The sequence below is a fragment of the Melospiza georgiana genome, chromosome 15, assembly GCF_028018845.1.
Source record: "Melospiza georgiana isolate bMelGeo1 chromosome 15, bMelGeo1.pri, whole genome shotgun sequence".
NCBI lineage: Eukaryota > Metazoa > Chordata > Aves > Passeriformes > Passerellidae > Melospiza > Melospiza georgiana.
The window spans coordinates 11,319,362-11,607,719 of NC_080444.1; the positions used below are offsets into that span (position 1 = coordinate 11,319,362).

Genomic DNA, 288,358 nt, shown 5'->3' on the forward strand with positions numbered 1-288,358 from the left:
TGCTAAGGAGACAAACGGCAGCATTTGCCACATGACAGCTTGCACTGTTATTATACACAGGAGCATATTTTATCAACAAAGTACAAATAGTTCCACCTTCTTGGTTTGTACTCTTCAGGTTTATAATTATTCCATTAAGGTGTTGAAGTTAAAGGTTTTAATAGAGAAAAAATTACTTTCTTATAAACAATTAGCCCAGGGTTTAAAACTAATTACAATTAACTTGCCACAAAGGCATTTTCTGGGTGTAGTTTACTATGCTTAAACCTCAAATTTTCTATTTCTGGAACCAATGACAATGTTTTACTGAGTAGTCACCACCAATTTCCCGTGGTTGTTCTCCTTTAAAGCATTGTATGATAACAGATCAATGCCATCTGCTAAGTGCCTCCATTTTGCACCTGCAGCAAAGGAGTGGAATAAAGCAGATGGAAAATGGAGAACTGGATTGGTTTTGGGATGGTTATATAGGCCAGATACAGTGTGTGCGCTTACAGTGGCATTACATCATTTCACTCTTGTTCTGTCACATTAAAACACCATCAACTGCTACAGGATACCAGAGCTTGCCCAAATCACTTCAATATTTTACAACTTGGAAACAGCTTCTCTAAATTATTCAGATGTCTATTTTTTTATACTTAAGGCCATGATGGCTCTTATATATACACTTACATATCATGCTAGGAGAGAAACAGGTCTCTTGTCTCCTCACGTGGGGTTTTAAACAGAACACCAAGCAAAACCCAAATACTTGGTCAGAATTTTCATGGTAGTAGCAAGCATTTAGTCAAATTTAACCAAAATCTTTCTAAGCACTTAGTGGAATTGATTACTTAAAATTTGGACACAGTAAATAATAATTTAAGAGGTTCCAAGGGTGAACATAATCAGAAAAATAAACTGAGTCAAGAAATTAATTTTTCTGCTCAATATTATGCAATGAATTAAGGAATCTTTAAAAAACATTTAAGATATTTACAACTCACATTTTTCCAAGGTCTGCAATACAATATATGCATGGCCTTAAATGCAATGTATGAAAATGTGCATGTTTAGATCAATATCAATTGCTGGAAAATAAATTTTACTTCTACTTCTCTGGTTACTTCATAACCTCAGGAAATAATTAATTGCAACACGGGTGGATTTGAGTAATTGGACTGAGTCCATTGTTAACAAGGTCATATTTACTATGAATGCCTCAGATTCCTTAGCTGATTGTTTTATAGGATTCAATACAGAAAGAATATATTTTACAATGGAAATAACCAGGCAACTAAGTAGCTGAAACACATCTTCAATTGAATCTTAAGTAATATGCCTTCTAAGAATAGTGTTCTACACAATCAACTGTATTTACATATCCTGAAAATTAACCTCTCTTTGAGCAAGGGTTAGTTATTAAAAAATGTAGGCACACAGGAGTTGCTCATTATTAAACATAGAATGCCAATTTTTAATGCACATTCTGCTGTTTCCTCTGTATTCCTTGAGATAAGCAGTATACAAAACAGCAAATAAATAAGGCTGATATAAACTTATCACAATGTAAGGAAGCTGCAGTGTATATGGTCCTGAAATCAAAGAGAAGGTTTATCTCAGCATAAAACCAATCTATTTATGACCTCTGTATAAGCATCACATCTGTCTTTGTGTTTCCTCATGGTTAAATTCAAATTAGGTACAACAGAAATACTTGGTACATTATTGATATACTTGAGTTGATATGGAAAACATCCTCACAAAGAAGCAAACCTATCCTAAAAAGGGGCCTGATCTTCCCTCTTAACAAAGAGGAGATTAGGAAGTTTACGAGACAACATAGAGACAATCCCTGCATCCATAGCAAAAGAAATGAAACTTTGGCAAAGAAATCCAAGTCTCAGATAAAAAGTCTCAGAGAACCTAAAAGAGAATAAACATTGACTTAAAAGAATGTAATGAAGCCACAATGATAGAAACAAAGTGCAAATTTCCAAGAATCAAGCAGTGTTTGACAATGACAAGTAATTAAGATAATGTCTAAAGTAAACAACTCATATTGCTACTGGCCAAAAAAAAAGATAAACCTGATCCATAGCTTGGGCTGTGAAAGTTTTTGATGGCAGATATAAATCTCTGAGTGCAAGGAGTGTTAAGGGACACTCCTTCTTTGAAAATCAGGTAAATTGATAATTAGTCGTTTTCCCCTCCCTGTGCTGTTCTTCATTCAACCCAAGAGCTCTGCCTGTGGGTCAGAGGTCCATTGGTGCTCTGCCCCCAAGTTCAGTGTAATAGAAATTTCTATAGTTTGACTACCTATCACATCAAGGAAAACTCAATTTTGTTCTGAATCTACCATCCATTATTTTATTTGAGGACTCCTGCTTTCACAGGGAAAGGAAATATTTCTTCTTTTCTGCTTCACCATGAAAGATTTTTTCTTTCCTATGTACTCTGACAGCCATACCCTCTAACACAGGTGACAATGGCTCTCTGCTGAGAACCTTTCACCCCACCAAAGCTGGTCATCAGTTTTTCACTGTGTTGCTGCTTCTTTATCCAATCCTTTGACCACTTGACTCTTCTGGTCTTTTGACACCTCAGCCAGAGGTTCTGTTGGGGAGAACTTTGTAAAATATACTTAAGTACTCAAAAGAGTCTACCTCAGCTGGATCTCCCATGCCAACTTGGTTACTATTAGCTCACAGAATGTAAACAGGTTTTCTCTGAGCCATGACTTGACTTTTCAGTTTTTGCCAACTCTCCCCCTTCTTTTGTACTCATCTCCATATCCATTAGTTCTGCTTATTTGGCCAATATGGACACCAGACTTAAACTCTATTTCCTGAGACACCTTTAAAATCTCACACAGATTGCATGACACACTAGTCACTCTTAAGACACCTTCTACACTTTTCCAACCAAAGCTACTCAATACATTCTACTCAATAGCTCAGCTCTCCCATTCTTAGTTTCTTGTCAATTTATGGATTAATACCATTGCATCAACACAGTGCATCTAGATTACTTGAATTTATATTGTAAGGAACATAAAAACTGCCAGAAAAAAAATTGAGACCTATTTTTCACCTGAATCATCAATAGATGGTAAAGAACATAAATAACAAGGCACTAAATGAGGGATTTATCTCTTGTATATTCTCTCTGTGTGTAGCAATTCCTGCAATAGAGGATGGATTCAGATAATGGTTTTACAGCCACAGGCAACCTTTTATATGAATTTGCTGAAGGACTCAAATTTATTTTTTCCTGACAGAGTAAAGTTTGCAATGTGTTCTAAAGAAGAAACATTAGTTGCATTACAGAACTCCAAGAAACCATCACATTGTTTTAAGATCTCATCTGCTAAACAACAGTTAATGAAAGCAACGGGAGAAATAAGGAATAATCTGTTCCCTACTTATCTTCTCCACAATAGTAATATTGCTATAGAAAAAGTAGGTATGAAAGCCTTTTTTCCTACTGCCTTTCACCCCTCCTTTTGTGGATATAAGCATGAAATACAAATAAGCATGAAAGCGGTTTAGACCTGTTTGCATTGATGTGACTTAGTTGCACAAGGAATTTCACAATGAAAAAGGAAGTACTGGATAAGATAATTCTTACAAACAATGTTAAAACTCAAAATTTTGTGGGTTCCTGGCATTGGGCCAATATCAAACCATGACAAGTAATGACAAACAGCAGATTTAGCACCTGTGTGCCATGCAATATGCCTTCGAAACAAAGCAAAGATTATTTAGAACTCCCTATCACAAATTAAAGGATAATCTCCAAAATAACTCTGGAAGACATTTCAATAATTTTTGGCAGTATGTGATAAGACACAGAAGAACTAGAGGAAGTTTTGGAAAAAGAAAATTAAGTAAACTGGAAAATAAAAATCACCATTTTTCTTGAGACGATTAAAGGGAGTTATAAAATAAAAACAGAAAAAAACCACCACAAGCTACTTGTCTGGCTAAATGATGACTAAGAATGAATTATATCGCAGGCATAACATGTCTTTAGGCTATTAACTTCCAAGTGGGAATGGATTACTTAGTGTGGTACTCAATGCATAACTAGAAACAGATTAGATTATGTCAAAGAAAATGCAGGCTATATATAGAGAAAAACTCACTGACAGAAAAATATGTTACTTCCTGAGAGAAGCAATAGGAACTAAATATCAAGAAATTGTAAGACTGTTCAACTCCAGTGCATTAAAAAATACATAATGTAGGAAATTTACCTGAGGATAAGTACTTACTGAAATCACACTAATTTTGACTAAATTGCAAGCAGGCTCCAACAGAAGCAATGTTATTTTGTTAAGCCAACCTTAACAAGGTTGGCTTGTTAAGGCACTTGAGAAATGAGCACTCAGGATCTATGACCACTTTACAGCCATTAATGTTTTCCTAACACTCACTTGCATTACTGGCCTTGGATCATAAGTAAATAACCCCCTCTCCTAATGTTCCAGCCAGTTAGTAAAGATGGGCTGATGTCCCTATGCACTATTGTGGTTTCCTATAGGGAAAAGACGTATTGCTCAAGATTAGCCCCTAAAGAGAACTTGAGATTTATTGCTTATTTTTGGGTTTTTTTGCTAAAGCAATTGTTCTCTTTGTTGTTTGAAATGAGTTTTGAAACATCTTATCTAGCAATAAAAATGAGCGTCAGCTAACCATTAAAATAATTTAATTAGCAGGCAATTCACTGAAGAAAAGAAAGGAAAAATATCATCCAGGTCTCGGAAGAAACATTCCACTAATGCCTTCAAAGCATAAATGCAAAACACCTTTCAACATTATTTTTGATATTGCATCAATATTGCAGCTACTTGGGACTCATGAGATATAATTTAACTGTTTGTGATAGGCAGTCTCCATAGATAGATATTCACTCTTGATTTAGGTATTCAGTATTATATGATTAATCTTTACTAGTAGGCTTCAGTCAAGAAAAAGGCAGATAATTCATTCAGTGGGGTGAGTAGTTCTCACTCCTGCCCCGAGTTTTTTCTGTTACCAAGAAAATACCACTGGCGTGCCATACTGTGCCTCAAGTCTCTGCCTCTGCACTCACCTTTCCAGAAACAGCTTTTCTCTAACAACAGAGAGGAGACACTGAAGTTATTTAAATGCCATGCCTCACAACAGTTTTTAACAATCTAATTTACAGATTAACTGTTCAGTTTCTCTAACCTCCCTCAAATCTTAATAGCCTTGCATTTCATCAGAGGAGCATCCCATGCAGCTTGCTGTGAATGTGTTCTAGCTTGAGCTCACATATCTGGATGCCCAGAAGTATGTGCTTTATTACTAAATGCTATTTTAAAAAGCACCAGACATTGTGTATGCATATTACTATATATATATAAAACCTCATTTTTGAACAATACTTTAATGAATAGGGGTTAGAAAAGGTCTGGTGCAATAATATAGAAATGGACTGGTTGTCATGGTGAATAAAGTGGTAAAGAGTAAGCCAAACACATTTCATTTTATTTAAACTGCTATTCAGATACCCATTGAAGTATTTTTCTGTTTGGAAGAAAAACACCAGAAGCCTACAAAAATGGATTTCATTGACATAAGTCAATGGAATATAATATAAATATCTTTTAACTTAAGGGAAAGTATTTACCATTTTAATATTAAAAACAACCTCCTGTAGAATTCCAACCAGAAACCTGCTAAATCAGTAAGTTACCTAAAGCTAAATACAGCATGCCAGTGTCCCCATAGCCTAGGTAACAATATCAAGCCTTTAGCCACAGCATCTTGCCTTTCAAGTCCTTAGCAGAAAGCATCAAGTGCATAATTTGTCTGATAGGCCTTTCAAACTAAACCTGTTTAAAAGCAAATGCTGTATTCTTTTCCAATGATCTGATCTATGCATCAATTTATAGATGAGGATGTAATGGGAGTGCTACAAGACAAGGTAAAGCAGCATCACCCAACTGCCCTCCATGTGCCCATGGGAGAGCTCCAGAGTTTTTGCAGTTTTGATCCTACGCTACAATGGTTCTTGCTCTGAGTCTTCTCTCTGCCTTGTAGCTGAGAATATCCAACAATAGAAATATTTCTCTCAGTCAGTTCTAAATGCCAAATCAATTACTGAAGTTATTTAGTGCTACAAGAATATCCTGTGTTTTTCACAGTTTGGTAGTTCAACTTCAAGCCTTTCAACAGTACCTATAGCACAAGATTTGGTCTTCCCATTTTCTTCCAGCTTCCACTGCCAAAACACGAGTGTATCAGAGGCAGAGAAATACCAAGCACATTTGGGAAGACACAGAATGTTGCCAAAAGTTTACTTAAGTAGTGTATGCTGCATGAAGCCATCAGTTCCCACTGACAGCCATAATCTTATCACTTACTTTTATTTCTTACAGTAGCCAGGGCTTTTCAAGACTCCTAATTCACTTGAGTTCACATTTGGGTAGTTACTGTAACTATAGAGAATGCTCCAGCTCCTAGTGAAGAGCAATGCCTTGCAAGTAATTGAATAAAAATTACTTTTACTTAGGCTGCGCTTCATGCAAATTTGTGCTGCATGATGGAAATAATTACAAATGAGTGACTTAAATGAAAAACCTCTATAAGGAAAGAGAACAATGTTCTGAGTCATATATGAGATGCATAAAATGATAAAATGAGAACAGTAGTCAGAAGATCAGCCTGAAAGGAAAATGTAATAAACACCGCAGCAAACCATTTTCCATGTAGAAGGGATCACGAAAGTAATTTTTGTATGAACAAGAAGTTTTTCCTGCTAAGTTTTGGAGATTCAACCCTGTGATATTAGATTACAACATCTATTTTCAAATACTTAAGTGTATACTTAAAACCTTTATCTCTTCCCTCCCACCACATCCACCTTTAGAAAAAACAACACCCATAAAACTGCCTGGGAAACATTTTCTAATTATATAGCACATTCTGAGTATAAAGAGGGCATGACAGACTTAAACATCATATGAAGTTTTCTCATACCATTTTCTTTAATTGTTAGAACTTGCAAGCAGGCTAAGAGGTAAAAGTTCTAAGCTATAATCTCTTAACACAGGCACTTAAAGTAAACATTTGATTTCTCTGATGGTTTGGATGATTTGCTCAAAGCACTTCATTAGATTTCAGGTCACAGTTTTCTATCATTCCACAGGCTTTTGAACCACCAAGACCACAGGAGAAAAAGTAAAAATCTTTATAACTAAAGGAGACATGACATAAACAAAAGTTGGATGGAACAATCAAAAGACCAAGCAACATCTTTTTCATTGTGACGTCTAACCTTAACATCATTCTGAGCTCCTTGCAAAAATGCTGCTGAACAGACAACACTTACTACACCTTTTTATTTAATGCAGCAATAGGAAATTTTGCTGGATCTCACAGAGAGTAAGGGCTGTTACATACAGTATTATTAATTTTGAATATTTTAAATATGCACCTGTGTTGTCATATTATTGCAAAACTTCCATACCTTGGTAACTTCTCATGAGCACCTCCTCACAGCACTGACTCCTTCCTCTTCTTCACACCCCAGCCAACAAACTCCATCTATCACCTCACCCAGCTAACCCACTCTTTTATAGCCCTCATCCTTATTGGACACAGCTGTGGCCTGTTAAGGGCAGGCCTGCTCCTAGTCTTTGGTCATTAGTACAGCTGTAACTCATTAGGGGTAAGATTACTTTCTGCACTATCTTTATTTTCTTACATTCTATCCCCCCACCTACCTGTGTGTTTACATGTTTGTAAATTTAAGAGCAATTTTAAGCAACAGAAAGCAATAACAGAAAATGAAAACCTTTAAGGTGCAATAGAATTGGAAGACACTATACTAAGCTGGAGATCCTTGGGGTCAGTTAGGATTTATTCTTTTTGCAATTTATAGTGGATTTTTAAACCAATTGTGCTAATTTCCAAAAGAAATTAATATTTGGTTTTGGGTCTAAAGTAGAAGAGCTCTGTATCTTTCAGGGTGAAGTTCTGACTCCCTCATCTCCAAATATTTAACTTCAAATTGTTATTTAAAAATGAGAAAGAAAAGAATGGGTCTCACATGTAGAACTTTTTTCAGTAACTAAATATTTCAAAGTCTGTCAAATTATATTGTCTCCCATCAATTACAACTTGATGCAAAAAAAGCCTGATAATATATGTTAACCAAAATTCTGCCCCTTTTAGGAAGCAGCGTTTCAATCAAAGTATTTTCTAGCTCTGCTGAGTGAAGGCTGTTTCAGAGAAGTTATCAGGTTCATAATCCTATAACCCTGCAGAGGAATGGGAAGCCATCACTTAGCAAGTTACAAGCAAAGCTTATTGAAACACAGCAGGCTCTGGCCACCATCAGTCACAGCTTAGAGCATCCAAAGGGGAATAAAACTGCTGCACAACCTTGACAATGAATGTACATATTAACATAGGTACACCCACAGGGCTTTTCAGTGCTAAGGTATTATTCCTCAAATTCAGTGCAGACTGACCCAGCTTAAGCTCTACAAAGGTAACAAAACTTTGACAGCTTGCATTTAGAAGAATGTTGGATTTTTGTTAGGTTGAGTGGTTTTTCACTAGGTGGATCCTCTGCTCAGGATTTAAAAACAAAATCAGTCTCTATATGTACACAAGAAACATAAAATAGAGAAATTAAAAAAATATTGTAGCTGGACAAGACACTTAAAGGCCCTGGCAACATCCCAGCAAACTGATATTTGATCCTTCCCTCTCAATGCCTGACTCTTAAAGAACTCACAAAAAGTCATTGATTAGCAAGGTGGATGTGAGTTTACCTAGATTTTTTTCTTGTCCCCTCATGAGTTCCTTACTGGCAAAATCTGCAGTGTCTGGCAATCCTATAACAAATTATCAGGGGAATCATGCAGAATATCCACTCAAAGTAACCCAGTACTCAGGACAGAAGCAGTGGCTCAGAGGCAGCGCCTTACACCTTTGGTGTTTGCTCAGTCTTAATCTCTGGAAATAAAAACTTGAAAAGAAGACCAATGAAGGAATCATTTTACCCATTATTAGTTTATTCATGATCTTATTTCAGAGACATACTAAAATCTTAAATTAAGGTTCTATTGGAATATATATGAAAAAAAATATGCCACAAACAGCCTTCAACCACTCAGAATCAGGTCCATTTGCTTCTTTTGACAGATGGAAAATTTTATTACTCTTTGGACTTATGAAGCCAATTCAGCTCCAGTGAGGGCAATGAAATTTTGTTGCCCAGTCAACAAACATGTTCCCACTTATATGTTCCCACTTATACAAGGCAGAAAAAAAATTGCCAGGAATCAGATGTTCTGTGGGGTTTCCCATCCAAAAAAGTAAAAATAGGATTTAAAATCCACTTTGATTTTAAATAATGAAAAAACAAATGTTGATCTGAAACAACATTGCAGGAAAGTGTTTTGTTACAAACATACTGAGCTCCTTGCAGTACTGCATTTTAGTTGTTGCAGTGTTTGTCCCAGCTGTGTGAATGCCTGTTTCCCAAGCTAGTGTTGCATGTACCATTTTCAAACACAGTACAAGTTCATCAATGTCATATTCAAAAACAGCCTCCAGAATATATGTGGTACTTTATATTCTAGTGGGCTTTAAAACTTTGTTTAAAGGCTTCTTCTGTCTGTTCGTTTTTATTTTGGAATTTAATTTAGTCATGGAAGGTTAATTAGTCTTCAGATTTATAATTAGAGCAGTGAGTCAGCTCTTCCCATCCTGTGGTATGGCCAGTTTTATAGTAGAGTCTCAAAAGAAGAGAATGCAATTCATATTTTTATGCAAATATCCTAACAGCTTGAAATGAAATGGAGATGGAAATCTTTTCAACTCCTGTCTGTGTAAAAATCCAATGCCAAAGATTTCATTTGAAGCACTGGAAAGAATACAAAGGATTTTTCACATCCCTTACATGCATTCTTACATCCCTTATGTATGGGAGCTCTGCACAAGTGGGGAGTTCATTCCTGAAGGGAGGGGAAGGCTTCACTTAGTCTAAGCAAACTGTTATGCATTGTTGTTTACACAGACCCCAAATATTTCACAAAAACATATTAAATTCATCAGCTTTTAATAAATGGCAGAGATTTCCTGCAACTTAAATATTTTCACTCATCTGATAATTAAGTATTTCAATAAGCTTATTTTGCAGGAGATCTTTTTGTAATTTAAGCAGAAATGAAATTAGTCTATCATCAGAATTGTTGGAATTGAAATCCAATATTCAATCAGATCTTGAAATTGATCTATTGACCATAAAAGAGCAAAATCCCCAGTTATGCTCCTATTTAATATGGTCTGGTTTGTTTCAGGTCACATTAAGAGTGAAATAAGAATTCCTTAGGGCTCAGTAAAGAGTCACATAATCTACAGACAATGGATGCATTTCTTATCCAGAATAGGCCACTAAGATTCAGCAAAATTATGGCTAAATCAAAAAGATCAAGTTATTCTCTCATCAGATGTAATGCTATACAAGAAAAGGAGAATATTTATGCAGACAGTTAGTTTAACATTGTATGGGAGAAATGTCTTTGGACATCCAATTCTTGTTAGAGTAATGTCTGAGAATGTCCAAAGTAAAAATTCAAAAAGACAAATGCACAAGGATTTGGCAGGTTTTTCCCACCGTATGTATTATGAATGTGTATAAATTGCATTTTTATATGTATTACATTTTTTATATTTCCTGTAATAAACTTCATGCTAGGAATACTTATCTCACCAGAGTTTGACCAGCTCAGCTGCCACTCTAAGTGTCCTCAACTGGAAAGAGAGAAATGCTTTTTGGGAGTGACCCATTGCCTTCTAAGCCAGCAGACCCAGGACAAATCACTGATGAAGATGTATTCTTCTCCCCAGTGATTGTAGTGGGAACCCAGACTAAATGCTTCATTTGTGCATGTCTAGAAAAGATATCTGTAAAATGCAATTTCTATTTAAAATTATTTGGGAACAGAATGCTAACTAGTTTAATTGCTGAAGGCCAATTGGAAGTGAGAAAGCACTGAAGCAGAATTAGTTACAAATACAACCTTGGAGGTTATGGAATTTCAACTTGTTCAGAATTCATTTTCTCTACTCCTTAAGCTTGAAAATAATGAGTCTCTGAAACAAAGAATAGGCTAGAAGGTAAAAGTTTCCTGATAGCAAGAAACTGACAGCTGGTTTTCAGACATCAGGTAACATTTCTCAGATAACTCCAGAAGAAATGTAAAAAAAAAATTATAAGACAGTTCTCAAAACAGAAGTGCATTAAAAAACTTTTTTCTGAGCCTATTTGATCAAATCTACCTGAGAGGAAATGTATTATGGCCTTAATGTACAAGAAAAAGTGCCTGTATATGTCTCTGCTTTCATGCAAAATTTTGAATAACTACAGACACAGCAGAGATATCTCTTTCAGAAGGATTGCTACAGATGAAGTAGAGAGTGGATGGAGGATCTAATGATCTAACAAAATTTTCCTCAGAGTTTTGCATTACCAGTTTGGAGATAAGTGCTCTAAAATGGAGCCAAATTGTGCCTCCTGAAGTCACTAGTGTTGCACAGTGGGGACCTGAGTGCTATCAGAACTACAGAAAAGCAGATAAAATGTCACCATTATGTTTCTACATTCAGTGAAGCAGTGACAGAAGCATTATCCCTTCTAAAATCTTACTCAGTGCTTATTGACTTCTTTTTGCCTCCAGATGCTGAAGGGTGTTACAAGACTCAGTTAAAGGATTTTCTCGCTGTGGAATGCTCAGCTACATCACACTTAGGAATGCAACTGAAAGTCTGGTCACCTTGCTCCCCTCAGCTATGACACAAAGAGGTCACCTTGCTTATTTGTAACAAAACACGTGAGAGACATAAAGTGCAAACACTTAATGAATTAGAAATGCTGGGTTGAACCTATGTCCACAAATTTTGTGTTCCACCCTTGAAGGTACTTCATAATGGGTTCCCACCATGTTTCTGCATCACATCTACCAGCAGAGATAAGGCCTGAAAACCTCTGTACTAAGACTTCTGCATTGCTCTGAAATGGAACCTTCTCTCCTCTCCTGAAGCTACCCCATCTTACCTACCTAACATTTTTTATTCCATAGGAGAACTGCTGGAAATACATGCTCTAGAACAGTTAAGGACACATATAGTACACAGGAGTTTTTGGGAAGATGAAGACAGTATTTTTGTGTATACAATGTGTTTCAATTTTTGTCCATCTCACTCTTTCCCCCCATCTCTTTCATTGAAATTGCTTTATTTCTTCTTTAAGCTAAAGTATTATTTGGAGAAAAATCTAACTGATAGAAATGGGCTCTTTCTGGAATAAACTGATTTCACTGGCAAAATCTGCACATCATATCTTTTTATATCACACTGACAATGGCCACATTTCAATGACATTTCCAGCCTGCCTGGTCTTATCCCTACCAACAGCCTGGTTTAAAGTCTCAGGTGTTGTAGCATATTGCAAGCTGAACTTTATTGTCCTGAAGTTATTTGTTTTTTTTTTTCCTAGTCTATAATACAGAAAGGACTCTTAGGAGAAAAAGAATAAAAGAATAGTGAGAACTCTTCAAAGGTATAAATATAGTGAAGAAGTGCATTACTAATATTACTAATAGCATCTGATAAGGCAACTCAGCTTATTCTGTGATTTTGTGAATTCACAGGATAAACATGTTCATTAGAGTGGGAATGTAAATGGAAACAAAATTATCCTTATTAGTCACTCAGAAACAATTAATAAATGTTGAAAATATTCCTGCAGAAGGAATTTTGGGCCTCAGAGTGCCAATGTTTTGCTCGCTAATGACTTACTTTTACAGCTAGGTGCAATATTAAATGGCACATAAATAAAAGGCTCTTAAGTGACTAAGGAGATGGCATAATATTCCAACCAAAAATGTCAAAAGGAACAATATTCTGCTGTTCCTAAGTGCTCTGCTCCAGACTGCCTCAGGTCTGACTGATGGAAGCCTTGATTCTTCTGTTAATGACAGTGGGAGAAGAAAAGAGCAGATTGGAAAAAGGGACCAGTGGACAGCATTCACCATACTGATTTCAGGGAAATAACTGAGGTTACTGAAGCAACAAATGCTTCTAAAGAACAGTTCAGGTAACAGATACTTGTAGTTAACCATTTTTCCAACTCCAATCACTACAGAAACAATCAAGCCTTGATGAGCCTCTAAAGTTAGCATTAGAGTGGGATACAGAAATGAAAATTCTGGGTTCCCAGAGAAAAGTACAAGAAATCAGTGGGGGAGAGACAGACAGAGGGAGGAAAGGGGAAAATACCGAGACCTTACTCTGGATGGACTCATAACTCTGGAATAAATACATGACTATCTGGATTTTACTCCTGTACAAGTATTTGCTTAGGGTGGGTGTTTGAGTGGGTGTTCAGCACCCCAGCTTTGAGGCAGGAGGGTGTGTGAGCAGCTGCAGCAGCATCTGAGGAAAAGAAAAATATCAGTGGGAGCCAAAGCACTGCACTGAGTCCAGCACTGATGGAAGAACCCTGGAGCCTCTGTAGGCAGCTGTGCACACCCCCAGACAGACTGAGCTCTTCTGCAGGGAGCCCTGGGGGCCAATGAGGCTCTCCAGCAGTAAGTGAGTAGAAATTAGGAGCAAAACAGAGCCAGACTGACAGTGGAGGTGTTGCCTGAAGAGTCCCTCTCCAATTTCACATCTCCACAACCACACCACTAATGGTGTTAGCTGGAACACATTGAACATTTTGGTGGATGAGCCAAGAGCCCAAACAAGCATGACAAAGGGACTACAACCAAATTTTACAGTGAGTAAGGACAGAATACATTTCATATAATGCCTGAAAGGTTATTGGGTATTTTATCAGTCCAATAATTTTCAGTTCCAAAGAAAATATTCACTTAATGTACAGAAAACCCCAAACAACTACATACAGTATCATAGTTCCTGTAAAAAAACCTTTTCAATTCTAGATAAGACTGAAACATATTTCATATTCATAATGTGTTAAGGTGTTTGCTATCAGCGCAGCTTTTCATGCAATGAGGGAGTGAGATAATTGCTTTGTGTACTCAGTAGCCTGAAATTTCAAGCAAATCTGGCTTATTATTCATGAAGCTCTGCCATATGTGGCTAGAAACTAGTTGGTAGAATAAAATGCCTGTATCTCTAGTCTAATGCAGTGCAATTCCTATTCTAGGTAAGGATATTATTATTTACTAGAATGCAAGAAATACAACTGGTATTTCATGTTTTTGTCAAGACCAATGTTTTAAAATAGGAATTCTTTTTATGTCTTTTTTGCTTTACAATTAATCCCTTACCAAATCAGACAAATAGGACAAATAGGAGTATTGTCAGAGTTTTAAAAGAACTGTCTTTGTGCATTTGATATATACAGGAATAACTTGTTGCATATAGAAAATCTAAAAGCCCAGTAACTCATGGTGGTGGTACTCATGGCTCAGTACTGAAGTATAAATTAGATATGTAATTCCAAAGTGTCTTTGTCACATATTTACATTTAAAGCATTATCTTGCTTAGAAAAACTCAGCCAAGTTTAACTGTTAGACTGATGCTGAAAAACAGCCACTTCAAGAAATTGCTTAAATTATCTATTATTGAAAGAACATCTCCCCTTAGAAGCCAGATTAACAGATCTTCAAATTACGTGTTGCAACCTGCATAAAGTGGAATTAAATGCTTGTAAATAGGGTGATTGCTTTTATTGTGTCGTGACATTTGGTCCCATGGGGTTTGAAATATTAATTATTCACATTAATTGATAGCAATGTGATTTAAACAATAGATCTAATTTGAATTTTCACAGTACAAACGCATTATTTGAAGTTTTTATTAAATGGCATGTTATTTACTAGAAACACTCTACAGGAAGCTACAAGCCTCTATTAATTTCAAATCTTTTTATATTAATATCACTTCTATTTATTGCACACCACACTAATAGACAATAAAACCTCACAGGGGAAACATTTATTTGCAAAATAATAGTTTACCCCATAAGTCATGTAAACAACCCTTTTATTGTTGTTTCACCTCTACCGTTCATTGGATTTGACATATGAAAAAGTTCTAAGTAGCTTCTATAATTTTGTTTGTCCATAGTTTTCAAAATGATAGAAAATAATTTCCTAATTAATTCAAATGTAGTACATGGGCAAAACCCTCATATACATCAACAGATACTCAGAATACACTGCAAAATGCATCCTAAATATAGCTCAACAATAAAAACGGTCCAGAAAACACAAAATCTCTAAGGGGGTGAATATTCTAATGTGCTGTGCTTTTAGTCACATTACTCAACCAGACTGTGACTAAGACAAATCTGCCCTGTGCCTCTTCTAAGAAATGACAAATGGAGTGGTCCTTTTCTAATCAATTTATGGAACTGCCAACATCAATAGAGCTCCTGCTTTCATCTCTGGGTACACAAGAACTAAAGTTGTCCATTTTTTTTTTCTGAATTGCAATAAAATGGACTTATACCACAACATTAATATGAGCCTGCCCTGATTTGCAGAAATGGTTGTGTGTTAAAATGACAGGAGTCACACTGAGCATCCTTGGCCTCCTACAGCCCGAAGACACAACTTTGGGGCTGGGCCTTGAGGAGCAGATTTGGGATCTTTGTTTTGGTCACATTACAGAGACAGGGAACTCCCTCCCTCCTCCATCTGTGCAGATGTGCCACCCCTGAGCACAAATTCAGGTCTTGAGTTACAGCACACCACCCTGAGGTTGCTGTTGAGTCCAACACCAGAAGGAAGCCTCAAAGCTTCAGTTTAGACATTTTGGGGATTTGATGACCTCAAACTACAGTCTAGTATCACAGGAGTTTTAAAAGTATATAATGAAGTAATTTTTGGGTTCAGCCTCCTTATTTGTTTTAGAAAACATTTGTTTTAGAAGCTGAAAATAACATAATTACTGCATCTAATATGTTAGATATTGTGAGGAGAGATATGAAAGTTGATGTGTCTGAATATCTGGATTGAGGAACATAAAAGAATCTAAGACAACTAAGACCATCCAAATTTAAATCTTGGTTCATCTACAGGGTATGCGGAGAAACTAAAAATATGGTGCAAATTGCACATCTCTAATCAATCAGGATTTCCAGGTGAGAGAAAGAAGAGGCTGTTGAGTATCACCCTCCATCAACCCTGATCTCAGAAGGGCTTGAGCTCTCATGCAGTGTCACAGCAGGAGAAGAGAACTGGTGGGATAATGAACACCAGGGCATAAAGCACAGCAGGATGGGTCAGTATTGCTCTGTCCAGGGACAGACACCCTAAGCCCAGGCTCCAGCAGCAGCCTGGCATTTCAGGGGGTATAGTCCTTCAGGAGCAGGCAGCCTGTTCCCTTCCATAACCTACAAGAGAAGATCCTTTCCCCATGTTCACATCAAGGCTTTCTCTCCCTCTCTATCTAGCAGCAGGGATCAGGAAAAATAGCTGGATGTTTGACCAAAATCTTAATTACAACATAAAACCAAACTGATTTGCAGTTTTCATCTCCTTCTCTGCACTTACTTCTTTGAAAACTATAATTGCTGAAGTGGCATTTCATAAGAGTATTCTGCCTGTGACATTCAGACACACTGGCATTTGAAAGAGGACTAAAGATACACAAAGGCAACTCACAGAATCTCTCTGGAACTGCACAATCTGGTCATTCTATTATTTACCCTTCAGTAGAAGCAGTGGAAAAAAAAATAACCCTTATCTGAGGGGAAAAAAAATTGTTTATGAAAATCTGATTGTCTCCTCTTGAACTCTTACCTCCTGCCAAGTACTTGGTTATCCTGACAATTCCATCAATCACGGTTTTTTAATTCTGGGTACCATACACCAGAGCTGCTACAGCAGAACAGGGAGGATGAAATGAGACACACAGTCCAACAGCAACCTAAAGGTTGTGCCATTATATCAGAAGTTTCTATAATAAAAGTAAACAGATAGTCTCAACAGGAATATGGTGTCTGAGTGAACCAGCATAACAGATGCTTGAACCCAAGACCCTTTACTTTGTAGAGCTCCTTATGAGATAATTTTCCAAGCTATGGACATAGAGCATAAGGAATTAATGCTTCAATGTCCTGGAAATCCCATGGCTTTCATTTTAAAATACTGATTCCACAAAGTGCACATTCTAATGATGTGGTAAAAGTGAAAGTAACTATAAAAGAGCTCCTCATTAATATTAGAAAGGAAAAAACCAACAAGCAGAAGCTAAGGCAGTTTTTCTAAACGCGTTTCTCCCCATTTGAATTCAGAATTAAATGCAGACAGCACTCCAGTTGCATTTCTGCTATATCCTCATTTTCTACAACAATAAGAAAGTGAATTTAATCATATGTAGCAATAAAAAGATTAGAAAATTTCAGGCAGTGGGACTCATAAACGAAAACAACCAAGAAGCCCTGCCACTGCACAGCAGAGAGATCTGCAGTAGATTTTAAATTCTGTTCAAGTGCACATTCTCAGCTATGCCATGTTTTGGAATCCAGTGCTGTCATTTTGAAAATGAATAAAGTATATCCTTATTCCTCACTATGAATCATCAGTTTGCATTAAAAAAATAGGGGAAAAAAGGCAAAATAAAGCAGAGAGCTTAAAGCTTACAGAGAAATAGGGGGATGGAGACAGGGAGGAACATCTTGAAAGAGCCCAAACAATCTTTGATCTTTATTGTGAATTGATCCTGTGATTTTTGAATTTCATAAGAACATCAAAGTATTTTTTTATTATTTATTTCAATATGCTTGAATCAGACCCTTAAAGCCTTATCAGATAATTAATGCTTTGCAATGCAATTAGCAAAACTTTTGAGCAATCTTATTATTTTGGCTTTTATTCCTTTTTATTGACTAAAACAATAGCAGATCACTGTCTATATTGTTAAGTCTTGTAAATTCAAACAGAAAGACATATATTTATGATGGGGTTTTCTTTTTAAAACAACCTTTGTTTTCAAGCCAAATTTCAGTGGATTGGTACTCAGCACATTCTGAATAAAGTTAGATCCTCCCACAGTGAAAAGATTCCAAGTCAGGTAGGCAAAATTGATTGCCTATCATTTTTAGCATCTTGCATCTCAATGTGGAAAAGCATGCACACAGTTTGCTAGATAACTTGTCTCTGAAAATTAGGTGAAGCTTAGGCTGAGAAAGTGATTTTTTAAATATGGAAATAATTAAGATATACTTACAAAAAAGAAAATTTTTCTTAATTATGCATTAGTAAATGCAATTTAATTGTAACTGAGTAAGAGGATTTCCATATGCTTTTGGTGAAAACATAAAGCTAAGCAGCTAATTTGAAACATTTACATTTTATCATTATAAAATAAAATGGAAAATGTACTTTTCCAAGTCCCCATAAGTTTCATATTTGAGAAGCTTTTTCCTTGTAGACCATGCCATCTTTAATAAAGTTATTAATTCCAATTAAAACTCCTATCAAATACTGTTTAGAAGCCATCAATTGTAATATAGTTCAAAAATGGCAAAATCAGTGTAGAATGTTGAATAAGAAAGAAGAAATAAATCTTAATTCTACTTTTTAGTGAAATATATTTGAGCAGTTGGCATTCAGGTTTAAAATTATACGTTAATATAATTTTGCTAATAATTACTGCTTTTCATCTACTGTGATCTCCTTTGCTCTGAAGTTAATTTAGTGGATGATCAACCTGAGAAATAGTGGCAATATATCCACAAGAAAAGTCAACAGAGCAGCTTTATCAAAAGTTAAAAATTGCACTACTAATATTATAAAGAAGTAGCAGCATTTCAATATGCATGTGATCCTGAGTCACACCATGAGGAGAGTTCAACATCAACAGAGCACACACACACATTCAAAAAGAAAATGAACTGGCTAAAAGAGGAGCAAAGCAGCAGCACACACACAGCAACAGGAAAAACACAATTATTGAAGGTACAGCTTCTCTCCAGCACACCTTTAAAGGACTCCTCCAGAAGAGGATAATAGGAACAGCTCCTCTCAAAGAACTGAACTCTGTAGCAGCTCATTAGTGCAGCTGAATTCTTTTCTACTGAATTACATAAAAGATTTCTTAACAGAAATGTCATTAAAATGAAATTCCTATCAAAAGGAAAAGTGGCAAAACCAACCACAGTGGAAACCTTTAAAACTGTGTTGCAGGAGCTGTGCTGAAGACTGTAAATAATTTGAACATAATAGGTGATATTTCCTTACCATCTCCTATGATTTCATCCTTTCTGATTTCAAACTAACCTTCATTTATGTTTGAAGTGCTGGTTTTGACCTTGGCTTGGAAAGAATGTTGTGATTCATCAGAGACAGTAACATTTATTCCAACTTCTGGTTCTCAGAATTTCCTGATAGAACTGCTGCAGGCACCTGCAGAACACTGGGATGGATTCTCTGTGTTCTACTGCCACACATATCCCACAGGTCTGTCAGAAATAACTTTGGGGACTCCTAATTTTAGTGGGAATAACTCATGTTTCTCCTTCTGTTAAGACAAAATTAATATTGCCATGTGATACTGCACTGAAAGGGAATTCACATTCCATGGTGGGAATAAATGGGTTTCGTACAGCTCAGGAAAAGAGGAAAGAAAAGTGGACTCAATCACAAAACCAATCAACCCTGTAGATGACGCTTGAGACAGAGAGAGAAAGTGTTAGATTTTCTCCTGGACGCTGTTTGGCAATGTCTATGTTGCAATTTATTGAATTTTACTTTATGGACACTGTAGAACGTACAGTCATGGAGCAAAGATTTCAAAGCCTCATTATTTTCTAGCAGCCCGAATCCCTGCACTTTACTGAACAGCTCAGATTGCCAGAACAGCCTGATCAGGACAGTGCAGGTACCATGGAAATGTCTGGTTATCCACACTGTGCCCCTCAGAGCTCCACACTGCCACATCTGAAGCAGTTCTGGTACTTGATATTTGCCTCAGTTACTCTGCATATTTCAGACCAATGCAGGTATATTATATCCTATTTTCAGCAAAATTCAAGGCTGGAAGTCACACAGAGATACAATATTCCTGGGCAATGGAGGCAGTTCTCCATCATTTTGAGGTCTCCTCCCTTTAATTTTAAAAAAGAAGAAGGAAGAAGCATTGTCAAAACAAAAGGAAGCATGGGCATGGAGTTCCACAAGTGTATTTTTTAGCCCCTAATTTCATATGGTCCTGGCAGACAAAATAAAGATTAGCTTTATTAAATTTGCAGACTAAGAGAGAGTGCCAGTAGTTAGGAAGATATGCTCAGAACTCACACTGATCTTGACAAAAGGGAGATTAGGTCTTGAAAAAAAACCAACATTCTATTCAGAAGAGTGAGATAAATACCTAGCAAGAATTGTAAGGCACATTAAAGTCAGTGTGAGCAACAATTCTGCAAAAGATGTTCTAGGGACTGTTATGGAGCCTTAGTTAAGTATATGTCATGATAACGAGTGCAATCAGCCACTCTTTTATGATATAGAAACAGATCTGTGTGAGGCATGAAGTTGGTTTTCTGCTCCTGTACTGACATTGAAAACATCCCAGCTAATGCTGCAGCTCTGATATAAGGCACTGCCAGTTGGAACACCAAGAAGAGGACAGGGATAATGACACAAGATTTAGAAGCAGGTCCTAAATGTGCTAAATTCCTTGCACAGAGAGTTGGATAGATGCAAGGAAAATATTGTAAGAGGCTTCATAAAAGAGTCCTGGGGCATGGTAAGGAGCAATCTCTTCTTGTCACTTGGTAAAAAACAGAACAAGAAATAATAGAAACAAGTTTCAGGAAGGACTCAGGCGAGATATTAGGAGAAAAGCAGTGAGGACAATGTCTCTGTGAGCCTCCCTGTGAAGCTGAACCTCCATCCACTTTTGGAGACCACAGTGACTTAGAGAACCTGTGAGGAGCAGCACTGCCAGCACTGCCTGAAGACAGGGAAAGAGAGCAGTCAAGATGACCTTGTGGAGCTTGTCTTTTGTACTGAAACTGAGCTGTGACTGAGGAAATGTGTGATTAAACCTTGCTCTCTTTAATAGGGCAGGCTGGTGTGGCAGAAGGGAAGAAAACCCTAAAATATAAGGAGTATATGAGCTCCTCCACTATATCAATAGTATATCCACACATCTGCAAACAGATCCTCCTGAGTGCTGAAAACTGATCTCAGGATGTGAAACACAGATTCCAGGGGGACTTTTAAGTTACTTGTTTTAACTTTAATTTCAGAAACCTGGCTAGAATGATTCATGAATGTCTTGTGATTCTGAATATTTCTGCAGCATTACCATGGCAACCTGAACTGATAGAAGCAGTGAATATAAAAATATATTGAGACATCTTTTAAGAAAAGAAAAAACAATGAAAATGGAATATGAAATAATGGAAATTGTACACTTGCAACATTATATACATATTGAAAGTAAATTAATGCATCCTGTGAAAGCACTAAAGATATATTCTCTACTGCTGAATATAGGTGTAGAATTTACTTCTCTATATTGACACCAGTCCAGTAATAACTGGTTGAAGTCAACAAATAAAAGCAGCATTGAAAAGCAAGATGGCTGCTGATTTCTCATTAGCATTATGAAAGAAGTCTTTATCCATCCTTTACCCTCCTCTCAGTTATAAAATGAAGATAATCATTATTCTTATTACTTAGATCATCTGAGGACTTCTTGCTTGCTTTTAAGGACAGATGTTTGATTTAACTTCTCAACTTCAAGGATTACTCTTTCTTTAAATGTCACTATTTATAAAAACATGGCTTAAGCTTTTTTTTTTTCCTGCTTCTTCTCCTTTCTTATGCACCATTACTCATTTTGAAAACAGGTGCTGCAGTTAGACATGTGAGATTTAGACAATTCGGATTATTAATGGCAGAACATTTCCCTTTAATGTCTTAATCACTGTCCTCTGAGATTGTGGTTACCTCATTTTGAATTTCAGAGGCCTCAATTTATCCAATTTCTGTAAGAGGTATCAAAAGTACTGCTGAATTTCAATTTCTCTAATCCTTCATTTTCTTTTAATTTCCATGGAATACAAAAAACAGGCACAATTTATTTTCAAACATACCTTTTGACCCTGGCAATTGTCTCATAACTATTACACCCTTCCATTCTCACCTAATTCAGAAATGCTTTTCTGGACACTCAGTTTCAGTTGTGAACTCACTTTTAGTTGGGTCAGAACCAGTCCAGACAGGACCTTCAGTTGCCTAGACAGCCCGGATCCTTTCTCCTGTGAGAAAAGTGGTGGTTAAGGTAGAGGAAGGAAAAGAAGAGAAATGATCTGGATTCAGAGACCTCCAGCAGTTCTGCATTGTAATTACAAAAGGACTTGAAAACTGGTCCTGCTTCTCTATTGACCACAGGACAGGCAGGTAAAGTTGACTCTTCCTTCCAATGATTATTTCTAAGTAGTGCAGAGTCAGAACACATTGAAGTGGTGGAATTGCATGATGCTGACAAATTTCTTAGCTACTAGATACTTGGTGACCATGGAATTCCCTCAGGAGATAACTCCCACCTTGCCCCTTTTCCAGAGGCTCCATCCCTTCTCTGATATGCCTTAGGGTTGCATTGAATTAAACACCAATATGTTATGCATGAATTTGCTCAAGGATTTCCTTCTCTGTTCATCAGTGATGGTTAATTGACCACGAAATTTCATTTGTATATCAAAAAGAGCTTAAATTAAAAATATTTTTACAGAAAAGCCTTAAATTAAAAAAAATATGAATTCTAGGATGACTTTTTATTTTGACTTATAAGGCTAGATCACTTTCCATGTGAAACAATACCATTTGCTTTAAAAATATAATGCTTGTAAAAATTCTTCAATAATGTCATGTAAAGAGCTCAGCGTTTACAGATTGCTTTCTAAGAGATGTTTTTGGTAGCAATCTATTTTTAATTGTCACAATATGATAATATTATTACATAAACTGATGTGAATCTCCTGTTTTGGCAGGAGAAGGATATCATGAATCCCACTGAGTTGCTGGAAGCTTTCAGGATCACACAGAGGAAGCAAGAAGCTCCTTGAAAATCTGAAGATTTTGTACTTTTTAAATTATTATTTTACAGTTTACTGACTTCAGAGCAGAGATACATACACACTACTGCATTTTCCTGTTCCCACCTCTCCTGATACACAGGACAAAACAAAAACCTTTGCTCTCCCTGGCTTTCTGTGTTCAAACACAACCTGATTGGCTGGAATTGCCATTTTAGGGGCCCTTCAGGATTTCTGAATGAACTGGAAAGCTCCATACATCAGCTGTACCACACGAGTGAACAACTACCCAAATGCCTATGCAAACCTCTTCTGCTTTTGAACTGCAGCAAAGAAAAAACACCAACAAATCCAGAACACTCCTTACATACCACAGTCTTGGTATTATTATAAATCCTGTCTTTAACAAGAGTTTATCTAGTTAATCACAGCATCATGTCCAGAATATTCTCTTTTCTAATATATTACAGCACACATCTTGTTCTCTTATGTGGCTCCAAATGGCAAAAGGGAGGAAAGCATCTCTAGCTGCAAATGTACAAAGTCATAAGGACAGAGTGTGCCCAGGCAGGAGTGGGCATTTTAACACTGAACTGCCTCTAGTCATGAAACCTTTCCATAAGATACCATAGTACTTATGGAATAAATACTAAATTAAATAAATACTAAGCATAAATATTGTCTCATTGCCTTCCTGACCCTGTTACTTGTTGCTTCCAGGGTCACTAATGCTGCTGCTCCCACAGAATGTAAGTGTCCCACAGCTGTGGCACAAACATTCCAACTGCATCCCCTGCACAGCTCAGTGGTGTCAGTGACACACAGATCAGAGCAAAGTGCTTCAGCAGGTAGATCAGAGCAGAGCAGCACAATGGACTCTGGAGCAGCAGCCTTGTGCTTCCACTAAAGGTTCAGGGAATGTCCTGGCAGATGGAGGCAAGTACACTCACATTATGGCAATTCCATTTTCCTAATGAGGCCATTGCAGCAACATCAATACAGAGCAGCCCAGCTGGCTGCAGCATCTTGGCATCTATGATTAGAAAGTGTAAAAACATTCCTCTTGCTCTGCAGACTCTCCTTTGTCCCCATAAAGACTTCTTGTTCTCACAAAGGATGAGCTGGATGGAATATTGTCTCCCGTTTTTCAGATGAGAGTTTCTTTATTCCTCTCTACTCTTAACTAAATAATTTCACTACTGGGAGCTGATTTTTTCTTTATTGAAAGACAATTAAGTGTGAATTTTTTAGAGAATATTGCCAAAGCTGTTTTCAGAGTAGAATTAATCAACAACATTGTTCTTTTGTGTGTCTCAATGGGAGATTATTAGCTGTATGTGGGCAGTTTATTTAAATTAATGGGACATATCTGTACATGTATGTGGCTCACAAGTTTGTTACTTCCTCCTCTTTAAAGTCCTGGCTTGTAGACAATTTCAAGGAACCACTACTATCCCAATGTAACCCCTCAGTCCCCCCAAGGGCCTCAGAAGAGCTCTGAGCATTTTTACAAGCTTGAAACTTGCCCAAAATAAATAGAATAAATATGAATTAAACATAGGCTTTTCTCATATTGGACCAAATAAGCTGTATCTGGTGAATGGGGTAGCAGACCTGTCAGCTGGATATCCCAACACAACACTGTTGTTATGTCCTCATAAAATCATGTTTATAGTAAATGAACTTGTTAGAGATACAGTCAGTGATATTTTCTCAGCTTCTTTCATTTCTTATTTATACTAATTTAGAGCATATATAACCCATTCATAACATGCTTCCTTTTTATATTGTTTACAAAAAAAAACTTAAGGAGATAAAATGCATTCTCTACATTATTCCCATCTATCAGCATGCTCCCAGTTCCCTTCATCTCAACTGTTAACACTGTTATAATGATAAAACAATAAGGGAGCATCTGGCTGGATTTTTTGAAGCAAACAGCAAATTAGGTTTAGCTGAGGACATCTAAGGTTCTACCAGAAGGTGGAGGGTGCACTGCTGTCCTCATGTCTGAATGCACTGAATTCTCACTGTAGGAGAAATTTCCAATCACAGAAATCCCAAGCAGCTCAGGCTGATTACAATTTGTTTGTTGTGCTTGACACCACCGGATAAATGAAAAGCTTTTTGGAAGGATACCCATTCCCCCTGGCACAGCATTCATTTAATGATCCTCACAGTTATCTTTACAGCAAAGATCCTGGCTTATTATGAGCCATCACCGAGCTTGTGGTGCCATGGCTCTCACAAGAAATTGACAAAATTGGTACAGACTGCATCAAAATCAAGCTGTGCAAATTAGCTGTGTGGGGAGTGGCACAAAAGTGCAAGTTAGGGATGGAGCTGGGGACACTCAGTTCTGTAGAGCACACATCAGCATGCAGCCACACGGTAAAACAGGAATGAATGTAGGGTTTGCACACAGATGTGTCCATGGCAACGGACAGACTGTTTTCACTTGTCTCCAAAGATGTTTCCAGCATAAAGGACTCCATTAAAACTCACAGATAAATCCACACTCAGAATGGATACCAACCACAAGTCTTTGTTAAACTTATATTCTGTTTTGATAGGGGCATGGGACTTCTTTGTTTCACAAGCACATTAACAGTCCATTTTTATGGCAGAAAAAAAAAATTTGCAAGGTATTCTATACACAAGATATAAAAATTGAAGCATTTAAGAATATTGTAGAATGATATTAAATTTAGATCATTCTGTACCCATCCACAGAGTGAGTTATGACAGAAGGTTAAATGTCATCTATGACACCAAGAATCAAAGTAATAAACAAAGAGATGTTGGAACCCTTGACTGGGGCACAGAAACAAAAAGACCTCAGAGCATGGCTGGTCTTTCCCTGCCTGAAATAGCTGCAAAGTTACAATGCCCTTGAAACAGGTTTCCCAGAAGTGATGAGAAAAGCTGAAAGAACACTGAGGAATAGCATGCTATGAAAAACCTGTGATCATTAGATTACAAGGAAATTAAGCAGTTCAAGGCAGCATGAGGAATAAATTGCACTTTGATTTTTGATTAATACATTGCACAGATCCATTGCATGGATCACAATATTAAAGGAAATTCAGCATCCACTTCTAAAGCACAACACCTATTTCAAATCCCTACCAAGCATATGCCACACCATGCAGCAAGCGTTTTAGTCTTTCAAAAAAGCCCCTTTAATTTTTGCCCCAGTGTAGCAAATTTTCAGGGCTCTTCTGATTATTTGTATCATGGAATGACCTGTCTCCTCTTCCAGTTCAACATTGCCTTCATTGGAAAACAAGCAACATATTTCCCATTGAAGGTAGAAATTATTTTTTACTGCCTGGACATTTCATTATTTGTTTCTATTTTATCAGATTGAATTGTTTTAATTTTACCATAAGACTTTGGGTTTTTCCCAGTTTTAACTTTTTAATAAGCTTTCTGACTTTTGAATCACATTTGCTCACTGATCAATCCCTCCCTTCCCTACAGGCTCTCTGCATAATTGTGTTAGGAATTGTTATGAGTAGTGGTGGGGATTTAGGTAATTCTCTACCTTTTGCCCAGGCCTCTGGCAGTGGGAAGGAGCTTTATTGGGGTGGCCAGCACCCCAAACCTCACTCTCATTCGCAAGTTCTTTAATAATGGCTGATTCGGTCTATTGTAGAATGAATTATTCATGTAATAGACATAAATCTAACAGACAGAAGAGTTAAAACAAACTAATATTACACAGAAAAAAGGACAGAAAGAACCTACTAGTAGGTAAATGTCTTTGCCCCACTGCTGGCAACACCCAACAAATTAACTGGAACAAATCCAAACCATAAAAAACAACACACAGAACCAACAACTTTCATTATTTTACCTAGTAACCTTTAGGCTGCAGCAAAATATTACCTCATCTCTCACACCTGTGCTATTCTTCTCTTGAGCAGTCATTCACTCAGCAGGTTTGAAGCTATTTCCTGCAAGAAATTCAAAAGTTTGTAAAGACAATTCTGGGAAGCTGTGCAATATTGATTAATAACAACAACCTCAAAAACATCAAGCCTCATTGACACTGAAGAGTTTGAGCTCTTCAGCACAGCTGAATTCTCTGATGAGCTCCTTTAATTTTTCAAAGCTTGCCCTTTTGAAATAATTAAAAAACTGTAATTAGTAATCCACTTGGTTTATTTCTCTATTAATTTGAAATGGGCTTAACTCAGGGTCACTCAATCTGGAATAATTTCCTGGGAGCAGCTCTTTCAGTAAGTTATCTCCTACCATTCAGGCTGCAGAATTACACAGCCTGTTCTTGGTTCAGTGCTTAGTAACAAGTCTGTCATCTGGCATAGTCAGAAACTCATGGGACCCAATACTGTCAAGTATTTTGTCTCCAAGCTATACAGAGGAAAATTAAGTGTCCCACAGTGAAATAGTTGCATTTAGAATAATCATTTGTTTGTACAAATATTAAATCAGTCCTGAAGTTTTATAACAGTATATCAGAGATATGCCTGTGGCATATTTCAGAATTGTATTTTAAAGTAAACCTAAGCTTGAGGCTTCAGTCTTTCAGGCTCAGTCTAAAACTCCGTGCATTTAGTGTCCAAATGATCATGAATATTCCTCATCACAAAAGACACCAAGCAAAATGTACCTGCAGGATTTCTTTTCTTCTCATTGTTTCTCCAGCTCACTTATGGTTAAATAGATAGAACACATTCTGATGTTGTGGTCTGGTGTGTACCAGTTGAGACTTCTGAGTCATAAACTGGAGGCAAAATATTCAGCAGTAATTAGTAATAGACTGTCACTGAAGCAAAACTAAGGAATCTCCCATTCACATCAATGATATCTGTTCAATGTCATTCAAAGTCACAGGTCCTCTGAATTTATTATAAACTTGGGGGCATACAGCAGGGAAATTTGAGAAAACTACACATCTCTGGACTAATTTACTATATTTCATCTAGAAAATTACTCTTTTAATGGATAAGAGTCAAACAGACACAGACATACTAACTGTTTGTATTTGATTCCTCTGCAGCAAAATGATCTCCTAATACTCATGAAAGCTCCTCATCAGGCTTGTAGGCCTTTTCTGTCATGCCCATTCCACCAGGAATCAGATGTGATGGAAATAATGCCTTTTAATGGATTTTCAAAATTCCTTTGGTACTTTTTTAAAATTCCATTGAAAAGCCTTGATTTAGTAAGTCCCCAGTCCTAGTCAGTCTGATTTATCTTGATGAGAATACACACATGATAAGGGTACCAAGCTGAAAAGGGATACAAAATTGTACTGAAGACCTTGATGTTCCCTTAGAGAAACTTAAGATAACACTTCTCCATGTGATAGAATTGCTAATGCAAGGATTTCACATTATTAATTTAATGAATATTAAAACTGAGATTTATTTTCATCTAGTTCTCATTACTTTCATGATGAGATATTCACATGCATATGCATTTGTGTGTAGGATAATGTGCTGCACACCATGACTTAAGGACAGATGAAATGGTAGAATGTGTATTCATGCTGCTTGGGGTCAGGTCAAATATGAGGGTCTGGATCTATGAGCAGGTTCAACAAGCAATGGAAAAAAACCCAAGAATTGCTTAAGAAAAAATGAACTAACAGAGATGTACAAGCATATCAGAGTCAGTGAAAGCACTAATAAAAAGTCCTGTGGCAATATGAACAGTTATCCAGTCAAATGACCAGGAGCAGAGTTGATTAAGACAGAAAACTTTTTAGTATCTATTATTTTGAATGAGATTTAAAGTTATTTATTGCCCATGACTTCAGTCCCTGCAAATCAATACAAAACAGCCTATCGCGTGGCTTGTTGCCTATGCTTTATTTAGGAGTTAAGCTGCTTTTTAATACTTTTTATTATTATTATTGGATTGTCAGTGTTATTCAGCTTTGCATAGCCAAGCAGGTTCATTTAAACCTATTTGCATTTAATTGTAAGAACACAAGTAAGTAGAGCTTAACTTTTTCTTAATTAAACTCCAAAGAAAAAATCATCATTACTACGATACCCTGCAGGGACAGAGATTAGAGATACATACCCAAACCTTAAAATCTGTTTTTGTGCCTGCAATGCAATATTTACAAAACTATCAGAACAGTTTGTGTGTTAGGCAAGAATATGTTAACAAACTATGTAAGAATAAGTACTTTATGCAGTTCCCTCTTCCCCAGGATAAAAATCACCTGTCAGGAAGCAGCAGACACGACCAACAGTTATATTTCCTACATTACCAATGAAATCTGACCTTGAGTTTGTCCTTGCCTGGCTCAGGGTCCATCAGCACAGTCTGCCACTCGAGGCTGGGGATCCTCCCATGGTTCCAACCATCCAGCTCTGAGGTGTGTGCAGAACAAACTGCCAGCTCCAGGTCCTGTCTTGCTGACAGGCAACTTTGGCCATCTGTGATTAGAAACAAATTTAGGACAGGAGCAAAAGGGTTTCAGATTTATTTCTGCATTGCCTTAGCTTGGAGCAGTTCAAAGGGATGTGTTCTACTTTGCAGTATCAGAGGATGAATGTGAATTATAGTCTGAGCGTTTCAGTGTGGGCCAATGTAATGAAGAGAAGAACTTTAATTTATATGGTTCACGTTAAGAGTGGCTGCCTGGCCAGTCCAGAAGACCACTGACTTCCTCAATACACTGCATTTGTTTGGCCACGGACATTCAGTGCCCAGCCTGATATGCCCTGGTCCATGATTAGTTTCTGGGAACTAAAATAAAATAAACACTAATGAATTGATATAGTCATACCACCAATATTCCACTGAATAATCATGAGGTGCAAGCTAAAGATTTCTGAGCATTCATTAAAGACTAAAGTTCCTTTCTTTTTAATTTTCTTTTAAAGCCTGAATCATAAAGGTTCAGGTCACATTTTCAAAGGTTCATTAGCACTGAGATGTCTATGACCTTACTTATTTTTCATTTTTATTTATTTTTGGGAAGTTGATACTTTTAAATACCTAATGGTACTTGAGTTTTAAGGCAAAAAAAGACACATTATGAGTGTCTGATTCAGAACTCACAGGATCATAATTAATCACATTCACTAAAGTGAAGGACTTGACCTGCAAATGTTATCTCTGCATGATGGTGTGTGAGAGAGGAAGAGAAGGAGAGACAGACAGGTAGACGGGTAGAAGATTTTCTAGCTTGAGCCAAAAAACCAGAAAGTCAGGAAGCACAGATGCGTATTTTAGGATTTTCCTGTGAATGTTTTAGTTGTGAACTCTTAACTATTGGAGTCTGCCCCCTCAAATTAGTTTTAACATTCACTTGAGATTAAGAATTCATGAAATAGCAATTTCTGCTAGTGACAATCACACATGAACTTTAAAGCAGATATTTCCCTTTCACTTTTATCTTCTGAACCTCTAGAAATGCTTCTGGGTATTCAATGCTAATTAACGAATGTGGAGACCATGCTGGTACCTGTGGATAAACTTTTCCTTTGGGAGATCTTTTGCCATTATTTGTGAAGAGTTGAGTTGACTGAGGTGAGCTATCCAAGGTTTGCTTTTATTTTGTTTTCCCTGCATTGTACCTCCTGCATTCTAGAGCTGAGAAGTTTTATCTCATCAGTTGCAGCATTATTCAGTACTGCTAGCTGTAATCATAGCTTTTGCTATAAACCTCCTTTGGTTTATTACTTCAGCTGATTTGTATAATTAATCATGTTCTGTGTTTGCTGTTTCCTCCATTCTAACATTCTCTTTTCATTTTGCTGGCTTCAGCCCCTCTTACCAGCTGCTTACTGGAAAAGTGACCTGCAGCCAACCACTCTGTATTTCTATTTTTCCAGTGTTGATTTTGACTGAAGGCCTGTGTCTACCATATTTGAATTTCAAGTGGCATGCTGGGCTATCCAGAAGAACAAATGGAATCTCTAGGGAGATCAGACAATGAGTGACACCTTGTTCAACTTATGTTACTTGTACTTAAGAGATACAAGCCAAACCAGTAAGGCATTTATCATCCATTCATTTAAAACATTTCTGTTTATGAGTTTAGGAGATACTTTTAAGGGACCTTTGATACTTTGCTCCCAAGTATAAGATAGTTTTAGATGAATGATCTGCTGTAGTACTGACTGTGAACAGAACCTGAATATTGCCCGTGATGATGCACAGGCCTAAGTCGATGTTGCTTTTGCTGAACTGCTATTAACTTCAGTTTGGGTGTGTTTCATATGACTCTTACAAACATATGTAAATGGTAAAGTATGTAAAGAATGTATCACTAATAAAAACGTTCTTTTTGCTATTCTATCATTAGCCCTTATGCATCTTATCTTACAGGTCAATCATTGTTATTAAATTCTGTTAATGACTTCAATGTTTGTTGCACTTAGGCATTTTCAAAATTGGACTACTTACTTGCAAAGGTGGGGAGACTTTGAGCCAGAGATATTTTCCTCATGCCATCTTAAAATACGATGAAAACTTGAGTGCTGAATGCATATATTTATTAAGCTCCAAAACAACACCACCCTTTGAAGTCTGAAAAACATCAGAAGACAGGATTTGAACAAATTATTATATTATTGTAGCAATATTTTATTTATAAATGCAGGTTCTCTGTTTGTCAATAGGCAATTTCTTCAAAAGAGGTGTTTGATCTCAACTAGAGAAAAATCAAGAATATTGCACTTCTGGAAGAAAAGCAAACATTGTGGGACATAGAAAAACCAAAGTAATCAATTCACTGCATGTGGTACTTGTATCTCAGCTGCAGACTGTCTAACTTAAGCAATAGGTAGAATGACTGGAGAAAAATCCAGGGAATGCAAGAATAATAAGCAACCTGGAAACATAAGATATAAGTGTCGTTTGAAGAAATGGAATTCGTTTAATATAGGGAGAAGAGGTGAAGAATAAAAATTCATATACACAGCAAGTGCCTGAAAAGAATAAGAAAATAATCTGTTCTTCCTGTCAACACAGATAAGATTAAAAATACCCCAAAGGTCTTTAACTGGACAGGGAAGACAGCAGGGATTGCTAAGCACTGAAACAGATGGCCCACATGGGCTATGAATCCATCCCCCAGCTAGCCTGCTTGGGCTTTTAAAGTAAAACTAATGAACAAAAGGACAGTTCAAACTGGTATTAAGGGAAGCAGAAATAACCCTAAAGTGACACTGCTGTAGTGTGTTCTGGCAGTAGGACATGAGAGCTGTGTGTGTTTATGGGGGTGTTGCAGCACTCAGAAATAAAGGACAGCAGCTTCACACCCTCTCCATTGTGACTCTGGAGCTATGTAGTCTCCACCTGGTAGCTCTGAAAAGATCACATAAATTTGTGACCAGAAAGCAAAATACAGCTGATTTTTGTTGGTATTTATTTTGAATGGACAAATATTAACAGAAGAGAGCAGCTGGACTGCAGTGACTAAATTGCTATGTTTATGTGTTTTTCTATTTTGGTATCTTTTTTATTGCCTTAATCCTGTGTGGGGTCATTCAAGACAAATTGATGTAATTCCTTTTTTTTTTTTTTTTTTTTTTTTGATAGATTCTCTGCTATGATACAGCTAGAGAACATTAAAAAACCCCAAACCAACCAACCAACCAACCAACCAAACCCCCCCCAGATTGCACTTAACCCCCCCCCCCTTTTTAACATTTTAAACCAGTCAAATACTTGATTAACTTCAGTTTTTAAAGATCAATTCTGCAATGGCACCCTAATGATTACCTTAATAATGCATTGGTGAGCTACATGGCTGGAGAAAAAGAAGAAATTAGGAGTAGGAAATTCAAGGCCTCAGTGAAGTTCCAGCTTTTTACCTCCTGTATGTTTATTACTTTCAAACCTGATTAAAATGATGTATTATCCAATCTCCATATTTTATTATTTTACCTTACTTACCTCTCACTCAAGTGACTGACCATAATTCCCTGCAGTCATTCTGATAATAAAAGAAGTCTCTTGATATGATTTCCTCCATATATAATATAATATTCATCAGACCTAGATAAGATAAATGATTTATATTGTGAAAGTGAATGGAAGAAGCCTTCAGTTCTTTTAAAACTGAAATTTTCAGGTATTTTTAACAGTGTCTTATTATATCTTTAATATGCCAACTGACCCATTTTGACTTCAGATCAACAGGCAGAAAAAGAGCTTTTGGTGAAACTAAGAAAGAGGTGAAACCAAATTATAAATATTATGTAATAATATTGTCTGGTCATAATGCACTTTCTTCACGTAGGTCTGATTTCATGAGGGCAATTTGATTAATATATGAATGGGAAAATAAGGGTTTCCATAGGGTAGAAACAGCAGAATTAAATCCTACTTCCACGGAATTTAATGAGGACAGAATTTAATCTCTGCCCTTCCATTCTCAAAATTAACCTCCTAAAAATATTTAAATATTTAGACCTGTTGAAATGCTGGATCTAAGTTCACTAAAAATCTCCTCACTGCCTTGAAAAGTGCAGGTATTTTAAATTCATGCTATGAATCCATTTTAAAGAAATAAACACATTTACTTGGAGGAAAAGTTTTGGACTTAATATTCTTCATTAGATTTAACAACATATAGCAAGGAGATAAAACTCATGGAAATAAAAGAGAAAGCAGTGGAGATGTGTGCAGGAAGTGATAATGGAACTCTAACTCTGGAGGGCTTCCTGAAAGTAAATTTAGGGAAAAAATAATCTAGATTGGACAATTTCATCAGATACTAAGGAAGAATAGGAATAATCTTGGCAGTTCTCTCTTCTGAGCTCTACTTCAAGTGGAAAATTTTCATTTCACTTAAGCCAAAAATGCATGTGGCATCTCATGTTCTTATCTTTCATTGAATGCTTGAAATATTTGAAACTCTGGAAAAGAGAAAAGGGGAGTTTTATGATCAAGTACCCTGGACAATGCCAACATTTCTTAGGAAGAAAAAAAAGCCAATGCCAAGAACTGAACAAATTCACAATCTGTGGGCTACATTCTGTGAAAACCCACTGCAATTATTAAAGAAGAAAAATTAAAGATAAATATATGATATATTAAATATTTATAACTAAATAGGAATTATGATTTAAGTACCTGGAAATCTAGGAAATCAAGAATTCTTTGCAGCTACTTGAAGATTTTACTAGACTATAAAAGAATACATCCCTTTGATATATTTCAAATTGTATTTGATAATTTGATACTATTAAACATCTAATCCAGTCAGTATAATAACCAATGTTTTACCACACATAAAGGAAAGAGAGGGTGGCAAACCTCTTGCTAAAGATCCTAAGGCAGAGAAGAATGAAAACCTTCAAGTCTGAGTCTGTGCAAGGCTCTGCCCTTTATCCAAGTATCCTTTAACAAAAACCAGTGACTTCTGATGTCCTTAACACAACATTGGGCTACATAATGTTGTTGAGCAGAATGAATCCAAGGATTTTCATTTTAAGAGCAAAGCCTGGCCTGAGATCCTCCAACTCCCAAGATCACTCTCTATTGCTTTCATCACTGCAGAACTCATTCATTGACCAGGCTGAGTGAAAAAGACTCAATCTATGCATTCACTTTGAAGGGTGATGATTCAGACTCGTAACTCATTCACCATCCAAGGTTATAGACATGGATTCCTGGATCTGCTGTTTCATATATGCAACTCTAAGAATGAAAACATTCTTTTTAAAGAAATCACATCACTGGGGGTTTATTATCTTTAACTGTTTACCAAAATGTATGGGAAGAAACATCACATAAAAGGTTGTTTGAGGAACATTCAATTTTCCATGTCAGATGGGTACGGCAAGGAACTGAACATGGTGTTTGGTAAGAAATGTCTTAGCAGCATCTTTCCCAACCTCCTCAAGCAACTGCACTTACCACTGACAGAGTAAAACCTGTAAAACAAATTGGAAGGAACTGTTATTTTGCACCCAGTGGTAAATTACACGACATTTCTGCCAAAAAAGCTCCACAAACTGCCACACCAGCTGGAAATCCTTCAGTTTAGTATAACAAGAGCAACTCTGAAGAGCTTTTATAGATATGACTAATTCAGTTTAGCTTCATTCTAAATTAATGCATTGGGACAGCCAATAGTAAGCCTATTAAAAGAATGAAACGATGGTGTAATTGTCAGAATTTCTCCCTTAGCCTGCATTTAGGAAGACAGTTTTAGCTACATGGGTCTCCAGTCAGTAGCAGAGACAGGCATACATTACATTCAAAGTTACATGAGGTTTTTGGGGACAGGACTTGAGGAAAACAGTGCTACCCACTGAACAGCACTATGTGCATGCATATGAAATTTATTTTAGTAAACATGACAAAAGGGATGACACTGAAATTAGACAAAGGTGGCCCCCTGTCAGGCAAAAGCCTGTCCAAGCAGATGGGCTTTCCAATACACTTGAAGGTCAAGAGATTCTAAATCACCAAGTGTGTCAGTAACTGTGGTAGTTTATAATCTCTTTCTGCTATAGCTACTGGATCTAATCTGTTCATATCTCAGCAGCTAAAAGATAAGGTCCTGAAAGCAGATATCCAAGAAAACTGAAAAAGAAACCAGATCCTCTTTTCTAAAGAGAAAAGAAATCTTGTTGGCTCTGTTTGGATCTTGGTAAATAGGGAAGTTTATTTCCACTCTGGGCTTTCACATAAGCAATGCTGTGAGAATGATCTCTCAAAGACAGCAGGCTGTGATGGTTTGCAAGGCAATGTCTGCCAGTGAAGGTGGGAACCTCTCTTAGGGCCCTGGGTTCTCCCCTGGGGCACCCCAGTGGGTGGTGAGGGCCCTTTTGCAGTGAGGTCAGGGGTTGATAAGGTCCCAGTTCAACATCTGCTTTTACAAGCAAAGGCTCACCCGAAGGAGAAGCATCAGGAGGACAAAAGTTCTGCACTGGCAGCAAATCCTCTGGGCAGCATCAGGCACCAATCCCACCTCTCTCCAATCCAGTCTCAAGAGAGAGGGAGGAGCAGAGCTCAATCCCTCACCCCCAGCCCAAATCTCTCAGTATCTCTGCCTTTTCCAAGAGAAAACCCCTCAGCTAAGACAGTTGCATTCTTCCTCCATCCACGTTTTTGGTTCTCTTACGCACCCATTGTTATCATCTCTTATGCAAAAAACAGGAGAAAATTCCCTGACAGGAGGAAAGGGAAAAATCCTGACCTCCAGCTCATGCAGTGGACATTTAATCCCAAATAATGATGCCTAAATATTATGGTTCAAATAAACAAACAAAAATGTTATGTTTTGTTGTGCTGATGAAAGTCTTGGATAACAGTATCAAAAAAAGTGACATTAAGTCCATGTGAAAGCTATAAATCAAAACATAATTTAAGGTTATCATAGTGAAGTTTTCCAGGACTGGGCAGTCAAAGGATATCAGAAAATTCAACTACGCTAAATTGTAGTGGCTGATAAACCCTCATTATTCATGTACACTTTTTAAAAATCCATATGTTCAACTCAATTTCCTTTCTGCATTTAATTTTTTTTAATCTCTGCCCTTGTGTCTTAAAAGACTTAATTTGAACAAAAGCACCTACAGCCACTGATACTTAAGTGTGTTTCTTTCAGTGAGGTTCTCTTGCCTCAATCTTTCCTCTTTATTAATTTTTTTTTACTTTCTCTGTACCCACTCTTTCTCTCCTCTCCTTCTTCAAATGTTCTTCCTTTGTTTTGGAAGGAAAAAAATAGTTCGTAGAGTAACTAAAAACCAGCCTGAATTCTCCGATAAATTACCATCATATAAGCTCAATGAAGAAAATTTTAATCACCTGAAAACACTCTTTCTTACCCTATTAATCAAGCCCATTCTTACAGTGTGGTACAAGAACATGGAAGGAAACTATTTCTGTCTGAAAGGATGTTCTCCTCCATTTCTTCTCTCAACATGCTTCTCTTTTTGTCACAGGGAATCTTTGAATCCACCAAGCTTAACTTGGGCATGTTAAATAATGCTCCCACCCCCTCATCCCCCCACCATGCCAGATGGAAAATAAGGAAAGTTGTATTTAAACACTGGAGACAATATGACTCACTCAATCTTCCTAGATATATACTGACCCTACCAGATCTTATTCCTGATTTCTGTCCTAAATCTCAAACTACAGTTTGTTTTGAGAACCTGAATGACTGTCACCAGTATTCTTAATAGCACCCTATTTTGGGATTCCATTTACTTACCCATAGTACTAGCTCTGCTCTCTATTTCTTTGTCAAGAAATACTGGAGGGATTTATGTTTTAGAATAATGAAAGATGCCTCTCTGCATACCCAGTATCACTACAAGTCAGAATAAGGACTGATATTCTTTAAAAGACTCATCTCTTCTGTCAACTCAGCACAAATGTTTAATGCAGTGCAGGGTTTCAGCCAATAAAATGTCAGGTTTTTACATTTTAACAAAATGAAAATTTTGAATGTTAGTGAAATAAACAAAAGAGCTGATGGCAAAACAATATGCATGTTTAGCACTTCTAAGACATGTTTATAAATTCCAGTCACCCAAATGAAAAATATTTCACAGACAAACCAGAAGTGTGAGGACCAGGCTGACAAGTAACTATACAGGAGATTATACAGCTGAACAGTAAATGAATTGGAATCTACTGTGGTTTGGACGAAATCTGGTTAAAAACAATAGTAATTCATTAGATCAGCACCACCATCAGATGCACCATATGGTCATACAAGCTCTTGTGCCAGAACAAGTGAGAAAGAACCATGGGGACAGGGATTAAATGAATGGAAGGATACTGGGATTAACCTTTCAGGGACAATGCTGGCTTTAAATGTTTGCAAAACAGCAGAGTAACTAGATCATGACATTTCAACTCAGAAAAACAAAAACAGCTGAGGAGATATATAAAGAATGGCAATACAAAAATTTCATAACTGAGCTCCTACATAAAATTCCTCAAAAATCATGAAGGTGACAAATTCTTACTTCAATTCATTCTTCAGAATGGGTGTGTACCAATTTAAAATTATCTGACAATCCTATTTGTACAACACAGCAAAATTATTCAGGCATTATCTTAAGTTAATTAAAATGTATTAACTCAGCTACTTTGAGTACCAGAAGTTTTTATATACAATTGCTTTCAGAACTACTTCAGTTGTGTTTCAGAGCTACTTTAAAGGACTTGAAATTTTTTCATTAATTTGATCACCTCTGTGACTAAAAAGGAAAAAGTGTTTTCAGTTTTTTTCTATAAAATTGACTATTTTTAAAAATATTCGCATTTTTTTGATCTACATCCTGTACTTCTATTTTCTCCCTTGTTAGATCTTAGAGAATGAAATAACAAAATGGAATGGATAATCAGAAACCCATAACAGATATTATCTGCAAATTTCTTTCAAGTTCAAATGCTGACCCCTTTCTTTTATCCTTCCTCTACACAGAGGTAGTTTACATTTAAAATTCCATCCGTGACAAATTCCATGAAACACACAAAGGTGTCTAAGCCTGAACATATTTGTGATGTCTATTAAAATTTGAAACTTGTTCTTTCTTTCATTTATTACAGTGCTTTGTTTAGTCACAGGTCATATTAGTAACACTTTTTGATATCATCCTTATCCTAGAACAGGGCAAAGACAATGTTCCAGTTTTGCCAAGATCATGATGTCTCCGAAAGCTTAAATATGAAAAAACATTTTCAAAATGGAAAGATAGGTTAGAAAGCAGTTCATATGAGCAACCATTATAAAACACTGATTCTCACAGAAGCTGACAATTAATCACAGTTCTAAATTTAGATCTGAGTCTTGAAATCCATTTTCCTTGTGGTGTTCCAGGGACATTTTTGTTCTTGAGGGAAAATAAACTCACAGCCCATTTACAAGCTAGCACATAATCCTGTGGCTCTCAAAGAATATAAAATAAACAGCACTAAATCTCCTTCAGTTCTTTATCTTTCCCACTTCATTAAAAAAAATTGCTTCAAGTGAAAGTTGTTAATAACTGAGGCTCTTCGGCCTATGAGAAATTACATAACAACTCAGGGAAATCCATATGGCAAAAGTTTCAAAGTTGAACCACAGTTGAATTTGAATCACCAGCGATATCTTTAAATAAAATTAGTGTAGTGAGAGAAAGATTAAGTATTCCAGAGGGCTATTTCTGCTTGGTATGATTCATGCTGGAAAACAGCTCACTTTCAAACTAATAATGCCCAGCACAAAGCCAGGGGAATTAGGTACCATCCTGCTGAAGGAAGGCTCTGAGTGGCTGATCCTGGTGCACCTGCGTATTTCTATTACTATCCCAACAACAAAGAAAGATGAGCCTTAAATATTAAGGCTCTATTAGCAGGAAGGAGTTTTCTTATTATTGCAGAGTGTCTTAGTAAGAAAAAGTTTGGGTTTTTTTGATTTGCCTGATAAGTCATTAAAACCTGTGTAGGGATCCAGGGGCAAGTGTTGCATAATGCAGAAAAAATGCAAAAGTCAGCATTCAGAAGATCCAATAGCAGACTGGAGTGTGTAAAGCTGTAACAAAAGAATTGGATGACAGTGAGAATATTCACTTAGGGCAGTGTCACACGATCACCAATGTCGGAGCCACTCTCATGCTCTGTGGATCTCAGTCCCAAGCGAGATGCAGACCTGAGCTGCATAAATAAAATCCAGAAAGCAAAAAAGTAAAATGTTGTATGGTAACTTTCAGTTTCTTATGAAAAACTAAAAAGCATGCTTCAAGCTTCAATCTGTGTACAGAGAAAACAACTAACTTGATTTACTTCAAAATCAAGGTATTTTGTTTCTAAAATATTGGACAAATTCCAGGGTCACTTACAAAAGGCAAAAAGAAGAATGGAAAAAAAAAGAGTAGAACTTCACAGAGAAATAAATGATAGGATCATATTCTCTTGTCATTTTATGTGAAAAATTTTCAGCCTCTGAAAGTGAGTTTTTATAAATGAATTATTTTTACTCTCCCTTGAATTGATGTTACTCTCTGTTTTGTATTAAATTTGTATTAAAACATACAAACATTTTGTATAGCACTAAGGCCTCCCCACCTCTTACTTCATGTTTCACACACTTTTACTGGCCCTTCCTCACAAACCTCCTCTTTTGAATTAAACACCCAGATCTTAAAATCTCTCTCAGAAATGCAAGAACATATTCCCTGGCAGCATGACTCACTCTAGTGTCTTAGCCTCATTAGTAAGCAAGGCAGATGTCCAGATTCCAATGCTGTCTGTAGCACATATGTTTTATATAACATCTCATTATTTATATATAAATGTGCAGTGCCTTATCCTGGGAATACAGCATCAATTTTTGGTCGAACATTACTAAGATTCACACAGAAGTGTCTTGTTTATTTTAGTCCACTTCATGTTTTTCTTTAAATTTTGCCATGAATTATGCTTATTAGGAGAAAGCAACCCTCTTTCGGGATATTTTCCCCTGAATGCATTGCATATTATAAAATGTCAGTGGCAGAATCTCTTATGGTGTAGCAGTTGACAGTCTGCATACTTTAATCAAGCCTTAAAGTTTAATTATACTGCTAGAGGCACTGCATTTACACTTATTTTCTTTAATAAAGATTCTGTGAGAAATATTAAAAAATAAAAGAAGAAAAGGTAGAGTTCCCTGGGAAGAAAGAGGAGGGAACTCCTCTGTTTCTTAAACACAGATAAATCTGAACAATCTCTATGAAATAGTCATAGAGTGTTTTAGGTTGGAAAAGACCTTAAAGGTCATCAAGCCCAACCTTTAACCCAGCACTAAACCGTGTCCCTAAGCTCCACATCTACAGGTCTTTTAAACACCTCCAGGGATGGGGGTTCAATGGCTCCTGTTCCAGGGCTGGACAGCCCAGTCAGTGAGAAAAGATTTCCTCACAGTATAGAGTCATGGAACAACCTGAGCTGAAAGGGATGCACAAGGATCATTAGGTGCATCTCCTGGTCCTGCACAGGACACCCCAAGAACCCCACCATGTATCTGAGAGGGTTCTCCAAATGCTCTGTGACCTCTGGCAGACTGGTGCTGTGACCATGGCCCTTGGAAGCCTGTTCCAGATTCCAGTGAAAAACCTAGAGTATCCCACTAGAAAACTTCCTCTGCCTCCACTTCAGGCCATTTCCTCTTTACCTCTTGTACTTATTACCTGGGAGAAGAGACCAACAACCACCTTTTTCCCCACCATCTTTCAGGGAACAGTAGAGAACAATAAACTCTCCTCTGATATTCCTTTTTGCCCATGCTGAACACCCCCAGCCCCTCAGCTGTTCCTCGTAGGCCTCTCTAGGCCTTCCCAGAGCTGCTGCCCTTCTCTGGACCTGCTCCAGCAGCTCAGTGTCCTTCCTGAATGGAGAGGCCAAAACTGGACACTTGAGGTCCCTCACAGTGCCCAGTGCAGGGGACAATCCCTGCCCTGGTCCTGCTGCCACTCTATTGCCATTGTCCCTCACACTGCCCAGTGCAGGGGACAATCCCTGCCCTGGTCCTGCTGCCACTCTATTGCCATTGTCCCTCACAGTGCCCAGTGCAGGGGACAATCCCTGCCCTGGTCCTGCTGCCACTCTGTGCTTGTGCAAGGGTGGGCTCCAGCCTGGAGCACTGCAGGGGCTGCTCTGACCCCAGACCTGTCACTGGGACTTGTGGAACCTCAGACCACTGCTCTGAGCCCATCAGTCTGGCCTGTCCAGGGCCTTCTGCAGAGCCCTCCTGATCTTCAGGACATATACACACCCAGCCTGGTGCCCCCTGCAAACTGCCTGAGGCTGCACTCAGACTCTTATTCTGGACCATTGATAAAGATGTTAAATAGGATCATTGATAAAGAGGTTAATAGCCCCAGTACTGAGCCATGAGGGACAAAAGTTGTCATCTGCCATCAACTGGATTTGGCCACCACTCTGGGTCTGGCCAGCTTGCTTTTCATTCACTGAACAGTGCACCCAACCAAACCATGCGCAGCCACTAATATAACTTGGGGTTTTTACACCAATTTTTTACAAAATTGTATGTTTGGTACTATTATAATGCTTTTGGATACTATAACTGTTCTAACAATAGCAGGTCCTTTAAATAAAATTCTCCTCCCTACCCATTTTTCTTTTTTCTGTCTTCTGGCACTCAGTACAGGAGTGGGCAGCCCCATGCAGTTGGGAACTGTGCACCTGAACAAATACAGCTGTAAGAACAGCGTGTGTCCTGCCCTATTTAAGCTCACCTTGAACAATTGTTAAGGCAGGGGATTTTAGCTTGGGAAATATAATGTCTTACCAGATGCCTGCGGTAGGAAAGAAAGGCACCATTATGAAATATCTGTTGGCCTTTGAAATTGATTAAAGAAAAAAAGCCAGAAAGATCCTGCTGTCATCTATTGAAACAGAATTTCTTCTCAGAAGGACAGCAAAATATCTCATCAAAATTTGTTTTATAGTTAAATGTTATGCTATCATTATTGAAGTCACTATGTCAGATCCTGTGGAATAGTATTTTTAATATATATGTATTTCATTAAATAAATTTAATTAATGATCTACTGTTAATAACCTGTACATTTGGGGCTGAGTTCATAATTTACCTTATGGTGTTTTTCCCCAAGGATGAGCTCATTAGCCATGGGGTTCCTGATTTCATTCCAAATCAGGTAGTTCATTCTCTACAAATTCTCTTTAATCTTCATTTGGATGCACTGTATTTCTCTCCCTAGTCTCAAAGTACTATTTGTGTAGCATTGCTGTTAGAAGATTTTCCTCATTATTTCCACACCATAGGTATCAAAACTGTAACAGTGAGATAAACAATCTATATGGGATGAATAATGGCTAGAAGTTACAGAGAGAAGATAAATTATATATATAGGACTATAAATGTATGTCACAGTAGCAAGATAACAGATATTTTGATTAAAATTGCATTTAAATACCAGATCAGGTCTCCTCACAGTTGTCTTGTTTGACTGAGCAAATAAATACAGCACATGTAAAATGTTTTAATCACCCCAAACCAGATATTCCAGCTCAGGAAAGGATTTAAATGTCTAATACATAAATTACATGGAATTTGAACTCCCAGATGCAAAAACACAACCTTGAAACTACGGATTACACAGACTCTAGGTAGCATAAAATCCAGATAGAGTTCAATATAAAAGTTCTCCAGATGAAAAAATCTCTAACTTCTCTAAATGATGACAAATAACAAATTCCTGAAAGAGTTAAGTGTCATGTACCTCACTGCAGATGATTAACCTGCATTTCTCTGCCTCCCCTTCTAAAGAACTTGTGCCAGAAGGTTTTAAAGCACATTGCAGACTCATTTCCTCCTATAAAAAAAATTCCCAGAATGAGTTTTCTTTTCAAAATGACCAGAAAAAAAGAGTGAGATTTTCCTTTCCCTTGCTTTTAGACTAAAGCTCACCCTTTGGAACAGTGACCCAGGCTTCATTCTCTTCCTGCCTTTAAAATGCTGCTCAAGCCTGTGTAATTACCAGATAAGAAAATGCACAGAGGTACAGACAGAAGTGCTTTCAAGCTTCCTATGGCATGGAGGCTGAGGCATTTTCCATATAAGAATCAGGCACTGCTTGTTGGGTACTTAGAGGAAGGAGAAACGTTGGGTAGTATTCCCTGACCTAGGAATAACAGAGGGCAGCTGGGGAGATGGATTTCTAGGCTGACCTGCAGAATAAAGAGACAAATGTATTTCAAAACATTAAGGAAGACAATTGAAGGAAATGGGATCTTGTTTAAATGTTATCCATCTCTCTTCTTTTACTTTTGGTTCAATTGGAACAAAAAGTATTCCCCATCCCATGCTGATTCCAGCAGCAAGTACAGTTTGTGACAGTGCAGTGACAGCTTGGGCAACAACAGATCCACAACTGCTCCTCTCTGGAACACAGGTGTCCTCTTGTGATATTTTTTTTGGCTAGACAGACAGCACAATAATTTTTTGGAGATCATCCACAGCCATTTCATAAAGACAATTGTACATCTTCTCTGCCACTAATTATAGTAATCATCTTACTTAATAACAAGCCAAGAGCTTGCGGCAGAGCAACTAATTTTGCTTTTTCTCCCAATTCCCAATTCAGGCTACATTGTTCAACCTTGTCTCAATTAAAAATTGTCTAAACGTTTAGTTGGATTTAAAACAGAGAAAGTAATAATATTTCCTTCAAGATGTAGGTTGCCTTCCTGACATAGATTGTTAACCAATACTGTATTAAAGTGTGCAGCAGAACAAACCGCATTTTGAAGTGTTTCTCAGGCAAGTGGAGAACAGTTATTTTGCAGTACCATGTTTATTAAAAAAATACTCTTTTTGGTTAAAAAGGACCTTAAAAACACTGTCTACGTCAGTTACAACATTTAAAGCAGCCCTTAATATTATTTCAGTTTTGAGATGAGAAGGAATAAATAAGTCAGTGGTGCCAGCAATGTAATTCAAGAAAGTGTCAAAAGTTGTATGAATCTGTTTGAAGTTAATGCACAGCATTCTGAGAGCCAAAGAAATGAAACAATGGGATTAAATTGATGATGGATATACTTGGTAAAATCCCTGAAATAATGACATTTTAAAATCAGTAACATTCAGATAATTCTCACACAAATGCCATGACTGGTCTGAAATTTAGCTGTGACATTGTAAACTAAAATATATACAGGAATATGTCACAAGTTGGAAATTATTTAGAAAAATTTAAATACTGATAATATAAAATATTAAATAATTATTGTCTTCTGTTACTTCCTTATATGATTTCCTGTATTTTTAAGAATAAATATATTTATTCTGACCTGTGGGCATCATATCCAAAGCCTCCTTAGCTTAGTTCTGTTCCATACTGAATCAATTATAAATATTTTGTGGGTTTAAAATTATTTATACCTATGCAAAGGCCACATTTTCAAGTAGTATTGAATATTTTGCCTCAGCATAGACTATAACAAAAGGCTGAGTTCTTTGTGGCCTGCTGGAGCTACATTTCTCTGTTTACTGGGACAGGAGCTTAAGTTTTGAGCTCAGAAATTGTTAGTTAGGCAGACAGTGAGGGACTGATGGGGCTTAATTCAGACATCTAAATGCCAGATTAATAAATCTGAACCAGTCACACCCAATCCCTTTCCTAAGTGAAGAACAGGCATCTTAATTGTTTATAACTTGATCAGAAAAATTGCATATCTATCTTTCTCTCTCCCCCAGCCCAACAATTTTCAAATAAAAGAATTATTCTTGAAAACTAGACATGGGATTACCTTGAAATTATTAAAATTTCTGTGTCACCATGATGTAGTGCTTTGTTCACAGCTGAGATTGCAGTGAGAGCAAAAGTTTCGTCAATGATGGTGCAGTATCTCCATATCTTTTCTATCCTCTTCAGTGTTAAAATCATGAACTTACTAGGCTGTAATGGAACTTCAGTTGTCATTCTCTGTTTCTTCATAGCCTTACTGTCCTTAAGTGTTCTTGAGAGATTAGGACAACCTTGAGAACAAAAGAAAAAGCAAAAGTAATTTACTGCAAGCAGTACAACTGCAGAGGGGTTTATGTTGATAAGGGAATAGCCCTGGAACATGACAAATGCAAATAAGGCAGGCAGTAATGTACTGCATGTTTAAGAACCACTTATATAATAGGTAAATACTGAGGAAATTATTTCATATTGAGCATGGCAGCTTTTGATATATTTAGTGAACACCAAAATGCCATTCTTAGAGATGAATCACTGCTTATCATTCCTCTGTCCCTCAACACATTAATACATTCATACATGTGCATTTGGAAAAATTATTAATGAAACCAAGCAAAATCAATTGAAAAAAACTGTATCTTTTAAAGAGTGTGTGCTTATAGGATGAGGTTTAAGTCAGACAACCAGCTCAAATATATTACAAATTACTGCAACCACAAAAGGTAATCAGAACAGTATAAGTACAGGTATGTAACTTCAAAAACATTCAGAAAAAAATCCCCCATAAATTTTATGAAGTTATAAAATTAAAAGGGGAAAAAATGAATGTTTAGTAGCAAAGGGTTTTGCTTAGGGAATACAACTTTTTCTTGCTCATGCTCCACTGAAAGCATTTCAGAACTTTCAAGAGTAGCAAGGTATTTCCTGTAGCTAATGAACAAAGGGTTTCCATTCCATCCTAACTGGTGTTAAGCAAGCAGGAATTAACACAAAATAATGAATTCAACATTAATTTTCAACCTTTTTACTCAACAATCAGATCTCCCTTTGCCTCCAGCTGACTGTTTCATTGTAGTATGCTGGTCTCTGCCATGTACAATATTTTGATATGCAAGGAAGCAATATTCTCTAAGAAGATTTGGAGCTTCCATTAGTTTGCCTGTTACAAAAATCTGCAGGCTGAACAATAACTCCCACAGGACACTTTCTTCTTTAAAACTTTTAAATCTAAAATGTTATCCTACTCACCTTGTTCATCTGGAGAGCAGAACTGCAGAACATGCTGAGATACACATCAGTCACTTCAAGTGAGATAGCTAACAGAATAGGAGACATCTAAATTGTACAAAATGCACAAAAATGTCTTTCAGATCTGTTATGAACAATGGTTGATTGTCATCAAAGCCAAACATTCAAAGAAATTTGGTCCAAAGTGAAATGTTTCGCTCGACAAAACTGCCACAGAAGAAACATTTGAATTTCTGTGTCTGTCAGTGAGAAGTTCACAGTGACATTGAACATCTCATCCACATCAGTTAACTGAAACTTGTGACACATTCCCTGCAAAATCAGGAAGGAATTCAACATGAACATTTAGTAGGTTTGGAAAAAAAGAAATTTTGTATCTGGTCCTCCAACTAAAGATGAATTGCTCCAGATTTTTCCTTGAACTGATGTCAGAAGTATTTGTCAAAACAAGAAACAGTTTTCCACCATCTTGTAAAGAAAAAGTTATACTTCTGTAGCTATTCCACATATTTCTGTTTGGAAGTCAGCCTGATTTATCCTGTTTTATCCAAAGAACTGGTATGCTCAAATCCATGGTTAAGTTACTGGCATTTGTCACAAAGTAAGAATGAAATGTTTGATCTTTAGAATAGAAAAATCTTTATTCTACTGGCCAAAGATTTTATTTCTACTTCCTTACAAGTAAAAAAGTTAAAACATTTTCATTTCTCTATTATCAAATAATACCAGATTTTCTGAATATTTTTAATTAAAACTGCTTTTTGAAACTGACTTCAGCTTTTCAATCAGAATGAAATCACATACTCTTTAGCTTTCCACTTTGTATTTAACAGAGAGTATTCTTACTTTAGATAGTCTAATTATTTTTCCTTAGTGAAGCTAAAGCATATGTGTACAGTATATTAAGATATTGCTCTCTGCTCTACAGACTTGTACCTCAGCAATGAGGATCTTTTCTGACAATGCAACCATCAGAAGTTTAGAGACTTCTTTGCCAGAGTGTTGCTACAAGGTGTTAATATACAAAGAATCCCAATGCATAAGCTATTAAACTGGGAAGAATTTATTGGTTTTCTCTCCTATTCCCTGGCATAATTTGTCTTTACCATACTTATTTCCATATAGTAGAATAAAAAAATCTTTTCTTTCTCCTTTTCTTAAAATAAGAATATTTTTGTTCATTTTCTGACAGTTTTTGGCTACAATCCACTCACTATCTTGGAAGCAATGACACCCTGGAAACATTTTATGCACTCTCTCCTTTTGCTTTTCCCCTGTTTTGATAATTTTTGGATTTTAGCTATGCCACTGCTTGTTTCCTTACCTTGTTTACAGTAAAGTTGAATATGTGGGTTGGTTTTGAGGCTTGAGGTACTGGAAGACGTGAAGCCCTCAAAATGACTGCTGAAAATGCAGAAAACTAACTTGGGTATTTAATCCCTTATATTTCCATACTCTAATTTCGGTGTAAGAAAGGTTATGTTGAACAAATTGTGGCTAATGATATTTGTATTCCTCACACTGTCAGAGCATCCACACTATCTAGCTCATTACAGAAATTGCCTTAGAATGCCTTCAGTATGAAAGGTCTTATTATAGTATCAAATTCTACTCTAGTCTGAATTTCAAATTCTTGATTAAAAAAGCATTTTGGGCTAACATGTTCTCTATTAACATCTCACCTATATTCTTTACACTGAATAATTCTAAATGATTTGTTACAGCTAGGAAGATTAAGGCTGTTTAAAATAATAGTCTGCTATTACTGCTTTAAATGAGATATTTGTTGCAACAGTGGATTCAATATTATAAAATATTATAATCTATCAGCTACTGCCAGTGAAAGAAGCTCCTAAACATCTGTGGGGAGTGGGAGCTACAAGGCTGAGATTAGCATCATACACTGGTGTCATTAGTTCTTAGAATATATATGTGAAGAGCAAATCAAGAATTAATTTTGTCATTCATAGCAGAGAGAAATAAAACTTTGGTTACACAAAACTAAACATGCACAGACTTTGTGAGAAGTAAGTATTATTTACAGTTACAAATTCAAGAGATCCTGGTCCTAGCCATACCTTCACTTGTGGGAATCTAATCAGATCCACAGCCTTAACATGGTGTGATTGTCTATTAAGGCAACCACAGAGAGGGGTTTAAAAGAATTTAAAATAAATTCTGCATGTAGAAAGGCATGGACTTTTTTTGCACTTGTTTACATGATTTAGCATCTCTTGCTGAGGCTAGAAACAGTTCAGAACTGAGGGAAAGGATTCCAGGGCTGGCTTGTGGCCATGTCCTGCTACAGATTGCATCCCTCTTGTAAAGTGTAGCCCAACAGACAATCATGGGATCTCAGAAGAGTTTGGGTTAAAGAGACCTTCAAGGTCATCTAGTTCCAAGTCCCCTACCGTGGTCTACAGTTCTCCCTTACTGACAGCACAAAGTCTTTTATTTCCAGGTAAAGGCAGATTTGCAGTATCACACAGGCAGGGTGAGGGTGATGCACCTCACAGAGTCACTGTGTGCAGGTGTAGCTGCCAGAAAATGCCTTGGTTACATTTCTGGATCTTTGTAAACAGGAAGGCCCACATCCTGGAATAAAGAAAAAGGAAATCTCTGAACCTGCTTCAGGAGGGTTTGCTGCTCAAGACGGTGAGTAGGCTAAGAGAAAGCTTCAGAAGGGATCTCAGAAATTAGATCAGACCTAGTTACTATCAGGGCATGCCAATCCCTCCAGTGACTCAACCACTCCTATATACTTTATCAAAATACATTTTTGACATGCTTATGTACAGGAAAAATTCTCCTATTCATACAGTTGATTTCCAAATCAAATCAAAGGTCAATTTTTAAAACAAATAAATGAGTTTTAAAGGAGTTCTACTTGCCTTCTTAATTAACAGGTCACAGGACCCCAAAGGACAGAATTACCAGAGCTGCAGGCACACGTGTAGGGGTGGCTGGCAGGCAGGAAAGGGGAGCCCTGGGGATGGCCCATGGTGGAAATGCTGTGGAATTGCATCTACACAGGTAGGTGCCAGATACCTTAGGAGCTGATCTAGAGAAAAAAAAAAAAAAATCAAACATGCATTTAGCCTTTTAACACAACGTAGTTCAGTAATCTTAGAAAACACTGCAGTTAGCAGGAATGTATCAGAGATTTCATCTGCATCTGAAGGAAAACAGCACTGACAACTGAAAATCTGTAGCAATTTATGGCAGTTCATAATATTCCAAAACAAATTCTAACATACCTTGAATTATATTTATACTTTCAGAAGACTTTTAAAATTAATTAACCCTTTTAAACATTTCTCAGTCTCTGGAGAACTGGGAAGATGTTTTTTTTCACTATGCATCTATGGCAAGGAGAACAATTTGCTGTAGGGTTAACTGAGTAGTGGGAGAAAGAAACTGAGGACAAATTTTTAATATAATAATAAAAATTATCAAGGAAAGCAATAGCCTTCAGTCAAATAATCATAAAATAATCAATCAGAATTCAGTCAGAAATCAAATTCTGGTTTTAGAAAGGCTTAAGCTAACTATTTTGTCACATACATTTTCTCCATGATAAATATAAAGTTTGAAATCAAGGTTTCCCCCTAGTGATACCCAAGTAATCATAGAATATAATGTTTCTTTAAGAAAAGTATAGAGCAAAACATTTTCAACATAAAGAAAGTTAAAAAAAAAAAAGAACAGCATATTTTTTACAATCTCAGCTCTGATGACCTTGCTCTAAGGACCTCACAGACTTTGAAACAAGAACACAGCTTAAAAAGAATGACAAATAAGTTGAGTCCTGTTGAGGTTCAAAGTTTTAAAATTAACATCTTTCAATACAAAATGAAACTTTGAAATGTACTTGGGTTTGCCATTCATTCACTGTAATTCCCTTAGCAATATATTCACTGTTCATATTTTCTGTCAGAGATCTTCAATATGATGAATTTATCTATGAATTTCAATCAGAATCCAGGAAACTATGTCCAAACAATAATTCAACGCAATCAGATCTAGTTCATCTCTCATTTTTAAGGGTAAGGAGTTTTTCTCCTCTCCCTGGCTCCCTGGGTGCTGCACAGTGGTTAAATTCAGTGATTCATGCTCCCCAGGCAGGCACCTCCTCCCCGAGTGCCAAGTGCTGAGCGCCTCCTGTGCCCTCTCTTGCTCTGAGTTTGCACTGAGTCCAGTTTCTATTTTGGTCTGACATTCCAGTGCAGCCATGTACTGAAGGAAACAAGGCCAGATGCTCATTGTGCAGCCCATGCACAAAGCACAGTCCAAGAGAGGCCCAAAGGAATCAAAGTTGCTGCTCTGAGAAAACAGGGAAGGAACCAGCAGTGAAATGTGGTGATGGAGAGGGAAGGGCTGTGATCTGGAAAGGAGGGAAGACACAAAATGCATAAACCACCAAAGAGAATACAATGAAATACTATGAAGAAAAGAAAACTGGCGGGCTCAGCACACCATGACCTGAAGAGTGATTCTATAAAGGAGTCAATAAGCCTGAGAAACAGAGCCCATAAGTAAAGAAAACTAGAAGCAAGAATAGTAAAGAAAAAGAAGCAAGACAAGCTGAGGTAGAGAAAATATTCCAGAACCAGAATAAATTGGACAAAACTCAGGCAAGAGAAACCAGGAAAGTCTTTGGCTGTGAGAGGAAATTCTTTGGAGTCCACATGGAAGCCAAGATTGCTGACACTTTTGGTTCTGAACACTAGCACAGCTATTAGCTGTGCTGCTCCTTCATCGCATTTAGTGTTAATGAGCACCTATCAGAGCCATTACTGCTGTCAGTAATTTCAGTTTATAGGTCAAACATCTATTGGGTAAATATAATGGGTTGCCTACATCCAATTATTTTAAGATAAAATTAATATATTTTTGTAGTTTTAGTGCCGGTTCTGTGAGTACAATTTTAAATGTTATTTTAGTAAATATTTTGCTTATGTCCTCAGCAATAGAATGGCTAGAAATAAGTGAAAGGCAGCACACTTGAATACATGCTTTTGAATTGTTGTGTAGGATTGACCAAACCCCTGTTTTTTCATGTTGAAACTTGTTGAAAGGCCTGTGTAAAACTGCAGAAATGGAAGCACTGTATTTAATTCCTTTTAAAAACCCATAATTTTAAAACCACAAATGAAAAAGACACCTTTACAGCAACTAGAAATCAATAGAAATCAATATTTTTTTAGATAACCATGGGAATGAGCTGAAAAAATCTGTCAGAAATTTCCTCCATGTCCAGTGAGCCCTCTAAGCTAAGCCTACAGCTGATGAAATTCCCTTGCTGTGGAACTTGGCTCCTGCATGGAGCATTCAGGAGCACACGTGGGTAAGCTGGGAGAGACCGGAATTTTAGAATGCAATCAAGAGTCAAGGTTCCTGTGCCTGGCATCACAGTCTTTGCCATTCTTACTTGCTTTTGTGGTACCATTTTACATTTCATGCCAGAGAGACAAGGCTGAAATCCCCCTGTACTGACAGGGAGCCCAGTATGACATATCCCAAAAGTAAATGAGATGAGCAAGTGCCTGTACTGAAACTAAACTCAGAGGTTGATGGTGAAACAATATGAATGCAAGAAGTTGTATATGATCTATTTCAGGTAATCAGTCCTTCAAATCCAGACCATGCTGATTTTTATCACTTGTTGAGTAATTTCTAATGTTTTAAAACTTCAAAGCCATCCTAATCTGTGTTTCATACTGATATGTGTTTCACCCTAATCTGTTTGAGTCTTGTGGTCCACATATGATGAAGGCCTTTGTTGTATTTTCCCTTTGCTGTGCAGCTGTGACAGAGGGCAGTGACAGGGAGGCTTTGGTGGGTGTCTGACATCCAGCCACGGTCAATCCACTACAGGAACAAAACTATTACCAATTATTGCCATTGATCTGGTTGGAGTGAACTGTGGGAGGCAAAGAGCTGAAGATTGCACTGTGCAGAAGGAAGCAGTTGTATTGCTACAGACATTTGAAATTTCAGAATATTCCCACTGTATATTACAACAAACTAAAGCACTCTCAAAGCTTTTCCTGACAAAGGAAAGAGGGCAGAAGAGGAAGAAAAGACCAAAAGTACATTTGTAGTTATTATTTGGATGCTCCCTTAGGCTGTAGGGAACCTGCATTGTGGTTTTCAATCTTCTGTATTGAGAGCAGGAACTTTGAAGATATTTTTCCTTTCACAGGCACACAAAGACTGAGGGTAAGAAAATTCTTTGCTTTGCTCAGAATCAGTCTCTTGGCAGAACAGAAATTACCCTCAGGACAGGAAAATGCCTCATTGTTAAAAGAAGAAAGAAGAGTATCCCAGTAGAATGTTTCAGTTTTCATAAACTTTTCCTTATTGAAAAAATGTATAATCAGAAAATTCCTACTTACCTCTAGGAAAAAATCTTTTTTGCAAGCTTTTTCACTATAATTAAATTATTTGTTTCCTAAGATAAATCTCTTCAAGAAACTAGCACTGTATTTGCATTTCTATTAAATATTCTGTTTTCATGTTATCTTGAATACACACTGCTTATATTAACAGCTTTTACTTTTTCTGCTGTTTGTTTTGAAGGCATAAGATTTTCTCGGTACAGATAGCTATGAAACTTTTAGTAAGTAATTCGAATGTTTGGTTATTAAATGAAACTGTTTCTCATTTCAATTTAGAAATCAATTACAATTTGTTCATTTCTCTGGTTCAATGTTTGAAATCAATTTGCTCTATGCTGACGCATTGTTTATTTTAATGCTCAACCTTAAAAAAAACCAGGTTTCTGCAACATTAAATCTATAAAATAAAATGTTTAGGAATGTAACCTGTGTTTCAATGCTTACCTTCTTCCAAACATGAATGCAAAATTCTCACTTCTCAGGATCAAACACAGGCAGACCAGCTACAAAGTGTGATATGACAACTGACTTACCTTACCACCCACCTCCAGCCAGGATACTCGAAATGTTAGTGGGGTAAGAATGCCTAGACATAAAAGCAGAGATGAATTTATTCAAGTAAATTTCTACCTTAATTCTTCTACAATGTAAGCACAACACCAAATTGTCAAATTACTAACGAAGACAGCCATGTTCTTTTTCTAGGCATTTTTCTTTAGTCATTCAGCTTATTTGCAAGATACTCTCCACTTAACAAAATTTTCTTTTGTTGATTTTCAGGAATTGTTGTCTTTGAAAATACTCAGTTATTTGCTAAATAATACATGTGGCAGAATTTTCTCTCCACTGTACTAATAAAGATTAGAGGGAAATAGAGCTCCTGTGATTAAATTCGCTTGTAAGAGGATAATATATTATAAATCAGCAGCAATCATGGCCTATTACAATTAAAGTACAAGAATTAAATGACCACTTTATGACAAAACATTTCAAAAACCATGAAAAGTAATCTCATTAAGAACTATAAACTTAAAAAAAAGAGTAGAGCTGCATATGCCAAAGATTTCACATGATTTTAAAGTCAATATATAAAAGCAGTTACAAAAATGGAATTTCATACCAAGTAATTCACAAATTTAAAGGGATATGTTGTCATGTATTAACATAATTTGTATTAATTTATGTCGTCAGATATAAATAAATCTCAATAGTATTTAAGTATTATGCTAACACTTAAACTCAATCCCTGTACCTTAAAAAACTCTTTATTAAAAAAACCCCAAACCTTAATCAAGTCACTCTGGCCTAATTTACAAATGACAATAAGAAGAGCAGATAAGATGTCAATGACTGTAAACTGGTGTGATCTGACTGCAGGGTGTGAGATCACACTGTCACACATCTGAAGATCATTTTCCCTTAGGAACTGTGTGTGATTTACCTTTCTCTGATGAACAGCACCCAGGTCTTGGGCTCTCTGCTTGCCAGATTCTGTCTAGAATTCTAGAACTGAGTCAGAGACAGTTATTTGGGAGAAAGCAAAAAAGAACAAAGACAAAGCTTCACATAGAAAAGGACATTTCTTGTGCATGAATGTGCAGTTCATCAGCTGTTATGGCCATCATGTCTGACAAAAAACTTAAAGCTGAAACATCCCAGAGACTAAAACTGAATCTGTGGAAATCAGGCAGTGAGGAGAGAGAGGAGAAAGGTGGTGGGAAATTCATAGGGCTCAGAGAAGAGACTCCCTCCCCTCAAAAAATGCACTCTACTCCTATCCATAGAAACTTTAGTCCTTTCACACCGTCTTCATTTCTGTAGAGTAAAAAAATTACCATGATTTGAAAAGGTTTTGAATGTTTTTGATCAGGTATTTGCTTGTAAATGAGAACATTCATAATTGCCATATGTACTTTGTACTCTCTTATCCAGACTTCTTAGTCTGGATATTGAGGACAAGTTACATACTGTATTCAAATGTAGGGTTACTCAGCTTCAGAAAATAAGTTATTTTTATGTATTATCTATCATGATTTATAAATTATTTATCATGAGAATTGCTCTTCTTGGAAACAATATCATTTTATTGGTGTAATAAAATAGCTCAGAGCAAAATAAATCTCTCAGTGCAAAGTACAATCATAAATAGGATAAATATTACTCCAATTAAATAAACTAGTCCTATGTTTCCCTCTCTCCAAATATTTTTTTTCCTTTAGATTTAAATAAGATGCAATTTTTCTCTAGAATATATTCTAACTTTGGGCTCACTTGAGTAATCTTTTCTTTTGTGATCAGTTTCAGTGAGATCTTAGTGCTCTACAGAGCCTCTTGATTTTTCAGGTAAATATTTTAGTAAATGCCAAAAACTCATTATGAGGTTTTAGTCACAGCAATAATATCAGCAGCAAATCAAAGATAATCCAGGAAATTCTTGTCAATGATCTGGTTTTTGTGGAAGGTTTTGGACAAAAGGTGAAATAGTGGCTGGGACAGTGTCCTCCTGTCTAATATGTCCTTTAATTTTCTTTCTTAACTTGTCTTGTCAAGTGCATTGTTAGACTGGTCAAATACACTCAGGTGAATTCAGTTTCATTTAATTTAGCTTTATCTTGCATGTTTTATACAAAGAATCTCAACTGGTGCCGGAATTTAAGAGTTACTTACAGCAACTTTGTGAACTTCTTTTAAAAAGAAATAAACCTCATTCTCAGCCAGTGCAAACTCATGGTACCTCAGTAAGTACTGATATCTCCAAACCAGATTATGTGCTTTTTCTGAGGGAGAAAAGGGTTAACAATCCAAGATGAAATAAATGAAAGTCTGTGAAGAAAGTGTTTAGTTATTTTAAGACTAAATGCAAACAATAATTCCTGGAAATGGTGCATATTGCTTTATTCAATGAAATGACTCCTAATTAAATGTGTTTCCATATTTGTCACTTTTTGCCATTTTAAAACATGAACAATCATAAGTAATCATAAGGGCTTGTTCTGGAAGACACTATATCTTCATTATTGTGAGGAGCACTAAATAACCTAAATATGAAATGTAATGCAGACAATTCTGAGTTAGCATAAATGATAAAATCAAGGCCAGTGTTCTAGAAAATATATTCAATGAAAACCAAAACACATGAATGTGCTTATCAATCAGTGTGAACTAACTAGGTGGTCCCTTTCTAGAAACTTTCCAGTTTCTAGAATTCTTGTGTAAAATTTTGATGCCACATGGCTAAGTCTAAAGTTAAATTTATCATTTAAACTTCAGGAATAATCTTTCTGAGAAATTACGCACAAAAGCAGTTGCTGATGCCAGAAGGTATTGGTATTATTTCTTAAATCCTCAAGATAAAAGCTTCATTCATAAATTATTGTTTGAACAGTTCTTGAATGAATGTGTCTTAAAGTGAATTAATCTGTCACAAAAAACCCCACGTGGAATTAACAAGCTAATACCATTTAAAGAACATGACAGCACTACTTGGAAGCAGAGCCATCCCTCCTAGGTACACATTCCCACTTTTATATTAAAGATTCCTTTTTAAGTGTAATAGAATCAAGAGAAGACTGGGAAGTGAAAGAAGGAAAATGGTTGTGATTCCAAATGTTGCTTGGATTTAGAAATGAAATTATTTTAAAATTAGGCTGTGACTCTGTAGAACAGGTGAGCTAAAGCACAGAGTGAAACAAAGGTTTTGCTGGGAAAATCTGTCAATTTGAATAATTACGTGGAAGAAAAGGACCTGGGAAATGATTTGGCAAACTATATTTTACCCTTAGTGCCTGGGCGAAAAAGATCTGTAATTTTCCCCTCACCTTAACAATGAATGTGGCTCATATAAACAATGAGAAACATACAAAGGATTTTCCTGTTTTCACAGGTCAGTAGAAATTATTCTTTTTCAATACCTCTTATGCATCATCACAATGGGCAAAATAGTTTTTTCAGACGTGTACTTTTTCCAAGAATTTCAAGGATACCATGTACTCTGCAGACCTGAGTGAAGGATTTGTACACATTCGTGAAGAGCAGTACTCTTTATCTTTCTGGCTTATGCAAAACAAGAGGGAAATAAGTAAACAAAAAATATTTACATCTTATGAAAATGTTGTAAAATCTTCCCAAAAGATCTGAGAAAAAGATGGGCATATTTTGGACAAGATTTTACAGAAAACATGAAGGAGCTGTTAGCTGCTCAGATATTTGTGTTTGGAAGATGGTAAGTCTGGTTACTGGTTAATGAAGGAATATAAATGTCATAGATCAGATCTGAATTTTTAGAGTTTTAGTATTCCACCAGGGCTTCAATAAGCAAGGATTTTAACGTGCAAAGACTTTTTCAGCAGCATCCTTTCAGAATCTCATAATTTAAAAGCAAATTTGGCTTCATGGGCTGGACGAAATGCAGTGTTTCCAACTAGTGAGGAGGAAACATTGGAGAGTGGGCTGGTGGAATTTAGGCTTTTCTGAAACAATGGCATTCAGCAAACAGTATTGCTGTTACAATCCAATAGGGTGGAGCAGGTGAATGGAGTAGAATGTTTTTTAAAAATAAGGAAATAGTTGATATGAATATGCAGAAACCAGTCAAATAATTACCTTTTGTCCTGTCCCTCCAGAGACAATCTTCTGCTTAATGCATGTCACTGTGAAACATTTCTGCAGGTATGTTAACCCAGAATTACAGGATTTCAGGTTACTGCCACTTTTTTAAGAGGCTCCCTGCAAATATCCAATATCCAATTTCCAATTTCAAGAGTATCAGCCAGCTAAAACATTTCAGGGTGCTTACAGAGCACTCAGATCTGTTTTGCATACCTTACATAGGAAAGACCTTCTGCCTGGATGTTTCCACTGACCTAAATTTTGATGAGGATCTCCAAGCATCTGTGCAGCTGCCCTCTTCTGGAAGTCTGCCTCATGTTTTCAACCTGACCCCACAAGGAGATGCTGAAATTCATTAACTTGAAAATTAGCACAAAGTAAATATTTGAGCACTGCAATGGGACTTTTGTTTGCCTTGTTGCAACTGGCAGTGTAACACATCATTTTGGAATGACCAGATATCCTGCAAATTGTACAAAAAATGCTTCTTACCACTCAGATGTGAGTCCTGAACAAAACATATCAAGTACTTCAGGGTGGTTTTGTTTTGTTGCCAGGCTTTGTTTTGTTTTGTTTTTAATTTTTAATCAAAGAATCTTCTAGATAGAAACCAAGCAGTAATTATGGGCCAATTATATAAATAAAGTTCCATTAAATAACAAAAGCAAAAAAGAAAACATAAATTACTTTAAGGCAAATCTGTCAGTCTTTCACTGCAGGGTGCCACTTGAATGTGTGGCATTTTAGCACCATGTTTGATTCTGCATTAATGTTTACGATTTTTGTTCCCAGGAGACAGAAGTTTCCCTACTCTAAGCAAAACAGCAACTAAATCAATATTCTGTAACATATCAAACACAAAAGATGCTAATGTTTAAGGGGAAAGACTTTGAAAAAGAGAGAGCGTAAAAATTAATTCTACCCTTCTGGTTGGGATTTTGTCCTCCAGCCAATGTCAATTTTTTGATACCTAGTTAAAGGCTTCCCACTGCTGTTTTTGCCCGGACCACCTGTTCCCGTCGTGCCCTCAGAACAGCAGGGTTTGGCACTGCATTGGACAGTTCATAAAAACACAGTTCAACAGCAGGCACTTAGGGTGACCAGCCTAGATCCCAGGAGCTGACTGCTATTTCACTTCCATGAAAACCTAAATGGTTATAATTAGGAAGAATAAATTTGATTGCAGGTCAAGCTGATGGAAGTGAAGGAAAAGAGACTTTGAATAAAGGCCTCGGGTACATTTGTAGCGGGAGTGCTAGAGTGAGGGAAAGAGAGACAATGAAGAGTAAGGAATGTAGACCATAATTTCTGGGGTTAAAGGGATGCAAATGATGTTGAATAGAAAGAAGGGAGAGGCATCTTGTCTATTGATAGATTAGAATAAGAAGAGCAGGTGATAAATCATCTCACACAAAGAGGAAAATGAGTGATGTATAGAGGAACAGAGACAAAAAGAGAAGGTGGAGTGGTAGATGGCTTGGAGATTCAACAGGCAGATTAGTTAGGTAAATAATTGTTTACTGCCAGTTTTAAAAGCTCTCTGAATTTTAAATTTCAATTCAACCTTCACATCCAGCCTCTCACAAAACTTTTTTATCCATAGGTACATATTCACATCTGGAAGAAAAAAGTCCTGAAACACAGTTACAGGTCTCTTATTTATCTCATAGGAAACTTTTCTAGCTGCAAAGCTGGAGCTTTCTGGTTCCTTTAACTTCCTCTCATTGCTACAGACTCTGCCTAACAGCTGACACATCATGGAATTAAGGTACTATTGCCATTCCAGGAGGTGAGGAGAAAAAGGAGCTCCTCCTCCTCCTTCTGGAATGAAGAGCTTTTCATTCACTCCCATTACAGCCTCAGGGCTCTATCCCTGGACTTTTTGTGGAGAAAACACTTTATTCCAGCTCTTGGCACTGTAGTGTTCTTTGACATTCAGTCCATAGGGGTGCTATCCCACACACAACACCACACTGAGAGAGAATCCCAAACCTTTAAGTAAACAGCACTAGATCTCAAAAATTTTATCCACTAAATCTGAAATTATTTTTACATACTTCCACAAGTTGAACCTGAATGCAGACCCTGACCAGGTCTGTTCCCAGTGCATATTTCCTGGTAAAATGAGAGGCTTGCTTGGACAGAGACTGCTTTCTCTGCAAAGAACATGATACTTGGCTAAGAGCCTGAACATGGGTTGAGAGACAGGTTAAAAAGTCCAAGTCAAAGGTTTCTTTGTATGAAGTTCAGGAAGGTAGAAAAAATATTAATGATGGAATAGACTAAAAGGTTTTATGAGCCATCTTGTAACTGGCGAGGCTGATATAGATACAGAGCCAACAGTCAAATAATCTCCTTGCTCATTCACTCCACTGTCTCTGCTTGGAGCCTCACAATTATGGGTAAATAGTAGGTTCATTAGAGCTGGGTATACAAAGAACTGGCTCAGATCCCTGGTCCTCAGTGTTTTCATAATGTACTTAATGGTTTCTTCACACACTTTAAAAGCTTTTGTAGCTCAAACATGGCCTTATTCATAGTTATCTGCAATCCAGAAGAAAAGACAGTTAAAAATTTGATATTTTAAGACAGTTAAACCCAGTCTTTTTATCCTAGACAAAGTAGAAACTTGTCAGAAAACATTTAAGGAAACCAGCACAACATGAACGCAAAGTATTGCAGTATATAATTGCTGCTTCAAATACACACCTTCCCCTGGGATTCTGCCCATGTAAATACCATCACATTTTCTTTTTTAAGATTGTGCTATGCATGTGAAGTGGGTATTAAGACACACCGCTGAATTTAAGAAAAATTATTGAAAATCTTATTTGACTGAGGTCCAGCTGTCACACAATCTTTTATTTTGCCCCACCATAGAGGAGTTGGGACTTCTACCCCTGTCTTTCCCTTGGTTCACAGCCTTCCACTGATTCTGAACATGTGCATATTCCCGACACTTTTTGACATCATCAAGCTGGCAAGTGTCTCATCCAATTTGCTGGGGCAAACCAAGGTGCTGGCATGGCTTTCTTGAATGGTAAATATCATCACTGAGTGTCTAACAGCTGAGAATTTTGCCTCTAGCATCTGCCCACATGCTGCAGCGTTATCTGGCCTATCCACAATCTATCTGCTAGCAGGAGAACAAATTAAAACAAACAAACAAACCCCAAAGAAACAAAAAACCAAAAAACAATATAGACACAAAACCAACTCTAACTGAAGCTGTCTTTAACAAATACAGAAATATGACATCTGCTTCAAAAAGTAAAGTTAACAATGAGATCACTTAGGCTGCCCACACACTGCGTCCTGCAAAGCAGCAAACATGATACAGACACAGAGGAAGAAATTCTGTCAAATTCCATGTGGTTACTGTTGCTTGGGAAACCACTTCCTTGGTAACTACAATGCATTCTCAGCACGACTCTGTATCAATTTCTCTCTGGCTCTGAGACACAAATCTGCAGTATCGTGTGAAGTGAGGAGCAGAAAAACAAAAAGGCAATAACAAGAAAACCAACCTGAAGGAAAAAGGAGAGAATGAGGAAAAGATTTCTTGTTGCTGTTGTTTCAAATGTGCCTAAATGAAAAATAACATAATCAGAAATCTATCTGGAAGTTGTTTTAATATTTTTTTGGAGGAGCAATCATGGATATGTGTCAGAAAGTGTGTCTTGAATCATAAGTGTGAGGTTGGAGACGGGTTCTTGTGTGGGTCTGGAGAACTGGCACTGAGCCTGAAGGTTGGCTGTCGCTGTGTTTGCTCTGCTCCAGTTTGTCAGGACATTTGTTGCTGAATCCACACTACAGAATGCTGTTTAGGGAAAGATCTGTTAAGGATAACTCACTAGTATTTAAAACATAATTTCTAAAGAAAATTGCTGTAAAAAGAAGACATAAACCTTAGAATCCTTTCCCATACTGCTCCAGAAGAGTGGCTCAGTGCTGCTTACTGCTGGAACACAGTGATCTTTCCTTTAGAGGTATTGATTTGAGCTCTCTGCACAGAATGCAAAATTTGGAGTTTTCATTGTTTCACACCAAAATCTTGTCTTCTGCTCACCTGGACCTCCAACTTCTCTTTGGCAACAGGCATGTAAGCAGCTAAACACAGTTTTTGTTCATGAACTACATAAAGGAAATTTAGTTTTTATATGAAACAAATAGAAGAAATGCCGTAGTTATAGCAGCAGCAATTTGGGGTTTTTTTTCAGTTTATCTTTTTCTGGGTCTTCTATCAGAATCATTATTTTGTTGTTCTGGTACAGAACTTGTGTTCACTGGAGGTTTCTTTTCACATAGCTGGAAATGATTAGGGTGGCAAAAAGGAAGCACCATGAGCTCTCTGCTTCTTGTATTTGTATTAAGTAGCTTAGGACAGAGTGACTCTAAGGAAGCAAGAAAAATAAATAAGGATACTAGAGAAATCATTTAAGTCACCCTCTTTCTCAGTGCAATGAACTACTCCTGTTATGCATGTCTATTTAAATATATAGATTTCTATCTGTACATAGACACACACACACTTGCCTTTTCAAGGTCAGTAATAAATTAGTTTTCCACTTTTTTGCAGACAAAAAATTAACTGGTTGAAGCTATTTTGTTCTTACAGAGGGAGCATCAGCAAAAAACATTAATAGTGTCATTTTAACACCTTTAGCTCAAGCATGCCTTCCACCCACACTCCAAATGGCAGAGGATATATGTAAAACACATCTCTTCCAGGAATTCAGGAACTTCTTGAGTCAATGCAGACATTGGTGCTAAACTGCAATAACATACTCATCCCATTTCCTGGTGCTGTTGCCTGGATTAAATAAAGGGACAAATCATAGAATCTGAAAATTAGAAGAGTTTATCATTTGTTCTCTGAAAATACAGAAATTTGTATACCTTTTCTGGAGTGCATGGCTGTGGGGAGAGGGCAGGAGGATATCCCTGGAATACTAGAAAAGGTGTGATGGAGAGCTGGGATAGATCTGGGTAACAACAGTGGAAAGGGCACTCTCTCTTTTGGTGTTGACTACCTGGGTCAGCACTACTTTCTCTTCAAGTATAGCATCTTCATTCAGAAAAAAAATAATTAGGAAGTTCAGAGGACTTGAACTGATATTATATTGTGTTACCATGATCAGGTAGTTGAAACACTTCTTCAGCATATGTTTGCAGTGCTTTGAGAATGAAAAACAACAGTGGGAAATGCCAAGTCTTCCACATTGCTGAGAGAGCACTTAAAATGTTTTGGCAGTGCTCCTTCCCCTCCCTGTGAAATTTAATTACTCCATCCAAAAGCACCAAGTAGCCATTAGGACCAACATTATTTGGAAACTGATGCCATGAAAGCTGTAGACTTGAATGTGAAATTGTAGGTCTCATGGTGCATAATTATTGCCTCCAAACTATTCTTGGAAGAACAGCAGGAAGTTATAGATATGTAAAAACAAACCAGAAAAAAATTCCAGCAAAACTCAAAGCCAAAAGCGCAAAGTGAATTGGGGTAAGTCAGCTTTTCTGTTTGTTCTGGTGTTTTTTAAGGAAGTTTTCAATAGTTACATAATCCAGAAGCGCACATGTAATACTTCATTCTTCTGCTGTCAGCATTGCTGTACTATGAGTTCAAATACTGCAGTCAGACTACTTCCCTAGTTTAGATGAGAGAAAAATTCTTCAGTATATCATGTTTACATGAAAAAGTTTACCACTCTGATTTCATATCCAAATTTATATCTTGTAGAACAATTACATATTATTAAGACAATAAAGTATTAATAATGTATATGCTTTCCTAAGCAAAACCCTTTCTTCTGTGCCTAGAGTCTATTGAATATTTTACCATTGATGTCACAATCAAAAAAAATTAAGGCAAATATTAAACACATGTGAAAATGGGCATTCAATGCATAGGATGTGAGGCTTGCACCCTGTGGCCTGTTTCAGTAAGCACCATGCAAAACCCAATAAAACCCAGAGGGGGTTCATTATTTGACAGTATCAGTTCCTAACACTACAAAATCAGGGTTCCAGGCTCTGCTGAGCCATTGTCCCTCAGGGTCAGTGTGTGGGAGCCACCACTGCAGCCTGACCCATGGGCTGAGAGATGTGGAACAAAATCTGAATCAGGCCCTGTGCTGAGGTGATTGCATCTCTCCATTTGCAGTGATTTAAAAAAACATGTTTAGACAAGTATTTTAGCCTACCTTCTATATCTAGCTCCTAATGTCTTCCATTCTGCTGCTTGCAGACTGCAAAAATTCACGTAAGATAAACCAAATCAAGACAGAGCCTTTGAAGTCTCTATATATTGACATTTAAGTAATACTTCAGACAAAGAAAAGGTTGGAAAAAAAAGAAGCCTGATTTTTAAAACGACTTTTTTTATTATCTCTTAGGATCAGAGTCTCTCTCTGTCACTATGCCTTTAATTAGATAAATACTGCTGCTTCTCACATATTGTTGGCTTGATTCAAGGAAAAGACATCTAGCTTTTTAAAAGTCAGAGTTTGTATATTTGATTTCTCAGAGGATTCAGTTATGTCTACAGTCTATGGGATTGAACTGAGATAAATATTCTTGCCTTTCAGGCATTCATTTGCAGGCATATCAGGCTCTCAGTGAATTTTTTAAGTATGTTTGCCATACATCAGAAGGAGGAATTCTTTTACATGGAATGAGTAACAAACTTCTTTTATCTCTCACCATGGTGCAGATCAAGGTACTAACTTGTTAGCTCACTGTGCAAGAGATACTGGATTTTTTGTGATGAAGCACAGTGTGATTAAACCTATTTCAGGTACGGTTTCATGACAGAATTTTGTCAGTTTTTGTCTGTGAAGTGTTCCAAAGCAGTCTCAGAAAGCTTTATGGTTCTTCAGTATTAGAATAAATGGACAAACTTTCAAAGTAAGTGTTTTCAATATATGGGGTTCCTGTGAAAAAATTTTGCACAGACAAAAATTAATAAGTGTTATTCAGAGAAAAACCGCTGGAATATCAGAGACTTGTACTCAAACCAAGGATTTCCACAAAACAGGAACAAATATCCATCTTTCTTGTACCTTTGGTTGAAGTCCTAATCACTGGGATATTGGTATTCTGTGCCATTTCTCATAGTTCTTTAAATATGCATCAAACTAATGAAGGCTGATTTGGAGCATCGCCCATGACGTTAATGAATCAGGAAGAGCAACATCTCAAACCTTGGGCTCCCAGCAGCCAGCCCAGTGCTGCTCTCTGATGTTTTCACAAACTTAATTTGCATGGTCTTAATTTGTTTCACTTCAGAATAGAGAACAAATGTCAAACCCCTCTAATTTTAACAGAGCTTCCATTTTTCAGGCAGGCTTCCCTACCATTTCTGAAGGCTTTCCCTCACAAGGACTCACATCGTCATAGATGAAATGCAAACACAGTTCCATAAATAAGCTCTCCTCCAGTATAAACCAGTACAAATGAGCAATTTGTCTGAATTCTGGTTAAACCTTTCCCTGGGGCTGCAGGGAGCCCAAGCACAGTCAGCTCCAGGCCAGAAATGATTTGCAGAGGAGCAAACTGGCCCATCTGGGCCAAACCAAGACTCTGTATTTCCAAACATCCTCCTAAACCCCAGACAAGGAGCACAGGTGGCACCTTGAGAAAAGTATCAAGGAAAGTTCAGATAACACCAGTGGGAGCAGCTATTACAGTGGTAAAGCAGGGAAATCCCAAGGGAATATTCAGTCTTAACAAGACTCATTATTTCCAGTCCATGGCCTCACCTCTTCTGATACTTCCCTTCACCCCTACACCACATCTCTTCTCTCATGTCTCCCCAGTAAAATTAATTTTTTTATTGCAGCAACTCAGTTGCCCCTTAATTCCCTCTGGATTTCTTCCCACTTAGCAGTGTATGTTTTATCTCCCTCATAATGGAAAATGCAGTTGCTGTCATGTTGTCCTTTTCCCTTGTGCTTTTCATCCACCATTCTATTCATTATCATAACCCCCATGACTGTTAGTAAGTAAAAGTAATGAGGGTTTCTGCTGCCACTCACTGAAGAGCAACTGAACTGGTGTCACTTCTAGCAGACACATTTTCAAAAAATAGTGGCAAGAAATTAGCTTAAAACATTTTTAAAAAAAAGGTTTCTCCCTTAATGAATAAAAATTGACACCCCAGCTGGCACAACACCCCCTGGACTGAGCCACCTGACCATTTCAGCCTCCTCTCTCCTAATCACCAGGATATTCATGTGACCACAGCCTCAAAGATCATTCCAGTGCATATTTGTGTCTCACAATTTCATATCCAGAGTGGCTCAGACCATCACAAATGATCAAATAATTTTCTAAAGCAAATACTTTAAAGCTAATGAAAATAAGGATGCAGCTAAAATGTTGTGTCTAGCATAAGGTTATTTGCTTTTTGTTTTAAGATTGCTAAATAATAGTGCTCCTATAACTGACATTGTTTGATATTTCTGTTAACAATTCTAATACAACCAAATATGAACGTTCAGCCAAGAGTCAGAGATCTTTCTTCTCACTATTCAGGTATAGAGAGAAAAGAAAAGCAAATAAAACAGAGATCTATAAAATTATGAGTATTATGAGAAAGCTTAACAGCAATATTTACTTTTTGTTGTAACAAAATGACTAGGATGCAAATTCAAACCAAAATTAGAAGCAATTTCACACAAACTGAACTATGGAGATTATTGCTGATACATCACATTGACCCAGTTTATATGGATTCAAAAAATACATTTATGGAATGAAAATTGGGAAAAGTACAGCTTTTCCTTTACTATCCTTCAAAAGTGGCAACTCTGTGATAATATATTGACAGACAAGGGACCTGAGAGGCAGCTAAGACAGCAGTTATTAAGATGGAGGACAGCAGCTGCCTGAAAAATCAAGTAAAAATTGATTATTTTATGCAGCTTCTGCCAAAACAAGAGCAAACCACAAAGCAATGTGTTGCTTGCATGAAAAAACTGCCTTGACATTTAAAGTCTAAATCCCCAGAAAATGCACAGTGCTTAAGGATCTGATTCACACTTCTGCAGGTAAGTACGCTTTTGTTTCATGTAATGGAACTAAATGCTTGAACTCAGAGTTTTTCCTTAAATGTAGCTTATTTCTTCAAATAATAGAAATTGTTCTAGAGACTTCCTTTTCTTAACATTGGGATGATATTAAATTCAGATTTCCATAAAATTGAGTAAAGAGACAGTCTAGTCAAAAATAAAAATTTTCTCTCAGTTATTCCTCTTATGCCACAGTAATGTGACACTGTGAATACAAATCATGCTCATAATTTTAGGAAGCACTTGTATGAACAATGGGCTTAATTATGTTGCTTGTATTGAACTTGAAATAATCCCAGTTGCACTGAATTTCCTATACCTTTATCAATTAAATGAAAAAGAGAAATGGGGCAAAATGAATAATTTTATTTTGGAGCGATACTATATGAGTAAACCATTCCTTTTCATTTTTTTTTTTCAAAGAGGATTTTTGACCACTGTGTGTTGTTTAAACACAGCCATCATTTGCCAAGAGAGCCTTGGTAGTACTGCCCAACATACGAGTGGTGTCACAGTTGCAAGGTCACACCACAGACCTGCCCTCAGCTGATTGTCCCCAGGTCTCCCAGGTCACCTTCTGCAAAGCTGATGCTTTCCAATGGTAGGAAATTAATACTCCCAGCAAAAGTGTGAATATGAACCCATAATTAATATTCTCATTTTCTTGTACAGTACTGAAAAGGGTCCCTTTTAATATTCTTCTAGACGATTTTAAATACCTTCTGTGGAATCATCAGATTGAGTCAAGAAATTCTGGTGTCTGACAAGACTTCTAATTAGATTGTTGAACTATTTTCCTGTCCAGGAGTAGCCCAAACAAGAAGAAAAACCAGTAAGTAATTGCAGTCTACATTAACCTTTACCATTCAAGAGCTAACCCATGAACACTCTGGTTCTTCATTAAAATCAGCTTTAAAAAACCTTTTTTTATTATTTACAAACCTCCAGGTTATGCATGAACTTTCGTGAGGTCCCTCTGATCAAGTAGAGCTTATTAGCTTCCAGACTCCACACAGCCTACAAGGTTCAAATTTTAAAGCCTCAAAACCTTTTGCCCCAGACTCCTGACATTTCCACTAACTTCATTTGAAATGGTGATATGTATGCACATTTCTTTGACCCTCACTTGTGTACATCTTCTCCCTGAAATACTCTAAAGTCAAAAGAAAGTTGCAAACGCCACTGCATTAACAGTTTTTTTCAATGCAAGCACAGAAAGGGCAAGTTTAGCAAATTGCCTGTGCAAAAAATGTATTTATTACTGAATATGTCTTAGTATGTACTTTAGTACTACTTTAACTCTTCACATGAACAAACCTTATTTAGCCCTCACATTTTGAAAATGTGGTTTAAATTTAATTGAATACAACTCTTCCTATGCATTGCTGGTAACAATTGCAACTAATTTAAACCTATTTTAAAAATCAGGAGACAGAACACATGATGTAAAAAGGTCAGGATAACTATTCTGAGTTTGAAATTTTAAATTAAAATATTGGGATATATGAGGTTCTCTCTTCTGAATAGTGAAACAGCAGGAGCATTCAGAAACAGTGAGGAGTCCTTCCACTGGATTTCTTAAGTAACTCCACAATTCTCATCTATTTTAAACAGAGAGATTATTACTCACTTAAGAAGGACTCCAAGAGAAGAAGGGGTAAGAGCAGGGAGAGCTTGGTATTTACTACTGCAAAAACTACCACTGTGCCATAGCCCAAAATTCAAATAAATATGATACATGAAGCCAAGGCACCTGGAGGAAGAGAACTTCCATCACCCATCTCTGCCTGTCCATACTAGTTTGAAAATAAACCAGTGGGAGGTTACAAGTCAGAACTACAGTTTAAAAGAAAAATGAAATAAAGGCAGAAAATACTGGCTTAAACTGATAGAGTCAGTATACAACCTGATGCCCTGTTGGCCAAGGTGATGGTGGCAGTCTGATTAAATGGTGGCTGCAGTCCTGTTGGAATGATGAGTGTGGTTCTGCTGAAGCTGTGATCCTGTGGAAGGGCCTGGTGTCACATTCACATTCTCTGGAAAAATCACTTTGCCAAGGATTTTTCTCCTGTGAAGCTGAGAAGCCTCAGAGAAAATGGAAACAATTATTATCTCATTTGATTCACCTGTGTTTTGCTCATGTGGAATGTGTTTGGAGATTGTTTACCCACAGGTGATTGTTTCATTGGTTTCTGGTGTGAATTGTTTTGACTCATTGGCCAATCAGGATCAAGCTGTGTCAGGACTCTGGAAAGAGTCAGGAGTTTTCATAATTATTTCATTATTATCTTTTTAGCACTCTGTAAGTATCCTTTGTGTATTCTTTAGTATAGTTTTAGTACAGTATTCTTTAATATAATATAGTATCATAAAATAATAAATTAGCCTTCTGAGAACATGGATTCATCGTTCCTTCCTCTGTCCGGGGGCAATGCAAATACAATAGCCTGGCGTTCAGGCTTTGTATTCACAGTGTCACATTACTGTGGCATAAGAGGAATAACTGAGAGAAAATTTTTATTTTTGACTAGACTGTCTCTTTACTCAAGGTCCAGTGGTGGTTGTTGAGCACTTGTCCTCTGGGAATGCAGTAGGTAAAGGCTGCCTGTGGTGCTCCAATCCTCAGATTGTATCCAGGAAGGAATTCTTGGCTCCTCCCCCTGGGTGGAGCATCTCCCAGTGGGATGATGTAACTCTGTGAGAGAGGCCCATTAGTGCCCCTTGACCCCAGAGGGAGTTATCAGGCATGAGGTAAGGAGCACTGCCCCGTCTGCTTTAACAGCTTATGAAGATGGGGACAGAACACATTCCTGTGGTTGCATCTTACACTGTAACCTAAGACACTGTCCAAGAGTGGGAATGGAGTTCATGGCCCAGAAGAGTTCATTATCACAGTACATCAGTTCCATGGTTTTCAGGCACAGTGGATGCCATGCCATTTTTTCAGGACAAAAATGAATTGAATTGAATTGAACACAATAGAATCCTTCAGTTAGAAGGGACCTCCAGCAATCATCTAGGCCAACTTCTTAGATTGTGTGCAACCACTTATGGCCAAGGAGATATTTTTGCCCTAAAAGGAATAAAATTGTTAGTCATCATTTTTGACCATCGTAAGGTGATTTAGAAAACATCAAACCAGAAAATTTTCAAATTTTCTTACCTCTTTTCTTCCCTATGTTCACTTATAAATTTCTATGGAGTGGAATATATTATCAACTATTTAACCATCAAGAAGCCATATCAATAAATAGCATAAATGTCTTATTGTATATTTTTTTTATTATAAGTAAATTTTATGGCAGAATTCCTGTGGACATCTTATAGATAATGATTTATAGAACATAGTGTCCTGAAGGCATTTTAAGAGTTATTCTGCTCTCTTTCTCCCCTCTAAGAGGGTGGAAATTTAACATGGAATCAGAGAGTTATATTTGATTTGAAAAATGTTGTTAAAAGCAGGGTGGAATTTGAAGGATTCTTATTCTCATAAAAAAAGAAAGGCAAAAAAAGCTTTTAAAATTGTCTCATAGGGCACATTTGAAAAGTATACAAGTAAACTGCCATTATATATATGTTAGGATAACTTGTGCTTTAGTGTCTTTTCTGTCTACTTGCTGTGCAAACTGCTTAGGAGCAGAGGAAACCATAAGCTCCAGGAGCCAATCTGCCACAGTTGTCTGTTTATGTAGTCTGATGGAATTTACATGGGCTGGCAGAAAATTTGCCCTTTGCATGCTTTGTCTCTAGGGGAATTTGGAAGTATGTCCAAGTTTTATAAAATAATGATAATCACAAAATACACCAAGCACAAATAACAGATTTTCCAAGGCGTTTTCTAAGCAAGTTAAGTCTGTGGACAAACAGAAAATAACAGATAATTCCTTAAAAGAAAAGGAAAACCAACCCATTTATGCATCAAAGTTAAAGTGGGTCACTCTGCAACATAAAGCACATTTTTAGTGGATATAAATTTAGCAGCTCTCTGCAGCATTATGCATGACAGCTGTCTTGTGATATTTCAAGTATAGAACAGGTCCCTGGAGACACCATGTAATTTATAATGGACTAACCATAATGAACCATAGCAGTCAGAAAAGGAGCTGGTTCCAATGAAATAAGGAGTGTTGCTCTACTTGTCTTATAGGAGCATCATGTTGAAGATCTCACTTATCTGGGATCAGGCAGGAGCAGTGGGGAGGTCAGTTTATTGGTCACCAGAAAGGAAAAAACCAAAACAGAAAATCTCCTGTTTGTCTGGAGTAAGAAGTTAAAATAAAGAAAACAAATACAAAGGATCACAATACCCTTTTCCAGCAGACTAATAACTAGCAACCCTTTTCTCCAAGTGCACAGCAAATGCCTTTCTGCTGTTTGTGCTGGCAGAGCTTTATCGTAATTGGTGCAGTAACAAAATCCAGGGATACCTGCAGGGCCAAGGGCTCTGCCTTCCTCAGCTGTGCTGCACATTAATTAGGCCCCAGCTGTCTACAAAGGCACTCTTTATTTGTGATGTATCCGTTTCTTCATTTGTTCACAGGGTCCTTGCAGGTAGGCTGAGGGTGTCTATTTGTTCTGTTCATGGCTACCAGGGACTGATGCTAACAACCTGCACAGACTGTGGGACATGATAAACAGATTAAAGGTGCTCTTTTCAAAACATAAGGGGCTATTTAGCATGTTCATTCAGTGCAGTGATCTGCAAAACTTGTAATTAATGAAAATTTAGGTTTACCTCTTGCTTTTCAAGACCTGGAAACTTCATCTCTATACCCTAATTTCTTACAAGGCTTTGATGACATGAGAAATTATTGAAGTTATTATTAGCATGATGAGAATTTCACTTAACATTCTCCCATTCTGTCACTTTTCCCGTCAAAATAACAGTAACAAAGTGCTCTAGTTACATAACACTTTGCAATTATCAATTAATGATATAATTAAGGCACAGGTATAACAATACTACTGATGTGATAGTTAACATCTAATTCAAGAGTAGTGGAGGTAAAGTGTCTAGCAGAGAAAGGGGATGCCACATGGGACGCAAACCTGAGGCGAGTCCCAGTCTGACAGCAGGCTTACTGTCTATCAAACAAATGCTTTTGGAAATCCCAGAAATCCTTTCCAAAGTCCCGTTATGCAAAAGATTTGGTAATTTTTATTTAATTCCTCATAGCAAAGTGTCAATTCTTGCACACATTTGTCGTCCTGTTCCAGAGCTGGGTCTCAAACATAGAATCTAGCAAGAGGCATTCAGTGTCTGCTAAAGAATGATGCAGGGGCATTACAGTTTGACTTTTTCTATTGTCCAATGTCCATACCATTCTGTTTCATTAGAATGAAATAAGTCTCTTTAATTCTTGCAGAAATGAGCAAAGGCAACTCTCTTCTCAGCCGTGTACAGATTTGGCATAAATTGTAGTTTTTATTTCAACATTGTGCATGAGTGCTTGCAATATCTAGGCAAAGCATTTTCAATTACAGGGCAACAGATTTGTCTTGTTATCTCAGTTTTTAAAGGAGAAAGTTCTTCCCTTCTCCATTGATAGACAGGCTAAAATATTTCTCAGAGTGTGCACAATAAATGGAAATGGGTGCTTAACACCTTTGGAAATCCTTTGGGCAGAGTAAAGGGAGCAGGATTTGCTTTCAAGTATTGTCAAATACAAAATACACATCTAGGGAAAATGTAAGGATTTGGATGCTGGACATCCTTTCCTTTCATCAACACCAGGAGCTACTATCTCATATCACGTTCCTGTAAGCAATCTGAAATGGGAAAACGCAGGTGATGGATGGCTGGGCTGCAGTTAAAAGAAAGGGAAACACGTTCTGCCAGAGGAGCAGGTGGTATTTGCTTTAAAATCCTACAGCACGAGTGAGGAAACAGCCTTTACTTTTCATCTGCCTGTCCTTCCTGTTTTTATGTTTCTTCCTTTTGTCTGGACCCCATAAAAGATTTCCCTCTGCCTCTTTTTCTCATCCTTAACTAGTTTGAATGTCAAACCTTCTCAGTAATCACATTGCTTTGGGTAGTAATGAAGGCAAATAAATAATGCTCAACCTTTCTTAAAGAGATCTAGAGACCCTTCCAAAACCAATTAAGGCTTAGATTTTTGCTGGAATTAGCCAAAGTTATAGCACTAAATTTCCAAGCTCGTCTAAGGAAAAAGGCATTAAAATTAAGGCTGGGAAAGGAGAAAGAAAAATTTTGTCCTTCCCACAGTCTTAAAACCTTCTAATTTTAAAGTGTGTTATGAGTGGGAGAAAAGAGAACATAAATTAGGTGATGCATGTTGCACTTCATGGCTGCTTGAGAGAATGGGAGGGAATTTGCTGGATTTCACCACACTGGGGGTTTTTTTTGGTTGTGGGTTTGTTTTTTGGGTTTTTGTTTGGTGTGGGTTTTTTTTGTGTGTGGGTTTTTTTTGGTTTTTTGGTGTTTTTTTTTTCTCCCTTTTTCTGTCCAGCAATTTTTTTTCTCCTGTCTGTTTAGCACATATTTCCAATTCAGATATCGTTTGAATGATGACTAACAGCAGCAATAAAAAAGCCTTGATTTTTCATAACCTAAAACACAGAAGCACATCAAAAGCAATCCAGTTTGTCTGCAAATCTTGCAGATAAATCTTGCTGTCCTGACATGTAGGTTTTGATCTGTTTATTATCCACATTGCTTCTCCTGTCAATGTCTTCTCACCTGAAGAAACAATTTCTTGGCATGACATGGAAGTGGAAATATCCCCCTCAGTAATGGAACTGCACTGACCCTCCCATGGCCACAGCAGCTTTTGTGCTGTGGGTTTATCACTGCCCCTCTTGCCCTTTTTGCTGCTGTCAAAGAGGATATGACAGGGCTTCATCCCCTGTCCCCTGCATGGCACTGCACTCGTGTGCTTCCTGTGGTGTCTCTTCACAGCACCTTCACAAGCATCAATGCCATGAAATTTCAGCAAAGGGCTGAAGATTAAAGGCTGCCCTGATCAGTGAGACCCTTCGGAAAAGATCTTTGGGGATGTTTAACAAGGAGACCTCAAAGGTCTCCGTCCAGTTTCATGTGGGCTTAGAAAGCAGCAGATTTCAGATGTTATCGACCAAGGTGAGAAATCTGTGTGGGACCATAAACACTCACAGTTATACAGAGATTTACTCAAGTCCCATCTGAAAACAAAACAGCACCAAAACCAAAAATGTGCAGTTTGCGTGATTTAGTCTTTAAAGCATTTGTAAGGGAATTTAAGATAGCTATGTTTCCTTGGCTATATTTTTTTCCAAAAAAGAGAAAACTTTAAAAAAAGGTGGTCTCAGCTGGAAGTACGCCTCTAGCCATTAGAGTGCCAAAATGAATGTAGTATGTCAGCTGTGACAATCTGTCAGAAAGAGAGAAAAAAATACTTTTGCTCCAAGAATAAGAGGTGTTCAGAAGTTTTGCCCTTACACGGAAACAAGCACTCCCCCTCTCCCCAGAAAACCTGGCCCAGAGGCTCAGCCAAGGGAATCATATCTCCTTTTATACAATCAATTTTCATCACCTGAATAGCCAACCCACATTTCTTGACATAGCCATCATTTTTTAAAAAAACATATCCCATTATTAGACTCATATGAACACCATAATAAATGAGTCATTCCAGATATCCCTCAAGAACAACAAGCATTATGAATTAATAATGTCACACTGGTCATTAATTTTGATAACCACAGAATTTATGTCAGTGAACATACTTGCTATGTAGTTATAATGTTGCATTTATTTATATGCAGCAGTTACAATGTGTTAGATGCCAGTTCCCATTATTTCACTGTTTCACAGCTGCTCAGTATTTGACAGATGCATAATTTCATTCTTTAAAATACTCATTTTCCTTTTATAAGCTAACAACTGTGATGTTAGATAATTTCTCTCATGTTTTGTTAGGTTTAGATTATCAAGATTATTCAACAGTGCAATTTACCCATAAGAAGTCACTATTAAGGTTTCTAATTTGCAATCTAGTAAATTGAATGAAGGAGAGACCATGCTACATGTCATGAAGTGTTAAAAATCAGAGTAAAGGAAATAAATTATTCAAATACCCTATAGTACTAGCCTTATTTTTGTGCCAGTTGATTTGATATAACTCCTGTTAGGATGGGATAACATCAAATGCATTTATAAACCCAGACAAGTAAAATAGACATTTTTGATTTGGAAATGATACTCACCAATTAATATAAATATTTTTAGTCTCTGAAATCATGAACCAGTCTTAAAGTTTAAATACTTTGCTTCCTATCTTGTAATAAACCTGAAAATAAGGGGCAACAGTATTTCACAGAGTTGTAATAAAGCAAATGTGCTGACATTTCAGTCTTCAGAACTTTGCTCTACTTTTCAGAAGCTTCAGAGGAAGATGTGGTATTTTAAATAGTGAGAGAAGGAAGTCATATTGGAGCTTTCCTTAACACTCTGGAATATTTAACTTCTCATGTTCTGTGTCTCCTGACACAGAGTCAGCATCCTGCACCAGCAGCTCCTCACCTCAGTGCCATCTGTAAGGCTCAAGTCTTCCCATCTTCACTCTCTGCAGAGCTGGTGCCCTTCATCCACAGAAAAGAGAGAACAGATCCATCATTAAAGCAGTGCTGTTGTGGGGCTGGTACAGAGAATAGCCAGGTGGACAACTTCAGAAGGAATTACCAACTGCTGTCTGCATTTCCAGACAAAGATGAGAATTTGGCAGTTTTAGCCTTTGGCACCCTTTTGTCTGATGGCCATTTGTTCCCTTTTCTGGTGCTCCATCTGCTCCCCCTGAAAAGAATCAACTGCAGGAATGTGCAGCTAGAGCTACCAACAAACATCCTGTAGTATCCCCCTTGTAGTAATGCTTGGGGTTTGGAAACACAGCTATGGACTTCCTTTTATTAGAGCTGGGACAGCAGACAACAAGAAAATCCAATAGACACAAACTGCTCACCCAGCACAGCCAGCAAACAGGTGTGAGTCTGAAATGTATTTAAGGCTCAAGATTCCACTAAGACACAAAGAAGCAGCAAAACCAGACCTGGATTAGTGGACATTTTACTTCTTTGGAGCACAATGAGAGACCCAGATTCTAATCCCTGTCCAAAGCAGTCAGAGCCTCTCAGACCATGCCAGACTGCTCTCTCCTCTCCTCCCTTCTGCTCATCTTGAATTGTTCTTCAACTGAACCGCTCAACCAGGAGAATCTAAATCCTCCATCCTGAAAGGGACAATAATTTGTCATCCAGAATCTCTCCTGTTGGACCCTAAGTAGGAAGAGGAAGGAATAAAACTTGGGACTTCCATACCTGAAGTCCACATATTCAGATTTAAGGCCATTCACTGTAAAAGGAAATACCATCCCCTTGCAAACAAACCCTTCCATAAGGGGGACACCAGCAACTCACCATCAGTAACAGCTGCACAAGAGTTGGCTCTGAGGAGGTGCTGCTGAACCTCTGAGATTTCTCAGCTGTTCTCCCTCCTCTCAGCCTTTCCTTGCTGACCAGAACCAGGCTTCTCACTGCACGTTGCTTACACTCCCCAGACACTCAGCTCCCCCAAGGGCTGCACAGGCAAATTAACACCATGTTATGGTTCCCCCCTTCCCATCCTACACCTACATTTCAGGTGCCTCAACACCCAACTTCTGAGTCCCTTTCTGACCCAAACTCAGTTATTATTCACTTCAGATGAGAACTGAAATCTGCAGCTTTGAGAAAAGAGCCTGCCCAACATAACACAACTACATGTACATATTTTAGGTTTTCTTTATTTATATTTTTAAATTCAAGAATTACACACTAGCCAACATTATTATATATTTACATGCTGAAACTGGCTGCAATAATTTTAAATTCAAGAAAATATCTCTTATGTGCTACTCATTTACAATCATCATTTTACTACCTCATAAATCCCAGAGGTTAGCAGTCCTTTTGAGAAAGACATGAAGATCTGATGCAATGATATCCACTAGTATTTTGCATTTTCTAGCCATTGGAAAATGTGCATTATGTGCATATAAGAAAGGCTACAAGGTCATTAGTAAGGCTGATGATTACTACATTATGAAATAAATAGTACTAAGTAAAAGATAACTCAGAACTGTGCAAAGACAGTACTAACAGAACCATTTAAACACCCATGCCAATAAAAACGTGATAGAAGTCAAATCATAGGCAGTTTGTCAGAATTAATCATGTTTCAAATGTTCTTTTTGTCTTCAACTGAAAGTAACAGGACAGACCATGAACCATACAGCCTGGTGAGTATCTGCCAAATGACAGGAACAGTGAAAACATACAAAATGCTATCAAATTGGAATAGATGACCTCATGTCTGAAAAACATTAAAAAAATACAACCCTTAGTATGAAAGTAGAGGTGAGATTTTTCATCATTTAAGTTTCATTTTTTTGTCAAAGCACTTACAAAGAAAATAATTTTATATTTATGAAATGCTAGTGTTGCATATTCTTGTAGAGATTACCTATTTCAATTTTATATAATGGATATTTAAATTCTCAGTATTTTTACAAAGTAGAATAGGGCAGTCTTTTTGATCAACAACATTCCATTTGCTTCTTAAAAATTTAGACAAAGTTCCTAGTGCATTTTACTAAGCTTTACCTTTGGTGTTAAGCAGTGACTTTTTAGATTTCCCTTTTAAACAATTTCTGGAGTGAAGATTCTTTGGCTTTGGGGGACTACGCTATCTAACGACAGTCAAACATCCTGTGATTTTTTTTTTCCTTAAAGAAAAATATAAGCCTACTATTAAATACCATAAGAGACAGATTTCAGAATCAGACAGATGCAATATGCAGGCTTCTGTAATGAAATCGCCGACAGCTGAATTCTCACTTACCTGGAGACACCTTCACCTCTCCACTCACTGGAGCAACATCAAGGTGCCTTATTGTAAGTGAAAACCAGGCCCTGTTAGTTTTGGCTAGTCTGAGTACTGAGTGTGGCCTGAACATTTTAACCATACAAAAGAATCAGCTGTGCCAGCAGGAACGTTGCCACGGTGGCTATTTTACACTACAGCACTTCCTGTACTATTTTATATCTGGAGTCCAAATCTGTTTATGCAAAAGGGTGTTTAAATTACTCTGCTAGAGCACTGCAATTATTGTACTTAGTAAAAAAAAGTCACTAAACAAATACTGTATCTATTGACTGCTCATTTACAGCTTATTTAATTATTTACATAATTTTAGGACACATTAACCTAAACCATAAGTAGAATTAGCTTTTTGCCTTACCATAAAGTACAAATTAGAAGTTAAAAATGTTTAAGAAATCTGATAATATTTACACACGTTCAGCTTAAGTTATGGTTGCTCACATCGTATGTTCTATGTACACATAGCAAAATGTTTTGATCACTACTGATATAGTATTGTACCCTGGCCATCCCACCCTAGATTATTTTCTAGAAATAGTTACTATTTTTGCCTTTTTTTTTTTTCTTGGTTCCCTAAGGAATTTGTTGGTTTTGAAAACTTACTAGTGGACAATGCTGTTATAAAAAGAGAGAGAAGAAATAGGCAAGCAATGTGAGGACTAGTCTAATTCCAGATGCAAGGAGGTACAGTACTATCATCATGTCAAACGGTGCAATACTCCATACGAATCATAAGCATTGATCTGCTGATATAGAAATGCCCAGTTACCCTGTAGAGTTAGTTGTTTGGTTTTTTTTTTTCTAAATACATTACTCTTTGTTTTTTTTCCTCAAAAATATATTCATACACTGGTTGATGATAGAAACAAAACTATTATTAGCTTATTCCTTTAACACACCAACATGTGAATGTGTGTGCATATATATATATATATACTCAGCACGTGTATATATACACACATATGTCCATACAGACATTTGGGGGTACGTCCATATGCACATACAGTTGGAAAATGTTTCACATCTCTTCACTTATGTTTTGCACTGTGTTGTAGGATTGGAACACAGTCTACTAATTAGAGTGAAAATAAATTGAGGCTCAGTTTTAATGCACATTTTTCTGAAATAAATAGGATATTTTCCCCAGGTATAAGACCACCACTGATTTTCTCTATGCATTGTGCTTTTGTACCTTACAGATTTTATGTCTTTTTTTTTTATTAGAATGTAAGAACTCTCTGAAGACCACTGCCACATGCTGTTATCTAGGACTCTTGTTTTCCTCCCCTGGGAATGAGAAAAGAAATGGTCACAATGTCATTGCTTGAGTCTTTCTTCCCAGTCATTGAACTGCGATAGGATAGAAACATAACATTCCTTATGCAAACACAGAAATATGTTGCATGAATTTTCAGTTCTGAAAATGTGTATCATACTTACTAGCAGTCATGTACAGTATATATTTACAGATTGATCTCAAAGATTTCATTAAAACTGTGCCATGTTATAGTCATAATTCCCCCATGAATTTCGCAAAGATGAAAAACACCTTAATTGCTGGCTATTATGTCTAATAGAACAATAAAATGTGCAACTATAATTATATTACAAGTTTTTTTATCTAAATTATTAACTTTGCTATTTTGTTTATTGAAACCAACAACAATTAACACGATTAAAAAGATCTAGAATATTTATTTTCGGTCAATTCTAAAGTAAAAGTAAATTTATTCTAGTTTACCTGGAGGGTAGCACACATAGCAAACCCCATTCTCACGTCTGTTGGCATCATTTCCCACTTTCACTCAAGTATCTCAGGAGTAAGTGCTTACCTGGGGCTCGAGTTATGCTTTTTCCTTGATAGTGCCTCATCAGCCTTTCTCACCCCCATCTTTTTATATCACAGTGTTAAGCCTTAGTACAAAATGGTAGAATCTTTCTCTTTCACTAATTTTATACATCACATTAATAGCCAGAAGAACATAGTAAAAGCAAAAGTGCTCCTTCCCCACAGATAATTTATCTTTCCTAGTGACACCTGAGCAGAAACCAAACATTTTCTTTCACTCTCTGAATAGCAATATCAGAGAGTATTATGGCTTGTACTGTAGCTTCAGAAAAGTGAATGTGCAGTTCCAGGATTCGATCTCTGTGATTTTTGTAATAGCTGAAGCAGTTACCAATGCAGAGAGTCAACATATTCCCTGTAAGGTTTTATATTTGATGTGTATCAACCACAGGAAGGCTGTGAGCTCCCTGCAGTCACACTCTGCTTCTGTGAAACAATAAAAGGAGCTGTCAGCAATTTCTGAAATGAAAGAAAATCTGGTACAGAAGAATACCATAAGACTGCTTTCATTTAGGTTAATTAATATAATTTTCAAAGAACAGACTTTGAGGAGAAATACTGAATTTTGATATGCTCCATTTCTTAAAATTGGGAAAAAAAGAATCCAACATGACTCATATCTATCAGCTGAAATCCCAAGTGCATGTACAAAGGTTATTGCGTTATGCATGAAATGCAGTCACAAATTTACTGTGTGAACAAAGAGCAAAATTTTCACTTGGAAAGTTAATCACATGAGGGAAATCTGTCTGTACATATTGCAGAGTCTGAGCCTGGAGGCAGTGTGTGAATGCACACAACTTCCTGGCAGGTAGGGTGTATTGCAAATCCCATCCCAGGCTCTGAAACGATCCTTTCTTATTTGAACCAGAAATAAGCATATGAAGTGCTCAAAAAAAAAAAAAAAAAAAAGTCAGAATATTTGCCTATTAGTTCTCAGAACTATTCTCCTCCTATTAGTATCATTTACTACCAAATTGGGGGGGGGAATCAAAAATAAAACCACAGAAACTTGTAAGAAAATTACTCTTTTGAAGAACAAAAAAATTAAAAAATATATTTTATGAAAAATATTCTAAAGAATTTTTTAGTACCCTGAAAAAAACCATTTATACTCTCTAGTCTCTTTCAAAAATTCGTACACAGATGAGAGGTAGTATGGATGCAACAGATGTGGCTTTTGCTTCTTGAAAGATTGTGTCAAACAATACTGGGGATCTGATCTAGTAAAAGCCATCAAGAATTTTTACTTTTTATACAGCTCTTGTGACTGCTGTTTTCATTACAAAAAGAATTCCACAGTGGAATAAGTGACAAAATATTTTGTCTAATTTTTTTTCTACTATATATTTTGCTATTTTGTAAAAATAAAGCTCAATGGAATGAAAAAAATATTAACTTTTTAATTCAAGAATTTTCCCAAAGAAAAACAGAAATTTTCTAGTTTTTCAATGGAAATCACCCTAAAGCAGGAAACATTCAAGAGTGTACTTAAACTCTTAAAGTGATTGCTATGAATTTCTTTCCTTTAGAACAGTGCATTAAGGAAAACAAAAAGTGAAATGTTATTGCCTAATCCAGACTGAGAACACACCCTGTCAGTACCTCTTGTACAGAAACAGAAATGCTCAGATCCCAACTGCTGAAAGAGGTACAGAACCTTTAACCAACAGCAGGAAGTGTAATGTTGGAAAGATGAAAACCTGGAAGAAATCACACAACTCCACATGACTATTTCAGACTAAGGTGTGTACAACTGACAACATTCACCTGCACCGTGTATATACATATATATATATATATACACACACACATATATATATGTATATACAAACACCTTTATGTATATGTTGCCTCCTGTCTCCCCTGCCCCTGCACTTTGTAATTGCTCTCTCACTCCCCCTGCCCTGGAGAAAGGCAGGGCACCACTGGCTTCCTTCAGCCATCTACAGAATTACTATTTGGGCAATCAATTTTGGCACTTTGGACAGATTCCCTTTCCTCAACACAACCCAGCAGCATTTACCCTTTCAGTGCTGATGCATTTTTATACTGTCCCTACATTCCTCTACTGATCCCAAACACAGTCACTGTGACTGAGCATATGTTCTTTCTTTAAAATACAAACTAGTGCTTCTTGCTTCAGCTTCTGTGCAAACACCCAACCCCAATATTATCAGTCAAAGGTTCAGTTCTTTCAATAAATAAAAGGAAATACCTGAATACGGTTGGGAAACCTCTGACCATCATCATCTTGGAAAGATGATAGGCACTACTTGTTTTCAAGTTTACACATTTAAAAAGTAAAGTGTATGTGTTTCATAAGCATGATAACTTAGTACACTCTTTTAGAGTATATGCATGCCTTGGATATGCACTTTCCCTAGAATGGCATGTACTGCTGTTGAAATTAAAACTTGTTTCTCAAATGCTGCTCTATAATCTGTACCACTAAACTCAAATGGCCATTGGGAAGAAAAAAAAAACAAAACAAAAGAGTGAGGGACAATGAGACAGAAGTGATTTTCAAAACGCAATTTGCCTTTACACTCAAAATGCACTTATATTTTGATAAGGGGATATATCCATACTGCAACTTAACAGATATATGGTTTAGCAGATACAACCAAAACCTTATAAAAACAGACCATAGAGTGGGCCAGCAACTAAGGTGTTTTAAAATAACTTTTTGTCCTGAATAGAATTTTTCCAAGTCCCACTTTTGGCTGTACAACAGATTCGAAGAGAAAATCCAGTTCTTTCTTCCTGCGTGGCTTTGTTTCTTAGTTCACATAGTAAAGCCAATAGACGATGTTGAAGAAGGAAAAAACCACGGGGAAGAAGATGCGGGACCATCGATCTATGGCATTGACATCAGTCAAGTCAGGGATGGTGATTTTCAGCTGCGACGCGCGCCTCCGTAGCCGGCTCTTCTTCTGTGCCACGTGCCGCTCCAGCGCGTTGCGCCCGAAGCTGTGCCGGGGCAGGCCGGCCTTGCGGTACTGGATGCTCGAGGTGTCGTAGGCCAGCATTGTGCTCCTAGGGTCCCCAAGCCCCATCACAGCCTCCGAGGCAGCCATCTCGTTTTTAATCTCCAGCGTGCTCAACAAGATGTTTTCGTGTGGGTCCATCTGTAAGAAAAATAAGGAGGTGGATTTAGGAGGAAGGAAAGGAAGCCCGGTCAGCTGCAAAATGAAGCCATGCTGGTAAGGGCCGTATCTAGCATTGCTAATTGATTGGATGTCAGCCTGAAGGACTCTAAGCATAGCTGGGATTATATTTATTATCATTTATTTGTGACCTCGAGGAGAAATAGGGCCAGTATAGTATAAAGCAATAAATGGTATTTCCCTGGACCCAATGCTCAGCAAGCACAAGCAATACCTGGGAACAGAGAACACACTCAGGTCCTGAATGGCATTCTGTCATTGAGTAGGATATCTGGGGCAAATATTGGAATTTTCAGGGGTTTTGGAAGGAAATCAAATGGGAAAAGATCTTCTTTGTTTTGGCTTTTCTTTTTTCAAATGAAAGCTTTGGCTCTGACATAAACTGCCATTATTCATGTGGTCTCTCTGCCTCTGTGAATGAGGTACAGAGCACTGCACAAGAGAATGCACATTTTAGGCCCCCATATTCCAAACAGGAGTGCTGGTTACTTGGGGAAAGGCATTGGCATAGTCTGGCTATAGCTATGTGGAAACTCCATGCCCCAGAACTAATAAATTTCTTCAATACAACGCATGCTGTAATAGCATGCTGCTGTAATAGCAGAGATCTGCAATTTCAAGCAAGGGAAAGATATGCAGAATGTAATCACATCAAATGTACATTGAACAGTTGTTTCAATGGGTAGATTTAGCCGCTATGCATTTTTTAATGCAATTCAGTGAAAAAAAAAATAATAAAGCAATATTGTAGAGAAACCCCTCAGACAATCAAGAGGATTTCAAAGATAAGGAACTCAGTTCTACTCTTAGGCAATCTGGAGAAGATCTGGAGTGTGGAAGTAGATTTTAAAAAGAATCCATTTATAGAAAACAAATAAAAGTTATTTAGGGAAGTTCTAATTCTTCTCAGCCTTTTCTTTAAGCATGTATTTTGAATTGTATGATAACAGATTATAATTAACTAAAAGTTCTTAAAAACAATAATAGCTAATGAGAAGCTAATTAATTACATTGAATTAGTGATGGTAGTGCAGATACACTCCAGGCCAATTAAGAGAAAAAACTATCCCAGAGCTCCTTTAAGAATAACTCAGCCACATTATTCATTTTTCATGTACAGAATATATTCTATGATTATTACTCAAAGTGCAAAAACTGTGACCTTTGTGGATTTCTAAACAATAACAGGGTATTAGTATATTCTGTAATATTTAGAAAATAGCTGTCAGCAGCCTGTACCACCCTGCACTGCCCAATGCAGACTGTGTTTATCATTATTGAACCCCCTGTGTAATATTTACCATGGCAAGATGAGAGAACTGGGTTTTACCAGAAGCACCCTCTGCCCAGTGTTCTGAACTGAGAAGTCACTCACAAAGGAACTTTGGACCTACTGAAACACTGTCATTTGAGTGATTACATCTGTTCAAGTGATGCAGAAAACCTACTGTTGCTGAGATGACAAATCTCCCTCTCTTTTTTCTCCCCAATCTGTGTGAGTTTGCACCCCTCTAGTTTCATTATATTTTAATCATAAATCAAATGTCATGACTCAATGCGAAAAACAAAATCTTTCTTTTCTGTTAGCTTTTCATAAGAGCCACATGGTATTTATGAAATTCATAGTGTGGGAAATCAATCTTTACTGGAAAAGCACTGGAAAAATGTGAAAGTTGAGCAGGAACTCAAGAGGAATTCCTTTAAGAGCTCTGTAGCATGATATTGAAAATAGTGAGAGAGCAGTGCTTCTATCCAGGAAGGCCATCAAAATCAGTTCTCATCTGCATTGGACAAGTAATAGTAGTATTCTGCCATTGTAATTCCAACAAAAACAAATATCTGCAAATGCTTTCAAACAGATCTATGAAACTTCTCAAGATGGATTTAAAACATTATTTTCTAATGAGTGTATTTATTTGGAAAATTCTTTTCTGATTTTTGGGGTAAAACGAAAGGGGACTCATTTTTTGTTATTAGATCTCAGGCCAATCATAGGACTCTCAGGATCCTAAAAATAAAACAATTAATTACAGGTACTTGGCATTCATTGGTCCCAAAATGTCTAAAATCACAAGAGGTAAGTTTACTACATGAGGGGTGCAAAGCCATTTGGAAACTACATTTTCTTTATTTTCATATAACCTCAAGAAAAGAAGTTTTAGTTCCCGTGACATCAGGGGAAGTTGGATATAACATCCACTAATGTAATGGGTTTACCCTTTAGCCCAGAGCCTGGGTTATTTTCACCTCAATGTTGTGCATTCTAGGATACTATTTTTGAAAATATTTTAGTGCCAAAAATTTTTTCACATCTTAAATCTTCTTAGGATGAATCTACTTTAACCATTTTATCCTTCTGATCTGCAATGATATTAGAAATTTGAGTGCTCTTTACGTATTTGCATACATTCTATGCAGCACACATGCAAGAAAGGCTATTTTAGTCTGCCAGAGTTAGACACAAACATGTTTTAGCAGCATGATGTCACTCCAGTCAACTTTTTTCCTCAATGCAGCAAAATGCTGCAGATGTCTATAATCTTGGAAGCAGTTAGTAAGATTAGTGAAGCTGGGCAGAAAAAAACATTAAGCAATATTCTAAACTATCTTCTAGGGAAAAATGTCTTCTTCTGTACATATCACACTCATATCAGAGTTGAAGCACAACATTTTTCAATATTCTAAGACTATTTCAGAAGAAATAATGCAAAATACAGTAAATATTAGAGATGGGCGAACCTTCAAGTGTTACAATACCCAGGAAAACACCACAAAGCTCAGCTGCTTCTTGAGCACTAATTTGACCCTCCTGCATCTGGAATAATGAACTGACCATAAGAATAAATGCATTTTCTCATGATGTCTTGAAGAAGGGAAGGGAAGGGAAGGGAAGGGAAGGGAAGGGAAGGGAAGGGAAGGGAAGGGAAGGGAAGGGAAGGGAAGGGAAGGGAAGGGAAGGGAAGGGAAGGGAAGGGAAGGGAAGGGAAGGGAAGGGAAGGGAAGGGAAGGGAAGGGAAGGGAAGGGAAGGGAAGGGAAGGGAAGGGAAGGGAAGGGAAGGGAAGGGAAGGGAAGGGAAGGGAAGGGAAGGGAAGGGAAGGGAAGGGAAGGGAAGGGAAGGGATCTAACTCTTCAACTTTTGCCAAAAGGTTCCCTGTCAAATCAGAGAGAGCTGGGACTGTTTTTTCCACCAAGTAGATTCGCCCAGCTCTAATTAAAACATGCTTTTGTAACGAAGTGACGCCTGAGATAGAATGACAGTGATCTACATTTACTGTAAACAGCAGCACCCATTCAAAAGGATCCCAAAGCGCTTTACAAGCATTAGAAAGAAGAACCACTTCACTTCCCAGTGAAGCCCAATCACCTCTGAGGTGAAATGTGGTGACTGACAGTGCAGAACAACACACTTTGTTTTAGTCGAGGAAATGGAGAATGTTGTAGCCAATTAAAACTATGGGGTGGGTGAGTGGTGGTGGGGAATGTTGGGTAAGCAGAACAGCTACACAAATTGATATTTGCCCAGGTGCTTGGGGTTGAGATGACCACGCTATAAAAAAGTGCCATGGGATCTTTAATGACCATAACCGGTCAAGACCTGAATTTTACGTCTCTGAGGATAAAAACATTAGAAAACAATGAAAGATACCTTTGTTGAATACATTTCTGGACAATGATATGTGCCAATTATTCTTCTGTCCTGTAAGTTAATAAAATCAAGACCAGTTTCCTTAGAGATAAGGCAGCTGTTATCTTTCATTTAAAATTAAAGCACTGTAGTATAATAGTAGGACAAGTAATTAAAATATATAGGGACCTCTAAGCCAACAAATAGCATGGGTACATTCTGGCTTCAGAGGTGCTATTACTGCCTTGCTGTGCTCCTCAAGGTAACATAATGTTGTGATGTAAATGTATTTTTTCCAACTGGTCATTTGACCAAGGAAGATATGATGATATGAAAACAATTATTAAAATTATTCTGGGGGGAAGGTAAGTGTAAAAGTGGTTTCAAAAGGAGGTGGAGGAAGGTTAAAAAGATCTCTTGGTGCTGAAGGATTGTTCAACCATAGAACTAGACTCTTTATGGTGAACAGGAGAGTTCAAACTTAATGGAGAAATTCCCAGGACGAGAAAGGAAGGGAGGATGAAGATGAAGAAAAAGCAGCAGCAAGTACTATGGAAATAAAAGGTGAAGGCAGAAGTGGAGGAGAAATGACAAGAGCTAAGCAACCATGCAAGACACTGGGGTTTTTATAAATAAATCTTAAATGTGAATGACAAAAGAGATGATGCAAATGATTCATTTACAGGTCCAGGTCAAACAGAAGAAAAGCTGACTCTGGAGCCTTGAAAGTGGCCATGACTTTTTTGATGGTCTCAAACAAAGGGAACAGAGGAAAGCATAGAATTGTTACCATTATATATTCTTCCTATTACCTAGAACTCCAAAATGATGGCTTTCTTGAGGAATTCCTCTTACAATAATACATTAGCAACAGTTAAATACAAGAAAATTACAACTCCCACACACATTCATTAGGAATCCTCCAAGGATGACCAGACCTCTGAAATTATTAACTTTCAGTAAATCAGTTCCTTGTTGATTAGGGTCTGCTGCTCTGCCAAACACATCTTTATTGTACAAGAGAAATTTATACTGATGAATTGAAAAGATACAACATTGACATTTCTCCTTTCTCATACACTGTTCATTTTCACCTGTAACCTTCAATGACAGGCAGGAACTGTATTTTATGGTAGACTGGCTCAGAAGCTGTGTATAAAATAGACAGTGGGAAGAGAATTCCTGATAAAAAAACTCTTTCAAACAAAACAGTTGCAAATTGAAAACTTACTTTTTATTAAGTAGAACTGCCATTAGATTAAAACAAAATCTGGTGAGCTAAACCATGGAGTCTAAACTAGTACCCAGTCTATTACAAAGATTAAAACCTGAAATATAGCAGTTATACATCCTGTGAAGTGATATTCCTAAGAAATGAAGACAAAGATCCCTTTCTTGATGAAGACTTACATGACATATATAGATATATAATTTAATTTGTTATGGATGAAAACCTTACTATGTATCACGGTTTCCCAACTCTTAAAAACTGAGGTTTGCTTGGAAAACCAGTAATATTCTATTTCTGACTAGTCACAGGGGCTCTAGAAAGACCAGATGAAAGTATGATGTGCACTTTACCTGTAAATGGGGATCTTCACCTCATCAGCAAGGTTTGACTTATGGAAGGGAACCCCTGAGCTCTGGGGACAGCCCTGACTACACAGGCAATGTGTGGGAGGTGGACAGCTCTGTGCAAGCTGCTGCTGGGGTCACTCTGGATGAAAAAACAATTAATGATTTTCAAAAGGCACCTGCCTAAAGTTATAGTGGTATTTTTGACTTGATAAGCCAGTCTGCTGAGATAAAGCTATAGAAATTTATAAGACGCAAATGCCTAATATTTTAAAATACCCATATGTGAAACAATGTCTTTAACAATGCAACAAACACTGCATTTCCATTGTCTGTCCAAAACTCAGTTACTGTATACGAAACCAGGCTAGCATGCATTTTTATATACATAAAATCTGGGTCAGGCTGTAAAGAGTGCAATTAGAGGACACTAGAGGACATTAGAGGGGAAGTCTTATAGTTTCAGGTTGCTTCACATGGTTTCAGATGAGAAATTTCAGAGAAACTCTGCAAATTTTACAGAAGGATTTTCTTCAGGTTCTTGACCTTTCAAATAAATATCTAAGTACACCCTGACCCTGCAAGAAATCTGTAAGAGTTAAAGAAAAAAAGGAGGTGAGGGAAAAATACAAGATCTGAACATGGAGTTTTAACATTGCTCTAAATAACTGTAAATCAATTTCTAGACATCCATTTTTACCTTCTGGTATATGTGACTTCTTGATAATTATCTTTAGTAACCCACCAATAACTTAGTTGCAAGTATTGCAGGATTCTGGAGAAATGGTTGAAAATATAAATTCCTGTTAGTATGCATTACTTAAACATGGCATTCTGTACTTAAGGCACTGAAGAATGAGTGCCCAGATGAAATGTGAGAGGCTAAAGCATCTTTGCTTTGATGACATTTGAAAAAAGCCCATGAAATATGAGCTTGTTCAAACCTCTGCACAGAATCCAATAAGCTTGAAGTTTATATCAATGTCTTCTCAAATACAATTTTTAGCAACAATTTTTTTACTATAGAGACATTTAGGAGGAAGCAGAGGAAGGTGATCTGGGAAGAAGATGTCTGGGGTAGCAATTAACAACAGCTTAAATCCTGTTTCACAAAAACCAAGGCGTTGGGCAGTCCAGATTTTTAGTAATACTACTCTGATTAAGTTATTGTTATTTCTTTTTAAAAATATCATCCCATTTAAGAGAATACAATTAATTTTCTTGAAGATAATATAAATGAAGAACACATCAGCAAGAACCTGCATCTCAAGCTGCTCACTTCCATCTGTGACAAAATCAAATTTTCATCAAGCCTTTATAACAATCATAAGTCTCCCATTATGGTGTCTTACAAAATACAATTTAGCAGACACATCTAGCATCAAAAATCTACTACAGAAACAGAGCAAAATTGGTTATATAAGAAAGTGTTGTGAAAGATATAAAAAAAATGCATCGAACACACAATTATCACCACAACTTTCAAAATTTCAAGGGTATAATTTGGATATAGCTACGGTTTTGAAATATGAAATAGATGGTAAAAATAAGGTTTTTAAGTTGCTCCTCTAGAACAGCGTCTGTAAAATATACTAAAGATGTTATTTTTCATGTTTGAAGCCAAATATAATGTGCAAAGAACTGCACAGCACATCCTTGTCATGAGAGTGGGTGGGCTGAATGGCAGTCTACCAGCTCCATCCGTCTGACCGTGATATACTCACTTGTCAACAGAGTCAGGCTTGTGGTTTTGGGGAACACATAATTCTTGGGCCCAGGCCAAAGACAAACATGTTCAGAGACAGCAAGAGGTACAAGGATAAAACTCTGGAGAGAAACTGCAACTAATTCAACAACAACAACAAAACTAAAAGAAAATTCCTGAGATCTTTCTATGGAAAAATCACTGAGAAGATTTTGTTACAAAGAAAAAAAAGATGAATTTCTAACATTTTACAACAAATGTCCAAATTAAAAAAGATCCAGAAAAATATTTCATATGATCAGTTCATTGCTGATTAAGAAGCCTGAAACAGAGACAGTTCCACAGCTGCAGATACTGCAAGGCTCAGAGGACTAGTCCTGACAATATTAAAATGAAAAGTCTTCTGCTTTAAAATAAAAAAAAACCACCCATATCTGACTAAATTGTGTTGTGTTTCAGGAAATCAATTCACTAAATTTCCCTAGCCAGACACACCTTCTGGACTGCAGGTACTTCACTGTAATTATTTAAGACAATAATTTGTCTTTTTTTGTGTCTTATTTCTTCACAACTTGATCTAATGACCTAAACTGCACTAAGGGATTCTTTTATGAACTAAAAGTTGTGTTCTGCTCGGGGTCACAGGCTGTAGATGCAGTACAAAAGTAAAGAGGAGAATGTGTTTTAAACAAGTGCACAGGCTTTGGTCTTACATTAATTAAATATGGCATTCAAAGGAGTGCAACTGGGGAAAAAAGCCTCACGCAGCTGCCTTGACCTTTATTCAGATGTCATGTGGAATACCAGCACAGATCGTGGAAAATCACCTTCTGACTGCTTCTGCAAAGTGCTGTGAGCCAAAACTGGAACCTCCTCAAATTTCACTCCTATCCAAGCTCTGGTCTGATAAAACCTGCAGAGGCTGGCCAGACACCCTGTGCATTGCTGACTGCTTCATGTGCAACTTGTTCCCTGAGAATGCATGAATGGAAATTTAGGAGAAAAGGCAAGGTTTTATCATCCATGCCTACTTTATTACATGGCCTTCAATAAACTACTGTGGAAAGAATACCTTCTGATCCTGGATCAACAATCAGTCCTTGTGCAGCTTTACCTGTACTGCAAACAAAAGGAAAACTCTCCTTGAGGAGAAAGAAAGAGGATGAATTCACTGACATCTGGACAGTGGCAGCATTAGCTCCTGCAATATAGAGCAGTAAGGATTTGAGACTGAAATTTTAAGAACTTCCTGTTGCCTTAGTGTTTTAATATCCTGTTCAGTTTATTAACTGAGTCTGTGCATATGACCAGTTTAAAAATCCTCTTTTTACCAAAAGCTTTTACATCTTGTAATGTTATGTACACTTACATGTTATATATGCTTACTCATGTTTTATATTAGAAGTACCTCTAGTCCTTAGGGTATAAAGTGCCATTCTATGTAATAAGTACTGACTGGTTTTAGGTACCTTTGCAATAGTTTCTTCTCCCTGAAGATGCATTATATGATTTCTTCAGATAGAAATGAACAAATATTGCTATGAACTGAAAAGGCCAGTGGCAAGCCAGCAGTAAATCAGTGGGGAAATAAAGGCATTAGCCAAGCCTAATTGTTTTGGAGCACTGCTTTGGAGCAAGGTCTATTATCTCAGGCCTACAGCCCTGCTAATGCATCTTCACACCACAGCCTGAAAATTGAGGACAGTGACCTTGTCTGTTTGCAGAGCACTGAAAGCCATCACAAGCTGCAAAAAGGCACAGGTACAGATCAGAGCATTCCCTTTGGCTCAGGTTAACACTCTCCATCTAATTCACCCATCCTTCTCTAGAGACATCTATGGATATGACAGATTAAAAAAAAATACAAGGCTCTTCCAGTTATTCTCTAGTAAAGTGGTGAAAAGAAGTTTGGAAGCTGTCGTGGGAAATGTCAGGTAGCACAGCAGCACCTGAACTGACTGTGCCATTTCCTAGTGTGCTGCTGGAACAGAGGACACTTCTGGCACAATGGACTAGACAGTTCTCAGTGTCCCTGCTCCAAGAACCCCCATACATTAGACAGTGAATCTGAAAGTGGGCATCTGGGGAAGGAGGATGCTGTGGGAACCCCATTTCCTTGCTAGATTACCAACTGCCACTCCATCTTTAGCCTACCAGTGTAGTTGAAATAATTAGATGTAATCACTTGTGAAACAGGTGATTGCATGCTCTTATTTCTCTCAAAGCTCTGATAATGCAATGGAGCTCCCTTAGTCTGAAAAATCTGAGGAGAACTACTAAACTAATCCAGCTAAACTCAGTCAGACTCCTTTCCTTAGTCAAAAAAGCTGTAGGGAAAAAAAATAGCAGCTGAGACAACCTGAAGGGGAAGAAAGTTACCAAGTGTTTCTGAGGGCAGGTTAAGTTTCTATTTGTCATTGGTTTGCCATCTCACCTCCTCTAGCACCCCTGTGCTAATCCAGATATAACAACAGTGGGCCAGGAGGGCAATGAATTGCAAAGATACCTTATTTGTTTAAACCCTCTTACCCTCCTAAGCCCTTCATTAACTTTTTGAGAACACTTCTATTGTATTCAAATCTATTAAGATGTGTTTAAAGTCATTGTCATATTGACATTCCATGTTCTTGGCACCCAAATTTTGGATGGAAAAATGCCAGTAGTCTGACAGCTTCCCTTGTTCATGGTTTGCACTATGAGCAGCAATGCACTGTCCCTTTCAGGTGTGCTGACTTTCTATTACCTTATGTAATAGAAAGAGGTCTGAGTAAAGAATTACTCATTGTTTTAAAAATACACTCAGTATGTTTAAAAAGGAACCTTATCTAAACATGCAGAGGTTAGCAATGTCACTTCACATTTATTTACAGAAAATGACTGAATAAATCTGCATAAACAGTTTTACAAAGCATTGCATAATACGCTGACATTTTTCCCTTCTTTCCCAGAGGGAAATTGCTGTGTTACTGCTCACAATAACCAAGTATGATTGCAAAATTAAAGTTAGTTTTATTTATGTGACTTATGTTATCATATACTTCAGGTATATTTCCTGTGCATTGGAGCATTCTCTGTGCTTTAAGCTAAGTTGGAAGCATATAGACTTTAGTCATTACTGCAACTGCATGCAATCCAAAACCACATTTAATGATGTATTTACATGTATTTTACATTATGCAAAACATAATGCTGCTTCTGTGAAGTAGCAAATAAAATTATTTGAAAGAACATAGCTAAGAAATTCTATATAAGCAATGTTAATTTGCTAACTCTTATAAACCTAGATGACTGAACTATAAAGAAAAAAATTAAATAACATAGAAATAACTTAAACACTACCTGAATGACATATCAGTAAGAATTAGAAGGAGTAGAAATGGAAGAATGGTGCACTAAATCATTATGTGGTAATGCCTCTGTAAGGTTTGATATCCGAGTTAAAAAAAGGAAGTATCATATCCTGTTTGTGGGTCATGTCCTAGTGAGGCAACAATATGATATTGAAAAGACTGACCAGGACCTCCTTAAAGAGACACATCTGTAGCTCTTCCTTTAATGAGAGTCTTCCTGTAGGAAGTGCTCCCAATACTCACAGTGAGTATCATCTCTGCTGCCTCTGCTGCTGTGGAAGAGGATGGCACAGCGCTGCTGTTCCATGGGAATCACTCTTGTCAAACATCCAGATGGCAAGAAGCACTTCTTTACAGAGGAAGAAGAGTCAGCCTTTCATTTACCATGGTCTTTAAAGTGACAGTCCTGGTTTTACCACTCTAACGAAGGTTTTCTGATCTATCCAGAATAACAAATATAGATTTCATTGATATTGAAAAGCATTTTCACCCTACTTACGTCTCAAGAGTAGTCAGTTCATGTACATAGTAGTTTGGATCAAATGGGTCAGATAAGCAACTGTAGAAAAAACAGCAGTAGAACCCAATAGACAAATCAGCAGCTTATGCAGCTGGCTGACAGGAAATTTAGTAACACAGGAAAACATATGGAAAATATAGAACTTGGCAGGTGATCAGAAGCAAATGTCTAGAAGATATATCAGACTCATCACAATGGTCAGCATCAGCAAGCCCATCTAAATCAGAGTTCCAAGATGGAAATATCCAAGGTAAAATTATTAGAAACAACAAATTAAGAGTATATTTAAAAATTAACCAAAAATAACTTGGCTCCTAGATTCTGGAAAAAATTTAAGAGGAATAAATCAGCTCCGAGAAAGCACCAAGAAACTCATTATCTGAGCTCTCATAACAGAAATGAAACTTATTAAAATGGCTGGGGGTCTGCCTAAGAAATCATTTGCAGCTGTACCAGGCTCTACACTGAATTGTGGTAAGGTGAGTCATCTTCTTGGAGACAAAGCCAAACTTCACTGGGAGAAAATGTGAAAAAATTTATGACAGTGGCCTGTTTCCCCTCCCCTAGTCCCCTTCTATCCCAAAAGGAAACAAGAAAAAAAATCACAATGGAAAGAAAAACAGGGTCACAGAGGCTTCTAGACCAAATCTTTCTAGACCATTTGTATGAGGAGATATGATTTATGGATTTCAGTAAAGCCTTTGGTACATTATTTTAAAATAGAAGGGATAACATGTCCCAGATGAATGTATAATTACCCACAGGAAGACAGGTACATGAGATTGGGAAGTCAGAGGCAGGAATTTGGCCCTGTATTTTAATGTATCTTAATCATCTTGAAGAAGCACAGACAATATTAGCATAAAGATTCATGAAATGCAAAGGACCAAAAGGACACTGATGACCATCAACATTCTCAAACACAAAAGTTCACAGAATAAGAAGACATAACAGTGACTTACAGAATATATATCATACTTTATGACATGCTAGGTCCTCAAGCAGACATAGGACACTCCCAGTGTACCTATCCTTATGTACACTTGCAGTACTTTGCCAATCAGAACAGAAGAGACTAAGAAACTTGAGACCTCCAAGGCAAGAAAGGCATTTCAAGGCATAAGATGAAAAACTTGAAAAGAGAGGTGAGGAAATGATGTGAATGCTATCTCAAATAAACGAAGGAGTAAGTACTCGTCTAGAGTAAGAAGAAAGGCAGTGATTTACCTACAAGCAACAATAGATTGTTTACAGAAAGAACAACTAGTCTTGACAAAGCAAAAGATGATGAGTTAGACTAAAGGAACAAACTGCTAAATGCAGCTTGAGAAGTTTCAAGAGTGAAATGATGATACAGCCATTTTTATCTGAACTCACTGCAACGAAAATCAAGTAAGTCCTACATGATTTAACAAGTCTGTGGCAATCTATCTGCTGGTAACTCAGTCTGAGTTTTATGTTTTTTAAATTTCTACATGATTTTATTACTCAGATTACAGTATCCAAGAAGCAAATCAAGATACAGGCCCAATTCCTTCCCTACCCCTTCCATTACCACAAACAGGATCAACAATCTTTGAAAATGGAGTATATCTTCTGTGATGATTCAGACTAGATATATGGAAGAACTTTTTTTAAATGAGAGTGATGAAACAGAAGAGGTTGCTCAGAGATGGTGGATGCCCCATCCTTGGAAACAGGGATCCAAGGTCACATTGGATGGCGCCCTAAGCAACCTGATCTAGCTGAAAATGGCCTTGCTCATTAAAATGAGGTTGGAGTAGGTGACCTTTAAAGGTCCCTTCCAACTCAAACTATTCCAGGACTTGAAAAAAAAAAAGAAAGAAGAAACCCCAAACTACCAGATTTTGCACATGATAAGAATATGATGTGAAATGTAAAGAAATATGTGGCCACAGTTTCATCTGGAATAACCCTGGGGAAGCTCTGCAGCCAGCCTGATGAAGTTCACTCAAAGGGAAAAAACAAGGACACCTGAGTCACCAAATCGCCAAGAGATTAAAATGGATTCAGCAGATACCACAGCCACGGAAATAAAGCTTCTCTTGCACACAGTGTTGTAGGCTCCCTAATATCTTCTGAATAACACCAAGCAAAACCAGAGATATTACCAATACCTGTGTCCACCCTGGATCTGTCCATGGAAGAGAATGAAACAGCATAAAGGGAGCATGAATTAACTTCTCCTTTGATTTTGCAAGCAGAGTTGTGGATGAGAGGACCAGTCAGCACTTCTCCTCTCACTACATTTGGTTGATTGAGAGTTTTATGAGATGGTTACTAAATAAGAGTGTTGGAATTGCAAGAAAACCATTACAGATTTTCTGGTCTCTAAAATATAAGCAGAGATACTGCACTACAAATAGCAGTTCCAATAACTATTTATCCACTTCTTTTACAGTGTCAATGCTGAATGCAGCAACAGAAGTTTTGTGTAGAAGTTTTCATCCTTATATTTTGAGGTTTATTCCTCATGGTATCAATCTTCTCCTGTATAGTATCTGATTCTTATGAATTCATAATATTGCACAAAGTGATTCAAGAGGAATCTTGTCATATCACAAAAGAACACTCATACCTTGTAAAATCAGTCCTTCCCTATTGGAGCCTAGTTAAAGATGGAGTGTTTGTGTGATTCCATTTCTAAAATATGTTGATTTTTATGAAAAAACTGTTTCTGAACTAATTTCAGCAGTTCGGACCCCTTTTTGATTCTTTTCAATGAAAATAATTACATAATATTTGTCTCCCTTTAATAGATAAAATATTCAGGTCCATTAAATATTAACATGTTTTCTCGCTGCTGGTCAAACAACACGAACAGCTGTCAGCTCCTTTCCTTCTCCCCAGAGCAGTCTGTGCAGCAGGACAAGTTCTCTGATCCTCTCCTGTTTGATTCCCTGCCTATTGCTCAAAGGATTGCAGACCTGATTACCAGATCAGAGTGGATCTGGGTACCAGAGCAGAACTGACAGAGACTCTTAGCCATGCTGGCCTAGAGCATTAACTGAAAGGCTCACTATGAAAAAAATACAAATAATGTAAAATTCTTCCCTGTGTTCCACAGCATACCTTGTGTCAATCCAGTAAGCTGGTAGAGCTCTGCAACAGTTATTCAAATTACTCTGTCTAGTGAATTGGATTAACACACCAGCTATGCTTTCAAATTCTGCTTCATGATCAGCAATTTGCCACTGGGCTTTGGCTATTCTGTTACACAGCTGAAAGGTCTATTGTATGAAAAAGAATGTTTAAAACACCACAAGTGAAGCAAAGCGTACAAAAATATACCTCAGCTATTGATGGCAGTCTGACACCTATGGATCTTAAATTTCCACTGATGTCAGAGGAAAGACTTCAGGTAAATACAAGTTTAATCTTACAAAATGACTTACAGGGTAGTTTATAGCGCCTTAAAAGTGAAATTTAATCTAAAAAAAGAGAAAAAAACCCTAAGAGTTTAAATAAAAACTCACAGATTTTTTTCATTGCTGAAAAATCACCAATAGAAATAAAAATGTGTTACAGTGTCTTCATGAACTTTATAATGCTAAAAGGTGATATATGGTAATATAACATCAAAATTAAATTCATCATTATGAGTATGCCTTCATTCATTAAAATATGAATTTCTCTCCAGTCAAAAAGAAAAAAAAAAACAAGGATGAGCTATGAACCGTGATGATATAACTCTCCTTCTTAAAAGACTATAAACTATAACCGGTAAAACGATTTTGTGCTATCAATATGTGATGGATTTTTTGAATAAAAAGTTCTCTCTGCAGACCCACTATGTGTGTAGAGGCTCTGAACAAACATTAGAAATTTCAGTATTAGAGCTGTATGAAACTTAAGTTTCCAATTGACAAATAATCTCTTGCTTTTTTTCTAACACAGATTTTTTTTTTTAAGAATTCGACTTTGATTTTTTTCTCATTCGACTGTCATGATGATTTACAACTCAAAGAGCTTCCCCTGACGAAAGAAAATCCCACAAACCTCTTACCCCTCCAAAAGGCCCCCAAACCCCCAAAGATTATTCAATCTTATGTAACTTTCCAACTTCGCGTGTGTGTGAAAGTTTACACATTTTAGACTGAGAATATTTTTGCATTCAGCACAGATTTGCCACCGTGTGAAACTCATTCCAAAATGGTCAAAGTGATAAATTACAAGTGCTTTATGATAAGTGCCCCATTTTCATTAAGCATAATGGATACTTTTCCCAGAAGTGTGTATCTTGGCAAATACCTTTTCTGCCTCAATTCTCCATCCCTAGGGGGCCACTTTGAGATTCAAAATTAAGTACACAGCACATTGATGGTTTATTTCTGAGAAGCTCCCCATTTATTCAATAGTATTCTGGCCCATTAGACATTGAAAATATGCAAAATTCTCAAACTTTAAACACTTCTGTGGCAAATATTTCTTATCCAGATCATCTGAAAGATTTATGAAAGCAGGTTAAATTTAGATTTTAGTTCAAATGTTCCATACAGCTCTTACTAGAATATACAGCCATCATTTTGGATTTATTCCTTTGGAAACAGGTTGTACATATTCAAATCTACATTCTGACTAAGAAAACATCTCTCAGTAAAACTTCACTGACTGCATGCTTTAGAAACAAGACATTCAGCCTCCCAGGCTGGAGGGCAGCATTCATTGCTGGGGTGCCTAAGCACACTGCTCTGCAGAGCTAAGACAAGGTCATCACAATTCCACTCCACTCATTTTCTACAAGAAATTACATTTTAAAGCACTGTCTGACACAAGTGAGAGCCTGTCTTCCTGGGAAAATGCTAAAAATGTGTCCCCATTACAGTTTACCTTATTGACATCCATTCTCAACTTCTCATTGTTGGCACTGGCAGCTTTTTCTGCTGCTTTCTTTTGACGCTGAGGTCCCCTGCCAAAGAAGATGTAGTTGACCAATGCATACTCCAGCAGAGCCATGAAAACGAAGACAAAACATCCCATAAGGTACATATCAATGGCTTTCACATAGGGAATTTTGGGAAGAGTCTCTCGAAGATGGGTGTTAATTGTTGTCATTGTGAGCACAGTTGTGATTCCTGGAAAAAAGAATTGAGAAATCTAGTGATTGAAATAATTTTTATTTATTTTCTAGAATAACAACTTATATTATTCAAATTATGGAGTTGAAAAATATTTTTTTTCCCCTGGTGGACAAAAGATATCTCTAACCATTGTACATATTAACAGAATCCTAGAAAGGTTTGGGTTGGAAGGGCTCCCTCAAGTACCATGGACAGGGAACCTTCCACTAGACCAGGTTGCTCACAACCCCATCCACCCTGGCCTTGAATGCTTCCAGGGACAGGGATCCCTGGGATCCCCCAGCTCCAGGCAACATAATCCACTGTGACACTACACTCACGGAGAAGAATTTCTTCCTAAGATCTAATCTAAATCCTCAGTACTCAGCTGTCAGTTTATAGGAATTCCCCTTTTTCCCAAGTCCCTCTCCAGCTCTCTGGGAGAACTTTTAGGCTCTCAAAGGTGCCCTAAGGTCTCCCTGGAGCCTTCCCTGCTTCAGGCTGAACAATTTCAACTCTGTCTTCATAGAGAGAGGTGTTCCAGTCACACAACTATCTTTGTGACATTTCTCCAGCCTGTTAAGGCCCCTCTGGATGGCATCCCTTCCCTCCAGCATGTGGGCAGCACCACACAGCTCAGGAACTTGCTGAGGGCACCCTAAATCCCATCGTGCATGTTGCTGTCCAAGATGATAAGCAGCACAATCCTAACACAGACCCCTGAGGACACTTGTCGCTGGTCTCCACTTGGACATCAAACTGTTGACTGCAACTATTTGAGTGCAACCAGCCAACTCCTTATCCACTGAGTGGTCCATCCAACAAATCCATGACTCTTCAGTTTAGAGACAAGGATCTCATGGATAACAGTGTCAGATGCTTTGCACAAGTTCAGGTAGATGACATCAGTTGCTCTTCCCTCATCCCATCAGTGTTGGGACCCTGCTTTAGATGGCCACAGACTCTGTCAGGCACAACTTGTCCTTAGTGAAGCCAGGCTGGCTCTCATCCATCACCTCCTTGGTTTCCATGTGCCTTAGCATAGTTTCCAGGAGGATCTGCTCCATGACCTTGACAGCCCCAAATGTGAGACTGACAGTTCTGTAGTTCCTCAAGTCTTCTTTTGTCCCCGCTATTAAAAAGGGGGCTTTGCTTCCACTTTTCTAGTCAGTGAGACTTCACCAGACTGCCATGGCTTCTCAAACATAATGGATAGAGTTTTAGCCAATTCATTTCCCAGTTCCCTCATGCCCTGTGGATGCATCTCATCAGGTCCCATGGACTTTGTGCTTGGGATCCCCACGTTCCTTAGAGGGTCTCCAAGAAGATCCCTTAAGCAGGTGGCTCTTCATTCTCCCAGTGCCAGCCTTTGCCTTCTGCAGCTTGAGCAATGTGTCTGGAGCACGTCCATGAGAGCAAAACATTGAAAAGGTGTTCAGTACCTCAGTCTTCTCCAGATCCTGGCTATCCAGGCCTCCTGTTTCCTTTCAGAGAAGACTCCCATTTTCCCTCATCATCTTTTAGCACTGATGTACCTATACAGAAGCTTTTCTCGTTGCCTTTGATGTCCCTGGACAGATTTAGTTCTGTCTTAGGGCTTTAGCTTACCTAACCTGATCCCTGGCTGCTCAGATTTTTTTCGTGCATTTTTCACAGGCTACCTGACCTTGCCAACAACCTCTGTAGGTTTTTTTTTTTGTGTTTGAATTTTTTCAGGGACATCTTGTTCAGTCCTTATCTTGGACTTGGATTTTTTGCATAGCATAAAAAACATTACACCTGTAATAAAAGGAGCTCAGTCAAGCAAACAGTAGTTGGATTCCATAAGTGTATTTTTAAACAGATAAACTGCAACCTTCTGTAATGAGTCTCAGCTAAAAATTACAGGCTACAGTTGCTTTATCTTGCTTTCCTCCAGTGTTTTCAGGATGTCTGCAGTCTGAAATTCTTAAGGCAAAATGCTACACAGAAAGCCCTGGTAAAACTCAGATGTATTCTATAACATTAAAATGTCAAATTTTCAACGGCATCTTTTATGGGGTTTTACTTATTTTACTATACAAGAGCTGTACTGGCAGGAATCAGTCTGATTTTGACAAAACTTGGCAATAGATAATACTTATTTTTGGAACATGCTCCTTATGATGAGGGGCACAGAATAAACAGATACACATAGGACTAGTGATGAGATAGACAAGTACTCTAGAGATTAATTAGGGAAACTGTTTTGCTTCTGGAACATAAGGTAACAGTAAGGAAAAAATAATCAGGCTCTCACAATAATTTAGGTTGGAAAAGACCTTTAAGTTCATTGAATGCAATTTTTAACCCAGAACTGCCATATCCACCACTAAACCGTGTCCCCAGGCACCAAATCTTCAAATCTTCTAAATCCCTCCATGGATGGCAACTCCACCACTTCCCAGAACAACCTCTGCCAAGGCTAGAAACCTTTTTGGTGAAGAAATTTCTCCTAGGATCCAATCTAAACCTTCCCTGCCATAACACGAGGCCATTTCCTCTCGGTCTTTCACTTGGCAGAAGAGACCAACCCTCAGCTGGCTGCACCCTCCTGCCAGGGCGTTTTAGGGGGCAGGAGGGTCCCACCTGAGCCTCCTTTTCCCCAGGCTGAGCTCCTCCAGCTGCTCCTCATCAGTTCTGTGCTCCAGACCCTTCCCCAGCTCTGCTGCCTTTCCCTGGACAAACTTCAGCCCCTCAATGTCTGTCCTGAATTGAGAAACCTGGAACTGGGTTTGCGGCACTCCCTCAACATAAGGACAAGTGAGCTATACAAACCTAGTAAAACTTTATTTAATTCCTGAAAGGAAAAGCAACTTACAATCCATAACACAATGCTGAACGTGTGTTCTGGACTGCCATGGGCAAAAGCAAACTAAGTGCATTCTTTTCAGAGGAAAAAACAAGCAGCAAGAGAACAACAGAATATGTTGAGACAATTAGGGTTATTTTGATTACAATGATTATAAAGTTAGCTGATTCAGACATGAAATCACTTTAATTTTTATTTAAATTCTGATGTTTAAAATGCTGATTCAAATAATACAAAGCTTAACAAGCCAGACATAAAAAGATCTAACACATATATTTTTTTACTTTCAAATCATGCACCATCCACTCAGCCAGAAGCTAGAAAAACCATTCAGCTAATGCACACTGCATGAGATGTGTAAAAATGCCTACCTAAAGCAACTCTTGCAGCTGAAGCATCATAATTAATCCAGAAGGAAACCCAGGACAGGATAGTGATCAGAATAGAAGGCATGTAGGTCTGCAGAATGAAGTAGCCAATGTTTCTCTTAAGTTTAAAGCTGAGAGACAGCCTTGGGTAGGCACCTAAAAGAGAATATTTGGTACGGCCATAATTTATTTGTATAATGCCTGAAAACATTTTTCTTTTCTGTCACTTTTGTTTTATTTTTTCATTCAATGTAGAGTACACTCAGAGCTGAAAGGTCCAGGATATTCAGGGGCAGAATTTCTAGCAAGAATTAGGATTAAATAATCTTTTATACTAAGGATACAAAGATGTTCTAGTTGCTTATCTGCTGGTAATCATAACATTGAACAATCAACAGCCGAAACACAAATTAGAGCAGCAAAGCACAGAAATTCCTCTTCTCTGACAAACTCTCATATGCCAGCTTCAGTGTGACCCTGATCCTAAACTTCTCTCCAAGAAATGCAACACTCCTCTTTTGTCACTGGACACCAGAAATATTGTAGTACTTGAAACATTTGTTAATATGGGTGCCTAGAAATCATTCTTCAAGTCCCATTTATGCTTGATTTTGAAGAATTTGCAATGTACAATCATTCTATAGTCCCTTCAAAGATGATTTCTACCCATATCTGGACAGTGAGTTTTGAACAGAATTTTTTTAACACACCTAAGGGGTTTCTGAAATAGGTAGAAAACATCTCCTAGTAGCAGCCCAATTCAACTCTTGCCTCTCTTTAACAATTTAATACCATCAAAATATGTTAGGGTGTTTTTAATTATTATTATTGTTATTTCATGAAATGCAATCTGATTTTCTGCTCCTTCTCAGAAAGCATCTTTTCAGCCTTCAGAAAGTCATACAATTACTAGAATAGGCTAAACTGGAAATCCTGGAACAAGCATTTTAAAGATTTTATATTGAAGACAAAGTAATTGTCTAATACATCCCCAACTTGGCAAAAGGAACATCTGAAAATACGAAGAAAAAGGTTCCTAAATATCCTACATGTTGGAGAACAGAGGTGTATAAGTGGCTTAATAAGTTTTCATGGGTAAACACAAAATACAGCTCATTTGATGAGCCTTAACATGACAGATTATTATGTTAATGAGTAGTGCCTTATACACTACAAAAGCTTTAATAAAAACCTCTGTTTTCCAAATTCACAGCTGCTGCTCTATTTTATTCTTGCTTCTAAAAGTTTTGCTCCTCAACAGCACACTAAAAATTAATCCAGTTTTAAATGTCCTTAAAAGAATGCCCCATTCAGGTTCCCCTCCACAAACCTGTAGAGAAAACAACATTCTTGGTGATAAGCTTGTAGTCCACAATGGAGAACTGTGGCAGCTCGATCTTTGTCACTCCTGTGACTGCATTATCACCCCCACGCCAGTAAAACTCAATGTCATCTGTTGTATAGCCATCTATAAAAACAGGGACAAACAAGTGAGATACAAATCTCTTCTGACATCATGGGGAACAGCTCATTTACTCAAAACATATGAAATATATTTCTAAGATGAAACCATTTATCAACATACAGACACAGGTCATTCCAAATGTAACTTCAAAAGGCAATCCTAGGTAAATGTTAATATTTGTTGCTTTTGGTTGGGTTTGGTTGGTTGAATATTTTTCTAAAATATATATTACATGAATGTATTAACAAAACAGACCTTTAAAACCAAATTAAGACTACACATATCCCATCTCTAGATAGCAACTGTACATTAGCTTAAGGTAACTTCTGATACCAAGGCTGGATAAAACAGCATGACTTTTCTGCAGTTTCTGTCCCTGAGCTGAAACATCAGCACTGGCAATGTTTCGTTTTCAGCTGTAAAAACCAGCATAGTTCTTTTTCTAAAATAGCTTAAATGCAGTAAAATACACCACATTCAGTGAGGCTTGTAAGGGGCCATGTAGGAAGCAAGAGATGCAACACCCATCAGTGACAAAAAACCACCCACAAGAAACCAACCAAAGAAAAATAAAATTCCCACCAGCCAACAAAACACCTCAGAACACAGCACATGTTCACACAGTGATAAAACATCCATGAGAAAGGAATCTGTGCTCCCAAATGGCCAAGTTCCATGCTCCAGAGTTGGTGTACAGAAATGATTGTGAGGCATCAAAAATAAATCTACTGCAAAACCATGAAATACAATATTCATTAATGTTTCATTATGCATTAATCTAAAGATGTTTGTCACTGAAACTAAAACACAGAATGACCATGACTTTGCAAATTGATATAATAAATATATAAAACACCTTGATTTTAAGTCCTCATCCACAAACTGAAGACAAAATTAAACACTGAATACCATTTCAAAATGCTCAAATACCATTGAATTTCAGGGAATAATGCATAGAATCTGTTTTGCTCCTGTGCATCATTAATTTTTGATAGTCCAAGTAGAATCTAGAGTTCAACTTCAGTGGAAGGCAAGCAATTTTGAAGACATGAACCAAATAATCGGTAAAACCACTAAAACAACTATAAAAATCTATCTAATACACACAATTTTAAAAAGTATTTTGGTAGATACATTCCTATAGCATGTTGATAGCAATTCCAGAGTTTTGTGTGAGTGACTCGTACTTTCCTGGCCACAAGTCTGTCTTCAGAAAAGAGGCCAACAGCTTACTTATGTTTCCTTGCCTAGAAACTTCATATTTGTCAAGTCTTCCTCTAGGCTTTCAGAGAGAGAAATAAAATAAAATCAAGTCTAAAATAAAATAAAGATGAATAATTATATTGCCTGATATTGAGATGTAAAAGCAACTTACTGCATTTCATGCTTTGAAAAGTATAAAAGAACAGCCTTAGAGAGTTTAGGAAGGTTGATATTACCTTTTTGGAAGTATCTTTGTGATATTGTCAAGTTTTGCTGATATTCTGACATCAACCCTGCCCTCCAATGGCAAGTTCTAGATTCTAATACCATTTACTGAACTTGGATTCAAGTTCACTAAATGGTAATCAAGGCAATTAAAGCAATTAATCAAGGCAATATATTTAATTCTGAGGTAACTAAACTCTTAAACTTCACAGCTAATTAATTATTTTATTTTCATTTTGTATATTTCTGAAAAAAACAAATGTCAAAATAAGTTTGAGCAGGAAAAACCCCCACTTTTCTATGTGAGAGAAAAAGTTTATAAAAAGCCCAAATGGCTTTTTATTTGGTTGTATTTTTTAGAATATCTGTTGGAAGACCTTTTTTGCTGAACTGTCTATGAACACTTTGGCCTTGAATTGTGTAATCATAGCAGGGTTCACAAGAGACCTCCAGGATTTTCATTCCAGCTGATTGCCAAATGCTTCAGCTTTACCCTCTACCAGGAATTCATGGTTCAGCTTCTCCCTGGATTCTCACAGCCTTAACACAAAGCAAACATTGACAACTTTCCAGGAGAGAGGAATCTTTGCAAACTCCCACCCCAAAGTTCAAACTCTGGATATTCCAAACTCTGCAGCTTTGGGACCTTTGGGGGGAACTGAGCAGAATTCCCTGCTGCTGAAGCGTTTTTACATTGGGCAAATGATAACCTGAGACAGACCCAGAATGACAGGACTTATCAATAAGGAGAATTTCAGGAAGTCTCTTTAAGCTTTCATTAAAATACTTCTCTTTCCAAAAAGGATAAATTATCCTATTCATTTCAGTGTGTGGAGAAGGAAAGCAAAGAATATCACAGACATCTGCACATGAATGCTCTTGTGTACTGCGAAAGTACCCAAAGATAATTGGATATAAGTGTAATATCTGCAAAACACCTGCCAAAAGAGAGAATGGGACTATTCATGTCTCTAGTGGATGTTTTACAGTAAAGTCCAATTACCTGTGGCTATAATAAACTCCTTCTGCAGCTATCTGGGACTCAAAACAACTCTACTTACAAGTTAAAATTATTTAAAAATCAACCAATTTATAGTAGTAATAAGCAGTCTTGAAAAATAATCTGTAGCTCTTGACAAGAAAAAACAAGAGTTAATAGAGTCAGTTCAATATTTTTAAATTATCAGACACCATATGTTGGTAAAGCAGAAAGGAAAGCATACTGAACCCAGAAATGTTCCAAGCAATCTTTGCAAGAATATGAGTTTAGCACAGAACACTATTTGATTTAGACTGTAAACAACTGTTGGTTTACTATATATTAAATTGTATGTAGCTCAGCTGCCAGCAGAGAGCATCTGATTGATTGCTTTTCCCTCAGTCATTTATATATCATCATCAGCACGATTTACTTCACGTTCAGAAAGTTCAATTTCTCATTTCTGTCATGCATCACACACTGGCAGCCACCCAAATCAATACATTGTCCTGGTAATATGGCACCAATCCTGAGAGAAGCAAAACATTCTCAGGTCCCATTAACAGGAACAGGGAGTTTATCATCCTGTATGCATTGAGGGATGACAGATGACGAAGCACTGTGGAGGAAAAACAAACAACTAATAGAACATAAAATAAAACTCCCTTCACACAGAAACTATAAAAGCACCAATTTTTTTTTTCCAGCCTATGCAAGACAAGTCAAAAATAGGAAATTCTTCTAATACAAACAACCTAAAACGAAAGCTGTAACTTTACTGACTGAAAACAAAAATATTTAGACACAAGACAATTATCAGAAACACCATACAATGGAAGAAAAGAAGCAGATTTTTCTGAAAAACTCAGGATTTATCAGGATTCACTGCCTCACAGTGCTGCAGTTTATACATGACAGCCAGGAAATATTTTACGTCTACACATCTCCAGTGTGCACTGTGCAGGAATCCAAGCGCTCACATTACTGACACCATGGCAGCACCTGGAGACTGAACATAAGGCAGCTGCTGATTTTTATGGGAGGGAGGGAGAGAGAAATGACATAAACATGCAAAACAGTGAAAATGTGCCTAAAAAAGGGGGAGGATTCTAAGACCATGCCCTAACCTGTCTCTGTTGTGAACCATCAGCAATTTGTGTGAGCTTGGGCAGTGCATGCACACATCCTGCATCACCTCTGAGCTCAGGGGAGCCTCCTCAGCCCTGACCAGGAGCCTCAGGAGACAAAAGCATCCTGCTGGCAGCTGTCTGAATGCCACCTCCAGCTGCTAAAGCTTATCCAAATAGCTGCTCCTCTACTTTCAACCTGGATCTCTGAGCATGGAGAGCATGCAATTATGATGAAGCACTGCTCAGCTACTTCAAAATTTTTGCTGAGTGGGTCTGGAGACTCAATGAAAATTGGGAGCACACCCCCCCTTGGATCACCTGAGGTCTTTGTCTTTTGCTTAGCAATAAAAAACATATGAGAACTCAGTTGACAGCAGATTCTGGTCTTAAATACTATTAAAAAGCAACCATTTACAAGGTGAACAGCCTATACCTGGAGGAGAATAATAGACTTATTATACACATGATATTTTTGTGGAAATTATTCAAATGTACATTACTATATACAAAATCTATGGCCTCATAGGTGGGGAATGAGTAACAAGCTACTTTATTTCTCCTGCTGCTATAAAATGGATTTTCTTTGCCTAGCCACTCATGGTAGCTTCCCAAAATAAAAAGGAGAGAACTCATGTATGATATCTATACCCAAGAGAAAGTTTTGAATACAACTATATAAAATATTGTTAGCTAGCAACCATAATACATTAATTTATATAAATGTAGGACATAGACTTTCAGACTAATTGAAGAACTTGACATCTACTGGCCCTGTAAAATGACATGAATGCTGCAAAAAAACTTTAAGTGATTAATCCTGTTTGTAAAACAGACTGTAGAATACCTTTAGTAGCAAAATCCATACATTTAATTTATTTTTAAACATAGAACTAATACTCCCTCCTTTTTCAAGATTTTCTTCAGCAGCTCTGCATTCACACAGAGTAAACAGCAAAATTACTTTTAAAATCCAAAGTAACATGCAAAGCATATACTGAAATTCAGAAGCCTTTCAGATCTCTCAAACTTGTTTCACTGCATCACTTCAGCCTTCACTTATTCAATTAACTTATTCATTCAAAAACATATCCAGGAAGAGAAAGTTAGAAGTGTTTCCTTGAGTTTGCAGAGATGTTTAAAGCTGAGGAGAATATGAGACATGAGGTGCTGAAACCAGTGGGGTGATACAAGGGTGAGTAGGAAAACCAGAGTTTGTGTGCCAGAGCAACTGGAAAAAAGCACATCACACTTGTTTCTTCCTCCTCTTTCTCATCCCCTCTAAATTCTGTCTTTCTGCATAAAACATTAAAATTCTTCTTACATTCCACTACAAAGGCTTTTTCCCCTAAGGCTCTGAGGATTTGGATACAAAGAGGATGTACAGTTTTCTGACTGCAGTGAAATTCAAGTGATTCTGAGATTAAATTGGCAACATTCTCAAGAAACTATCATCTTCAACTTGTGCAAATGGCTCCTTACTGGGCAGAGTAGGGTAGGTCAAAGAAAAAGACAGAAATGTGATGCTGTAATTACTATATACAGCTATTTAAAACAAAAAATATCTTTTGATGGACAAGTGAAATGATGAAATTGATTCCAGGCCTTAGAGTGGGATTTCCATGATATTAACAGAATCAAATTTAATTTTTATGTAGGTACTTCAAGCTGATCCTTACAGGAAGGCTGGTAACTTACAGAATAGGTATCCTGGTGGGACTCCTTAATTTTTATTTTTTTTCCCTAATGACTTCACTGAAAACCATTCACAATTGAGAGCACCTCCTGCAAAATGCTTTCATAAATATATTTCCACTGCTACAATACTTCTAGGAAAGGAAAGAAAGATCATAATCAGATAGGGAAAACTGTACCCATGCAATAATATCAAAAAAACCTTTTATCTCCTGGAACGCAGCAATTTCTCACAATCTTTTCACTTCTATAAGTTCAGTTACTCCCACCAGTATGAATGATCTAAAAGGCTGTTGGTTCAACACTGTGGAGATGCTGCAAGCCCTGGAGCTCCTCACCCAGCAGAGACAACAAGAGCATGTAGAGCAGAAGCTGCTGGTGCCAGGAAGGTGATAGTGGCTGGGTGGCACGCAGAGGGTGCCCCAGCACCAGAGCCAAGCTCCTTCTGGGGCCCCAGGGAGAGCTGGGCCCTCCTGAGTGGGCTGGAGCTCAGATCTTTCCCCCTTCCTGCACACAAGCATGCTCTCCATCTTTTTACTTCTGATTTCCATCATCCTTTAGTCCTGCAGACCAAGTGCCACGTTAATGCATTAAATATATCCCAGAACACCATAAAGTACAACACATCTGGCTCGGTTTTATTCATTTAAATGGCTAAAATCCAGGGATTTGCATCACTGTGGAAATTAGGTATCTGATTTCTGTAGGCAAACAAACAGCTTCAGATGATGTTTTATACAGCGCACAGAAACATCCTCTCCCCCATTTGTGCCACAGTTTGTGTTCCCCAACCCACCCACTTCATTTAGCAATGACCTTCTCTGAGGATAAGGTTGACAGCATTATGTCAGCATATTGATTAAGTCTGGACCATCTTGAAGGATATTTCAGTGTAGCATGGGTGACATTAAGCACATATGTGAGGAAAACATGGGTGGCAACAGTTGTCAATATGAAGTTAGAGCTAAACATATTTCTCACATCCGCTACTACTAAAATTATGAAGAAAAAAACCCTTAATCTTTAAATTTAAAAAAAACCAGATTATATATATTAGATTTATGCAGTCAAGTTTATTATTTCCTTATTACACATACCACAGAAAAAAAGGAGTTCTGGAACACACAAGTGACTACGTGAGACACGACAAATCTGTCCCAGACATAAAAAATGGTGGGAAGTTTAGTTTCATTTGCAATTAAAAGTACTACGGTAGAAAACTCAAAGTCAATATTAAGAAACTCAATATAATAAACTATTTCCTTAAATCTCAATTTTATTGTCAGTGACACAGAGAAGCCAAGAAATTTACTTTCACTTCTTGCAATGGTGGAGCTGCAAAGATGCAGTAAGAAATTGCAATATGCAACCATGAAGATGATACCAATCATTGCTGAGGAAAGCAACATTTAGGCAGAAATAAATTTCTATTGAAATGTGAACTGATGTAAATAGGATAAAAATGAATACATGAATACTTAAGTGATCTATTTCAATGCCATTAAATCACAAAATGAACAGAACTCAAGTGAAAATAACCATTGAGAAAAGACAAGTGCAATCAGGTATAAACAGGCAATGGGCTTTTTTTTCCCCCAGAATGATCAACAAAGTGAAAACACAAATTATCTCCTATGCTTAAAGAGTGAAGATTTTACGACATAATTGATAGTTATTTGCTTCCACATTTAAATCAACGAAAAAAAGTCAAAGTTAAATAAAAAATAATAAAAAACACCTTCAATATCTCACAGACATCAGAAATTGCTTACAGGAAAAAAAATGTTGTTTACCCTAGTTCCCAAGATTTAATCTCAATCAGAGACAGAACAAAAGTCCCAGAAGGCTGAACTGGGAGATCTACATGGGAGAGAGAACTTGGAATGCCCAGAGACTACTCAAGGTCTGCTTGAGCCTCCTGCCACACCCAAAGCCTCCAGTTTAAAGAGCATGGTAGTGAAGTGCACAAACCTTGATGAACATGGCTAAAAATGTTCAACTGAACAATTCAGCAAATTAATGGTGCCTCTCATATATTAACTGGATCATTTAAAAAAGTCTATAAATTTGCATTGGTAATCTCATCAACCCCACAATCAAATATGAAAACTCTTTTGTGTTTTTAAATGAGGGATATGTATAAGTAATGATTCAAATAGGAAGGACTGTGTTCTTTTTGCATCATATTAAATAACCAACACGGGTGCAGAGGGAACAATTTTTGGTACTTTGATGCATATATATATATATACACACACAGAAATTTCAACTGCATTCTGAAAAGATATTTTTGAAGACTGATGGAAATGTCTTAACCCTCAACTCTCTATGTAAAACTAAACACTGTTTCTGCTCCTTGAAAATAATTATTAGCAACTGTCTTCTACTTTTGAAAGGCCATATTTCAGGAACAGAACTTCTATAGTAAAATGCACATCCATAATGAGTGGGTGTAAATGACAAATTATTTTCTCCTGTCTCCCTTCAGTAAGGACAAGGATCATGTAGGGAAACCAGATACTTATATTTGCACCCTACCATGAATTTCATCACTGCAGCCTGTATTTCATGATTTGAGCTGATTCCTATACTTTTATCTCATTTGACTACATTAACTAATTTATGCATAGGAAAATTGCTATCCAAAGCAATTATATGTAATTTTTAAGTTATGAAGGTCATTGAATATTGTTCTCTCTTAGACAAACAAATCTCACAATTTGCTTATTTCAGAGGAGACTTAATAAAAAGACTGTGTATGCTGTTTGCTCTCTTTTCTGATTTAAGAAGTGGTTTTTTGAAACTGGAAATAGAAATGAGGGGTATATCCAAACAAATGAATCAGCAAAGCATCATCTCCACAAGCTCAATTTTTAATACCTTAGATATGTAAGACCAAATGTTCTAAGTTTCCTGCAACCCACTACCAGCCTACATTTTGAATGCTGATGTACATTAAAAAAAGAGAGAAAAAATGAACAACATCTGGCAACCTTAACCTTATTTATAAAATTGCATTAATACTCCACTCTGCTTAATTATCCCATAGCTGTATTAAAAATACAAGGCCACAAGGAGAAAAATGCAATTTGTAGAAGAAAGCCCTTCTGTTTGTAGCTGTGCCATTTTTTCAGTCTAGAAAAATATTTATTCATTATGATATGCTAGCTTGCAATGAAGTGTGAGGTAATATTCTGAAATATTATTCCATCTTTGCCTGAAGGACATCACAGTATTTAAAGCATTTCTACTTTTAGGTACAAGTCTGGTTATGAAGGTTTAGGAACACTGGTCTCATAGACTGTCCAGCAGGAACATGCTAAAATCTGTTATTGCCAAGAGTGAAATGTTCATTAGAACGTAAAAACCCCCACAGATTTTTACATATGTAGAATAATGATTGGGTTTGGACACTTACCTGAACCTGCAGAAATTAATTTTCTTTTAGTAATGAGCAAGCTATAATTAATGTTCCTTTTAAAGTCATCCACATGTGTAGATTTGGGAACTTTATCTTTCCTATCTGAATAAGTCTTCTGTCATCTACAAGTTTTTCAAGGATAATTACATCTACCTTTGATGTGGAGAACTATTTATACAGTACCATGTGAATGAAGTTTATAGGAACTTTAATTATAGACCATGATATTGTTAGAACTACATCATTATTTTCTAAAAATTGCAGTAGCCCTGTAACGTTTCTGTGTCCTTCACACAGCTTGGTTAGTATCAGAAACCACATTGCTGCCTTCTCAAAATATTTCAGAGGGAGCTGTGTGCCTCAAGGCTCAGAGGACTTTCCTGCAGGAAACTCTCTTGTGACACCTCTATCAGAAAAGACAGCACAGGTTTGTTGGCAGTATCCCAGCTACTTTCCTGGGATGCTGAAAGAGGCCAGAATAAATTCTTTTGACACCCATCCCTCCAGCTTTTTAGAAATGGAACACAGGGAACAGTTGTTTGGTGGGTCACAAGATGCTAATGGTTGTGGATGGGTGTGCACAAGGTAGCAGGAACTGGAAGTGTTTTAATAGGAGATGGGGACAAGGCCAAAGGAGAATGAAAGCTTCTTCAGCTCTCTGCACCTATCTGGCACAGGAGACTAACCCTGGGAGCCTCAAACACACCATTCAGCAGCTACTGCTGTAAATCCACGGCACATGCAACCTCACCCCACATCTTTTTTCCACTAGAAAAGTCCACTTGCCCCAGTCAAGTTTAATGTTTTGGCTTTTATGTACCACAAAGCTGCATTAAATTCTGCTCTATAGGTAATATACTCTTTTACTCATTATCTGTTATCCTCCTCTGATCTGCATTGATGTACCATACTAGGTTTCATTACTGCATTTTAGAAGCTTATAAGTTCACAAAATTGTCTGTAACTTTCCTAACACTCACTTTTCTTCTGAGCTGCAACTGCAGGCATTGCCCAAGGCTGTGCCTAGTTCATGAAGTAGATGTGGCTGAGACAAGATAATGCCAAGCCTTAAAGGGACTTTTCCTTGCAAGCGCATTTTAACAGCCTGTTGACTTTTATTCTGTTTTCCTCTAGCTCTAGTATTGTAACTGTGTCAATATGCAAATATGTGTTACATAAGGTTGCCTCTTGGGCTGGAAAAGCAGAATATCTGCATATAAATGTTCATTAAGAAGAATCCAGTACAATATTTTTACATACATAAAAGGAAATCAGCCTCAAATACAAAAGTTAAAGAACTACTACTTTTTGCTGAGAGCCCCATGTGGACTGCACCTCTCTCGTGCCTTTGAAATAAATACCCTTCTTCAGAAAAAACAGGAGAAAAACACATGAATAATACAATAATGTATAATAAACCACGCAGCAATGGAATATAAGTAGTGCTTCATAATCACTATACACTCCTGACACAACTGCACAGAATCATTCTTGGAGGAGTTATGAGTCAAAGTCACATCCAAGCTAAAAAAAAAAAAAAAAATCAACCAAAAAACCAAGCAACAAAAAAACCCCACCAAAATACCAGTGTAGCTATTTTCAAATAAACCTCCAGTGTTCCATACCTGTGCCTGTGTGTTCCTTCTTTAAACTGCATTTTCCCTTACACAGTGACATTAATTTCTAGCTTATCCTTACAACTCAAGGCTTATGTGCATCACATATGCCCTTATCTACATCTATATTCTTATTTTCTAACTTTGTCTTTCCTTTGGAAGTGTTATCCTGCATGTGTCTGTGGGCTTTATGAATCAGAAAAGTTGCTACTTGCAGGGAACACATTGCTTCAGTGCAGAAGCAAGAAACTGAAAGTACAGCGAGCTCTGCTACCATAAATATGAAAATTGGATTCCTCCTCTGCTCTGCAGCATCCTCAGTGCCCAGGAAGCTGTCAGGGCTCAGGAACATCCCTGGGGCGGGTATCTAACAGCCACCTTGTAAACATTGTTATCAAACCATTGGTTTTGGTGGTGCTCCCAACTTGCATCATTAAATTACTGCTGTACCCTGTTTATGTTACAAGTATGTTTATGCTGCAGCAATTATAAGGAAAATTTTTATCACTATGATTGCATAAAGCAACTATTTGTCTAAAGCTTAAAATGAAAGGCCTCTTGTGTGGTAAATAAAAAACGTGAAACAAAACATCTTTGGAAGGCATGGAGTTGAAGATAATAATCTCTGTCATTTGAGTTTTATCATGTCATTCTGTAACAAGTCAGGAGTGGGAACACTGAAAAACTGACCTGTCCCAAGTGGCTTTAAACTGCCCCTGTGACTTGGAACACCTCAGGGAGCTGTTAGACAAATGGAAGGTATGCAAACCTGATGTTGTCCTGGGCACAAGATCTGTAATAACATCCAATTTGTGTGTAGAGTGGTGAAGCGAAGAAATCCTTTCATTTCCTACCCTGTACCAAGCATAAATACAGAAAGACAGACTGAGTCTGATTCTTGCTTTTTAAAGCATCAAGAGCTATTGAAACACAAAAGCGTTGCCAAGTCAACAGGGAAAACACAGGGCACTTGTTCCTCAAGGAAACCAAAAACCTTCCAGGTCTACAGGCTCATAATAATGCAGTACTGCTTCAAAATTGTCAGTACAGATACATGCCAAGGACAAACCTGAAAGGGATGAAGGGGAGCAGCTCTCCCTGGAGGCCCATTAGAGCCTTCCTTTGGATGGAAGTGCCTGGCCATTAGTAACGGTAAATATTCCTGAGTACCATAAACAGAAATGCATGTGACCATAAAGAATGGGTCATCCCCAACAGAGCATCCAAAATCCTGTGGTCACATGCTGAATACCAGAAACCCAGCAAGAGGAGGATGGAGAGGAGCAGCTCTCTGAGGGGATGCCCCACATTCAGTTGAGGTGATTTAAACAACCTCTATACCTCCTCAGGCACACCCTGAACTCTCCATGCAGCTTACTGGCTGACATCATCAATAAAAAACCTTCCAATATCACATCATAAAATACATCAACATCTATAGAACACTTAAAAGACCTAATACTATAATGCTAAGTTTACTTCAAAGGTAGGTTGGTTTGTTTGTTTGTTTTGATTTTGGATGAAATTGAACACGTGGAAGGCAGTCTGCCAGCCTAATTACAATAAAAAACCAAAAATCTGTGCTGCACTTTTGTCCTCTTCACTAACCCGAATGTATTCATGACCTGTCCATTACAGCTATTTGATGCACCATTAAGTATAGCAAATAGCTCTACATTGTTAACATTTTGTAGGATCACTGCACTGGGAAGAAGGTTGGTAGCTGAAGATGTGGAACTAATATAACCAACAATTAAAGAGGCTGACACACTAGCAAACAATCAATTTAAAAGAGCAGAAAACATTAAAAAAATTTTTCTGAAAATATGTTTAAAAATATGCCATACTTCCTTCTGAATATCCAGATTTTAAAATGTGTAACCACTCTAAATAGCATAATTACACAGCCTAATACATAAAGCCATGGATATAAACAAACATTACTTTAATATCAAGTATATAAAGAAAGATCCCATATAAATAACAAAGAATATTAGGAAAAAGCTAAAACAGGAAGTCATTATCAAATGTATAATTATTGTGCATGACAATGGCAACATTCCCATGGATTTACATCAGAGCTGCATGTCCAGCAATGACACCTTTGAAAAGAATTTTCCCTGACTTTGTTGAGAATAATATTTTAAGTGAGCAAAATACAGAAGCTGCACTTCCATCATCTCTGCTCTGCAGAACTACTGAATGTCAATATTTCAGAATTATTTGTAACTTAGAAACCTCAGAATTTTGGTTCGTTAAAATGAAATGACACAGGGACAATGCCTCAGATAGGGTTGATTATGGACAGATTCCTGAGGGCTTACACCTGTTGAAGATCTACCAACAAATGTTTTTCACACAGAAAGGTGATCAGAAATATTGTTGGGCTCGTCCTTCATGGGTATTTTTACCATCACTACAACACTAGGCTGCATTAGAGACTCGTTCATGAAAAAAACAGGGTGATCAAGGGAAAAATCATTCTAGTTTGGAAAGGTTAGATGTGTTTCAGAACTGAAATTATAGAAATGCAAAAGGTAAATCAAATTTGGAAAAGGCAAAAACCTATTGCAACAAAAAGGCCCTTCTTAAAAAGGAAAATGATTCAGAAACACATTAGGAAAATCCAAGGGAAACAATTTTGCTTTCAATCTGTCTTCACCTTTGGTAGACTAGAAGTGTTTATGTTTCTCTTTTTACCTAAATTCACTTAAACCATATATTTATGTTATGTGCAAATCAATACATATTTTTATGAAGAGCTCACTTGTCTAAAGCATAGAGAAAAACAGTTTTTAGTACCAGACTTCTGTCTCTTGAGAATAAGCTTTCAGCTTAGTTTCTTTTGCACTTTCTTTGTAGTTTCTTTTTAAATTAGTTCCCAGCATGGACAAAAGTGGGGTTTTAGTTTTTTTTTAAGAAAGAAACTCTGCAATTCTACCTGTACATTCCCTAGAAACAATTCTTTAACACAGTTTTTAGCCAAATAAAATCCCTTGAGAAAACTAAAGGAAACCAAGAATGAGTTTTGCCTGATGAAGATTTCATGAATTTCAGCTGCGAAAAATTATACATTTTAAATCACTTCCCAAATTATCATTATATGTGTTAGGGGTTAAGGAGTATGCCAGCTACAAATTAGATGCAGCCATTTAATAGCACAAAGTAGCCTCACATAACAATTTATGGCATACATTGAGGAATGCGAAATCCAATTAAAATTACTGGGGGAGTTTAGCAGGGCAGAATTTAATTAGCAAAGAGAAAATTTTGCCAGAAGACTGTGGCTAACACCTGTTCTGAAGTGTAAAGTGACAAGGAATATGTGGTAACAAAGATTTGGGTCATAATTCGTGTTGCATTTGCTAGACAGCTCCTCCAGTGGCATTTAGACCCTTGTTTCCCTCAGACTGGGGAAGTGCTGAGCTCTCAGCTCCCAGCGCTGCTGCAGCAGCCTCTGACTCATCCCAAAACCCTAATCCAGCCCAAGCAGTACTGCTGGAGCACTGAAATGCTGATTTTCCTATTTCTGCACGCAGGTTAAATCCCATTTATTTGCATCTTTGCCCTCCGTGAAGCTGCAGAGATTCCTGTAAGCAGCTGTGGGTGCCCACGGGACTCAAGGGCTGTGCCCATGGGCACAAGGGTTGTGCCAACAAGGCTCAAGGTCTGTGCCCATGGACACAAGGGTTGTGCCAACAAGGCTCAAGGGCTGTGCCCATGGACACAAGGGTTGTGCCAACAAGGCTCAAGGGCTGTGCCAACAAGGCTCAAGGGCTGTGCCAACAAGGCTCAAGGGCTGTGCCCATAGACACAAGGGTTGTGCCAACAAGGCTCAAGGGTTGTCCCCACGGACACAAGGGCTGTGCCAACAAGGCTCAAGGGCTGTGCCCATAGACACAAGGGCTGTGCCAACAAGGCTCAAGGGCTGTGCCCATAGACACAAGGGCTGTGCCAACAAGGCTCAAGGGCTGTGCCCATAGACACAAGGGCTGCGCCAACAAGGCTGAAGGGTTGTGCCCATGGGCACAAGGGTGGTGCCAACAAGGCTCAAGGGCTGTGCCCATGGACACAAGGGCTGTGCCAACAAGGCTCAAGGGTTGCGCCCACAGCACATGGAAGTGGGCAAGTGAGCCTGAGGTCACTCCCTTGGCCAGAGAACAAGGTCTGAACGGCAGGGAGGATTTCAGTGAGTGAAACCAGCTTCCTCACTGGGATTCACCCAGAATGTCCCACCTGGGAGGACAGTCCACAGCACCTGCCCAGCCACAAATGCAGAATAAAAAAAACTCAGTTCAATCATATTTTCCAAGTTGAATTAATTTAAGATTTTCTTAAGTTCCACTATTTACCTTTTGCACGCCCAAAGTAGCAATGAGGACACTTACTTACCTAAAGATATTTGAATACCTCCTGAAATACAGATGACTAATTTTTTTAATTGTTCCCAACAGTAGAAATATTAAAAACTAACTAAAGCCATGAACTGAATCATCACCACTTTCTGTTATATTTTTCTGTTTTTTTTTTTTTTTTACTTGCTTAGGAGAGTGTTGGTATTTGCTTTGATCGACATGCAAAACATCCCTGGAAACATACCCTTCATTTACAATTCTAGTAGGGATATATCGTCTAATAAGAGCATTTTCTACATCTGGCAAGTTGTTACATTCACTAACATTGTGAATTAAAATCCAAATTCAATTCTACTATCTTTAATGACTGCAGTTAATGTTTTTCTCTAGGTTCACGAGCAACTTCATTATCATTAACATCAAGTCACTGGACTACCTCACTGATGAAAGATGAAGCCACTGATTAAGCTGTTCATTATATCCATCAGCATTATACTTATGAGTTAAAATCCTATCCTATTACCGATGAAAGGAAAGGAATACATATCAGAAACCCAGCATTAATGAACCCTACTGTTAGTAAATCCACATGTAGCTACAGTGCAGGACAAATAAAGCATCAAGATTAAAGCTTTCAGCTTTGACAATTACGTAAATAATGAGAGAGAAAATTTTTAAAACCTTGAAGCAAAGAGTGTTTCAAAAAAATTTATTTTTGCCTCGAGGCTGCCCTTTGAATAACAGAAATATGGAGCACCATTACTGTAATTCTCACATAAGAATATTAATTGAATTTAGAAAATAAAAATTCTTATCATAAAGTGAATGCATGGTATTGCTTTCAATTACTTTTACTGAGAGCAAAATAAAGCCTTTTGATTTGGGAAATTGTGAATTAAATCTATATATTACTGGATCTCCAAGTGCTACATCTTAGAGCAGATGAAATAAAAGCAATTACTGGTAATCCTGAATGGAAAAAAGAATGCTTCAGAAGTCCGTCTCACCAAGCCATCCAAAGCAATAGATATTACTGTATGTTCTGAAGTGGTTTTATTAAATATATTCAGCTTTAACAAATCTGATTTATTTTGAAAACATGTTTGCTTTTGTAAAGTTGCTTTTACAGCGGCAGGAAAGCCTCCAGGGCATGGTATGTGCTGTGTGATTGCTATTTGTTTGTGCACTGTGGATTTCCTCCCAACCCACTTCTCACCTAGAGCATTTGGTTACCCTAACTCAGCTCTCAGTCAGCAAGTGACTTTAATTATCTGCTGAAAAGTGGCTGCAAGCTGTTGATTGAAGAAATGCCTCAATTCCTGTGTGTGCACCCTGCATCAATTATAACGTGCATCTATAAAATCAGGTATTTTAATACTTCCTACAGCAGCACTGCTTTTAAATCTCAGCAATTTGTAGGAATCAACAATTTTAAGAGACTAAAGCATTATTTAAGATAGATTAAAGGGGGTTTTGGTTCTAAAAACTGAATTGCTCTAACTCTGACTGACAAAAGGCACACTGAATAAAGAATTGTAGCATAGGCTTGAATCTCCACTTTCCATTATTGCCCTGTCTCCCAGCAGAGAAGATTTAATTGCTGTTATGCTGATTATTATTGCTATTTTTTTTCACTGTGCTCTCATTCTGCACCACTGGGCTGTGACAGTAACACAGGACTAGGTTTACTGTTACTTTACTGTTAGTTACAGACCTGGGGAACTTCAGGATGTGCCACGCCCCACTCTGCTCTGGGAGTCACTAAAATTAGAAGACAGGTAGGTGCCAAGACAGAAACATCCTCCTGGTGCTGAGGCTGGGACTCACAGAGTCCTTCACCCCTTCCACTGTGCAATGGCTGAAGGATCTCCACAGATGATACAGGCAGAACCAGAGAAGCCCTTTTATTTTTTCTTTTAAAGCAAAAAGTAACTTCAAGGTGAAAGGAACACACTCTTAGCTTTCCTCTTGCTTATATTCAATAACTATGAAATGAAAATTCCTGGAAAATTCTCACCCATCTAATTCATCTTTCTTATTAAAATAAGCAATGTGTTACATGCTTTCTGTCTTTGTTGAAGTAGGTTGGTGTTGATACCAGACAATGAACTTTCTATGCTTTTAACTACACCTAGCAAGTACAGCAAAATAATAAAAAATCTGTCAGCAGTTCACTTTGGCTGCTCAATAGTTTAAACAGCAAATAAGTGTTTCTGTGGGAGCACAAAGGAACTTCTGAATCACTTACAGGCAGAGATCACTCTTGATTTAGATACATGACTCTACTTTATAATGGAGCTTTTGAAGACAGACATTCCACCTCTTCTATTGATTTTCTGTACATGAACTTGAATACCTAAACCCAAGACTTCTGCATTCATACATATATCATTCACCTAGTACTTTAAATAGGGAACTGATGTTTTAGAAGAAACAAAAATGCTACCTCATGTTAGTTTATATGCATATATCTGTATTTATATACATGGCACATCTTTAACACAGACCAATTTAAAGTATTCAGACTTTATCTATACAGTTGTTTTTCCCCCATTGAGTGTTTACAAATTCCTCTTATTTCCTTAAGGGTATACTGAACTACAGGAATATACTGAAAAATATGCAATCACTGAGAAATCAGAAGTCCTCCACTCTCAGATCCCTTCCCCCTGTCCTAATGATGTACTTGGAAAAAAAAAATCACTAATTCAGTTCATAGAAAAGAATAATAAGTCCAATTGTTTTTTTCTGTGTAGGAAGAACAACTAAAATGGATTAGCTGTTACTGAAGATTGGAGAAGTCCCACCTGATTGGCATTTAGATAGCTTTAATCAATATACAAGGGTGAGAAGTCACTTTAACATGTTATTTTTTCACATAATATTGTTTCTTCTTCATCCTAATAATGAATTGCCTTAATAAGAAAAGGCTGAAAAATTAAATGGGGCAAGGCAGCTGTAAGAAAATAGAAAAATGTGCAAGGAATATGCTTAAATACATGACTTTGCCTCTATTCATCACATATTTATCAAACCCATCAGATTTAATCAATAAAAGCTGGGTTGATTCATGATTTACCAGTGCTGATCAGCACTCTATGACTTTAGGCTCTACCTTGGAGACTTAACATATGTGGCTTTCACACAGTGAAGGCAGTCAGATCAAATTTAGCCTCTTTCCAAAATCAGATTTAAGTGTCATTGATCTCAAGAAAAATCTGTTCCACACATTCCACATCAATTTTAGATTTTACTTTGTAAAAAAAGCAGGTAATAGCATAATCTCATCATTTAAAATTGTAACCCCATGTCAGACAGAAAGCCTCACACAGCATCATATCTCCTCTAAATCTTCAGCCCTCAATTGTTCTGGCCTCTCACCTGTGCTGTCAGGATTTACACTACAGGAGAAGAAAAAAAAACAAAGAAAAACCCCAAAAAATCCTAACAGTCCACTTTCAAATCCATCCTACACACCAGATGAAAGCTCTGGCTGCTCGCAGAGATGAGAACATAACTGCAGCATCCAAACCAGTGTGACCTTGTCGGGCAAGTTCTCCTAAAATCTCTGACCTGAGGGCTCCTCATTGAAATATTCCAGATCCTTGTGTCTCCTTGAGCTCTGCTGCTATTAATAACATGGGCAGCACGGCTTATTCTGATCTGTTTTGGGTTTTTTTGTGGCTTTTTGAGTTCTTCAAAGGAACGTCTGTTTCTTGTGACAAAAATTTATTCTCATACTTGATATTCTACAGTTTTATAAGATAAGACAAGAAATTCTCTGTCCTTGGTGGAGATTGATTGAGATACAAAAGCAGGAAGTTTTATCCTGATTGTAATGCCATTATTATGTGCAAATGCCCTCAATATTCAAAGTGTTTAATTTTAATCAGTCAACTTCCTATACAGTAAAAAATTAAAGGCACTAACTGGATGTTTCAGATAAAAGAAGGCTGGCTTGAGTGTTCCTGAAAATTACATTCTCTTAAATAGATAAATTCCAAGTACTTCTCTGTTTTGTAAGAGAAAAGAAAAAAAAACCAGTCCAAAGTCAAAGAAATAAAAAAAAAAAATCAGGAATTCATGCATATGTTACATAAATGCAATCAGGAGGAGTGCATTTAATCCCCTGGATTTCAATATACCTGCTCTATTTTTCAAATCTTGTTGGTATTAAAAATCTCTTGATTACCTGAAATAATTTTCTTCAAAATATATAAATAAATACTGAATTTCTTTTTAAAATGTTGTATGTGAATACTGATATGATAAAAAATATTTTTAATAAACGTAGCAAAAATATAATCAGTTAATTGTGTTCAAGCAGGCCAGACGGTGTATAGCTTGTAATCTTTGGGGACAGACAAATCAGATTACTGTGCTCCCATACACTGCCTAATGCTATCAATTTCTGCTTGGAATCTGTAAGAAAGGCAAAAAAATTTGGAAAATTAATGTGTAACAGTCTATAGTATTATCTTATTATGCAGTTTGCACTAATGGGGCCAATCTGTGCACGGTGTGCTTGCTCCTGGGGAGTCATTAGGTGCCTGAAACAAAAAACATGGAATAGAAAAAGCTTTACAAAACCAGCTTTAAATAAAGAGGTAATTACATGGAAAGGGCATAATGTTGACAGCAATTATTGCTGCTAACCTGGAAATACAATTTACTTAAGCAGTTCTCTCACAGTAGTACTGTTACCTATATTCTATTTCACTACTTTTACTATGGGCAGCTTCTTCCTAATGTTCTGTGCTCCTGACATTCTAGATTACAACAGCTACAACAGCCAGAGAAACATTAATACAGTACAAAAAGAAACTATAGCACAGAGAAATGTCACCACAGGTCACAGAAGTGACCAAATTAGTAGCAAATGTGGAATCAGAAATCTGTTTCCCAGTCTGGTGCTTTTCCACACCAGCTGCTCATCCTGACTGGGACACAACTCTCATAAATGAGCTTTCTTTAAGAGATACATATTTTTGTCAATCTAATAACAACAATCAGTGACCTGAGCTACACAAAGAAATGCACCTTGCTCTACACCTTAGAGCAGCACTCCTCAAATGGGAATTTTCATCAGGTGGAGCCTCCAGGCCCTGGTGGCAAGGTGCACTACTTGGAAGTGGGTTACACACCTGAGATATTTAACATTTCCTGCTCCCTTTTCTTGTAACAATTGTGCTCACATATCCATTAGCATTTAGTCACCAGTTTTCTCTACAGAACACAAATACAGCCAGAGAAATACCATTCATATGAGTCTGGCATGATGTCACCAGGCTGGCTTTGAGTCCCTGAGCCACACAGGAGGGAGCTGCAGAGGCTCTGCTCAACATTTAGGAAGCAGTGTTGAGTGATGGGCTGTGCTCACATACCCTGGGAATTGAAAAAAAAATATCAAGGGAAAAGTGCACACAATGTCAGAGACACTAAGCCTTGCTTCTGACATTATGGTATTAGCTCCTCTAGCCCAGATGACTGATCATTCCAAAGATTACTTTGGAATTAAGAAATTTTCTCTGAGAGAATCTAGAGATATAAATAATTGTAACACATAAGAGGTTTTTTTCCCTGCGATAAAAGAAGATGACTGAAGACACACAGTCCTTCAAATCATGATTATACCTAACCTGAAACCATTCTCATTTTGAATGAATGACCATGATTAAAGCCTCTTAGGATTCAGATATATTTGTATAAAAAGACAGGTACTCATGGGCGGGCACTAAGACCCGTGATCAATTCACCAGATTATTAAGTTGCTGCCTGGATATAAAATGTACATTCCATACACACAAAACATGAGAATTTGAGGAAATTTCCAGTTTCACCAGCAGAGTAAACAAGACAGAATACATATTAAATGTTCATAGGCAAAAGAACAAAATTAACATACTGAGAATTCTGAGGATTTTAACAGTGCAATTCAGGCTAGAGAGAGATTTAGGATCCCTAAATTCACAATCCTAATCTTGAGACTCAGACTAGACACCTGGACTCCACGTCCAGAAACTGGAAAGAATCAACCTTCAAAAGGTTACATCCCCTTGTAAGTCAGGTTTGATGACCTGATTTTAGGGGATGTACATTGGCAATCCAGGTAGACCACACAACTTATTTGGCTATATCATTGTCCTTAGGTGAGCTAAACACTAACACATCAGACAAATGCTACTCTAAGGGTGTTTTTTATTTCTCTTAGCATTTACAAGAGCTCAGCAGAATCACAGAACACAAGGACATTCTCCTGAACCGAAGGATGGAATTGCTTTTAATACTGGTCTCATATTGTAGGGAAAAAAAAATATGCAGACACAGCCAAGCCAGAGTCATAAAACAAATATGTTAAATTTGCCTGTGAACTGTGCCATTTTTATATCTGCTGTGAACATTAACAGTCTCAAGAATTGTAAAGCATAACAGATACATGGAGTGTGCTGCTGGCACGTACGTAACAACATTAAAAGGACTAATATCCTCCAACATCTTTCTTCTCTAAACTATATGAAGAATAAAACATGGGGGTCCTAAAGCCCAACAGTAAATCTCTCTAGTTGAAATCTGTTCCCTTAACTCACTGTGCTGTATACTTGCATTATGACACAGCCCACAGTGAGGCAATCACATGGCATTTTACCCACACAACTCTCCCTACCACACACAACAAGCCAACAGAGACTTATTGTTCTCTCAGATACAGAAAATATTTCAGCTAAAAGCAATTGCGTACATGGGTATCTTTTGTGGCAAGCCTGTGCTTTCCTGTTACAGAACCTGCAAAACTGGGCATTGATTTCTCTCACACAACCATGAGTGTTATAAAAAAGAGAGAGAGAGAAAAGGAAGAATATGTGAGAGAGATATAATATTCAGTTGCATACATCTTTCAGGGTACAGGAAAATCACTCAGAAGAAATGTGATCTGAATACATATGTAGTAATAACTTTCATTCTTATTTAAAAGGACTGCTCTTCCACAACAACGTATTAGACAGGAATTTCCTCAGTCCTTCTGCAATCTACCTAAAATAATTATTAAATTAAAAACCTAGCTTCGAAAAGGTGGTTGGAATCTGTACAAGTAGCCAGAATGCAGTGTGCCTGATCATTGGGAAGAGCAGGAGGAGCGAGGGCAGCTTCCCCTCCTGGGCTCTGACCCTTCCCAGGAGCTGCAGAGCTCAGGGCGGTGACAGGGCTGTCCAGGGCAGCTTTCCCAGGAGCTGCAGAGCTCAGGGCGGTGGCAGGGCTGTCCAGGGCAGCTTTCCCAGGAGCTGCAGAGCTCAGGGCGGTGGCAGGGAGGTGACAGGGCTGTCCTGCTCCCCAGGGAGCACTGAGCTGGCAGGAACAGGCCATCCCTGCACACTGCTCTGCACCTGGGCCCCCCAGAGCCCTGCAGGAGATGCCTCCTCACCTCACACACAAAGAGCAGCAGCTGCAAAGGGCCCCTCAGGGCTCAGCACAAATTGAGGAAAAAACGGTAGAGAGACTTCTGCTCTCTGTCACAGTATTTGTAAGTAGGCAATTATTATTAATATAATGTGTAAGTATTGCCACTGACATAAAGAGTGTGAGAAAATAATTTAACTGTGTCACGTGTGGGATTTTGACAAAATCAGATGGTTTGTTAGTGATAAATTGCAGCCCATCACATTAAAAATTGTGTCCATCAAAAATTATTTGAATTATAACCCTTCCATAACACAAAAATATTTTAAACTTAGGATCAATATGAATTCTGGAACCACACTGCAACTCAAAATTTCTTTCATAATTTCTATAAAACCAAGCAGCACAGAAATAAAACCCATGGTTTATAAATTGCTGCATATTGACATAATTCAGGATTTTTCTTCACCATTATAGACAGAGATTTTCAATTCCAGCTCCAATGGAAAAAGACCTTCACTTGATTACTCCCATATGAAATTATGGGAATTATTATTATTATTTCTGCCAGAGCTTTCTCAGAACAAAGTTTTGTCTTCCACCTGTATTTCCATCAGATCTTTCTCCTGGGCACATGAGCTAATGCCCAGAGCAGAACAGAAGCCAGAGCAGCACAGACTTCCATAGCAGGCTGCCAGTCTTCAGCATGCTTCAAACTAGGTGCATCATTTCTCTTTTTCATAAACACACAGAGGGAAAAAAGCATTTTGGTTCTGACACTAAGATTTTTCTGAATAAAACTTGTTCTTTGCATTGTTCTACAAAGACGGCAACTTTCATTATCCTAATAAATTAACAAGAAAAGACATCTCTGTTGCAATCATGTTACATAAACATCTCACCGATAGAGATATATCATTAGATTATATTTTAAGCTCCCATATGTCACTAGAATTCATGCTGAAGCCACCTTACAATGCAATCTTTATGACAGATTTCTGTGGATTAACCAGCTTCCAGTTTTCTCTGACATTTTGTTAAAACTTTAATACTCTAAGCACTGTCGTTTGACATGCTTTCTGCCACTACTTTTGCCAAGCACAAGCATATGCTACAACACAGCAAAGGCTGCTCTTAGACTTATGTCTTCTACAAGAAAAATATTTTGCACTGACACTGCATATTGTTTTAAAAGTACTTAGCTGATTAATAAGTTATTTTATACATGTGAGACTTTGCTTCCACATGTTTTGTTACTTTTATTGCAATCTGTTTAGATAGAGTTAATAGTGAAACTGACTGGCTCTGTAAACATGCCATCACTGCCTTTCCCTGTCATAGCAGAAACCTGCCAAGGTTAATCACAGGAAAGAACTTTTTAACTAAGGAGCAGGACAGAATACAACACCCATAAAATGATGATGACAGAAGACAGAAAACAGACAGGCTCTGTCCCCTTCATGGCACAGAGCATAGGTCACACATTTCACAAGAAGGCTGTCAGGGGAGTTCCCTGGTATATCCATATTGGAATAAAATGTATTCTCCCTTCCTGCTGAAGGCTGAAATTTTTTTCTTGGAAATTCTTACGTTAATAAAGATGACTTTCAGATTTGAAGCTACAGATAATGAGAAGTTGCAGGGCACGAAGCATCTAAAACTAAATTTCTGTTTCATTCATTCATCTGAAAATTCTTGGAAATACTTGCTGCAATAGGTGATCTTCAAATGATGCAGCATGCCATGCTCTCCCTTGCTGAGTCAGCTCTGGAGAGCAAAGTGGAACCACATTATCACCACTTCTTCACAGTGGCCTCTTTTAGGTATTAAGACTAGCTAGAACTAACACCTGATACCCAAAAGCATGATTCCTATGAAGCAGAAATATCTGAGGAAACTTAAAAAGAAGGCGAACATCCTTCCTTAATTTCCAGAACGTTGGAAGAAAAGCAAATTTAACAGAAATACATTTGTTCTTAAACAGCAACCCAGAACAGTGCCAATTTCATGAACACCTAAAAGCCAGAAATACTGGCAAACTGAAATTGCTCAAAGCCCAGCAATGCCACTGGAAGCTCCTGAGGACATTTTAAATAATATTGCACACACTTATGGGCTGCTTCTTTCACTCTTATAAGCAACAGAAACACACACAGTACTGATGCAGGGTACTGTGCATTTTCCCTCTCAGAAAAAACCCAACCACCAAAACCTCTAGAACTCATTCTCTTTTAAATTATTTTCATAGCACAGAAATTACACACACAAGGTAATAGAGAGGGTAACTACTTCCCACAGCTATTCCAGAGGAGAACATGAGACAAATTTACAAAGTCACAGCCTTTTATACAGCTCAACCTGTCCTGTGCCTGCAAATACTGAAAGATAAACACATCTATGCATAATCAAATACTACTCAGTATGTACAGCAGTATACTTGTTATTTGCTGATGCTGTATGCACCTGAGGAGGGAGGATACACCATCACAAGGAGAAAGTGTAGACAACCTTCGAGTAGAAAATAAATCAAAACAACCTTTATGATCTTGATTATACGCAGAGACACTCATTCTAGCTCTGCTTCAAACTGGTAGGAGGAAAATGCAAATATAGTCTTTGAGTAAGACATGTTGAGTTCCTCATCTGTTTATCAAGCCTTACTTTTGGGTTTTAATCAACTGTTTATACAATGATAATTTAATGCTGGTATATCTACCATCATATCCATCATTCATGCAAAATCTATTTCTCCGCAAGGTTAGGGGCAACTGTACCTCCACAGATCCTGTCAAATGGTTTTCTGATTCTCTTAAGAGCTCTCCTGGTGTGCATCACAATGGGTGAAAGTCCATCCCTGCATCTCACTGTGGTTCTCTTTTTACTTCCCATTCCTACCACCTCCACTTTGAACTTTCACTGCTGCAATTTCAGATCTTCACTTCTTGTCCTAACCAACATGATACAGAACAGATTATCCTCTTCCACTGCAGTATATTTTCTACATTACAAGATTCACACTTCTCTTCCTTAAATTCCCTTTACCAAACAACTCTTTTCTCTAATTCATGCTTTCTAGGACTTGGGTTAACTTTCTTGCTATGCCTTGGATATTCTCTAACTGATACAAACCTTCCTTGAGGTGCAGTGCTTAGAAGGACATAGCCTGACCACCAGGTATTGCCACTACAGGACCAAACAGAAAAATTCAGTTATTTTACAAATAGCACTTCCACTTACAGACCCTGATGTCAGCCTAACTATTGCTGCCAAGCAATCAGTGTCACATCACAATCCATGATATCTCCCCAAGGCTGGGCTTTTTATTTTGGTTTGATTCCCACACCCCTGCCCTGGGCTGCCATTTGAACCCTGTTATTTCATTGTTCTGAGATGCCAGTATTAGATGTAAAATTGGGAATTTGATTTTTTTTCAGGCCACCTCTCTAGTGAGAACCATGACAACCTAACTCTATCCTTTCAAGCTGCACAAATGCTTTGAAAGTTCCATCATCTTCAGATCATTAAATGAAAACAGTGAAGAGAGACTTGATAAAAAATTGTTTCCTTCCTGAAAACTCAATAATCATGTTCATGTTATTTTCCAAATGTGGTTTTCTCTAATCTGTGTTTCCTCACCTTGTTTATAAGAAAGTCATTCAATACAACATCAGGAGCCTTATTAATGTCAAAATATAGGACATCTACTGCCTCCAGCAAACAACTCTGCTGCTCAGAAATCATCCAGGCACCACCACATGGGATCCACTCATGAACAGGAGCGTTAGGTTCAAAATGGAAAAAGCAGTCACAAAAAAGGGAGATATTTCCATTGGCAGGGGGGAGATATAGACAGCTGACCAGTTTTTCAGACTAGAGGTTTAAAAATACTAATTGGACAAATAATTTTGTTGCTCATTTAAAATCATTAACATTTCCAGCTCTTAGTGTGACTGCCCAGAGGTGATTTTTCTCTGGAGACTGTGCCTCTAACAGTGCCATTGTGCTGGCAGCAGCCTCAAGGGCTCCTCAGCTGGCACAGAGAGCAAGGTCTCACAGCGCTGCCAGCTTTGCAAACGCTCTGATAAATGCTTTATTAAAGAAGGATTAGAAAGGAGAGCAACCCCTTATTGATGATTCAAACACAAGAACTCAGAAAGCAAATATCAGGATTAGCATGGAACCATCAGTGGTGAGGTGCAGTTATGGGAACACTGCCCATGATGGGGCAGAGCAGACACACCAACTGCACTGACTCTTGATATTTGTGCCACAGCCCTGGACAGACTCCGAAAGGCAGGAAGGAAAAACCTAGAAATAACATTTCTGAGTGAGGCATGTTACTACTCCACTTAACAGAGCAGGGAGGCAAAGACATCCATGCACTTACTACTAGGAAGGCAAGTGGGGATAGAAAACAGAAAAAGGCAAGGAAAATCAAAAATCCAAGCAGCACAGAACTGCTTTCACAGCCATAAAGGTTACTTGCCAATTTTCTGTGGGATGACATCCTTTTAGGAAAATACTCAAGAAAGAATTCCTGGTCTGGTCATAAGTATGGACATACTTCACAGGACATTTAATGTGTCTGGAGCTATGACACAAATCACAAGGAATTCAAGTAACTAGCATGTCTTAAAATAACATGGGAACATGAAAGGAATCAACTTGGTTTATAAAAGATGGATAACAACGGCAAACCTGGTATTGGGCTCCTATCCTGACATTGTGGGATTACCAAATTGCTGGGCTGAATGTGGACTTTGTGGAGCTTTGAAAAAATTCTGATAATTCAGGGATAGGTGGAATTTTAAAGATATGTGCAAGACTTTTTTTTCATTGCTCAAGAGGCCTGTGATAACCTTACCTTCTTTTATATATGAGAAAGAAAGTGGTCGTCAGTGTTCCCCCTCTTTCATGCACTGAACATTAATAAGCAAGAATGGATATTCTCAGAAATTTTTATATTTCACTCTAACAATCTGAAAACTCAAATCATCAACATCAAGCACACATCAACATCAAGCAAGTGAACTGGCTCAGCTCCTTTTTAGGAGATCAGAGCCCTTCATGTTCAGAAAAGAGAATATTGAGATAGGCACCAATTCCAATAGACCACCTTTTCTCTCTTAAAATACCCTGAAAGTTGCAGAACTTTTTTGTACTTTACTATCATAATTTTTCAGAGAAGTCATACAGAGCATACAGACAGGTAAAAAATAGATATGGAATGAATAACCTGTCCCCTAGATGAAATATTCAACCATTAGCAAGATTTATGGAAGCACAAGCATGTGCATTCCATAAGCCAGCATGTCTACCCTTAGAAAACAAATTTCTGGGAAATCTATCTGATCATACACTTCCCAAGGCCTTTTTGCACTAGTTTCAACAACTTAAAATGCAAAAATATGTCATTTAGCTGCAGACACACAATAAATAACACCCAATAATTTCCTCATCAAAAGCTGTTATAACTAAAGAGAACTTCTATTTAAATGTGTTTAATTAAATTGTATTACATTTATTTTGAAAATCAGACCAATTTTAAAAATTAGCATTTATTTTTGCATTTATTCCCTTAATCATAATCCTGTATGGTCAAACATTGGTATACTGATAGATTGAGAACTGTCAGTCAAGAAGGATTTCATGCTGTGTACAGTGAGGCACTGATACCAAATTTAGGATAGAGTCGCAGGACACAGGATCTCCTTGAGACAACACAAAGCACCAAACCCTGCCTTGTCCAGATGGCAGCTGGAGCAGACTGACCTCACACCTTGGGCATCTATGAGCAGACATCAAGGAAAGACTGGGAAAATTTTTGTCTGAACTTTAGAAATCTCTTTCAGCCACTCTGCCACATGGGTGACAGCAGAATGCTTCCATGGGTTAAACTCCATACACCGATGACATGTTCCCAAAAATCTGGAATACAAACCCGCTTATTAAAGACTGGGTATCAGCACACACCAACAGTAACAGGTTTTATGAGAAACCAGCAACACTCGGCTCAGAAGAGGCACAACACACTTCACACTGCGTGTTCCAGTTCCAACAACGATGACTTGAGACAGGAACATCTCTTATGCAAACCTCTTTAAAGGGTGAAAGCTTTTGGTTAACATTTATTTGATCAGATTTGGGTGAGAGATAAGGACTATGAATCTCTTTTAGCTATGTTGACCAGAAAACTACATTGACATCAGCCGTTTCCACACACGCTACAGGAAATGGCACTGTCTTATTGATAGATGTGCCTTCTGCAGACAGCTGCAATGCAGCGGACAAAATCTAAGACAACCAAGGGACTGAAAATAGTCCAGGTTAAAGTACACAGAGCTCCACATCAGCTCATCTGCCCTTCTTTGATTCTGTAAGAACAGATGTACACTATCTGCTAATTATCTTCCTCTATGCAACAGACTCCGATATTTTGCTCAGATATTTTTATAGCATACTTTGATATTTTTATCATGATTGGAAAAACAATTTAGATAAGGAAAGATCTAACTAAAAGGCTTGCCTAGTCATCATTCTCATAATTATTTAGGGCTTACATTCATCCTTCCTATGGAAGCAGTTTGCAATCTATTCTGAACAGCTCACTAGGGATGATAGTGCTTGAGCTGAGAGCTGATCTTCTTCGAAGGTCAGACACTCATGGAATAACCATTATGCAAAAGCAAATTAGGAAATTCGGATATACATTTGTAATAACAAGGTATTGCCTCCTTTTCTACAGGCTGAGTGAATTTTTGGCTGGTCAAGAGGCCTCATGTGTTGACTTATGAATGTGTGGAGCCAACACTGCTGTATTTTCAGTCACAGCTGGAGTCTCCCTAGTGAGCTGTGTTCTACCTTCTGGCTAAAATACTTGCCACAATAATCCAAATCCCTGAAGGTAAAGATGACTTTAAAAAGCCCCAAAAAGGAAAAAAAATTTAAAAAACAAACGAAAACAAACAGCTGCTCTAGGTTGCCTTGTGTTTATGGAAAACATGCTGCACTCCAAACCAAAGTATTTTCCCTGTAAGAGAAAGAAAAATCACAAAAGGTCATTGCTTCTATCATCCTACTCACCTCTAGAGCAGCCATATTAACATCTCAGAATTCATTCACAATAACACTTTTCTAGTCCAAGAAGAAACAAACTCAAAGAAGTAGCCAGAGGAGCTGGACTTGGTGGGAGGTGCTGGCTAGTGCTCAAGCAGGAAAGACGTGCTCCAGCCCTTTCAAAAAAAGCTCATCTTCCAACAGCAGATTTCATGCCCAGAAAAAAAGTGCAGTTGTAATCAGCCTAGAGAGCTCCCTGTAAAAGCAAGCCATTCTGAGATATAAAGTATGAAAACAGGTTACAATGCTTGTTCATATGTGGCCATTACAACTATGAAAATCATCCTTAAATGATAATTACATCACTGCTTTTACCATTTAATGTCTGGCAAAATTATGGCCATATCATATATAACAAGCATATTGACCTAATTTATCAAATATCTTTTTTAAAATTCCTTAAAATCAAAAGCAATTTGGCATCCAGCCATAGAACAAAGTGTCCCTGAGAACAGCTTCAAGGCCAGCTAAGAGCTAGCACATACGTAAATATGTGCAAATAGGAACTCACTGTTCAGTTACAAAGACCTATCTTCAAAAAAAGGTGACTGAAAGTCTCTTCATGGATCACTCAGCAGCACAAGTTGACAGGAATGTGCACAGTAGAAATGCCACTTATATTTGCACCACTTTCAAGAATCCCCACCCAAAATAATTTTTAAAGTATATTTTTATATGTATAAATAGAAAAATTAGCTGTCAGACATTCAGACCTCACAGTCATCTTCTCTCAGCAGATTTCAAATATTGTCCATGTTTTGCTGTGTTCGTAACTGCATTGCACTTATAAAGAAACACACAGATATGAAAGTTAAAACCACCATTTTATTTTTTAAAGAAAGTTAACATATTTAGTAAGCACCTTGTACTCTTATAAAGCAAGCCAGTTTCCCACACTTATACAATCAATTCTTCAGTAGTATCAGCAGTACATAAAGGTTCATTGAAAGGCGAAAAGGGCAAAAAAGAGGAAAAGAGAAAGAAAAAGAGGAAAAGAGAAAGAGAGAAGGAGATCAAAGGGACAAAAAATAAAAAATGAAGAGAGCTATGCTGTACATAGCACACTGTAGGGTAAAATGCTAATTTTGGACATAGTGAGATGCCAGTTTTTCTGCCATCATAGCAAAATGTAAAACCCAGTTCTTTAGTACCATCTTCCCAAAAATGAATAAAAATAGACAGAAGTAAAACATATTTCTTCTTGAGCAGCAAGACAACAACTTTGACAGGAAGTCAGGTTGATTTTGTAGGAGAAAAGTGCATTTACCTATAATGCTGTTGAACTGGCAGGACTTGAAGAAAGTTGTTCTTGAAACCTGAAAGGAAAACAATAATCTAACTAGTACATGTGCACAGTACCCCCACTACCTACCTGTGCTACAGCAACATAAACAGCTTACAGCATAAAGGCATCACACTTGCAGCACTGATGCACATCTGCTCCCCTGAACATCCCTGTTAGGTGTTTTGGGAGAATGAGAAGTTCCTTGGCATGGATACCATCACTATGATAATAATTCTAACAGGATAGGAGTTCCTAATTTTACTCTTTATATTACTCATTTTTGGTCTGCAAAGAAGAGAAGATAGAGAGGGACCATAGGTAAAATGAAAACTGTTCTGCTCTTTGTCTCTTTACAGAATTTTCTCCAGTTTGTGTGTCAGGAACAGGTTACAGGCTTCCAGATGCAAAAAGCCCCCATAGGAATAAAAATCATAATTCACAAGCAAAAATGTTACTTACCAGCATTTCAGCATCACTCAGGTTGTGCGTGTAACATCCTGGTGCAGATCATTCTCCCACAAGTCAGCTGTTGAAGGGATGATTGTTCCACCAACAAACTGCTGGTTCCTTGGAGTGCCCTGATGTTCACTGATGGGCTCCCACACAGTCAGATTCAGGTGCCTGCTGTGCTTGTATGGAACTTGTTCCCACAGCACCCCACAATAGGTGTTTGCCTTGAATAATGCTGGGTCTGATATTGGACAAATGTTCACTTGTAATGTATGCTGACTGTCAATTAACTGCTTAAGGAAACAGCTAAAAGGGGTGATTTAACCAGGAAACTGACACGTAAGTTTATGCAGAATTCGCCAAATACTCAAATAATCAACTTTGGCACATAAATAAAGTGCCAGGATTCAGCAGAGTACCTGACTCCATCCATTGCAGACTCCTGTTAACAAGGTGTTACTTCCAGTGTTGCACATCATGTCAGAGTGGAAAGGTGTGTTCCTACACATACAGCCAAATACCAACTCCCACACTGTTTTTTCTGTTATGTTACCCTGGTTTTATATGAGATTATTGGCTGGGCTCAGGTTACATCTCAAATTCCAGCTGCAGTGACACATCAGTCACCAGATGAGACAGGCTTGTCTGAAAGGAAATGCACACAGTGGATTGCTCTGGAGCTGAAGAGCAGAGGTATGACAAAGCACAGCTTCAAAATCTCTGCATTTCCAATACATTCCTGCAAAACTAACTATAGCTGTGTTCCATACCCAATAAAGACAACCTGTATGTTGTACAGTCATAGAATACAGAGAATTGCCTTTTAAATGCATGTAACAATGAAGATGTTACTGAACCAAACATCATAAAGAAAATGCCGAGATCATTATCTGGGGAAAAGAACCCTTATTTTGAGAGTTTTTAAACCATAACAAGCAGTGACAGACACACTTCAGTCTATATAATGGGAATAGCACCTGTGTACCTGAACAAAGAGATAGGGAGCAGATTATACCACAACAGACTGTACATGGAAGAAAAACTGCATTGTTAACTCTTAGTTAAATTACAAGGCTACTTGTACAGCATAGTGATTTATTCAGAGCATTCTCATGGAATTGTTATTCTGTTCCATGACTCAGAACTTTTTCACCATGCAGGTCACGCAGCCCTGAGGTTCTATTTCAGATCAGTAATGGTGAATACTTATTCCTGATTTCTGTAAGGCAGATGTAGGATCCCAGGACAGGATAAATCAGATAGAAAACTTCAATTAAAATTCTTCACTGCTATGGTCAGGCACCGGAACAGGTTGTTTGGGGAGGTTTTTCAATCTCTGTCCTTGGAGGTTTTCTAGACCAGAGTGGACAAAACCCTGAGTAACTTGGTCTGACCAAAGAGCTGACCATTTTTTAGATACATTTGACTAAGGACCTCTTGAGGTCCCTTTCATCCTGAATTATTCCTGAAGCATAACTTGAAATGTAAGTACATATTAATCTACTTAGTGACTTCTCTTTCCTCACGTAAAAAGCAACATTAAAACACTCCATACCTTAATTATTGCATAAGAAAAAGGACAAAAATAAACCCCAACTCTCTTATAAATACAACATAAATGATAAAGACCATAATCTTTATTTCTCTAAACCACTTAGGCATCATTTCCTTTATAAATGTTCATTCACAAAACATGTTTCAGGCTACTTAGAGTAATAACAGTATTACTGGTGTTACATTTTTGCTCAGAACAAATGCAATATCATGAGAAAGTTTATCTAAGAGTTAGAATATTTCATACACAAAAGATACCTTGAATTTCCATCCAAATAATTTTGGACTGGGTGTCAAAACCACATTGGATATTCTGAGTGGAATAGGTATTAAACATTTCTAAATCTGGAATAGTTTCCCTGTGCAGACCTGCACACCAATGCAATTGATGATCAATTTGATCAGCCTGATGAGCAGTACCAAATAACATGAGCAAATGAAGACAAAATTAACTTGTTTCACAAAGCTCTCATCACAGGAAGGTGTGATCAAGGAATGAAAATATTTTAAATTTTAACTTTGCCAAAGCTGCTTCTAATTAAATTATTTCTCTGTTCCACCAAAGTAAAATAATGTTTCCTAGACTTGTCTGCTTGGAAGGTCAACCCTCCCTCAAACCAAATCTAATGTCATAATCAAAACTAAAGATGATCCCATTACTCACTCTGGCTTCTACTTGCAGAAACAAAACCAATTAAATTGTTTTCCTGCTCAGCGACCAATGATGCAATATTCTGCATTTGAGCATCCGTAAGAAAAAGTAAAGAAAACTTGGAGTTTGGAAAAAAACCAAAACTAAATCACCCAAACCAAAAAATTACAACCCTTCTGGGGAACACAGCTATTTCTTTTCTTTAACAAGAGCTAATGAAGAACATTAAGCTCATATTCGAGAGATGAATCTCCAGTTCCTATTCTAGAAACTTAGGACAAATGGACAAGTATCAGTGACCAAATACAGAGCACACTCACCAATCCAGTGATCTGGCTTGCTCCTCAAGCAGCCAAGTGAATTCTTGTCAGAACAGGAATCTAATGAGCGTTGCCACATCTCATCCCAGCCCAGCTGTGCTGCCCATGGGGACACAGGGGACCCTTTGCCAGCATGGGTGAGAGTTGGTCCCATTTTCATTGTTGTTGTTTTGCAAACAAGCCAAAATTCCTGATCAGATTTCATCTGAATCCACAGTCCTGCACTGACTCAAATATTCATTTTCATTCTTCCTCCACATAAGTAATTGAGCATGAGCTGAAGAGCATTCGCAAGAGCACTGGCATTGACTGCTGGAGTTGCTGCTATCAGTGACCAAGGGCAAACACAGATCAGACTGACAACAGACCCAAGTGCCCTCCTGCTCTAAATGTTTTGAAAACTAATCTGAAAAAACTGAATTCATTCTTTAATGTAATTGATGAACAAAAGGCAATTGTAGTTATATATAGGGAAAAAGCCCTCTATCTTAGGGTTATTTGTAATAAGGAAAAACTTACTCTTGTTCAAATTGAATATAAAAGTCAAAATGCAGTAAAAGTTTTAAAACCATTCATATTTTGTCTTTTTGATTATATATGTTCTCCATATTCAACTACAGAATGAGAAGAAATGGGAAAAAACCCACTTGAAATTAATTTCTCTGTGGAAATCTGTGTTGCTGGTACGGTCTGGGGCTGAAAGGCACAGATTAGATATTTGTATACTGCACTGCCTTTTAGATTTAACTCCAGGTAGCTGGAAAGCATGAAGAATCTGTTGCAGAGCTCCTGTAGAATTCTTTCTTCATTTGCAAACAGTACATCACCTTGTTAGTGCTATGAGAACTCACAGGATGCAGAGACTGCTGCAAGGACTTACTGAGATATAACGAAAAAAGGAAAATACTTCCCTCGCCTACCTTAGGGTAATAAATCTCGGGTGTTATTTGAGCTGAGGCTGAAAGCCCAACCCCCAGCTGGGTGTGGGGGTGTGTGTTATCAAACCCTACAAGCACTGGTTCCCTTGTGCACAGCCCACCCTGATCATATGCACTGCTGGTGAGTCTGAATTTCCTTCCCCTCTTCAGGCGACACACAAGAATCATCCACTGCTGGGGATTATTTTAGCTCTTCCTGAATCATCCTATCTCCACTCTGAAGAGGAGTCAAGGATTTCCTGTTCATTTTCAGTGTGCATTATGCCACTGAAATTATACCTTTTCTCTTCTCAGCATGCTGGAGATGAAATTACTGAGGACAAATAAAGAACAAAGTACCTGTCCCAAGGAAGCCACACTGGAAGCTGACGGTGCCAAAAAGGCAACAGACAGAGGTGGAATTCATCACTGTTTGTTAAACAACACATCTGTGCTCCACACACAGTGCTGTACAGGCTGAATTGGCACAGAATCCAAATTAGGAAATCTGAATATGGAGATGATGTACAAGACGAAAAAAGGGGCACCTTGATAAGACCACCTTCTGCTGATAGAGGAATAGCCTCTCTGCAAGAGCCATAACGCAAAACAGTTTCAAGCTGAAGAAACACAGGGGATGGAATACACATTATGTTTGATAAAAAGAAGAAAATAAAATTAACAACTTTTAAAATTCTAGCTGTCAGTGTCCCAAGAGTCATGTGCTTAACTCTCTCCTTGCTGTGCAGTTGTTGAAGTCACATATTGCCATGGCATCCAGCTGTGTTGAGCACCCCACGGCTGGGGACCGCAGCTCCTTGCCTGGCATCAAACACATTGGCCTCTAACCCAGAAAAGCCCTGCCTGGTCAGCTCCTGGGGCTCCACCATTTGTCCCCTGTGACCTGATTACAGCTTTGATCAATGGCCAGAGCAGCCATCTGCAAAGTACTCAAAGCTCCAGGAAAGGCTGCTTTGATTTCTTTTCAGCACCTTCAAAGTACTCATAAAGTCACCTTGAGCACACAAAGATGACTTCTCTCTCTCTTGTTGATGAGATTTCACAGATGATCTGATTAGAAAGTGTTTGGTACTGGGCTGCACTGCCATGGGCAGGAATGACACTCTTTTTGCCTCTGTTTCTGGCTTTTTCCACATCCTCTTACTGAACGGTGTGCTTTTACCTTTTAACCTAGTGTGCTTCTCTTGCTTCTCTGGTGGTTCTGTGATGAAGTAGAAAAAAAACTAATGGTTTCTGCTCTGAACACCTCAGGCTTTCACATAAATGAAATGTCCTGAAAACAATTCTCTTTCTCATTCATCAGCAAAGATTCATCAGCAAAAATTCCCCCTGCCTGTCTGTGAGTGTTTTTCCCTGGTCAGTACAGCCACATGGGGAGCTTGCTGTCTGCCAAGGGCTTGGATGTGCTGCTTTAATGCCACACACCATGGAAAGTGTTTCTGAGGAGAAACTCACCGAATTCTTATTTGTTCCACATCAACAAAGAAATGGAAAAAAACTCCACTGTCACAAGGCAGATTCTAAATTTTACTCAGTATACGATAATTATAGCCAGGTCTAACATATTGTGAAACAAGAAAAGAAGGAATTGAAGTAAATTATGTGGCACCACATAATTGAAACAGACAAAGGTCCAGATGTACCACATGAATATTGAATAATTGTGTTTAAGAATAGTCAAAAGAATCACAATAATTTCTGCTAGGCTGAGGATGTGCAATAAGATATTTTATTAGTTTATAGGAATATGAAGTATTCATCAAATTTTCTTGTACTTCTTATTACCTCTGAGCTCTCACTAGTCTTAGGGATGATTAGCCGAGACATTCTTCTCAACAGTTACAATTCCAGAGAGGCAGGAAACAGCAGAGAAATAAAATCATTCTCATGAATCATCAGAAACTCAGCAATACAAACTGCAGTGGCCCAGGTAGGGTGCAGAATAGACAGGTATTTACTGAGTCAAGGCAATATTCAACCAAAAAAGAAAAAACTCTGTTTCCTGCAAGTTGGCAAACTAAAAAATGAATATATAGGAAAATTGGTTTCTCTCTGGTATCATAACCCTGCTGTTCAGTATGTTGGAGAAGAACAAAAGAAAGGGAGAAGTAGAATAGCTCAGAGTAGGCCCCCTTGGACATGATAGCCCACAGGTTCAGAAGCATCTTAGCAAAACTGAATATTCAACAAGCTTCTAAAGGACCTCAGAGTGTAACTAGCTATACTGGAAAAAAACAGGATTTCATTCCTCACAACTGATACTTTTTAAACTGATGGGGAATAGTCCTCTCCTACACTTGCAGCATCTAAGACTGCCCTTAAAAATGCTTCTCTTGAATCTTAATAGATGATATCACCCCCTCTATATCACGTTTTATATTTTTTATACAACCCTTTTGCACAAGAATTTCTAATTTGCAAATTAATCTATATTAATGCAAATCTAGGTTAACAAAAGCTTGATATTGGCCACAAATGTCAGTAAACATTCTGACATGAAAAATAAAAAAAGCCCAGGTATTAAAGAAGGCATTCAACTCTGGCATCAGTAAGAGAATGAGGAGAGGAAAAGAAGAAGGAAGCAGAGAAAGAATGGAAGGACTTTAGAGACAGTAACATGTATTGAAACAGAATAAAAATACCATTACAACTCAAATTACCTGACTTGACAATAACTACTTTTTTAAACAATGCATAGCTGAACTGGATTTCATAGAAATATTTTTATAAGACTAACTAAGAAAAGACAATTGGTAAAGATATGTAAAAGAGGTGTAGGAAATTGTACTGCACTGAAAGGTCATGCTCAATACAGAGAATAACTGTAAGCAAATCTCTTCCTTCTTGACATTAATATTCTTTAGTATTTGCGTGTTGATGAAATTTCTAATGAAACAAAATCAGCAGGCATTGTCAGGAACAAGGATGATCAGAACAAATATAACAAGAACTGGATAACCTTGAGGACTGTAGCAATATTAAGAACACTGATTTATGTGAACAGTGTTATGAAATGCCAAGTCATGTGTTCTTAGCATTATGCAAAAAAATTCTTCAAAAAGCCAGCAAGAGCCCACTGCTGGAAAATGAGTGAGGAAGGGAAAGACCTTGCCGTACTTTTTGTTCCAGAAAAGACTCTCACCTGTGATATGCAGTTGTGAAGAAAGGCAGAGGTGGCTTTTTGAAGAAAGGCAGGATTAACGCCATAGTGTAATGCAGATTTCATCTGGGATACTGTTCATGGTACAAGTTATTCCTAATGAAGAACTAATGCCAGTTTGCAATTTCTCTTACATACCCCTGCATGAGAAAGCTAAAAAACACTGGAATAATCAGTTTAATGAAATGAAGTTTATGAGAAACTGCAAGTGTTTTCATTAAATATGTTATGAAGGTCCCAGTAGGGTCAGAGAAGACATGGAATTAAAAAAAAAAATTGTAGGCCCAAGCAATGAATACTAATTTCATGCCTTCATAGGCATGAAAAGACCTGGAGTAGGAATTCACAGAATATCTAACTACTACAAGAAAGCAGAAGTGAAACAGCCATCTAAGAGGATGACAGGAGCAAGAAACCAACCTTCTTCAGGCATGCAGCTTAAGCATTTTTTACAAGTGATTATGACTCCAGCACCTGCATTTAATAACTTGGACGGTCACTTTCAATCTTACTCAACCTGCCCATCTACCTACCAGCACTTTTGCCTTAAGTGATTCATGAGGAGTAGACACACAGGTTTTTCAGCAGGACAAAATGGTGTTTATGAAGACCAATCATTTTCTAAAGCAGTCTGACAGTGCTTCAAAACACAGTTCAAGTGTAACTTTATCCACATTCTTTAGTGGACTTTATCATTGCAATGACAGACAGGCTGGCTACACATAGTATCCTGATATAAATCCATCCTGATTTAAATCCATACCTTTGTGATGCTGCAACAGTGCTCACAAATCCCCAAATGACCTCTGCTCCAGGCATCCCGACTTCTATGGTAAATTCAACTTCTACCTTCTCTATGATATAATGTGCATTAAGTTTTCACACTGAGTGGAACAACAACTTTGAGCACTCAATACCTCAGGTTTTTAGGATTGTTTCTAGAAAGACGAGTGATCTGCATCAAACCTCTACTCTAAATCAGATAAAAGGGAAATTTCAATTGACAAGTCCCACATTCTAAGTCTGAATGAGAACAAGAGCTCTCATTGAAAAGCAGAGACACAATTGACAGGTATTTCCTGGGAATATTTTCCAGAGCAGATTGTGAAAGGATGAGAGGAGGGATATCTACTTCGTGAATCCCAATAAGATTTAGTCATCTCAGCAATGCAGAGAGATGGCAAGACCTTGCTGGCCATTTAAACAAGGCTGTCAACAGAGAGAAAGGATCTCCCCTGACTCTCCAGCTTCCCACCTTACACACACAATTGAAAAATAGAAAAATACCAGGTCCTCGCTACAAGAACAATTAAAAGACACAGTCACAGCAAAAAATTTCTCAATAAAAATCTCTCTAAGCCTGAATTATGCCAAGAGTTTTCCTGCACATTATAATCAATCTAAAATATATATAGTACCTATATACTGGTTGCAGGTATGAGATCCTGAATCAAATGCTATCAATGGAAATTGTACACAGAACTACAAAAAAGCCCAAACAAACTAGATTTTATCCACTCTCAGCGCCAAGTCCACCACTGTATTTGCTGCTTGTGAATATCAGTACACAGAACTCTAAAGATAGTCTCAACTCTGCTTACTTATGCATGGAAATTATTTCAGGCAACAGTGTCACAAGAATTTTTGCATATCTGTAAATTCCAATAAGATGAATGAAATTTGGACACAAATGTAAAACATATTCTTAAATGCTTTCTCAAACAGAAGTTCAGCTGTACGGAGTTCTTACCAGACTGTAGCAGAAATTAAACACAGAAATCCCACATATTTCATAATACAGAACTTATTTTAAAAATACACTCATTTGTGTGCTGTATATTCAAATGTTACATTAATCTTGAAAGTTTTTATATAATCTTAATTAGAATGTTAAATAACATGCTTGCAATATTGTCATTATAAAAGTGATCATGAATCTTTTTCAGAGAAAAGAGATTTAACTTCACAAGTTTTATCTACATAAGTTCAATAGACACCAGTCATTAAATCAATATATATAAACAGACTGTTTACATGCTTTGAAAGTTTAACTAGAGCACAGTGGTTAGGAAAAAACCCACAAAACACCTATTTCAAGGACAATTCTAAACTCTTGCCTTCACTTATAAATGGAAATAAGCTGCCACACAGTTCAGCAGTAAAGGAGGATAAAGAACTGATAATAATCCTTGTGCTCCTCACATGAACTCCAACAAGGCATTTGAATGAGACTTTTAAAGCTGTAAATTGTCTATAAAAACACAGAATAACTTCTGCTAATCCTTGTGCCACAAATTACTAATCCATCTGGAAAGCTATTTTTTTGCTTGTGTTTACAAGGATCTAAACATCATCAGACAGAAAGACAACTGGGTTAGTAGCATGTAAAAAAAACCAAAAAAAACAAAACAAAAAAAACCCCCGAATACAAAACATGAAAAAAACAGAACTCAATAGAAATAACTCCAGAGCAGTTGAGCAGAGAATAAGTAGGATTTGCAGAAGTACTTACAGCTTTCAATCTCCAGCGTGCAGTTCTGCTCATCCAGCGGATATCTCCGCAGGTCCATCATGCAGGCAGCTGTTGTTGTAATTCTGGGAGGGAAGGAGAAGAGTTTGTTAATGTGCCTTGTTCCAATCTTTCCTCCATCACACTGTGCTGAAAGAAGAACCTGTATTTCTGCACAGCTGATGCTCAGCCTGGTTTTGCCCGGGTGCCACGTCTGCTGCTGGCTGGTAACCAGTGCTTCCCCTCCCAGCACAGTTCCCCTCAGCACAGGGGTTTTCTGCTGTGTGCTAAGCACAGCTGGTTGGCCAAAGCACCTGGGGAGCCTGCTTCCACACCATGAGAAAAATGAGCAGCCCTTTGTACAAGCTTTCTTCAAGCTGCAAGGCTGACCAAATGAACTCAAATTGTAAAACCCAAGATGATGATCTCCACAATGGGACCCAAGGTGGAGTAGATGGAGTGCCTGCAGCACATGCAGACACTAAGACATTACAGGATAAATGTCTTTCCAAGGTATTAATGAGGGATTGGGTGACCAACTGTTTTCTTCTCAAAATCCTGTGTCATGTATGAGGTTTACTACTGGCCTTTCATAGTAGATATTTAGAATGTTCAATATGAGTTCATAAACTTTTTGTATATTCTTTGTTCTGGTAAAAAGACTTCAGAGGACTCTTTCATTTGACAGATCTTATTCTTTTTCTTGAATACCCAAAAAGTGTTCATTAATGGCAGAAAATTACAGTTGCCTGGTTAAAATTCACTCAAAATTGACTGTAACAATCATTCCTGCAAGGCAGAAATTAACAATCTTCATAAGTATGCTTACTGTCCTATCCTATTGGTCTCTTGGAGAAAACAAACATCTTTTGGCACCAAGTCCTTTCTTCATTCCATGTAGGTGTACTCATAGAATTGCTTTTGAAATATAATGTTTTTAATCAGTGTGTGTTACCAGAGATGCTTCACAAGAAAGTTTTTTGGAGAGGGACAAAAGCACAGGGAAAAAGGCTCCTTTGGTGCCTCTCAGTGAAAGCATTTCAGCTTTTAACAAAATCACACATGTGCGGTGATATCAAATGCAAATGGAGCAAGCACCAACACATATTGGTAAAAAATCCTCTTAGCAGTAAATAGTTGGTTCCTTATTTTTAAATTTAAAGAAAAATCAAAGAAATCACCCTGTTATAGTATCAATATAAGACTGATTATTTTGGGGCAAACTTCAAGAAAGGTAAAGTGAGACCAGAAAAAAAACACAGCTCGTGTTTTTTGTTGGGTTATGTTTGGGTTCTTTGTGGGGAGGTTTGTTTTGATTTCCTCAGTACTTCCATACTTACCTGTATATTATAGTCAGGATTTTACAAGAGTTTCAGTAGTTCACAGAGGAAAAGGCAGAGCACAGACTTACAGCCAAGGTTTAAACACACAAAAGAGTTATGGTAAAAGCTAACCTGGTTGACTGCTAAGTTTCTCAGAGCTTCCTCTGCACTAAACACTTCCTCCCAGAGCCTACCAGATCCAAGGGTTCCACACAGAGACAATCCCAGCCTGTGCTGCCCTCTGCAAAGTGTCTGTACCCACTGATGGAGTGGAGAACTCACAGTTCTTACTCATTTCCAGAGGAATTTTGGTGCAAAAACCAAGAGGGGCCAAAGGCTGCAGACAGCTGGGATAAAACTCTGCAGGGAACATCAGGAAATTTTTAAAGGGCACAACGCCCTGCACCTCACTAGAAAGTAAAGGGGGAAAAAGTGACATGGTAAGGAAAATGATTTGTAGAGCAGGGATCTAATCAAGTCAAAACAGAAGTTTTGAATAATGTATAAAATTCAACTTGCTTGTTCCTTCCTATCCATAATGCAAATCCATTGAAATAAAATCAGTAGTCTGTCCTTTGCTCTCCTTTTACCTCCCTCATATTTTTAGCCTGGCTTCTCACATTAATAGTAAAGTAGAAAAAGCTCTCTTTCATCTTCATAATTAATTAAACAGCAAAACTACCTTTGGATAATTCTTAGTGGTTCCCAATTCATGGTGATTAGCTAAATCGATTTACCAAAGGAACAAAGTGCAAGAATTACCACCTTGGAATGCTTTTAAAGGCAAGAGACATGACCCACACCTTTTCAGACAGAGGAAGAAACAGAAGTTCATTTTAGAAGTTGGGAATGCTTGAAACAGGCCCAAAGCCTCTCTCCCAGAGTAGAGCTGCTTCAATTTTCACAGCAGGATTAAAAATATTTTTATACAGCTTGTACTAGTGCAAAAAATATAACATTGTGTTTTGCATAATGTAACCTTGAGAACAAACAGTGAAAAAGTGAAAGCTTTTAAAAAAACAACACAGTGACTCAAGGCACTGCAGTCATTGGGGATGATACACAATACCAGGACTCAGAGACACCACATGAAATGAAACACATCACAGAACTCTCTCTCATACACTCATCTTTTCATCTGTTGCTAAAGAAAGAGGAACCTTGTGATATTTTATGATTCCTAACAATGGAAATGAGTTTTCATCTTCCTCTTTTATGAAACATATTTTGAATGTAGACTGATTATGAAGCACAAAAAGAAAGCAAACCCTGAAGCACCACTAAACTGACTAAACAAAGTATTATGAAGTAGACCTAGAGAAAACTTCTTGTGTTAAAACAAGCACAGCTTCACTGCAAAAAATCTGCACCACAACTGACTTGCAGGGAAAGTAAAGTTTGCTGTCAATAATTCAAAATAGTTCAGATAAACTCTGAGAAAACTGAAAATCTGCTCACCTCCAGATCTTCGGAGGGTTTGCGATTCAAATAAGAATTGAAAATTCTCACTACTTCTTTCAGAGGCTGAATGCGAAGGCCATAAAGAACTTTTTTTAAACACTTCCAAACTTAAAATGAGATAGAAAATAATAACCCTATTATAATACTATCCTAGAAGTGCCAGTAGGTCTTATTTTGCAGTGCTATGCAGGGAACAGTTTTTCACAATCCTATAAATTTTGCTTTTCTGACAAGTCCAAATATGATTTGAAATCCAAAATAGCAACTTAAACAGTTCTGACATCACTAGTGAAGGAAAAAGAGCACAGGAAGACAGGAGAGCAATGCTAATGCCATGTGGAGATGGACAGAATCCAATTCCCTCTTGGAGCTGCAATGGCTTTGCAAAGCTGTGAAGAAAAAGCAGCAAGAGAAACTTATCTCTGCCCTGGATGCAGCCCTGACCTGTAATTACAGGTTTACAGACTCATAGGAATGATGAGCAAGAGGGTGACAAGTTCAGTACAAGAACTCTGTCATCCTCTTCTCCTGTTCTAGCTCTAACAGACCATGATCCTGTGGAGTCCAGGAGGAAAACACAAAAACTAATTCTATTTCTAAATGCATGCACATATATCCTGTTGAAAGCAGAGTGAAATTCTCCTTCAGCTTTGTGTGCCTGCAAGCTGACTGCTGACCATCAACAGCACCTGGAGCAATCCAAACAGCTCACAGGGACAACAGACTCAATCTCTTTATTGAGGATTTTATAAGAATTCTCCGTGTGTGGTGAAAGAGAGTCAGGAACTCTCTAAATTAGTTGCTGAAATAATTTACTGCAGCTAAACCCACTGTTCACCTTTGCTTCTTGGAAAAAGTCCTCGTGCGTGACAGCTGGAAATACCTGTGACAGCAGCAGCCAGCAGAACAAATTTTAAATACCTGGAAATGCTGGGAACAAAACATCAGGGGGATAAACCTCTGTCCTGGGTGATAACATTGGATTTAAACATGTGTCAAGGTTAACACACATAATAACAGATCTATTTTTAAATAAAATAAATTTATTGCTAATTAGAGAGTTCACAGAATATTTTTCCTGTTTATTCATAGAAAAGAAAAGCTTCCCTTGTGTGATCATAGGTAAAGAGTTGGCTGTAGGAAAATCCAAACAAAAATCTTTCTAAAAATTGAACATTAAATCAACATTAAATTCAGCTACTGAATTTTTCAACTATAAATCAGCTATAAACTTTCAACTGTAAACAGCATATAGAGCCTGTGTAGTTTTATAGGAAAAGAACAGCTTTTTTATTGATGTTGATGTCTCTATTTGAGATGAAACAATATACACATGCTACCCAGAACCTGTAATGTGCTCTCTTCTCACTACTCCTCAACATTTCCTGAGTATTCCAACCTAAGTGCCAACAGCTCACTTTCCTTACTCCATCTGGAAGTAATGACATGTAGATATTTCCCCCTTGATTCTGCAGTGTGCAATCCTTAGACAGTAAAGTGTTCTCTGAAAGCTCTAAGTATATTTGTCAAAGCTGAAAGGCATAACCATAATACAAGTTAAGAATATGAAGGATATTACACTAAAGCATTATCTAAATGTAATACAATAGAGGAGAAAATTTTGCAGCTAATAAAACACACAGAGTCCGAATCCACACAGAAACTTGGACCTCATTGAGTTTTGTTGTTGCTGAGATTATTGGTAAAAGAAGCAGATCAGATTTTTAAAGGAAACTAAAATCTATGTGCCTCTGATCTTTCTTGGGAAGATGTTCTGCATTTCCCTGCTGAAGTACAGCCTATTGTGCCATCTGCATGCCAGAAGGGAAGAGTCCTGGAAAACCAGAGAATTGGGCTCTTATTTCATGGTAAAAGAATTCTGTCACAGAAGAATCAGAATTTTGCTGCAGGGTTCCATTCCATCTTCTGCTATATATGTAGCTCTATAAATTGTTCTTTAAGTGAGATAGCATTTCCTACTATCCTGTCACTGTGTCCAAAATTCAGCCATTGAACCATTGTAATTTTATCCTTGCAAAAAACACACATCACAAAGCAGTAAAATCTTCTGCTACAATAACCTCAGCTTTAGACTGAATTCATTGAAACCTTTCTCTGAAGTAATAGGTTCTTTTCCAGAAAATAAAACCTACATAAAATGGCAGAAAAGCTCAGAGGAGCACTTCATAATTTTAATATTTTATCACAGAGAAATGTATCCTTGTCTCTCAGCATTCACTTCACTTCTCCCTTTCAAAAGAAATAAATAAAAGGGAGTTATGCTAAAGTACTACAGAACTTACAGAAAATGAAACAACATGAGCATGACCAGTAGCATAAAACAAGCAACCTTGGAATAAAGAGTTACTACATCTCCTCTATTATCCAGAGATCGTAGCCCTTTTGCTTTACTAACAATCACTGAAAATGTGAAAGTCTTAAAATATTTCACAAAAGATATTTCTTATTCTGGTTGGGAAAATGACATGTCTACTTCAGTCAATGTCAGCATTGAAATAAAAAGTGCATTATTTCACTTTCTTTCTCTTACAAATTTATATGGTTACCATCCAAGTCACACTGCATAAAATAAATGTTATATACAAAACATTTTTAAACCAGTTGTTCTGATATTACACCACATCAAATACAGACTCTCAAACTAGGGAAGAGAGCTAGAACTTTTCAAGGGGACACATGAATTTAGTGGGTTTTTAATCAGTTCTCACCACCTAAAATAACGCGCTTATCTCTAACAAGTACGCTGCACTGTAAATGTACCCTGTACTAACAATATTTATTGCTGACACAACCTGCACCTCCCTCTGTTAGTGAGGAGCTTGTGCTCTGGATAATGAGCCCACACAGAAACTGCAGCCCCTTGATTGAGTTGTTAATCCATGGTTTCTGTGTATTTGATTTATCAGATGTATTTCACGTATCAGATTCCAGGAAACTGAGTGGAAGGTGTTTTCACTGTTCTGGAAGAAAAAAGTTCACATTATTTTTTAACTCAAGTAGAAAGTCAAAACAATATTCAGTAAGAAGTTTTAGGATTACAGCTTATTTAGTAATAACAGAAATTGTAGGATAAGAGCCCAAAACTCCCATTCCTCTGGCTTTTGTGAGTCAGACAGCTCATTTCCCACAGGAAGATGTCAATAGAAATCATAAATGCAAGTGGAGTCTTAATAAGCAGAATCACTCCCAGATCCAAAAAGGAGGGAAAATCAGAAAAAAACCCTATGGCACAGACCAGAAATTATTAAGTTTCTTTCAACACCTTTACAATAAAGCAGTAACCCATGCAATTCTTACAAAGCACTGAAACAAAAGAAAAATGAACTCTCATTATTCTAAAACAGGAGTCACACTTTAAAAACAATCAAACAGGGAGAGAGTTAAGAGTCAGCATGAAGGTGAGCTCCAAGAAGCACAGTAGAACACCAGACACAGGTTATTACTACCTAACTCAATTTTTATTAGAAATTTTTATCCAACACATACCGGAATGCAAAGACTTGCACTGCCCCTGTGTATGATTTCTATTAGACAATTTACTTCCTATGCTTTTCCCCCCATTAGACAATCTACTATCTACATTTGCATTTCTAGCAAAAAAAGGAAAGCTTTCAAACATTTCCTCTTCTCTGCTTTGAAAGAACTTCACCAGAGCTAGTAATGAAGTGTTTGCTCACCTTTTCTTAATATATTCTTATATTTTCTGTCTATAGACAACATGTCCTTGCCTAAAATGCATCAGAAACTATTTCAGTAGCATGTCAGAGTGACCTGGTACACAACACCATGATTTGCTCACCACAATAGAGAATGAGTAAGGGAAAAATCCTCCTCCAAGCAGATCCACAACTACATCATTATGTGTGAGCCCTGCTGCCTTGCAGTTACCCATTTCTGACTTGATACTTTAAAAACCATGTCTTTCAGGACTTAACTCAAAGGAAAATGGAAACCCTGATTTGAAATACTTAAAAGTATCTTTCTTCCTATATACAGTGGGTCTCAAAGTACATGAAAGCTTCTTTTTAAAAGGAAGAAAACAAAAATAGCTTTGAAACACACAGAACAATTCAATAAACTGTGCAGCGATATCAGTAAACACCATTACATTTTGTATTCTTATTCATCATGAGTGACAAGTAACACAAATACATTCACACACATACACATATATACATAACAATGTAAATAACATATGCTCCTTAATTATACTTGATAAATGCTCTTTCTGACTTTTAGGGCTTATCCCTGCAGCTGTATTTTCCTTTTTTTGCAGCCAAATACCATTTTCTATGGATTGGGTGACTGTGATTGAGAAGTATCTCACCAAGTTTTATCCTTGATTTTATACAAATCTGAAGTACTGAACTGTACTTCAGTACTGCATCACCCAAGTCAATTTTTAGATTTAACAGAGAACAGAAGCTGACCACAATACTAATGTCACAAGACCCCAATTAATACCTAGCACCAATCTATAATTGCATTCCTAAGAATTCAACTTTGTACCACTGTTTTTATCTAATTTTTTACATAATTTGATTTACTGATTCCTGTAGCTGTTAAAATAAACAATACAACTGCTGTCAACAAACCTATCATTTTATCCCAAGTGATTCTAGGTTTTGTTTTTATTGCAAAAAAGTTACCATTATATGACTGCAAAAATGTAATAAGGAGAATTGGACTGGATTATTCTTTTTTTCCCCAAAGCTCTGATGTCAGCAGATCACACTCACTGCACACAGAGACCATTGGACAGTTTTTAAAACTGTGTTTAATTCATGCCCTTAGGAATGTCTGCATGGCAGCACCAAGGGCCTATTTCCAGATATTGGAGTGGTACAACTGACATAATACATAACGACCTGGAACATCACACAGAATTAAAAGAGGCACTGCAAAATTACAGAGAAGCCCTTGGGGGAAGCTCTGAATGGTTCTTTTGCAGCAACTGTTATGTCCATAGAGTGTGATCACTGAATAGCATCGAGTTTCTCACTTAGGAATGAGAGCATTTTTCCCTAGAACAGGGAGAAATTTAGTGGTCAACAGCACTCCAGGTAGTTAGATACCAAGAATATGAAAAAAAACCAAACCAACCAAAAGCCAAATGTATAATAAAATTTAGTTTTGATACTGGTGTTAATGTTAAGGCTGCACCATATAGGCAGTACTTCACAAGTACAGGACTGCAAGAGCTGTGGATCCAAGGGTCTAAGCACACTGTAGGCATCAGATACTTCACAAAACTGCAGAGGGGCAGGATGAAGACATTTTTAGGACAGAATGAACACTTTCAGTGTCAGAACCTCAATTAAGATTCAGATTTTTAGTCCAATGTGACTAATTACAGACTACTTTCAGCTACTTTGCTCACTTTTACTCCTCCTCACCTGCTTGCCATGATCCATAGAAAGGCCTACACTGCACTGCTAAGTGGGGAGAGGCAGTATTAGAGAACAAAAAAGGACAAGCAACTCTGCTGCTAATTGCTTTTCAATTGCCTCATTTTGCTTTAAGTGATGCTTTTGTTTCCAGAAGATTTGTCTTGGTTGTATTAAGGACATCACATCATTTATTTTGTAGAATATACTCTTAATTAATATTTTTAAAAATGCGTTATTTATCAATTAAAGGTTCAGTGCCTATATTTAATCCTACAAATTACCTAAGCAGATGTCCATGTATACCAAACAGGACACCAAATCCTGCAGAGAATAAATAAGATCTGACAAACATGGACAGTACAAATACAGACAGTGGGTATTCCAGAACAACGTTTTGAATTTATAGAAGAGAAATCACTTACTTAAAATGACAACTATAATTCTTAAAAATGGCTACAATTTATTCAATTATTATTAAATTATTACCTATAAAGCACAGATGAAAGACACATATTGCATATATCAGCCTCTATGGGCACCCTAAGAATTAACTCCTAGGGAAATAAAGCTACAGATCCTCACCCTTCACTTGAGCCCAGTGTGTCCAGAGTGCCAGTGGGACAACTGTCAGTTATCAATTATCCTGCCCAGTTATCAGCTGGATCTGAGGCTGTCTAAGGTGCCTTGAACAAATCACCTGTTTGCATTGTAGTTATATACCTCAGCTCAACAACTACTCCCATGTGAACAGTACTTAATTGAGGAATTGAATAAAGATTTTGGAGATATTTTTAGGCCTAATTCACAGCAAATAAGTTTCAAATTACAGATTTCTATTGTCATCAAGTGACTTTAGGTAAGGCTCCTGTAGAGAGGGGAGAAGAAAAAGACAAGAAAAACACGTACAGATGATTTTTATGTAAAATGCTGTAATGGGGAGTTGGGAAAAGAAGATCCTCCTTATTCATATAAATGCTTTAGGATACGTCTGACATGAGGAAATTATGAACAAGCTCATTCTGCTCATTTTACTCTTAAACATTGCTATTTTCCCTGCTCAGGCTAATCTGCAAGTGGAGATCTGTGGGGAAAATCCATTTTGCAGCTACTTCTGATCCTACTTCCTCTCTTTCCTCTCTTCTGACAGATAGGTCTACTGACATGCTCAAGCCAGTACAATTCTTTTTTATATTGACAGTGAAAAAATAAATAACTTAGAATTGCCTTCTATCACATTCCAGATGTCAGATCTGGCCTCAGCACTCTCCCCATCTATTTTGTTAGGCTTGTATTGCCCATTTCATATGTGATCCATTTGGAACACCAAAACTTATAGCTTTAATATATTATTAAAGCAGCAGGAATATTATTTTGAGAATGGGAGGCCATGTCCTTCTTGAACATTCCAAAATCTGTACCTCCATCAATTCAACTCAGCTTTAGCTAAGAGTTGATTGAATGTGTGAGAGAAGCATAACAATGAGTCAAACCTAATGACTAAAATTAACAAGGCATCAAAGTTAACTCCAGCTATCCTTCTGGAATCCAGCTCCCAAGGGCTACATCTCCTCCTGTGCCAAAATTAGGATGCTCAGTCACAACCTTTCTCTTCCTCATCCTAATTTCAGAACATTCGTATCTTTGTTCCAAACAGAAACAGGAAAACCACCCAAAACACTTCTGACATATCAGCTGCATCATACTGGCAAGAGCTGAAAGCTTGATAAGCTGTGTGACACACTGAATGCTGGAAATCTAAATAGAAAATCTGGATAGGGAATATTCAGTTGGTCCTGTCCTGTTTATAAAATAAAACCTTTGAAAAGTCTCAGTAAGTAGATCTCAGTGGCCAGAAGACTAATCCATACACTGCAAGAAAAAAACCCCAAACACACACAGAGTTTCCTCTTCATTACCATATTTTCCTACAAAAAATGCTTTTAAATAATTTAAATCTCTTAAGACAAGCTTCAGAAAACTTACCAAGGTCCTTTTCCATTCTAAAACTAGCTAGATCCATCAGTTTCTGCAGTTAAAGTTATTTGCATTTATGATCAATAAAGCCATTAGATGTGGGAGAGATGTGACTCTGACCTGCAACCAGCCCAGGATGATGCTGTTCACAATCCCATTAGCAGAGAGGGTGTGACCTGAGGCAGATTAGAATCAGTTGAACTCAGACTCTCTTTGACATCCTCAGTCTCAAAGAGAGTCTGAGTTCAACTGATTCTAATCAGAGTTTAATCAGGTCTTGGCTTCCCATAGACTTATGCAGACAGTGGGGATCCCTTTTAACATTCTGTGCAGCCAGAGCTGCATTTTAATGCTTCACACTGCACTGAAAGTTGAATCAATACATGGGCTACATATGAAGGATTTCTTTGTGGTGTGTATTTTTATCATTTAATTTAGAAAATATGTCCCCCATTTCTTTTTCTGTTACCTTGTCTATACATGAACCTTCTTTTCTCCAAGAAACAATTTAAAACTAGTTCACATTTGAGGTAGATGAAAAGTCAGATGGAAAATGTCAGTCCTACCCAACACAGCAGACATACATGTGATGAGAAATTAAATGTTTATCTCAGATATGTCAGATCTGTCCAGGACCCATTCCTTCAATTCAGGAAACTTTTAAAGCGATCATTTGGCTGTAGAAAGTACACCTTTTGCTTTCTTTCTTTTTTTTTAACCCATCTCTAAAATTATGCTTTACTTAAAAGTCTTTTATACATCAACAATAGGACAACACATGCTGCAACTCAGTAAATCAAATTCAGAGCCCTGGGAAGCATTTACTTGATTAAATGCACAGGTGCTTTGAGGTGACTGCAAACATTGGCATAAAGCAAAAGCAGCACAGGCACAGCAGGTTGAGCACAGAGCCATCCCCAAGGCTCAGCACAGGGGTTGGAGGCTGCTGTGTCCCCTCTGCTCATCCTCATCACTTCTGAGTCCTGAGCCAGGCATGTGAGCAATGACCAACCCACAGCCATCAGCCAAACCCACAGAACCACAGACATGTCAGCACTGCTGTCACTCACCATGGCCAAAAGTCACCACTGCCCACCTGGCAAGACCTTTTAACTATTTTAGTGTACAAGGATAACACCAGCACAGTAAGAAAATCAACACTCCCTCCATGAAGCAGAGTGCTCATGGGAAACATGCTGAAAGCAATTTTTAAAAAATAACTACTCAGCAGCAAAGTCTGAGCAGGCACGGGGACTCAAGTTGGTGCTGCCTGCAATATGAGGTCAGAAGGAGAGGACACTGTGTAACAAAACAGGCACACTTCCATGGGCAAGCAGGTTTCCCCAGAGACAAACATGGGGTGAAATATGAAAATTATCTGTGACATGTTTTAAATGGGTAAAACAATTCCCTATAAGCCAGCCTAGCATTTTTCTCATTTCCCAGTACACCTTCTCAAGTATGCAGTTAAATGCTGTGTTAGGAGAAACATCCATCTGTTTGGGTTTTGTTGGGTTCATTCAGGGTTCTTTAATTGTCACAACATATCCGTATTTTTGATACGAATTTAATTTCAGATATTTCAAGCATTGGCCAGAATTCATCACTACTGTCATGCATTACCCACGTTCATTTAACCTAATGCTAGAGCCAGTCACTGCAAAACCTCTCTCAGGTATCTAACCATAGACCAGAAATTTAGTGAACAATTTCAGCAGTTTAATAACTCCCCTGTTAAGGTTAAATGTTTTTCTCCTGCTGCCCCCTACAAGCTGGCAAAAGAGAAGAGTAACCACATGAACATCAGTACTGAATTACAGAAATCATTCTTAGGAATTTAGATGGGAGTCTGTTTATATTGTGATCCACATTTTGTGGAGACAAAGAAACTGAGGCAATAACTGGCTTGCTCAAAATGGCTCCACGTCTCAGAATTTTCAACTGTTACCATCTCAAATTTTTAATGCTGAAAGTATTACAAGTTTGATTGTGGTGCAGTGGATCTGCCTCAGCTTTCCATTTACTCCAAGGCTGCTTCTACCAACAGATTCAAACACGACTGCAGTGCCTTAGAAGGGTATTAATAATTTCTCTGTTCTTGGAATAGCAGAGGCACTCCTAAATTCACAACACCAGCACTTGACTCAGAGAGCAAACTGCATATTATGCAAAGCCTTTGCATTTTCTGTGTTAGGTAACAAAAGCCATGCTCTGGGTCAAGCCTACAACTCTGTATGAAGGAAAACCAGGCTCTCTTCAGGTTCATTCTACTTCTTTTTAGGTCACTTCCTCATTCCCATTTCTGTTTATATCTTGGAAACCTTGACACATGCCAGAGACAGCCCTGAGTCCCCCTCCCTCAGCATCACTTTGTGTCACTCCCAAAGGCTCACTGTCCCCCAGACCCTGCATGCAGTGCAGGTGGAGGGGAATTCATCCCTATATTCATATTTACAGAAACACTAAATATGTACTTGCTAAGGAGACACCTATGGCACAACTCTCATTGCTAGAAAAAGAACTGTAGCTTTTAAAAAGTAATTATAAACTCCTTTAATTGCACTTACAGCACAGGATCTTTCCTAAACAAAATAAAACAAACAAAAAAACCAAAAACAAAACAACAACAACAAATAGACCAAACCAAACTGCCCTAGCATTTGCAAACAATGATCAGGTACACAGCTGTGATACTTAAAAGAAAGCAAGCCTTTAAATTATAAGTAAAATATTTTAAATCTATGACTTTGGAGAACAGCATAAAATGTTTGAACACAGAAATGCCAATACTATTGTGTGAAAGAAGCAATAATAGAAAATCTGGGGAGCAGAACGGCCATGGAAGACAGATCAAATCAAAGAAGAAATAAAATTTTAAGGAACTTTTTTCATTAGTTGCGCCTAAATTACTCCTCTTGTTTCTTGCAAGTGATAAAAACAAATATATGCATGAGTAGAACAGAAAAGCAAAACAATAAAGCAGTAAAAGTATTTCTTTTTAACCTGTCACATACAAGAAATGCTTTTAGGGAAACTTCAATATCTGGAAACCCTGACTTAAGTTCTGGCAAGTTCACAGGCTGAAGAGTCTGAGAATCTCTTGAACACATAAGGAATGACTTACAGTTACCCACATAAAGCTGGCACTGCAAATGTCACATGTTGTTAGCAGGAATGAAGATGAAAATTCAGTGTTCCTGGCTCTGATTTGCTTGAAGGTTTCAGGCAAAGCTTGGCACAGGTGTACTTAAAAGAAAAAAGTGCACGTGCAAATTCTGCCTCTTAGCAACAAGATGTGATCACAGCATTGGGTTTAAAAGGCAGGTGATGAATCACAAATCCTGCTAAATAATGAGATGGCAATACACCCTCTCTGCACAGTGTAAATGCCACCAGAGGAGGAGATATCACACAGCTAAGCCACTACCATCTGCACAATTAATACATGCTCTAAGCAGTGAGGGAGTAGGAGGAAAAGCATCATCACTTATGACTATGTAGTCATTAGCCAAGGTCCTCATCTTCATTAGACAAATAAATTAAAATTCACATTTACTGAAGCTGTCACAGTGGCTCCAAAACAATACTCTAAAAATGGTCCCACTGGATTTGGATGAAAATTATGCCTTTTGAAAGAGTAGTTGGTAAGCAGAAGCATGGCATCAAATGCACTGACAATCCAGTGCTATTAATCTAAGGCAGCCCTCTTCACTTCCCCCTTTCACAATTAGGAGAAAAAAAAATAGAGCACATGCTAAATTTTAGTGAAAAACAGTAACTCAGGATAATAAAGGTCGGTAATTCAATGAAAAACTGACTACAAAATCTCACTGTTTTTCCAAAAGTTTTAGAGCTTGGAGAGATTTTTCATTAGAAAACTGCTAAACAGAAACATGGATGAGCACAGTGATGAGATGGAATAGTAAAACTAAGCAAAGCCAGAAGGAGAGAGGATAATGTATTTTCAAAACAATCATAAGAAAGCAGGAAAACTTGTTCAGTGCTAAGACTATGTTTGATGAATTAAAATTTGGGGAGGGCCAGGGGTGCTATTTTCATTACTACTCAATATTGAAAATAACACAAGTTATGCTCAAACAGAGAAGGGGAATGGTTTTGCTGACACTCACCCTTTGTGCCAATATTGAGAGGGACTAAATGGAAACTCTCCCATGTTCCTGGGCACAAAACATCCTCACTAAAACCTTTTTATTTGATCAATCCCGTGATGTAGAGCTGACACCCTGTTCTCCTAACTGGCATCACACTTTCAGAACAGAAGATAATAGAGTGTCACACTAGGCCTGAACTGTCACTGTCTTTTAAAAAGCACTTTGAACATCATGTTTTCCAGGGCTAGTAAGAGGTGCTGAACAACAAATAACTGTGAGGAACAAAACTTTTCACTTTTCATCCCTGTCTAAACTAACAAGCAAAATGAATCCTGATACCCTGCTCATTTCTCTCAACTGAAACAGAATTTTAAGTCTCAAAGTATAAGGATTCTTTACTTCTATAAATAGTGGGTTAGATTAGGGGTTGTGCCATGGGGACAATATTAAATTTGCTGCATTCCCACCCTATGTTGCAGGAATGGGAAACTGATGATTCTAGGAATGATATTCAGCCCAGAAGTCTCTCCAGGTTTATCAGCTTGGCCATCACACAACTATCAGAACACAATCTGCTGATCCAATACTTTACAAAACAAAACAAAATCCTGTTTTTACTACATATTGCACTGACAAGTATAACTTAATAAAAAATTCGTCCAAGTGCAAAAAACTGGCTTTTTTTCTTTCAAATGGGTAGGTAATAATTACCTCTGCCTATCTAGAGATTGAGCATTGCATTAATGGTCATGTATTTTCTAATTGCTTTATATTGATGTTAAATACATACCTTCCTCTGAACAAATTACTGATAAAGTTCTGTAATATCTGTAATGGCAGGTAACATTCAATATTTATTTTCTATCTTGACATTGAACAATAACTACTCTCCATGCTCTTTTACTTGTCTTCAGTTCTGTGGGGTTCAGCGTTCCCCACTGTTAACAATTTCATTGCCTTCTTCAGTTTTATCCCTATTTCTAAAACCTGGACACAGTCAATTGTCTTAGCAATCCTATAAATCATAAATATAGATTGTACTGAAATTAAAGCCATATTGAAATAAAATGGAAAGATGAACCCTAATGAAAATTAAATGAGGTGAAGCAGAGAAGATGTGACCAGATAAGACAGCTGGAATGGGCCTCTATCTCCTCCTTCAATACAAGAAAAATACCTTCAGTACTCATGGAAACAAAATATTAACACAGAAAAAGAACTCCAAAAAGTGCAAATAAACCATACTAAAAAAGCTACCAAAACACTTACCATAGTATCCCAGTACCAGATTCTGAGATACCCCTACATATAATCTTTTTACAAGGTCTTGTAAAGTGTTCAGTTATAAAAAAAGAAAGAGCACCATGACACAAGCTTTGTGTCTGTCCAGTTAAATCAGAGGAGCAGAAAAGAGATGATGACTGGAGGCTTGAATTAAATGGCAAAGTGCAGCTGCAGTTGATTTACATGAGTGAGACCCCACCTGCAGCATCAGTGGTAACCTCCAGAACCACCTGTGCAGGGAAAGGTTTCCTCCTAATCCTTGTCTATAAAGATCTTTATACCCTCCATCAGATTTTAATTTCTTCTAAGATTGTAACTTAGTTAAAAAAAAAAAAAAAACAACTGAAAAATCTATTTCTTTAAAAAAAATCATAATTCTGAATACTGCGGTATACTCACCTGGAAATTACTCTAGGACCCTTTGAAGCCAGGCTAAGTATTTTTGTATTTGTATTATTACATACATAAATGCAAAATAAAAATACCTTCCTGAACAACAGCATGCAATATTTTATCCATATCCTTCAGTTTTAATAATGGGCAAAACATTTACTTGAAATGATAGTGTGAGTTCTTTATAACATAAAACCAGCTTGCATTAGAAGATAAAGACAGAAGGCTATGAAAAAGTAATCTTGAGTGCATTTTCAGTATCTCTTTCTTCAAAAAGAAATAAAATGCTCTGGTTGGGAGATTGAGTAGATGTTTCTTTAACACACAGCAGTGTCCTTAGAAAATTCTTTTTCAGATAAATATTGCAGCTCTTGAATGCATTTCTGGAAGGCATAGCACAGTTACATGGAAATGACTAATGGCATATCTTTCTTATAGCTACTCTACCACCTCTTTAAAAATCCAACAGCAACAAAAGTCATCTCCTCTCTGCTGTATGTGCCATTTCTGCAGCAACACTAATGCTGTGAAACAATATTCAAAGGCATTTCAGGATAACCATAATGGAACATTTGTACATTCCAACCGTAGGTGCTTTGGAGACCCCCTTGGAGAAGCAGCCCACAGATTGGTGTTTAAAGATGCACAGTGTTTTACTCTCAGTTGTTTGCCAAGAATAAGATACACCCTGGGATGGAACTATGAAACAAGCTCCTGTTGTGTGTAATGATAAACAGAAGGAGAGAGGGATGAATACTCAGCATTTGCCTCCTTGCCTTTGTCTTGTTTTCCATCTCATGCACTGATGGACATCTCTGCTTTTTACAGAGAGAACCAAATGGAAAAGACACGAGCCTTCTTCTAGAGAGTGAATGATATGGTGAAAACACAGGTGCTGATATCACCCTGAAAGGATAGAGCTTATCAGCAAGGTCTAACAATAATTTACCTCCTCAGCTGCACACAAACTAATGTCCTGCAGTCGTCTGAGTTCAAGGGATTTCTAAGCTCTTTCCAAGTAGTTTTCATTGCCCAAAATTTGTAATACTTCAGTAAAAATATCTATGAGATAGACTGTAACAAGCTTTATGATTACAGTAAATTAATGTTTTCTTGGTTTCTCCCATCAGCAGAAGTATTGCAAATTTTATTGAGAGTGTTTCTTCCTATGCAGTATCAGTCATATTGCCTTGTTAAGGTACAAGACTATTACTCTAAAGTGCACATCCTGGTTTTAAGTTATTAAAATGTCATTAAAATTTAAGTCATTAAAATGTGAAAGGCTCCATCTGCAAATCACAACAACTAATGTTTTAAGTTAAAAAACCCCAAAGCTACACAAATATCTATTGTTGATAGCTAATTTTTGCTAGCATTTCTACCAGTTACAAACACTGTTAAAACCCGCGCAACAAAGAAAGTCACAATAGCAAAGGACAAAAAGAGAGTACAGAATTTGTGGATGTCAACATTGTGATAAAGAAAATTTTCCTTCTTATTCCAATATTTCTGATGCTTACCTAGAGATCTCCAAATGGAGATAGGTTCTGGATTGACAGAAACAGCTCTCTGAAGTAGGTTAAAAAGTTATGATCCCTGAGAGAGAAACCTGCCAGATAATGCTGGAGCACCCCAACAGCTACACATCCCTTGCTTTTCTCCATTCTGACACTGAAGAGAATGCACCATAACATTTTTCAATATATACTGAATAAATTTTCCATTACCACTTTAAATAGGAAAAAAACTGGATGCAACACCTTCTACAGTAAAGATATCTCAGTCTTGCAGGGATTGTTAAGGTCTATCACTACATTTTTTATGTGAAAACAAATGTTAACTTTTTAGTCCCCAGTGGCTTTACAACCCTGCAAAGGGCTTTGGGAAAAGGATATTTTTCCACATTAAAAGGTCTTATGCTTTCATACGCCTTTCTCTTTTCAAGATAAATTTTTGGAGAAAATATTTTAAAATGTCAGAGTTTTAATAAACAGTCCTGAGACAGATCCCTGTCAGTGAATGAAAACAAACCAATAAGCTGTAAGTATTTTTTTTGGGCAACACACATGAGGAACAGGGGGCGATTGTGCAGCAGAAAAATTATTATATATTTGCCATAGTGGAAAGGGATTGGGATGACTGACACAACTGCAAGGCTCAGTTCAGAGCCCATCCCTGCAAGGGAGAGACGCCATAGAGGCATTGGAGCAATGCCAGAGAAAGGCAATGGAGCTGAGACTGGGTTTGGAGCAGCCCCTGAGGGATTTGGGGGCTCAGCCTGGAGAAAAGGAACCTCAGGGGAGACCTTGTCCCTCTTAGAGCTCCCTGGCAGGAGGCTGTAGCCAGGTGAGGGTCATTCTCTTCCACCAAGAAACAAGCAAAGGGCAAGAGTAACAGCTCAGGTTGAACTAGGAGAGGTGTAGACTGCATATTAGGAAAAATTTCTTTACAGTAAGGGCTGTTAAACATGGTAATGGGCTGCCCTAGTGAGGTAAAGTCACCATTCCTGCAGGGATTTCAAAGATGTGCAGATGTGAGATGTGTCAGCAGCAGCCACCACAAAAAAAAGCAAACAAAAAATAAAGGTAAACCATTGAAGGATGTCGCATGTATTCCATATGCTGCAATTGATGCAGTTTTTTTGGAAAACTGTTCTCAAAAATGACCCACTGCACCACATGAGGATGGAGCAAACAGTGGCCTCTCAATTCAGAAGCTGAGCAGGATAAGGCACTCTGGCCAACCCTCCCTGGGAAATGCTGAATGTGGACTCACAACCATCTGTGAGAACAATTCAGGGTGCTGAAGATTTGCTCGTTTCTGAGCAACTGCCAGGGAAGATCATGTCCAGGGACCACAACCCCTGGGGACCCTCCCTGCATTGACGGCACCACCTTGAAGCCCCTTCTGTGCTGGCACAGCCATTTCTGGGGAGCAGCCCCCAGGACTGCTGAGCTCCTCTCTGCGCTGACACAAGGAGCGTTTCTCATGGAGCTCTCTCCTTGTGGTGTGATCTCACAGCCTCCTCCTGGCCCTGAGACATCCTTGCCATCTGCTCGTACAGATGGCACGTTCATGTACATTTTAAAAAAGGGTTTTCCAAACATTTTCTATTCTCTCTCTTCTCAGATAGTTCTAGACTAGCAGATGCAGTAAATGTTCTAGGAATGACTATTCAGAAAGAAAAAAAAAAATGATCTTACACAAGAAATTTAGAGGAGGAAAAAATTCTAGTCACTGAGCAGCAAATAGAAATATCTGCATTATAGTCTAAAAATCACTGATAGACACAGCCTTAAAGTGCTCTTCTGCTGAGGCTCACACACATCCTGAATCTGGAGAACATACCTGCAAGCACAAACCTCCAGAATTGTTTATAACTTATCATAGTTTCTCTCCTGCAAAGCAGGACTGAGAACTGTTCCAAGAAGAGCTCTCTTCAATTACTTTGTACACTGAAGTCCACAAGAAATTTGAATTTTCAGAGAAATAAAAAAATGGATCCAGGAGATGCAAGAAAAAAAGACCCCAACAAACCCCTTACACTTGAGGAGTTTAGGTAATCCTTATCTCTCAGAAAACATTTTATCATTCTGTAAAGTTAAATACCGAATTATGATAAAACATTGGGTGAACAAATCAGTAATTATTGTCCCAGAAAATGCATTACAACATAAAGGAAATGTGTTCTGGGTGAAAAAGTTACCCAAACTAGATATTTAACAAGAATAAAAACTAAATCCAAGTACTTACTCCTTCAGATATGACATTTGCAAAGGACAAATTCTTCCATTCAAGGCCCATATTCTTCCATTCAATAAATAGTATTCCACAATGTCTCACATTAAAATGTGAAAGAAAAGCTTCATCTGTTAATCACAACAACTAGAAAGTGATTATGACCCACAAGAGGTATTATTAGTTCTAAAGTGTCCTAACTTTTATTTTTGTTACATACACAAGGACCCCAACCCTGCTCCTACTTCCGAGATCCATCTCAGATTTTACCAATTTTAGTAAAAAACCCAATATGTGGAAGTAGAATTTCTACACATATAAATATAATGTATTTATTTATTAAATATATATCATATATGTATGTGTTTGTATACACATATCTAGCATTTATCAAACTGAGTCTTGATCAGAGAATTCTGACATTTTATCTATGTCCTTCCAACTGGAAAATTTCCCTTCTCAGGGTCACCAACTACCAGCTCAAATATGATCAAAGACATTGCAGAAGAGAAATGATAGATTGCTGTAATTCTAAATTATATAAATTATTACATTTTAATTTAAGATTAAATGTTTGATGACCTCTATTTGTTTTTTGGAATATCCAATACCCTTGGAGCAACTTAAACTATTTCATGGTTCTGTAGCTGATGGAGTTTTCCTTACTAATAAGGACTAAATGCCACAGTCTGTCTGTTAGGCAATAAAACTCAGAATTCTTTTCACTTCATTGCAATGTAATAATTTTGGATAATAGGGCTTTTAATGGAAAGGATTCCTGTGACTTAAAGCTTTTTTCTTATTAAGCTTAATTGAATTAATTATTCACATACTAATTTAACAGCTAATTCATAAAAAAATGAAAGCAAAAGACCCTTCTGAATACTTATCCCATACTTAAAATCTAATAAAGGGACTGAAAAAGAAAGATATCTTAGTTTTCTTTCAGATAGGAAAGATATTTAAAACACAACTACTCTCCCTCCTGCTGAGGAGGAATGGTGAAAAGATGCCATTCCAAATCCTACAGAAAAATGCATAATAATCTATGAGTCTGTAACTGAAAAGAGATATTTATGAGAGTCAATGATCTCCTTTATTTTTTTTTCCCCATAAATTGCATCTTCGCTAAAACTGGCTCATTTTGTGAATGGGCTGCTACAAAGGGAAAGTGGAACAATGGGATTCCGAGAAAATTAAGCAGATTTGTATCCATAACCCGGCCATCCCAAGGTGCACATGAGGGCTGGCATTTTATAATTCTTCATAATAATGCTTGGCACTTGTGTAGTGTTTTATGGGATCAAAGCACTTTACAAACTAATTAATTAATCTTCACAACACCCCTGTGAGAAGGTAGGTTTTAGTGTTCAATTCACCAAATGGAACAAATAACTGAGCAGAGAAGCTGGATGATTTGTTTCGTGTCCAAATTTTCAGTTCACAGAAACAGTGCTATTAGAAATAGCAGTAGTTGCATTTCTCTGCTTTATTCCTTGGAACTTACAAAAAAACTATTTGCATGAGAAAGGAAAACAGCATCTGGGCAAATCTTGGGCCAGAGCTGATACCTTGTTAATTTAAAACAACAATAAATTCACTTAAGAGACACACTGGAATTTAAGTTCCTTTCCTTATGCTGGATCTATATTGACAGTGCAAGAAAAGAGCCATGATCAGACATGTCCTGCCCCAGAATTTCCAAATAACCAGACTGGGGTGGTAATGATTCCTTGGTAATGCAGAAATCATTTGTACTTGAAATTCTACATAATTGTACAGTAATCAATTTTTCAAGTATTTGCAATAGCTACACGATTTCAGTTTGAAATGATGTTTTACTACATTTGCATTTATTTCTGCAAGTTCTCAAAAAGTTCTTGCTTTGACCACCTGCATACAAGATTTAAGGGTCCTTACACATGTCTATGTACACTAACAGCCTTGAAAACCTGGACACAGAAATGGAATTAACCTCATTTCTTGGGCAAGAGTAAATAACTGCATGCCAGACTGTGAATTAGCCTTGGCAAGTGTTAACAAATGAAAAGTCAGTAATTGCATCTATAGGTGCACAAAAAAATTACCCACTTAACACAATGGAAACGCTTCTTCACAGATGGATATTCTCATGTTCAAACAAGTCTTATAAAAATTACTTTTTACTTCCTCTTTGCAATGCCTATATATCCAAAATTAGGAAACCTTGTATTTTTAATTGGAGAACAGAAAACTACTGACACTTCAGGCATCCTAATAAAAATAAACATCATGTTCACTTATTTATTTTAACAAACAGCAACACTACTCTGAGATACTGTTGGTGCTATTTATGCTAGAGGGTACCTCATTATAATGTTTATTTCCTCTTCTCCCCTGAGGCTGGACAAGGCCCCAGTTGGTGCAAAGGGCTGCACAGCCAAGAGAGGCACCAATGTGATGGAAGAAAAAACATCTGCCCCCTTGACAGGCATCATGATCAAGAGCAGAGCATCCAAAATAATATATTCTCCCCAGAAAAGAAGTCTAGGTTCTTCTTATCTCTTCTGAAATCCCCAAAGAGAAAAGGTTTTGAGAAAATATTTTGTTTAACATGAATGTGCATTACAAGTCCTTAAACACCTTCTGTCCAGCTTTTGGAAACATCATATTGTAGCAAAAAGATAAGTCTGCTGCCTTTTTGCAGAAGATATTTTGAGATAACAAAGGTATTTGAAATATTGTAGGCAGTTCAAAGATTTAATTTTAATTCACAGAATCACAAAATTTTAAGGGGTTAGAATGGATCTTAATAACCATCCAGTCCTAAACCTCTGCCATGGGCAGGAACATCTCCCACCTGGTTCTTGAGCTTGCTCTTGAACACTTCCAGAGTTCCAGCTAGTAGAAATTATTTTAATATTTTAAAACTGAAGAATGGAGCTGTACCTCCAAATTATGCTTAGCATTTAATTAAAATTAAGCCCTACCAGAAAAAAATCCCAAAAACCATAACAAAAATCCTAACCCCCCAAAAAACAAACACCCTAAAAAACAAACAAAAACAAATGAGAAAAAAAAAAAAAAGAAAAATGTAGCAAAATAAAATGCTTTACTGAAGGGTAGCTGGTGTGAGCACTTCACCTCTCAAAGAATTTGGTCTGAGAACTAAAGACATTTGCAAAGCAATTGCTTTTAAAATAGTCCATGGGATTTCATAGACAATGAGGTGGCTATGAGGAGTTAAACTGCTGAACAAGTCTAACAATGCAACAAAAAAGCCCAATGCAGTCTTACCAGAGAAAAATATGGCAGAATCTATTTTATTTGCAGAAGTGAAAATTTCCAAGCAGCTGAAACTGAGTGAGCAGACAGCAGAAGGCACAGCTGAGACAACACAAAATAGAGTCATCCAGGACTGTTTAGGATTTTGTGACTCAATGCTGGTAGCAGGAAATGGAGAACAAAGCAAGGCCATCATACACATAATTCTCTCATTTGTGGGAGATTACTGTGTTCCATCAGTCAAACAGGAATTATTGCTGGCTGAGTTGGAGACTCAGTTGGTAATGCATTAGATGAATCTTGGCAAGTAAAACTGTTGGGCTTTCAAATTGAAAAAGTCTTTAATTTCTAAAAAACTCCTCTGTTCTGCTTCCTTTTGTTTTTCTTCTGGCTAAAAAGGATGGCAATGTCATTACCTCACAGAACATAGTTTGTATCAGGTGTTCTGTATATATCCCATTTTTCTGTAAAAAACACCCACAAACTTCATTTACAGAAAGCATAAAACCATCCTCCTGAAGAGATACGAAAGCACACAATGCTCTTGGTCAAGTAATTATCAGTTCTCTAGCCACAGTCACAAAGCTCTCTTGTGAGGAATATTGGGAGAAGCGCGTGCAAGGGTCAATATCTCTGTAAACAGCCTGGTAATGGTGCAAAAACCACACAAAACATCTTGGTCTTCAGCCACTTCTTCAACTATTTTTAATCTTTGTACTCTAAACTAAATTTCCCCCTTGCTCTGACACATGGCATCACAAGACTCTACAAACAAAGGGACGAGTTCCAGAGAGACACCATAACGTGGTTACTCAAAAAGCAGTAATTCTAAATTGGCAAGTTTTATTCAACCTATACTGTTTGCTATCCTAGATTTGAATGTCTAAATTTACTGTTCTAAATGTTGTCAAATCACTAATATCCTCTTGCAAGTCATCTTAATTTCCAACATAGTAATTTTCCCTGTAATGACTCTTCATTTAAGACTACATGTTTACAATTTTCTACCATTTAGGTGATTTAAGTATATCATCTACTGAATGCCCTGGTCTTGGCAGCAGTGAATAATTTTTCTTGACAGATGGAATATGAAAAAAACACTAAATAAAACATTTTCCCAAAACATAAATAGCTGGCAGTTATCCCTCAGAAATAAAAGTCCTTCTTAACCTAAAAGCAACCAGCATGTCATGTTCCCTGTAAAAACAAGGTCAAAAATTTAGTTATGCCCTTAACTAATGCCCTATTGCAGTGGAGAAGGCAGGCTATGTGGACAGCATCCCAGCCATTTAGATGCCTCCATCCATTATTAGCTATTTATTCTGAGCCATTTCTCTTTTTTCTCCCATTTTCTCTCCCCTCTTTCTGCAGCAGCATAATCCAGGTTCTCACAAAACTGCCTCTTAGTCCTTCCTGAAACTTACCTTCCCAACATCAAATCTAACCAGATGTGGCATGAACACCATGTGTGGGCTCTGCTCACAGAAACAAAGAGAACAATGTTAAGGGATCACTGCTTGCAGTATGAAATAGAAATTAAATGTAGGGACACAAAAGAAAGGGATGGTTATATTTATACTGATGAAATCACTTGCTATTCAATGGATTTGGTTACAGCAATCAAGGTAAATGCAACCAAATTCACAACAACATTTATACATATGTGTATGTTATGATGTTCATAAATAAATGTATAGGGAGGTGAAAAATTTCAGACTGATACTTAAAGGAATCTCAGTCTAGAAAAATGAATCCCACAGTGCGAATGTGTAACTGCAAGCACAAGTTGAAGTAAATTAATGCAGTAACAACAGTAGATTTTCAGAATAAATAGTGTATAGGGGGTTTTAGATATGTGAGAAATGTAACTAAGCAGGCATTTTTAAGATGTGGGAATTACTAATAAGCAAGAATTAAATATATCAGTAATGTGGATATTTGGAATAAAAATAAATCTGAGTTGAATTTAGATGAAATAGATACAGCTACTTAAAGCAATAAAATTAAAACCTTAATGCTAGAATGAGATCATTGATTGCCACTTGATCCAGAGAAGGCAAAAGCAGAATATGGGCAGTCACATAACCCTGGTGTATTTCCACTGGTGCATATTCCCCATCCAGCCCAGGCTTTGAAGGAAGTTTTAGCCACAGAGCCTTTCTGAGCCCTACTGGGCTGAGTCTGAGGAGCAGGAATCAATTCTACATCTCACAAGACTTGTCTGGGGCTCATCAAGAATTAGGACCTGTAAGAAGGGGTTTTCTTACACGTCATCTATCAGATACCTGCTATGTTCCACAGTCCCCACCCCAGAACAACAAGAACCAGCAGTGCCTTCACCCCTGTGCTGCTCAAGGACAGAGCTGCCACAGCAGTGAGGCAATTGCAGTCCCCAACTGCAGTCCCCAGGTGCCATCCCCAGCCTCGGGGGACACTCACCCTGCCCCTGCCCCAGGCACAACTCACAACCAGCACTCATCCTCTGCCAGCTCACAGGGCAAAGAGCACTCTAAAATGCACCAACAGAGTCTTAAAAGAGATGTAAGAACTGATAATCTCAAATATGAGACTGCTAGGTCTACCACAATACTAGAAAATTATCTCCTAAAGTGAAATTATTTTACCTAGGGAAAAAAACCTGCCTAAATACCTTTAACTCTGGGCCGGGCACCAGCCCTACAATAGAAAAAAAAATCCCATTTTAGAATTATTCCAAAACCATTTTGGATAACATATTGGGATTGCAAGTATTGAAGAAAATAACTCTGGGAAATAAAGGCTCAAATCATTAATAATGATTCTTTTAATTACATTAAACAGCTTAAAGTAAAAAATAGATACCATTTCACTTTACTGCATCTCATAAGAGACAGTAAAACCGCTTTGCTATTTATGCTAAATGAAAAGGAGGAAAAGCTTCACCCAAAACAATCAAGCAGTATCAACATCAGTTCAGCTCAAAGAAAAGAAACAAACAAAATCCTCAAAACCTTAAACAAAGTCTATTTCATGAAAGGTTTTGAGGGTTTTAAGAAACAAACGAGCATCAAAAAAACTCCCAGAAAACAAAACTTTGTCTTACTTGATTCTTCTATGGACAATTTTTTGTGAGCTCTACTTACTGTTTACCAACCTTTTAAAAAAACAGAAATTATTACAGATGCTTAAGCACTCAGAATAAAAAATGGCACAAATAGCACAAAAAGGTTAGCATTATTGAAGACATTAAATTTGATATTTATTTCTAATTTATTCTAGAAGAAAATAATAAAGATGATGATTTCAGGAGCTTAAACTGAAAACAAACCATTGTTATGCTGGCTCTCACTCCATTAATATATATATAAATGTGTTATGTAGCTGGTTTATATTTCACTTTACACTACAGCTGCATTTCATGGAACCAAGTATCTGTTGGTTCATTGAACAAGCACAAAAACTCCAGACTTGCTCACAGCCACAGTGCCAGAGCCTGAACTGCTCCCACAGAAAACACAACTGGACACAACAAACTTTGGTAAATACCATCCCCAGCTCTGCAGCATTTCCTGCTGTCAACCCAGGCAATGCTTTCCTGCTGTTTTGTTCCTACCCACACAGCACTGGCAGTCACCTTTTTCAGTTCTATTTTTAAATCCATTTCTCAGCAATAATTTATCCTGCTGACATCACTAAGCAGACAATCTCCCAAGTTTTCAGAGCTTCTCAAGAGTGAAGCCCTTTTGTTGATTTCTCCAGTCACCCCTCTCCATACAGTCACACAGAACAACAACAGACCATAAAACATTTCAAGTCATACCTCATCTCAGTGAAAATCATCTTTAAAGCATATCAGTTAAACTACCAGTTCAGCTGTCATATACATTTTCTGTTTTCTCCTCTAATTCTCATTTTGTATTTCATATTTCAATTCCTTTGAAGAAGCAGTTCTAAACTAGGCTTTTAATCCAGAATGAGTATTTCAAATAATATTTACAGCCTTATTTGTTCTTAATACAAGTCTCTGAACTGTACTAAAAATGGCAGTTTATCTCAAAAATTTGTATAAAAATGCAATCCTTAGATTTAGAATACAAGCTTAGAATACTTTTTTTTTCCTAGAATATCATCAGCTATATAGAATACAGAAATAAAAAGCATTAAAAAACAAACAAAAAAGAGCAAGGTTTTTATTTTTAGTTTTTAATCATGGTTTTAAATTAAGAGGCAGAAGAGTTAGCAATGTTCATACCGACCTGAGCCCATAAAGGACTGTTCCATCCGGATGCAGACGAATCATTCTGTTCTTCACAGTAACACCATGGACAAATGACTTCTTGTCATTCAGGAAATAGGTATCAGGCACCCAGAGCTGATCAGCTACTCTGTTGTCCAGGGTAAGGTTTAGAGGTATTACATTATAGGACAGCCTCTTATCCCTCCACGCTTGCTGGAAGTACATGGTCAAGGTATAGTCCTGTGAGCAGAAAAAACAAACAAAAAACCAAAAAAGGTTTGCATTGAAAGATACATATGCAAAAAAATGACAATGCAAATACACATGTATTCATTGTGACTGTTCCTAAAGGCAAACATTTCTGTTCAGAATTTCCATGAGTAGATTTATTTTTTATGGTAGTGAACATTTTGAATGGGTGTAATAACAGCAGTGAGAACACAAAGAAGATGGGGCATCTAAATTTTATTAATAGCTTCGAAGTTCTCACTTCATTATTTAAAAATAAAATTTAAAAAATTGTAGACATTTAACAGCCTGTAGCAATTTACAAGCCTAAGAGTTCTACGAATAAGGAACATTCACAGATCCAAAATTAATTTCAGGGTCTCCACTGTATCCAATAGAGCTCTGGATCAAGCCTTCTGTCTCTGAAGTTGCAGTCACCACCCAAAGACTTCCCTAAATTAAAATTTCTTCCAAGTCTGTTAACTTTTCCCTGGGCACTGAAACCAATGGGAATTTTGTAAGGTTCCTAAGCTATATACTTAGCCTTAATTTTACAGATGAAGTAAGTCTGGTTACTTCAGGGGGACAATTCAGAGAGCACAACTAGCATCTCAGTAATTACTCATGGTATTATGAGACTTGTACTTGATGCAGACCACCACTGTACAGTGCTTCAGAGATGTTTTGACCTCTTGGTTTTTTAAAGAATGTATTTACAAAGGTTATACCTTTGTCAAAATTGATATCCAGATGCAGAATAATCATTATATTTAGCCAATGTTAAAAAAACCTCTACAAATAGTACAAAAAATATGTTGAGAGCAATCCTGTGGAGAAAGACTTGCATAAATGGCAATATTAGTTCTTATTCCCCGCTTTATATTGTAAAGGAGAGTCCACTATTTAAAGCATTTTTATTACAGTTGGAAAAGAAAAATTTATCCTCCTGCTGAACTACTTTAAAAGCATATCCCACAAGTGTATTTTACAAGCATTCTCATTTAAAAGGATATTTGACATGAGAACACTATATAGAATATCTCAGATAATACAAAAATAAATTTTTCTTATTCTGCACTTTCCCAGACTGAACATCCCAGTAGGAAATCACTGAAATTGGGTTGCTGTAATTATTCTCTTTACAACGTACAATACCCACCCTTGAACTAGAGAGGGTCTGTGAGAACTGTGGTTATTTCAGCAGAATTCTGTAAGCAATGACACAGAACCCTGAAACCAAGTGACCCTGCCTCTTCTGCAGAACAGTGTGCACTCAGAAGAATCAGTATAAGCTATTTTTTTATAGAAATATGCATTTCAGTGGAGGAAAGACTTTTTTTTTTTTTTTTTCTCATCCCTCTCCAGAAGAGCCCACGTACATGGGCTTGAAAATGCCTCTTCAATTTCCAGTGAAGCAGGGGGAAATACACCTTCTGTTGTGAGCAGTGACTGCGTTTCCTCCTGCCCAACACAAACCACAGATGGTGTTGCTGTCCCTCCAGTGCTCCTGCCTGCACTGGCTCCAGGCCAATGCCCTTCCCTTGCTGCACCCCTGGCCATGCCTGGAGCCCCAGCACCTCTGGCCAGGAGCCACCACAGCCACTCTGCAGGGGCTCAAGCAGGCACACACCAAATAAGCCTTCCCAGGTATTTAAATACCAAATATATTCACCTGGTGCTGTTCTACAACCTGATCAGTTTTAACGATCTGAAATCTCTTCCCACCTCCCCAGGATCAGGATGAGATGAGCTTGCAAGAGCATTCCACCTACATCTGAAGAATTTTACTGTTATGCTTCATCACTGTTCAGCAGGATTTGATTCATAACCAGCTACCAGAAAATCTCCAGTAGGATAATTTGTTAGTCTTTATTGTACTAATATATCACATCATCAAGTAATGATCTATAGCAATTGATTCTCTATTATCCTTGGAATGCTGCATTTCATTTCTACTCCAAGGAATAACCTACATGTATTAATATTCTGCACAAACGCATAGAACATGCTTTCCTTTTTACACCTCAGTAAAAGAGGAAAAGAAGAGGAGGAAAAACCCTAAACATACATGGTTCACTGCATAGAAGTGAATTACATAAAACTGTAAATTTGGAGCACTGGCAGAGCTGAAAGAAAAGCCAAGTCACCAGGCTGGAGTTTAAAATCAAACACACTGTGTTCCAGAAAGAGCTGGTGTTCTGACTAAAAATTATTTGTCATCTGTTGGCCCTAGTTTTCAGACGTGACTGGAATTTCTAATGGTCAAAATAGAACTCCTTTGAAATTGTTATAAAATTCTCACAAGCTTTTGAATTTAGGTTTTTATTTTTAATAATTTTTAAAAACCCCAAAGATGTTCCAAGCTACATATTTCAAAGTGAAATTGATAAGATAGGAAAAAAGCAAAACCTGTCACGTAAACTGTGATCTATTCCTTAGAAAGGAGAGAGGCATCTGTTTTCAAAATCCCAAGTGAAAGAGTAATTCAAAAAAGGTGTGCTGGTATAAGATGTCCCTAAAGTATCCCAAGATCCTTTACATGTTGACACTAACACTCTCATCTAGGAATGCTACAAGAAAAAAGTCTGGTAAACTCACATTAAATATGGGCATTCCCCTCTATTCTGGGGATAAATAGCAAAACAAACATGTAAATATCTTGTCTCTAGGAAGAGAGGCACACAAAAGTAGAGAAATAGAAGTAAAGGATGATTTTATTTCATTAAGGTTTAGCATCCTTTTAAATTCACAAGATGAGACTCTTAGAACCAGTGTAAGTTGGAGGAAACAGGAGCAAATTCATTTTCACAGCCTTGCACAAGGGACTAATTCTACTGAGCTGAGAGAACTCCAAGCCCAAAGCTCCTGATGATGGGGTCAGTGCAAACCATTGCACAGACACAAACTACAAAGGCACTGACTTTGCAGCACAGCCACACAGACATTTCTGCCATAGAAATAAAGAGGTTCCTCAGATGCCCTGGACATGAAAAGCTGTGTAAAACTGTATTAGTGTTGACAAAGCTGCAAGAAAAACCTAGAACATAAAGAAGCAAACATATTTTCTGTAAATATGATCAATTTTGTAAGTTTCATTATTTTTAATTATTTCATTATTATTCCATTGTTTGCCTAGATCTAAATCTAATAAAGTTTTTTGTTCTGTCCAGAGCAAAAATTGAGGCATCAGAAAATGGATCATTACCCCTATTCTATTGTGATCAAAGAAAAGGAGTCTCTTTTCCTCACCTCACCTTTCCACTTTCCCTCTTCTTTATTTCATACAATGAACAAAAGAGCAGTAAATATAAGACAAAGTTAATGTTTATGCATAATTTTCCATATGAATAAAAAAAATATCAAACAGTTTCATTAGTATTAGCATATTCATGAGTTACTTTTATTCTGCAGTGGTTGCCTTCAAACATTTTAGCTGCTAGAAGTTTAAATACACTGAGGATTTAAACTTTTATTTAGATAAATACAAGTATTACAGACAGACATGGTGTCAGTGAATGGCCATCAATTTCAATTATGTAACAGAAGATACTGGATAGGAAAGCATCACATCTGAATACTGGAATACTGGCATTCTTATTTATGTTCTGACATTTCATTCATGCTCTCAAATAAATGTTTCAGCAAAAAAAAAGAAAAATCAGTTTGGGCCTATTATTAGTTTCAAAAGATTAGAACACAGGCCTTGGCTAAACCTACCCATGGGCCAATAACTGACACATTGCTGATCTTCTTTTTTATATTGGAAAAAGGATCAAGGCAAAAAAGGAAATAGAGGTCATGAATATTCACAATGACAGTGGGTGTCTAATGCAAAAGACTCTACCAGATGTAAATTTTTTCAAAGCATAATAATAAGGTCCAATGTGAGAAAACACATTTAAAATATAGCTCCTTCTTCTGCATTACACAAATCAGGACTGATTCACACTGCAGCTTAAAACTGTAACCAACACTTGAATTAACAGGGCCAGAAAACAGCTACTGAAAAACTGGAAGCAATAAAGACAAGAAACTTCAGAGGAAAAAAATGCAAAAGAAATATACAATATCTAATGTATATAATATACATTCTGTATATTGTCAACAGTGTAAGATAGTGAAGTTGAAGATGCTGTTAATCATTGCTCTGCAGTAATGAACAGAGAACTCATTTGTGGTTTGGCTTAAGTCCACTTCTCATCACATTCCTGGTTATTACTAACTTATAAAAACGTTTTACTACATTTCCACATACGGCTATTCTAAAATAAAATAATTCCCTTCTGAAGGTGCTTGAAGCTGAAGATTTTGCCTGAGCACTATATTTATTTAACATGTACATTTTAAAAACTGTTGACAACATTTAAAAGTGCTAATTGACAATCTTTTCAACCCTCTTTTTAAATAAAGCCAACCACTACAATGTTTGATTCAAAATTATCCATCTCAGTCTCTCATTGAGAAAACATAATGTAAAAATTATGCTTAATGCTGGAGACACCACAAAGTGACTTATACAAGTAGAAAGAATGGTTGAAGGAATGTATGATACCAAAGAAAGGCCAAAATAGTCATATGCCCTTAAGAAAAAAATATTTTTCACACTCTGTAAATCTTTACTTTAAAATTAAAAAAAAATCCTCAAAACATATAAAAAAGCCACAAACAATGACATCAGGAACCTTATACAGAATTCAAGTTGAATTCTCTCAGTCTATGAAATCCAACTTCCCAAGCTGGCTTTAAATCTGTGAAACACTTGTATTTAACTGAGTCTCCTAAAACTTACTAGGGGAGTTTTCCTTGATGGGAATTATATCTTCACAAGTTTACGATATTTCCAAAAAGAAGCTCCCAACACCAAGCTTACCATTTATTTTGCTGCAACTGTCCTGGAATTGTTCATCAGCAATTCTCATTTGTCAGCTGAGCAAAGCAGCCAAGATAGGCTGTTTATCTCCCACCACAGCTCTCAGAAAAAGAGTGTTGCAGAATCAAGCAAGAGGCTTGGGTATGAAAGCCAAATGAGTGTCAGCACAGCCTGACTCCTTAGCAGGAAAGTTTTGGCCCCGATTACATGAAATCTGAAATAAGAGACTGTAGGATTTCAGCATCAAGAGCATGAATCTGTGTCTCCTGAGGGTAGCCAATATTTATAATATTTGTGCTATGTTTATGTTTTTCCATGGTGATTTAGATAATGGCACAGCCTCACAGTACAATGGATTTCGTGCACTGAAATGATATGAAGCAGTTCTGGCTGATAAGTTTCCTGTAACCTTAATTAGCTTAGCAAGACTCTGTGAAAGTTGATTTGAATTTCTGACAGGTCACCAGACTGAATCATGACACTGCACTGCTCTGAGCCAGCGATGTGCACATCACTGAAACCAGAGAGCTCTGCCACAGCTCTGCCAGCTCCCTCTGGTTTGCTGTCTCTTGTTAATAAGAGGAAGATTGATTAAAGCAAACCTGGAGTGGAAAGTGCAATCTAACTGCTGCTTGGTTAAGAGACTCATGTGTCTGAGATCCTGAGATTGTTCTCCTCTAAAGGATCTCATCATCCTGACACAGCACTGCAGGAGTCTCAGATGAATAAAGCAAATTCAGAGTACAATGAAAAAATGCAACTACTCTCACTTAAAAGAAGTTACGAAAACAGCAGTTTTCTGCCTGAGACAAAATTATTATTTAGTTGTGTCTTTGAAGTAAAATAAAATATTTTAGGCCACCATAAAAAAGTTTATTTATATTTGAATTTCAAAGTTTTCTTTACTTGGGTATCTCAAGTTATTTCCCAGAGCTCACAGATCATTCCCTATGTTATTGTACACTTCCACAGATCTTCAGAAAGGTAAATACCTTCAACAGAAATCATATTTATATTGTTTCTATTATAGCATATTATATAATTGCCTTGCAAAATAGTAGAGAATTTGTTGAAAATACTAAAGAACAACAAAATTATAATAATTGTTAAGTAGAGTAGAAATAAACCTGTGGTTAAGAAGAACTGGAGATGCAGCTGAAAGCTTGGTGTGAGCAGATGGTGGCCTAAGATATTGTTTTGCAGAAGAGACTCACGAGTGAAAAAATAGAAACAACAACCAGAACCCTGAGTGTCTGATATTTTGGGGGGAGGGAGGGGGCAGAGGGAGAAATTCCAGGTAAGAATATAGTTATTGATAGATGAAGTCTGGCTTAAATCTGAGAATTTAAGTTTTGCCTAGATGCAGAACTAAACTGGCATAACATTTGAATAAGTGCTCTTTTTCCTTATGCTTTACAGATTCCTAACTTCCTTCACAAACAACAAAGCCTTAAGAATTCATTCAGAGACTGAAAAAACTGCAAGTTAATGCTGCTCCAGATCATTGCAAGTAACATCTGGAAAATGTACTAAACTGTAGATTTTTATTCTGATTTTCCTGGCATTTTTGTGGGGGTTTTTTTCCCTTTTTCTTCTAAATCTTTGTCAAACACATGCACTTTGGAAACAGAGCTGTTTCTAGGCAAGGGTGACTGGCAGTTTTCTCATGCCATTCCCCAGTCCCATGAGGAGCAGCAGCAGCAGCTCCCTCCTGTTAAACACTGTCACATTCCACAACACTTCATCCTCTGCCCTGCCGATTGCCAGCTCTCTGAAACGGTTCATTAATCCAGCAGTAACAAACTGACACCTTGAAGGGAGCAAAGTGCTCTGGAGAGCACAAATCTCCCCAGAAACATCCCCACAAGTGTTTCTGTACCGTGGTGCAATATGCCAGAGGCTGCACTGCAAACTGATGCGTTTCCTCCCGGTCTGCACATCAATCTTGTGGGAATAGACAAGCCACCCTGATTCAGCCCTTCCACAGCCAATAATCTCTTGCATACTGCAACTTTGTGTACAGATTTAATGAAATTTCAACAGTGAGGAGCCTGAAGATGAAAAACAAAAAAAAAGCAATAGTGTCATGTCACCTAGACCTTCTCCTGCATTTTAAAGCTCTCCTCCCTGAAGCCCACAATGTGACAGGCTGTTTCCTCTCAAAAATGTCAGGCACTGCAGAGAACTGGCAGCAGTGAAGTAAAAATGACAATTTATTATAATACATATCATTTCTTTCAGTGATGACAAGCCTGTGGAAGCTACAAGGTCCAATTTGCATGACAGCGCAACACTTCAGCAAAGAGAATACGCTGAGTTGAGACACTGCAAGAGAATAAATGATGTATTCAGATGAAAGAAAAATTATTATTATGCTCTAGGAAAAAAAAAAAGGTGGAAAAAAACCCTGCATCTCTAATAGTAATGAATTATACTCTAAATTGTTCCTGGCTCGAAGTCAAAACCTGTTGGAATATCTCACAGCAGAAATTTCATTACAAGTGCCTCTGTCACAAAAGTGTATTTTCCTCCAGTTCATCCTCACACTCAAAGCAAGATCTACTGTGAGGTCAGACCAAGTGGCTCAGGGCTTTCAAAGCTCTTGGAAAGGGATTAGAACAAAACTTTAATAACAATGAAACTGCTACTTGCATTTAGAAAGAAGCTCCCTATCATCCAAAAAGGAAAAATCAGGATGGTCACTCTAATCCAGCAGTGACTGCAACTTAATTTCAGTTTGATTCAAAATCCCCATTGTCTGATTTTTAGAGCCACTGCACACCACCACTTTTATCTGTTCTGTTTAGTGCATTATTCTTCCAGTCTTTTTGTGTCATTTTCCCAGCAATTGCCTCCACTCTTTAATCTCACTACTATTTGATACACTTAGAAATCAACAGGATTCTGTTACCACTGAGGTTTTGAATGCAGCCATTGTTCACTATTTCCTATATGCTTCAACTGGCACCAACAATTCCGCAGGAAAATATTCCCTGTTCTTATACAGTACATTATTTTTGCCTATTTTTGTTCTTTCTCTCTTAATCTTCAAGGTTTCCATCTGTGCCAAAGAAGTTTCTATGCAATTAAATAATTTATTCCCACTTTCAACACTGTTAATAGATACTTTGTAAACAATCCTGATTTTATAAGACTGAAGCTATCTTTTCATCAAGAACTAATAATGTCTCTACCCTTGTACTATCAGTTCAGAAATATAATCCAAGAATCAAAATAATAAAAAAAATTAATTTGGCATCCTTTACTACCAAATGGGTTTGTTTATTTGTGTCTGATTAAATACCTCATCTAAACCTTCAAAATTTGTCACCTCCTTTGTGGTTCACTATTTCTTCCAGGGTTCAAGTCAGCCTTGTATTTCAGTGAGTGAGTGGAAGTAACTGTGTTTACAGCTGGAAAGATCAAGAGCAAGGCCCAAGAGAACCTTTTCTCAAGGAATGAAAGGTATATGGTAAATGGAAATGACATGGAAAGTATTTCTTAGTTAGCATTAATACAAATCCAGCCTATTTTAACAAAATAAGGATGCCATACTTTTCTTTTCCCCCCCGGTCAGACTTCTTGTTGGGGAAATGCCAATAAAAATATCACTGGTTCCATGCTTTTTAGCCCTTCTAGCAAATACCCATATAAGTGCATCAGGAAATTATTCAGGAAACACAGTTCACATTTTAAACCAAGCTGCTTCATTATAATTGTACTTTAAATGCATTTGACTTGGCAGACACATGGATGGGTTTTAAGCAATTTTAAGACCTTGCACAGAGCAAACTTTTAACTTCCACAGCAGTTCCCTCCAGCTACTCTTACTGGAAGGCATTTACACAACCTGCTGGGACTCAGCTTGACATCATTCCTTCCATCTGGACATCCAAACCAGCAGTCTGGATACAATATTTCCTGCCTTCTCTCTACTTCACACACTTGACATTCATTGAAATTTCTGGAAAATTAAAATCAGAGCTCTATGAATACTTCAGAACCCCTTGAGAAAGGGTTTTGCTTTTTCTTCACAGCTGAAGGGACACTAAACCAGGGGTTCCAAAAGCAGTAGTCATTTTTTTCACAGGTAAAATAATGCATTTGGCTCCTTTTTTGACATGTGGAATTGGATAATGATTCTCACATCTTTATATATTTGGAAATAAATCAAAATTAACCAAGTCAACAAGCTCTGTTTTAAAGAACTCCAAGGACGTATTCCAACTTAAAACGTGTCAATTCTTCCATTAAAAACACTCAAAAATTTAAGATAAAGATATGGAAACCAACTAATCCATGGATCAGAAACAGACACTAAATTTGCAGGAGAAACTAATCATCAAACATTTCCTAAACCTTACACAAAACATGCTTTCATTCATAAGATGACCTGGCAAAAGGTCATCTTGTTTATGACAGAACCATTATTTCCCCTTCCCTCCAATGGTCAGAAGATATCAAACCTATTTTGCAGTCCTACTATAAAAAATTTCGAGAGAAATTAAAATAAAAAACAAATCAAGCATGCAAAGACACAAAAATAATCAAAAAAGCTCTGTTATGACTCCACTGAGATTGTCCTGAAAATAATGACTCATCTCCTGGCAGCTTCATCAGTCCTGATGAATTTCCAACACTGTATTTTCTACCTTAACAATAAAGATTTGTTAAATATGTTATTCATAATAGGTTCAAAAAGACATTAGCTGAAATGCTTTGCTTTTTCTCCCAAATTCTTAGACCACAGTAAATAAGTGCAGAGCCACAGCAATAAGTGCAGGGCTTTAGCAGGTGCTAGACAAGCAAAACCTCCAGTAGCTCATGCATTTGTAGCCATGACCTCATGTGCTGGATATAGTATTTGTGCCTGAGCACGTTCCATGCTAGCTGGGAAGCAGCACACATCGATTTGATATCTACTGGCTAGCAGCTGGTTAATCCATGCATGAAATGCTCTTATCCAGCAGTTCACTGGTTTGATTGATGACACATCTATTCCCCTAAGATAACAGCATGCTTCCTGTCTCAAGAGTCACCAAAGTGCTTTACAACATATTCTTATGTTGCTACACACTACTTGAAATTTAGGATTTTTTTTTAAAGAAACTCTTCTTTGAGATGCATTCACCATCATGTCCAAAGGAAGAAGAAGCTCTATAAAATTTTATCTTTAAGAATGATTTTGTTTGATTTTAAAAAGTTAATTCCTCAGTAATGCACTTGTCAGAAAACTGACTCCTGTGAAACAGCCTCTCTCTTTCTCTTCCTCATTTTCCTCCCTCCCATTAAGTAAGCAAGCAAGAAAGTAAGCACTAACACTCCAGCATTACACACTACACTTTTTTACCAACTGGGCTTTGCTTATCAACACTCTACTCCTGAATTCTGATCACCATTCTTTCCCAGAAAGTCAGAGGGAAAATGAGGAAGCATTCAGATCCACATTTATAAGCAAACACAACAGAACCCAAATTTGATACCAGCACCATGGATAAGAAACCCTTCTCTGTTTTTACAGACAGGCCTTGAGGTTTTTCCAGGTTATTGTTTCTAGCTAGCCCATAACCAACCACTAGGAAGCTTGAAATTTTCTTTGCTGTGAAATAATAAGAAAAGGAACACTGCTCAGAATAATTTTTAAATAAGTAAATTGCTAAGTACTGCCCATATGCTCTGCCCTGTTCTTGAGAAGAGAATATCTGTACAATTGTTTTGAAACAAGAGTTCCATACCCAAAGGTATTTAAAGGTATAAATTTATCAGAAACTTTGTTTGGCAAATGAGATTGGTATATGGGAATTCTACCCACAGTTCTCTGTTGTTGGTAATGCTTTCCTGAAATAATTCTTGTATCTGCGTTCATTATAATAAGTAACATACAGAGTAGATTAGGTAAGGGTTGTAGATCTTAAAAAAAGGAATAATTCTAGAGAAAAGTACTGGTGTTATATTCTTGCAACAATATTATTTATTCCCAAATGCCTAAACATCAATTTAAGTACAAAGAGAGGATATATAGACATAAATTAAATCAACACAATGACTAAAAATTGTTAGCATGGAAACTTTTTTTGTTTTGACTTAAAATATAAAAAACATAATGAGAATAAACTATGTTTTCAAACACCAACTTGAATCATAATCCTATTGAATAAATCTTCCTGTAAACAGGTATTTATGTTTTCTCATGGCTCTGTTATCCCAATACCTAAGCAAATCCTAAAGTTAGGCAAAAGTCTTCAAACAAGCAGCAGGTATTCATTCCAAACAGTATATCAGAACCAGCACTTACACGATCCTAAAAATGCCTGGTTTGATTCTCCTCAAAGCAGCTCATTTATTGTCACTATTTGCATTTAACTTGGTTTGAAGTTCTGCTCTATATCAAGGCAATTTTTTTACTGTTTCTTTTTGTTGTGTTGCTCGATGCAACATTTCTTCATTACCTGTACCAAGGTCTCCTCCTGAACACTGCAGGATGTTGCAGATCCTTGGAGTATGTTGCATTAGCAGAGATTTCACAAATAAAAATAATGCCCAGACACAGATTCTAGCTCATGGTTCTTATCTAGAAAACTGGTGCACAATTTGGTGGGTTTTTTGTTTGTTTGGTGGTGGTTTTTTGGTTTTCTTTTCCCCTCGGTGGGTGTAAAGAGAGTAGAAAAAGGAATATAAGCAAGTACATATGATCTTTCGAGGTCCTTCCCAACCTGGGCTGTTCCATGAGCGCTTTGAGACGAGCACACCCCAAATTAATTGCTTCATTTCTTGTATTAGACAACTTGTGATTAATGTCACCAAATATTACAATTAAGTACTCCTCTCAAATTATCTCCTCATCTCTGCAGTGTTCAAAAAGTCAAGCTAGACCTCAGCTGGCCTACGGCATAACATGATTATCTACAGCAGCTCACAATTAACCAATTACACTTGGAATGCAGCGCTCTCACACACAATTATTTAGGAACTCACTGAAACATGAATTCCGTGTCTGCTTGTTTCAGCTATTCAGCAAGGAATATTTACAGCTGGAGATACACTCTGAGCCTGGGAGAATTAAAGACTCTTTAGATTAAATAGGAAAAAATACCTAAAACTAATTACAGCAAAATTTGCACAAACAGAAAGTAAATACAGTCAATAGTACCTTTATAATAAAATACCTAATAATAGCACCATCTATAAAATAAAAGCACCTTTTTTAAGGAAAATATTAAGTGCTTAAAACTAAGCATATCATTTAGGGTTTTACAAAGGAGCACTTCATCAAATCAATACTGTGAAGAGTGTTAAAACAACAAAAAAACCCAAACAAATAAAAAAACAAAAACCAACAGCAACAACAACAAAAAAAGCCAAACCAAAAAACCCCCTGGTACCAAGCAAGACAAACCAGGTAATTTCTCATGCAAAACCAGCTCTCTCTTCAGTTTCATGCAGGATCAGAGATTTTAGGCAACAAAGTTCACATGTCTGCTAATCCTGCACCTAGTGAAATCATGGATACACTTCAGTATAGGGCTTTGAAAATAAAAACCAAACAAAAAAAAACAAAAAACAAAAAAAAAACAAAACAAAAAAAAAAAAACACAAAAAACCCAAACAAAACTTCCAGGGATTTTTGACACAGTCTTATGTTTTATCTTGATCCTTACTTCTCTAGATCACAGTGCAAGAAAAGCCTTTTAGTACTTCATTTCATTTGCTTTTTATTTACATTGCTATCATACTTTGTAAAAAATGTACCCATTAATCAGTTAAATAAACAGTAAATACATTTTTTATTCCCTAGTCTAAGTCTATTCTAAATCCTTACCTGTGTGTGATTCCTTTGATTCAAATGGAAATAAAAATAAAAAAAAACTACACGGCCCTGAACTTCTCTAATTTTTCTTAGCAAGAAAAATTCTTTCTGCACTCTGCTATATAAAAATGTATAATTGTAAATAAGTCTTTGGATGATTTAATCAAAAATGTACCCCTCCACATCACAGACCTCAACTTTTATGATCACATCACGTATTTAAAATTTAACCTCCTCTTCTCTACCCAGATGAAGTTACAATGAAACAGACAGAAATTATTGAGTATCATTTTTAAGGATATCATGACTCTTTAGTACCACAATAGATTGGTTTTCATGACTTTAGAACATGACAATACAACAACTGCAGTGAGTGAGCTGGGAAAAGCTGCTATTTATAGGTTATTTTATAATTTCTACGTTCAAGAACAGCACAATCTCACAGGAAATTCCTATTTAATAGGGAAACCTCAGTCTATTCATTACTTCATGCTTATTTGTAGCACAACAGCAATTTTTAACATTCATCTTAGTTCAGTATAATTAACCATTCTGCTTAGAATTAAACAGAAAACAAAAAAGAAGGGGTAAAAGAGGATTCAGATTCCAGTCACTGGATAATTTACACAATATCCACACATACTATCTGTTATTAACATTAAAAGTCACATTCTAAAACCTGAATATTGAAATCCAATATTCTTGGCTGCCAGCCAAGCATAGAAAACAGACAGGCTAATACTAAAGAAAACAAACTTTTATTCATTTACCTTCTGTTGGAAATGAACTGTGTAGTGAATTTTTTAGAAGATGAAAATTGTAATTGCTTGTATAATAAAGCTGAAAATTAAGGAGAAACAGATGGAAGACTAAAAGTTCTTTTTTGTAAGTGATAAGAGGATGATTCATAAGTATTTGACATAAGTTAAAATTACTTATGGAACAAATGTTTATGGAAAATGTTCTGCTTAGGACAATGTGCCATCATACAATCAGCAGTGAATTATTCCAACTGCCATCCCTAATCAAAAAGAGAAAAGGAAATAAACTAAGAAAGAAGAAAAAAATCGAAACTTGTTATTTTCTCTTGAACTTCAGTGACTTGTATCTTAAAGTTCTACCTCAAGAACAGAGGGCACTACCAGAAGCATTGTACATCACAATACTTCTATTAATTTGCAGTTTTGAGATCACTTTATAATGTCACTAAATAGTAGTTAACTTCCTAAGGTCAGCTCAACAGAATGTGTGAAAAAATCGGTGCCATGTAAGTGCACGAGACTCGTGGTGACCTTGTCGCACCAACCCCAAAGAAACCCTATTTTTAAATCTCCATCTACTACTTCTACACAAAAATTGACAGGGAAGCCAGTGATCTTACCCACACTTACATGGGTGCATATGACCTGAAATATATTAAGTGGACATTTTCACATACAGCTAAATACCTAAAGTAGATAAAAAAATACACAAATTAATTTCTTTTCATTGTTTTCCTAATACTCTATCATGGAAAATGCAGCTACCATGGAGATTTTTCAGAGGTTTTGTTCAGAGTAAATGGGCCAGCACTTTCATTATGCAGTCAAGAGTTCTCTTTGACATTGATGGTTTCCAGGCAGTGCAGCACCAGCCTTGCTGTAGGAGTAGAGCAGAACAAAACCCCAGTGGGTTGTTGTGGTCTTTAGCAGCAGAGTAGGGGCCTGCCCATTCTAGTTCAGCAGTAATCATGCTGAAACCCAGATCCAAATCCACAGGTAAAATCCAAATTGCATCTAGAGCCAATAATGCTGGAAAGCACATCTTAATTCATCTATCAATCTTTTGGTTTAAAATGTACAGCTGAGTGCTGCTGACTCTTCACAGCACTTCCTCCTCCAGGTCACTTTCTCAATCACTCACAGATATATTGCTATGCAATATAGGTATTTATAAAATGAGTTAATCATGTCACATGTGGAAGGGTTCATTGAGAATTTCAATAAAATAGATAATTTTCAATATTTTATTAGCAGTTAATAGGGGTTAGGGACTGATGTTTGGATGCTTCTATGCATTCATTTAAATTAGTTGTTCATATTTTGATTTTTATTTTTCTTGTAATGATCCATTTGCCTACATAATCTCTTTTTCTTCTGTCTTCCCGTAAAATGGTATTTCAATGACTATATGAAAAAATTATTGAAACCTAGATCACAATATTCCACATTACAATGCAAAATTGGTATGAGAAAATTGAGGAAATTTTCCAGACTACAGCACAGAATACAAAGTCTGAAAGAGCAACAATGCAAAACATCTTAAACATCAAGTTTGAAAATGTCAGTTACAACACCCAAAGTCCTCACCCTGTTATATGTTTGGTGAGCAAGAACCAAACATCACACCTAAAAGCAAGAGGTGCCACTGCTACACATGGACAACAGCCTAAACATGGACATAATAAAGATTCAGGAAATCACTTTGGTACCTCCAATTGACAGACTGCTTCCAATCTTTCACTGGTGGATTTTTCTGCATCTATTGCAGACTTAGCACATCCTGTTCTGCATGGCTGTTCTTTAAAGATATAACTTTGTTATGCCAAGCGAAGTTATCTGCAACTGGCTAAGGGTACCCCGCATCTGGGACAAACCTGATAGCGACAGGACATTCGCAATATTAGTTCCACAAAAATAAACCACATATTTGCATTTTCAAAGAAGAAAAATTGCAACGAGGCAAATACAGGAATAGATGAGCACAAATTGTGGGGTTTGAGAATATAGGTCATTCTACAGAGATCTCCAGATACAAATAATATTTCAGATTTCAGCCATAGAACAGGCTGAGAAGTTTATCCTCTTTTTTTTTTTTTTAAGATTTCCAAATCTAGTAGATGATTTTACACCAACCACTTTAAGTTTGGCAAAAAAAAAAAAAAAATAAACAGGCAAGTAAACTACTGCAGCACGTGGAAGGCTGGTATCATAACACATGGCATAACTCAGGACCTGATGCAGTGAGGGGTGACATCTGTGCCAAAAGCCTGGCTGCTACCGAGGCTGAAATCCCAAAAATAAACCAAAACAGAAAAGGACCAACAGAACCAGACAACCCCATACCCTGATGCAGCTTTCAAAAAGGAGAAGGTTAGCTATGTGGCTTTCTAATTAAAGCCTTAAGATCCCACACACACTCTTCTAAAATCATCATAAAATTTTCCTTCTTCATTTGTTAATACCTTAAGAAAATCTTAACACAAACGTATCCTAATGAAGGGAAAAAGCAGATCAACAGAATTAGCTGCATGAACTACCATAAACACTCTGTCTTCTGTATAGAAGGAAACACACCTGAAAATTTCTTTGTGCAATATGTGTTACTTAAGAGATAATGTCAATGAAATAGGGCATTGTTAGAGGATAATGGTCTCCTGCTGCTATTAAATGCCAAGGCACAGCTAAGCCACGTGCAAAGCAAGGGACATTATTCCAATGACAATATTCTAGTACAAATGGCATTTCTACTACACTGAATAGGGTACATTGATTCAATCATTTGATCTGATATTTGCTACTGTGACAGAGCAACAGTCGCTCAAAAGTGCTGCTCTAAAATTGCAGTATTTGAAGTGACCACCCACAGAACCTGCAGCATTTGCACCATTTAATCCCAGCACATAAACATCAGCAAAGCCTTAAAATAACATTAGATTTATATTTTTATGGCCATTTGGCACATAGAGAAACTAAGACTCACCCTACCTTATAGTACAGCTTAGCAGAACAACTAGAAACAAAATGGAGAAATATTTAACCTTACAGGAGAGGCACACCTTCCTACTGGGGTTTGCACCATTTGCTAGCACATAAAAACTTGGATGTGCTTTATACCAGCAGCACAAAGAGTTTGCATCCTTTCAGCCTTCCAAATTAGGTATTCTAGATGCCAAAAAGAGGGCATGGAGACATCATACTTCCAGGACTTCACATAGCTAAACAGAGGAGATTGCTCGTCTTTAAGTTGTTGTTTATTCCTCACTCCTGCACAGGAGGGGCCTCAAAGCTCTTGTAACTCAGATTTGTTCAGTCTCAGACGCATGACTTTAAAAGTGTTTAGTTTTTGAATTTTTACACTATGATGAACTCCTTGAAAAGGTCCTGCAACCCTTCTTCACCTAAGGGCAAAGCAGATGACTGGAGTGAGGCTTCACCTGCCCATGAAGCAGCTGTACCTTCAGAAATGTTTTCCAATTTCTTTAGGTGGATGGAGAATCGCAGTGCAAAAGAAGGCAGGGCTTGCTGGTGATTGCCTTGGTGCCTGCCCATGGATCTCACTAAGCAGCAGTAGGTAAAAAGAGAAACTGCAGCCAGTGCCAGCTCATCAAGAGCCACCCTAAAACACACAGAGCACAGGCAAGCAGGGAGAGCAACAGCTGCATAGTGCTGTTGGAGACACAAACACTTATTCCATATTTAAAGGTAGCTTAAATGACTCTTCATAGGAAAATGGAAACCCATCAGGCATTCCAGAGCCACAGAGGACAAGACCTCAGTGACAGCAGAGGCTCTTGGCTCTCCTCGCACAAATGTCTGCTGGTGAGGAAGGTCTGCCCAGGGCTGCTGCCACTGCTGGCTCCTGGCACACAAATGAGGGGCAGCAGCATCTCCTCTGCCCTACACAGTGACCTGTGGGCTGGCAGGGCAGCTGGGCTCAGCAGGGTCACACCATCAGGAGCTGAAGATCCTGAGCCTTTCTGTGCACCAGTTCCCAGCCCAGTACTTCAGTTCTGAATAAGCACCTCCAGGTTTCACAAAGAGCTGCCAACTGGCTGCTTTTCTTCCCTAACAGCTGGTGAGCTGGTTTCCCAACACAAACTTGACAGAGTGGATAAGCACCACAGTGCAATGCAAACTCAACCATGATTGGTTGTGTAAAAAGATAACTGAAAAGCAATTTACTAATTAAAGCAAGGATTCCCCTGTGGTCCAGGGAAATGGAGAAAAAATTATACTTGACTATAACTCAGACACCAGGCACTTGAGAACAAAGACACAAAAGCTCTGTTTCACATTTTAACAACTGAAAACATCTTGAAATTTGGGAGCTTAAATCACACGCATATTCACAGCAAAACACAGACAATATACAGACAGTCATGGGAAGGAAAACCAAGACTGTTCTAATGATAATCATGTTCATTTCAGTAACTGATAGAAAAGTGCTACATTACAAACTTCATGACACAAGTTGTTGTGTTGATTATTATAAGCTTGTTTCTAATAGTTCAATTTTTTCGGTACAATTGTCATTCATCTTCCTCTAATGAACTACCACAGATCTCATGTTTAGAATTAAATGTTACTGTATAGCTTCAATTCTTCCTATTAGGAACTTCAAGCTCCACTATATCGCACAGAACTCTATGGCATTATTTTTGTCTTTCAGTTTGTATTTGAATTATGAGTAATTTCTCAGGGAGCTTACACAATAAGTGAAAGCAGCAAATTTGTTACAAGTAAAATCATTCCTATTAATCAGTTATTAAGAGGCAACTTAGGTCATCAGCACCCATCCAGCTCAGACTAATAAGTGGTGCTGTGAAGGCAATGTGACATGAAATCTTGAAATGGTCCTCTCAAGGAACTCCAAAGCATACAGTCTTGATAAATTTTAAGTTTACTTTAATTTTTTTTTTAATCTGGGAGAGCAGATTAGGCCCAGGGCATTTTTATCCTCTTCTCTTTTTATGCAGACCTCATTTTATGGTCTAATGTTCATCTGGTCATTTGGTCATTAAACCTCAGTTATGTTCCTCTGCCTTCTACAAACTTCTGGGATCAGGAAGAAACCAGTTAAGGCATTCTGTAAGTTCACTATATTTCCCTGCTAGCAGAAATATATTAAATACATTATATGACTTGGAAATGCTAAAATTTGCTAGAATTTGACCAGAAATCTAACAGTACTTAAATTTATCTCAGCAGACACCAAAATACCACTAATGCTCTCAAGGTAGACTAAAATTGCACGTGCTGCATGTTTGTGGTTTTCCTTGTCTCGATAAAGGATGGTTATTTTCTTTTTTATACTCCCTGTGGCATAAGGTAATGTGGCAGCTAAAGTAAACAACACCAGACAGACTTAAAAATTGATCCTGCAGTTCATTCTATGTGTTCCTAAGGGCTTCTCATTCATAGCACTCAAAGAGTAAAAGCATAATTTACCTTATATGAGGTCAAGTTAATTATTTCACATTAAAGCCCCAGTGACCAATCTATAAAACAGCTGGTAGCATCTATTTTCAATTGCAAAACCATTGTCTATCTATCTTTTTTGTTTCCAGAACATTACATGCCATTTTTCTTGGTAATCTTTGCCTCATTACAAGCTGACCTGATGGTCTTCAGATAATACTGCATTACTAATGTCAGAGCTAAATAGATTCTGTTATGGGCTAAAAGCACCTCCTATGGTTCTTACCAAACCATTTCAAGATGGTTCAGAGCATCATCTAGCCATAAAATATGCTTATCCTTTCAGGTCTGTCTCATTTTTAAAAAAACTCATTGTGCATATAACACCAAAACAGATGGAAACCTTTGCTGATACTAAATACATGAATACTGAGAGCCAAAGAAAACTCTTTTTCAGAGATGTATACTAATGTTACTGCTGCATGACTACACTTAGACATAACTATGTGGCAAAGTTTACCAAAATTATTTTCTCACTCATATTTCTATGGATAAGAAGAGAGCTTTGATGAGAACAGAACTTACTCATTTTTCTAAAAATGCAATGTAACACCTTTCTTTCACTTTTCTGTCTCACATACTTCAAAAAGTCTAAAGCACTTCTGAAAATAATAACTTAAAACCTGCCACTGCTGCAGAAATGTTGAAGTGATATTACTGGCATACTACAGAAAGAAATCCCATAATAGTGGCAATACGTAACAGTCACAAAGGGTGCAGAGACAATGCCAAGTTTTAATTTCAAAGCATGGTGATATATATTAATGAGGTACTGTGAAAAACTCCAAGTGTAAAAACTTGGGGATTACCACATAGCAAAGGGGAAAAAATGTCAGAAAAAGTCATATGAAAAGAAACTGGTGACCACATTTCTGTAGTCATAAATAAGCTCCTTTAACCCTAATCTCAATGCCAATGAACTCATAGTGTGAAACAGAGCAGGATAATAAACAGAAAAGACCCTTAAACACAGGTGCTGCAGTACCACCAACCCAAATGCCTTCCCTCTGCTAAAATTAAACCACAGTCATTTCCCTCTTTTCTTCTGACCATTTTGGATCATTCCCCCACAATAAAGATATGTTTTTCAGAGTACATAAAACTGTTCAGATTCCTCCTGCTTCAAATTAGGTGTGAAATTAACGTACAGCATATACATGATAATTTGGCCACTGAGAATCTACAGGGGTGGATAGGGAAGTGTCCTGTAGTATTCTCAGTAATTCATAAAATGTCATTTCCTTTTGCAATATGCTTAAAAGCAATCTTTGAAAGAAAATTATCTCTTGAGCAGTGCAAAACCAAATTCTGAAGCATCTACAGAAAAATAGTGATCAAAAATCTTTTGCCTGCCAAAGTAGCAGCTTTTCAGTTAATGTCTCCTCTAATAGAAGCCTTGCAGGGCAATGCAAATCTCTAAATAACATGTTTGTCTTCTTCCCAGAACCAGATGCTCGCATGAATTCTCCCTCGAAGCTAAATGACTCTCCAATCACCAAATTTTTACCCTAGTTAACATAAATGCAAATGCTCTCAGAAGTAAGTCAATTGAAAAACAAACAAAAAACCCAAAAACCAGAACCAAACCCCAAGCCCCTTAAAAATGATGCTCAAGCAGCTCTTGAGGTCCAGACTTGTCTATCTTGACCATCCCTTGTGCTGCTTTGAGCGCTGCTTTGGCTCGACAGGACATTTGTGTTTCTGAATCTCCCGTCCTTTAAGTAAGACTTCCTAAAAGCCACTTCAGAGCATTTATTACATAAATTACTCTTCTTTAAAAAAATTTAATAAAACCCTGAATGGAACAGATTTTCCCAACTGTGATTATTTCTGTCATAGAACATTCTCAGGGATTCAGGTAAGATTGCAAGCTCCTCACCTCGTTGAATGAGTGAAGAAGGAGGATTATGCAGAAAGAAGGGAAACAAAAACAAAGAAAAGCCAGCATCTTTATTGTTACTGAGGTGAAAAATTAATTTACTTTTATCTGAGGCTTTGGATTTGTAACCACTGGATTTGTAACCACTGTAATTCAAGGCTTTTTAATACTTCTGAAAGCATGGAAGAAATATATTGATTCCACTAAAATTTCTAATCTCAGTGTTCCTCCAGACAAGCAGCAGCTTTGTCTGCCTGAAGATTTATCATGAGACAACAAAAAATATTACAGTGAGAAGAATGTAAATAGTTGCAAAAAATGTATCCCTTTCTCCACAAATATGGGTAGACCAGAGCTAAAACTGCCAAACTACTCAGCTTTGGGCCAGGCAAAAATTATTACCCCCACACATCCAAAAAATAAAACACTATGGTGAAATATAAACTATTATAGCCTTTAAGACAGTGAAAACAAATGGTACATAAACTTGAATAAATCGCCTGTCATTGATTTCACTTGGGTAACATCATTAAAGGCTGGGGTTTTTTGTAATACAAATTTCACATAGTTGTGTTCTTCCTCTATTGCAGGATCTCTGAAAAATTACTTTTTTCTTCCTCCATAATCATTCTTCATCCCTTAACCGAAAGGATCTATTAAATATCTTCTTCGTTCTTGTTCAAGCTGTCTTTTTTTGTTTCACACCTCCTGAAGTGTGTCCCTGTACAGGCCCCCTCATTTCCATACAGCCACTGGGAGCCTTACAGCAAGGTGTCCCGCATTCCTTACCTCCCACCTTCCAGCAATGTAATGGCTCTTGGCATCCCTGCTGCTTTTACTAATGACTGTATAGGAATGTTTCAGTGTCTATTTCAACTCCTCAGTGTTACAGGTTAAATTGTGATGCATAATAATAGCTCTGGAAAGAAATCTGCTGGTAATTAATGGCTTTATCCATACAATTACAGAGTCATGCCTTTTCCCAAAGTCCACTTGCCTCAGGTTCTTCGTGTGACAGCTGTAACTGCATAAATGTTACTGTGCAAATGTTATTGCCTGTGGACAGTGCTCTAAAACTCTCATTGCAAATTAAAGCCCCAGTAGGCTTGGACTGGGCCAAACAAATAATAAAAGAATGGTCTATGCCTCAAAATGTCCATTGCACATCACACCATTCAACTGTTCCAAATTTCCAAAGCTGCATCCTCACAGACTTTGACCTCAAAAACCAGAAATGCTGTGCTTTTCAATTATACATAGCTCTTTCCATCTGAGTCATCAGTTTTGTCTGACTCCCCACAGGCCACCTGCTTGGCCTCCTCTTGTTGTGGTGCTCAGTTAAGTACCTATATGTACCTTCTAAAATAGGTCTGACTCCCTCATCCAAATCACACTCTAAACCAACCTCCCTGGTGTCATTTTGCACTTTTCAGCACTGGCCAGCTGACTTCTTTCTTATTGTAGTACTTCTGAATTAAAATGCAAATTCATCCACAGGAACACTGTGGATCCATGTGCACAACAGAAAGCTCCAGAAATGACTGGTTGTCTCAGTAAGAAGTAGAGGTACCTTACATTTTAAAATCAACATTTTGTCTTTTGTCTCAACATGTATTTTATGCAACAAGGTTCAGAATATGGCAGGTAGATGAGAATAACACACTTCAAAAGAAGAAACCCTCAAACTCTGTGTGGTTCTGACACAGATACCTGTGTCACCATTCACCTGCTTCTAAGGATGTTGCAAACTTGAAAAGACATGTGCTCATGAAACCACAGCTCTCGTTTCCCATCAGAAAATCCTCAACAATCTCTCTACTAAAAGGTACAAGAACTCATGAGTAAGAAATGAGGAACATTCCAGAAAGTGAATTCCCTGCAAACAGGAGGCAGCAGCTGCCAGGTCACAAGCCAACACCGAAGGGTGGGGAGCAAAGGCAGGTGACCTTCAGAAGGAGAGCAGGCCAGAAGCTCAAAGCAAAACCCAGCTCTCTCTCTTTTTTACAAAGGTTAGCTAGGGGTTAGCAAGAACAAATGAAAAACCTGAACCTTGGCTTGGAGCACTTAATTCCTCCTATATACCTCCCAATTTATAAACTAAACGTGACCAGAGAGGAAAAGGTGCAATTTCCCAAAAAGGGAACAGATCCACATTCAACACTGAAAAAAATCCTAAAATTCTCATCTCCAAAATGTCCAGATAAAATAAAATATGAGGACAGAAAGGTAACACAGTTGATATGGCCAGTAAGATCAGTTATTAATTCATAGAGATTGCAGACAAAACAGATCTCTCTCCTTAGTCTCATCACATCATGAATCAGTTATACATTGCTCACAGCAATAAAATGATGTCACTAATTCGAGTTTATTTTGTTAAACTTCATTCACTTCTTTAGCTCTTGGTTCACTTGACTTCCTGTCATAAAAATTAAAAGTAGAATTAAGAAACAAAGCACTTTTCTGACTACTAAACATCAGCTAAGAAAAACCGACAACATGAAAGCTAATGGCTTCTGCTCTAAAATGTGTATTTCACAGTTTTCAGACTCCAATGTTTTCATTCTTATCTCAACTGAAAACATTTCCACTGAGATATTATGCAAATGAAGTGTGGAAATAAAGACAAAATTTTCTACCATGAGGTCTATTTATGGAATGGAACCAGTCCACACTGATGCTGAGGAGGGGATTAAGGCATGCAGCTGTAGTCTAGAGGAACCATCCATCACTAAGAGCCTGCTGGTTTATATGACTCGCTTCACTTATACTTTTTTTTTAAACTTTAAATCCGAAGTCAATTACCAAGATACTGAAGCTTTCTCGAGCCACACTTTCCATATAATTAAGGTCCTCTGAAACGACAATGATTTTTAATTGCATTGCAAACACATGTTTGGAGTGTGTGCCCAAAAGCAGAGGTGACAATTTCTAATATGGAACACACTTCTGTCTTTCGTCACTACTTGCAATTTCCAATTCAGACCTGAGATACAAGAAGTAATTCCTGGGAAGCCCAGGAAGCCCAATTCCCATCAGCTCCAGCACATGCCATGAGGATGCTACACAGCTCTTGGTCCCTGAAAACAGCCCCAGAGAGCTCAAAGCACAAATTGATGATAACTAGCCTGTTCTCAGTAGAAGTGACAATTTCATCAGGATTATAGATCTGGATTTATGTGACAACTCTTAAAGTGCCAGGAGAGGTTTGGAGTGCAAGAATTTTTCTGGAAATTTTTAATATATGTTATACAGAGGTTTTCGTGATACAGAAGACAAATATTTCCTTTACAAAAAAAAACAGAATATTCCACAAGGATCACCAAAGCCCGGCTCCTGACCCTGCACAAGACATCTCAAGGGTCACACTGTGTATCCAAGAGGGCTGTCCAAACTCTGCCTGAGCTCTGTCAGGCTGGTGCTGTGACCTCCTCCCTGGGGAGGCAGTGCAGTGCCCAGCCACCCTCTGGTGCAGAGCCTTTTCCTGTTTTCCAGGCTGCACCTCCCCTGACACAGCTTCAGGCCATCCCCTCAGGTCCTGGAACTGCTCACCTGTGCTTTCCCTCATGAGGAAGTTGCAGATTGCTTCAACCCTGGGTGTACTTTTAATGGAAATTGGCTGCAGTCTGCCAGCACATCACTTGTCAGCTGCACATAGCCCTGAACAACAAGCAGGCCATTAGCTGGTTACTAATTTTAGCTGGTTCTATGCATTCGCTCCTTTTTTTTTCTTTCTTTCTTTATTTTCTGGTACAAAAATTACTAAATTTTTCAAGAGGCTTCTTTATAATAATTTAGGAATGCATAAAGAATGAGCTGTGTTTTAGGCAAGCAGAGCACAGCCCCACTGCTGACTTATTTCCTGCATTGCTTTTTACAGAGTACAAAACATGCTTACACAAACGTGCAAAGCTATGCCAGCTTTTTTACATTGCAGTTAACTCAGATAATCAGCTGGCAGAAAATATTCAAAGAAACACATTTCTCAGCTCAGTGGAAATGCTATGGATTATAAATGTGTTAGACAGGAATAAGGCATACATCTTGTACCTTGAAAACAGAATTTTATTTATTTCATAAATAAAATTCTACATAAAATAAGGTACTCCAAATGTAAGGACAGCTACAGTGCACAGTTCCAAGTTAAATTTTGTACTTCCAATTTTCTTATCCATATTCCTGCACATATTCTTTCTCCATCAGAACATAATGACTCTAAAGGCTGCTTATAGTGTATGCGTGTATGATTCAAGTGCCCTCAAACTCAAACTGGAATTATTTTAAAAGTGAAACTGTATTTTTTTATTTGGAGGATAAGACTGAGATAAGAGCAATGCACTTTTCAATATACTTAAAGAAGAGCAGGTAAGATTCTGCTGCAGGCAACCACATTTATTTCACACATATTCATTTCCATTTTTAAAAGTACATTAACTCCAGACAATCTGCTAAAAATAATATGGCACTGTACAACTGTAGAATATTGATAACAAAACAATGACATATTGGTCAAACTACTTTTACATGTCCATTATTACTCAGCTGAATTCCTCATTCACATCACCATTTTTTATACAACCTAATACACTTACACATATCATAAAGTCCTCCCAAACACATAACACGTCTTCAAGGCCACTCAAACCTGCCCTCTATCAGCATGAGAATAACCTCAGGCTGCACTAAAGTCTATGTCACAGGACTTAAAATATTGAGAGTTTTATGAAAATATAAATAAAAGCTCTCCTCTTTGGAGAAGCCGCACACAGACATCAAAGGCACATTGTTCTTTATTACAAGTGTCTCTCAAGATGTGTTGCTCCCCTGTGACAAAGTCTGTTGCAATCACACTTTTAATAACAAGATCAATGAAATTACCTTGGCCATAGAATAATGGCATGTGGAAAGCTGCTGAAGCTGAAAATTATATTCTCCCAGCAACTTGAAAGATAAATTAAATCACTGAACAACAATAAAAAACCATGACTTTAAGATAATCCTGCAGAACTAAGGCTCAACCACTGTCTATCCTTAACTTGCACCATTTAAAGCAATAACTTAACTGTCATTTGCTGACCTAGATACTTGGCTTGCACTCCAGATGTTCTCACATTCTCTGGTGCTGGATTTGTTTTCTTTCAGGCAGTATGAATGGGTACTCCATTAAAATTCTCAAAGCACTGGATAGTCACAGTAATACAGAATTGTTTTTCACATTCGTTCCTAATGCTCTTATCTCCATTTTTTTTTTTTTTTTTTTTTTTTTTTTTTTGTGCAGTGTTTTCATTCAGCAGTAGAGGTTTGGAAGGTGTTAGGGAGAAATTCAAAACCAGCTGTTTAAAAAAAAGGAGCTAACAGTACCTGGGGAAACTGTTAACAAACAATCATCTGTTAAAGTATTTAGTACACAGTCATCCCTTCTGTGAACACAGACTATGGAACTCTGAGACCAACCTCTAACCAAAGTGCCTCTGTCACTAGTTTTTAGTTAACAAAACATGCATTACATGAGTGATTCCCTCTGTGCTACAGACAGCCAAGCACCAGGACAAAACTTCATCATTAGCCATTTAATGTTAACTAGTCCTCTCATCTAATTTGCCTTTCAAACTCAAGGATTCAAAGCAGAAATATGGCTAAAGGAAACTAGGGTTCAGCTCCAAAAACCCAAGGAATTTTATTTTTTTTACAGAACTGAGAGGAAGCCTGCAACAGCGTCCAGACGATCCAATAGATGAGGCACTAAAATTGCCCTCAGATTATTTTATCAGCCCAGAGAATTGCATGCTGTATTCCAGACATTTTTCCTTCTCCAGGCACACACTGACATTCTACTAAAGGAGCATTTATGAAGATGCAAGAGGAAAAGGGATAGCATGAACAGCATGCAGTTGATAAAAATAAAAACAAACTTTATCTACATGGAAAAGATAGAAGGGTGCATTAGAAGGGTCATAAATGGAAATGGCAGCATTTATCTGGAGCTAGTACTCAATGATGTTTTAGAGTGGTTACTTCCAACCATACAAATGTTCTAGCTCAAATGCTACTGTATATATGTCACTAGTAAGTGATGACTTATTAAATGCAGTCACTGCAGAAACTATTTCAAATCTTTTAAAATAACCAAGTCGAAGAACACACATAAAGCTGAAAGTCTTATATCCTATCTGAAGACTGTTACAGCTCTCAAATTGATATCTGAATGAAAATAAGTTTTAACCAGAAAAAGGGGCATATGCAGCCAAAATGAATAACTCCCAGAGAAAGCTGCTGACAACAGATGCCTGAAGAAGACATTTCATAAGTCAAACCTCCTCTACTGTAGCACGATGAGGAAAGGTTTCCCATGATTACTAACACCAAAAGTACCTCCAGAAAAATATTTGGGTTAAAAAACAAAATAAAAATCACCAAAGGAAAAAAAACAAACAAAACCCAAAACAAAAACTACACACAGATTAAAAAAGCACCAAGAAAACTAAAACTTCCTCCCAATTCTTAACCATGAATCTCCTTCTGCTATTGCCACACCTTAATTCAGAAAAGAAAGACTGTAGGTAAGATGGACCCAAAAGTCAGAAAAAACATTCCACAGAAATAAAGAACTGCAAAGTAACAACAGCAACAGAGCCCCAGCCAAAAAGATAATCCTGAGGATTTTGTGTGTCAGGCAGGTGAATTCCTGGGAGAACTGCAGCCCACAGTTCTGGTTTGCAATGTAATGACAGCATAACCTTTCTCAGTAGAAGAGAGGAATACTGAACAGTAACCTACAAAATTTGAGTGATAGTAACTAAAAGAAGGCTACTTTTAAATGACTGCCCTCACATTAATACTTTTGCAGGTCTGAACAGTGAGAAAAGTTTGATTATGATTAATTATTCCAAGCAGAAATACTGGTTAATTTATTTTGCCTGTGTCCACTTAAAGGACTATTTTTATAAAAACAGTGATTTTGGAAAACTGATACTGCTGATATGCTGGAACATTTGGCTTAGCTGAGTTCCACGTCTTTACGTAAAACCTCCCCCGTCTGCTACTGTGAAATCATTGAGAAATCATTACCCTTTTGCTAAGAGACAATGCTTTAGGCTGAAAACAGAGGAAGTAAAAATCTCAGAGGAAGGTGAATAATTACCGCTCTCTCAAAATTAAGTCTTAAAAAAATATTTTGAAAGCACTTCCACAATTGGGAGCTATTAACAGGAGAGAGGCACAATCACCAGTATTTCAAAATCTCTTTGCTGTAGCTCATTAATAATCCCGTCTTTGCTTAAAAGGGTATTTCCTTATGAAATTATTTTCAATTTTGCCAAGTTTTGCTCACTTAAAAAATAAGCGACTAATATGATATTTTATTTTCTCTGGATGTATTAATGCAGATGGCTTCAGGAACCAGACTGCTGTTGAGTTATATTTAGGAAACATGAGGGCAAATAGCCCAACACAGCAATTCTTTTCTGCTGAAGACTTCGTTTGAGACAGAAGCAATGTGGCAACTGTTCTAACCTTCCTGATTGTGATTATTACCTTCATAATCTATGTAAATTCCAGCTGTGAATTAGTAATCAATAATTTTAGAAGAAAAAGGGGCTGAAGGATGGGAAAATACAAGGTTGCCTATAAACCATGTTTTAAGGTTTGCAACTGTGAAACTGAAGCCTTGTTGATAATGTAGCCATTTGTGCAAAATCCTGTGTCGGGGTGCAGAGAGGTGATAGAGGGAACAGAACCATTGTTCCATAATACATAAAAATATGCAAGTAGCATTTGGGAAGCCCAAGCACATAGGATAGTGAAGTTCCACCATTAGAGAAAAATCAGCTCTCATATAACTTAAAACTACTGGATGGGTAACATTCATATTGCTAAAAGTCAAGCAAACAAGCTAATTTTGTGAAATAGGATCGCGTTCAGAAGGATGGAGAGGTCTTTCTGAAATCCATATGTTTTTTTTCCAAGATTTTAAGTTTTCATCATATGATAATGATAAGCAATGATTATCATCATATTGATAAAAGCTGAGACATAATTGCTAATGCCCATTGACATTAAAGTAATCAAATAGCTTCATTCTCTCTCCCATTCCTTCTTTAAGTAGATGTAAGGGTAAATTGAAAGTAAACAAAAACTCACTGCCCTCCCTCACCTCATCCACCTTTAGAAAGTCAACCAGTAATTTAGAACAAGAGATTTGAAAAGGGTGAACTTTAAACTGGGAAACAACAAATTCCTGTATATTGGTCTAACTCAAGAGAGAGCTCCAAGGCTTAACACATGCTCAAATAGATAAAAAATTACATTGAGGTCTTCAGAGAGGAGGAATTAAAACATTATTTCTCTATCACACCATTGATTTTTACGATAATTCTTCTAAGATTCAAGTTATCTTAATATCAGGAGTACAGGTACACAAGCAGAGACAGGAAAAAAAAACAAACTAATAAACTACATCCCAGTAAAATACTGCACATAAAAATATACAACTCTAGACATTTTACTACTGTAAATTGTAGGCTTACCCATATTCTAAGGTTTCTGAAAAGTAAGTTTTGTGTGGGCTTTTTTTCCTGAATTTTTTGGTTTGGTTTGTTTGCTTTTGTATACAGAAAAAAAAAACAAACAGGTGAGATAAAACTTGCCCTCTCTAGAAGGAGGAGATGTTTCCAGAGTAGAAAGTTTGCAAATCTGCGCTACACTACCACCAGTTCTAGAAACAGTTTTCTCAGCAGAGCTTTAGGAAAAAAGTTTACCATGAAATACTGTATTTAGTGACAACCCCACAATATTTCTCTTGCTTTCTGTAGAACCTTTTAGACACACTTAAAAATTAATCTTTTGGGGAATCTTTCAGATAGCTTGGGAGCTGGATTATTAGTTCTCACATGAGACAAAAATTGCAGTTCAATCTCCTTCAATCAAGAGTTCTTTGTCATTTTTTTACAAAGGGGTCATTACGACAGCTTGGTGGCAGCTACTGCAAAATAAAAAGAAACTGCAGCTTTTCATAACCCATAGTTTGGAAACTCTTATTGATACAAGAGGAAGCCCACAATACTATAGAGCCAAAGTTGAATTAAGTCTTAAATTAAGCAATTCTTCTACTCATATGTGATATAGTTATACAAGTAATTTTTCTTCCACTGCTACTCATATATTACCAGTGAGTCCATGTGCATCTGGATTATTTTTCTGTTCTTTAAAACATTTGTTCATTGGGCCAGCAAGACAAAGCTCTCACTCCCAAATCCACACCTTCCTCCTTTTTTCTCCCAGAAGAAACTGGCTGAAATTTTACTAACCTCTCAAGAACTAATGTTTCACCTTGCAGTTCCAAGGTTCTATGTGGTGCAAATTGACTAATTTTGAAAATTTTTAGTTTTGATGCAAATAAAATCATGCAGGAGTGCTTGCCTGCAATGGTGTCAGTGACATGTTCCTGTATTTACAGGACATTTGGGCCATCACAAAAGCAGTAAATAACAAAGGTTAAAACTTCCCGTGCCAACCAGATTAAATGATAACTGCATTTTTTTCCTCACAGAAAGACTGCTTTTCCATATTTCCACTCGGCCTCCAGTGTACCTGGACACTGTTTAATTCAGCACAGTCATTTATTTAAAACACCAGTTATACCTAGCTTTATAAATTGCTATACTCCTCTATGTTCTAAATGTAATACTCTGCAGCAAGGTAAACTTTCTAAAAATAATACTAAGCATATTTTAAAAAGTCTATGGAATCTGATGACTATAATCAAAACACTTCTTAAATTTGCAACTCAGGAATTGTGAATTTTAAATACATTAATTACTTCATATTTGCTACTCATGAGTCAGCTTTGATCTGCTAAAATAGCATGCAAAAGGCATTCTTTCCCCTCTCAAGATTTTTATTTCTGCATTATAAACAAAATACTTTTGTTAGTATTTAAAAATGACATTAAGATGACACAGCAAAGTAGTGTGGGTGAGAACGTGTGGGAAGCTGATCAGAAGCACAATGAACTTCTTGGATGCTCAGAGAACAGCGGATTCCTCCAGGGAAATTTGGAAAAAATATTCTGCAGAGAAACAACTCTGCCTATATATCACATTTTATCTTTTTCTCCTGAGGTTCTTTATCGCTTGGAATATTTGCTGGGAAACAGATTTTCTGTCTTGATGGTTGTCTACTCTGCTACGTACAACTCCAGACAGAAATCCTGTTTGTGACATTGCCATTGGGGACACCAGAAAACTCCCCCCACATCCACCTCCACTCTGTGGTCAGGATGATCCAAAGGACACAGCTCAGCAAAACTCTTCCAAGCCTAACCCCAAACAGCTCAGAAGAGCTAACCCCAGCCTAACCCCAAACAGATGCTTCTGTCTCCTGGGTGTGTGCCCTCACCACACCAGGACGTGAGGGCAGAACACCAGAACTCCCATCTTGGGCTGTCATTTCTGCTGCAGCCAGAGCCAGGAGCTAAGGGCAGGGCCAGGCAGACTAAGGCTGATGATGGTCAGATATTCACACACTACAACTCCACTGGGTTTGCTTGTAAACATGCTCACACTGATGCTCAAACAGAGCACCACTTTATCAGCCAGAATGAAAAAAGAGACCCAGGTATGGCTCCACAGGCACTGCAGAGCCAGGCCAAACTGGCAGAAATGAACAACAAACAAGAAGAACAAGACCAAGCAGTAGAGGAACAGAGCAGCCATGACCAGGAAAGCTTTGCACTCCAGTTAAAGTGCAATACAAAGAACTCCATGACTGCATTTCAGCTTATATGAGTTATTCAACAAGAAAACACATATAAACATGCTTTGTTTTCATGAAGTTTAACTCCAGAGGTAATTTAAGATACATAAAACATTTCCTCAATAAAACAACTGAAACAATGATTAAAACAAGCCCTTTATATATCCAAAAGCAGCAATTTTGATTGAAACCTCATATTCTCAATCTTTACTAAATAATTGCTGCCTTCATCAATAAACAAAACTGTTATCCAGCCAGCATATTATTGGGACATAGGTATCTATCCTAAACTTCCATATGCTATATCAAACGTTCATACACCTTTACATTAACAAAAAAAATCAATGCAATTAAAAAATTAATCAAAATTTAATTCAACACTTTAGACTTCGCACTACTATCTAGCTTACCCAAGATGATTCTATACAGTAAAAAAGGTGACCCCTGTGAGGGGGAGAAATGATGCCTCTGACTCCATTGATATCAGAAGGGTAATTAATTACTTTATTATACTCTATTATTCTATATTACATTACATCTAAACTGAACCTGCCAGGCACTCAGCCCCACTCAACTGCCCTCATGACTGTCAGCCCACAGTCCCAACACACACGCACACACCTGGATCCAATTGGGCAGTGAATCACAACACTCACACCAGAATCCAACCACCAATTCCCTGCAGGTGAACAACCTTCCACAATGCATTCCACTTGTGAACAACACTGGAGCAGCAAATGAGATAAGAATTGTGTTCTCTTTCTCTGAGGTTCAGAGAATATGAATCCCAGCGTATCCTTGGGAAGTTGTGCCTTGCTTTTCTCTGTGAAGAACAATGCAGCTACAATTCTATGATTTTAAAAAGTTCATTTTTGTTCATTTAACTAAAAGTGAAAAAACAATGCCAGAAAGATTTTGATGTCAAGTGATGTCTCCCATTTAACAAGAGGCAAAGTATGGCCCTGGTAGGAACCCACATGACCCTCCTAATGCTGCCTCAGAAATGTGTTTGGTTATAGCACAAACTCAAGAGCAAGAGTAAAAAAAGTGTACTCTTCCTATGACTGGACTAACAGGACTTTAAATACCCTTAAAACTGCCAGCAAAGTTTTATTTATGACTTTACAGCCAATTGAAACCACCAGTAACATCCACTCATTTCAGAAGAGCACCTATAGCAACATTTTAACATTTTTGGAGACTATTACCCAGTCCCATTTACAATTATGGCTGAGGCATTATAAGAATCATCTTGTATTGCATTTCAAGTCACTCAAATGCCCACAAATCTGTGAAACCCATGCAGAAATAGCCTCTGTGGAAAAATCAGCATCACATTTACACATTTTAAGACTTCAAAACAAGGCTCACATGGGACCTGAGCTCACAAAAGCATTCTGCAGAGCCTATGCACAGAGGTGGGCACTTTTAACAGCAGATTTGAATGCAGCAGGCTCACTAGAATTATTATAGATTTCTCTGTAACTGGTCACTTGTGTCACATAATAGTAGATTAATGAAAAACTGTATTTATTTCAAAGCATTTATGCTAACAGAAATGATTATAGTTAAGGGTCCCCTGGAATTTCCATTACAAATCTATTTTTTGAGGATTTACATGTCAGCTATAATAATATATTCTTAGCTGAAACTCAATATGAAAGGTCTCAGCTATGCATTATTCAGGAAATGTTCCCACACCTTTGAAAAGGCTTCCTACAAAATTAAGAAAAGATAGTAATTTTACCTCATTTTCCTATTTACTGCAGTTGTTGAGCATTTTATTTTGAGTAACCTAAGGCAGCATCTGCTACAAGATACAAATTGTAGCATTGTTAATTCTGGATAGACTTCCTACAAGTATCTTACAACACAAAATGTTGGTGAAAAAGAGCAATTAGACAGTAAAACAGATTGAACAGTCACATGAGTTTAAGGAAGATTCCAGGCTGATTAAAATGCTTCTTTGGTCATTTCTGGACTTACATGATTAAAGAAACAATGATAGAATAAGTAGAAAAATGCTCCTTTTCACATGTAAATGACATGTATGTTTGCTTAATCCTATTTCTTTCTACCCTGGATATTACCTAAAATAATAAACCATTTCCTAATAAGGAATAATTAAACACTCCTAAATTATTTAATTCATGAATTAAATCTGCTGAACCTTCAAACTCCTTTTTTCCACTTAAATTTTACACCTCCTTTGGTGCACATCTTGTCAAACATGGATTAAAACTCTTATTATGACACACCTGAGAGAGCCAACAGAGTCTATTGGGTCACCAGTCCTTTGGAAAGAAAAAAAACCCCACAATGCTTTACAAGTTCTTTGGAACTGCAGGGTTATTAACTAAAAAATACACTTATAAAAGAAAAAAATAAGGATTAGACAGTGGACCGTAACAATTTCTGGACTATTGGGTAATAACTGTTATGCAAATGACAACACATTCACCCTTACTGACCAAAAGGAATTAACAGTATTTCACTACTTTGGCTGTGGTTGCAGTAATGCGCCTCCTTTTTTAAACAATATTCATTTTTAAAGGTCTATACAGAAAATTTTAAAAGTCTGAACACTAATTTTATTAAGTCAAGAAGAAAAAAATCTCTTCCAATTATTAAAAACAATTAAAACTTCCATGGAAAAGAAAATTAAATCCATTTACAATAGAAATTGGGATCAGATTTTCCAAAGGCTTCTGCATCCATGGCAGTGAATGGTTTTCAAAAAGGCTTTGGTATTTTTTCCAGTACTTAATTACTACATTTTAATAGCTAGGTCTCACTGAGAAAATAGATGCCTTCAGTTCCTTGAAAGCAATAGGAACTTCTGGCTGCTTCATAGCTGTATGTAATGCAAGAAGTAGAATGAGAAAGACTTCTGAAATCTAAATCACAAGCCACCATTCTGAGGCATCCCATATATATGAGTATCCACATTGCTGGAAGACCTTCTCATCTCAGTTGGGCTTAGCATGACCTTTACTTAACTCTACACCTAGTAACAACTTCTCTCCAAGGGTTGTATCTAAAAATAAACAACACTTCAAGCATTTTGCACATTAGGGCCTTTTGCCCAAACCAACTGTTCAAGGAAATTGTGGTGACTAATCTCTGAAAAATATTACTGTCGCCCTGTTCTTCTAAGCTTTCTGATGTTTACATTTTTGTAATAGAATTTCTCATGCACTTTTATGTAAATAACAGTTGTTTTTTCATTCCTTTCTGGATAAAACTGTTAGTTTGACACGTGTCATTAGAGAAGCAGCAATCTCATCCTCCAATCCAGAGTCACTTTTAGAATTCTATGTACATCTATATCTCAAGGTCTGTTGTCATCTTATTGCAAAGGTCCCATACCTTCTCAGTGATTTCTCATGGTCATCTCCTCACAGCACAGCCAACAAACTCCAGCTCTCTCCTCACCCAGCTACCCCACTCTTTTATAGCACTCATCCTTATTGGACACAGCTGTGGCCTGTTAAGGGCAGGCCTGTTCCTAATCTTTGGTAATTAGTGCAGCTCCAATGCCTCAGGGGTGAGATTACCTTTGCACTACCTTTTATTTTCCTACATTCTATCCCCCCACAGAGGTCAACAAATAAACTTTCTTCTTTTTACTTTTCTTCTTTTTCTTTGCAGCGTGCGTGTCATTCATTCTGTGCCCTACTATGACATATTAAATTCACAAGTTCCTGCCATTTTGATGATTTACCTTTCCCAGTTCACAAAGATCTGCAGTGCACATCTACTCAGGAAGGAGCTGCTCCAGGTGAGCAGGCATGTTGTTCCCACTGAAGCCCATTCAGACAGGTTATAATATTTAAATCTTATGCAAATACAGACAAAATGATTGTGCTTAGGCAATGTCTAACATAATAGCTGAATTTTTTGAGTAAGGCTTTCATTAGGGTAATTTAATATTCTGCCCCTGTCCAAGGCCAAGCTTTCTGTAATTTTTTTGTTCAAAACGTATGAAGTTGAGTTTGTCTTTCAGCACAATCACAAAGAATCCGTAGTTTGTATACAGGAAAAATCAGTGGAAAGACTCAGAAGTGACACATTTACTATAACAGCACACCCTTGAGCTGCAAAATGCATCTCTTAGAAGGTTTGTTGTCTCCCCACACAGTTAAATTACTACTTGAAAACTAATAAGTAAATCCCTCTGTCAGTATTCACAGAATAAAAATTAATAGGCCTTAACTTTGATGGATATTGAAAAAGAATCTCAAGATAGATAGAAATAGCACAGTACTCCTGTTCTTTTAAGTTTGGGGACAGGAGAAGAGGTCACACACTCAAAGCTTTATCTGACCTGTGATAAACTACATTGAATATGATCTACATATTCTGTATTCAGTTGCACATATGTCAATTTCCTGAATATGAAATGCTTTCTTATTTAGAACAGAACTTCTAGTTTTTATTGAGAATTAAGTACACTCTTATTTGAAAAACTCATACAAAAATGTCGCATGCAGTTGGTGTGATTCTAAGTCTTGGGAGGATCTTTGCATCGTTCAACTAATTTGAAAATACTTAGCCAGAAAATCTGCATGCAAAAATTTGTAGGGAAAAGCTGTGAAGTGAGAGCACTGCTCCTTCTCTGGCCTTCAGTCAGGCAAGACTGAAACTGTAAATATGCCCCTATGTCACTATTCCTCCAGGGCTTGTGCTGTCCTGGCTGTTATCCATCCACTGTACACTGCATCTCTAGAAATGGGAGCAGGGTGGGAATCCCTGCAGAAGCACAGTTAGGGTAATTAATGTAGAGCACAAAGGATGATTCTGTCCTGGTTTTCTTTTTGCAGACCACAATTGACAATATTTGTTAATGGCTACAATTAATATGTATATATACCTATAAACAGGTACAGACATATTGCATTCTCTCATAGTAGCAAAGTTTTCAGTTTTAATAACTACAGACATCTGACTATTTCTGAAGTTATCATCTCTAAAGACAAATAAGATGCCATCTTCCATGTCTTAAAAGGGACTTACAAAAATGACCTTGAGGATGAGCACCATCCTTTGAAATGAGGGGACTGAACCTTGCTCACTTAATTCTTAGAAGCACTATCTGAGAACTACAGCATTAACCACTGGAAGTCTACTAGGAATCTGGATTACTTCTGGGAAAAAAAAATTACTATACAAGACTGTTCTTCAACATGATTGAATACTAAAGGTTCTATTCTAAACCTTGCAGAGGGTTGCATGATGTATGAGGATAAAAAAGGGAGGGAGGAATAATAAGGATTTAGTCATGATGCACTGACAGACTTTGGAGTCACTAAGGAGCACAAATACAACTACTGGAACAGCTTAAACTTGTAACAAGTTTGTAGAGTACAACATAAAAATCTTTTATTCTACTACACAGCTCATCTATAAAGATTTTATGTGATTTTCAATAGAGGAGTTATGAAATAAAGCAGCCTATAGCAGGAGCTAACAAGTGCACTTCATGTTCATTCCCACGCATTAGCACCAAGACACTGCCCATAAAATACATTAAAGATAAATTTATCTTTTCTTCTGTGGCAAGAGCCAAAACACTTCAATGTTTATAGATCAAGACTTTATTAAAGGAAAAAACAAACAAAACAAAACAAAAAAAAAAGAAAAAAAGAAGACAATAATTATTAATTCAGTAGTACAAATCACCTCCAAGGCAATCTCTTTAAATTTCTAACAACCATCCTCTGGTCTGAAGAAGGGAGTGATCACCACCACCAACCAAACAAGATTTTTCTACTGATTAAAGTGTTGCAACACTGTAGCACCCTGAAAGTGCAATCCAATTAACAAACCATTATATTGACCTTAAAGTAAAATGAGAATTACATCACCCTTCTAGAGATGTAGAACATAGATACACATAATATAGATGTAAATTTACATAGTAATTTATAACTTGTGAACGATCATGTAAAAGTACCTACAAACTTGCTATATTCCTGCATATACCTTCTAGATGAATCTTTTCATGCTCTGGCTACCCATATTCTAGCAAAACCAGCATGAAAACTTCAATCCACATGTGGAGCATCAAGAGGAAGACTCATTTTGGTCCTCAAGAATAAATATTTTTGTTTGGACATAGGAGCTCGTATTTATTTTTACATACCTTTAAACTAAGAAAGGAAAATGCCTGAATTAGTGACATGTAGTAACAAAAAAAGGAAATCCATACTAATGTAATTTAGTTCAGTTCAAGAATGTCCTGCAATGTTATTCCAGACAGTAACCGAAGGAAAAGGTGAAACAAGGTTTTCGGTAAAAAGAAGTTCTCACTTCTAAGATGTACATCACCTGCTCTGCATTCACAGAGGTCTCTGTAGACACATTTCAGTATGAGTCAGTAATGCATAAGCACAATAATTTGACAAGAGCCAAATTCAAACTGTCTGCTGAGAAATGCAATTTTATGTGAAGAAACACATGCATTTATGACACAGAGAAACTAATAAAACCCACTATCTCTGGCACCAGAAGTATTTAGCAAGGCAGCACCTTCTCAATATTCCAATATTTCATTTTCAATGCATTTCCAGCCCTGTTCTCTCCTCTTTTTCTCTATAGAGCATGTGCAGCAACATAAACTAGGAAGGATTAAAAAAAGAAAATATTGCTGACAGAAACCATTTTCATGACCACTTTCCTCATCTCTTTCTACACCAGTGTATACAAGACATTTTTTCCTCTTTTCAATTTTCTCTATCAGGACTTTTCCATGAAGTTTTGGGGTTTGGAACAGCTCCACCCTATTTTCTTACCACTTAAAGCCCATTTGTTTTTATATCACAAGCCATCTATTCCCTTTACCCACATAAAGATAATTGCTGCTACTTGAGAGGCAGCTACACAGGTCCTGTTGTTTTCATTATCTAAAGCTATTTAATAATCTAAACCCTGAGCTTTGTTAATGTCCTCTACTGAACATACCTCAAGAAAAAGGAGAGATTTTAAGTAAACCAGTAGTGGGCTTCCAGTATCAAGAGCAACTCAGAATCTGAGGTCTACCAGCAAATTACAGCTATGCCTGCACGATTCTGAGAATATTCTGATCTATAAGAATTATACTTATTGTTTTGTGCAACTTTGGCATAACTCAAATACAGAAGTGAAATATAATATTAGAAAAAATAAAAAGCTTTTTTTTAGAGCTTTGAAGCTATTAGGCTCTGCTATGTAAAACTTAGCACACAATAAGAAATAAACCTTTCCCTGATAGATGGTAACAGCTCCTTTGTTTCTCCAACTCCCACTTGATGGAAGGATTATGCTCTCAATCAACAGTAATGGCCCCACTAAGACAAACCAATATATCATCTCTAACTCCACACACAGCACTGACTCCACGTGCCAAAACCTGCACACTAGACAAGCAAACATTGGAATTAAATAAATACTTCAGGTTCCTCTCTGCAGACCCCAATGACCAACAGAGTGAACAGTTATATTTAATTATACTTATATCTAGACCAAAAAAACCAGACCATAATGATACTGGACCATACAGCCACTCCAGGACACATATACAACCCAATACCTCAACAAGAATATATTTCCTGAGTAAAATCTGTAGCTACAGAATATTTCTCTCTCTTTTCAAGACATTCTGTACTAGAATCCCAGAATAGCCACAGACCAAGGGGGGAAAAAAAAGGAAGGAAATGTTGACCTATTTAATAGGGAATAAGCCAAGACATTGAAAACTAACACATGACCAACATTATCCATAGAAATCCTCATGTCTTATCTAGATAGATCACATGCAGAACATGTTACACAGAATCTTCAGGGGCGTCTAGGGAAGAAAATTTATTTCTGTACGTTTTAATAATCCTGTAACAATTTTTCAAAGAGTTTATGAGGGAATAGTTGGGAGAAAAAAGGAGAAAATTAGAATGGTTGCCATTGCTACATTTTCAAGGGGTCTGTTCCAAAAATTAACTGAGAGGAAGATGTGGAAACGAAAGTATACCCAGTGCACCATATCTAATCTTACATAACATCAAATTCATTAGCCCAGGAAAACCATGTAAGCAACCTTCACAGATCTCCATCTTTGTTCTCCATTGTTCCCTGAATAAGAGAATCCCTAAGAAAATCTATAGTATAACCACAATAAAAATACACTCAACAATATTGCAGGACTTGGCAGTGTGTGGAATTAGCCATAATCATTCCTGCATCACATAAAATACCTGCTGTAGATTTTTTCTTTGCAGAATACAAAGGAATTAGACCAAATAGTCATGATATTTGTTGATAACCACAAACACTTGAAGTTCCCACTTTTCTCATGCGCACTCAGTGCGTTCCTCTGAGCTGGAACAAATTGTTTTGACAAGTACCAGTACTTTGAAACCATTTCTGCAAACTCAGACAAAGGCTAGTTCAAGTTTCTGACTGCCCAAGGTAAATAGCTTACAGTTTCAGCTCTGCTGCATAAAAGAAATAATTATAAGGCACCTGTAAAGCCTAATACAGTCTGAGTTCTTTATGATGCAAGTGCTCTTTACAAATTCTAATTCACCTCTTTAAGAATTCAAAGTCAACAATGATATTCTTGAACATCCTTAACATACTCGTACTTTCTATCAAAGCAAGTCTAAATTATCCTTCAACAAAGTGCAAACTTCATGATTTACTCCATGACACTGGAGTGACATAAAAGTTCTTCCTGCAGGGTGGCACAAGTTTACATGGTAGTTGCAATATATCCAGACTGAGAAAGAAATGCAATTTTAAAATAAATAAACATTAAAATTAATAGAAGTTATCTCAAGCTGAAGAACTATGATTATTTAGCCTTTCTCCCAAGGCATAAATTTGATCCCAAGAGTCAGTACATGAGTCCAGGGAATGATCTGCCTTTATCTAAAGTCAGTGGTGTTTGCCATGACTACAAACAAAGCTACAACAAGGCCATGCTTCAAAAAAACCAGGCCCATAAATCCAAAAGGTTCTGTGTCTCTTGTTATCTCAGAAGGCTTTGCATCAGCTGGCATTCCATGGTATTCCTCCTGGTTTCTACTCCAAATTCTGGTGAATGTGCAAGTAAAAAAGCCAAGGCCTTGCATACTAAGGATTTTGTTGTTTCCTTGTATGTCTCTCTCCTCATTCATTTCAGGTTATGTTCAGGGTATATTGGGATTTGCTATGTTATATAGATCATTGTAAAATCAAGTGTTACATTTTGCAATTAAGCAGATTCGAATCTTGGTTTGGTATCTCTTTTGAAACTGTAAGTGAAAAAAAAAATTTATGTAACGTGATTGCCTGTGTTTAAGGAATAGGTGGCTTCCTGGAGTAAAATAAACCCAGAGCTTAAATGCTTTAGGCAAATTAGTAGGACAAAATTGTAGATACAGTTCCTCCTCTGAGTTCTGCAGATAGTCTGAAAAGACTTTTTCAGAAAGGTCAAACATTTCATTATAGAAACACAATAAACCGACTACAGAATACTAAAAATAATACTGCCTTATATAGTTAGGCTGTAAGCGTGTTCTGATGTGTTATCACCTTTAACTGGAGACCAAATGTCTAGAAACCATTTAAAGAAACAAAGAAAAGAATAAGAAGATTTTCAACAATTTTTTCACATGAACTTTCCAGTTCTGAAGGGATGGGAGGATATTACACTGACCTGGTAGATTGCAGCCCCAGCAAAGAACCCTCCTCCTTCCCTCACTGCTCAGGGCTGGCTAAGAAATAACTCTGTGTCCCCTGTTCTCCTACCCACAGTTCTGTTAATGAAACACAAGTGGTTTAAAATACAATGTACTTCTCTTCCTCCGCACTTAAAGCTCCTGAAGGTAGAACACCATAACAAGTTTAGTGATACAAAGTTTGGGAGCCCCTTTTAGCCCCTTAGAAATTCCCAGAAGTAATGTTTCAGAAGGTGAAATTATTCAGGTCTCCTGGTGTCTTGAAAAAGAGCAGCATCAAACAGTCACCAACACTTCCCTGTCCCACAGTAAAATCACCTGTAATGTCACCCTCAAATTAGGCCAAGGGCTTTATTTTACATTATGAAAAAACTCCTGCACATCACACAAGTCATCCACTTTGAGAACAAATGTTTGCCAATTCATCCAGTGCAACATCTCTGAGAACCCAACCATGACACTGAGGAACTAAATATTTTAGTAGTACAATGTTATTAAAACAACTGATAACTTCCCAAGTGTTGTTTTCAAATGCCTGGTTAAAGCTACAGCAAGAGCTCTAAAATCACACCTGTATTTAGAAAAATGTTTACTTGGAACTTCTTCAAGAATAATGATAAGTTTGCTTCAAACAACAAACTTGCAAATTCACAAATACTTGACAAAATCACATTTATTTTGCATCGCTTTTGCATCATGTGCTACTATGTTTTAGTGCCTTTTGTCGTTCTTTATAAGCCCCTATGAGCGCTAGGCCAAATTCCACACGCTTAACCAATTAAGATGCAAGTTAGGCTAAAAAGTTCAAAATTTGACCCCAAAAATTCCCAAATAATAAAACTGAATGTTAGTAAAGGTTAATCTAAGTCAGGAGCAGCTGTTTCTAAAGTATGAATCAGACTTGTCCAATTTTCTCCACACATCATTAGTCTCCCAGGGATGTAAGTGAAACACAGAAAGAAACACGTCAAATTACTACGTTCTGAACAAGTTCAGTACTTGAGGACAGTCAGTTCTAAATAAGAGACAAACATCTTGGAAAAATTAAACTCCTAAAATCATCTACTCTTTCATCACCATCCAAAAAAATATCAGGCTAGGAAAAAAAATAGGTAAATTTTGAACACGCACAGAAGCAAACCCCTATTTTTTTGTTTATAATGGCAAGTGCAGCGCTCAGAGGTTCTTATCACTGATTATTATTTGTTTTCAGCCCGGCGCACAAGGAGGGCACCGGGCCGGGGCCGGGCTCCAGGCGCGGCGGCTGCGCGGGGCACGGCTGCGGTGCGCGCGCGCGGCCGGCAGGGGGCGCCGTTGCTCGCTGGAAGGCGCTGAGGGCGGGCGCGCCCCCGGAGCTGCCGCAGGAGCGGCCCCGCGCTCCCCGCTCCGAGCCGCCGCTCCCTGCCCGAAGCCGCCGCTGCCCGCCCGGGATCCGCCGCCGTCAGCGGGGGAAGGCCGCCCCGACCCCCCCAGCAGCCGGCGTGCCCCGCCCCGGCGCCTCCCCAGGGCAGGAGGCCGCGCCGGGTCCCCTCACGCCCCGCTCCGCCTCGGCAGGGGCGGGGGAAGCGGCTGCCGCCCCCTCGGAGAGCGAGCAGCCCCGAAGCCCAAGTACTCACCATATTGACTTCCGACACCATATCTATACTGGCAATGTCTATGTTCATGCCAACAGCCACTGGGGGACCTGCAAACCAACAAGATGGTCCGCAATGTGATCTCGAAGAACTTAACTCGTTCTTAGCAGAGTTAGCAGGGCGAACGCGCAGCGCACATACGAAGCGACATACAGAAAGCCGGGAGGGAGGCATGAAGCGTTCCCCCCCCGTTTGCCCTCCGCAGCGGGGTCCCAGCGCGGCCGCGGGGCCCGGGCCGAGGCGGTGCTTTATGTAACAGCGCACACGTGCGGCACCGCCGCGCCCGCTCCGCGCCCGCTCAGCCCGGGCACGGCGAGCACCGAGCCCCGGGAGCGATGGGGGCCACAAGGTGTGTCTGTGTGTGAGCGGGGGTAAAGGGCCACCCACAGGGAACACATTGTCCGAAATAAACAAACTCGTTGGAAGTAGGAGCGCGCAGGGGGTTAAATGACATTTTTGTATCAGTTAACGGCACGTCTTATACTAGAAAATAGTAGCTGTGATCACAGGCACGTTAGGCTGAAAGGAGCAAACGATGGGTGAACTTAAGGGAGATTTGCATCTCCATAAAACCAGTTAAGCAAGGGTTTAATTACAGGTTGGTAAAGTGTCATCACACACAATGAGGGACCGATTAAGAATATACAAGTGATTTAAGTGATCGCATTAAAAGCATCCTTTGCTAAGAAAATTGAGAAACAATGGGCTTAACTTTGGATCAGCTACAGGAAATGGCAATACACACACCCCCCAAAGCAACAGCACCCACAAGACGTTTGAAACCGCCCCCATACACAACGCACCCAGCCCGGATATGCAACCTCTCTTATGCAAAAGCAGTCAAATTACCTCCAAAATCTGGCCTCAAGCGAATATCATAGCCCTTCAGCAGTCTATCCACGGTCTCTTTCACCAGTGACATATTACTAGGGTCATTGACACTAAAGAAAAAAGAAAGAATAATACTGTATTATATCTGATTTCTCAGCCCCCGGCTGTACATTTCTCTCAGCAGCAGCATGCACTGCAATTCAAAGTAAAGGAAAAGAGATACCTTAATCACTTACCTCTGTGCACACACCGCAGCTATTATTAAAGGGAATGACCAAATCCCAAAGTAACCCTTTTTCCGGACTCTCAGCATCCCTTTAGCTTTTGATATGATTTAGGGTTTCAGTGAAGAGAAGAAGAGATCCAACTTATTCTGGCCAGTGCAGTAATTCTAATGTGAAGCGCATGCGCACGGCGTACCACAACATCAAAAGGAGCAGTGGTTGCTGCTGGAGATGGAGCAAATTTCCTTGAAAAAAAAAATTAAAGGGGAAGAAGGAAATGCATTATTTAAAAAAGAAAAAAAAAAAAGTAATCCACAGGAGGATCCAGTATATTTTGTTGTCCTTTTTGTTGTTATAGAATATAAATCACAGCAAGAAGAGAAGTTTTAGGAGTTGCAAGGTACGGCGGCTTTGCAACCTAGTTTAAGCGTTGGGGGGGCTGGACGGTCTCGGATTAGGCACAGGGAGAATAGTTAAAAAGGAGAATGCACTGCGTACGTATGGGGGCAGGTGGGGGGAGAGAGGGGGCAGCTTAACTTTTTAGTCCCTGGAAGGAAGCGCCTGAAGCGAGGAGAGGTGCGGGCAAAGGAGCCGGCGCTGGCAACGGGGGCGGGCGGTGGGGGAGGAGGGAGATGAGCGCCTACAATATTTCTCACGGAGGAGAAAAAAAAAAATGATGACGAATAGTTTCTTGTAAGAGGGGATTAGGCTGTTTCTTTCCTTACTGTGATGCCAGGCGCTATTCCCGGAGCACAGGCGCTGGGAACCCAGGGGGTCGCCGGCTCCCGCTGGTCACTGGCTGGTGCCCGAGGGGCGGCACGCAGCCCCCGCGACCCCGCTGCCCCCCGGCGCATTTTCCCTACATCGCCCGATGGTTAACCCGGGGATGCGAGTTCTCCAGGTAGAACGGAACCTGGCCACGGAGCTGGGGGAGGGGGGCCAAGGAGAAGGAAAACACCACCCTGAAAGGCTTTCAGTGACCACCCAGAGCCCGCGTAGGTGCATAAGCCCACTTACCTTAGCGGGTAAAACACCCAGGCTCTTCAAATGCAGCGTGTGATCCAGTTAATGCCTCGGAAGAAAGCGGAGACGAGCGGAAAGCTGATCTAGGGATGCTGTGAGTGACATTTAAATCCTGAGCAGAAAACGAGATAGAAAGGAGAGAGAAGGGAAAAAACAAACCCATGAAAAACAACAAACACCGGAGTTAAATTATTCCTCTCAAATCTGCTTTGTGCCCGTCGCTCCTTTTACACCACCTCCTCCTCCTCCTCCTCACGCACATACCCGCTCGGCCCCGCGGATCTGTGCTGCTTCACCGAGCGGATCTGGGCGTGCACACGTCCTCGGTCGGCCCGGGCGGCGCGGGGAAGGGATTGGGAACACTTTGGGCGTCAATTAACAAAAGAAATATTTAACTCGCTGCGAGAGAGTGGAGGAGCGAAAAAAAAATAGGGGAAAAAAAAAAAAAAAAAGAGGAGGAAAAGGAAAAAAAAAAAAAAAAGAAAAAAATCCGGTGGGTGGTGGGGGAGGGACAAGGGTGAAGGTGCTGCTCAGAGATCGAGGCGGGCTGGAGAGCCGCTCGCTCCCCGGCACGGCGCGGTGCCCGGCGCGGGCTGAGGCGCTCCGGAGCTCCTGCCCTGCCCCGCCGCCCCCGGAGCGGCCACCGCCTCCTGCTCCCCGGGAATCCGCGATCCGCCCCGCACGGCCGGGCCGGCCCCAGCCCGCATCCAGGCGCACGCTGGCCGGGGAGCAGGAGAGTCAGGAGGGGAGCGGGGCCGGGGGGATGCTCGGGGAGGAGGCGGCGGCGGCTCCCGGGAAGGGCTGGGGTGCGGGCGGACGGCGAGGCGGTGGGATGAAGCCTCACCTAGGGAAGCGGCGGGGTGGAGCGGGGGGAGCTGCCCCCGAGAGACGGCAGAGCTGCTAAAAAAAAATATATATATATATATATATAAGCAGCCAAACCGTGAATCAGTCGGCAGCCCCGAAAAGCAGGCAGCCATTTAATAGAGAACGACAGCCACCCCGGCCGGAGCGCCGGGAGCGGGGAAGCCCCGCAGCATCCACCTGCCCTGCCGCTGGAGCGGGGCCAGGGCCGCCCCCGGCTCCCCCTGGGCCCGGCCCGGCCTGCCAGCGCACCCTGGCACCGCTCCCGGGGCACGAACCGTGCCCCCGTCCCTCCCCGCCGCTGCCTCGCACCGACACGCTCTGCCTTGCGCCTCGAGTGAGTGGCTGCTCGGGTTTTCCTCCCAGAAACAAAATAGCCATCCTTTAGGGGGCTGGGGGCAATTCGTCATGTCGTTTTCACTACCTGTTCCCATTTGTAAGAATTGGAATTGCACAGAGTGAGGAAACACACTTTTCCTGCTGAAACAGACAAGATTGCGTGGGTGATAAATTTCTCATTTATGTATTCAATAGGAAAAAAAATACCAAACAACTAAGTTAAAGAACGTTTAAGCGTTTTTAAAACCAAAACACCCACGGCCCCCACCCCATTTTGCAGCTTTTCGTTCCGTGGCTGGTTTCACGGAGCCGCTCTCCCTGCTCACCAGCGGAGGTTTCTGTTCTCACACAGCCCGGCTGTTTCACTGCCAAACCTCTTCAAGTATAGCCCTGAAAGGAAGATGGTGGATATGCTGTGCAGTGAATCATTTCACTTCAGATGTATAATAGGCAATTTTTTTTTTTTTTTTTTTTTGCTTTCTGCAATCATATGTTAAGACCAGGAGGTTGCAAGATAAATCCTGCACTGTGAAATTCACCTGCAAGTGCTAACTTGGGAGCACATCTGACACTCCTGAGCTGTTTCTGAGTGTCTGCTATTAATTACCATTACATCACAGAAGTGTGCCATTGCCAAACCTGAATATGACCAGATAGCAATATGAACCTGATGCTGAAGGTTGGTAATATTTGGTGCTGGAATGACAAGAATTTTTGATTTTCATATTAAGAAGAATTCAAGCAATGCCAAATCTCTGACCTGGTGTATGCACTAAGTCAGAGAACACTTGTTCCAGGCCCAGAGCACCCCTGTGCCATGTGTAGTGAAACCTACTCTCAGTCTGGCTATCCTAGCAAAAAGCAATTGAACATTTCTCTAGCAAATTCAATATACGTGGATATCATGGTGCATTATGTATGGAAAATTAATGTATATCCTTGGGTTTTGGAAATATAAAGGTTCCATTGAGCCATGTTTGGGTTGATCTGCACAGCTCACTATTTTTGCTAGCTGTAAATACACCACCATCTAAATGTGTCTGTAGCAGTAACACTGTCTTAGCAACCCTGCAGGCTCTGTGTGCCCAGACAAGCCTGTGGGCTAGGGGTTTCATCATTATTTATTGACAGTGTGCAAAGTCATACAACACTTTTCCTTCTACAAATGTGTTCATGCTTTGCTATACATTTTTCACAATACCACTTTTTCTCTGACTATGGGGTTGTGGTCTATCTCTGCCAGTTAAAATTTCTTATCACCTTCAAAATCTCCCATTTATTTTAAGTAACTTGTCAAATAAATTGTTTCCCTCTTGTTCTCACTTGTGTCTGTGTGTTTGATTGAAAAGTGAAGGAAATAACTGGTGTGAACACCAGTATTGGCAAAATGCAGAACTGTTCATGTGGCATGTTTAAGGACTGCTAAGATTTTGGGTGTCTTACAATGGGAAAACAACCTGGTTCCCAGCTGGGTGCTTCTGGTTCTAAAAATATCTCAATTAGAGTACAAGTGCTGTAATCTCACAGAGAAGCCAGCAAAGATGGTCTTATTTTAAATGGCAGTTGCAGAGTATTTTGATTCTTTGCTTTCAAGATGGAAAAAAAATACCCTAAAAACTGAAATACTCTGAAATAATGGCACACAGTCCTTGCTGAGCAGTGTGTGGTGCTATGCAAAAAATGGGCAATAAAGTAACATCATACTTATTCATCTTGTCAACCCTTGGCTACAGCATTATTTTCCTGTCACCACAAGTAATATCCCAATCCATGTACTAAGAACTCTAAAAGGTTTTCAGATGGGTTGCTGTAAATGTGTTTGTTGTGCAAAATAAACTCCCAGATGGAGTAAGAGTTTCATGATAGGTTCTCAAGAGATTCAGTCACTCAAGTCAGTAGAGACAGAAGAGATGCTGATTGATGGTACCCCAAGAACAGTAGTCCTGTATCACAAATGGTGTGACCAACAAGTGCAAAATCCCACTTAAAAAAATTATTTTCACTGCACCTCAACAGGCTTTTGTGTTCTGTCAAAGTCCTGAATTTTCTAGCATTTGGATAGGATGCAGCAGTATCAGAAATATGCAGGTGAAAGTTGTTTCCATGTATCAGATAACATTTAATTATCTAATTAACAGAAGAATGTTAATAATAAACTATTTTGATTATTTCAATTTCCAAATCCTATAAAGATATAAATTCATGTGAAAGACAACACAATATTGTCAACCATTGTAGACATTTCCTGAACAAGGTTTCAATATACTTTATCTAGGTGTCTTTACTTTCACTGTAGGTGTCCAGATCTAGTGTGCCACCATACACCATCCCATTAGCAATCAGCATGTCAGCATAAACATACCTGTTACATCACAAACACAGAAAAAAATATTCATGCAAGTGTCTGGAATCTGCTTTTCATGGGCAATGGAATTCACTTTTTCATAGCCCCAATTTTCTGGGATTCACATCAGCTTCAACTACTGTGTATCCAAAAGAATCCAAACCAGTAAATTTATTGACAAAAGCAATTTTGTAAGACTTTCCAGTTATTCTGCTCTTGGCTCTTAAAAAATATTAATTTCTCAGTATTGTACAGAAAATTAGTCCAATAAGTTGCTCAGGAAACAAGTAACACCTGATATAAGCATGACTATCACTTAACTGTAAAAGAGCAAATGGGAGGGGCAAATAATAATCTCGGTTTGCATAATTCTGTTAGACTTTAGATTTTGGAGCTCATATTTTTTCATTCTCTAATTCACTACATGCATCTCCTCAGGGTTAAAGACACTATAGGTAAGATCTTATCCCAGTTCTTGACCCAGGCAGTATTTTGTGAGTCAAGGATCTGCTATATCTTTAAACAAAAATCTTTTGTGTAGCTTGAGATCAGCAGAACTTAAGTATATATTGAAGAAAGTCCTTTATTGTGAAACTGAATTACAGATTAAAAAAAAAAAAAAGGCAAGTTGACTGTACAAAACATCCCCAAGTGCTTTGATTGCAGACAGTTGGAAGCAACTCAGTGGGGACTGGAAAAATACAAAGTATCAGGCACTGAGAATTACTATGGATTGAGAACTGAAGTCCTCTTATCAAATCAGGAAATCACCACAAAAAGCTGCCCTATTTGGTTCAAGGTGGTGGAACAAATTAGTTTAACAGCTATATACACAGCAATTTTTTAATTCCTTGATTTTAGCTACATTGGCACTTAGCTAAGAAATATCTGCAGCATCCATATCCTTTGATAGGAAGGCAGGGCAAGGCAGAATGAGTGATTGCATAGGGTAAGGATAGTAAAATGCTTAAAAGACAGCAAAAAAATGTGCACCAAGATGATGTTACTGTGTCTAAATCTCCTTCATGATGTTTGTGCAAGATTCAGCTGAAAGCAGATTGCAGAAACAAGTTATGTTTCATGGAATCAATACTTGCTTTACCTGGGATCTGCCTCTGTTTCCAGATGCTAAGAGGTAGAAATTTCACTGAAAGATGTTTCTGTTCAGCAGCATTCCCCAAGTCTGAATAAACCAGTTTTGTTGAGTTGAGAGTGTTTTTAAAGAGTTGATTATCCTCTGTAGAAAGAGAATTGTTGCCTAAAGGGAAAGCATGGAGATGGGCTGGGGGCCAATGAAGATGGCAAGGCACCTGTGTTGCAGCTCGGGCCTAGAGGACATTATGATAATCCTGGGAAAATTCAGAATGCCAGGACAGGAAAAAAAAACCCACTCAAACCAATCACAAAACTTACTGTGGAATAATCCCTTTCAAGAAGCTATACACAGCAAAAACCCCTAGGAATACTGTCAGTATTTACCACTTTGCATTCAAGGATCTCTCTTTAAAATATTTCAGTGTTACTGTGGAGAGTTCTCTTTCATTCTCTCCACCCATCCCATTTTGTGCTCAGACTTGGTAGTTTACAAACAGCTGTGATCTGGAATAGATCTCATTCATGCCAGTTTGTACAATATTACCATGCCAGGTTCACAGGTGAGGTAGAGGAAGCACACACTGGCTCAGCACCCAAGACAATCCCTACTGAAACTAATGGCAAAATCCACATTCAGGTCAGGAACAGCAACATCAAGGTCCATCATACAAAGCACTCAGTGTTAAAAAACTGTAAGAGACCTAACAGATATGATTATTCAATCTTTTTACCAATGTGGTCTCTACCACATTTACAGGGAATTAAAAAGACTTTCTAATTTTTATCTAATGAAGTACTAGATGGAAATGAAAACATCCTCAGGTTGTTATATTTTTTGAGGCTACAGCTTTCAAACTAGAGGGTGTCTTGGATCCTCTAAGGTCCTTAGTCTTTCAAACTAGGTGTCTTATTAGAGAGGTCAAAGGCACAGGTATGCTGAGTCCTCCAGCAGTGACTGGGGGCTCACAGAGGCTGTGAAGCCTTGATGAATTGGTTTTGTGTGACCTCCCCTCTGATGCCGAGGGACATTTTGTATTGATTCCACACAAGCTGACCATAAGGTCACTTCAACAGCTCCTATTGATTGCTTTGCCAAATGTGGGCAGTTCAGGGAAATCTTAAATAGGGTGACAAAATTGTCTTCAGAGCCACTTGGAAGAGCTGTGAATGAACCAGCCAGAACAAGAATCTGTCACTGGAAGCAGCTCTGGATAGTCATACTAATCAAGGTATTAACTTTGTAAATTTATTCTCATATGTGGCAAAAGCAGCTGAGTAATACCCATACTTGATGTTGTTACACAGCAAATTCAAAGCACTGCTTTGCATTTTATCTCTCACCATGGCAACTTTGGACATTTCTTGCCAGTGTAAATCAGGAGCAACTCTACAGGTTTTATACCATTACAAAAAAAACCCAAATCCACACACCCACCAAAAAAACAATCTAAAAATAGATTTAAGGGAAAGACCTTCTCTGCAGAGTAACATAATTATGCCTCTTTATTTATATATTTCCCCTAATTTTGGTGACATGCATCTGTTTAGCTCACTATGAACAATTAAGTATGCTTTACGCAGATTTCACAACAAATCTCCATAATCCTAACTCTATACATGAATTACTTACATATTCATTCTGTCTCAGAGTTCGAGCTCAAAAAGAGCTGGACTCTTCTTTCAACTACCTTTTTATTTCCCCAGTTATACTTTATAAATACAGATAATCTGCATCACCATGAGGCATCAAGATTCACTTGAACATATTAAGAACTTGTGAGTTAAACACTTTCTTGTCTAGTTCCCTAAATTTTAAGTCCAGTTGAATTTTTTTCTGTTTTGAGCTTGACCATCTTCTTCCCAGTATAAGGTTTTATAAGGTTTCCCTATTATAAGGTCAGACATCCACTGTCACAATTTTCTGTTGGGGCTATGGGTCAGAGTTCTCTTTTCTGGTGCTGATGGATGTTGTTGTCAGTCATTTGCAATTTTTTGGAAATTGGTTTTCACAGAGATTAGAACAACCTCTAACAAAGTTTGTTAGGACAACTATCATACCAAATATATCACAGCAAGAATTGGAAAGACAATTTTGAAAGTAACAGACAATTGCATCTTGCAAGAGCTAAGTCTGAAGCATAGAAGAGAAAAGGCTATTCTTGACTTTGCCTTAAGTAACTTTCTGAAATAATTCCTGTAAGTAAGAATGATTGACCTGCTACAGAAAAAATAGAATTAAATTTGACATGTTTTGTGAGACCAAACTCAGTGGTACTTTGCAAAACTGGAATTCAAGAGCCAAATTATTTTTAAATGAGAAGGCTTTAGCAGTTCAAAAGACAATGAAGTTAAAAGAACAGAAAACAAAAATCCATAGGAAGCAGTCTGGACACCATACTGTTAGTCAGGGGAAAGCTCTGAAAACTGGTATACTAAATCAACAAAAATGCAATGAACAGAGTAGGTTTAAATTTGAAGTTGGCCTTGAAGCCACTTTTTATCAATGGAACTCAGATTATGGCAGCGAGTAAGATTGCAACAACAGCTGCCTAGGAGGCTATAATTCCAATCTGATTGCCAAAAATAAGAACTAAATAGAGTAAAATCCAAACTTTGGAAGCTTAGCAGAATGCATGCGGGATGTCAGTACCCCCAGAGATCTTTCAGTGAGACAATCATTTTCCTTTGCTCTTTAAAGTGAGAATGAGAAACCCATATACAGCACTGAAGTAGAAAGCAGCTTTTGAAGCATTCCCAAAGATACAGATACCAAAAAGTCTGCAAGTTGTGAGTATAATGAAAAGACTGAAGCAGTGCATTGCCTCTACATTTTGTACCTTTCAAAACACACATCTCCACTACTGTATCCTTGGAGGGCTTCTTGTGGAATTATATTTAGCCTGGGTATCAGGAGCTCAGCTCTAGCAGCATGAGGCTCAGCATGCACTAATTAGTCAGGCTCCTCAGAAAGCTCCTGCAGGCCACGCTCAGCCCTGCGAGGCTGCAGCACTGCTGGCACTGAAACACAGCAGCCCCAACAGCTCCTCTGCTCTTCTCTAACTGCACTAGGGAAGGCCCTGCAAAAAATGCATTTTGCTCATGTGTGCTTGAAAACAAGGCACCAGGCAGCTGGGCATGAACATATAAGTTTATTCCATGTTATGTCATATCTTAACTACACCTTCTCTATTTATGCATATAGAGATACCATACACCTATATCATGTCTTCTGGCTTTTTCTTTGCTTTTCTTCAGCTGGAAGTTGTATGTTATGCACAGAACAACCGCATAATGAATAACAAAAGCATGTTATTTAATTCTCATGGGGGAGACCAGCAATTACTGTATACTGACTGTTCAAGGGTGTTATTTTTGTAAACAAGAAAGAAACTAAATGAGCATAGAATTCATCATTAGGAAATCATCTCTTATTCAATTAATACACATTCAAGAGAGCCCCATATGCATGTGCTCTAGTCAGTGAAGTGCTGCAGGAAAATAGGAAGAGATCTCCCAGGGTGCAGCACACCCTGCTTTCTCTACCATATGCCTTCTAAATATGTTCCTCTGTGTCACCACACTCACAAGGCAACTTGCTGATTCTTGGCAGATTGATTCTGATACATTAAAAACATAAAATTCCTAAAGAATAGGTTTTTCCCTTATAAAAAAAAAAAAAACCCAAAAACAAACAAACAAACCAACAAAAAAATCACTGAAAAAAACCAAGCAAGCAAACCTGCCAAATGACCAAACCAACAAAGAGAAACACCCTTATGAAGGTGATCAGTGAATTCTGGCAACAGGTAAATACTTCCAAAAGCTGGAATAATCTACTCTTTCCAAATTATGGCATCTACAAGATCCTGAAAAACAGAGCTTGAAAAACTTTAGAGACTCCATGGAGCATGAAACATATCAGGAATATTTATTGATTTATTGATTGAGTATTATAATAAAAAAGTTATTATAAATATAAAGAAAGCATGGCATATACAGGGGAAGACATAGACTTTGAGATTAGCCTAAATGTGGATAAAAGAAATTAGTGAATTTTCAATAAGAAAATGCTAGAGGAAGGCTAAGGAGTTCAAATAATAAGCTGCAGGTAAAACAGATTTTAAATAATATGTGAAAATTTACATTTATGGTCTTAATTTTCAGTGCGGTTCCATAAAGTTGTACAACAAATTGAATAGGAAACTTTGTTCTTAAAAAGAGACTTTTAAAGGTCCTATAAAATAGTCATAGAATAAGGAACCACTAATTAGGAGAAGATGGGAATATAAAGGATAATGTTATATTAAATTCAAGTTATATTAATACATTTTAAGGTGTGTGTGTGCCTATGTGTTATAAAAACAGAATAAAGATGAACAATGAGGAATTAAGGCTGGAAGAAAATAAAAGTGGTAATAAAATAGCTTCTACAGGTGGTAACTGAGATTAGAAATGCAAGAGTTGAAACATTAGCAATCACTTTTAGAAACTCTCGGAGAATTGAAGAGGTCGCAGTTGATTAGAAACCAGAGATTTGTTTCAGTACTTTGAACAGCTTTCTTAAAATGATTTAAAATAGCTGCACATCTGCAAGTTCTACATTTCCTTACTGTGGGCTCTAAAACACAAAATTCAGCTTGTGTGTTGTCTGTTTGATTCCTAGAGTTAAAATGAGCAGGAATGCTTTCCCCAACGAGTCAGGAGCCTGAATTTCTAACCCCACAGCCTGTGGTTTCCCTGAGAACTAGCAGGATTTGGGGATACTAAAATGTTCTAGTGCTTAGCATCCCTTTGCCCAGCCATGAACCCCAGAATATTTCATCCTGTTTTACCTGAACTTTTGCAGTCACTGATGTCCTAGTTACAATCTGTGCTGGAAAGGAGTTTTAAAACCAGTTCTATAAAGTAGCAAATTCCACTGAGTGCAATGGGCAGAAACAACAATTAAAGTTTGTATAAATTTAGTTATTCAAGAAACAGACTTGGAAATAGATACGGTCATAAGACCCCACATTATGTGATATAATACATTTTTTTCAATATCAAACAAATAATTCTTAATACAGAACCTTTTTACAAATAGCTTTTTCAAAATATGAGCAGAAAAAAGTCCATCTGCAAATAAGATAAATCAAGGGCATAGTGAGTATTCACTGGGTAGATATGATTTATTTCCACTGTGCTCCAGAGAATCCATCAAAATCTATCACAGACAATGTAGAAAAGATGGGATCTATGTTAAGAAGATTTTAGTGTTTAGAAGGCTCAATATAAATCTTTGTTCAAAGTAAAGCAAAATCTAAACAATGTATATTATGGTAAAGGGAGTCTAAGGAGGATTCTGGTTGCAACTTGACAGTGACTCCTGCCATAATTTCATGACTCTTAGAAATTAATCATGTCCATTTTGAGAAATTCAACTGTCATAAAAATCTCAGAGGAACAGAGCTGTCTTATTTTATATTCATAACAAATCACATAATGTGCAACACATTTTATTTATCTTGACTTAAATTCTAAACAAACAAGGCCTTAGTTCTAAAATAACACATAATAACAAACTGTTCAGTGACCACTGATAGCATCAGCAATATAGGGCATTGCTGGAGAGTTACTTTTATTTTCCATGTTTGAAGAGTAGCTTTCTGTTCTTTAGAAAAACACACAATCGGACATTTGAATCTGAGGCTTCTACTGTGCATCTCTAAATAAATCTGCTGAATACTCCATGGCTTTCACTAAATTTCCAACTATAATCATTGTGTTTTACCTCTCTCTCCTTGGCACCAGTGAGTCCCTGGCCTTAAGACTTATCTGTCCTTCATACGCAAAGTTTCCAAAGCAACAAAAATTGTTATTCAAGCATTTTAAGAAAGTTGCCACCTTTGACTACAGGAAAAAATGTAAAATATTTCTCATTACACTGTTCAAAGAGATTGGTATTTGAAGTAATTTTTTAGATTAAAAAATTGCAAGCTGTTTGCACACTCAAAATTGCATTCCAGTTATTTCATGATAACACTAACTCTTGGTATCTAATTTTTTCTTTCTCAAATTTAAATTTTTGTTCAATTTTATCTATGCAGATATTTCTCTGGCTATTCACATTTAAAGATCTTTTTGAGACCATTTTGAAAATGCAGCCGCTAATGAGAGGGATGATTAAGAGGCCTTGTAGTTTGCTATTAGCATATGGAAAAGTGAAACAGTTTCCATCTGCATACCTATTTTTATCTCTCTGTTTCTCCTCCTGCCCTTAAAGTAGAGCTATTACATTAGGTAATCTGCCTTGTTAAGGCATTGGAAGAGCAATCCAAAGTGAGAAGCATCCTATGACTTCTGATGGAACTGCCCAGAGAAGCAGTGGCTCATCTGCACATTATCCTCTTTGTGCAGCACAGCTGTCTCAACTGACAACTTTGATTTTAAATTAGAGGGGGTTTGGTCAAAATCTTTGATTGTATTTCAACATTTCACATAAATAAAGATGTGTACAAAGATGTCACATATTAAACTACGTTAACTGCTATGTGTTGTATGCTAAGGATTTTCTCCAAGTTCATAATTTAACTTTTGGATTAAGGCCTATCACAAATAAAATGTATTTGAAAATTGCTTGTGAATATTCAATGCAGAACATCAGGCCTAATCTGCAGCCTCCAAGGTTAAATCTGCTAACAGCTTCTTATTAAGCACCAGACAAAAAAGTAAACAAATCCATCTTTAATTAGACCTTCACACTTCCCCCCTTCCCCCCTTTCTTTTTCTTAGTAACAAAGACTAACCAATGCTTAGAGAATTAACAGATTGCAGAGTAGTAACAATCTAAAATGTCAAATGAGTCTAATGCTGGATTCAACTTAAAGACATTAATTATTCTTCAACCCTGCAAAATTACAATAATTTCCAAAACAACATGCATACTAAACCCCCCAAATTTCATCACATTCTGAAGTACTGGCTTTGGATTTCTTGAGTTTAGGTTGATCCCAGTAAAGTGTTGCTTTCTCTCTCTTGCACATTGTCTCTTTATTAAAAGGGCACAATGGGACCAAGGTTTGACACATCATCTGCAGATGGCATCTTGCAGTGAATATGCATCAATGGACTGAAAGAATTTCTGAATTCCCTGTTTACTGCTGGACCATACCTGAGTCAGGCAAAGACACCTCAGCACCCACCTCTGGATCAGTAGCAGTCAGGAGAGCTATAAGAGCTTTGAAGTTTCAATTTTGTAGCTTTCCTACATCCTACAAGAAAATGCCTGTTCATTACTGTAAGCTAGGAATTTCAAATTAAAATATCTATGGATGTTACTTTAGCGCAAGTGGTTTTATGACTTTTAAACCACTGTAGATTATTGCTAGTCTGAGCATACCATTGGAAAACAAAGAGGGACAGGCAGGTATCCTTTTTCCATTCTGTAAGCAAGTTTCTGCATTTATTTTAATAGATTGTAATAATATATTCTGAAAATACTTACACAGTTTAAATCAAATATTTTTGACATCAAGCTAGCAACCAAGCATGTGTTCCATGTGTTTTCATGGAAATAAAAAAAAAAAACACAAAACAACAAAAACCTAAAAATAAACCCCCCACACAACAACCCGTCAAATGTTGCTTGCCTGGGACCATGAAAAATAGTAACAAGATCAAACAATATGAAAGACAAAGAAGACAAAGCCACTTTTAGAGAGCTAGATTTGTCTTATATTGCTAATAGAATATTCTGTCCAGAACAGTATCTATAACACAGACACCATAAACTGTACTCAGGCTTCAGAGTGGCATACAGAAAGATACTAAATGAGCAGCAAGCAGCTTCTGAACTATTTCAGCACCTGCAATATTATCTAGTTAGTATAATACAGGAAATAACTTGCCTAATTTCAGGCAAAAGGGAGATAAAACCATGTTTGAAAGCAGCATCTTCATAGATAAGGAGAAGCATTTCCCTTTGGATTTACATCTTTTCTCTTGAAAAAAAATGTACTGCTTCATGCAGCCAGTCACTATTTATTTGCATTCCAACAATGTCTATTATCAAATATGGGCTGCAAGGAGCAGCCCTGCCCTTACTTACAGAAATCCAGCCAGGAAACAATTTAGTTTCACAGAAACTACAGGCCTGTACACAGCCTAAACACAATCAAACATTGATAGACAATCACTGACTTGAGGGCATTTTTTTGTTTTGGTTTGAGGTTTTATGCTGTTATTGGGTTTTCTATACACCAGCATCTGTAATAGCTGCTCTGTATCTTCCCGTTCATCACAGCGGTGTTTCCTAGGATGCAGATACAAGAACAATCAGGCTGAGAATTTTACAGTTCTCTTGATGGAAAGATGCTGACTGAAGTCAGGCACAGCCTGCCAGGTACCACTATTGCTAAGTCAGCTCATTCTTGCTAACTGGTGAGGTGTTACAGGAGACAATTTCCAGTGTAACTGCATATTCAGAACACTCCCTATTAAGTGCTGCTGTATCCTCACTCTTTCACACACAGCCATGGGGACTTGTTGCTACAAGCAGCACCTAACACCCTGTCAAATCACTTGGTACACAAGGATGTTTTTTCAGAGCTGCCTGACACTGCAGCTCTTTATCTGGGGCATGTGTTTCAGTACCTCCCAAATTTTTAACTCTTGACATGCCCAAGTAAATCTTTGAGGTGTGGATAAGGTACAGACAAAGGGAAATAATTAAACTATATTTAGACATGCAAGTTAAAAAAAACCCCTCCTCATATCCAAATCTCATTAATTTCAAAATTAGTTGAGAACCCCAAATCTTTATAAAGTGAGTTGGCACAGAATGCAGATTGGGAAGTTCAATTCAGGTGTGCCCAGTCCTGTGCACAAGAGGACACAGCTGGGGCATGACAGAACCTTAGAAACAGAGAACAACAGCAACAAAATGACAAGGAGAAAAGCTGAAGCAAGAGAGCAAGAAGGCAAATCTAGAGACTGCCAGGGGGACAGAATGCAGCGGAACAGGCAGAGATTCACCGGGCAGAAAACCAGGCAGCAGCAGTTGCTGCCTTAATGCAGTGCTGAGTTTTCCTGGCAGATGATACCTGATGGTGCTTCTCTGTGTCAGAATCTGATCTTAAACACTTAATTATCCATTGGAGAAAGCACTAAGCAACATTCCAGGCCCTTGAGATTCCATTAAAGAATTCAGCATAAGTATCAGGACTTTATAGAATTGGAGATATAAAAGAAAGGCTATAAAGGAAATACTGCAAACCAAGTAAAGGTAAATATTTGTTTAGTTTAAGATGGAGTAGATCTTAAGGGGGAGGAGAAAATAATTATATTTTACAGCCCTTACAATGAAGGAAACAATTGGATGGTTGGTATGAAGCTAATGATATGAATTTGTATAATATTTAATAAAGATTCCATGAGAAAGAAAGACTGAATGAAGCTACCTGAACCTTTACATATAAGAGGCGAACTTTCTGAACAGAGGAGTAAAAAATCATCAATAAAGCATTACATAATACCAATAACTGAGATGCTAAATGTCTTAGGTTACAATAAGAGATGCAACCAAAAGTATGTATTCCATTCCCATGCATTCTATTCTATTCTCACTGCATCACTCACAGAGTTACACCATCCCATTGGGAGATGCCCCACCCAAGGCAGGAATCAAACATTCCTACCTGGATATAATCTGAGGCCTGGAACAACATGAGAGCCCTACCACTGGATTCCCAGAGGACAAGAGCTCAATAACCACCACTGGACCTCCAGAGGAGGAGCAGATTTCACCACAGGATCACAGCTTCAACAGAACCACATCCATCACTCCAACAGGACTGCAGCCACCATTTAATTGGACGGCCACCACCACCTAACCAACAGGGTGTCAGTTCTTGTCTTAGGTTACAATGTAAGATATAACCAAAAGTATGAATTCTATCACCCTCTTCTTAAGCTGTTATGAAAGATAAATTGGAAGTTCTCCTGGATGAGGAACAAACACATACATAATTGGTTTCATTGCTGCTGGTAGTCACCAGAATTCAAATCCCTTTAAATTTAAATTTTAAATCCATTTAAATTAGAACACCAATGGAAATCCATCATTTGTTTCAGAGGGTCAAGAAACTCAAAATATTAGTTGTAAATGCATATTCCATGCTCTAAGAAAGCCAGGAAGGTTCATCTCTGAATAGGCTTTCAGAACAGATCTTGAACACCAACCCAGAATGCATGGGCAACACATAAGGAGAATTTCCTTGTGGCAGATTGGCCAACAGTCTTATTCTGCAGCTAGAGCAGTAAAATGTTATAATGTTTTCAAACACTGCAACTGAACCTATTCTGGACTGTGCTGCTCTTTTAGTTACTAACTATCCTGATTGATTTTTTCAACATGAACAAACAGGTAGCACTCCCCATCTTCAATGCTTACAAAGGGTCACTTTCCCTCCAAATCAGAAATCCAGTGGTGGGCAAAAAAAATAATACTTAGGAAAACAAAGATTGAAAATTCAAAGGTTGCTAAAAACCAGAATATGAAAAGTTCCGAGTTTATGATAGTGCCAGAAAGAGGCAACGCCATTTCAGTGATCAGGTGATGGTAGAAATAGGATTAATAAAAAAAGTGAAGATAGTAAGTGATAGAAATTAAAAGTTGTGCAGCACGGACAGAGATATTGCCCTTAGCCCAACATATCTTAAAGATATTTAAGCATATTCTTAATTTTCAAGTTTGATTTTAGGATTAGTGGTACAAAGAACTCTTAATAAGTTCAATTCTTCATGTTTCGATAGGAAATATAATAATCTCAATCCAGTCTCAGTTTGATTTTAGGATCTTCTCCCAGAAAGTCAGACAGCTAAGATTAAGTCAATTCTGTCATTTTTAATTAATCAAATTTTGGAGGGGGTTTTTTAATAAAAGAGAAAAAATAGGCACAGTATAAATACAGTAACAAGTTATATAATTCATAGTACAATAATTAGAGATATAATTTTAAAAAGTACAACCAGTAATGCTTTATATGAAAAATATCCAAACAACAACAGCAACAAAGCACAAACAAAAAAACCCCAAAGAGTACTAAAGGAATCAGAGGCAATCTCCTGTCTGCTAGCATTAACTTTCTAATAAATCATGGAAAGCTGGAGTAACTCCAGAATATTAGAAGAGAGGCAATGTTGTGTCCATACTAAAAATGCCAAAAGGGATGAATCAGGTAACCACAGGCCAGATGCCCAACTTCTGTTCTTGGCAACATAAAGGAAAGCTGCTGCAACTGTTTGATAAATTATAGAAAAATATTTAATTCACAGCTAAATTATTTTAGAGGAAATTGGTCTGGACTAAAAGCTTGATTTTATTCTTGCAAAAGATTACAAACTTTGTTGATGAAGGTAATCATGTGCATGTAATAAACTTAATTTTTGCAAGGCATCAAAAACAAGCAGAATTTAATATTGTGCTCCATCCATGCAGAAAAAGGTACCTGATTGCTCTGGAGGGTTAGCCCTTAAATTCCTGGGACTTTCTGCTTTAAAAGACTGAGTGATGGTAGCTGCAGCTGAGCTGAGACTGGAGCAGCCCTGCAGATCCCTGTGTCTGGCTGCCTTTACCTAAAGTCTGACTGCCCAGCTGGTGAGGAAAGTTGTGAGAAATACAAAGTTTTACTTCGGATTCATTTTTTCACACAACAAATAATAGCTTAAAAATTTACACAGAAAATTATTTGATTAGAATACTTCTGATCCAGAGATCTGTTTTGAGTATTTTTGACCACCTTGAAACAAGAAATGTGGAAAGACTTCTGTGGCCACCACTGGAAACTCCAAAAGGGGAACTCTGCACCCTGCTTCAATATATGCATTTGAAAAAAGGTTTACTTATTTTGTACTGTCCTGCCCAAGGCAAAATAGAGCAAATGACTTACAGGGTAGACAAACCAAGTGTCTGTCCAGCTGCTGCTCTTGAAACAGGCTGGAGTTGGTTTGTTTGTTGTATTTCATTATTCACTCACAACGAGAGAGGCATCAAGTACCAACAAATTCCTTAACAGGGCAATGAGCAATGGGAACCAATGGTTAAATGCTACACTCAGATAAACATTAGCTGGAAATAAGACACAGTTTTCAATGAGGTGGTTCACAGGACAGGATAAATCAGGCTGGAAGGTAACTCAGTGGTCATTTAGCACAATCTTCTGCTAAAAACTGGATCAGCTCTGGTTGCTCAGGGTTTATCCAGTCTGGGCTTGAAAACTTACAAAGGTGGAGACTGAAAAAGCTCTTTGGCAGCCTATTCTATTCACTGCTTTCAGGGCTGAGCACAGAGGTGAAGATGTACGATAGCTATACATTGTTTTCTGAATTGAAAAAAAAATGTCTACAACTCTGAGAATCCTGGAGTCATTCAAGGATACAAATGAAATGCTACTAAGAAAGGAGCTGCTGAAAAATAAAGATAATAAACTACCTCTAAATGGTACAGCAGTTTTACTTTAAACCCATTTTTTACTCCTAATACAATCATAGAAACATCCAGGAATAATTTGGGCCATTAACTCTTTGCAATGTGATATCAACTCTTCACTAAAACCAGGTATTTCTGTAGGCAATGATGGTCAAGTAACATCAGATACTGAAAGCATAGGGGAACTACATTATCAATCATGACTTTCTAAAGATATTCTCAAGACAATGACTTTGCTTGATGCTATACAAGTTGCTTTTTTCAAAAGTAGCTGAGAAAACTGGACATACAGAGGCCTTAGTCACCAACAGATTTTTGGTTGAAAATAAAAGATGTGTTCCTACATTGTTGAAAAAAATGTATGTCAAGCACAATCAAGATATTGAATGTATCACTACAGGCTATCACTATTTATCAACTCATCAATAGGAGCAGGGCAGGCTATTAAACAATTATTAAGAACTCTGATATCAGTTCTTATGATATAAAAAAGGGGAAACCTATAAGCAGCTCAAGAGATTTAAATCTCTATTCTCTGACAACATAAAGTAAAAGATTACATTTTGTAACAGATCTAACAAACTATTTATTGTTTCAGGATGGGATTCTGGTTTTGTTGCTGTGAGGGAAGTTGGGAGTTTTTTCTCCTTCCTCTTAAATATACTGTGCATGTACCACAGTAGAAAGAGCCAGGAAGAAAAAGAAAAACCAAGGCACATCCCCCAAAACACTATAGATTCTACAAAGAGGAAATTTGCAATCTATTACTCATTCTAGTCAAACTTCCTAGGCATTGCAGATGTACTGCTTCATGTGGCTTACTTCAAAATAAAAGAATCTGAAATTGTGAATCATTTAGTGCTACTTACTTGTGCAACCTATGAGATGTCTGGCACTTGAAACTGCCCACGACTTTAATAATCAATTGCAGGATGCAGCCAATCACGTTGTCCCCCATGACAGTTTCCAAGGTAACCAACAAAGATACTGACATGGGCTGCATGCAGTGCAGAAATGCACAAAAACACTGCCACATTGCCACTTTTTTCAATACTTTGGATTGTATATTAAAAAATGCTAAAAATTCCCTAAATTAGTATTGACAAAACCAGTAGCAAAAGGGCCAAAGCAGAATTAAAAGACAGCGATGACAAATTCCTGTCTGCAGTGATTCAGGAAGATTGCAGAGACTTCTGGAAGCTCTGTTTTTCATCAGCTACAGTATGGACCCCTCCCCTCCCTGGTCAGCCACAGAAAACGAGAGCTGCAGCTCATTAACACAATTAGGACACCTTCTCTGTTTTGTTCCTGTAAATACTTTGCTTAATTGATATTTGTTTGTGATCTGCCTTCATCATGAGAGAGTATGACACACTGTTTTTTACATAGATTTATGCTAGAACTTTCAGCTCTCAGCCCCCAAGAAAACCGTCCAGACAAAAAAAGGATCAATAGTACTTTCTTATTTATTCATTAGAAAAGCTCTCCTCTCACCCCTTCTTCCTCACCCCATCTCTCAATCAAAGCAGAACACGCAGGGGGAAAAACGTTGGGATTTTTGTTTGGCTTTTTCCCCCCCTTCACATTCACACCAGATTCCGGACCCTAGCTTCTTTTAATTAAAATATCTCCAAAAAATCATGGTCTGGGCAAAATTAATCTTGGAGCCAAATTGAGCTTCTGTTACTTAAATGCTTAAAATTGGGATTTAGCAATACATAGGTCCTGTGAAAATAGAATCGAACATTGAGACTTTTTCAATAGGTATTATTAAGAACAAATAACTGACACCTGAGAATTGGCTCTGGTACATGAAGGTTTTCCTGAGAAGCGCCTTGGCACAGCTTCTCCCATTCTGAACCTTTCCTGATCAGAGATTGTCAGTCACATTTCATGGTGCAAAGCCACACAGTGGATAGACATCACTTTCCCCACAATCTGATCCAATCCTGAGGCTTGGGTTTTCTTGTGAATTCATCAAAACCCAAATCTTTGATCTCCAGAAAAAAAAGTCTTTTGCATCAGGAAAAGAATGCGTTGCCTTACCCAAGAAAGCCCCAAAACCAAAGCAATCAACCCCACCATCCAAGGGTCCCTTAATGATGTTTGTATCCCCAGTTCTATTTATGCTGGATATTAAGTTCTGCACTTTTAGGACTGGTTCCCAGAGCAAGGGTCTAATATTATTCATTTTTTATGCTTATGAATACTTTGCTTGTTAAATAAACCAATTTTTTCCACTTTTCTCCAATGAAACCTTTTCCTGAACCAGCTGGGGGAGTGGCTGCTTGAATCTGCTTTCCAGAGGGTCCCCTTTAGAAGTTTCCTCCCAAATTTGCCCTAAACCGGGACACCCACACCCAAAACAAACAAAAAACCAAAGCAGAAAACCCAAGCCGCACACAAACAGACTCCAGTCACTGGACTATTTCTCTCTACTCTGTATATCATGAAAGCAAGTCCTTCATGAAGATATTCAATTGTCTTTTGTTTATAAAGTGCAGAATGAAACAAGCTCACAGACTGGTCTAAGTAGTTTGAAATGTGTTAGCAACTCAAAAGATCTGAGTAATTTTAGCCAAACTGGTTAGGTTATTACATTTAAAAACTGTGCAATAATTGCTAAATAATTTAAAATGCAATAGTATTTTTCAATTACTGAAAAACTTAACACTAGCACTCTCTAAGATAATGAAATATATAAGCATGAGAGTAGATCTGGTGTTGGCAATCAAGTCTTAATTTTAATTACATGTACATCCTATTAAATCTTGCTGTAAAATAAAATGGTTTCAGAACATAACCCTAATTCATTTATATTCTACAAGCCTTGTGAAAAAAGAGGCACAGCGAAATCAACTTCCTGTGTTGTTTAATAAACAGCTTTGTAAATAAAAGAAAGGCCAAAGTTTGAAAGCAAGGTGTAGGCAATGAGACTGCAATAATCCTTGTTTGCACATGCAGGCAGGATAACAACATCCTTAGCCATCTGTCAGCAGAAATACCAGCTTTTATTCCTCAGCTCTGAAAATAGAGTTTTTAAACTATACCCTGAAACTTCATAGACTACAATAAAAAGTAAGATTTATTTTTATTGTCCTCACACTATGTAGTAGTAAACAATAATAACATTTCTTGGAAATATAAAGATGAAATGCTTCTAGCTTGCCCATTTGCTTTACATTTCCCCATCTATTCTGACTGCATTGGGTGGGAGAAAGAATGTGTTTATTAAAAATTTGTATGAGAACAGATTGACCCAAATGTCTGTTACAAAAATAGATTATATTAGCTAGAATGAAGTTTATTTCTTCCATGAAATCAGCAACAGCCTTATGAAAATGTCAGCTCTTATATATACATTCTGATGCAGGATAAGTAAAACTCTTTTTCAACTCTGAAAATAAATACATTAGAAAATACTTTGCTTTGTGCTATGAGCATGCAATATAACTTGCCTAGAAATACTGTCCCTGCAATCAGTTTCCTTCAATGCTGAGTTTTATTCATCACTTTTGGTAGACTACCAAAATAAATCAGTTTCAGACAGCCCTTGAAAGTCACTAGCACTTAAAATTAGCAGATAGGCATTTGCCATGATCAGTGGTGATCCTGGTAGACCAGTCTAGAGCTCCTTGTGTCTGGTCAAATCATCACCAGCATGAAAGCACAGCAGATTATTCTTGCAGATTTAGGATATTGCATAGTTTCACTGTAGATTTCAAAGGATAGGATTTCAAAGGATAGGACAAGTCTCTTGCCCTAAAAACCTCTGCAGTGCTTCCATTTCATCCTGCATGTCAGAGGGAAGCCAGGACTCCCTGCCCACCAGACACCATTTGAGTGTATGAAAACATTAAGCCTGCAATGGCTTGCAACGTGCCCTATCAAAGATTGTCCAGCTTTCTGTATTCCACCCTTTTTCCATAGCCATTTTTCATCTAGTTTTTAGTAGAGCAATGCCTACTTTAGTCTCAATAAGTTACAGCTATTTATCCAGGGTTTTCTAACAATTAGCTAACACAAGAGTTGTGAGATCTGGGTTAGATAAAATTCACTGTAGAGTTGGGTATCATTTTATTAATAATGATCCCAGAATGTTTCACAGTGGCACAGAATCATTTGGAAATGGTCAATTCATGCTAAAAAAATACAGCAGAGAAAGAAACAACACAAAACAGGAACCTCTTTGGGGCCTAAGCATCCAAGAGCAGCTGACAAGAGGTAATAAGGTCACTTACTCTCACTGTCTATCATCCACAGGCTATTTCCCTCAGTAGACCCTCCTCCACACACTGCTTGCAATTGCTAAAACATTTACAACTCTATTTTTGTGCAAATGACCAATTCATTATTATTTCTTCTAGCACAATATTTTGCAGGCTATGACTATTTAACCACCTTCTGCTTTATACACATGTATGCAGAAGAAATGCTACTGGCCTACTTAAAATCTACTAATCCTGCTGCTTTATGTGTTCCCCCTTTACACCTTTCAGTTAATTTACCAAAATCACAGGCATCACCTCTTATTTGTTTCATTTCCTGAATAGATTATCCCAAAACCTTTTGGGAAGCATCCAAATATTTACCAGGTGGAGTCACCTGCTGTTAAATTTATGTGCCATCTTTTCATTAATAGTCTTGCATACAGGATTTTCTTATTGAAATGCAGGTATCAACCTGTTCTGTGTTGTATATGAAATTATATCTTTAAACACCCTTAATGATTAATATTAAGGAAAACTCCCTAGCCTGAAAGCTCAGATTTAAGTATTAATATTAAGACTCCAAGTTTCTGGTTTTGTATAAACTGATTCATTATAAGAATAGGTGTTAAAAATGAGTACGTAGAATTGGCCTGACACCATACCAGCATCCCTACAAACCTTATGAACATTTTTAAGAGTGAAGATTTGTATTTATTACGAAGCCAAGCACATACTGAACATATATTTAACGTTAAATGATGCACCTGGAACTCTCTCCCATGCACTCAGTTGAATAATATCAAGAAAAACAAATGGTAACACCAGTTGAGACTCGAAAGAAAAACACTGTCCACTCTTTCCTTCTGTGTTGTGGCATGTCATCACAACAGACAACTGCATATGAAGATGGCTTTCCAATTGTATTGTCCATATAAGTAATCTGTTAAATAAATCCATAGAATTATTTGGATACTTGTTTTAGAATAAAAACATTGCAGTGTGGGCTTTACTCATCCCTAGTCCCTACTAGTGTGTAAGATTAAAAGTAGAAAAGCTTAATATATGTGTTTAAAAGGAAAAAAAGCAAACACCAAACAAATTTATGTCTCTCATTCTGTAGGAGTTTGTTACTTAGCAGATTATTCCATTCCCACAAGAAAAGAGCTATACTTACTTAGATTTATGATTATTTAATTTTAGAAAATATTAGAATTGGTATTTAGCCAGCAACACTTAATAGTCTAATTTCTGAAAGAAAAAAAAGAAATTAAAAAAAGGAAAGCTGATGAAAGCACTGCAGTTGCGGTTACATCTTACCAAATTAATTATGTTAGTGAAAAGTAATATGCACAGATGTTTCTACCAGGCCATCCTGATGAAATGTCACAAATAATTTTAATATTCCCATTGAACAACCCTCTCCAAGGTTGATATTCTTGTTAACTTGAGGACTTAGCCTTAAAAATGTGATTTTCCTCCAGTAGCAGAAAACAGAAGTCTGCCTATAGCTTTAACAGATTTTCAACTAAAGTTGTGTGCCTAAAGATGTAGAAGATACATATGGGATTTATAGAAGTGACTAAGTGAAATTCAGTGGGAAGTAGATACTGCTGTCTAAATTGCCTTTAAATAATTCTGTTAAACATCTGACTGTATCATCAAAGCACCTAAATAGATCTTTCTTTAGTAAATGCTTCTCTTCATCTTCAGCATTGCTGGACAACGTGCTCAGCTGTTAAAGACATTTTCTTTTTGCTTAGCAGTCACACCAACATTGAGATGTTAAGAGGCAATGAGTTATTTAGAAACATTATTTGAAGTAACTAAAAAAGTAGAGTGTCTTGGAGCCCAGAAGTCATATTCCATTGAAGCCTCTCAAATTCAAAACCAAAATACTGCCAAGTTTTTCTACTTAGCCTTCATTGTACAAAATAAAGCCTTCATTTAGTTTCACTGCTTTCCAAATAAAATGTCTTTCCAATGATTTGGTTACACTCATTTTATCATTACTTTTTGGGGGTCATGTCCAAATGATGTGCCCAGGGGGAGAAAAAATAAGAAGAAAGGAAGAGGTGACAGTATCATAGACACACATCTGAGACAGTAATTTATCTTTCTGGGGTTCTTAATTTAGATTCAATTTACAAACCAACAGGAAAGTTATTTTGTCATCATTGGACCTGGGTTGTCTGAGAGAAGAATTCATACCAAGCAAGGCATCTTTGTCATCAGGCTCTGCCCTGGAGAGGCTGGGACATGGAGAACAGCTTCTGCCTCCCTCCTGCTACAGGGGCCAAGTGCCCATCCCTCCCCTCTTCATTCCCTCTGCAAAGCCTCCTTCAGGTCATAAAGTCACAGTTAAAGCAGGAAAAACGCCATGTGCCCCTATCAGGCAGATTTAATGCAACAGAAGAAAGTATTTTCCAGCTGTGTCTTCCACTTTGTCCTCCATGACTGAGATGACACCAATTATATGGGAGTTTCTATTTCCAGCCATAGAAATCCTCAGAACAGGGACAAAAACAGCTAAACAGCATCCACCTGTAAATGGTCACTCAAGTCAACACATCAAATTCACATGGTATGAAGAAAATAATCAAGTGTGGTTACCCAGAAGGACTTGAAAGATAAGTGAAAGGCATGAGCTGTGATTAACAAGCCTACTAATTTTTAGTCACCTGTCCAAGTCTTGATAAAAGAGATCATATTTGCAATCAGGAGTTGAACTTAACAGTGAAAGGCAGCAAAAAACTGTTGAGAACTCAGTACAGCAGATTCTTAAGTGACTTCTTAAAAAAAATTAAAAGATATTTTGGTTTTACAAAGGAAGATCATTAAAATACACATCCTTTGAGTACTCTAGTTACCATGTATGGCTTTCCCTTCCAAGGGTTTTCTTATTCCCACTTGAATGAAGGGAGAGAAGCAATTTCTAAAGCTCTCTGAAAGCCCAAGGGTAAGTGTTAACTATTCAAACTTAAGTTCTGCTCCTACACATTCACCAGAAAAGCCTTACTTAGTCCACTCATCTTTCTCCATAGATAGTCTGGCAGCCATGAATGAAATTTCTCCTTCCAAATAAGCTGCTGCTCATTATCTGACAAAAGAATAACTCTACAGATCTAAAGACATGTTTGCAGGTTTTGCCCACTGCCTATTGTTCTACATTGATTCCACTACAGCTTTAAACAAATGTCATCAATTTTTGCTGTTATTGGTGAACCTGTGCTGTCAAATTTTTTTACAATCAGGATAAAGAGATGTGCTTTAAAATTGGAGTAATGAGAAGGTTTTAAATAAGCGATGTTAAAACAACACCTTGTGCTCTAGATTACTGGAAAAGTCTCTGCATATTCAGATTCCATGATCCTATCTAGTGATCCAAACAGTGGTTATTTGTTTCAAAATATCTTGTGATTATATATTTGCAGCTAGAGTTTAGTAAATCTCTGCATAATGCTCATCTTGAGTGCATTAATGAGCTTCCTTAGTCACATGACACTTTGAGTATCTTACTGACATGCTCCATTCTGGTCACATCATGGATAAAGTGACCCTTGGAACTGGACACTTCTGAGCTACCACAGCCTGCAGAAGAGAAGGGTGGCAATACATCAACAGTCCAGCTGATCGGCACAAGAATTGGAATTGTACTATGGTAGTTCTGGAATACTAGAATTTTTTATTTTGCTTTTTTTAACATTAAGGTCATAAGTAAAATGGCAGGAAAACTGCGTATGAAACGTCTGTAGCTTAACCTACTTGCATACAAAAAGTAAAAAAATAGACCAGTAGGGGAAGCCTTACCTTATTTTTACTAAGCAAAATTTAGAGGCTTTGAAACAATCAGGAGAATCAAATTGAAATCTTGAGCAAAAATGATAAAGTTCAGAATTCCAATTTAATTACTGGAGGGATAGTTTTCCCTTCAATTATGTTTTAGCTCTCAGTTTGGCTATTTCAAAGGAAAAGACAATTTTGTGAATTCTGTTGATTTAAGTATCGAGTTCCAAAATAAAACCAATACTAACATCTAATGCTTGCTCCCTTACCCAAGTGAGTTCCCTCACAAGGGGATAGTCATTGTTTCAGAAATGAAGGGCAGAAAGATTTGTAAGGAGAATTTGCTTATGTTGCAAAGGCTCCTGAATTCTCAGTCCTCTCACGCAATGGAGGTCTTCTTTAAATAAGGAAGAGTTATTCTGAATTATCAGGTCTCATTCTGCCCCATTAACACAGTTTTAGAATTGAAAAACCTCTCTCATTTACCGCAATAATGGATTTCAGTACAAAAACTGTATTTTCTGACAAAACCAACAAATTTATCACTTCCAAGAACTAAAATGATCATCAGTTTACAGAACTGAAACTGAGAAAAATTAATTAACTTGAATACACACAAATATTGAACATAACACCTGAACATGCTGAAAGAAATTACTGTCCTTATAGGGAATGAAGCAGATGTTACAGATTTAACTGTACACATCAAACATTAAAGTTATACCAAAAAGACCAAATATTTTTCTTTCAGTCCACCAGCAAATTTCTTTTTAGTTTCAGTCATTGTCTTATCCACCTTCAGAACTATTCCAAAGGATCTGATTTTGTTCTTCAATTACCTCTGGCATTATTCAGGAAATTTAGGTATTGTATGCGCTAATAGTCATCCAAATAACTGAAAAGATTAGAGGAAAACAAAGATAGATGAAATATCCCCACCCCAATGGTAGAGTTGTACTGAAAAAGACAAGGGAGGTCCCAAAAGGACTCGATAGATTGAAAGTTAAATCATTATCATATATCTCTACTGTAGATCAACTAATGATTCTACTCAACTGCACTTAAGCTTAATTTTTAATGTTTCATTAAACTGGATGATTTATTTGTGCTATGATTCTGGAAAAAAAATTAAAGTATTATTTCTAATTGGAAAAAATTATTATAATGGAAAATTAACAATAAGATTTATCAGAAGACAAAATGAGGAAAACTTACTAAAAACTTTTTTAGAGTATTAAAACACTGCTAGCAAGGTAATCACAAAATTGAGACTTCTCTTGGTGCATGAAATTACACTATTTTAGGAATTATGCAAAGATTCAGATTTAGATAGGGCAGGTTTTTAAAATTACTACACTTGCCTGTAGTATACACATTTAAATTAAGATAATCTGCATTTCAGTTGGTTACATAACATCTAACTTAGTTGATTGTTAAAATAAACTGAAAAACTCAGCACAGGGCAGTGGAAGACCAATGTAATTTTCTTCATATCTTAAACATTCTGACACCATTGTTACTGACTTGGGATAGAAATGAACAAATCCTGATATAATGAACGTAGATCAAAATTTGATTTTGATATCAGTTCAGCATAGTTCAGATAGAAGAAAGCCCATAAATACCAGCCTGATCTTCACCTTGGAATAAGTAACAAAATTTTCAGACTGCTAACTTAAAAAAAAAAATAAATCTGGATCAGTCCTCCTAATGAGCAAAAGTTACATAATGATGTCCAGACAAAAGTAAAAATAAGCTGGGAAGTTCAAGCAAGAGCTGAGTAGATGGCTGGCTGGATTCACATGCAGCTGTGTACATAGCTTCTCAGATAAAATATTTCAGTAAAATATGGCACAGAGTAAAGGCACAAAGATACTCTCTTTGGATTGCTCTCTACACTCCAACTGGGATTCTGTTGTACCACAAAAAGCCAACTTCAAGACCAGCAGCTTTCCTATCAGGAATTTCTAGTGCCTCTAGAGCAGCTGATGACCGATAATCATGCAAATCTCAACCAATGAGCTAAAGATGTCAAACCCCACTTTCCTCTATACCTACAACACAGAAATTCAGCAGATTGTGGATAATAAATCTTATGAACCCAATCAAACTTTGCAAATGAAAGTATATAGCAGACTTAAAAGGTAAAGTAACTTTGATAAGGGTATGGAAAATAATAAACATTTTATTAGGACAACTTTGAAGCACTAATGCCTCTAATTTAGGGAATTTATGAGTGAAATTACACAATATTTGCTGCTGTAGTCATAACCAAACTGTTAAAACTTTAAAGGCCCCTATTGCAATAATTTTTGTGAAATATTTAATAAGTGCACATTAGTACTAACACAATTAATTAATGCTATGAAGCAAAACCAATTTATAAAAATCAGTGATGCATCACCTGTTAAAATCAATAGATTCCATGATGAACGTTCCTCTCCCTAACATTGTGCCTATATATTACAGGGCAAAGGAAGCTGAAAATAGGATTTTTTCAATAATTTGAATTAAACCAATATGGTCCTTATGCAAATTATCCTAACTGGCTGTAGCACACGTTTGGTGCGCTGCAGAACACGGAGGTTGATCTGCGCGCTGAGGCAGCCCCAAGCCCGGTAAGCGCCCGTCAGTGCAGCACCGTGCAGTGCTGCCTCCAGCAGATGGAGACAGGAAAGCAAACGAGATGGGCGCGGGCAGCAGCTGCTGGTCAGCTCCTGACACCGCGCTGCCAGGGACCTGCAGCTGCCAGAAACACAGGAAAAAACGTGTTTTCTTTTACTGCTCTTGTTGCCAAGAATACTTTCTCTCCCCATCAGGTACTCGGGGCACTTTCAGTAGGAATATTTCTGCAACTGCACTGTGGCCTAAAGGAGGCTCATTGCTGCTCTGTCATTGTTGTGCCCCACTCCTTTCCTTTCCCATTCCCATCTGTAATTTCACCTTCTCTGCTAAACTATCACACAGAGGGTTATTGTTTCCTGTTGTTCACCGTATCAAATTCTCGTTGTGTTGTGTTGTGCTCTTTGTGGTGTATCTGGTACCTCGTGCAGGCTTGCACATCCAGATGTGCAAGGCAGATCAGAGAGGGTGGGAGGAATCCCAGAACAGCTGGAGCTGGGAGGGATCCAGAAGGATCATCCATCCAACTCTCAAGTGAATGGCCCATACAGACATGGAACCCTCGACCTTGGTGTTAGCAGCACCACGCTCTGACCATCTGGAAAGTTCCATTTCATACACACAGCCAGAGTTTCTCTGAAGAGAGGATGAACTTCTGTGCAGGACAGAAAGACTAAACCCTAAATAAGCCTTTCCTCCCATTTCTAGATATGGTTTTTCTTATACATGGAGAACATTTTTTTTCACTTTCTGATCAACAGTATTAAGGCACTGATATAAAACATGAAGAAAACAGAAACAACTGCAAGAACAGAAACTGCAGCTAGATAAATAGAAATAAAACTTCATGGAAAGATTGGTCAAACAATGGAACAGACTAGCCAAAAATGCTCTGCAAACCTATCCTTGGAAAAGCTGAGGTAGATTTGAGCATAAGTAAATTGATTTGACATTGAAGCTAGAGCCAACCTTTGAGCAGGGGACTAGAACAGATTACCTCCAGCAGTTCCTTTCAACTGAAATTATTTTAGGTTTTTATGAAAGCATATGGCTCCTTTCTTTATTTTATATATACCAAACAAGAAGATAATATTATAATAGTACAAGGAAAAAGTAAGCAAATATGAGTTTTTTAACAATTTTTTTAGGACATAATAAAAAAATAATCAGAACAATATTTTACTAGGGCAGAACTGTTAGTACAACTAGTATTTTATCTGTTGATAAAAAGCTGCTTGTCAGACAATGACAACTGGGATTATTTAGTAGTCTTTGGTTGCTGAAACTGACAGACATTCAATACTCCCACAGAAAGAATTTTTGACTGAAATTTAGCTGTTCAATCTGCCATTGGTTTAGAAAATACATTCTTGAGGAAAGCTGGCAATTCCCATGAGGCATTTGATTAATAGTTTTCAAAGCTGCAGTAGATAAGCATTACACCACATCAATGAAGGCTGTCATGCAGAAACTCCACAAGAGCCAACTGTAGCAGCACTGCAGAAACTCAGATTATCATGGACTTCTGCAAGCTACATCATCAAAATCAGAAAGTCAGACACATAAGAGAAAAGAAGGAAATGGAAAGCAGTATCATAATTACCTTTGACTGAGAAAAGACAAAGGGTTTTTGCAATGGATTTTGATATTTAGATTTTGAAAGATAACAAAATCCCAAAATGCAGATGCTTCCTGCAAAACTTTGACTTTATTGCAGCCTTCCAAGAGAGTTTTCCTGATCTGTGGTCAGTGGGAGCCCAGTTAATAAGGCATGGCAAGAGTTCAGAGCTGCTATTGTAAGGACAGAGTCCTTAGAGCAGGTTTAGATAATGTTCCCCTATTTAGGGGACAATGTGCCTGCTGAGGACCTGGGTCAGCAAAGCTTCCAAAGCCTACAGATGGCCCTCATAGGAAGAAGTCCAAGATTCTCTGCAGCTGAGACAGAACTTGAGAGTTCTCCCAGAGTACTTATTTCAATAAAAAGTCATGAGTAAGAAATTTTATTATAATCATAATTTTTCCAACTGGCTATTGCTACAACTTATCTTTCATCACTAGTGTAGACTTTTATAGAAATTTTTACATGAAAATAAATTTTAGGAAGAGCTGGGCCATTAACAGACTCCCATATCTTCTTCTCAGCTGGAGTTTTATCATAAGACAAGATTTATCTATATTAGTTGTTTCTCATGAATCAAGCTTACACTCATGTGAACTTTAATACACGTTCTTGTAGGTTCACACTCAGTAATATTAAAATTGGCATATTATACCCAAACAAGTACACCACTAAAACTTCAGATTTGAGGGTAGATAAGCTAAACCAGAAGCAGTTGAGGCTTCAAAATGTAAAATGATGAGCCTGCAGTGAGACACTACATATACTGGGATACAAAGGAGGATGGGACTCACTGTACACAATAAAAGGAGGCAAAAGTCAATCAAAAATTACTGCTGCTATATTTTTCAGGCACTACTTTTAAAGTAAAAGCTACCTGGGAAAAAGTTTAGAGTATGATGATGGACAATTCTATTCACATAAATTTTGGGTAAAAATTGCATAAAAAAATAAGCCCAGTAACGTACAAAATGTTCAAGTGAAGGAATGGCAGTCTCTGGCAAAAAATTTTTACCCAACTCAGGTCCCATAAATTGTTGCCATCTTATTGCAGGGGTTCCATACTGTTGTCTCCTTATCACAAAAGTTCAATACCTGCTTGGTGTTTCTCGTGGGCACCTCCTCACAGCACTGACTCTTTCTTCTTCACAGAGCAGCCACAGACTCCAGTTCCCCTCTCACCCAGCCACCCCACTCTGTTATAGCATCTTCTTATCATTGCTCACAGCTGTGGCCTGTTAAAGTCAGGCCTGTTCCTGATCTTTGATAATTGGCCCAGCTGCAACTCCTTAGGGGTGAGATTACTTTCTGCACCATCTTTATTTTCTTATATTCTATCCCCCTACAATACACATCCCAGAGGAAACACAGCATTACCAGTACATCAGTTCAGAAATTATACACAATAGTTTTCATCCACTGGTCACCACTTGCTCCCATAGATCTCAAGGCATTTCAAAATAGACCCAGCATCCTTCTTCCCATCTACTCAAGCACTCAGACTTTAGAAAGCTGAATTTATGTTAAGAACTTAAGGCCACTGTGACCCAAGACTGATTAAATTGAGAGGAACAGCATCTGTATCTAATTTTCTACAACTGTAGCATTTGCATAGGGAAATCACATGAAAGATTCAATTAGGAATTCCATTACTGTTGTGAAGAAAGGGCTGACATGTCAGAATTAAAATAATATAAGCATTTGAATTTTTTTTTAATGCTATAAATAGTTTTGTGAGAAATGGAGAAAACATAGCTATGCAAGTTGGGGAAAATAAATTGTAAGGATATATTAGAGTAAGTGAAAAAAAAATAAATCAGTATCTTCACAGAAGCCAGCATCCAAAAAGGAGGACACTGATCCAGAAATAATTATATTGGGAATTAGGATAAAGAAGATAAAAATAGCTGTCATTAAACTGTTATTTTTCTTCCAGTTGTCCTATAATGGGTTTTGTCCACTGCCTAAACTATTTTGTCTCTCATATATTACATGTATTAGCACATATATGAAAAAATGCCACAGCTGAATAAGATTGTATGTTTATATGGTTATATATAAAATATATTATCTACTATATACAAGAAATAATAAACACAATACTGCAAAAATAGTGGAGGAAATAGAAACCATTTAAGTGAAGCAAATAAGTATTTTCAGATGGATTTAATTTTAAATTAATGGGCTTTTTTCCTATGATCAAGTTTGAATGAAGCTACAGAAAGTAAAATTATCAGCAGTGAAGCAGGAGGAGATGAATGGGAACAGAGGGGCACAATCCCATGAAACCTTGCATAGCCTTGCTAGTGGGCATTGTAATAAATCTGCTAAACTATAGCCTTGCTTGATTGCAAAATCCAGTGTCCATGCTTATGCTGCACCCACTCCCTGTGCAAATTAGAATTGTACAGTCTGGGAAGAAAGCACATGTGGGTTTTTAGTTGTTGTTGGCAGTCATAGCCTGCTGTGAGAGGCACAACTCAGCTGCTGGCTGGGGCTGTCTTTGCCCAAGGTTCTGAGGCACAGCCCAGCTCCCTCAGGTGCTCTGTGCCCAAGGTCTGACCCTGCACAGAGCATTCACTGCCGTCCCTTCACGGTGCTCAGCAAAACCAGCAATCCTGCATCACACCTCTCCCTCCTAGGCTCTATCAACAAGAATGTTCTGGATCAAATCTCATGTTCCAAATCAGATTTTCTAAGCTTTGTCTGCATTTCTTTATTTGCAGGGGTCCTGATGATGACAGTAGAAGATGGGAGAGTTCACTAAGTCATATAAACAGGTTAGGTTATATCATGCATATGTGAAGAACTATCAAAGATCCACTTCAATCCACTCTTGACATTGTGTTTATTTATCTTTCTATTTAAAGACTAAAAGGATCGTTTTTCATTAATGTAAAAGCGTCAGCAACCTGATAAGCCTCTAAGTATTATATCTGTTGTAATAAAATTACTCTGGAGTATATTTAATTATTTACCATATATCATGTCAAAGAACATCTGGCAAATATTTGAAGCAAACAATTTATCTATTTTCTTTCTCTCTCCATGTCTTTCATTTCAGCCACTGCCAGATCCCCTTTCTAGTAAAGGCTATAAATACCTAGAAAGCACTTATTCTAATTAGTATTTCTATATTTTATAACCAGTGTCGAATTACTGATTCCAAGATGCGCATCCAAGAAATAAAATTTTATCCACTGTAAAAATAGTAGTAAATAGCATATACAGTACCACAAACTTCCAAAGATAGGAAAAATGACAATAAGTTATAATTTTGAAGGTTATTGTAAAAGAGAGACAGATGATTCAAAATTCTTAAGAACTGGAGGACTACTAATCAGCACATGATTAAAATTTTGAGAGACTATATGGGTTTATGAAATTGAACAAAAATTATTTTACATGAAATATTTGGCAGAGACATGATTAATATAACAATCTTTTTTGATTCCTGTAATTTTCTATATAAATAATTCTGCATTAAATTTTTGAAATGAACACTCATCTTTAATTTTTTTTTTAATTCAGGATTGCAATGGAAGAGGGTACATACTATATTTATTGAAAATAAACTACATTTTCTTGGTTTGTTGTGCTTAGGTTTTTTTCCCTGCAGCTCACGCTTTAATTTTGGTTGGGTTGTTTTTTTTTTATCATTTACACAAAAACAATGCTCACTTTTTAAGCTAAGAGAAGATACATAAATAGATACTTCCCTAACTGCATTGCATTTGGCTTTATCTGAAGCTTTCAATCCATATGTCAATTGGCTGAGATACTGAGCTCCCATTTAGAGTGAGGCACGTTATCAATTATGGCTTTAACATCTTCATGAAGCACCTTTGCCCATTATAGCAAAACTGAGTAACAAAAACTGCAGAGAAACCACCACACCCTCCATAGCCCTCCTGACCTGCATTGCTCATGGATAGAAATAAAATAAAGTGATTCAATTTTGGGCTCTCTTTGCCTCTTTTATTATTAAATAAAATATGCCAATATTTTTTGGCACCAACATCTAACCTTGCTTGGTTTAATCTTGTTTCTTGGATATTTTTTGAACTTTTCTGGGTTTAAACTGTTTTATTCACAGAAGCTCAGTTTCCCTCACCCTTCTGTGTTTGAACTGGTTTGTAATAGGCATTTAAGGACAATCTTTACAGATGTGGACAGCAAAGTCACAGAACTGCGGTGTTCTTTAAGAGGCCTAACAACTTCTGTTGGAAAACAAATAAATCCAGCACCTTGCATATAAATATATAGTAATTTACTTGCAACACAAGAAGGAGCAGAAATTTTTTGCAGTATGAGAAATTAATATTTGAACACATCTGTTTGGTAGTCTAAAATATTTACAGACAAGTAAGCAAAAAATTTGACTGTAAAATACCTCAGGAGATCTACAAAGGCTACATTTTCTGAGATGTTTGGTGAGTTAATATTTTACAGCACCATAACTTTGATGATGCTAGGACTGGTGTAAAATAAAAAGCCCATTCAATATTATGATTAATATGCAGGTTGGGTGAGTACTAAGGTAGAGAGAAAGAGAAGTTGCTAACTCCACAGGGGAAATGTGTGAGAAATATAATTTGTATTGGTATTAATATAAAATGCATTGTTGTTGTATTTATTGACATTATAACAGGAAATTTCAGAATAAAATGTTTTTGATATTTTTTTACTAATACAGAGCAGTACATGTGCATCTTGCTGCTTTCTGTAATGCAAACATCTAATCTTTTCTAATAACTTCAAGCAACATTGGGAATGAACCTAATTAAGAGACACTTAAGTGGCTTATCTCTATCCAAACAGTCAACAAGAGGGAAAGATTCAGATGTCAGATGGGGTGGTTTATGCAAGCACCCAAATACTCTCCAACATGGAAGGTAAAAGAAATTTCAATATTGTGCAATGAAGGAAAATAAGTAGAAACCTTTAAGGATTACCAAATAATCCACAAGTAATACTTTCAGAAATCTTGCTCCTTCCCCCTCCCCTCATTTTTTCCTCCAGAGATGGCAAAGAAGCAGGGGAAAGCCTCATGGTTATAAACACAGGAAAATTATTTGCCACACTAAAAGGGACAATTAAAAATTTTTATTTCAAATACTTATCTTAACATATTTTGTATAAATGGTGCTCTGCAGTATGCAAGATTTAAAAGCTGGTCTAACTTGTGACTGCCAAACAACTTACAAGAGGCTCTTGCTTTCTGTTCGAGTACCCAGCTAAGGGCACATTCCTAAATGCAGAGAAATACAAGTGCATGACTTTGGAACTCATGCATTTAAATGATGTATTTCAATTATATAACCATTTTTGAGAGAATATATAAAACAGAGACAAATATAGATGAATTAATTTTGCTCAAGTGCTTAGGTGAGTACCTACAGGGAAGTGACATAAATCCAAACCCTGATCACAGGCAAGGAGTGTGAGCTGGAAGGGATCATAGTGGTAACCAATGTATTTCACAGTCACTCCAGAGGGCAATATTCATGTGTTTAGTATAATAAATTATATACTTAAGGAATTCTGGACCTAACATCTTATTCAGAGCCCCTACAATAAAGTAACACTTTTACATTAGCTTATTAGCTAACATACAACCCAAAAACCAGTGACTATGAGATTCCAAGAGAAAAATATGGATTCACTAGACACGAAAAAAGTCATCCAGGCAATGTAGGAGTTTAAGTGACTTTGAGTAAGAGACAAATAAGCTCCACACACACACTTTTTTTTCAAGTCGTGTAAAAGGAAACAAACAAAACCCGCTGAAGATTAAATCAGAAGTTAATTTTTTACCTTCCTTTCAGTTTAAAATAAGCTGAAGAGTTTTAATCATCTTTTTGGAAGAAAAAATCATGTAGAGAAATATCTTTATCTCAGAAGTAAAGCTATATCCAAAACCAACATGAAAACAAATTAAATTTAACCCTAAGTCTGTACAATGAAACAAACCTCATTAGGCAATAGTTGGCAAATTCTTATTAAACACATGTGAAAGTTGCTTTGTTCCTTTAGGCTACTTTCTAAATGAGAGTTCCTAAAGACATGTGCTCAAGGAAAAAAAAACCAACCAGCACATTACAATCCCTTAAATAATTTGTCTAATTTATGTATCTTGTGCAGCCATGCATATGTTTAATCAGACAGCTTTACCTTTATATTAAAAATATTGAATGTGTCAATGCTCTGTCTGTACGTCCTTGGCAGCCCACCACCTCCATGGCTGAACAGAAACCCATTTAACTCCTGCCACACAACTAACAGAAAGCCAGCATAGACTTGCTGGGATTTTTTTCACTGTGCATTTGGGCTCAGCATTGTCTCTAGGCTATGTAAAAAAGGACTGACTTACAGAAAAGGAGAAATCTTGAGACTTAACAATTGGTGTTCACTGGTTATTCAAACGTGAAGGATGCCAGGGTAGAGACCATCTCTCTCTCATCACAGAGTTCCTGTTCAGTGAAAAGAAAGCATTGCCACCATTATTACAATTATATAAACACAAGCATTACTGTTAGTTAACACTGTTGAATTCACCAAGCTCCACACCAAGTCAAGGACAGTGAACCTGCAGTTCCCAACACCTCCCACCCCAGGTGCTGCTGCTAAAGAAGGATTTCCTCATTTGGAGCTTGGACCTTACACCTGTTCCAGACACTTATCCAAACAATCAGAGAATCAATGTGTCCCAGGTTGACAGTGACATAAGGAGAACTTCCTTCTGCTAGATTAGGACTTGGACACTTGCCAATACAGTCAAGACAGGAAAGTTTATGCAAGATCCAGAAAAACCAGAGAATGAGGAGTAGAACCTGTCTCTCCCCTACTATAAATGTCTATCCTCAGATAAAGGATATTATTCCTGACAAATTAATATTAAGCCTCATTCTTTAGTTGTGAATGGCTCTGTAAAGATTTCTTTAATTGAAATAAAAATGGATAGCTACTACCAAGTACAATTAACATAACCCAGTGAATCAGATTTTGCTTTCTGCATTGCATCTCTGAGGTACAAGAGAACACCCTCTTTTAGTAACTGGGAATCTGACTACATAAATGAGATGATCTGGAAAGCCAACAAGGCTTCAAAAAGTTCAGTGACAGAATGATCACTCTGCCATCAGCTCTGCTGTCAGTGACTGGGACACATAGAGGCACATGGTGACACAGTGGTATTGCTGCCACTCCCTGATTCCTTCCCTCTGCAGCTCAGGACACAAAACAGTTGCTGCAAAATATTGAGAGGTGACTGGAATGGCATGTGGCAAAAATGCCACCAAAAGAAAAGGTCCTTCTGATGCCTGAAAGAATCTATAAACGAAACAACACACACTTTTGAGATTATAATAGTACAGGATACCTCCTATATAAAGGCCCCAGGAGCAGATATGTCCACAAAATGCCCACAAAAAATGTCCACAAAAGCCCACCCTTCCACAGGGTGAATACTGTTTTATAAGTTTAGTAAATTAGCATAATTGATAAAAATCCCCAATAAGGAGCACCAGTAGTGACATAATTCCCCCCAGTTTAGCCCCTTCTAAATCCTCTCCCCTTAGATGTGACTAAACTTTGTTGTTGAAAATGTGTCCAAAAGAGCTGTTTTTCAACCTTGGTTTCTAAGGAGAACCAAGATAGCATAGGGCTCTTGAAATGTGTTTTGTCTTTCTGCCTACCAGGGCAGGGAATAGTCCTGGGAGAACTATCTATGAATGCAATAACAGGCACAGAGCTCCAAATAGATGTGTAAAGAATACACAAAATATAGAAAAGAAAAAAGGCAAAAATCATTAGGCATCATTTCAAGCTCTGGGGCAAAGAAGGGCTGCACAGTTTGTTCCAGTGTGGTTCCTGCCAGGTTTGTTTTGTGGTGTTTCACCTCTGTACAGCAAGAGAGGAGCCTAAGCCCTTCAGTTTGGTTTAGGTTGTTTGAAGGTGCCTCAGTAGGAATCTTGACAGAGCCCCCAGCTTTCACAGAATGATTCATGGATACATCACATTTCCCAGAAACAATCAGTTCCTATGAGGACAGAAATACTCAGAAAACCAAGAAACCACACAATACTTGTATTGATTTGTACACACAGTGTCAGCCAGCTCTAGCTGTACCTTGAAATGCCATTTTTGTATCTGCATGGTAGATAGAGTACTAACAAGTACTAACAAGTACTAACAACTGAACAGCAGTCTGTCCCATATCCTTCAAAAATGCCTAATAAAGAATTTGTTTCATTTTCTGACCAGAAGATCTGCCAAAAGCAAGCTTCTTTCCATTACTGAAGTGTTTATGCTAGACTGCACACTGAATAATGTCTAAGAAGCAGCCTGAGATTTGAAGTGTTATGGTTTCTGTCTGTTTGGACCTCTGACTTCCCTGGACATAAAAGCAAAATCAGGTTCAATCTCCTATGCAAATAAACTCAAATGTTTAAGCATTTAATATGAAAAACAGGAATGTATGTCTGCATATGTCTTTGCAGGTGCATAAATTTGTATGTACTAATTAGAAAATTTTTCACAGTCGTGGAGCTTTGTACAGGACAAGAATAAATAGGACAGCAGCATCTTTACCTCAGTGTGTTCCCTCAGCTCTGAGAGCTGCTCTGTCCTGTGCCAGCTCCTGGCATTACAAGGTACCAAGGAGGCAATTTGTGAGCAGATGACTCATCCACACTTGGAATTGTCTGTGGCAGAGTGGGGTGAGCAGCACAGGTAACAATATGTGCGTATATTCTCTCTGAAGGCTTTGGGAGGCACAGGAAACATTTGAAAGGGTAAACAGAGTAAACACTGTCCTCTGACAGCAAAATGAGCATGAAGGAATACCAATCTGGCAGGCATTCCATTTACACAGAATTGTACAATCTTAAAACTATTTGCCTTATACCTCTGCTGTATATTCCCTGTAAAAATAATTAATTCACTGGGAAATAAAGATTGTAAAAAGAAAAGCCAACAAAACCTTGAAATGAAAGCTTTTCCCACAAAGCAAGAACAATTTCAAAATAAAGTTTCCCTATGACCCTTGAGTTAATTTATAATCTCATCCACAGCATAAAATCTTATTTCTTCTTATATATATATATAGGTATGTAGATGCTGAACAAAAATAAATGGGGGATGCGTTTCTCTGTCAGGGGCTGAACAGATAGCAGGTATCAGACTAAATGCAAATATGAGAGAATCAATTGCTTGTAACTTTGTGCCAAATTTGTCATATTTTAACTTCCTAGTTGCCACAGAAACTTCAGCCAGACTATTTTCATTTCAAAATGCCTCAATTTCAAGAAGAAAACAAACACATTTCTCAAGAAGTTTTCAGCTGTTGCAAAAGATCTAATTTTCAGCAACAGTATTCCCAAATGAATCAGAAATCTCATTTTTCATCTCAGTGCTAATGACACCCTACAAGGTGATAAAATTAGCAGCTGGAAAGTGTAATCTTGCCACCACACTTCTCAATTTGCCATTCACTTTTTTCAAGCCTGTTGTTCAGCTCTTGCAATTTTCTCAACAAATTTCCAAATTGTTTGTTTAATTAAAAGCCCAAAGCATATGTTGCTGACAAGCCTTTTATAACATTTTCATTATTCTCATGAGAGCTTTGTCTACCAAGAAACATCTCTTCCTGTCTCCATGATCACTATTCCTTTTTAAAGTGTGCTTAGTTCACTTATAAAGTTCTAATTTCCAACTGATTTTCTCAGATATGCTTATTTTCAAACTGGTTTGATAATCAGCCTCATACAATTTGCTGGTTTGATCTTCTCTGATAGAGAAATTTGTACAACTGATAGTGTGAACATTTCATAAATAGAAAACAAACACAAGAGTACTCAACTTCTTGGTGCAGAGAATTTCAAAACTGCTGAGAAGGGGAATATATCTGTTTCACTCTTGAAAGTTTCAAATCCACACAAAGAAAACATTAACAGAAATTTCAAGGTAAATTAGATCCAACAATCTGTCCAAAGCTTCTTTCAGCTCCTGAAACCATCTAGCTCTGTGACAGTAAAGCCCCTTCTACTGCCTTTACCAAGCAAAGGCTGCTTTTAGCATTTTAGAAGGTAGGCTGGAATATTTTAAGTGGCTTGAAGTTTCTTTAATGCCTTTGACTCTAACTTCAAATTCCTTATGAAGAATATTATCATTATTTTCCTGCAGAGAAATCCCATACTGAAATTATACAGCTTATTCAAAGAATGCAGCCCACTGCCCAAGTTTCCTGCTCTGCCATCAGAAATCCTTCCTGCCATGCGAGAGGTGAGATAATAACAGAAAATGAGGGGAGTCCAGAGAAAATCCCAGACTGGGATGTATCCCAACCTGGTCCAAAAAGCAAATGTTAAACTCCCCCCAATTTCCAGGTTAAGGGAAAAAAAATTCTATGTCTGACTCACATCCCAATCTACTCTTAGTGAAAGAGACAAATAGTTTGTGTTTTCGCACAATAGGAGTCTAATTTGGAACAGGGTGCTATTGAACAAAAGGTAATTGACAATTATGCAATTAACAGAAAATGTGGTTTACCTAATTCACAATAAAACAAGTGAAGTAAAAGAAGGAAGGAGTGGTTGGTGGCCCCATGTAGCACTGGCCTTTTAATACCCAGGAGATGCTTATTAAAAGAAGCTGCAAAAAAAAACCTTTTAAAAGAAGACAAATTGGATGTGTTCTATTCATCTGGGGGATGCTGATGGGACACAGCATATGCTTAATTTTATAAAGTTAACTCTTCTTGCACATTTTGTGAAGGAAATTTGAATACTCCTGTTAATATTTTGCAAAGACTTTTTTTCTTTTATTGAAAAAGGAACAGGACATTATGCCGAGAGGAGATGCAAGGCAAAACACAGAATATAGAACCCTTAGAAGTAAATAAAGTGATCCAATGGGTCCAAAATAAAAAAAAAAAAAAAAAAAGAAAATAAGTAAGGAGCCCTAAACTTTCAAGTGTATTTTCATATTTAATATTAATGTGATCATATTTACATTGATGAATATTAATAATGTTTACATGCTAAGTACAGCTTTAATATTCTGAGAAGAGTGATGCACTCAACTCAGACATGTCTCAGATTTAACATATGTGAAAAATGGGGTAAAGTTTCAAATGGTAGATTTTAATCAAGACCAGAGAGAAGAACATAATCCCAGAAGGTTCTGATTTGTTGAATTCCCTTTTCTTCTTTTCCCTGTTCCACTTAGTATTTCACACAAACCTTTGATTTTTCATAGATGCAATAGTATTGTCCATGAATAAATTAATGCAGATAAGTGGTTCTGAATATTAACAAAAATCCTGAGCTACACCAGCCCATGGTGAGTTGACAGAATTCACAGGGGTGCATTCAGAAAGCATTTCCAGGGACTCTCATGAGCTCATGTTTCCAACTGTTCAAAGGCAGACCTGGAGCTCTGGCAGAATGCAGAGTCCCCTATGTGGATTAAGTCACAACACTGCCCATGGCAAAAGCGAAAGGGACTCAGTGACAGAGGGTATCTTGTATTTTAAATTACATTATTGAATTCTCCTGGTTTTGTAGCATCACAATCTCTCTAAAACACAAAACTTGAGCACAGAACCTCAGTGTCAGTCTTAATCTAGTTTTACTCCTGAATAAATACATGATTTTTCTAGTTTCATGTGAATACATTTTTCCATTTTTTGATAATTAAAATATTTTCTTAGGAGCTGAGAAAATGAGGCTTTTGCAACAAAATGTGAAAAAAAAAAATATTTTGGTGTATTTATTAGCCCCTCTGTATTACCATGTAAAGAAAATGGACTCAATTCCTTTGTTTAGAGTGTAGCTAAATGATATAAGTGTTACATCATTCACTGTTTTCTTCAGAAGCAATAAGGCCACACAAAAAGCTGGAGCAGCATGAACTTTTTTCCTTTAGGGCAGACTACATTAACACACTTACTGAAGGAAGGGACAGTAATGACCCAGCCAGTACTTATCAGGACAAAATTAGTAATGATATATAATCCCAGTGGTTTAAAAGTAAGGAGTTCCAGTTCTAACAAAAGTCCTGGTAATGCCTTGGTTTAAAGTCTGAGCGAAATCTGTGTGTGTAACCCTCCAAAACAGCTTAGTATTAACAAAAACAAATAAAAAAGGAAAATAAACAAACAAATCTAGAAATCTGAACCAGAACCAACTTTTAGTGTCTAATGTCCAGATACCAACGTTTACATACTGGACATCTCTGTACAATTCTGAAGAACTGATCAACAGGAAAACTGTCGAGAAAGGTTAAAATCCCCAATAAATTGCAAACTGTTGGGTCCCCCCCCCCCCCTAAAGTTCTAATGATGTGGAAGCTGCATAATAATCTCCCTGTGAACCATAAACATAATAAAAGCTGAGGCCATTTCTAACATAATCTCTATCAGCAAGATGCCAGCGCTTTTCCAGATTTCCTAACGGGTGCCTGCTAATTCCATGCCAAAACTAGCAGTGGATTTCTTCCTTTTAATCTCCCCTAATGCCTTATTCGATTATTGTCACTGCTCTCCGGCCGCGCACCGTCCCTTCAAACCCTAATTCCCCCCGTGGAGCGGTCAGATGAGGCTGAACGGCGGCGGCGAAGCCGAGGGACGAGCACGGCCGCGGGCACAGCCCGGCCCGGGAGCGAGGGGCCGGGGCTGAGGAACCCGGCCGGGCCCTGCCAGAGCCTCACCGGGGCTGAGGAACCCGGCCGGGCCCTGCTAGAGCCTCACCGGGCTGGGCAACAGGGCTGAGCCAGCCGGGCCCTGCCAGAGCCTCACCGGGGCTGAGGAACCGGGCTGTGCCAGAGCCTCACCGGGGCTGAGCCAGCCGGGCTCTGCCAGAGCCTCACCCGGGCCCGGGGGAAGGATGAGCGCCGACACCGGCTCCAGCTGACGGCTCTGAGGGCACCGAGCGTCCCGGCACACACCTGCGGCATGGCTCTGCTGCTCGCCTGGGCGTGTGTGGCTGTGAGGTGAGTGAGCCCCCGCCACTACGCCGACCCCCGAGGGCTCCCCGCAGCCCGGGGCTCTGCCGTCCCTCGCTGCGCCCCCCGGGGCCGGGGCTGACGGGGACTCGCCTCTGCCCGCAGCGTGGGGACGGCGCTGGGGGACCAGGGCGACGGGGCGGACCTCTACTCGGAAAACATCACCCGCATCCTCGACAAGTTGTTGGACGGCTACGACAACAGGCTCCGACCGGGATTTGGAGGTAGCGGGGAAGCCTGGTCCCCTCGGGGAGCCGGCGGGTGGGGAAGGGCGAGCGGCGCTCCGGGTGCCCGGGCAGGAGCGGCTCGTCCTGCACCCGCGATAGGAGGGAGGCGGCGGAGCCCCAAAAGCGGCGGCGAACAGCAAAGTTGGCCGTGCCCTGCAGCCCCTGCCCTTGCGGGGCGGCTCCGCTGCCCTCGAACAGGGGTCCCGCTGCCCTCGAACAGCGGTCCCGCTCGTCTCCCAGCCCCTCTCCGTGTCCCGCAGGCGCCGTGACAGAAGTCAAGACGGACATCTACGTGACCAGCTTCGGGCCGGTGTCCGACGTGGAGATGGTAAGGGCCCCGCTCGCCGCCCCTGCTCTGTTTTCCCGGGATTCATTACGGTGGCATCTGAGTTGACCGTCATTAAAGCAGATTACGAGGCTTAATCTCTTTGACAATCTCTAGGGCCCAGCAGAGCAGTTTGGCCAGAGCTGCATACAGCTATTTCCCGGCCCGCCAGCCGGGGCTGGGCGCACACAGCCTCAGGTGAGGGCACGGCCGCAGGTAAAAGATGCCTCTGGAACCCTGAGAAGATGGTGAGCGCCGTGTGCCAGCCCAGCTCTGCAGAACGCTGCCTGGTGGGAGGACACCGAGCAGCTGCAGGGGAATGGTGGCATTGCTGACACAGCTGCCCCTGTTCGTGCTGGGTGCCCCCAAACTCAGGCAGCCACAGACTTGGGTGCACTCAGTCTGTGTAGACAGAGGTTCAGACTTGGGTGGACTCTGTCTATGCAGCAGAAGCCCCCAGGAACACATTAAGTCATGGAAGTGAGGATGGCATTGCTGTTCTCTTTGTAGACATTGACTTGGGCTGCTATTTTTGCACTTGCACCCCCCTCTAACAGTTTGCAGGCTGGAACTGTGGGCTCCGAGTAATACCAGAGTTTTTCCACTGCTCTTCATCAGTCAAAGAGAAGGCATAACCTTGCATTCTTACAAAATTTGCCCCTGGCCAGGTTTAGCTCCGTTTCCTAAGCAACTTCCGCAGAGGCCTCTTTTCTGAAGAGTTGTGAAAATATTACTAAGAATTCTTGGGAAAAAGTCCCATTGATTAATATTAACTTGACACCATAATCCTACTGTGGTGTGACTCAGATCAGTCCTCACTTTGTGAATATCCAAAGGAAGCTGCAGAAGAGTCACCGAGCGTGTCTTTTTGTTTCTGGCAATTAAACACTGATAGCTTGGTCTTGCACTTTGAAAGGGAGACATTTGTATTTCCTTAGACCTCAGTCACTTTGAATTAAATTAGTATCTATGAGAGTACAATGAGGGTTAGTTTTTTTCCTTAATCATGTCCAATTATCTGTTCAATGATTCATTTGTAACTATTCTTCAAATAATAAGAAAATAGGATATGTTTTCATGGATGACTTTTTTAGTAACTACTTAATGATAATAGGATTGAGTGTTTAAGCAGTAAATGAAATGCCATTGACATGTGTGTTAAATTGTCTCATGGAGTTACTGTCCCCACAGGCACTTGGGACTGCTGACCCCCACACAGATGTCAGACCCTATTTATTTCCCACAGGAATACACAATGGATGTCTTCTTTCGTCAGACATGGACTGATGAGAGGCTGAAGTTTAGTGGGCCAACTGAAATTTTGAGACTGAACAATTTAATGGTCAGTAAAATTTGGACACCAGACACGTTTTTTAGAAATGGAAAAAAATCAATTGCTCACAATATGACAACTCCTAACAAACTTTTCAGAATTATGCAGAATGGAACTATTCTTTACACTATGAGGTGAGAGCTTGCCCTGCTTTTGTTGACCTGTATTTTTGATGCTATCAGCATTTTCCTACATACCATATTTTTTCATTATCTACAACTGTGTGTTCTAGACTAACCATTAATGCTGACTGTCCTATGAGGTTGGTGAATTTCCCAATGGATGGACATGCTTGTCCACTGAAATTTGGAAGCTGTAAGTTTTTTTGTCTTTTTCAGTTTGTTAAAGTAACACATTTGGTCAAGAGGAAGATCCTAAGATATTTCTTAGTGACATGGCTGAAATTTTAAGTTGCATTTTTATGCTAGAATTTTACTTTTTTGTCTGAGACTCAGACCAATCATATGGACATGGATTTATCCACTGAAGTGTGACTGCTGAAGCATGTTTTATTGTTTATTATATTTACACTTCTGGTAGTCAAAGTTGGTCCTTCAACAAATATTAAAACCTCTGCTACATTTACTATATTACTTATAATTTTGAAAATATGTGGTAATCAGTTTTGAAATATTGTGGTAATATAATTTTGAAAATATTTAGTTGAGCTGTTATAATCAATATGTATGTTTTATAACAAATTAAGAGGTGATAGCTTGTTCCTCTCAGGTCCCACCTCAGTCATTCTCTTATTGTTGCTTTTTTTTCTCATTTTGTAATTAATGAGGTTAGGAACTTCCTGGAGTAGAATACATGTTTCTGAGGGCATTTGAGCTACAAAAGGGATTATTCTATTTGTTTTTTCAATTGCTTATAAAATACATAATTAGTAATGGTAATTTTCCCTTCTGTTACTCAGATGCTTATCCAAAAAGTGAAATAATTTATACTTGGAAAAAAGGACCATTGCATTCAGTAGAAGTACCTCAGGAGTCTTCCAGTCTTCTCCAGTACGACCTCATAGGACAAACTGTATCTAGTGAAACAATTAAATCTAATACAGGTAAGATGGAGCCATGTGGAAACTACTGGTGTTGTGCAAACTCTTGATAATAAATTACAGGGTTTTTTAATATAGAGTGAATTAATTTATCTTTTGCCATTTAAAAAAATTATTATAAAGACTCTAACCATTGTCTCCTAAAAGACAGCTTTTCAATACAGTCCTCCCATCAAACACAAAATTTTTTCATTATATTCATAAGAATTCCCACTACCTCTCCACCCCAGTAAAAACAGTGCATAAAGTGAATATTATTCTGCTCTGTTTCCATAAGGTCACTTTACCTTTTTTTAAGCAGCTTATTTTTATTATGCACTAAGAGGTCTGTGATTTCATCTGAACATATTATGTTGGGTTTAAGCCAATAATGTTCACTCACATGTTGCCAGAATAATGCTGACGTACTTGTCTCTTAACAGGTGAATATGTAATCATGACAGTTTATTTCCACTTGCAAAGGAAGATGGGCTACTTCATGATTCAGATATACACTCCTTGCATTATGACAGTCATTCTTTCTCAGGTGTCTTTCTGGATTAACAAGGAGTCTGTTCCAGCCAGGACAGTTTTTGGTATGCTGTGTTAAAGTCTTTGAGCTGAGCATCTACCATTCATTCATTCATTCCTTTCATTACTTGTTTGTTTTAGGGGAATATTCACTCCAGCTGCTCTATTTCCATCTGCAAAGGAAAATAGGCTACTATCTCATTCAGACATACATTCCATGCATCATGACTGTCGTCTTGTCTCAAGTTGTGTTTTGGATTAACAAAGAATCTGTTCCAGCAAGAACCGTGGCTGGTATTTGTGTTTTCCTTTTGTCATTCATTTCATTCATTGTATTGAATCTGTTCTATCAATCAGATACTGCAAGCTAGGGGGTATTAGGAAAGGCAGCTAGTAGGTTTCAGTCAGCAAAAGTAAATACTAAAGTGAAATGATAGTCAATTTGCCTATGAGGGTCAAAATTCTTGACTCAGAATATTTGGGTAGCCAGACTTGTTTGTGACAATTTTTAATTGTATTCCAGTTGTGTTTTTGTATGCAGAAAGGGACAATTTCAAAGCAAATGCCATTTATTCAAGAGGATTTTTTTTCCGATGGATTTATTGTCTCATGAAACCAATATGAGTTAAAGCTTTAAAAGGAAAAAAACATGGAATGGAATGGAGTTATTATCTGACATAAGGTACCCCATCTAACACTCATCCTGGAGTGCTCTCTTCCCCTTGGTTACAAAGGTATCTAAACAACTAACAAGGGCTTTAGATGGATAAAGATCAGTGAGATGAATAATGTCCCTAGCACAGGTTGAAGTTAGAGTGAGAAAGATGTATCCATACTGCATGGCAGGGCCTTTTTCTTTCTTTCCAGTGCTTTGAATTAATGTTCTCAAAGCTTTGAGTCTCCTGGCTCATACATATCTGAGGTTTGTACTCCAGATATGATATGATATGGTTTATACTCCAGATATGAATCTACTTGATTTTCCTTCATGTTACATCTCTGGATTGTAGAGTTACGTCCTCTACATTTTGAGTAAAACAGGCTTGCAACATAGTGAGCATGGAAGGTAACTACACGCTTCAAGAGGGTGCAAGTAGGTCTGTAGTCAATTTGGTAATAATTATATAAATACCCCAAACACTGGAATAACAGCTCCTAGGTGTTGTACTGAAGAGTAACATGGACTTGAGAAAAAATTTTATGGAAAGAGTAAAATAAGCAACTCTCCACCTCTGTGGAAAATAGTGATGTTAGCATTTTAAAAGGATATTTCAATCCTTATTCCATTTGTATTTCTCCCAGGGCATAGTCTGAATTTGAAGTCCAGACTCGTTCAAAATCCCATGGATTCTGAATACCTTAATCTAAGGAAAAGAGGGCAAATTCTTTATGACAAAAAAAGACTTCTGGTCTTTTTCACTGAAAAAGAAAGTTTTAAAATGGTGAAGGTTTAAAATGCATCATCTTGCAACTACTTGAATTATAAATTTTCACTTGTACTTGTAAGTCTGAAAGCTAAGTTTGAGAGAAGAGATATTAATAGTAGAAGAATAATGATGTGCCTAAACCAGTTTTTCAGCACAAAATAATTCAAGGACTTTGTTTACCTCCAAAATGGATGCCAGTTATCAGATTTCAGTGTTTGCATTATGTAACATATTCTTCAAAACTTACCAAGAAGTGTTCAAAATGTAAAGACAAGGGTAAACAATCAGCAGTTGCAGTTTACCAACTGTAATTTGGTATTCAGTTTGATGAAGTAGCTTTCCACAGTGAAAAGCATTTCATCAATATTCACTCCACATGGAGAGAATTCTTATCTATATCTGCAAAAGAATAAGAGACCTATTCCTAAGTTAAATTCCTGCTGTAGTAAGTTTTTATTCAGACACAGAATATATCTATTTTATTACTAACTAGCACATGGACAGATTCTAATCTAATCACACATCATTTCAAAAAGTTCATTCTAGACCTTTGAAATTGAAATGCATCTCAGCATAGTTGTATTCATATAATAAAATGAGTCTGGCAGATTTGGGAGAAGTAGGAATCCTACATATTTCTATACCATCTCCTATTTGTATTTCATTAAAATGTGATAAGTAATGACATTGGGATGTAGTTAACCTCAGACAGCTGGCAAGCCACATCATGTGAAAGAGTTGCAGAGAAACTGAAAATAATGTCACCCTTTCTGATGCTGCAATATGCTATGACACTGCATCCTTTCCTCCGAGCACAACTCATAGCATACTGCTTCATCAACTCAACATGACCATCACAATATGACATTAAAACATCTTTCACTTTGCCACCTACCCTTTCCCAACTGCAGAAAATAGAAGAGGATGTTCTCCACCTCACTGTCTTTAAATACCCACAGTTTTTACATTCTAGCAGGCATAATTATAAGTAAATATGAGTCACAGAGGCTTGTATGTAAATGATTGAGTTTGTTCTTGCATTTTCTGCTTGTATCAGGCAGCAGTAGGAAGTAAGTATATTTACTACATTATTAATGCTGTACACTCCAACACAGAAAGAATAAATTCATGAATTCATGTGAAGAACACCATGGGGCCCATGAGCTGCATGACCAGATTTGCTCTGTGAAAATAGATAAGCAGCTCTAGAGAAGTAGCTTTTCTGTCTTTCCCTATCTGTAGCTAGGGAAGCTTTCAAATCAAGATACTCTTACTGAATCCTAAAAAATGTATCCAGTGATTAAAGACAACAGCTCAGGGGACCAAAGCATTATTACTTGAAATGTTTAGATCAGGCTCTGACTGTTTTTAATGTAGAATTTGCCTGATTTAGTGAGGTTTCTGTAAGCCATGTCTTGTACTACAACTGAAGAAAGAGAGGATCACTTTTGGGGAATGACAATATATAAATCCAGGTTTCTGCCAAACATTCTACTTACTAACCCACCAAGGAAAATCTCCTTCAGATTTTGAGCCTGGATTTTGTTATAGCCATGTTTATCCAATTCTAAGAAGCTGTCCCATGTAGAATGTTGTTATCTTTCAGTCTCCTCAATGCATTAAGGAAATTTTTCCAGACCTTTTAGATGCTGAATCCAGTACACATGAGTTATTTAAGGATACAAAATACTTAGAGTCTTGCTGGGAAGTAGGATGACAGCTAAAATCAAAAAGGGTGCTGTGCTTTGGTTTTTTTTCATATATATGAATTTAAGAGTATCAGGGCTGAAGCCAAGTTCTGATGTGCCCCATTCTTTCTCCTGTTTCCAAGGAATCACCACCGTGCTCACCATGACCACCCTGAGCATCAGCGCTCGCCACTCCCTGCCCAAGGTGTCCTACGCCACCGCCATGGACTGGTTCATCGCCGTGTGCTTTGCCTTTGTCTTCTCTGCACTCATTGAGTTTGCAGCTGTCAACTACTTCACCAATCTCCAGGCTCAGAGAGCAATGAGGAAGGCAGCCAGGGCAGCAGCACTGGCAGCAGCACTATCAGCAGCAACTGTACCGGCAGAGGACGAGATTGTCTCGGTAATTGCTTGCTTTTCTGATAATAAGCATCATATAGGAACAGGCAGCTGAAGTAGAGAATGCAAAACAATATTAAAGTGATCTTAACCTGAAGCAGATTATGTAACCAGATTGTGTCTGTTTATCAAAGATATTGTTTTGATTCCAGAAAATGAAAATACTTCATTTATTTGTAGTGTTTATTTAAATTTGCAATATGATTTTCTAGGGAGATGTTTATTTGGCAAGATATTTAAGGAAAACCATTAGACTGTTATCCATGATACTTCTCCTGAGCAATGCTGTAAGCAGTGTGGTCAGGCAGCTGTAGTTCCCAGCAAGTCTGCAGAATTTGTGGGACAGTGTTCAATGGAATGAACATGTGCATTGGCCAGATGATTGTGGGATCACTGTAGTGCAAGGGTACAGACCATAGGTGAGCCATATAGGAGATGGGTAATTAGCCTATACATAAACTTGGCATCTCTTACCTTACTGAAATCTGTGTTGGTGGAAGCTTTGAGGGGAAAAAACATAAATGAAGGATAGATTTTGGTACACGTAAAAGAGAGGAAGTCTTTCTAGTATCAAAATCTGTGCCAGAATTGCTTGCAAATTTCACTCTGTAAATCTCATGCTAAATTGTGAATGCTGTCTCACAGCATATGTTCATCTATTTATCATTGTGGCCTTCCTGTTTCAAAACCAGTTTTACTATCACCATGATTTCCATTTTTAGAGAAATAACAATCTGAATGACATTTTGCAATACCTCTGAATCCATAATTGAATAAGGGAGTCAGTCTAAGAGGTGCTCATACCCAGGCAACACCTTACCCACCACAGAGTAATTTTTCCACATTTGCTGATAAATAGCAGTTAAAGTTACAACATTTGAGTACTTTCCAACTATTAAAATCATAGTTGATAAGTTTTGCTGACTCTTTTTTGGAGGACAAGCAATCAGAAAAGAAAAATGAAAAAGTTTACCTCGTTTTATATATCATGAAGAAAATATTGATAACTACTATATCTTGAAGAGGAACAACAGCTTGGACCTGTCCTTCACAAACTTCCTTATTCAACAAAAAATACTACTTTTGTTTTCCCTGGAAAGTCCCTGCTGAGCAATATGAAAACAGTTAGGCTGACTGCATGTGCTGCTGGTGCATTCACTGCCACTGTGGCCACCCCCTCACATTCCCAGTCTCAGGAAAACAACTGATCCAAAAATAATCTCCCTCTTCTGCCCAGATAAGCTAAGAACTTGTTCCTGATGATAGGGCTCCTCCAGATTTACATGATCTATGAATCACAGCAGACCAAGGTAGGCACCAGACATAAAATTTCTGTTGAACAAATGAATAAAAGATAAAGAAGTTAAAAGGTTCAAATTTCTTATCAAGTTCTTCAGCCTTAAAAAGCAAAGAGCAAACTGAAGACCTTCTTTCCTGTTTTGTAAATATTAACTTACTAGGTTTTCCAAGTAAAAACTAACAAAAGAAAAAAGAAAGAATCTAGGAATAAAATACACATCTAGAAATCTCACTGCAACAATCTGCTCAAGAAAACTATTTACATCTAGCTGACAGCATATAGATTTAGAAGAGTAGTAAATCCAAGAACATTTAGACCCCAAAGTAAACTCAGTCTCTGAAACAGCTCACAATGTCCACAAAATTCTACAGACCTGATCTTGCTCAAAGCAAGACAGCCTTTTTCAAACCCTGTGCATCCACCACGTTTTTCTCCCAGGACCAGTTCTCTAAGAGAAGTGCAGTAAGAGAAAGAGCAAACTCAGTGAGATCATAAAAACAAAGGGTACTCACAACTGAAGGCAAAATGATGTAGTCAAAAAGATTTCTAGAAGAATTAGCTATTGGATTTAAAAGGTTCCCTTCCAGAAGGGCATTCTGGGAAAAAGGAGTGATTATGGGATAACAGATTTTAAGAAGCTTTTCTTTTTTCATTCCTTTTTTTTTCCCCTTTGGTAGAGATAAGGGAGAAGGAACTTTTCTATGTTGACACATCCATAGATATACTGCAGTCAGTGATATAATTTCATATGAAACAGACCTGAAGTGTCTAATTTGAATGCTGACAGTGTATTTAATACAGGTGATTGCACGTGTATGACCATTTCCTCTGGATTGTCATTCTCACTGAGTCTTGTGCTTTTATAACTGCATTACTGATCCTAGGGCAGATATTTTTAAGGCACACAGCATAATACTCAGTTTTCTGCTAGAGTGAGGCCCAAAGTCAAGATAAACATATCTACAGAACATATATATTTAATTTCAGATTAAATGCTCTTTGAAAAAAAAATTAAAATATTAAGCAGCCTTTTTTCCCCTTCAGTCTAGTTAATATTTTTTAAAATTTGATTCAAATAAACTAAAGTCTCTCATGCAGGTTTTTATCATCTAGCCAAAAATCCTGTACACTCAGAAAAGAAATAGGTCAGAAGACCAAATTCTGCTCTAGTGTAGAATGAAAGCAGGAGAAAATGCTGCAGCCACTGAACTGTGGTGGGGTCAGTATGAGAGCTGAGAGCCCAGCAGGCCTGGGCTGGCTCCAGGAAAGCTTCTCTATTTACCTCAGTTAACTGAGAGCAGGATTTGGCTTGCTCTCTCCATCAGCTGCAGGCAGTCCCTGTGTGAAATACAAAACTCTGGGTGTTCCTCTGCAGAACATGAGGGCAGCAAGCTGAGCCTTCATCTGGACCCTGACACAAACCTGTTCTTACTCCTGCAAGTGGCCCAGCTGGCTTAACATGTCAAAACCAAACATCCTATACATGCACATATAAAACCATGATGGCATTTAGCTTTTAAATCAATTTCAAATGCATATTTTCTATATCATTGCATTCCTCTTGATGGCTTCCTTTTCCCAGGGAGATCCCAGTTCTGGAAGTTTCAGGGGAAGGGAATTGGTGGTACTGTGTAGAGCACACTATTTGCAGAAATGCTTTATGGGATGGTCAGGGAGTAACCCCATGGATCAAAAGACATCCTTTCCCTGTGAGAGGCTACATGTAAAAGACAAAAGATTACCACCCTGTAACAGCTTGCTCACAGCTATGTTCTCTAAGTCCTCATGTTTTAACAGAAATCAGCACAGAGCAGTGCAATACCTGTGGGAGAGCTTCCTTCTCCCTCCAGCTTTGTGTTTCAAAACAACACAGCTTGGGCAGGAAAGGATTCTTATTCCCTTTAACCTGGCCAGCTGCAGAACAGCTGTCACTGGTATAGAGGATTTAGTTTCCTACAATTATGTCAGAATATATTGAGTTTGTTTAATGAGCATCCTGGTGTAGCAGAATACTTCTATCTGGATCACCAACCGCCCTTTAGGATCATCCTAAAACAGCTCTATGCTTTAAGGTCTTCACTGAAAACATTGAGACATAATCCCAGCAACTTTTTTTCAGGTGGCCAGTGAGAATAAAATAAAGTAAATTTAATTATAGGGAAAAAACATATGGGCAGACACTGATAGATTTAAGAGCCAAATGTGGCTTTGAAAATTTAAATCTGTTTAATGTAAAAACATATTTTGACAGCAGAGAGGCTCTGTGCCAATTATATGTTTTTTCTGGCATGCTACAAATAAATGTTATGAAGAAACTCTACCATAGCTCATTCCCTTTGAAAAGAGAATGACCAGGGTTCCAGCCTCTGCTCTCCTTACTGCAGATCTGCTTTATATGACAGCAATTTTAATACAATGGGCATTGGGTATTTTTCAGTTATGCTTCCTGCCTATATAGGTCTTTAGATTTTTCCATGCAAAATAAAATGGCTTTGAAGTAATAGGTAACAGCCTCTCCCCTTATTCACCTTCACTTGATGTTTTTGCTGTATTCTGAGAAAAGTGAATTTCATTTCCTGGAGGTTAAGAAAGATTTTGAACATGGTTTTCCCCTGCTCCAAGTGAGCAATTTAACCTAAGTGATTTAACCCTTTTAATAGGGTAAAAAATAATAAAAACTATCTGCATGTTTTTCCTGAGTGTTTCTAGCAAAAGTAATTTAAATTTCCTTAAGAGATGCCTGAAGCTAGGGCTATTAACGACTTCTAAACTATACTCAGTTTCTGATTATGCAGGACACTGCTAATAGCCATTTACACATTATTTGCAATATACTTCTTTTAAAATCAGATTCCACAGACGAGACATTCAAAGTGTCCAAATTAGGGTTTATAATGAATCTGAGCCATGAGATGGATACTGAAACTGCCCAGCACTGTATTGAAGGAGGTTCCTTAGGACATGGCCAAAAGATGATGTTGCACAGTGCAATGAACTTTCCTGCTGGAGGTTGCTGCATGTGGATTGTTCAAAAGCTAAGGAGAGGCTTTGCAGATCACACTGGTGGGTGTAGGGGCTAAACCATGGTTAACTTCCCCTTTGGGAGATAAGTCACTAGCATGCTGTTATGTTTGTAATGGTTGAAATTTCTCAAACTGTATCTACTAATGAGCAGAGGCAAAAAATGTTATGTATTTAATTAGGCATTCTGCCTTTTAGGCACTGAGCTCTACGTTGAGGTTGGTTTGTGTGTGTGTGGGTTTTGATATAAGGAAAGTTCAGTGTCTTTAATCAAATAAATTATGAAGAAGAAATAACACATTATTTTTATCTAAACTTTTAGGGATTTTTTCTCATGAAACTCTTTTTACTGCATTGCTAGCAGGAAAAAAAGATGTGAGTAAACGAGAGATAAGGAAGGACATACAGATATTCATTTTTTTCAAGTTAGCCAGTATCTGGCTTGCATATATGAGAGACTGATGTTACTGTTAGATCATAAACCAAACTGATAGTGAGAATATGTATTTGCAGTACAAAGCAACAGAGGAGAGAATTCTACAAATATGAATTACAGAAATCTCTTGAGGGAAAGGAACATAAGAACAAAGTGCATTCATAAATCACAGTTAGCATGCATCAAAGGAATCAGAAAGAGCAGACAAGGAATTTTATTTACTCCAAGGTTATGTGTGATGTATTTTTTTAGATCTGGAAGGCAAGAAATTTGGTGAAAACCTCCCGAGATATTCTGAGTATAATCAGCTTCTAGTGATATTGAGGAGGGTTGTGAGAGCAGAGCTTTACAGAGAGGATGAGAGTGCTTTGTGAGCTTTCCAGGGGATGAGGTAGCTTGGCTGCAAAGCTCAGTGAGAAGGCAGACTGTACCTTACAGGCCATCTACGTAGCAGTGCAGTGTGGTGGTGTCTCACATTAAACAATGGCCTGGCAATCTGCTCTGTGTCACTGCCTGCTCAGACAGAGCTGCAAGTTTAATTGCCTGATGGGACTAACATTCCACATGAGTGCAAGAGTACCTCTGAATCAAGGTTCAGTAACTCCAGAAAATCCATTATTTCCTTGCGACACAGTGTGCTGTGCCTCAGGCTTCTTGTTCTTGCTGCTTGTAAAACAGTCCTTACTTGAATGATTGGCTCTGGGAGCTATGCAAAATAGGCTATTCATTTCCATTTTCTCTGTTTTGTTAACATTTCATGATGTTATTGTATGTAATCTTTGTCAAAAGGAGAAGTTAAATCTAGATACAGTAGACAAATTACTGTAGCTGCTGTTCAGAATGACTGTAATAAGGAATTATATTCTTATCCTCAGGCCTCCTGTTCTTGGTTTAGCAGTGAATTCCAATGAAAAATATGAGTTGTGGTTCTGGGGCAGCAGTCTGGTCTACAAAAAACTCCCATACTGAGAGACATCCTCATTACACATCTGAGATAAATTTGGACTTAGAATTCCATATCCTGAGTAGGGATTTAGAAGAAAATAGGTTTGACCCTGTGCTTGGTGTTGTGGGGACACAGCACTGTTAAAGACAGTGAGAAGAACAGCTCAGGGTTTTTTTCTTCAGATGAAATCACATTGAGATAATCCTCCTACTTTAGCTGTCCCCCTTCTATAAGAATGAGATTTAATAAATATAAATAAAATAATAACCAGGATTACACTTTTCCAAGTGCTTATTCAAATGATCACAAAGACTTTCCTACCTCCACATTCTAAATATGTTCAGTACTAAACATCATCCAGTGACCATACACTACATCTGTTCTACTTACTATTAACTCCATCACCTCAGCACTGTAATTCCTGATTTATGCTTGAATAATCCAGAGTAGAATTTGACCTGCCTCATACCAGAATATTGTTGATAAAAAGGACCAAGATTGACCTTAACACTTGTATTTTTAGGCACCACACAGTGTCCACAAAAGGTCGTTATTCCACAGAAATTGAAAAACAAGACTGAAAAAACAAGATGCCTCACAGTTTGTACAATTCTGTTCAAAGGAGGGCATGCAGGCAAATGGAACAGAAGTGGAGTGAAAGCAGGAAGGCAGGCTCAGCCAGCCAGTCTGTTCATAGAGGGGGATTATTATTATTATGATTAGTGCAAGTGGACATGGATAACCCTCTTTCTGTTTCTGTGACACATCTGTAGCTCATCCCCCATTTAAATCTGTCTGCTGCTTGCTGTGTTACTGCAAAATGCAAAACGAACCATCTGTGTTCCAGATAGGCACAGAACAGGAATGCTATTTAATACCCATTCACAACATGATATCAGCCATATAATGTATAGAGGGCAAACTGGAAGTGGTGATTGGTTGTAGGGGAAGAAAAAGGCAATAGGTAAGGGAAATACAGAGATAAAAAGTACCTTTTTCCTTTTGAAGTAAGGAAAACTTACTTCAACTCTTCACCTTTTGTTTAGACTAAAATCAGCTGTGAGAAATCCATCTCTCCCTAATTTTAGTTGGACACCAGTCCATTCATTCATGAACAAAACTTGGCATCCTGTTGTGGAAATGTCAATTGTTCTGATTCTCTGACAGTTACGATGACTTCTGGAAGGATAATTCCTGTTACAACTATTCTAAGTCACCCAGGAGACACCAGCTGTGCTAGGTTAGTCTGTTATCTAGAAATTGTGGCCCAAGTACAAGAGTGGAAAATGCATTTCAGAAAATGCTTCCTTTCCTTTTAGTGACTCAGTCATTTATCTGATTGACTAAAATCTGTTCCTATGCTTAGAAATCTGCAAGATAAATCCCAAAAATGCTGACAGCAGGCTACATTTATGTGAATGGTTGTCATTAAATCACTCCCAATGAATGGCTTTGGAAATTGCCTATCTAATAGCGTTTTTCTACCTTAAAATCAGTCCAATGTTAGTCTTCCATTTCACTATAGATGTCCGTGCTGTTATTTTGGGAGTTATTTACATTGTCCAAGACTTCCCTCATCTGCTTCAGTCATTTCGTCATCTCATTCTGCTGACCAGAAAATCTTTGTATTCAAATCCAAGAACATCTGTGTACATTGTGTGATTTTTCTGCACCAGATTTTTCCTCAATAATCAGGGAAATGAGTTTTATGGACAAAGTTTTAGGCTTAAGCTCCATATAACAGAACACTACAGTACTTCATCTCAAACCAAACAACAAACAAACAAAGTCACTCACGTCATCCTTCTGTATTTTCTCAGCCATCAGATAAATCTTAGAGCTGCTGCCATGCATCCACAAATGGCCATGCTGGGATATGGCAGGAGCAGCAAGGTTTTTGAATATTTCCTCCTATTTGACACTACTGTGAAAGCGAGCCATTGATATCCATTAGAGCAGGCTCAGAGCCTGGGGTAGCTCCTGTTCCTAATCATTTCTGGAAGGAAGAACTCTATCGCTTCTAATCTTGGGAAAGTAAAATAATGACAACGTGGTCCCAAATAAAACAGATGTACAAAATTAATATACACACTAGCCTAGTAAGCTCTACATGTCCCTGAGTTCTGGCTGAATTTTCAGAAGAGCTTTCTGAAGAGTAATTGGACCTGGCTGCAAATGCTGCACAAAATATGGGAGTAATTTGGTTTCATTTCACCATAAATGAAAATAAAAATAGTCCCATTGCAGCTGAGTATATTTGTCTTCAGTTGTATGCATGGAAGTGCTGTGGGAATTATGAGATATATTTAAAAATGAAATTTTATCCTGGAAAAAACAAGAGGACAATTCAGCATTCATGTTTTCAGCAGCTGTAAAGGTAGTCCATTGCCTTTTGTGCAGCAGTTTTCTAGTTCTTGCATTACTCCATTCAGTGTTTACCAAACTCATCAGTGGGTTCAGGCAGGAAGATTGCACCTGAGCCAGCCCATATTGCTGCTTGGTTTAATCTTGATCCATATCTGCACACACTTCAGTCATACCAACCTACTACAATTTGGATACACCATTACTTTCTTTCCCTTTTAGCTCCATCTTCTCTTTTTCTCTCTTGGAGCTTCCACTTATCACAATGTTAACAATGTGAAAAGCACATATTCTTTCATGGCTTTACAAGAAAGCTTTAGGCCATGAAAAATATATATCCTTCTGTATAGATGCATGATTTTTGTGATTTTCTGATATTGCACTATAGCAGAGAAGCAACAATAAAACCAGAAATTTAAGTTAAAAGGTGGAAAGAAGTCTAAAGGTCACAAAACCTAAGACTCTGTATCCAAATATCACCTTTTTTTTTCCTCTTTTTTCTTTCCCAGCATTCTGACTCCAACTCCAACCTGAAGAAGAGAGTGAACTCCATAGCATCTCAGGCAGAGCAGTCTCCTGAGCCCAGCATAATATCAAACACTGCATCCCAGTGTCAGCCTCTGCCTGTTCCTCCACCAGCCCCACCACAACCACCAGCCATTGGAGGGGCAAGTAAAATAGACCAGTATTCCAGGATCCTCTTTCCAGTGGCATTTGCAGGATTCAACCTGGTGTACTGGGTTGTTTATCTTTCAAAAGACACCATGGAGGTGAGTAGTAAATTTCCTGAATACTCGTCTATAATATGTAATATGTTTACTTGCCCAGCATTACTTCAGTTGTTCATTTACTGTTGCAGCTCAGTTCATCAGTCCTTTCTGAGTAACACTACAATGTTTTATGAAAAAAAAAAATCAGCTGTAGCACTCAGTACAATGCAGAAAGGCTGTTTGAGGAGGGGAAATGTAAACACTTCTCTCTAACTCACGCTGCGCTGAGCAGAAAATGCTCTGTAAGACAGCACAGGATGACATTCTCAGCAAACAAACTGATCTTAAATCTTCTATTTCTTTAGCTGTTGTAAGGAATGCTAGAAATATCTGTTGAAGCCATGAAGTGAAAGAGATAAGAACTTTATCATAAGATTTTCTCAGGGAGCTAGTACCATAAGTTTCCCCAAAAAGTTTTTATAAAGGATTAATAACTGCAGTATGAAGTTTGTGAATCAAGAGTCCTTAGTTTTGTTCATTTAAATACATTTTTCCTGGTTTTTTTTCATATATATCATACTGTCTTATGCAAATAAAACTGAAAAATCTTTTCTTAAGCTTCTTTGAATCAGGCAGAGAGTGATTACACCTTTAGATATCTATGAGGTCCAGAAGAGACATGTGCCCTGCAAATTGAGCATGTCTAGAATAATCAGTCAGTAATCAGTCATTAAACTTTAATTTTTTAATGCTTTAAATCTCTATTTTTTTCCTGTTTTTACCTAAATAAAGTTAATAGTGTCCTATTTCCTTGGTAAAAAATATATTCATTTCCCTCGTTGCTATAGAGTTTTGGATCTCACTGTACATTGCAGTTTGTTTGATTGGTACATTTAGTTTATTTAGGACAGCTAGGAGATAATGATGGTATTTAGATAGCACCAAATGCACAAAGTGCCTACATCAATAAAAACAGAAATGTGGCCTGAGTGGGGATCAGGCTGTACCTTTATTTCCTAGATCAAAGGTAAAGCAGGCTGAGGGAAATCTTGTGGGCAGCCAAGAGATGTTGCAGTTCAAAGAAACAAGTCAGTGCTGATCAGCTGATGGTGGCACCTCACCTCTGCTGAAGGGCTGCTGCTCTAGCAGACTCTAATTTTTGCTATCAATATGATCTGGAAATGCTGTCTCTCAGAGATGGGGTGTGCTGCCAAGCAGCTTCTGTGGAATTGTGAGGGCAGGAAGGTAGGAGACACTGTCTCACAAATGTTCCTGCAGATGTCTCTCAAGAGGTCACAGCTGCCAGCTCCTGGCCACTCCAACCCTGCCCAGTGCTAAATTTAGCATTTGTGCCAGAGTCACTGATCCTGCTGCTAAAATATTGACTATGTGTGCAAATGACTTATCTCAGAGGAGGGATTGGAAAAGCTCATGTCTGATCATGACAACTTGTGTTTAGAGGCCAGCTCCTCAGCTTGCCAAGACTCCAGTGATTAAACCATTCACATTCTGGATCTGGAAATATTTGGAACATACTTGCCATTTCCCCTGGTGGTGATGAAATATTTACACTGAACCTCGTATATTAATAATAACATTAGAACCAGGCTTTTAAAATACTTCCAAAATCTAGGACTAAGTGCTGACTATAAATATTTTTAAATGCTACTGTGAAAGCACACAAACATGGTCAGAAGCTGAGAAATGATGTTCTGTAGTAGCATTACAGAACAACAGAAATCCAGCAGCAAGGCTTAGAAAAGAGAACAGTATTGACAGCTGGGGTGTTTTGAATTATGAAGAGTTTAAACAATTGTGTAAATTTTGACCAAGCTCTTCTTCCTAAATTACATTTCTGCATTTGTGTACTCAGTTAGAACTAATAATAATTGTGATATACACAATCTAGGTTTCTAATCCAAACGTTGTGCCACCAGTTGTTACTTACAACAACCAGGATTCTTTTTGCTTTAAAAATATATTAAAATATATAAGCTTTTAATTCCAAAGAGAGGAGATACAAAAGTTGGGTGAATAAAGCATGGAATGCTTCAAGGGCAGTTAATCTTTTGCTCCCTCAGGCTCAACAGATTTAATGTTGTTACAGTATTATTCAGCTTATTCAATTTAAAAAGTGCATTTTGTGCAGTATTTCAGGTATATTAGCTTTTTTAAGTTACTTTTTTGAGTTCATGGGACTTTCGTTAAAAAACAAAAAGAGGAAAAAATCTAATTAATTTATTGAAATAGAGAAATTTCCAGTACACCAGTTCTTGTACTGCAACTCTCTGGGATTTTTGTAAGTGCAGTTTGGAGCACAGAAGATCATTCAGCAATTCATGTGCTCAAACCAAACAGGTACCTCCTGTCTTTGGAGGTACACAGAGAATGGATCAGGCATTGCATGGCCCTGTTTGTAAAAGCAGGTTATTAGCACTGGAATCAAAGGTCATTTTCACCTCCTATCATTATTTTCTGGCCAGGCTCTTCCTTTGGCTTTGAAGGAGGAGCAAGAAGAGTTTTTTGCTTCATGTTCTGGATTCAGAGCCTCAGCTGGAAGGAGCAGCCTTGTTAGTGTAGTGACACAGGGCTGCATGAAATGAGGAGCTCTTTTCTGAGCTGTTTGGTACGAGTTCAATACACTACTAAGCAATTTTCTTTGGCTTAGATAATGTGTTACAGAAAAGAAAAAGCCATTTTTATGTACAGTATCTTATAAGATTTATGAGAACTCTGGGGACTGACTACTTTCAAAAGTGCTCCTTGGATAACTTTTTCTCCCCCTGCCATTAATAATTTTCTCTTCAGGTTAATCATCTTTTTTCTTACTATACATGTAAACTAAGAGTACGTAAATTACACGGACATTTTTTCATTTGGAAGTGTGTATAAAGAAGAAGGTGTTTTTAATAAAATGTACACCTTTAAACATGTGAATGTTGTCATCATAGACTGGTTTGAATGGGAGGGCAGCTTGCAGATCATAGAATTCCACACCCCTGCCATGGCAGGGACACTTTCCACTAGACCAGACTGCTCCAAGTCCAATACAATCTGATCCTGAAAACTTCCAAAGATAAACCATCCACAACTTCTCTGAGTAATCTGTGCCAGGCCCTCACCACCTTCACAGGGAGGGCAGCCAGGACTGGACAGATGCAAAAATATCTTAAACTGAACTCTGTATTTTATACTTCCATACCTACTGCACCAAGTCAAGCTTTGCAAATCAGGAAGCTTAGTAGCAAACTTTCATTACAAGATTAATGTTTTTCTATATTTTAAATCAAAACCAGCACCATTCTCTGAAGAAAAAAAAAAAAGAGAAAAAAAATCCAGGTTAAAATTAAGTAATTCACCTGAATGCTTTTTTTTTTTTTTTTTTACATGGATGTGGATAACATTCATCTTCTGGTCTTAGTATTTCAATAAAGGGTTTAATTCTCTATTGGAACAAGTGGGAAAACATTCAATAGCAGTCATCCACTGTGTAACTTTTGATACATAAGATATTTCAGTGTAAATGGGTTTGCACTGGGGAGTAGCAAGAGCATTGCAGAGCATCAATTGTACTGGTCAAAACAAAGGAATTAATTAAACTAGCAAAGTTCTCTCTCTGCATTTGGTTAGATTGTATATTGGTAGAACTTAATATAAGAAAAGGACTACAGAATGTACAAAATAACTGATGCTAGTTTTCAGACCACAGAAAATGCTCTAAGATACTTGTAAGATAAGTCCCTTTTCTCTCAAAAGGTTTTATAAGTTAATGCTACAGGTGCTAATTATAGTGATATCACTGTGCTATTTATAGTACGGAAAAAATAAAGCATCAGAGTTACTCTGAGAGGACTTAGTCCCTCTCTATGTAAGGTGAATTAAATTAGGAGGAAAGTTTGAGGATGTAGCATCCCCATGATTTATACATGGGGGATGGAACATTTCTCTGGCATATTTCTATGGTTCATGTTCTTCTGTGGGGTACAGCAATATCTGCCATCCACAAGAAGCTCTAAACATTAATGAAAAAGACACATTTGTCTAAATTTGACAAATAGAAAAGTTCTTGAAAGAAGAGCAAACCTTTCTGACAAATGAAGAAAAAGATACTCTAGATTTTTACTTTGTCATACAGCATATTTAGGCTTTGTTTTCTGTTTTAAATCTTCCTAAGTCCTTGAGCCGAATACTAATTTATGACAGTGACCTTGGAAGGTGAATTGCACACTTAGTTTATTTTAAAATTTGCTTGATTTAGAGTGCAAAGAGCCCCCTTTTAAAGAGCAGCAAGTACTACCTTTGCCACATAACCCACAATGCATATGCCACTGCCACATCATCTTATGCACCTTATTTCTAAACTTATCTATCTTAATTTTTATATGTAACATTATATTACAGCTTTTCATGTAATAAAACATGGAATAATGGAGTGAATCAAGCTAGATAAGGAGATGATGTTAAAATTTTGATGATAAATCCAGAAAAAGAAGCAGAGGCAGCTTTTATGTTTAGGAGCACAGGAAGATACAAAGTCACTGAATGGACCAAAGTTGCTGAGTCCTGGATATTATTTGGATGCAGAGAACATAGCAGGATGGCAGGAGAAGAGTTACATAATAAGTCAAAGATGCTAATGATGTCAGGTGGGAAGAAAAAAATAAAGAAACAAGAGCAGGGAAAGTATTTAGCTTCAGTACATTGGTATTATAAAGCTTGTAGTGCATATCATTACATCATTTTTCAGTTTAAGCACTGGAAAAATAAAGGTTAAGAGGAACAGTCCGTGCCATACATGCATAACAACTGAGCTTTGATGATCCAGGTAATGAGCATCAAATTCTAAGAGGATTCTCCTTGTAGTGCAGTTCTATTTTGAGTCAGCTGAGAGAGTTAGAAATCACATGGGTTTGTGGGTTAACTCAGTTGTTACTAAAAGTGGTTAACAAGCCACAGCTTAAATCTCTCTAAACTTTTCTTCCAGTTTTTTGAACCTTCAGCAATGCATTTTCGAAATGACCCTCAGTCCAACTGAAGAACAGCTCAGGATTTCAAGGAAATCACTCAAGGTCACAGAGCATTGAAGAGACTTCAAAGGATTTGTCTGTCCACAGGTGATCTCAGTTTTCAAACAGGGAGTATTTTTATTGGACATTACCTGGATGCAAACTCTGGAAAAATCAGGAGCTGCAAACTTCTTAGGGATCTAAGTAATATTTTCTTAAGATTTCTTACAATGATTGTACTACAGAAGTTCTTCTTAAATTATTTAATTGTCAAAGGAAAGAATGTTCATTTCTTCTAAAACATTTGTAAACAATTGAACGTTTACATTTATATGAAACATCAATAAAAGGGTTTGAGTTTTTTTAATAGAATAAGGATTGCTAAACTCAGCTGATTCTGAAATGGTAGAACTTGGCATAGTTTCAGTGAAAATCTAGGAGTTGTACTGATTTCAGCACTTGAAATTGACCCAAAACAATGTTGGATAGAAATTCTATGAAAAGGAGCTGTAGTTCTATCCTGTTTTAACCCTTTCATATAAAAGATAAGGGATTCGTTCTTAATTATTTTTAAATTAATTTTTATCTTTAGGGTGACACTTATAAAGTGAGATACAAGACAAAAAAAGAAATATAAGCTATTTTTTGTGTGCTTTAGCTGTTTGGGGTTACCACAATGTAACTTTGTTGAAAGTCACCATTAAAGTACAACCAGACTAATAACAAGCAATTTCTTGGCAGAACTGGAGGACTGGAATTTCAGGGAGTTTTCAAGGTCTAAAGATGAATGGACAGAAAGATGCAGCTGCCCATCAGGCTGAATGCAAGCCTCCAGCTCCAGGGAACTTCCTGGAAGCAGGCCTTGATTACCAGTTAAGGAACAGCTTTTTATCAGCTGATTCTACTGAATTGCCTGTAGAAAACTCCCTAGAAATGTTTCCTAGAGCCAAAGATCTGCCAGCACATTCAGAGTGTAAAGGAAATAATATTTTGCCACTCTCAACACAAACAGTCACAGAATTCCTTCATTCACCCTTCATCTCCACGATCCTTCTCAGGAATGTAGTTAGGAAACACATGCCAAAATCAAACCAAACCCAAGTCCAAATTATTGCAGGTGTAATGGACATTGGGAGGAGTCAGAAGCACACAAAGAAGTTTTATATAAAGCTAAATAAAAATTAAGGATTCCATCCTATCTTGAAATTTCAGTATGATAAAATTAACCAGAAACATGAAATAATGCACAGATTCAGGATATTCAGGGGCATTTCCTTTGTCAACACAAACATCTTAATTCCTGTGAGAAAATATTTACAGGCTGACTAATTGATTCCAGTAGGTCACCAACTCTTTTATAGGTACCATGACCATTTTAACTGTTTGAAGGCCTTGCTCCAGCTGTTCTCCTCCTCCTGTTTCTAGAGCTTTTACAAGTGTGGTAGCTGGCGTGATCATGGGAAATCCTTTTTGCACACCCTGTTCTCTAACTTTGAAGGGCTTAAATGGAACAATTTAAGGATTCTACACAATAATAGATATTTTTTGTACATAAATGTCACATTTGCTATTTGCTTTTTCTGACTGGCTGCAGGCTGGCACACTTGGATGTATTTGTAAGTGCATGGAATTCTATCTACATTTTGCTTTCAAACTAAAGTGGTGAAAAATTTTCCTATTTTCAGCCTTTTTATACTGTTCTAAGAAAAAATTAAACTATGGATACTGGGCAAATATTTTATAATTTGTAAATATATCTTATTTTGAAAAAAGCAAATTATGCAGTAGGGACCCAGAAATTATTTTTTAGAATAACTATGCTCACTCTTGCTTCACTGACTACTTTCTATTTTGACCACATTAATATCTGTAAGAGTTTCCAGAGTATTTTAAAACTGGTTTATGCACAATATGAAAATTTTTAAAAGCTATGATAAAACATGTGACACTAAAGGAGCTAAATTTTGTATCTGGTCTTTGCTTAATAGAATTCTGAATACTAATTTTACAGCAGATGCAGAGAGTTACTAAACAGTGACTATTTCCTTGAAATGTATTTCAGTGTATAAAATGGTGGCAACTTCCCAATTAGGAAGCTGTATCATCATCTTAAATTTGTTTTAGTAGCTCTTGGTGTTTAAAAAGAGATTTCAACATCAGCACAAAGACTGCTTATCTTTTTTCTCCAAAGAGCTTTTTTCTGTGGATATGACAGAGAAGGGTTGTTTCTCCTCAGCTTTTTGAATGGTAGGAAGGGAATGTGTATTTTTCCTGTTACATACGTTGTAGAGACACAAATGTAATCAATAATGTTAATAATGGCAAGTTATATCTTAGGATAAATGCAATTACTTACAATTATTGTCACTTCTTTACAATCCTGGTTATGGTCAAACACTAATCAACCAAGCAAGACAGTAAAAGAGCAGAGAAATAGAAAAAGGTTATATAAATATATGTTTATATTTCTGTATGCATATATACATATGTATTTCTGTAGAAAATATAAATAATAAATAAACAATACCATAATAAAGAGTATATATTTCTTTCTGTATCACAAATTGAAAGGAAATTGAGAGATATGGATTTCTTCCAGCATTTTTGACTGTACTGCAATAGGAAGAGCAGAAGCTAAGGTTGCTCTAAGATGGGAATTCCTGTGTGTGAAACAGGGCACTGTGGGGAGGAGATGTGCAATTTCATTGAGCTATTGCACTCTGATGCACATCATTCACCACCAACTTCCCTTAATATGGATCTTGGTTAAAAGGATGCTCTGGTTTCCGCCCACACAAAGTGACCAAATGTAGTTTACATTCAGTTTTAGCATGTTCTGCTTGATCAGAAGTTCAAGAAAAAGCATAACTATGAACAACAATACAGAATTATTTCACAGTAAATTAAAACCTGTGATTGCATATAAATCTTTGTTATTCTTCATCTGGGCTCTACCCCTCCTCCCCCATTTTTTTTTTCATAATTTCTAAGCCAAATGAGAATCCAGCAGTTTTAAGACATAGAAATTATGCAATGGCACACTAGATCAGCCTTGAGATCATCCACTCCTGTTCAAAGGGTTGTCTTCCCCAGCAGCTAAAACAGGAGCTGCATAAACCCCAGAAATGTGAAGAAAATGTCCTGATAAAGGGACCTGTCCAGTGTTATGTTATTTTGATGCTACCTGTCAGGTAACAAACTCAAGGCCTTTCTCTCATATGCAAATAAAATTCAGAGGTGACTTTGTCATTGCTTAGTTCATTACGTTCTTGGTTCTCTTCCAGTTCATGACAAGAGCAGCATTCCTCATCTGCCTTCTCTAATGAATTCATTCTTGCAGGATTTTCCTCTAATTGGTAATCAATCAAGGCCTTTCAACTCTCTGCATAAATGATGTCTGTCACCTGGCTTTATGGAGAAATCTGTGAAGGAAAAAGTCCTTATCCACACTCAGAATGGGTAGGGATTGAGAAGTAAACAGTTGAGTTCTGCATCACTGCTTCAGTGAAATCATCCCTGAGCCAGGGCTGGAGTGGTGCTTGTGCACACAGAATGAACTCTGCAGCTCATTTCCAGGCAGCACTTGGGTACAGTCCTCAGCAACTCTGAAAAGTGTATTGGAAGTAGAAGTTGGTGACAGAGCACAAACGAGACTCAGCCATGCTTTGAGATATGAGTCATAAACCAGAAAGTTTTACCAAGAGAAAGGAAGGAATGCAAAGAAACCAAAGCATCTCCACAATTGTCAAGTAGGAAAGGGAATTCCAAATTTATTGGGAGTCCTTAAGAACAAACAAATAAACAAAAAACCGACCAAACAAATTCTTACTCCTGCCCAGAACCAAATTATATGTGACTTTCCAATCACATTTAGGGAAAACCCCATACCCATGCATTTAATGCAGTTCTGTATAAGCAGGACAATACAAGGCATGGAGGAATCCCATAAACCCTGTAACATGCATCTGTGCTGAATCACTTTGCAGCACACTTGGCTGGTTCTCAAAGGAGTCATTAGTTCATGAAAACAGGATCTGGCCTCAGTTATGACTAGACTATTTTAACCTCCATAAATAAGAGTAATTTCTAATAGTTTAAAGGTATTAAATTCTTTACATGCCTTAAGGAGCCAATAAACCTCCTCTAGGCCCTATATTGTTACATATTTAAGTATTAAAGCAAAGGTTTTTCTCCCCACCTAATACCTGCTTTGTTTATAATAACATTTTCATGGAGCAGATAAAAATATTTTATAATTTGAAACTAAATAAAACTAATAAAAGAATACTCATTCCTGCTATTCCTGTACATTGAAAAAAAAAGCTAGAAAGTATCAATTATTAGAAGTTGACTTTCCTAAGGGCTACAAACTCTGTGGCCTCATGTAAACTAGATGGAGTCATGGTGCTCCAAACTGACACATGAGAAGTGGATGGGAGATTAAAAAGTGGGATCTAAGCAATAAAGTCACAGGTTTTAACATGAGGATGTTAAATTAATGAACAGTTTGTTGCATAGACGAGTCTGTTGGTAAGATTGGATAGTGATGATGAGAGCGACTAGAAATGATCAGAAATAATCTACTGCTTCATCCAAAATTCAAAATTCACTGAACTGAAATTTTAAAAAGTAAGGCAGAAACATCTTTGTGTGAACAAAATTTAAAGCTTTTTCCATAAATATAATTAATGTGCATTCTCAAGTTTTAGTAATTTATAAATTCCTCGTCAGCTAAAACCTATTATGCTTCACACACCCCACACCTTTCATTTTAAATGAATAAAAACTATTCTTATCTGGTACAGTCTTCACATAAAATCCAACATTAATTGTTTGGTATGAGATGTCTTCTTGCAACTCAAATGTATTCAAAAGTAAAAATAAGTTCGACTTCATGGTTTTAATAGTAACTACAGTTTTTGTCAGGTGAATTTTTAAACCAATGAAGCTGTGAGATTTACCCTTACTACTTTGAGGGCTTTATTCTGATGTCACTTTCAACATAATAAAACTGAAGTAATTCTAGTGAAGCAGACTGAGGAAGGTCAAAGTGAAAGGAAATAACTAGTGATACATATAATAAATTGTTTTTAATACCAACTTTTAAGCCTATTTGATAATTCGGTTGTAATAACACTGCACTACTTAAACTCATATAGACCAAAAAATTGCAAAAAAAAAATTACATAAATCAATTTAGACTGAGATCTCTTAAAAAAGACCAGCTAAAAAAGTTAGGGTGAACTACAACTTCCAGTAATTACTTGAATTGATGCAAATGTATCCTTAAATGCTGCATTAAAAATTCCCATTATAGTATTTTTTATAAAGAGTGAAAACAAAAAGAGTCAAGCCATTGATTATGTGCCCTATGAAGTCAGTATGAGGAGATTATAACAGTGAATAAAGGAGAAAACCCTCATAGGTGCAGGAACTTAAAAGCCAGAATCATCACAGAAACACAGTCTTTATAAGAAGCTCTGTATAGAGTGGACCTATTTGTACTTCTCTTCTGCAGATTTTATAGCAGAAATTCACTTTTTATGTTTGAGATCTGTTCATTAACAGCTCATTATAGAGTAGTCACAGGGGTATTATTGTGTGCTTGAAATAAATTAAACCACCAGGTAAATGTGCTCTACTCAGGACCAATAAAGAACAAACAAAGCTAAGTGATCTTGTAATTCCAGCTGCACTACAAGTTAAGATCCACATGACTTTGAAAGCCTGCCTTTATTTTAAGACTGGAAAGTAATTTATTCACTCACAAGGCATCATCCCTTTGTGGGCTGATTGTGGAGTCACCAATTTTATAAGTGAACACCTCAATGTTCTGAAATCACCAGGAAAATATCCAGGTCAGTGATGTGCAAGCTAAGCCTTTTTCTCCCTGCAGGTTCCATTTGAAGGTGCAGAAATCTCAAAACATCTCCCATGATACCCTTGCAAGGAAAAAATAGTTTCTGGAGTTGCTAATGGGAAAAGAGTCACTGGAAGCTGTTCTGATTTTCGTACTAAAATGAGATGGCAAAACTGGACTTTGTTATTCTACATTTCTGCAAAGGAGAGTTTGCTCATTGAGATTATTTGAATATATGTCCTTTGTGATCATCTCTAAAAAGGAACACTGACAATTCCAGACAAATTAAAACTTACATTTACCATCTGAGCTATATTCCTTATTGTCCACACTAACATTTCCTAAAGGGCTGAGAAGATGGAAATGATTTTTGCATGATTGCAGAGAAAACAAGGAGCAAAGAGCTATTTTTTATGGTGGTGAAGGACATGGAGCCTTGTAGTTCCTTCACATCACTGGAGCAGCAGAAATGAAATAACACTTGGACCTGAGTGCAGGGCAAAGCACGTGCTGCCAAGTGTTCTTGCACTGACATGTCATTGCCCATGGAAGCCAAGGTGTCACATGAAAATTAGCATCAACAAGGTAAGCAGAAAGCACTCAAGTCAGCACAACTCTGCTTGACATTGCTCTCAAAGAAAAACATTTCATTCTAGAGACAGCAAAAAATTTCCTCGGAAATTATCAGGGCACAGCTTTCCTCTGTCAGTTCTCATTTTATTCTGCATTCTTTTCTAGGCAGTTTAATGAAAACTGGAGAGGTTAGGTCAAGTGACACACCACAAATGTGTCGCTTCCTCTTAGGCCATTTTTAATACAAATGCAGGTCCTTCTGTCTAGGAGGAATTCTGAGTAATGTTTTTATTTCTGTGAAGTCACATGCAAAACCTGTTTGGATCTGCACGACAGGACTGCACCAAGGCTGCTGGATGGATTCTCCAGTAGAGGAAAGAAAAAAAAGGGCTGAGAATCAAACACACAGGAGAAGTTCTTGAACTAGAGAGCTTAAATTAGAACTGGACAGAGAAATGTGCCTGCCTTCCCTCCCTGGGAGATTTTGATCAGCACAGATTAAATCAGAGTATTCATTTAAATTGGGATTTTATTAAAATCAAAACATTGGTTATCAAAATTGTTTCTTTTGTTCATTTTAATGCATCTGGCTAAAATTTTTTAGGTTTGGGTCCAAAGTGTATCATCATCCCCATCACACCTTCTCTAAAGATGCTGCAAAATTTTTCACTAAAAAAATCCTGAAAACATTCTCTAGTGAACAAAAATTTTGTTTGTTGAAGAGACCAATTTTCCATTCAAAAACAATATCACCAGAAATTCATCAGAATTTAGTTATCTATAATTTATCTCAGAGGCAAGAGAGTTGGGAAGGTAAAAAGTGACATTCAAGGAAGTTACTTCTTACCTAATGATGGTACAAGGATCACTTCATAGCAGAATTCATGATAAAATGCAGGACACACATCCAGAATACTATTCCTGGGATGGCATGCCCTTCATTATGAAGAAATTCAGAGGGTTGTAACTCCTTTAATTTGAGACAACGATTCCTGCTGCAAATTTAAAGATGAAACAAAGAACATGGTAGGACTCTCACCACCCAATGCCATCCCCACGCAGCAGAGCCAGGTAAAAACGTAGAACTGCATGTAAAAATGCAGTAAAATGCATGTAAATATGCAGTGGCTTCCAGAAGAAGAGCCCAGATATGGACCAAGAGGAGTGTGCCTGCCTCCCCAGACTTTGCCAAGATACAAAATACAGTCAAGGGTGTCAGGAGACTTTCAAAGGGACACAAACTGAATGAACAAAGCACCAGGAATGTGCCAGCAATGTAATCTGCTCAATCTGTGGGTAAGAGGAGGAGGTGAGGACAGTCATGCACAGCAGTGAGGAGTTGTGACCTAATTCCAGAGAATGGTTATAGTCTGATTTAGGCAGCCAAAGGTCTTCTGTTCCAGACACTCCCTGACAGGGACCCAAGGCCTCATTACTGGTGATGAGCTGCTGCTAGCTGGGACAAGCTGGGACTCTGATTCTCTCATAACTGTGAAATCAAGCAGCCTCAGCTATTTCAGTCATCAAACTAGCTGGCTGAGTCTGCCAAAAAGGGTTTTTTGTGTCCAGGAATGTTCCAGACCTGTGAAACTAACTGGTTCACAGATTCCTTGCTTGCTGAAGTTCACAGCAGTTTTTGATTTTGTTTGTTTGTTTTCCACTTCATTCCAATAAAAATGATGGAAAGAACAGCAAACTCCATAGTAACCCACTGAGGTGTATGGAATGGGCATTGCTGTGGCTTTATGACAAGGCTGTCCCATCACCCACTGCCATCCAGTCAAGGCCACGGCAGTCAGTCTCAGCATTCCTTCCTCATTTCTGCCAATGTGGTTCCCACAATCTCAGTCTCATCATCTAAAGCAGCACTCAAGAATTTTCTTCCAAAATATGAAGACTTTCATAATGCCAAAACCCCAAACTTCATCTCTTTTTTTTCACATTATAGTCTTTGTACACGTGGCTGAGTAATACAAATCTTTGCTTTCTGACATTTTGTCAACTGCTGAATACATTATTCATGAATGTTTATTTATTACTGCTGAACCAGCTCTAGAAATAGTGAAATAATATCCACTAATTACTTTTAGTGTACCTTTTATTTTCATAAACCAAATAATTTGTGACTGTATTGTTTTTTAATCCAATGTGCTATGTTCATTTTAAGGACAGTGTACTCTGGTTAGATTTTCTATAAATGCCTTCCCACAAGGAAGCTGGACTAGCACATCTCCTGATAGCTATTGAAAAGATAGAAAGAAAATATTCTAAAGGCAGACAAGTGATCACCCTACATCCCATGATCCTTTTTGGGTACACAGTTCAGTTAAATCATTATGTTATTCTAAATGCTGTGTTTTTACAAAACCATGAAGGTACATATACTGGGACAGGCCAAATTGAGAGCAATTTGAGATATTAAACATTTCATTACCTTACCACTAATTTAATGCCAATTCACATCCAAGGCTATGAACATGGTTTTAATAGTACATATTTGTGGTTTATGCCCACCTTAGAGTGAAAGGTTTAGGAAAAGACAGATATCTCTGTCTTTTTTTAAATACAGCATTACTTTCCATGAGCAAAGTGATGTGAGCCTTAATTTTTTATCACACATACAATACAGAAAAAATTAGCATCATATATTTAATCTCTATCACAATTTAACTGCTAAAAGTTGAATTATCTGCTGCTAAACACTGTAGGAAATGGCACTTCTGATACTGCCAGTCAGTGAACTTTTCTTCATTAACACCACACCCCCTCAGTTTTCATGTTCTTACAGTCCTTTAAGCAAGTTCTAAATAGGAGAGAGGCAACTTAAAAGAGTGAAAATATTTCAAGTTTTCATGAAAAAGGCCAAGGCCACTCACAAATCCCCAAATTCCAAACAAGTGCCTGTCCAATGCACAACTCTTTACAGAAAGGAAAGAAACCCTCTGTGCAAATCCCTTCATGATTGCATCCAAATACAGATATTTATAGTAAATCAAAATTAATTCACTGTTACAAAACCTTGTACTAGACTCTCATCAAGTTGATGCTGTCACTTTGTCTTAAAAATATTTTACAAATGACTCAAAGCTACTTTTTCATAATAGTTTCTTCAAGAGTTAATTTTTTACCTTTCACTATTAAATGTTTTGATTGAAATTCTTATGAATTTCTGTAATTTATTGAATTTTATGTAACTTGTAGACCCACTTATGTTCATCTGGTGTTTCAGTGTAGCAATTAAGTGCCCATAATGCTGGTTTATGAACAGAAATGCCAGGGTTTGCTGGAACCCAGACAGTATTTCAGGTCAATATCTTATTGAGTTGCTGCACTTAAGTAATAGAATAATGGAAGAGTTGTATGTATGTGCCAGTGAATGCACAGATTAATTAATCTCCTGACAAAGTAATTTTCAGAAAATGTAGAATTTAAATGTCTCCGGTCAGAACAATGTAACAGACAAATATGCTGAGAGGC

At 37.7% G+C, this 288,358-nt stretch overlaps 2 protein-coding genes across 5 annotated transcripts; one reads left to right on the plus strand and one right to left on the minus strand.

Moving 5' to 3' along the window:
* Positions 1–76,294: 76,294 nt before the first annotated feature.
* Positions 76,295–216,896, minus strand: GABRB2 (gamma-aminobutyric acid type A receptor subunit beta2). Of its 4 annotated transcripts, none has more exons than XM_058035077.1 (12): positions 216,879–216,896; positions 215,344–215,461; positions 214,339–214,571; positions 214,121–214,212; positions 213,254–213,321; positions 170,187–170,407; positions 142,996–143,078; positions 102,858–102,995; positions 101,531–101,683; positions 98,100–98,344; positions 86,120–86,170; positions 76,295–82,433 (listed from the first exon to the last, which is right to left on the minus strand). In XM_058035077.1, exons 3-12 carry the CDS (start codon positions 214,413–214,415, stop codon positions 82,086–82,088), a joined length of 1,476 nt encoding a protein of 491 aa, XP_057891060.1. In that variant the 5' UTR covers positions 214,416–214,571; positions 215,344–215,461; positions 216,879–216,896; the 3' UTR covers positions 76,295–82,085. The 4 variants fall into 4 exon arrangements, with proteins under 4 accessions (XP_057891060.1, XP_057891059.1, XP_057891058.1 ...); XM_058035076.1 differs by lacking the exon at positions 216,879–216,896 and adding an exon at positions 215,614–215,773; XM_058035075.1 differs by lacking the exon at positions 216,879–216,896 and having other exon boundaries at positions 215,344–215,593.
* A 40,750-nt stretch (positions 216,897–257,646) lies between these two features.
* On the plus strand, positions 257,647–278,477 carry GABRA6 (gamma-aminobutyric acid type A receptor subunit alpha6). Its single transcript, XM_058034499.1, has 11 exons — positions 257,647–257,684; positions 257,802–257,920; positions 258,184–258,251; positions 259,495–259,715; positions 259,814–259,896; positions 260,501–260,644; positions 261,064–261,216; positions 261,293–261,445; positions 264,410–264,669; positions 273,242–273,502; positions 278,427–278,477. Exons 1-11 carry the CDS (start codon positions 257,647–257,649, stop codon positions 278,475–278,477), a joined length of 1,551 nt encoding a protein of 516 aa, XP_057890482.1.
* The last annotated feature ends 9,881 nt before the right edge of the window (positions 278,478–288,358 follow it).

Bases quoted from the DNA above. Each gene is read 5' to 3' on its own strand.
- GABRA6 (XM_058034499.1), top strand. From the start codon at position 257,647: ATGGCTCTGCTGCTCGCCTGGGCGTGTGTGGCTGTGAG. The intron at 258,252-259,494 runs GTAAGGGCCCCG...TATTTCCCACAG, and splicing joins CGGTGTCCGACGTGGAGATG to GAATACACAATGGATGTCTT. The intron at 273,503-278,426 runs GTGAGTAGTAAA...CTTTTCTTCCAG, and splicing joins TTTCAAAAGACACCATGGAG to TTTTTTGAACCTTCAGCAAT.
- GABRB2 (XM_058035077.1), bottom strand. From the start codon at position 214,415: ATGCTGAGAGTCCGGAAAAAGGGTTACTTTGGGATTTGGTCATTCCCT. The intron at 214,213-214,338 runs GTAAGTGATTAA...TTTTTTCTTTAG, and splicing joins GCTGCGGTGTGTGCACAGAG to TGTCAATGACCCTAGTAATA. The intron at 82,434-86,119 runs GTATCTTTCATT...TTTTTCTTACAG, and splicing joins CAGAAATGTATTCAACAAAG to ATGGACCCACACGAAAACAT.